The sequence below is a fragment of the Chelonia mydas genome, chromosome 23 (genome assembly GCF_015237465.2).
Source record: "Chelonia mydas isolate rCheMyd1 chromosome 23, rCheMyd1.pri.v2, whole genome shotgun sequence".
Classification (NCBI taxonomy): domain Eukaryota; kingdom Metazoa; phylum Chordata; order Testudines; family Cheloniidae; genus Chelonia; species Chelonia mydas.
In genome coordinates, this window is record NC_051263.2 from 3,095,144 (window position 1) to 3,369,510 (window position 274,367).

Genomic DNA, 274,367 nt, shown 5'->3' on the forward strand with positions numbered 1-274,367 from the left:
GATTAAGCCCATTACAGTTTGTCCTCCCTCCCAGTTTTGATTTAAAAAGAGCCAGCGGTGGATAGCCCTTGGTAGATTGTTCCAAGTGTTAACTATCCTCTCTGTGAAAAATTTACACCTTGTTTCCAGTCTGAATTTGTCTAGCTTCAATTTCCAGCCACTGGATCATGTTAGACCTTCCTTTGCTAGACCGAAGAGCCCAGTATTAAATGTTTGTTCCCCATGGAGGTACTGATAGCTTGGATCCACTTACCCCTTCACCTTCTCTTTGTTAAGCTAAAGAGATTGTTCTGAGTCTGTCACTTCAAGGCAGGTTTTCTAATCCTTTAATCATTTTTGTGGCTCTTCTCTGATCCATCTCCAATTTATCAACATCCTCCTTGAGTTGTGAGCACCAGCACTGGACACAGTATTTGGTTTTATGGGGCTTGCCGCTGCTGCGAAGACTTATGCCCTGGCTTAATGTTACACACATCCCATAAAGATTAAGCATGTGCTCTGTTTAAATGCACCTTTTTCCGTAACACAGACAAGGCCTGACAGAGAAATCTCATGCTTCAGGCCATCAGCGGTCACAGGGGTCAGGAAGGAACTGGACTAGGAGGGTTCTTAATTAAACATTTTAAAAAGCACTGCAGGCTATCATGACATTAACCCTGTTGTAAGTGGATTACTGTGGGGGAATCCACATGTTAATGTGATAACTAAGATCCAGGCTTTCGAGGGGTCCCTTTCAGAAGCAGTTTCTTCTCCTGAACGACTCAGTGGTCATTGAGGTTATTCCCGTTCTGCGATAGTGACCAGGTGACGCTCGATCTCATCCTCGCTCAGTGTCCTGCAAGCCACCAAGACAGGGTGTTATTAATTCGAGACTGCTCTGGAAATGGGCGGGAGGAACTTGTAGGCCAAGAAGTCTTACCGGAATTGGGGATGCTCTGATGTTACTATCCCCACTTCAATCTCACTGGCCTTGAAGTCCATGGAAAGGACCGTCGATAAGCAAGTAATCGCCAGCTGTCAGCCAAGGAAGAAAAGGAAAAGACTTTTTCTACTTTGCATGTGGTTGACCTGTGGAACTCCCCGCTCCAAGATATTACCGAGACAAATAACATAGGTCCTGATTCTTCCACTCTACGACCTGTGCTAGTTTTTTAAATGGGACGTGACACCCCTGGAGAATAGAATTCAAAACTTTCACCAGACAAGTCACTGCTGAAGGGAGTGTTGCATTGTGGGATTGTTAGTGGAGGGCTGCGTATACGTTCTAGCACCAGACTTATAGATCTATACCAGCACAGGGCTCATGCTGCTCCAGGAAGGGGATACACTCACCCAGTCATGTACGGTAATGCACTGTTGTGTGGTAACACGCACAATGCACAGGCATGTATGGAGACCCACAGGGGGGCATGCGCGCGCACACACACACACACTGACCTCTACAGGATCCACAGGTGAGCCCTGTTTCTTCTTCAAGGTCTTCTCCAGGAAGCTGTTAGCTTCGGTCTGCTTCACCCCAGCAGTGGTCGCTTTATAGCCACAGTAGTAACCCGCTGGGTCGCATTTGAACAGCTGGGGCCCCAGTTCCTGGTCGATCCCGATCAGGATCATACCTGCTGACAGAAGCGGGAAGGGAGGGTTCATGAGAAGGGGCGGGATTCTGTGTCTCGAACCATCCGAACCAGGGGCGTTTGGAGCCAGAGTGTGAAGGGGCCATAAAGGAATAGTCAGTGGCGGTGTGGGGGGAGCTCATAGGGGACCACCGGGGTCCTCGGGGAGGCGAAAGGGGGGAGGGGGCATTTAGAGAATGGGAAGAAGTTGGACGGTTTGCTGGGACGGCCGTGCAGGGGTTAGCAATTAAGGGAGGGCTGAGTTAAGGGGTGGTCTGGGGTTATGGGGCAGGCTGTGAGTGGGGTAAGGGATGGGGGTGATCAGTGATTGAGTGAGCAGGGCTAAGTGGGGAACAGATGGAGGCTGGGTAAAGGAGAGGGGTGACTCTGGGTGGGTCCATGGTGGCGGGGCTCTCCCCTGCCCCCTATCACTCACAGCAGCCCAGGGGTCTCATCTCGGCGTTCTGCGTGTACACCTGGGAGATGTCAGCCATGCGCCGGCACAGCATTGCCACCGGGATCTCGTAGCCCTTCTTGTACTTCCACTCGGCAGCCTCGTGCCGGGCGCGCTGCACCTGGGACCGGCCGTCGGCTGGGCGGGGAAAGGAGCCCCCGTCAAACGAGGCACAAGCATGACATCGCTCCGTGTGTGTGTGTATGTGTGTGTGTGTGTCCCACCCTCCCTGCCGCCCCAGGCTGGAGGGTCTGAGTCCTGCTCTGTGTGTGTCTGTCCCCACTGCTAGAGGGAATCAGAGCTGTATCATTCAATGAGTCTGTCGTTTTTTGCTGGTCGAACAGCTCACAAACAGGATAAAAGCCCTAACACTGCTACACCCGAGAGTCGTCCTCCTAGAGCCTGGCCGCTGCGGAGCTGGAGGACCAGGGTTCTGACCCCTTGCCGGCTCCCACCGACACCTGGGGCGAGTCACTCCCTCTCTCTCGGCCTCAGTTTTCCCATCTGTACAACGGGGATAATCACCCTGCCTGTGGCTATTTAGAGCGTGAACTCCTTGGGGCAGGGACTATAATGTGCTCTTGTCTGGGCAGCGCCCATCATAACAGGGGCCCTGATCTCAGTGTGTGTGTGTGTGTGGGGGGGGTCTGGGCAGCGCCCAGCAAATGGGGCCCCTGATCTTGGTTGGGGGGAGGATCTAGGCAGCACTACATGGGCCCTGATCTCGACGGCGGGCCCACAACAGGGGCCCTGATCTCAGCTTGTGGCCCCTAGGCGCTGCCGTAATACCGTGCATTTGAGATCTCAGTGCATCCAGGCTAGCGTGTTTCTAGAGGAGAAAAGCTTGCCGGGCAGCCTGACGAGATCACCCCACGCACCTTGCTCTCTCGATCAGGACTTTGGGGCAGCCAGCGTAAGCGTCTCCGTGTCAGATCTAGACCTGGTTTCAGGCCGCCACATGGGGGGATGTGGGGGATTGAACCAGCGAACTCCAGAGCGAGAAGGTGGAGGGGCAGGGCCCAGGCCCTGTTCCGGGTGCGGTCCCAGACTCGTACCCCGCATGGACGGGCGCAGAGCAGGAGTCCCCAGGAATTGCTAACGCCAGGTCAGGATTCATCCCCTGGGAGGGAACCAGAGCCCGCCCCTGGCCCCGGCTTACCGCTCATGCCGGTCATGGCGCAGCCGATGGTCTCCGTCAAGCGATACAGGTTGGTGACCGTGCTGGGATCCAGGAGCTTATCCTAGGGGTGGGAGTGAAGACACCAAGGCCAGGTGATTTCCCGGCAGGACGCCCCAGCCCATCACCTGCTGCCCCGGGGGTCAGGCTGGAGGGCGGCTGCCCCGGGGCCCAGGTGGAAATCGCCCCTGCATCCTACGGCTGGACCTGCTGATCCCTGGGCTTTATGTGCCGAGCCGGGTGGGGAGCCTCCAAAGAAACCCGGCAGGGAGCGGGGGGGAGGGGCAGTCAGTGCTGGCCCCAGTGTGGCGCTAGGGGGCGCTGTGCAGCAGGGAGCGGGGCAGGAGGCTCAGCAGGGGGTGGTCTCCCCACACAGTCTGTGCTGACCCCAGTGTGGTGCTAGGGTGCGCTGTGCAGCAGGGAGCCGGGCAGGAGGCTCAGCAGGCGGCGCTCTCCCCACCCAGTCTGTGCTGACCCCAGTGTGGCGCTAGGGGGCGCTGTGCTGCAGGGAGCCGGGCAGGGGGCTCAGCAGGGGGCGCTCTCCCCACCCAGTCTGTGCTGACCCCAGTGTGGCGCTAGGGGGCGCTGTGCTGCAGGGAGCCGGGCAGGGGGCTCAGCAGGGGGCGCTCTCCCCACCCAGTCTGTGCTGACCCCAGTGTGGCGCTAGGGGGCGCTGTGCTGCAGGGAGCCGGGCAGGGGGCTCAGCAGGGGGCGCTCTCCCCACCCAGTCTGTGCTGACCCCAGTGTGGCGCTAGGGGGCGCTGTGCAGCAGGGAGCGGGGCAGGAGGCTCAGCAGGGGGTGGTCTCCCCACACAGTCTGTGCTGACCCCAGTGTGGCGCTAGGGGGCGCTGTGCAGCAGGGAGCGGGGAAGGAGGCTCAGCAGGGGGTGGTCTCCCCACACAGTCTGTGCTGACCCCAGTGTGGCGCTAGGGGGCGCTGTGCTGCACGGAGCCGGGCAGGGGGCTCAGCAGGGGGTGGTCACCCCACACAGTCTGTGCTGACCCCAGTGTGGCGCTAGGGGGCGCTGTGCTGCAGGGAGCCGGGCAGGGGGTTCAGCAGGGGGTGGTCACCCCACCCAGTCTGTGCTGACCCCAGTGTGGCGCTAGGGGGTGCTGTGCTGCAGGGAGCCGGGCAGGGGGCTCAGCAGGGGGCGCTCTCCCCACCCAGTCTGTGCTGACCCCAGTGTGGTGCTAGGGGGCGCTGTGCAGCAGGGAGCTGGGCAGGAGGCTCAGCAGGCGGGGGTTACCCCACACAGTCTGTGCTGACCCCAGTGTGGTGCTAGGGGGCGCTGTGCAGCAGGGAGCGGGGCAGGAGGCTCAGCAGGCGGGGGTCACCCCACACAGTCTGTGCTGACCCCAGTGTGGCGCTAGGGGGCGCTGTGCTGCAGGGAGCCGGGCAGGGGGCTCAGCAGGGGGCGCTCTCCCCACACAGTCTGTGCTGACCCCAGTGTGGCGCTAGGGGGCGCTGTGCTGCAGGGAGCCGGGCAGGGGGCTCAGCAGGGGGCGCTCTCCCCACCCAGTCTGTGCTGACCCCAGTGTGGCGCTAGGGGGTGCTGTGCAGCAGGGAGCGGGGCAGGAGGCTCAGCAGGGGGTGGTCTCCCCACACAGTCTGTGCTGACCCCAGTGTGGCGCTAGGGGGCGCTGTGCTCCAGCAGTGGACGCTTTCTCCACACAGCACTCACAGCACCCCCCCCCCCCCCCAAGCTGGTTGTGGCATATGATGTGCGAGAGCCCAGGCATGAGCCTTGGGGTCCTGGCCCAACTCCAGCTCTTGCGCCCGTGTTCTTTCTCCCCTAAGGCTCCCCACACGGCGCGTTCAGCTGGCACAAGGATCGGGGCCGCCAGCAAAGAGCCAAGGCTGCCCTCGTTAATGCAGGGCACCACGGGCCCGCCTGACCCCACCCCCCGATCTCCGGCCTCTCCCCCACACGCTGGGCTCCTACCGGCACTTTTTTCTGGGTGACCATGGCCACAGAGTCGTCCCCCCTCACGGCCACTGTGGTCAGCCCCCCCTGGCTGATGGCTTTGAAGGCATATTCTGCAACCGGAGACAGCAATCGGTAAATGGAAGAAGAGAGAGGGAGGTGTGGGGGTGATGGCACTTCTCAAGGGCTTTCCATCAGGGCTTCACAGACAAAAACCTGCATGCTGCTGCATGGGGAAACTGAGGCACACTGGCGGGGGGGAGGGACTTGCCTGAGGCCATGCTGCAAATCAGTATGATGTTGGGAATAGAGCCCAGGAGTCCTGATTCCCAGCCCCGCCCCGGTCCTAATCCACTCTAGATCCACCCCCCTCCCCTCCCAGACCCAGGCATAGAACCCAGGAGTCCTGACTCCTAATTCCCCAGCTCTAACCACTAGACCGGGGTAGGCAAACTTTTTGGCCTGAGGGCCACATCTGGGAATAGAAATTGTAGGGCGAGCCATGAATGCTCACAGAATTGGGGTTGGGGTGAGGGAGGGGGCTCTGGGCTGGGGGAGTAGGGTGCGGGGGGAGTGAGGGGGGGATGAGGGCTCCGGCTGGGGGTGGGGCTGGGGATGAGGGGTTTGAGGTGTAGGAGGGTGCTCTGGGCTGGGACCGAGGGGTTTGGAGGGCTGAGGCAGGGGGTTGGGGTGTGGGGAGAAGCTCAGGGGTGCAGGCTCTGGGTGGTGCACTGCCCTGTCCGCAGGCACCCCCCCTCCCCCCTCCCGCTGCAGCTCCCATTGGCGCGCCGGAGGGTGCCATTGGAGCACGTAGGAGCCGGAGGGGGGCCATGCCGCTGCTTCCTGGAGCCGCGTGGAGTGGTCCCCGACCCTGCTCCTGGGCTGGAGCGCCGGAGCAGGGCAAGCCCCAGACCCTGCTCCCCAGTGGGAGCTCGAGGGCCGGCTTAAAACAGCTGGCGGGGCCGGATCCGGCCGCGGGCCATAGTTTGCCCACCCCTGCACTAGCCCCTGCTGCTTCTCAGAACCAGGATCAGCACCCAGGATTTCTGACACCAACCCTGTACTCTAGCTGCTGGACCCTACTCCCCTCCCAGATCAGGGAACAGAACCCAGGAGTCCTGGCTCCCAGGCCCCCCCGCTCTAACCACTAGACCCCGCTCCCCTCCCAGAGCCGGGGACAGAACCCAGGAGTCCTGTTGATTATTCCAGGCCCCACGCTTGGGAGCGAGGGCGCCAATCCCGCTCTGGCTTCGATCCCAAGGGATGAGAAACATGCGAACCCCCCACCCCCAACCCAGACAGCACCCCACAGACTGACCCACTTGGTAGAGACGCCCCTCGGGGGAGAAAATGGTGATGTGGCGATCGAAGCCGGCGCTGGACCCACGGGACATTTCGCCGGCCGCCCGGGGGCAGTGGGAGGGAGACAGGCAGACAGGGCCCTCTGCAGAGACACGGACACTCGCCTCTTTCTCTTTCACTTTCAGTTCACCCGTGGAAAGTACCTGCTGGGAAAGGCTGCGTTAATTGGGCAGAACTGGATGCTGCAGAGGGGGTGCTGGGAAAATATGGGGGGGCATCACTGGGGTTGGGGAGTGCAGGGCAGTCAGGAGGGGGTCAGGTTGGGGGTTCACTGGGATGAGGGTGCAGAGCAGCCCAGTGGGTTCCGTTTGGGGTGGCAGGGCAGCAGCAGGGGGGACCATCCTGCCCTGGCATCTGTCACATTTCTAGGCAAACTGCACCTGCATTCCCACGTCGGGGGCTCCTCGGCCATCACCTCTCTTGGGCAGAGCCCTGCAGCTCTCCCCCTCCTGACCGGGGTGTTCCCAGGCTCCGCAGCTCCCTGCCCGGTGCTGCCAATCGCCCAGTGAGCCAGACGGCCTCAACGAGCCAACGGCCACGCTGAGCTCCCTCCTCCCGCGGTCGCCCGCCAGCCCTTTCTCCGCCGGCGCCTTTATTCCGCAGGTCACAGCGTGACGGAGAAACCATGTAAACCTACACGCGGGCTAAAAAGCTCCCCAGAGATCCACCCAGCTCCAGCCTCGGGCACACGTCCATCCTTCCAACCCTTCCCTACAGACTGGGGGCCCCCCTGCGGCAGGATCAGAAAGCAGGTCCCAGATCAGTTTAAACCCGGGCAATTTAGCCAAGAACCCTTTCTTTGTTTGCTGCGCTCTGGGGAACCCAGTTTGAACCAGTGTATGCAAGCCTCCCCAGTGGGGGGTACCTCTCTGGAGTGAATCTGCCTGGATCCCCCATAGTCCTTAGCGGGCTGTGGTCACCTTCTCCCACGGCACTACAGACCATCCCTGGCCCCCCAATGATACAGAAACCTAAGACAGGGAGATCTCCCCAAGACAGTGCAGGGAATTGCCATGGCTGTCACAGCCCCGCCAAAACCTCAACTCAGCATTAGACCTGAGGCTGCATGTCGCACAGATGCAGGGAAATATCGGGCTGGTGACATCACCGGGAGTCCAGCCGCCTGCCCCGAGGCAGGATGAGAGACGGGGTGTGAAAAATCCAACCCTCCCCCCCCCCCACAAAGCCCCCGTGTAGACGGCGCTCGACGGAAGAGGTGGAGGAGGATTGGCTGCCCCCTCGGGGCGTGAGCGGCGTTTACGCCGCCGCGGCACGGGATCACGCTAGGCCTTTGTCAGGGCAGGGTTTCGTCTAGACGGAGGCGGATGGCGCCCTGCTTTGCTCTGCAACCTGCGGAGTCTGTCCCATCCCGGGTGGGCAGCGAAGAGGGGGCGTGAACGAGGCGGAGAGATGCAGAGGGGGCGGCGAGATCACGGGGCAGAGAGGGGGGCCGGAGCTCTTCAGCGCTGCACAAAGGGAGCCCCTGGCACCTTTCAAGACCCAGCAGGACCTTGATACAATGATCCCTGGCTGCGAGGAGCCAGGCGGGGCAATGGACTGGCTCATGCACCTCTGCCCTCTGCTGGCTGAGTGCAGACCTGTACCTCCATGTGTCATAGTCCCTTAGAGAGCTAATGGGGAGATCCCCCTCTCAGCTCAAGCAGCAGCTGCTTGGGGTCTTGGAGTGGGAGGATGAGTTCTTACCCCGTGCAGCAGTGAAAACCCGATGTTCTTATAATCGGAGGTGGAGGGGAGATTTTATAAATTTCGTAATGGCAAATCCAAGGCAAAGGCCTCTCTCCCTGGAGAGGGACCCGAGACACTCAGCCAGACAACGATCAACGTTAGCCAGGTGCAACCGCATCTTGAGGTTAGGGGCAGGCCTGCCAATTTGCAGGCTGATGGGGGATCTCTACTGGCCAGCCAGCCCTGGCCAAGAGGAGGCGGCACTGCGGGTCATACCCCCACCCCCACTGGGACGGTGGGGGCGGAGCATGGGAGGGCTCTTGTCAAATTCAGGCATCACAAAACAGGGGGAACCTGGGAGGGAGGGAAAGTAAAGAGATTGATTAGAATTGTCCAACCTTTGTTTCCATCAGTAGATCCCAACGCCTCTCCCACTTTTAGAGGTGGGGAAACCAAGGCACAGAGCAGGAACAGGCCTTGGCCAAGGACACCCAGCTGGCCAGTAACAGAACCAGGACTAGAAAGCAGGTGTCCTAAACCTCAGGCAGGACTTTATCCCTCGAGACCCCGGCAAGCCAGAGAGAGGGGCTGTGAACCAGTCCGATTCAGACATGGAGCGGCAGGCAGCCATGGGAGGGGAGAGATTTTCACACATTCAGCCCCTGGCGGGGTGAGCTGGGCTCTGAGATCTTCCCCTGAACCAATTTAAGCAGCTTTTGATCTTCCTGCATCTAAATGCAGAAGAGACTGGCACTTCCACGCATATCCTCTTGCTCAAATTTCCACCTGTGTGTGGCTGGGAATAAACCACTAGATTTCTTCCCTGGCTGCTGGTGCAATACGATCTGAGCACCGGCCCGGGTGACGCACAGAAAGAGGGAGACCCCTATTTGATGCACGTACCAGAGATCAGGTGTTCGATGGCCCAAGTCCGAGGGATGCTTTCTGGGGCGAGGGCTCAGCAGAAATCTCAGCGTCAGCATTTGCAAGGCACTAGTTTGACAGGGTGTAACCAACCCAATGGCACCACAGGCCAGAGGTCTGGAGCTAAGCGTGCATTTTGCGGCGTTTATCACGGCTCACAATCAGCCCCAGACCAGGCTCAGGTAACAGGCTCCTGGCCACGAGTTATTAAGCAACACGGATTGATATTTACGGCGCATCAGCTGATCAGAGGAAGATAGAATTTGCCACCTTGTGTGCACCCTGCCCAGTTCCTGCTCGCAAAGGACTTTGCCACTCGGGGAGGGGCTGGCGCTTTCGGATCGAAGAGGGCACAGGCCCAGAGTCAGAGGAGACAATATTTGCACATTTCACACAGAGGGAGATTTCCACACTGAGAGGTGTGGGGCTTGGTTTATTTATTTATTTTTTAAATAAAGAGACGGATGCAAAAAGATGCCGAGCTGGAGGAAAGGGAAACGCATCGGCTACTGCCTGAACGACAAGAAGAAAAAGAAACTGAATTTCCAGGGGTTTGAGGATCTCTGCAGGTAAGGGAGAGAGTCTCTGGCGCTCAGCACCTTGGGAGATCCTTGGGAGCAGGGCAAAAAGAGGGGGCAGGTAGCCCAGGGCATGCACAAGGGACTGGGGGAAATGGCTGCACCAGCTACCAGTCTGACTGGCTTTCTGCTTCTAAACCTCTTGCTCTGCATCTCAAGCCTTCATCTAGCTGTGAGGTTAACTGACCCCCAACCATCGCTGCGGGATCTGAGCTCCACATCCCCTTTCACGTATTTATCCCTGGGAGGCAGGACTGTTATCCCTACTGTACCGTTGGGGAAACTGAGGCACGGAATGGCCTAGGCCCAGATCCTCAAAGGTACTGAGACTCCTAACTTCCAGTCCTACCCATGCATCTCAATGCATTTGAGGATCTGGGCCAAGCAGGGGACTTGAAACCAGGTTTCCCACATCCAAGGTTAGTACCCCAGCTGCTGCCTACCCTAGCAATGCTAGTTACAGGGTCCGTACGCGCTCCGTAGTTTTTAGCCTCACCCCCAGGTTGCATTATGTCCGAAATGAGCCCCCAAGCAACATCCGCACGGCACCACCAAAATGCAGACACCTCTGGAGGGGAGCATCGCTCATGGCTGAGTGTAACTATCCCAGGACCTTTATAGGGGAACTAGCTCCCACATCCTCCTGCTTCCATTGAACCCTAAGAACTAAGCATTAATTACTGTATTAGCTGGGGGTAGAAGATTGGACGCGTTGGCCGAGGGCCCTCGGATAAATCTCTAGTCAATAACTACACCCCACAGGGATCTGTAATAGTGATACAGAACAGACGGAAGCTCAGTTGCTAAAATCATATAAAATACTTGATGCTTACGTAGCGCCTTTCATCCGAGGTTCTCTGAGCTGGGTCGCTATCGTTATCCCCATTTTACAGATGGGGAAACCGAGGCACAGAGAGGCAAGGGCCCCTAGGGGACACAGCGAGTCAGTAGCAGAGCTGGAGATAAGACCCAAGAATCTTAATTCTAGCCACTAGACCACAGTCCAGGTGAGGGATCCCAGGAGTCCTGACTGCCAGACTCTCTCTGCTCTAACCACTAGACTCCCCTCCCTGAGCTGGGAAAGAACCCAGAAGTCCGGACTGCCAGCCCCCTTTCCTCTAACCCATAGATCACACTCCCGACCGGCGGCTGGCAGCTGGGGAAAGAACCCAGAAGTCCTGGCCATTAGATAATGCGGGCCTCATAAAACTGCTCCCTGCTTTAACCCAGCCCACCCCCTGTAGATCTCACTTCCAACCCAGAGCTGGGGAAAAAATCCAGGAGTCCTGGGATGGATTTAAGGGGTGCCATTTAGGCTCCCAGCACAGGGGTGAATTTCACTCTGACTTTTCTTTGTGTTTTCCCCTCCCGCCCCCATTCCAGCTGCCAGAATTAAAATAGCCCCAAGTCTGTTTCGCACAACAGATGGTGCGCGCTCTAGGCCCCGAGGCTCTCACCTAACATCCTGGCTGGGGCGATGCTCCCGCCTGGCTCCGCGGGGTTGAGCTGCTTCCTTTTGGTTCAGATCAGCTCCCAGCTTGTGTTTTTGCAACATCAGTCGGTCCTTTGCCTCACTGAGGCGGAAATCTGGAACCGGCCAGCACACGCTGCTCTGAGTTCCAGCCAACCCTGCCACCTCAAGGCATTTTACCAAGGAAGTTAATATCCTCAGCCTCATTCGGCAGGTGGGGGAAACTAAGGCACAAGACGGGGCAGGCAGGAAGTGACTTGCCCCCATTCACAGAGGCAGGCCTAGAACCCAGGGCTCCCACCGCCCAGTCTAGTGATCCATCCACTAGGCCACGCTGCCTCTGGCATCCTACACTCTAGGAAGCAAAGGGACTTTCTGGCCACCTGTGACAAATGTTTCGTGTATCTACAAGGGCCCAAACGGGCCCACTGTGGTCTGGCCTCGGGACCCCTCTACAGCCTCCATTACCCTTCCTTCCCTGGTTTGTCAGATTCCCAGGCGGGGACGGGGGCTGGTTTCCCAGCTACTGTGCTGAATTAACAGAGAGCTCAAAACAACACAACTCTCACTGTCCATCCACAGCAAGCTAGCGCCCCCAGACCCAGACTCAGAGCCCTGTCCCTGAGCGCTCAGAACCTCACCCCCCATAGGCTGCCCTTCTAGTCCCCCAGCAGGTCTGCTGCTGCATCAATTGCTCCCTCCCACCTTATGCAACACCTTCCCCCCCTCCTGGGCTCATTCCCTTCACCTGGGCAGCAGGCTACTTGGAGCCATCACCCTCTTAAAGAGCCAGCTCCCCCCGGCAAGTAAGGGGAAACAAGCTGCCCTCGGCTGATGTCGGGGTGGGTCGGGGGATTGGCCCTAGGGTCTGATCCAGAGCCGCTGGGATCCGTTTCCATTGACATCGGATCGGGACCACGGTTTGCAAAGCACTTCAGGAGCCTTATTCATTCTGTGACTCGCAGCAAAGTCTAGAGGCACCAAGTGAGATTGTGCCGGGCGCTTCCCAGACCCCAACCGAGATCAGGGCCCATCGTGCCGGGCACTGCCCAGACCCCAACCGAGATCAGGACCCATCGCGCCGGGCACTGCCCAGACCTCGACCGAGATCAGGGCCCATCGCACCGGGCACTGCCCAGACCCCAACCGAGATCAGGACCCATCGCGCCGGGCACTGCCCAGACCCCAACCGAGATCAGGACCCATCGCGCCGGGCACTGCCCAGACCCCAACCGAGATCAGGACCCATCGCGCCGGGCACTGCCCAGACCCCAGCCGAGATCAGGACCCATCGCACCGGGCACTGCCCAGACCTCAACCGAGATCAGGACCCATGGTGCCGGGCACTGCCCAGACCCCAACCAAGATCAGGACCCGTCATGCCGGGCGCTTCCCAGACCCCAACCGAGATCAGGACCCATCGCACCGGGCACTGCCCAGACCTCGACCGAGATCAGGACCCATCGCGCCGGGCACTGCCCAGACCTCGACCGAGATCAGGACCCGTCATGCCGGGCGCTTCCCAGACCCCAACCGAGATCAGGACCCATCGCACCGGGCACTGCCCAGACCCCAACCGAGATCAGGACCCATCGCGCCGGGCACTGCCCAGACCTCGACCGAGATCAGGACCCACGGTGCCGGGCACTGCCCAGACCTCGACCGAGATCAGGGCCCCGTCATGCCGGGCGCTTCCCAGACCCCAACTGAGATCAGGACCCATCGCACCGGGCACTGCCCAGACCCCAACCGAGATCAGGACCCATCACGCCGGGCACTGCCCAGACCTCGACCGAGATCAGGGCCCCGTCATGCCGGGGGCTTCCCAGACCTCGACCGAGATCAGGACCCATCGCGCCAGGCGCTGCCCAGACCTCAACCGAGATCAGGGCCCATCGCGCCAGGCACTGTCCAGACCCCAACCGAGATCAGGACCCATCACGCCGGGCACTGCCCAGACCTCGACTGAGATCAGGGCCCATCACGCCAGGCACTGCCCAGACCCCAACCGAGATCAGGATCCATCACGCCGGGCACTGCCCAGACCCCAACTGAGATCAGGACCCATCGCACCGGGCACTGCCCAGACCCCAACCGAGATCAGGACCCATCGCACCGGGCACTGCCCAGACCCCAACCGAGATCAGGACCCATCACGCCGGGCACTGCCCAGACCTCGACCGAGATCAGGGCCCCGTCATGCCGGGGGCTTCCCAGACCTCGACCGAGATCAGGACCCATCGCGCCAGGCGCTGCCCAGACCTCAACCGAGATCAGGGCCCATCGCGCCAGGCACTGTCCAGACCCCAACCGAGATCAGGACCCATCACGCCGGGCACTGCCCAGACCTCGACTGAGATCAGGGCCCATCACGCCAGGCACTGCCCAGACCCCAACCGAGATCAGGACCCATCGCACCGGGCACTGCCCAGACCCCAACCGAGATCAGGACCCATCGCACCGGGCACTGCCCAGACCCCAACCGAGATCAGGACCCATCGCGCCAGGCGCTGCCCAGACCTCGACCGAGATCAGGGCCCATTGCGCCAGGCACTGCCCAGACCTCGACCGAGATCAGGACCCATCACGCCGGGCACTGCCCAGACCCCAACTGAGATCAGGACCCATCGCACCGGGCACTGCCCAGACCCCAACCGAGATCAGGACCCATCGCACCGGGCACTGCCCAGACCCCAACTGAGATCAGGACCCATCGCGCCGGGCACTGCCCAGACCCCAACCGAGATCAAGGCTCCGTCATGCCGGGCGCTTCCCAGACCCCGACCGAGATCAGGGCCCATCATGCCGGGTGCTGCACGGACTCCGACCAAGATCAGGGCCCCTTTGTGCTGGTCGCTGCACAGGCCCCGACTGAGATCAGGGGCCCACTATGCCAGGTGCTGCCCAGACACCAAAGTGAGACATAATCCCTGCCCCTAAGCACTCGCTATCTAAATAGGCAAAGGGTGGATTATCAACCCCATTTTACAGATGGGGAACCTGAGGCACGGAGTGATGTGCGTGATCCCATGCTTGCAGCATGAATCACAGGATCATTCACCCTAAGGGCACCTCCCTTGCACGTATTGGTTAAAGCCTCTCAGGGTTGGCACACTAAAGGCCCAGCCCTCCCCCGCTCCTTATCTTATCTCTCCACTTCCCTTATCTCTGGCTTTCCCTCCTCCCCTTTCTCCCTCCCCTGTTCTCCCTCACTCTCTGTCTCAGCAGGTTCGAGGGCATCGACTTGTGATGTTTGTATAGAGAAGGAACGAAAGTCCCTCTTTATTATGTGTAGCGAGACACTGCCTAGATGCCACAGAAGACATCAGGGCGCTGCCCAGACCCCCACCGAGATAGGGCCCTGTCACGCCGGGCACTGCACAGACCCCAGCCGAGATCAGGGCCCCGTCACACCAGGCGCTGCCCAGACCCCCACCGAGATTGGGCCCCGTCACGCCGGGCGCTGCACAGACCCCAACCGAGATCAGGGCCCCATCACCCCATGCGCTGCCCAGACCCCGGCCAAGATCAGGGCCCCGTCACGCCAGGCACTGCACAGACCCCCACCAAGATCAGGGCCCCGTCGCGCCGGGCGCTGCCCAGACCCCAGCCAAGATCAGGGCCCCGTCACGCCAGGCACTGCACAGACCCCCACCAAGATCAGGGCCCCGTCGCGCCGGGCACTGCCCAGACCCCCACCAAGATCAGGGCCCCGTCGCGCCAGGCACTGCCCAGACCCCGACCGAGATCAGGGCCCCGCTGTGCCATGTGCTCCACAGACACATACAACATGCAAACTTGCACTGAAATAACAAAATCAGTGGTAACTCACACCTTTTGTCAATTGCACGCAAGTTTGTATGGCCCCTGATGTCAGCATAAAAGTTTCCTAGTTTGATAGCACAATGAACTCAAACGATGACGGATAGTTCAGTGGTTTGAGCATTGGCCTGCTAAACCCAGGGATGTGAGTTCAATCCTCGAGGGGGCCATTTACGGATCTGGGGGCAAAAGTTGGGGATTGGTCCTGCTGTGAGCAGGGGGTTGGACTAGATGACCTCCTGAGGTCCCTTCCAACCCTGATCGTCTATGATTCTACGACGGCAGTTTTATTCCAAAATGACTGTCCTTGCGGATGCCCACCGAAATCCTGCCCCAGAGCGGGTAGGCCTTGTCTTCATGGGAAAGGGTTACCTTAATTCGGCTCCGAAGCTGCTCCAGGAAAAGCAGCACAAACCCGAGGGCGAACGCTCCGGTTCCTGTTTAAGAGCCTCATAGGTTCGGTTTAGCTTCCACCTGTTCTGATTTAAGCTGAAGCGAAAGAAGACGGGTTTAAACAAAAACACGTCTCAAGGCAGGGGCTCGCGCCAGGTTAAAGTTACGCCCTTTTGCCCGTGTTCCCAGCCTTTGCAGAGTCGCTTCTGTTAGGAGGAGAAAGTGGTGCTACAAAGCAGGTGTGTCTTTGGCACCGTCCTGGTTATTTACAAGAAATATTTACACACAGTCCTGGTCTCCTGAGCACGGTCAAAACAGCAGCAGGCAGCTTCCTTGCACCGAAATTCCCAAGTCTGCCTCTCCAGCAGGTCCTGTGCGCAAGAAACAGCGTCTCTCTGCGTCCTCGCAGTGACTTCCATTGGCAGATATCCCGCAACCTGCAGCCCAGGGAAAACACCACACTGGGTGCGGCTTAGCTCTGGCCTGCCATGCTTTGGGCGGTAAGCCCCCGGCGTCTGCAGCCTTCTTGAGCCCAGAGAGGGGCTTCATTCCTCCTCCCATTGAGCCTGAAGCAGGGAGCTCAGCCCAGCGAGGCCTGTGATTGGCGTTGGATCAAAGGCATTAGGACCTTTCAGTATGACACCCCTTAGGTAAAAGGGTGCCACATTCTCCTCTAGATCTAAATAGGCAAGGACAGAATTATTATCCCCGTTTCACAGGTGGGGAAACTGAGGCAGGGAGCGATTAGAAGTGATTGGCTCAAGTCTGCACAGGGAGTTGGTGGCAAAGGTGGGGGGGTTGATCCCGTGACCCCTAGACCCCCAGTCCTGTCGGCTAACCACTGGGCGCTGCTGCCTCTCTCAGCATAATGCTCTGGTGCAAATCCCTGACTCGGTTTTTCTTTATTTTGTTTGCCCAGGCAACGAGGCTATGAAGTCATTGAGGTGAGTCTGAGCCGTGGGTGGCCTGGGAGCAGTGGTGTGCATGGGAGGGGAGGGGGGGGCAGGGGATGCTGGAGGAGCAGGTCTTATATGGGAAGCTGCCACCCCGAGGTTTGCTACCGGGAACTTTTGGCCATGTGCCAGCAGGCTACGCTGGGTCCGGCCTGGTTGGATGGGAGACCTTGGCACACCCTGATGTTATAGGGAGGGGCGTGGGTGACTCGCAGATGAGTCAGTGCTGTTCCCAGTGCCGGGGAGAGGGTGGAGCCACAGGGCATGGTGGGGCTGACCCAGGATGCTGGCACTAGGGGGCGCTGCGCTTCAGAGTCGGGGTCTGTTGTGCTAGAACAGAGGTCCCCAAATTGTGGGGCCAGCCCCCACGGGGGGGGGGCAGGGAGGGAGCGCCACCCAGCCTCACTCCTGGCCCCATCCCCAGCCTCGGCGTGGCACTGCTCCCGGCCCTGTGCCAGCCGCCAGCCTTGGCCCCCTTAATCCCTGCCCGCATCCCCCACCCAAGCTGCGGCCCCGCTCCTGGGGGGCACAGACGGGGTGAGGGGGGTCGTGACCCTCAAAAGTCTGGAGACTGCTGTGCTAGGGGGTCTGGATATCTATAGGGGAATTACTGCGATCTTCATGCACCACGCTGGGGCGCTGGGACTCAGAGGGAAGAGCACCCCCCTACCGAGCTCTGCTCCCTACAGCACCCCCTAGCACCGCATTGGGGTCAACCCTGCGCTCCCCACCCCGGGTCTTCTTGGCCCTGCTCAGAGCAAAGCAGAGCTGGCTGGAGGACAGGTGATAAAAATCAAGCGGGGGCAGGAGAATAGGTCAATGGCCCAGCTGCCTGGATACCAGGCTGATGGGCACCCAAGATGGAGCATGCCAGAACCCATCGCCTCCCTCTGCAGAGGGGCTGAGGGTTTAAGTGCCCGTCTTTGTTTGCCTGCGCTGGGATCGGCCCCGTCTGTCAATAAGAACTGGTTTAAACTGACAGCAGCTGGCAAAGTCCACAGAGATAAAGCGAGAGCCGTTTCTGGGTGGCACTGGGTGAGGATGACCAATATGGTACGGAGTCAATAAGGCATTAACTCGGGTGGGCGTGAAAGAGACGGGTGCTTTGTTCGCTGGTGTGTGGTCATTCCCCCCTCTCCCTCGGGTGATGAATCATCACAACTTTCAGATAGCGTGAAGGATCAGAACAATTTACAAACTTACGGGCCTGGGGAGGATTCCCTCCCACCCCCACCCCGCCACTGAAAGGCTTCCACCTCTGGGGTGGGGCAGGGCAGCTGATTATAAAGAGATCACGCCCTCCCCCCGCCCCACTGAGATGCAGCCACTTCTGGGGAGGGACGCACTGCTTGCTGGCTTTGCCCACTACGCTGTAGTATTACTTTGCAGGGGCTCAGCAGGTCCTAGAATGTCTGTGTTCATTGGCGACAACTGGGTTCCTAGTGGTGCTGGGCGTGGTGGGACCAAAGGTGAAAGGCACCGCAGGGTCGAAAGTCAGAGGACGCTGTCAGAAGAGCAGGGCAGGAAGTTTTCTCGCCAAACCCAAACATCTCCTGGGGAAGGGGGCCTCAGGCCTGGAATTTCGCTCACAAGAATCAGCAAATAGCCCAGCAAATAGGGGCATGCACCTGACATTCATAGGCCTGAAGGCACCGCTGTGCCCGCCTAGTCTGACCTGCATCACACATGCACTAATCCCGGTTTGAACTTCGGCAGATCTTTAAAAAGAAAAAATAAAAGCAGCAGCCCAGCCCATCTTGATTTACAAATTGCCAGCGAGGGAGAACCCGCGAGGACACCTGGCCAATCGTTCCAAAGGTTCGCGATGCTCCCTGTTAAAAACGCACGCTTTCGATCCCTTCTGTATTTGTCTAGCTTCACCTTCCAGCCGTCACCAGGGCTCAAATCCCTGCTCGGCCTGAGCTGGAGTTGGGGACAGGAAAGACTGAGAAATCATCCCCCCCGAGAAGAGCTAATAGCCTCGAGATTGGAATCCGCTGCTAGGATGGGGAAGACCAAATTATGCACACATAGGGTGACCGGATATTCCGATTTTATAGGGACAGTCCTGATGTTGGGGTCTTTTTCTCACATAGGCATCTATTACCCCCCACCTCCTGTCCTGATTTTTGACACTTGCTATCTGGTCAGCCTACGCACACATGAAAGGGGGTCCATTTGGGAATTTGCCAGCGTGCCAGTTAGTGATTACAGCTGAAATCTACCGAAGCAGGTTTGCTGATATATAATCGGATCCAACAGCTATTGAGTCCAGGGAGTTAGCTTACTAGTTCAACGCTTTTCTTTTCAGATCAACTTTTAACTTGAAGAGCATTTCTCAAATCAGGACACTTGCTTATTCATAACCAACTACCAAATTATTAATCCTTTAGTACGGGGTAACCAGATGTCCCGTTTTTAAAGGGACAGTCCCGATTTGGGGACTTTTTCTTACATAGGCGACTATTACCACCCACCCCCTGTCCTGTTTTTTCACAGTTGCGATCTGGTCACCCTACTTTAGTACCTAACACATTTGTCACCCTTCCAAGGGTGCGCTTGTCTTCCAGACACTTTGAGGAGTGGGGCTACTGCTCTCTGACTAGGCTGGCCCACCAGGGACCAGGTTCGAATAGTAAAAGCCATGGCTAAAGCAATTCTTTTCGAGCTCTCTTAGGCCACTTTTTACAAAGGAGTTAAAATCTAAAATAAGGTCCTTTGGTGTCTCACTGGAGAGGGTGGACTCAGCAAGGAAACCGACAGCTGGTTATAATGGAAGAACAGAAGGGGGAAACACAACCTTTGGAATTAAATCTCACCACTTCTTATCCCAAGTCTCTTTTCCAGAGCAGCGATGGACCCTGGGTGTCTCCCAGCCCTGGTAAGCGTGGTGACCCCCTAGCACTCTCTTTCTCTGCGTTTTGTTGGCCAAACATTTCCTAAGGTCTCGGATTCGTCCTGATGAGGGCTGGGAAATGTTGGGATGGGTTCCCGGCCTTGCTCTGGGTCCCAGCAAAGAAGAGTTTTTAATCTCCGCTTCTCCTCCCATCCCAGATTGACTTGGCCAAACCCCTCCGTGAGCAGGGCCCCTTTGACGTCATCATCCACAAACTCTCTGACCTGATCCTCGAGTCCAGCTATGACAGCCAGTCTCACCAGCTCATCCGTGACTTCCAGGTAAGAACTTAGTAGATTCCACTAGGATCTTCCATGACCCAGGCCAAGGCCATCCCCTCCTTCCCCACAATCATTCCTTCTTGAACGGGAGCAGATCTTGAAAGAAAAAAAAAAAATCCCCTCTTGATTCAACAAATGGCCAGCCATGGAGAATCCACCACAACCACTGGTAAGTTCTTCCAATGGCTAATTACCCCTGTTAAAAATGGACGCCTTATTCCCCGTTTGAATTTTTCCAGCTTCAACTTCCAGCCACTGGATTTTGTTAAATCTTCCTCTGCTAGACCGAAAAGCCCATGATCAAATTTCTGTTCCCCACATAGGTCCTTATAGACTGGGATCTTCTCTTTGCTAAGTGAAATAGATTGAGCTCTTTGAGACTATCCCTATAGGACAGTCCTTATTCCCCTGGCTCGTCTCTGACCCTTCTCCAATTTATCAGCGTCCTTCTTGAATTGTGGACACCAGAACTGGACACAGGATTCCAGCAGCGGTCGCACCCGTGCCAAATATGGAGGATAAATAACCTCTTGACCGATACTCACGAGTCCCCTGCTTAGGTGCACGTGGTGTCTTTGTCTCCCACTAGTGGTAGCTCTGGTTATAGTTCTCCTTAGTACAGGAAGTGCCTTTTGGATTCTGCTACCCAGAATGCGTAACGAAGCACTCGGACGCGTCTGAGTCTGGACAGCACCTCAGGTGCATCGTTAGCAGCGAGGTGATCAACACAAACCCACTAACTGGCTTTGCGGCTTTAAACCTCCCCCGCCCCCAGGGCTAATTACACATTTGCTTTGGTCCTTCAGATCTATGTGGAAACCTATTCCAGCATCATCCTCCTTGACCCATTTCCAGCTGTACGGCTGCTCCTGGACCGATTTGAATCCTATCGCCTCCTCCAGGACTTTCAGAAGCAAGGTATGCGTTTCTGGGGTCTCCTGGTAAAGCCCAGGTGGCCAATATCCAGTTGCGCTCTTCCCCCAGAACTGACTGAAGCAGTCCCCTAACTCGAATCACACACCAGAAGGAGGCGCTGTCGGACCAGAGAGGAAGGATGGCCTGGTGATCAGAGCATTAGCTTAGGCCTTGAGAGTCCAGCATTCCCTGCTCTGAACCATATTCCCTGCAGGGCAAGGTTAGAGAGAAGGTGGCCAGTGTGAATGCAGTGATGACTCACGGCCCGCTAAGGGGAGCTGGGCCCCGTATAGCGCCTGCTAGAGGCATGGCTAAGAGCTTGGCTTCTGGCTCAGGCAGCAGCCATGTGTGGGAGCCAGGGGTTCAATCCTAACGTGGAGTGGGCGGGGGAGAGAGACCCAGTTCCATGGAACAGCTAAGAAATCAAGGAGGGCGGGAATGCAGGAGCTGAGTGGGGTAGGGCGTGTGTCTGGGACTGTGTGTGTTGGGGGCTGGGCTTGGGGGCCCAGGCAGGGCTGTGTGTGTGGGATGGGTGGTGGAGCCTCGCAGTGGGGTGGGGAGCGGGGACAGCTCACACCCATGCAAACCACCCACTCCCCGCTTATTTATGCCCCACCCTGCTCTGCAGACAGCTGCATCTTCTCCCCGCCCTACGTGGAGCTGAACAGCGGGACCGGGCGTGAGGCGGTGGCACGGATCCGGGAGCAGGGCCTCACCTTCCCCTTAAGTGAGTGAGCCCAGCACCTCCTTAATCCATGGGGCCTTTATACCTGGGGGGAGGGGGAGGAGAACCAGCCTCATGGCACTAGGTGCTGATGATGAACCAGAGCACCTGAAACCAATCAAAACACGTCCCCTCCTGCCACCTGTCCTGACACCCAGGGAGCTGCTCTGCACCCCGCCATGCTGGGCTTGCAGTCCCACCAGTGCAATGAGTTTCCAGGCCTCGGTGCTCCCCGGCTCGCCCTGCCATGCTGAGCCGTGGGCAAAGCGTGGGCTGCAGCGCGGTGGGGATAACAGCCTGCTGCTGCTGCTGCTGCTGGCTTGTGGAGTTGCTCCTTTGGCTCAAGCAGTAGCGGCTTGTGCTCGAGGGGGACTCGGGTTCAAATCCTGCTGGTCGCCTGGATGGGGCTGGTTCTTACATTCCCACCTAAGGGAACGCTGGCCAAATAAACTGCCGACTCGGGGCCTCATTGACTGTGGGGCAAAGGGAGCCAGAGCAGAGAAGGGGCAGGGCGGGTGGGCAGGGCAGACCTGTGCTCTGGCTATTCTGTGTCCATGCACCGACCCCTGGGGAGGAGGTGGGAGCTGCTGCAGCCCCCCAGCCACTGACGTGAGGGGGACGTGCTGGGGGGCTCGGCTTCGGTCACACCCCAACGGCTGGGAGGGGAGGGATTTGGAGTAGAAAGTTCCAGGCCCAGGTGCCCCATTGGCTCTTGTTGGAGGAGTCAGAGCCCAGGGTGGAACAAGGGGCGGGGCTAAGTCATCTCACTCCCCACTGTCTCCTCCTCTTCCTCCTTCAGTTTGCAAAACCCGGGTGGCTCACGGACCCAGCTCCCACGAGGTCAGTAGCATCGTGTCCCAGAACCTGCTCGTAAAGGGTTGGCTATAGCTCCTCCTCCAGCGGCTAGGCCACAGGGAGGATAATAGCCTACTACTGTGGCTTGCTAATGGAATTACTCTTTTAGCTCAAGCCGCGGAGGCCTGGGTAGCTGCGTGAGAGGTTGTGGGATTAAATCCCTCAGCTGACCCATTTTGGGGGGTGGGTATAAAAGCACTAGGAGACTTTGGGGTGGGTGGGTAAGAAAGGAGGGGCAAGTGCCCTCTTAACACACCAAGAGCAATGCCAGAGATCAAGGTGGGGTCAGCAGTGGGGCTGCTGGGAAGTTTTCCATTTAAATAGTTTTTGCTGGAAAAATCAGATTTTTAACTACACAGAAAGCGGCTGCTTCCCACCGGAAAAATCCAACTTTTCCTCAGGAAAAAAAAAAAAAGAACAAAGAACCCCCCCCGCCCCCAGATTTGGCCCAACATCCAAAAATTTCTATTTGGAAATGTTGCCGGGGTACTTTATGGGAGTTGTCGTCTGGGACCTTTATTTCTTCATGCTCTAGGCACCGAATTAAATCTCCCAGGATGCACCAAGTTATTCTCTTCCTCAGCCCCCACAGTGCATCATGGGAGCTGTAGTTCAGCTGTTTTATGTCTCCTTTCTGTCCCATGGGCTAGCTGCCCAGGGGGACTGCATCTCCCATGATGCACCACTGTGGCTCAGGAGGGGAAAGCTTGGTTCCTCATGGGAGATGTAGTCCAGCTAGGAAGCCCCACCAATTGAGGTATGAGGCACCAGGACTGTGCTTCTGAGCCCCTCTGTCTCTGCCACCGATTCTCTGACCCTCCTAGTCCTCATTATGCAGCCACTGGGGTGTGTCTGGACGAGACCACACCTCCCAGCATGCTGTGGGGCTGGGCAGTGGCTCAGTATAGGGTGTTGCATGGAACTCCCCGCCTGCAACAAGTCGGTCCAACAGACAGCATTGCAGGCTGGGAGCTGTGCCCCATTCACAGGCCACACCTCTGGTTCCAGCTGCAACTGGCTGCTGGCAAGTTGCCATGGCAACCAGGGCTAGAGGGAGGCTAGAAGGGGGTGGGGCTAAGGAAGCCCCTCCCCTTTCCCCATCCCTCGAGAGAGGCCCCCTATAGACACGTCCCCGCCCTATGGAGGCCCCTCCGTCCGTTACCCTGCTCTTCTCCGCTCTCCCCGCCCCCCATAGATGGCGCTGATCTTCAACGAGGAGGGGCTGGGGGAGGTGAGCGCCCCCTGCTTGCTCCAGAGCTTCGTCAACCACGACGCCGTCCTCTTCAAGGTCTTCGTGGTGGGCTCCTCCCACTTTGTGGTGCGCCGGCCGTCCCTGAAGAACTTCCCGCTGGGGGAATCAGGTGTGTATGTGTGTGTGTGTGTGTGTGTGTGGGAGGGGCAGAGGGGGCACCTGGGCCATCTCCTCCTTTGGGGGCTGGAATTGGGACTCTGTGGTCCCTCCAGCCCTCGGTCTCCCTGCTGAGGCAGCCCAGGGCGGGTGGGGGGAGAAGTTAGCGCCAATCCTGGAAGGGGCGGTTCGGTGCCACGGGCTCCCGTTCCTGGAGAAACAGGGTTGAGGCCCAGAAAGCTCATTGCACGGATGACCATCCGGTTTGCTCTGTACTGAGCTGGAATCAAGCCAGGCAACCTGGGGTACAAAAGCATTCAGGCGTCCTCAGAGTAAGGGCCAGATCCCCAGCCGGGGTCAACTATCCGTTGCCCCACTGGGGTCAATGGGGCCAGATCCCCAGCCAGGGACAACGGGCATCGCTCGTCAGTTGTGTCAGCGACAGAGTGCACGGCTCTGAGCTGCTGACAACTGAACCCGGAGTCTCTCTGGACCCCGGGGCTGGGGAATCTCCCGGGAGCACCCCGAGCCCAGGCGAGCCGGGCTCGCGACCTCGCTCTGTTCCTTACAGCCAGGAGAAGCATCTTCTTCAACAGCCACAGTGTCTCCAAGCCAGAGTCCTGCTCCCGCCTGACTGAGGTGAGTACGGGCGCGGGGCCAGAGGCCGAGAGGAAGAATAAGCGAGCGCCGCAGACAGAGGGAGGCTGGGGAGGGAGCGAATCCACCCCGGGGGGCTAGAGATGCAGAGGGAGAGGGGCTTGCAGCGGCTCTGAGCTGAGGGGGCGCTGTGCCTCAGGAAGTGGGGTGAGGGGCTCACTAGGGGGCGCTGTCCCCCATGCCCCAGTGCGGCGCTAGGGGGCTGCTTTACCCTCTGAGTTATCTGTCCTAGCGGAGGGGGTTTGTCCATCTCCCAGAGCTAGCCTTACTCCCTCGGCTTCCTTCCCGGAGACACCCCGCCGGGCGTCCCTCCCAGTGACTCCCCCAAGCCCATGGTGCTCTCTGCCCCTTTGCCAGCTGGATGAGGCGACCCTGGAGCCCACCCCGCCCTCTGACAACGTCGTCTGCCGAGCCATGCGGGGCCTGCGCTCCACCCTGGGGCTCTCTCTGTTTGGGGTGGATCTGATTGTGGAGAAGCAGACGGGGCGGTGCGCGGTCATAGACGTCAACGCCTTCCCAGGTGAGAGCACGCGGGAGGAAAAGGGGGGCTCAGCAGGGGGCGCTTTCCCCAGAGTCAGTGCTGGCTCCTATGCCCCAGTGTTGCACTAGGGGGCGCTGTGCTGCAGGGAGCAGAAATGGGCAGGGCGTGGCCGCTGTTGCTGCAGAGATCCCTTACTCAGCACCAAGGTGCAGCCACCTCTGGAGTGGTTCAGGGCAGCTGTTTAACATGCAGTGTTTGCAAGGGGCTCTGGGACGCCCTGGTACAGCCCGGATGACTCTTTGGTGGCCTCCGCAGGTTATGAAGGCGTCCCGGAGTTCTTCTCAGCCCTCCTGAATCACATCGAGACACTGTTGGAGAGCCACGAGCAGGCGGCCCGGGCCAGGGTGCTTGTGGCTGAGTATTCCCTGCACCAGCAGGCGTCACATGTGGACAAGGCCCAGGAGAGCACCCACGACACCGACCTGAGGGCCCCTTGGCTGGCCAATTCCCTCGAGACCCCCAAGTCGGCACCGGCTGAGAGCAGCTTCTTCACCTTCGCCGTTCTGCCTGCCGTGCTCTCCCGGCACTGACGGGGGTGCTGTGTCGGCTGGCCTCTCCGAGGGAGCAGGGAAGTGCCAGGCGTCCAAAGAGAACAGGAACGACGTCGTGCCTATCCCAGCGGGGAAAATTCCCAAACAGCCGGCATCCGGAGCCAGCAGGATCTCAACAGGAGCCACCTCCCTGGGGTCACAGAACTGCACCTCCCTGCTTGGACCAGACCAGACCACTGGCCCATACGGTCCAGTACTACACCTCCCTTCCTGTATGGACCAGCTCAGACCACTGGTCCCTATAAGTACAGCACTGAACCTCTCTGCTTGGGCCAGATCAGATCAGCGGTCCATATAGTCCAGTATTGCACCTCCCTTCCTGCATGGATCGGATCAGACCATTGGTCCATATAGTCCAGTACTGCACCTCCCTGCTTGGATCAGCCCAGTGTTCCATATAGTGCAGACCCTTACCTCCCTGTCTGGATCAGACCAGAGCCCTAGGCCCAATCCCGCTCAGGTCACCGGTCCGTATAGTGCAGTACTGCACCTCCCTGCTTGGACCCGACCAGACCAGACACTATGGGTCCGTATAGCCCAGCCTCTTCGCCTCCAGCACTCAGTAAACCATACCCCCATAATGCACGCCCTCGCAGATAAGGACTGACTGTCCTCCTAGACTGTTCCAAATCCAGCAGCAAGGGGGCTGCATGTTCCAAAAACTCAAAGGGGTGGCCGAGCCACTCATGCCCCCTGGCGGGGTGATGGCAAAAATGCAGACAACATGGGAGCCGTGGAGAATAAATCGCACTCACGTCCCAGCCAAAGGACTTGGGGTACTAGGTTGTGCTGCATGCTGGGGCCTGGGGGGGGGGGAGGGTGATGTCGGGGTGGGGTGGAAGATTGAGTCCCCTCTTATTCGATTCTCCTTCCTTGAAAGGAGTCTCAGCACTGAATTAAGGCAGGGGACTGGCTGCTTCTGTTTTCCAAACCCCCATGGGTTTCCTGGCCCGTCCCTTGGGCCATGGGATGCTCTCAGCCTCCTGGAGGGGAATCTGCACCCCGCAGAGTGGGATCTGAAAGGGCAAATGCCACGTGTGGAAAGTTTTATTGCAGACTATGAAGGGGGGGAGGAAGGGGACAGAGGGCAGGAGGAAGGCTGTCCAGTGAAGTAGCAAGACCCAGCTGACAGGGTTTTAAAAACAATAAAACTAAGATTTATTTTAAAAAACCAATAGAGCTCCCATACCATAACGCCACCAGCCGGAGGTCCTCCCCAGATACCTTTCGTCCTGCAGCTCTGACTCCCAGCCAGAAGCCAGGGAGTTTTATAGAGGGATTCCCTACCCAGAATCCTTTGCAGGGAAGGCAGCCCCCTCCCTAGTCTCTCTGGGCGATTGACAGCCCATCTGGCCAATCAACTCTTTTTCCCTCATTCCTCACTCTCCAGGGCTTCCCCTCCCCCGCAAAGTGCCTTGCCCTGAATTAGCTTGATCCACTTTGGAAGTGGATTAGACTAAACCAGAACAAGGTGTTCTTATTCCGGATGAAGAGTGTGGATGCAATTAATCGGGAATAGTCAATCCGCTTTCAAATCACACCATCTCTTTCACATGTAGACCAGCAACTGAGCGCCGCCATATACCAGAGAAGATCGGTCGAGGTCTGTCTGCCGCGTATCCAGACATAAAGGTCCCTGGGTGCGATTCCCATGACACAGCCATTCTGTGCCAAGCGGAGAACCTGACCTTGTCTTGAAACGAGTGGTGGGCAAAAAAATTCCAACCAAAACCTTATTTCCGGCAGCTTCGGTAACCCCAAAACATTTCGCGACGCTGTGTCAACTTTGCCAAATGGTTTTGGTTGGGAAAAAACCCGAAAAAGAAATGTAAGGAAGCTGGAAAAATTTGAAATGCGTCATTTCGGCACAAAACCGCTCAGGTTTCAGTCAGAACAAATTTTTTTCCTTCTGGCCTTGTTTTGAAAATAAAAGGGAAGGAAATCCAAAGCATTCAAACCCGTTCAAAATCAAAACATTTCCTTCAGCCCGAAATGACATTTTTCAGCTTTTGAATTTGCCCAAAGTTTTGAAAATAACTTGGTTTTTGGGTTTTGTTTTTACTCAAAATGATTTTTTCTTTTTAACCATTGTTTTGGAATTGTTGGCAAACTGAGAAATCGGTTATTCACGCCGATCTCTTTGGGACGGGCAGGTAGGGGGACCCGATAGCAACTGTGAGAAAACGGGACAGGGGGTGGGGGTAAATAGGCGCCTATATATGAAAAAGTCCCCAAAAACGGGACTGTCCCTATAAAAACGGGACATCTGGTCACCCTAGATGGGCTGCATCAGTGGTGAATCCCAGGGACCCCTTTGAAATTTGTCTCCGCCCCCCACTGAAATATACATGTGCTTGTAAGTTTCCAGGCTCCTCCCTCCCCCTGTAAATCTTGATGGCTACATTTTGATAGGCTAATGAATGGGAATAAAAGCCGAGATTATTATTTTGAGGGGGTAGTAAATGTCTGTTCTTGTCTGACGGGGCTCAGGAGTGGAAAGGGGCTGCTATGAACACAGCCAGGGCGGAGGAGTATGGAGGAAAGGGCCCTGCGGGTGAGGTGAGGTGAACTCATGCAAATTCCACGCAAATTTCACCTCTAACTGCTCTCATTTGCATGCATTAATTATGTAAATTAGCCACCATTTTTAGGCTCCACCTCCTTCCTGGTGTGTTGTTGGTTACCTTGCCACTCCATAGCCAGCTGGAGGAAGTGGTGAAGCCAGAGATCCCAGCATACAGCATCCATTAGCTCACTTGCTCCCATCGGTGAATTAAGCGGCTCCGTGGCGCTCTGATTTTCTTAATGTCCCCCGGGGTACTTTTAATTATTATTTATATCATGGTAATGTCTAGAGGTTCCAACCAAGATCAGGGCCCCGTTATGCCGGGCGCTGCCCAGACCCCGACCGGGATCAGGGCCCCATTGTGCCGGGTGCTGCTCAGAACGTGACCGAGATCAGGGCCCCCTGTTGTGCTGGGTACTTCAGAGGCACAGTAAGAAACAAGCCCTTGTCCCAAAGAACGCACAATCCTTATAGACAAGGGGAGGATCATTATGCCCATTTTACAGATGCAGAAACCAAGGCCCCGAGAGCTGCCAGGACTTCTCCAAGGTCACACAAGAAGCCTGTGGCCGGAGCAGATCTTAGGTATTCCCATCACACAGTATCTGAGTCACTCACCATTGTCAATGTACTTATCCTGCCAACCTCCTGCTAAGGCGGGGGAAGGTTTTTATCTCCACTGTACTGCTGGGGAACCCGAGGCACGGGGCAGCCTGGCATACGGTCACACAGGGAGTTTGTGGGTAGAGCAGGGTCCTGAACCCACATCTCCAGTGGCTGTTTTAACCCTCGTTCTGCCACTGTCACGCCTTGAAACTCCCACTGCAACATGCCGCTCACCCCCATTCACATGATCGAAACAGGCGCCTGTGAAAACCCCAGCATCGAAACAGACACGACACGAAGGAAAGCTGGCGGGTTGGAGTCTGGTTTTCACTGTGCTTTATTGGTCCACAGAGCTGGCTACACATGACAGGGATTTAAAAAAACCAAAAACAACCCCCCCCAAACCCCAACACCTGATAGACCAGGCCACCAAGCAGCTACACAGCATCAGCACCTGCAAGAGATGCGCTCACGGCCTAAGGGGAGGGTGCCGGGGGAAGAGAGTCCTCCAGCTTGAATGGGAGGTGGGGGGAGAAATCAGAGAAAAACCCAAAGTGAAAAGCCCGAGAGACCAGGATTGGGAGGATCGGGGCCGCCAGAGGCGCCAGGTCCGAGGGATCTCGCTTTAGGAATGTAGCTAGGGAATGTAACCACTGCTTTGTGTTACCCATGGATGGGGTGTGTGTGTATGAATGAGTGAGAAAGACCCCTGCAGCTAATACAATAGGCTTCTCTCTGCATCCCCTGCCTAACATACAGGACGTGTCTGTGTTTTGTCGCCCCCCAGCGAGGATCAGGCTAGTGCTGCAGCCTGCCAAGCTCCCAGGCCTGTACTTACGGGGCGACAGGAGGTGGGTTCCTGCCGCGTGGGACAGAGCAGACCCTTACAGACACTTCTGGGGTCAAACTCGTCCTCTCTCCTCTCTGACGCCCCTAGAAGTCTCCAGGCTCTGAGGGCGGGACGGCTGCGGGGACGTTCAGGTCAGACCAGACCAGCCTTCTTGCGTGCGAAGAGACCTCTCCTAATTACCTCGCCTTTCTATGAGTGATGAGCTGTGTGTGACCGACCTCTGGGGCTGCAGGCCTCCCCCCCGTCACATCCCGGGCCAGGGTCCCTGTCTATAGCCCAGCAGGAATCACAGAATCTCAGGGTTGGAAGGGACCTCAGGAGGTCATCTAGTCCAAGCCCCTGCTCAAAGCAGGACCAATCCCCAGTTTTTGCCCCAGATCCCTAAATGGCCCCCTCAAGAATTGAACTCACAACCCTGGGTTTAGCAGGCCAGTGCTCAAACCACTGAGCTATCCCTTCCCCCTTAATCACACCTCGCTCCCCTGGTCTGCAGTGGAAACTCAGCGGCCCCCTTCGCCAAGGCGGGATCCGGCACCCTCACGTCCCCACCGGGGCGACGGGAGCGGGAAAGCCCAGGTGGGACAGACGCACAGTCCTGGGCCTTGACCTCATCAGCCAGGCCAGCCGGGTACACGTCAGCTGTACCTTCTCCAGCTGACCCCCGCCCCCCCCGCTATGCAGGCCCCCTGCCCCTCGGCTTTCCTGGTGCTACTGCGGCTGCCTCCCCACATCTCCCCTCCACCTCCAGGCCTCCCGCTGGGCCCGACAGGCTGAGTGCGTCTGGCTGCTGGTGAAAATGACCCCTTGGGAGGCAGGCAGAGCTGACCCCTGAGCCCAAAGCGATGGTTGGGTGTCGGAGGCGGAGGGGTCAGGGAAACCGAGGTTTTGAGGACCAGGCAGAGCCGCCGGGTCCCACGAGGCTGCGTGCTAACAGTCAGAGTCCAGCTTGCCCAGTGGGTGGGGAGCCAGGCAGGTTCCCCCCCTGGCACCGGAGGGTCCCCTCTTTCTATCCCTTCTTTGGTGCCCCACAGGGGGTCTGCATTAAACAAGAGGCCACAAGTGAAATAAACTCCTCCCTCTTGGGCCCCGGGGGGGGGACAGGGACGGCAGAGAATAGCCACAGCACAGTGCGCTCTGGCCACGCCCCATAGCCCCCCCCCGGGTCCTGGGGGGCAGAGGTTAGCCACAGCGCAGTGTGGCTATTCACCCTTTATATCACACCAGCTGCGGGCAGTTCTCAGGGGGACATTCCTACCCACTTGGTACCCCCAGAGCAGCACAGTTGCTGAGATCTAGGGTGCCCACCCCCCGCACATCTCTCGCCCTCCATTGCTGGGGAGGGATGTTTCCTGCATGGAGTGGGTGGGGAGGGTAGGTTGGAGGGTTGGTTATTTTCCTTGGCCTCAGGTCGTGCTGGGTCCCTGACGGGGGGGGGGGAGGGGGGGCAGGGGGAGCAGATAGAAAATCACAAGCTCTGAGGCTTTGATAACAGTCCACAGCCGAGTGGGAGAGGAGAGGAGGGATATATACAGAGAAAGCACATGTGTGGGGGTGCCGGGGCGGGGGGTGACTCTTAAAGGGGCGGCCGCCCCTTTGTCCCCCTCCCACGGCTCCCGCTCCCCTAAGGGGGCTGGGGAGGTCACCCTCTCTGCAGCTCCCGCAGCTTCTCCGCCACCTTCTTCAGCGCATGTTCTATCTGTTCCAGATTCTCCAGCTCCCGTTCCTGGATGGCGAGAAAGCAAGAGGGGCCGTGAGGATGGGGGATCCCCCAGGGCTCATCCCTACCACCCCCAGGCCACTACATCCAAGCCACCCACCAGGCCTTTCGTTTATCGCCCCCCAAAACCGGGCTTTGCACCTCTGGCTGCCCAGGTGCATTCTGGGATCCCCACAGCACCTATCCCACAATGCCCAGTGCTGGGAGCGCAGGGGCGTTTGGGCCAATCGTCCACATGGCCATGGGTGGCGGGAGGATGGAGCGAGGAGGCCCAACTGACCCCAACGCTCTTGCAATGCCGCGGGCTGCCCCGTCTCCTCTCCACCCAGCTGGCCCTGCAGCTGCGGAGCCAGGTGGGAAACTTTGCAGGGTTCGTCACGAGGAGGAAACAGAGACCTTGGGAAGCGCGTAGCGAAAAATGGGAGAGCCCCACTGCAGAAGAGCCCATAGCCCCGGGTCAGAGCACTGAGCTGGGAACCCAGCATCTGGCCCCTGCTCAGCTTGATTTGGAGCAGGGACTCGAACCTGGATCTGGCCCATGCCAGCTGGTGGCCTTAGCCACCGGGCTACTGACGCTGGGGCATGGCGTCCCCTGGTTCTGACCACAAATTCCCTCCTGGGACCCTGACAAAACTTGGGTGGCAACTGGGCCGTTCCACTGAAAAATTCCCAGCTGGCTCCTTTCTGCCCACGGAGGGCCAGACCCCCGGGGCTCCCCGAGGCCGTGGGAGCTGGGGGTATGCAGGGGAGATTTTTTTCATGGGCACAAAGGCCGTTTAGCTGCCCACCTCCTGGCTTTCAGCTGCTCAGTCCTGAGAGCTGGCAGGCTCCCAGGCTGGAGGCTACCCCCAGGATCACTAGCCATGTAGCCCATGGAAAAGGGCTAAGTGCTGACCTTGTCCTTCTTGGCCTCCCTCTCTTCTTCCTCTTCCTCCTCCTCCTCCTCTTCCTCTTCTTCCTCCTCCTCTTCCGCCTCCTCCTGGTGGCCCCAGTGCTTGCCCTTCAGGTGTCCCGCCTCATCCTCATGGTGCCTCTTCTTCAGCGCGTGGCCGGGTGGCCCGTGGTGGTGGCTGTGCCGCTCCTCCCCCTCCTTCCACAGCTGCCCGTCCCCGCGGAGGTGGCTCTTCGAGTTGGAGATTTTAACGCCCTTCTCCTCTGCCTCAAACTGGGCCGTCTCCTCGTCACTGGCTTTCTCGGCCATCCGCTTAGCTGGGCCGCCTTTCCGCTGGGCAGGGCCCGATCGCTTTTCCTCTTCCTCCTCCTCCTCCTCTTCCTCCTCCTCCTCCTCTTCCTCCTGCTCCCAGTCCTCTAGCCCCCCGCGGTGCCGGCCTCCATGGTGGTACGGCGGCTCCTCCTCTGAACTGTCCTCTTGGCTGAAGTGCCTCTTGGCTGGCGGCCCCGTTTTCTTGCTGGCCCTGGGGCCCCGAGTCTCCCGCAGCTTGGGCGATGCCCGCCTCACCTCCTCGTGCCTCCTCTTCCTCTCCTCCTCCTCTTCCTCGCCCTCAAGGATCTCTTTGGCCTCCTCCTCCACCTGGGTGCTGTCCTTCCCTTGCGAGACCTTCGCCTCCTTCACCTTCTCCTCAATCTTCTCCGTCTTCTCATACTCCTCCTTCCGGGCCTCGCCCTCCTTCTCCTCCACCGTCTCAGAGGCGGCCGAGCTATGCTGGAGGGACTTGTCCTGCTTCCTCAGCTCGTCCCCCACGGGGCCCTCCTCTGGCTCGTGCCAGGCGCCGTGGCTTGGGTGGTGGTGGGCATTCTCTAGGGGCAGAGAGGAGAACAGTGAGCTGTTCCCACCTCATGGCAGTCCTGACCCCACTGGGGATGGGTGGACACAGGCCGGGGGACCCTGTTCACACAGCAAGGCCCGTGTCCACAAACTGCCCATGCACCCTGGTCCCCCATCATCCGGGTGCCCCAGCCCTACCCCGTCTCCAGACACCTCTCCCTTGGCTTCTCTGCTCGGAGTGTCAGCTTTGGTGGCGAGTGGGATATTGCTCTAATGCCCTGTATCCCTTTCCCTGATCCCCCCCAGCCAGGTCCCCTCCACACGCACGAGGGTTGGATGAAACTGGGGTCCCCTCCAGGGGGTGCCAGCTCCAATCTGGCCTCAGGACAGGTGACTGGCTGCCTCAAGGAGGTGGGGAGTGGGAGCCAAGGGCCTTTCCCCTCTCGCGAGTGCCAGTTCTGATCCAGCCCTAGGGTGGGGAAACTTGCTGGCTTGGGGGGCGGAGAATGGGACATGGGGCCTTTCCCCTTTAGGGGGTACTGGCTAGCTTGGAGTGCGCATGGAACATGGGGACTTTCCCCTCTAGGGTGCGCCAGCTCTGATCTGGCCCCAGGGCAGGAGCGTGGGTGACTCGGCTGGTGGGGGGGCAGGGAATGGGACATGGCGCCTTTCCCCTTTAGGGGGCACCAGTTCTGATCTGGCCAGAGGGTAGGGGGACTGGGTGGCTCAGCGGGGGCAGGGGCACGGGGCCTTTCCCGTCTATGGGGCGCTGGCTCTGATCTGGCCCCAGGATGGGGGGCTGGATGAGTCAGAGGGGGCAGAGAATGGGATTTGGAGCCTTTCCGCTCCAGGGGCTGCCACCTATTTTCCAGATCCAGGTTGGCGACAGAGCCAGGAATAGGACCCAGGCGTCCTGACTCCTCGTGCGGTCACTGTAATTCGTGCAGGGAGGGCGGGATGGGGGCCAAGGCAGGTACCTTCGTGGACCAGCTCCTTCAGCTCCTTCAGCAGGTAGTGATGGTGCAGCATGGCCAGGACCCGCTCGTCTGGAAGAGACAACAGGTGAACCCCCTTATGAGCTTGTGCCCAACTGGTGCCCTCGGGCAAACGACCTGCCCCGGTCGTGGGCTAGGAACGAGCCGCAGCCTCGTGCACTGGTATCACCGAGCTGCCTTTCACCCGCAAGGACCGTCTCGTGCAGAGACAGGTGGGAAAACCTGTCCCGAGTGCAAGGTAATTCTGGGGGGGGGGATTAACTAAGTGAATTAAGGTAGCGCCCCGAGTTCTCTGAGCAGTGCTAGGTGAGGTACACACATAGCACGAAAAGCTGGTCCCCGATTACAGTCAGATTCCCAGTGTTTCTGGTAGAAATAGGGGGAGGGGACGATAACCCCCTTTGCCCTCCCCGTGTCCTGGGTCCTGCATGGTCCTCAGCATCAGAGCAGCCTTAGAGCTGCTCTAACTCGTGGGCCACCACCTCTGGGCCCTGGGGGGCAGAGAATAGCCATGGCGCAGTGCACTCTGGGCATGCCCCCAGTCCACCCCCTTACTCCACTTCCACTTCACTTGCTAAGGGGAGAGTCTCAGGGGGCTTTTTCCCACCCACCCCCACCAAGGCCCCTGGTTGCTCCCAGGGCAGGCCAGAGGAATCTGAGAGCAATCAGGAGCTGCCTTCTAAGTCTCTTCCATCACAGATGGGACTGAGTCCTTGCTGAGCTGTGGGGGGTGTTCGGATCTCTATCCGGCTCCGCTTTCCCCAGGAGCTGATGGCCACATCCCGGGGCACTCACCTTCTTTCAGGATCTTCAGGCAGTCGCTGGCGACCGAAACCGGGCTAGGTTTGGACAGGGTGTCAGCCAGAACTTCCGTGATGCATTTGATGACCTGGCCGGGGGGGGTGATAAGAGTGAGTTTGGGTTTACAGTGACAACACACCAAAGATCCCCCCCAGGATTTCACCACCTCTCCCATGGCTGTCAACTTCCGAATGGTCAGGGCCAGCGTGATCGGAAAACGGGAGGGACATCGCACGGCTGCAATGAATGGAAGTTATATTTTTACGAGCCACCAGAATGCCTCAGGTTCCCTGTGGTGTTCATACGGCCACCCACTGAGCGCCACCAGGAACGAGGGGCTAGCAGAACCGTCCCCTGCTCTGTCTGAGCTGGAATCAGACAGCTAAACCAAGGACCAGCCTGAGTCAACGCGGGTGAGCGGAGGAGCCGGAAGATAGATCCGATGGTTGAGACTTTGACATAGCAATTTCCAGCACCGCTCTGCAGGGAAGCGGAGGAGAACGGCAACTGGAAAGAAAGGAAAACCTAGATCCCGGGAATCCAGGACAGTGGGAAATGCTGGTTTGTTTGTTTTTTTTCTCCTGACAAGGCCAAAACCCAAAACTTTTTTGAGAAGTGACCATGGTGCAGCATGGGCGATGTAGTCTGGCTGGGGAGTAAGGGTCATGAGGAGAATGGGGTGTGGGAGGGGGGATGAAAGCATACAACTCCCATGGGGCACCGTGTCGATCTGCAACGGTCCTATTTCCCGGCAGGAAAGACGCCGCCAAAATGGATCTTTTCCCAGGGAGAATTTCACTGGAGAGGAAACCCTGCTTTCCGACGGGAAACCGTTTCGATCTACATTTTCGCAGCCGCCCGAGTCCTGACAACGTTGGCCGGGGCTGTGTGGCGATTTATGCGGCATCGCGAACAAAGAGCCGACATAATCAGCGTTATTAATAAATAATAATCCCGAGCACGGGGGGTCTCATCCCTTGTCTTTCTGAGGCCCCCCCCCCAACATGCGATAAAAACTCCACGGCCCAGCTGTGCCACAGCTGGTTTCCTGCCTATAAAAGCCAGGGTGGCGTTAGGGGGTGGGAAGCGGGGCAGTTGCTCGGGCCCCACATCACAGGGGGCACCGCAAAACTAAGTTGCTTAGACTGCAGCTTCAGCCTTCGGTGGTGGGGCTCGGGGTCCTGGGCTGCAGTCCCTTCCGGTGGGGTTTTGGCTTTCTGCTCCGGGCCCTAGAGAGTCTAATGCCGGCCCCCCAAAACCAGCTCGCGACCCCCCAGGCCCCTGGTTGAGAACCACCACCCTAGTGCTTGTCATGGGCAGATCCCAAAGCCCTTTCCAAAGGAGGCCAGCGTCGTTTCTGCCATTTTACAGCGGGGAAACTGAGGCACGCAGCTGGACCTCGACTTCCCCAGCAAGTTGAACCAGGAAGAGAACCCGAATCTGCTGAGTCCTGTTCCGATGTGCCATCCACTCGCTCACGCTGCCTCTCACGCGCCGATAGAATACTGAGAATACTCAGTGGCGCAGGGGAGAAGAAAGAGGAAGACGATGGGGGAGAATTGCTATGAATGATTTGTGTTACGGTAGCACCTGCGGACCCCAGCCCAAATCAGGTCCCCATCGCGCCAGGCGCTGCACAATCACCCCCTCCCCCTAACAGCATCCAGGCACATTGCCAACTCTTGAGAATTTCGGGGGACTCTTGAGATATTTGCTGATTTCTTGCCAGCCCCAGATCCTGGAATCATGTGAATTCCTCAGAATCTCATGGAATCATAGAAACGTCGGGTTGGAAGGGACCGTGAGAGGTCACTGTATCCAGCCCCCTGCACAAACTTAGCCCATCCCTGACCAGGGTTTGTTCTTAAAAACTTCCAATGGCTGGGATCCCACATCCGCCCTTGGGAGCCTGCTCCAGAGCTTCACTCCCCTGGGAGTTAGAAAGTTTGTCCTGATATCTCACCCCTGAAGATTGAGCCCATTGCTTCTTGTCCTACCTCCAGCGGCCCGTGGAGAAAAAATGGATCCTTGTCTCCTTTATAACAGCCCTTAACCTACTGGAAGACTTCTCAGGACCCCTCTCAGCCTTCTTGTGTCAACAGTAAACATGCCCACGTGTTTTTGTCTTCGGCCAATTTTCAGGAAATAGAAAACCTGCCCGGTGTTAGGGAAAAGCCTTGAGCATGTGAACCTTACACCGGTCAAACAGCGCAGGGTAAATCAAAGGAGCTGAAAGTTTAGTTAAAAAAATCTCATGGTGTTTAAGACCAATCTCGTGAGTTTTGAATGTTTGAGGTTGGCAGCACCATAAACAGACAAGACAGGCAAATGCGCAAAGAGAGAGGCCCCACGGGTCTGGGGAAAGACCCCAGGTGTCCTGCATCCCGGCTCTCTCTACCGCACTGTCCTGAAGCAGGGACCCCAGTTTAACCCCGTCAGGCGTCTTGTTCATTTCAGTGGAAATGTTGGGTTTGGTCCGTTTTCTTTTTCTTCCTTCCTGTGGTTTTTTTTTTTTTCTTACCTTTTCATCTTCCTCCGAGAGCTGGGTGGACAATGGCAGTGAATCGGCTGCAAAATAAAAGAGGTGAGGCAATCTATTATTACGGGCTTTCATTAGTCGGCAACGCAATCGTTAGAACACAGTCTCTCTACCGCTTCCCGGGTGTTTGCGTCATTAGGGGTACTGCAGTAACTCATTAGAGGCTCCAGTTGAGACTGGGGCTGCCTTGTGTGAGGTGCTGCACAGACACATAGTAAGAGACAGTCCCTGCCCCCAAAATCTTATGAGCTAAACAGACAACTCAAAGAAAGGGAAACTGAGGCACGCCAATTTTTTTTAAAAACTTTGTCCAGGATCAGACAGGCACTCTCTGGGAGAGGGTTGTAGCCTAGTAGATTAGAGTAGGGGGTGGCGAGCTGGGAATCAGGACTCCTGGGTTCTAATCCCCACTCTGGAAGGGGGAGGGAGGTCTAGGAGTTAGAACCGTGGGGACAGGGGATCAGGGACGCCTGGGTTCTATTTCCAGCTCTGCCACAGACTAGGCTAGGTAACTTTGGGGCAATCCGCCGCCCTGCTCTGTGCCTCAGTTTCCCCACCTGTAAAAATTGGGATGCAAGTTCTAACCCCCTGAAGCGTTGAGATCTGGGCATGACCCGCGTGGTATATAAATAAAGCGTACACCCACACCACTTGTTATGTGTATTAGGGTAGCACCTAGAGGCCCTGACTGAGGCCAGGGCCCTGTTGTGTTATCCACTGCACAGACACACAGAGAGAATAAAGAGTTCACAGGCTATATTGATAACAAGCGGGAGGGGAAACCGAGGCACGGATGCAGCGTTTAGCTCTGATCAATGCCTGTAGGGGAATCTGGGGTGGAACTGAAGCCCGAGTTAGTAACACACCTTTGGCTGCAGGGTGGACATACCCAGAGGAGGCCTCCCCCCAAGGTCACACACCCTACCCCTAGATCAGCCTCCCCCGCAGGGTCATTCATTACAGACCCACAACTCATGAGTGCTTAATGGCATGAGGACTCCGGGCTCAGACTAAGTCAGCTGACAATCAAGGTGGAAAAAAAACCGTTCCCTGCCCATCTACCTACCCCTCGCTTAGCACACGCTGTTACCTACGCCGTGGTTCTGCCTTCCCGGTGCTAACCACCCTCCAGGCACCAATTACTTTCCCTTCCTTTTTTTTTTGGCTCCCTGAAACAGCTGCACTCATGCAGTTTTAATGCACCAGGCTCTGCCACCGCCGGGGAGAGAAAAGCTTCTTTTTCTGGCCGCGTGATCGCCGCCATCATCCTAATGAGGTCCCCGCAGGGGCTGCTGGCAGAACAGCAAGGTCTCGGGCAAAATAAATGACCGGGCTTTTGTTTCTTTGCGAAGAGCAAAGCAACCTGAGTAATTGAAGGCCGGCGGGTTTGCAGGCAGACAGGTGCGTTGCTTTTGGAACAATGAGGGGAAAATAGATGGGTTGACAGTATTCTTGTCAGCAAGTTAAAGAAGTATGGGCTGGACGAATGCACTATAAGGTGGGTAGAAAATTGGCTAGATTGTCGGGCTCAACGGGTAGTGATCAATGGCTCCATGTCTAGTTGGCAGCCGGTATTAAGTGGAGTGCCCCAAGGGTCAGTCCTGGGGCCGGTTTTGTTCAATATCTTCATAAATGATCTGGAGGATGGGGTGGATTGCACCCTCAGCAAACTTGCTGATGACACTAAACTGGGAGGAGAGGTAGATACGCTGGAGAGTAGGGATAGGATACAGAGGGACCTAGACAAATTGGAGGATTGGGCCAAAAGAAATCTGATGAGGTTCAACAAGGACAAGTGCAGAGTCCTGCACTTAGGACAGAAGAATCCCATGCACTGCTACAGACTAGGGACCGAATGGCTCGGCAGCAGTTCTGCAGAGAAGGACCTAGGGGTTACAGTGGACGAGAAGCTGGATATGAGTCAGCAGTGTGCCCTTGTTGCCAAGAAGGCCAATGGTATTTTGGGATGTATAAGCAGGGGCATTGCCAGCAGATCGAGGGACGTGATCCTTCCCCTCTATTCGACATTGGTGAGGCCTCATCTGGAGTACTGTGTCCAGTTTTGGGCCCCCCACTACAAGAAGGATGTGGAAAAATTGGAGAGAGTCCAGCGGAGGGCAACAAAAATGATTAGGGGTCTGGAACACATGACTTATGAGGAGAGGCTGAGGGAACTGGGATTGTTTAGTCTATGGAAGAGAAGAATGAGGGGGGATTTGATAGCTGCTTTCAACTACCTGAAAGGGGGTTCCAAAGAGGATGGCTCTAGACTGTTCTCAGTGGTAGCAGATGACAGAACAAGGAGTAATGGTCTCAAGTTGCAGTGGGGGAGATTTAGGTTGGATATTAGGAAAAACTTTTTCATGAGGAGGGTGGTGAAACACTGGAATGGGTTACCTAGGGAGGTGGTGGAATCTCCTTCCTTAGAAGTTTTTAAGGTCAGGCTTGACAAAGCCCTGGCTGGGATGATTTAAATGGGGATCGATCCTACTTTGAGCAGGGGGTTGGACTAGATGACCTCCTGAGGTCCCTTCCAACCCTGATATTCTATGATTCTATGGGTGGGGGGGGGAAGAAAAAGAAAAGAAAAGAAAGAGTACAGACCTCCCACTGATGGCACATCCGTGGGAATCAAACCCTCTTCCTTGTTGAAAGCACAGGTCTCTATCACTTGAGCGAAACGATTAGCTCCATCAGCTGCTAGCAGCAGTAGGCTGTTATCCTCATATGTGAACCAGCCACTAGAGGGGGCTGCATCACACACCGGTAACGTCACTGTGGAGTCAGAGCTGTGGAATAGCAATAGCGCCCCCTTGTGGCCAAAGGAGGCTGACGCTGGTGGAGTCTCACGGCCCCCGAGGATGAAGCTGCCCGGCTTTGCACAGGCCCCGGCGTGCCAGGCCCGCGGTGCGGCCTTCCTCAAACGCTCTGCACCTGCCAACGCACCAGAGCTCGCGCCATGCAGCTTGCAAATCTGGGCGCCTCAGGGCCTGATCCAAAACCCGGTGGAAAGATTCACCCGCCCCGCCCCGCCCCCCAGGGACCCCCCGGCGCTCGATGGCTCTGCAGAGTGGATCCAACGCGCCCTTCTGTGGCGGGGGCAGAGCAGGTGGTAAAGGGCTGGGGGGGGGGGGCTGCATGCCCCAGCAGCAGGTGCCCACCTATTATTAGCTGCATTTAGCCCAGGGCATATCCCTCAGCTGTTCCGGGAGGGCAGGCTGCCCGCTCACGACACCCGGCAGGTGGACGCTGACACCAGCAGGGACCCAGCACCAGCGGGTGCGGGAAAGGGCCAAGCAGGGGTGGGGGGCCGGACCCCGGCATGGAGGTTTCAGGGCAGCAGGCGGCTGCATTTCCTGGGACAGCGGGAGGGCAGAATCCCTGCGCCGATCACAGTTACACTGGGGCAAATCAGCTGGGAGGGAAGTGGGGTCTCGTGGTTAGAGCAGAGAGGGGCGGGGAGGGGGGCCAGGACTCCGGGGTTCTATCCCAGCTCTGGGAGGGGAGTGGGGCCTAGTGGCTAGAGCAGGGGGGTCTGGGAGCCAGGACTCCTGGGTTCTACCCCCAGCTCTGGGAGGGGAGGGGAGGGGAAGGGGGGGGGTCTAGTGGCTAGAGCGGGGGGAGCTCGGAGCCAGGACGCCTGGGTTTTATTCCCAGCTCTGGGAGGGGAGGGGAAGAGAAGGGGGGGTCTAGTGGTTAGAGCAGTGGGGTTGGGGCTGGCAGTCAAGACTCCTGGGTTCTATTTTCAGCTCTGCCATTGACTTGCAGTTCGGCCTGGACTAAGTCATTTCATCTCCATGGGGGCCGAATGATACTGACCCCCCTCCCCCGCCCCGTGGGGGAGCTCCCTGGCGGAAAGGAGCTGTTGATGTCCTGGGTGTCCTCCAGCCCCTGCTCTCCTACTCTAGCTGCCCCCAGGCCCTCAGGCTGAGAACTTGGGGGGCCACCCCCCGCCCTCCTTATATAGGGCGCCCTGCAATAGCGGGGCCCCTCAGCTCTCCAGCTCCTGTAGTGAGCGTTGGCGTGCAGCCCCTGGATCCTTTTACCCCAGCCCTGAGTGGGGCGCAGGGCGGCCCCTGTTCACACAGCAGCTGGGACAAAGTTTCTCCCTCGCAGGCGTCTTCCTCCCTAGCGTCTGCTGCTCCTTGGCACCCAGGCGCTGCACAGACCCCGGGGGGATCTTTGCTTTAATATTAGGGGTATTGCAGCAGCAGCTAGAGGCTCAAACCAGGATCTGGCCCCCAGTCACGCCAGGTGCTGCACAGACCCGTCCACACACACACTTGCCAGAGAGGGGGGCCTTCCTTGTGCTGGATCCTGCCCGAGATCAGGGACCCCCATTGTGCCAGGCACTGCCCAGACCCTGACCGAGAGCAGAGCCCCCAGCCATGCCAGGTGAGGCACGGACACGGAGTGAGAGACAGTCCCTGCCCTGAAGAGCTTGCAATCTAAATAGACACAAAAAGGGGAAACTGAGGCACAGAGCGGGCAAGTGACTGGCTCAAGGTCCTGGAGCAGAGCTGGGCCCAGAACCCTGTTCTCCTGATTCGCAGGCTAGTGCCCCAGCTGGTTTTGGCCGAGGCCCTGTTTTGATAACCAAATGCCGGCCGGGTAGTGCGTTCCTGCTGTGGGGTCGAGAGACCCTACGTTTGGGATCTTCCTGCGAAAGCCAGACAAACGCAAAGGGCAGCTCGTTCCATCCCAGCCCCTCTGTCTATACCCGAGTCCAATTCCTGCTAGCATTTTTATCTGAAACCCTTATATGTGGATAATTTCACCCAGCACTGAGATGCAGCCACCTCTGGGCTGGAGCACAGCAGCTGTTTTTACAGGGATCCCTCACCCAGCGCTGCGATGCAGCCACCTCTGGGCTGGAGCACAGCAGCTGTTTCCACAGGCGTCCCTCACCTCCTGCTGAAAAGGAGCCACAGAGCAAAGACGAATAATAATGCAAATAAGTCAGACCTGGCACCTCCTATCTAACAGCTTCCTTATGCACAAGTCCCCCAGGGTGTGCTCCTTCCCCAGCACGTGCATTGATAATCCACCCCTCCAGGGGGCCCCGGGGTTGTCCCCCCACCCCACACGCAGGCCAAACGACGGACTGCAGAAGGGGAGCCGTCGCTCTGGCACCCGGAGGCTGCAGCGAGGGACGCACCAGCCTTATATAATGATATTACGTAATGCGGGAGGTAGCACAACGGGGCGGAGAAAGCAAGCGGCTGGGATCCAGCTGGAGGAAGCCTTGGCCCACCTAGCTCCGAAATCGGGGCTTCGCTCCTGAAAGCTTGGGCCTGATTCCGGGGTAAATCAGCAGCCGCCGGGGTGATGGCGGCAGGAGAACAGAAGGAGGCCCCTGGGCTTTTTAATGACCTTGACCTGGTCGGGGACTGCTGGGAAAGACTCAGGGGGTGCTAAGTGAAGTCTGCCCCCCAGAAATTGATGTGAACCAAGCGCCGCTCTTTCGAATGCAACCGTGGGGGGAAGTTCCTCGGCCCTGCACGCAGATCTAGAGACACACGCACTCACACGCGTGTGCAGATCGCCCCCCCAGATCTTCTCGCACGCAGCCCCAGACACATCAAGCCGGGGCTGCAGGGACAATTTGTACAGTTGCGGGTGCTGAGAGCCATGGAACCAAACTGTAAACCCGGCACATGATGGAAACCACGTCAAGCCAGGGGGAGCTGCAGCACCCCCAGTTCCAGCCCTACGTGCACACGCTCGTGCGTACACAGATCTGTGCGTGCGTGGGGACACACGGAGATCTGCACACACAATCTTACTCTCCTGCTGGTACACCCCCATGACTGGACAGGCCTTTGGATTCATATCAGCATGTCTAGTTTGAAAGCAGCCCTTTCTTGCCCTGATCCGGTCCCCTCAGGCCCCGATCCGGATTTGCCTTGAAACCTTTCGACTAATTGCAAATTCTCCACCACGCAGGATCCCAGGAGATGGCCGGGGAAGCCGTCCCCTTCACAACTTGGGAGCGGGGGCGCAGTGTTTTGAGCGCCGGGATATTTAAGATGCAGTTCAGATATTCCTCTGCCAGATGCCTGGGGCGGGATGCTGTCTAGGGTGCTGAAATGCTTCAAACCCCCTCTGCCCCCGGGGCTTGGCACACACCGGCTGCTGCCAAGACGGCCTTTCATTTGGTGCCACCCACCGTAAAACAGGACTTTGTCCCACTTCAAGCCGAGCTCCTCCTGCAGAATACCCCCAGCCAAAGAATAAAGCCGGCTGCTGGTGAGTGCGTGTGTGTGTTTTTTTCAATGCAGCACGTTCCCCAGATGGCACGGAACACAGATTTCTGGCAGATCCCCCCCGGGGGGGGGGGCTGCATTTTCCCAGGGGGCAAACAATCGCCACCTTCCCACGCCAGCCCCGTTTGAAAGAGAAATTGGCCACACGCTGTCCCAGTCCAGGCGGGGTCTTCCCCAGAAGGCAGGAGAATGGGAAAGCAGGACTGACCCAAGCCAGAACACACAGTGGAAACTTACAATGATCAGAGACATCAGAGCATGCAAGAGGCACTTGGGGGCAGATTTACAAAGGTATCTGTGCATCTAAGACGCAAAGTTCGGCACCGAAGGGGATTTTCAAAAGCACCTAAGCAGACCAGGCACCTAACTCACCTAGGCACTTCTGAAAACCCGCCTAGCTGTGTCTATCCCAGTCTGGGCCTTGCTTTGCTCGGCTCTTACCGTGCCAGCAGGACAGGAGCAAGACGGAGAGGCCGACGGCCAGCATGGTGCTCGGGTGGCGAGTCCCAAAGAGCTGCCCAAATTCTGCTGTTGACGACGGGTGTAAAAAAAAGCCAGGCGGGCTAGGAGCTCAGGAGCGAAGCGGGCTGCAGACGCGGCTTGGAAGGGGCCGGGGAGGCAGCCGTGGAACAGCCGGTCAGCCAAGGCCAGCGAACGTGCCCGAATCCCCACAGGTGCAGCCTTCGCGCGTGTGCGCGAGCGGCCCTGCCTCTGCATCTGAGGACAGGCAGCGGGATTTTAAATAGGAGGCAGGCTGCAAAGGAAGTGATGTCAGCTCCGGGGGGGAGGGGGGGATCTCCCCCTCCTTTCCCTTCTGCACACTGGATTTATTCCAAGCCACCCCAGTGCCTAACCAAACCTGGCCAGCAAATAATCTAGCTTGCCTCCTCCCTAGCACAAACTGGTCACTGGGCTTAAGGCCTGGGTTACCGAGGTAGCTAAAAGGTCTGGGCGGGCCAGATTCTGACCGGACCCTGGTGTAAATCAGGAGTGACTTTGTGGATCAGAATCTATGTCCACACCAGGGGCTTTCAAGCTTTCCAGACCCCTTTCAGGAGGCTGATTTGTCTTGCGTACCCCCAAGTTTCACCTCTCTGAAAAACGACTTGCTTACAAAATGAGACAGAAAAATACAAAAAAGTGTCCCAGCCAAATGGCTTCCTGTCTCATTTTCACCACCGAATTATAAGACAGAGCAATTGGAATATAAATATTGTCCTGACATCTCAGTGTCTAGTATACAGAGCAGTATAAACACGTCATCGTATGAAATTTTAGTTTGTAACTTCACTAGAGCTGTTTACGGGGCCTGTGGTAAAGCCGGGCAAATATCTAGATGAGTCGATGTACCCCCTGGCAGAGCTCTGCGCACCCCCATGGGGTCAGACCCGGTCTTGTGGACACGGTTTCCAAGCCAGCGCTTGACTGGCGTCCACCCTCCATTGTAAACCTGGCTTTACAATTGCTGGACCCAGGTCTCAGAGCCGTGCCCGCTCTGTGCCACGCAGCCCTTCTGACCCGGGTCTGCGGCTTGAGCTGCGTCCACACTGCAAAATAACAGGCCTGGGACCCAAGTCGCAACAGGACTCGGGCTCTAGCAGGGACCTCGGAGCCGGGTCCTGAGTGCTTGCTGATGGGAGTCAGACTGATTTGTGTGTGGACAGAAGCGTGTACGAGACTTCATTAACTAAGCCAAGTGCCCTGACGGTCACTCCAGTCAGAGTGTGCGTACAAAGCTCCGGGTGAAGGCGCTCCCCAGCGCGGGTGAAACTCACACAAGCGTAAACGGTGACAAATGTAGGACGACTCCTCGTTTGGCTCCTCTCGGGAAACATGAGCCAGCCCGGCCGAGGAAACCTGGGGTTTGAAAAATGCCTCGTTCACTTTAATTAAATTAATTTCTCATTTTGATCGCGCTGCTGCCCTTTCAAATCAACCCCCATTAATGACGCGCTTCCCTTCGAAAACTTGACGCCGGCTCATCTTGTTTTAATGTTGTTCCTATGACAACCCTCTTCTTTTTGATTCCAAAGCTGGGGCCAGATCCCCCCCGGCCCTGGCCAGAATCAGCGTCACTCCGTTGCAGCCAATGGGGCCGGATCTGCAGCAGGTGTAAACCGGCGTCACTCCGTTGCCCTGATTCTAAATGAGCCTCATTGATTTAAAGCTCCAGGTCCGTTTCAGTCTGAAGTCAGTCAAAGGTGATTCTCAGCTAGCTGCCTGCTCCCGGTGCTCTCAAGCACCCGGGGGGCGGGGAGGGGGAGAATGGTGCCAGGGCTTAGCTATGGCGAGCAAAGGAGTCAGGCAGATGCCAGGACCCGGGCCAGAACCATGCAATGGTCCTGGCCATCGATCCAGAGTGACTCCGTAATAAAGTACATTACAATCAGCATCACAGGTTCTAAGGCTGTATGGATAAGGATCATTCCCCCAGCATTAGAATGCAGCCACCTCTGGGTGGAAGCGTGGCAGCTGCTCCTATGGGAATCGTTCACCCAGGGCCCAGGTGCAGCTGGCTTGGGGGGGGCAGCTACTCAATAACTCAGAGCAACGCTATGCAACTGCTTTCATCCAGGGCTTGACTAATGCCACCTCTAATTGACATTGGTGGGAGAAACTGAGGCCTGCGATGATGGCCATCACTTGTGGAAAGTGCTGCGGGGGATGCAGTAGGGTGAGCCACAGGCAGTCACCGCTGACCCCAGCGGGGCTCTAGGGGGCGCTCTCCCCTCGCAGACACCGCTGACCCCAGCGGGGCTCTAGGGGGCGCTCTCCCCTCGCAGTCACCGCTGACCCCAGTGCAGTGGGAGGTTTAGTAGTGGGCGCTCTCCCTCTGCAATCAGTGCTGATTAGCCCTGAGCAAATGACTGACCGTTTTGGGACCCCCCCCAAAAATCAGGTAGGTTCGAGCCAAAATGCAAAAAATAAAATAAAATAAAAATAACTGTTTGTGCATTGGATCGAACCCGGCCTTCAAACCAAAACACGGCTTTTCAATGGTTTCATTCAGAAATTTAGCTAATTAGATGTTAAAAAAAACCCCATTTTTTCAGCCAAAACTATTTGCCGAATTCCACCCAAATGCACGAATAGTTTCGGTGCCCTGAAAAATGCTCTTTTGGGGGGGGGGGTGACTTTACTCTTTGCAAAGAAAAAAGAAAAGAAAAAAAAAGAAGATCCAGCTCTCGTGCTGCCCTCAAAGCGAGGGGGCGCGGTGCTGCGGGGGCAACTCCGGAGGGGGCGCTCTCCCCTCAGACTCAGACGCAGCCGCCCGGGGCATCGCGAGCCCTCGCCCTGCAGCCAAGTTTGAAGCAGTTGGCGCCCGGCCCTAGCTCCCGGCGAGCACTGATAAATGCCGTGCCCCTCGCTATTGATCAGTGCAGCCAGGAACGGGCGGCTGGCAGCTGTTCTGTGCTCGCCTTTGCAGGCCCCTCTTTGTGGCAGAGCAATTGTCAGGCTGAGCCAGGCACAAAGGGTTGCACCCTGTTCCCTTCGCAGGAGCAAAGCAGCCCAGGGAGGACGCAGGAGGAATTGAATCAAATCAGCCGGCATGGCAAATTTCTAAGCAATAAAAAGCCCCAGGGGGGAGCAGCAGGTTTTCACGTAAACCTGGGCTACTTGCCCCTCTCTGACGCTGGCCGGCAAGGGCAGAGGTGATGGATAAAACAGCTTTGTCCTACCACGTCTCTGGGATCCCAACTTGGCTACCGCCAATGCAATCACACCGGGGCCTGTCGTTCTTTGAGCAGCCGGCATTGCTCAGCTGCGGCATTCCATACCAGAAGCGGCTGCATCTCAGCCCAGGGGGAGCGATCCCTGTATAAACAGCTGCCATCTTTCCACCCCAGAAGCGGCAGCATTTCAGTGCTGGGGGAGGATCCCTGGATAAACAACTGTGGACTGCCAACTTGGGGCTGGAAGGATTTCACTGGTGGGGAGCAATCCCCATATAAACAGCTGCCACCTTCCACCCCAGAGGTGGCTGCATCTCAGTGCTGGGTAAACTGTCCATCTATAAGCAGCTGTCACACCCCGCCTCAGAGACGGCTGCCTCTCAGTGGTGGACAGCAGTTCTGTACAATCACGAAGGGTCAGATCCTGCCCCGAAGGCAGGGAAACCACTGGCCAGGGGAGCTGTTCCAGTACCCTGCACCCTGTCTTGCAGGCGTTGCTCTCCTCCGTGGAATAACTGCTGGAGTACAGAGGAGCAGGAGCATTGGCTCTTCTGTTCCCTGGTGACTCTGGACCACAGTAGCAATTAAGATCAGTTTGCCACAGTCAATTGGTGCCTCCCTTTCCAACGCAGCAGGACTGGAGATCTCGAAGCACCAGGGCGAAGGGAATTCCCTGAGGCAGGAGGGTTTTCCCAACCACACGACACCCAACAGGGCTGATCCAAAGCACACAGAGGTCAATGGAGATGCTGGGTCAGGTCCTTCCAGACCAACTTCCCCTCCGCCCTGCCTGGGAAAGGCTCAGCCGAGGATCCACAAAGACAGGAGGGGAGGGGTGACTCCCGTTCCACACAGTGGGAAACAAAGTGATTTGTTCCAAGGTCATGAGTCAGTGGCGGAGCTGGGAGAGAACCCAGGAGTCCTGACTCCCAATCCCCCTTGCTGTAACCCACTGGACCCCGCTCGTCCCTAACCAGTTTGTGTTTTAAGCAATGACCTTGAGAACAGAAGAACCTTTTCCAATTGCAGATTTAATGGGTGGCACAATCTCGTTCCCTTGATTGGCAGCTCCAGGAACCCCATGCCCCACCCTGGCAGCTGCCCCACTCAGGTATCTCTCTCCCCCTCTCAGCCCCTTGGCTGGGATCCTGCCCACCTGCAGTCAGTCCAGCGACTGATCAGGGAGCCTGGATCTCCCTTTCCTTCCCCATAGCATGGGCAGCTGCAAGGGCGAACCTCCCCACCCCACACACTGCCCCCCTGCTTGGTTGCCAGAGCCCCAGGGGGACCCTGGCTACGGCCAAGGGGGAAGTACAGTCTCCATGGCCCGTTCTGCCTCTCCACTGAGGCTGCCGGTGAGAATTGGTGCCGATCCTGCTCTGTGCGAAGCGGCTCCACCAGGGAACTGGGCCGAGACCTGGCAAAACTCATTTCACGTCAGGGTCTCCAAAGGGCTGGCCGACGGGAATACGCTGCAGTCAGCGCCGGCCCGAGTCGGATGAGAACCGGCAGCCCGCAGGGCTCTAAGCCAGATCTCTCCTCCTCCTCGCCAGGGGTTACTGATGGAGGAACCCAGGAGTCCTGGGGAGAACACAGCTTCCTGCCTCCTGCCAGTGCTGGGGTCTGACTCCAGGCAGCTCAGTCCAGTGCCGGAAGGATCTTGGGGTTTCTGAAGCACCTCAGACCCCATCCACATCGGCCCCATCCAGGTGCCACAGACCAACTCGAGGGGGCAGGAGAAGGGACGGGTCACAAGCCACCGAGAATAACCTGGGTGTGGCTCAGAGCCGGAAAACAAGCCAGGAAAGGCCCCTCTGAATGCTGCTGGGGTGTGCGCGTGTCTCGTCTGCGTCCGGCTGGGCTGGCCGGGGGGGGGCGGGGGGGATCCCCAACAGCTGGTCCCCGTTACGGCCGCTCCCGGTGGGCGGCTCAGCAGCGTTTGGGCTGGTTGGGCCCGATGTATTTCAAGGGGGCGTAGCCGGGTTTGACGATGATTTCCGCACCCAGGAATGGCTGCAGGATCGCGGGGACTCGGACGCTGCCGTCCTGGGGGGAGGAACGGGGCAGGGGGTGGTTAAGACGCAGCACGGGGGGGGGGGGGGGGGAACCACCCACCCATGGCTAAACAACAGCAGTGACTGAAGACGTTACCCGCTAGCTCCCACCTGGAGCCCACCCCACCATCCTGGCTCCGGGCCTGTCTGCCTGGGCAGAAGGATGCTCCCTGCTCCCAAAAAAAATTTGGACCTTGTGGGGGGGAGGGAATCTGGAATGGGGCCCACACTGCTGAGCCATCCCCGATTTTCTGCGCTGCTCCCCAGCTGACGGAGAGAAGGGGGGCAGGGAGGAATTTCCCCCCAGCTTGGCAGGGACATGGGGATTTCCCCGCCACACCCACTTTCCTCCATAGCCAGGGGTGCAGGATCATCTGGGGAGATCTCCCCTCATCGATTCCCTGCAAGTGCAGGGGCATTGGGGGCCCCTTGCTCTAGGGGACAAATGCCCTGACTTGCCTCACGCTGCGAGCGCAGTCCAGCCATCGCCGGGTGCTACTTAACGGCCCGTGCTGTGCGGGAGGTCGCACCGGATGAGCTAACGGCCCCATCTGGCCTGAAACGGGAACCGGGAAAGTGCCTTCTAAATTCAACCCTAGCCTGGCTCCGGTTCAGTGGGGGAACCTCCCCCCTTCTCTACTCCCGGCTGGGGCAGAGAACCCAGGCTGCCGCAACTCTGCCCTCTCCCCCGGGGCCGTGTGGCCGGCCCCCCTCCGCCGCGCTGGTCGTCAGCGGGGACAGCTGCCCCCAGCGCCAGCAGGCGCCAAGCCCAGGAGCCGAACGCAGGGCACACGGGGTACGGATGTCCCCCGCGGCGGGACGGGAGCGCACCTTGAGCTGGTTGGACTCCAGCAGAGCGATCAGCACCCGCGGGACAGCGCAGGCTGTTCCGTTGACCTGGGGAGAAGAACAGCGCGAATGACGGGGGGGGTTTAATCCCCCCCGCCCCACAGCCACTCACCAGCCGGTGACCCGTGTCTGCCAGCCTCCCGAGCAGCTCCGGGACCTGTAGCCATGAGAATCAACCCCGTTCGCTCGCCCCCACGGCGGACGGATTTATTAACATACAACTTTCCCCCTGCACGATCCAACCTGACAGACAAAGGGACCCCTCCCTCCCCCAGTACTGAGCCGTAGCCCCCTCTGGGGTGGGGCGCGGGGACGGTTTCTACAGGGACCCCTCGCCCAGCGCTGGGATGCAGCACCCAGGCTCTGTTAGGTCTCCCACCCAACTCCCGCTAGATCTGACGCTCCTGTGAAATCGCCTGAGAAACGCCCCTCGCTCCTTCTGGGGGGCGTGCGGGTGTTCCCCATCGCCCCGCCGCCCCGGGCGCTCACCGTATGTGCGTAGCAGAGCTGCCCCGTCCGGTCGCAGTACATGATGTTCAGACGCCGGCTCTGGTAGTCAGTGCAGTTGGAGGTGCTGGAGATCTGGGGAAGCGAGGAGGGGGCCGTGTGGCGGGAGGTGGCTTGGGGGACGGCAGTCACGTGACGCAGAAAGCAGCCACATGACCCGCCAAGGGCATTAGGTTGTCCCCACGTCCAGACCAGTTCCCTCCCCGCACACCTCCCCAGGGACAGACCAGTGGGCCTGGTGCCGCCACACCACTCCCCACAAATGGACTCCCCCACATCAGTGCATTTGCATTAGGGGTGTGTGTGAGATTGTATATCTCCTTCCTGACCCCTCACATGCCTATCCACCCCCACACCCTGAAGCACGCGGGTGGACAGCCATTGTGGTTGGGATCCTAACCTAAGGGATCCAAGGCACATGGGGCGGCAGCAGATATCAGCCAGGGCTGCCCCCTTTGCCCCAGATCCCCTGGACAAGCTGCTCCCTTGGTGCCTGGATTCCCCCCGCACCGCTCCAGCTGGCGGTTCTCACCTCGCCATACTTGCCCCTGCCGGGCATCCAGGCTTCGATGTCGTATTTCCGGTAGGCGGGCAGCCCGAGCTCCTGGGTGGGCATATCCAGGACCCTGCCGCAGAGAGGTCGATCAGGCAGGTGGTGGGAGGTACGGACCAATCCCAGCACTCGGGGCACCCGGTCGGAAGCAGGGCTGGGGCCGTTTTCCCCAGCCGAGCCGGGAAAGCGGCCCTGAGCCGCCAAGGAGGGCAGAAGGGTAACCCTTGTGGGGGTGCTCCCCACCCCCGCCCCATAGCTCCCCTTTTGACAAAGGCCTGCAGAACTCCCAGCCTCCCCTTCCCCGCTCACTTGTAGTGCAGCCCCAGCTCGGAGAAGATCTCCTTCTGCAGGGCGAGGAACTCCTCCAGCAGGGCGGCGCTCTCCTCCCCGCTCTCCGCCGCCGTCACCCCGAACATCTCCACCTGCGGGGGGAGGGAGGGGGGAGAGAAACTGGCGCGTCAGGCGGGAGGAGCCGCTGCCACCCCGCCTGGGACCGGGTGCCGCTCCTTGCGCCGTCCCATGGGCCTTTTATTCGGGAGGGCTCCCAGGCCCCACCTCCCTCGACCTGCACTGACCCTGTCCCCCAGGGCTGGGACCTTGGAATGCCACCCTGCTGTCAATGCCCTGTGACAGGACCCTCCTGACCCGAAGATGCCAGGCTGGTGGGGAGCGGTCGGCCCAGAGGGTGTCGGTTCTGCTCCAGCCCCGGGGAGGAGGCATCGGTAGTCCGCTCCCGCATCGGGTCAGCGGCTAGGGTAGGACAGAGGATCTCAGTCCAGGTCCCAGGTCCCAACGCAGATAAGCCTCCTTGGCCAGTAGCTGGAGCAACCCAGAGCGGGCTCCTGTATGGAAACGAAGCGCCTCTCTGCTCACCCTCTCCCCCCAAATCAGCAAAGGGAAGGTGGCCCTGCCTCTTGCAGAGGGGTCTAGTGGTTAGAGCAGGGGGCTGGGAGTCAGGACTCCTGGGTTCTAATCTCCCATTCCCCCTTGCCCCCCAGTTCCTGCTTTCCCCAAGAGAATGAACGGCACCTCTACCTTGGTGAACTGATGGACTCTGTACAACCCCCAGGGCTCCTTGCCGGTGTCTGTCTCGGTTCTGTAGCATGTGCTGGAACACACGGTTCTGGAAAAGGGGAAAGGGACAGGACAGGCCATGAAATTAAACCCACTGTTCCAGCCCTCTCCGGGGCTGGGTGGGGGAAAAGAAACCCCACAGCTGCCATGGGGGTGAGCATCATTAACTCCATTGGAGAGAGTGGGGAAACTGAGGCACCGAAGTACAGACTTTTCCTTATTCGACTCCAAGCCAGGAACAGAATCCTGAGGTCTCGGGGCAGGCTTGGGAGTGAAGGAGGTTGGGAGTCAGGACTCCTGGATGCTATTTCGGGCTCTGGGAGGGGAGTGGTGTCTAGTGGTTAAAGTGCGGAGGGGGAGGAGGTGCTGTGGGTGTCAGGATTCCTGGGTTCTATCCCCGCCCCCCACTCGTGAAATACAACAAGAATTTACTTTGCACAGCGTCCCCAAACCCCTGGCAGGGAATAAACGACACCGGAGGGACAGAGAAACCAAGTCTGCTGAGGGTGGAAAAGTGGGTGCGATTCCAGATGAGACAGAGAGCTGTCAGGGTGGGAGAAATACGGGGCAAGTGCCCAGGACGAAGAGCGCTGCGGGGGAGAAGGCTCTTGCGCTGAGCGAGGTGGGATTGCACGGAGGGGCCAGGCAAAGGGCTGGAGCTGGGATGGGAGCAGAGAGAGACAGATCAAGAAGGAAGACGACGATTGTGAAAAACAAACCATGTGAGGCAAGGGGAAGGTTATTACCTGACAGGCATGTCCGCCAAATTCACAGCATGATCCATGAAGTAGCCTGGAAAAAGGGGGAGGAGGGTTTCAGTAAGGGGCACAGAAGAGGGTGATGGGGTGGCCCCCTCCTTGTGCCGGGCACGCTAAGCTCTTCTCCTGGGTACAGCAGCAACGAGACCAAGGCCCCTGCGCTGCTGGATTCTCTCGGTGGACGGCCGGAGGAAGCAGGGAATAGACAGAGCCCACACTATCAGCTGTAGAGAGATCTTCCTGGGCTGGCTCGCGACCGCACTGCTGGCTCAGTGGAGGAGAGAAAACATGTTCCCTGCAGGATCTAAAGCCAACGGAGGAGTTGGGGGGGGGGGGGGCGTTAATGTAACCCCCCCCCTCGCCACCTCGAAACAATGAACTACCACCACCATGGGGACCAGGCTGCTCAACCTGGCTCAAAGGCCCTGGCACACGATGCACTTGGAACAGCACAAAGCGCCCGCCCTGACACAGGGCAGAGGGTCCCTCATGCTCCAGCCCAGAGACAGGCCCTGCTGGGTGCCTGGAGGTCTTCGAGACCTGCCAGCTGGAAGACGGGTGAGCGCCTGCAGGTTCCTGGTTTGGGGTGTTTTCCCCCAGATCTGTTCTCTCGGGAGCGCTTTTGTTCTGAATAAATAGGCCGCGACTGGTGGCTGGCTAACTCTCGGCACAGCGGCAGAGAACAGACCGGTGGGGGCAGAGCTGCTGGCAGATCCGGGGCAGCCTGAGAATTCAGGCTACGCCGGAGCTTGGGGTGCAATTCCCAGCAGGGACAGAGGTACCCGACTCCGTAATACTCAGGCCGTTCACCGTCGACTGGAGAAAACCGACCGGATTGGCGGAAGACACAAGCCTACGGCACGCTGGAGGAACCAGGCACAGAAACAGGACGGCGTTCGTCCGCCGGCCACTGTGAGAGTCCCGGCCTCGAGACGACCGAAGGCAGCGGGCGGGTGGACTGGCAGCGGTCGCCCGCTATTCCCCCGGCTGCACCAGAGCGCCGAGAACCCAGAGGGGCTCGGAGACGCCTGGAAGAAAGCCACGCAGCGTGGGCAGGGCCGCTCGGTGTCTAAGCGCTCTGTTGGAGACGTACCCGCGCTCGCTCCGGTCGAGTGAGCGTGCAATCAAGTGCAGCCACGGCGGAGTCAGGGCTAGTCTGAGGAGGGTCTCGCAGGGGAGGGGCCACACCACTATTCTTTGCCTGCTAGCTCTGTCCGAAGTGGGAATTACAGCTCCCAGCTCCAGGGTAGACGAACTCAAAGCCCCGCGCCAGGAGGAAGAGGATGGTGGGATCCTGCCCTGACGAAGGTGCCGGCTGGAGGCCTGAGATCTAAGCGGGGAGGTGCACTGGGATCCGAGAAGGGGCCGGTTAAAACTAAAATGTCCTTTTTAGGGCCCCTGAAGCAATCCCAGCTGGCAGAGTTCCTAGCTCCCGGAGCGTTTGAGGAGCTCGGGAAAGAAGCTGCTTAATCCAGTTTCTAAGGGCCTGGCCTCAGAGCCTCCAAACTTACAACTGAAAAACCAATTTTCCCAGGCCTAGGTCTGGTCTCTTCTTCCTTTGGCTCAGCTTCCTTTCCCTGTTTACACACAGCCCCCGTGCAGGGCAGGGCGCGCCATGATTGCACCCGGCTGCCAGTTCCAGCCGGTCCCTTAAAGGGGTAATATGCCCTGCCACCGGTGTGGGGTCGGAGGTGCAGCGAATGCAGGAAGCGTAAATGATCAGACATCAGCTCAGGGGCCTAGCGCCCCCTGGGGCTCAGGGATCAGACCGACCTCATCTCACATTGATCTGGGCCCTTCCATCCCGTCCCCACCACCGCTGCTGAAATGCAGCCACCTCTGGGGCACAGCGTTTCAGTGTTGCACCAGGAAGCCGAGGACGGACACGGCCCGCCGGTTCCTGCCTCACCTGCGATGCCGACCTCGGAGGTGCCAGCCAGGCACAGGTCCTCGAAGCGGGTCGGGTCGATGTTGTACACCGGGGACGGGACGGCGTTGGGCTGCATGCCACAGCCTTCCTGAAAGGCAGAGGTTGCAGAGCCCTGGTTATTTCCACGGTGTCCAGCTCCCCGGTAGAGCAACCCACCCCTGCCAGGGCTCCCCCAGTCCTGGGTGGCCACCCTGTCGGCTCACCCAGAATCGCGCCTGCCCTCCCTCCCTCCCAAATTCGAGGTTCCGAGAGGTGGCCAGACACTCTGCACGGCTGATGGACCCATGGCCCTGCCACCAGTGGGAGAAATGGAGAGTGAGGGAGACCGCAAGGGGCCTGGAGCAGGGTGGGCAGACCCCCGGGGAGCACCAGTAACAGCGGGAGGAGCAAGCTGGTGGAGAATGCACGGCCCTGGGAATACAGGGCTTGGGGGAAGTCGGGCCAGCTGCCGCTCTCAGTGTGGAGCTGGGGGACAGGGTGGGTGCCTGGGAGCAGAGAGGGACCTGGGAGCCGGCAGAGCTGGGGGTGGAATGGGTGCCCGGGAATTGGCACAGCTGGGAATGCAGAGGCAGGAGCCAGCATCACTGGGATCCCAGAGCTGGGGGCCGGCGGGATCAAGTTGTAACAGGAAGACGGGGATAGAGGAGTCGGGGGCCAGCGCTGGGAACACGGCACCGACACAGCCGGCCTCTGGGAGACCCTACTGCCAAGGCCAGCAGAGAAGGGGGGGGATCAGAGACGTCCGTGTTCCTGGGCAGGGAGGGGCCGGGGCTCCGTCCCCAGGGCACTTACAAACACGGCTCCTCGCAGCAGGTCCGGAACGGCCATCGGAATGAAGCCCTAGGCAGGGGGAGAGAAAGGAGAAGATCCTACAGGCCAGCGGACCCAGGGCGACTGCCCCTTCTCCCAGCATGCCCTGCAGAGACCCCGGGGGGGGGCGGGGGCAGGGGAGATTGGGCTCCGTGACCCCATTCAGCCTCTGCGGAGGCTGCCGACCAGGGGGTTGAATTCTGGGGGCGGTTTGGCGCTGCGGACAGCAGGGGCTGGCCTGAGACCGACCAAACGCAGGACACAGGGTCTATCCAAGGACGCCGGTGGGGCACGGAGCAGCAACTCAGAGGTGAAAGCCTCAAATTCCTATTAATGAACCGAATCCTGACACCCCCTCAAACACGTTCGAGTCAGCGGCACAGTCTGGAACAGAACCTAGGAGTCTTGACGACGACTTCCCCTTTCCCCGCCTTTTCCCTGTGCTCTAACCACTGGACACCACTGCCCTCCCAAGCCCGGAAATAGAACCCAGCAGTCCGAGTTCCTGATCCCACCCTCCCCTTCCATAGCTGGGAGCAGGAACCAGGAGTCCTGGCTCTCTGCTCTAACCACTAGATTCCACTCCCACCCTCCCCAAGCCCAGAAATAGAGCCCAGGAACCCAGCCTCCCTGCTCTAAGCCCTAGACCACACTCCCCTTCCAGAGCTGGCAACAGAACCCCTGACTTCCAGCCCCTCCCCATTCCAGCCACCAGACCCCACCCCGCTCCCCAAGCTGGGGAGCACGCCCAGACGCCTCGCACCCTGCTCCAACCACTAGATTGGGCTGCCCCCAGGCCACACGGCAAACCCGGCTGGAAGTACCTGTTTCACCAACTTGCTGACGGTGAACTGCACCAGGGCATGCTGGAGCATGGCTCCAGCCCCACGGAGATAATAGGAGCGGTGGCCTGAGACGTGAGAGAGGCGCCTGCATGGGGAGAGAAAGGAAGAGAGACCATGTCAAGCCACTTCCACTGGGCAACATAACACAGGGAGCGACTGCCCGCTCCCGGAAACATGGCACAGCGGGCACAGCCCTAACCTGGAGCCCAGCTCTGCTGCTGACTCCCTGTGCGATCACAGCCAAGTCGCTTAGTCTCGCCGTGCCTCAGTTTCCCCAGCTGTATAACAGCACCGCCCTACCTCACAGGGCAGCTGGTGGGGAGCTTCAGATTGTCAGTCACCATTGGGGTCACAGAGCCCAATCTTCCCTGCCCTTCCCCCCCCCCCCCCCCCCGAGGTCCCTGCAGGGCATGCTGGGAGAAGGGGCAGCTCAGAGAAAGATTAAAGGATTGCAAAACCTGCCTTATAGCGAGAGATTCAAACTGCATAGCTTAACAAGGAGACGTTTAAGGGGCAGCTTGGCCCCAGGCTATAAGTACCTCCGTGGGGAACAACTATTTAATAACGGGCTCTTCAATCTAGCAGAGAAAGGCCTAACATGATGTAACCGCTGGAAGTTGAAACTAAACAAATTCAGATAAGAAATAAGGCGTAAATTTTACAGGTGAGGGGAATTAGCCACTGGAGCAATTGACCAAGCGTCGTGGGGCACTCTCCATCACAGACAAAGTTTAAATCAAGAGTTTTGCTCTAAGTTCTGCTTTGGGGCAGTTCTCTGGCCTGGGATATACAGGAGGTCAGACCAGACGATCACGGTGGTCCCTTCTGGAGGGGAATCTGTGACGATCCAAGGATGGTGGGCGAAGGAGTTGAGATGGAAACAGCTATTGTCCCATTTAATGGACAAAGGGGCCAGATTAGTCTCTGGAGTAATTCCACTCACTCCCGCCTTCCTGGAGCCACGGGAGCATCTTGAACAGGGAGAGAAATTGGCCAAGCCCCGTGACACCCGTGCGGACGCCGAGAGAGGAGACTTTTTCCATGACGGGCCATCGCCCGCACCCCAGGGCAGTGGGGGAGTCAGGGGAGGCGCGCCTGATGTCGGAAAGTGCCCGAGGCCCACAGCCGAACAACAGGGAGGAGAAAGGGCAACCCATGCAACATTTATGGCCCCTCCATTCTGCAGGAGGCTGGGGGCGTCAGCAATCAGCTAATGGGCCCGGAGAGAGCAACAGCTGATCTGCAACTCTGGGCCCCCGAGGCATCCAGACACAGCAGGTGGCTGATCACTTTAGTGCGGTCTGATGCCCTAACTACAAGATCAACACGCCTATCGGAGGGTGCCCCTTTGATGTGGTTAGAGCGGGGGCGGGGGGCATCAGGACTCCTGGGTTTTATTCTCTGTCCAACCTCTGAATCCCTCAGGCAGCTCAGTTAAGTCACTGCTTTGCTCTGTGCCTCAGTTTCCCCACCTGGGAAGTGGAGAGAATAAGATGTCCCAGCCTCTCAAGGGTGGGTTTTTTAGAAGGGCTGATTCAGGGTGGTGAAGCTCACGATCTTTGCCATTTCACAGAGAGGAGAGAACTGAGAGAGAGAGAGGGGTAAAGGGACTTGCCCCCAACAGAACCCAGGAATCCTGACTCCCAGACCCCCCGGTTCTAACCACTAGACCCCACTCCCCTCCCAGAGCTGGGGATAGAACCCAGAGTCCCGATTCCCAGCTCCTGCTGCTCTAACCACTAGACACCACTCCCCTCCCAGAGCCAGGTACAGAACCCAGGAGTCCTGACTCAGGGCCCCCTTTGCTCTAATCACTAGACCCCACTTCCTCTTTGTAATTCAGACCTAGGATCTTCCATGAAGGTGTCCAGTGGGACCCGTCTCCCCATGTCAGCTGGCAGCTCCAGAGCTAGCCAGAGCAGATCACACTGTTAACTACCAAAAAGGCCAGAGGTAGGTTCCCAAGAATCAGTGTCTGACAGCTGCCATTTTGGGAGACATCCCAAGGGGACTGAACCAAACACCTGGAGAGCTGAAATCACAAGCTGCTACGAGCGAGGCCCCCGAATCTGGCTCTTAACAGACCCGCATCCCCTGCGGACACGAGCCATGTTACACACATGGCCCAGCACGTGGCCCTTGGGCATTAAAGCACCAGATCCGCAGCTGGTTTAAGCTGCCAGAGCTCCACTGAACTCAGCAACGCTTCATCCGTTTGTAGCTGGCCGAGGACGTGGGTCGTTGACAATGGCTGTTTCTCTTCCAACCCAGCGGCCTCCCGAGGTCTGTGGCGTTCTGCCTCGACAGCAGGCAGGTGCTCCCCCAGCAACCATCTGCCACCCTGCCAGAGAGAGTTTATGGCTCTCCCTGCACAGAGCGCAAAGGATGCAAGGCAGATTTGCCTGATGGCGGATGGGCAGGCGACATTTACGAGCGATCGGCAGCTTCAGGGGGCCACCTAGTCTCAGCTGTTTTAAAGAGACAAGCCCTTCGACTCAAACAAGCCCCAATCTGGACTACAGGCCAGACTATCTGACATCCTGCCTGGACTAAGGTTCTGTTCTCTTCTTCCCCAGGACTTCCCAGGTAGACAGCATCCCCAGGGCCCGATTTTCACAGGTGCTAAGCACCCACAACTCTGAGGTCAACCGCTCAGCGCCAGTCGAAGTCAAGCCCCCAGCCAATCGATCCTCAGCTCCCCCCGATTAGATGTATTATAGGAGCCCCTCTGAAACCAGGGCCCTGCAGAGGCAGTCCCTGCCCCAAGGAGCTCACAGGCTGAAATCAGGGTTGGGAGGGGAAACTGAGGCATGGAGAAGGCACATGACTCGCCCAAGGTTACTCAGCATGTCAGTAGCAGAGACCGGAATAGAACCCAGGTGTCTGGATTCCCATGCCTCAGTCCTTAGGCCACAGCGCCTTCCTTTTGCTACTTCACCCTGCAGGAGACCTGAGCTCGTTCCTTGCCCGGAGCTATCCAGAGCCTCCATCACCCCAAAGGACACAAGAACCAAGCAAGTTGCAGCCACGGCTGTGAACCTGACTTCCTGGGCTGCTTGTGAACAGCTACCCCTCACTCTCCCATCTGTGCATCCGGCCCTCTCCCTTCCAATCTGCTGCGAGCAACGTGCAGAAAATTTCAACCCCTCGCAACCATCCACAGTTCAGGAGAGCAGACAGCCCCCTCCTCAACCCCTGGAGGTCCCCCAAGGGCAGGCGCAGCGGCCAGCTGCCTCATCGATGGGATAGCAAAATGCAGTCTCCCAGTCTGGAGTGGTCTCTCCAAACCTGACCCTCTGCCAGAGGCAGAAAGGTATAAACGCTGGGGGGGTGGGGGCTAACAAGTCACGGCCTTTTAGGCTCCAAAGGTCTGATGCTCAGATATATTCGGGACCCTTTGGCAGTGTAAAGGGATCGCACGGTGGGTGGAGATGGCCCCCCGAGAAGCCACCCTGCGCAGCGGTCTCTGCAGCTGGTGTGCAAGTGGCAAAGGGCCCGGCCCACAGCACAGGGGGGTAGATCGGGGACATGGCCGGAGCGCACTGTGCTGTGGCTATTCTCTGCCCCCCGCGGCCCATGGGTTAGAGCGGCCCTGAAGCTTTGCACCTGATTTCCAGTCTATTTGTCCAGCTTCGACTTTCAACCAAGGGATCTTGTCAGGCCTTCGTCTGCTAGACTGAAGACCCCTCTCTCGTCACGTTGCTGCTCTCCCCCTACGTACCTAGAGACTGGGATCAAGTCTCTCCTTCACCTTCTCTTCGTTAAGCTAAAGCAGCGTTTGGGCTCCTTGAGTCTACGGCAGGTCTTCCAACCCCTTCATCATTCTCGCGGCTCTTCTCTGACCCCTCTCCCATTTACCAACATCCCTCGTGAATTGTGGGCCCCAGTCCTGGACACGGGATTCCAGCAGCGGTCGCACTACCCAATTTAGAGTGATCGTCTAGCATTTAACATGGAGGGCTCAGAGCCGGGTGGATTAAGCCTACGTATCAGGCAGGCCTTGGTATCAGATTTCAACCCAAAGTTCAGTGTACTGTAGCCCTAAAAACAAACCCTTCCCCACCCCACTCGCCCCCACCATCTTACCTTTGTCTGATGATAGCCAGGTCTTCCCCAATTTCCAGGTGCCCCTTCACTTTGAAATCAAAAGCTAAAATGAAGGTGAGGGGAAACAAAGGGTTAAAGTCACAACGGGGTCCCAGGAGACGCGTCATAGCTGTAGGGGACTCTTCCCCCACTAACTCAGTGGACACAGTATTCGGCAGGTGCATCTACTGCGCAGGATCCAGTGAGCAGAAAGCACTGGGCAGTTGGGCAAACCATCCAGGAGATTGGGCAAGCGTTAGTCTCTGCTACAGCTGGGGAAACTGAGGCACAGAGCAGGGAAGTAACTTGCTCGAGGTCACAAAGGGAGCCAGTGACAGAGCTGGGAAGACACGGTCAAAGTTATTTAGTTTCTGAACTGCAGGACAGGACCCAGGAGTCCTGACACCCAATCATCCTCTGCTCTAACCCTTTAAATCCCACTCCACTCCCCTCCCACAGCTGGGGACAAAATCCAGGAGTCTTGTCTCCCAGCCCTGTTTTGCTCTAACCACTAGACTCCACTCTCCTCCCAGAGCCTGGGATGGAATCCAGGAGTCCTGACACCCAGACAGCTAATGCATGAGTGACCATGCACTCCGACTATCAGCATTCTCCCCTCACAGGGATGATGTGTGACTGCTCCCATCCTATGTCTTAATATTTGGTGTCTTCCCCCCTTCCCCCACCGCAAACACACATTCTGCTGCCGAAGACCTGCAGAACCCCCCTAAGCCAGCTACTAGGGCCCCATCCCCAGGCTCTCTCTGCCTGTAAGCTGCTGCTCCCAGAGTTCCCTGGGGCTCACGGGGACAAAGCCGGTCTTTCCCCTTCTCCCCAGCAGACGTTCCCATCTCCAAGGCAGATTTGGAGAAGGCAGGTCACAACCAAGGCTAACCGATGGCCAGATCCCCCCAGCTGAACACCAGCTGTAGATTGGCTTTGCAGCCGGCCCATGTGACGCTTCCTCACATGCAGGGTCCGAAACCCGCCCCGAAAATCTGCTTCCTACCTGGTTTCTCTCCCACGACCTCCACCACCCTCGCTTGGCTCTCATCTCCGACGGGCTGGAGGAAGGAAAGATAAAAGGTCGTGTGGGACCACCACAAAGATTCAAGAGAGGCATGGGGAACGCACTCCAAACCCAAAGCGGATGAGCCCCATAATTACATGGATCTCTCTCTCTTTGACCCGGTCTTGGGACGTGGCACCACCTAGGGGCTAACTGAATTCCAGGACACCGGAAAGGGCATTGTGGGAGTTTGCGCGTTCGACCCAAAGTCCCACAATTCCAAGGGCGGCGTGAGAAAAATCCCGCAATGCAGAGTGCGCAGCAGGGGAACACTGCATGCTGGGATGCTTACCCAGAATGCAGCACGCCTATTCACGATCTGCAGGGGAAGCAGCTCTAGCCGGTTTAGCAAGGCGGTGTGGGTTCACTGCTTTGGGCCAGTTATACCTGTATTATCAGAGCCAAGACAGCCTTTCCACAAGAGGCAAGCCCTAAGCATGGTTCTCTAAGACCATCAGAATGGCCAGACCGAGGGTCCATCTAGCCCAGTGTCCTGTCTCTGACAGCGGCCAGTATCAGAGCTGCAGGGGGAGTGTACAGGGCAGGGCAATTCTGGAGAGATCGGCCCTGTCTTCCCCTCCTGGCAGTAACCACATCCAGACTCCCTGATCTGCCTCTCCTGTGTCCGTGGATGAGAGGCCGTTGGTTAAAGGTGGGGAGCCGGGCACAAATCAATACATCTAATGGGAGGGGAGCAGGGTCTAGCGGTTAGAGCTGCAGCTACTCCGCACCGTTAGGAAAAAAAAGAAAGAGTGAGGCCATGACATTGTAAGAACGGCTGTGTGCTATGCCGGGGCAACGCTCTCCTTAGTGGGAGGATGGATGGAGAGAGAGAGAAGATAAATAAGATTTTAAGGCCAGAACAAGGGACCATTCACCCATCTAGTCTGACCTCCTGTAGAGCACTGGGTGGAGATTTTCACCCAGTCACCCCTGTATTGAGTCCAAGCACTTGTGGCTGGCTAACACGTCTTCCTGAAAGGCATCCAGTTGAGATTTGAAGCCATCAAGAGCTGGTACTGACAGTTAATCACCCGCACTGTTTACCAGTGCCTTCTTTCTAACTGGACTTGGTCTGGCTTTAACATCCAGCCATTGGTCCTAGTTCTGCCTTTCTCCGCTCGATTAAAGAATCTTCTCACACCTGGTCTTTTCTCCCTGGGAAGGTATTCATACACGGCGACCAAGTCACCTCTCCATCTTCTCTTTGAGACACTGAACAGACTGAGCTCCTTAAGTCTCTTCCTGTCAGGCATTTCTTCCAGCCCTTGGGTCCCTTTCGTGGCTCTTCTCTACACCCTCCCTTGTACACGAGCAGCTGTTTAAGTCAAAGCTCAGGGGCAGACTTGACTGAAATAAGGTGAAAGTTCCATATCAACATCTAAAGCCCAGGTGACTGAATCCACATACATTATAGGCACCTAGCTTTACCTGGATCTCTTCTGTATTCACAAGAGTTTCCTACCAACTCTAATGTTAAGCCTCCCAGTGTCTTGAGTGACTATTGTGCACCCGTACAGCAACCCTCTGTCCCATGACCCAGAGCCCCGCCTTACCACATCAGGGTGGGTCCAGTTCGGCAGTTTCAGAGCCTTCAGATAGTACTTTTCATCCAGTTCCATCTCCTGCTGGTACAGGGAATTCAGCTGGTTACGTATTTCCCGACCTCGGTTCCGTAGCGCTTGGTAATCGGGAAGCTGTTTGGGGGAGCAGATGAGCACATAGTGAGGAGGAGTGAGTCTCAGCCAGATCCAGGATTAAAAAGGAGCCGGATATATATCCAATGGCCGAGTCTTGTGGCGCTCTTTGAGGTTCATTGCCCATATGCCCCTGAGTATCACAGGATCTTCCCAACAGCTTGTACCCTGCACTGTATTACAGCATTCATTTCCACTGCCTCTGTCAACCACGAACCTCAAAGCAGCATCAGCCCCTTCTAGAAATTTAGAAACTGGGCACAGAAAGGCAACCCGCCCAGCGTCACACAGCGGCAGACCTGGGAACTGAATTCGGACATCAGGCCAGCCAGTCCCTTGTTCTCACAAAACTAATCCACGAGTCCCCTCTCGGAGCTGGGAACGGAAACATTCCACGGGACACCCATCACACGCTCTAACCGCCAGAGAGCCCCTCTTTTCTTTAAAGCCCTGAACATCAGAGCTTTAAACAGAACAGAGCAGAACAGACCAGAGCCTCATTGCATTAGGACAGGAAAAAAGGAGACTGGTCATGCATCATAGGGCTAAAAATCTAAAGACAGACAAAGGTGGGGTAAAACTAAAAGATGTGTTCTCTTCACATGATAGCTGGAGAATTGCGGCTCAGGGTCACACATGAAGTCCAGTGCCCTAACCCCCATGCCCTGTCTTCCTCTCAAAGCAACCTGTCCACGCCTCATCCTGTTGCCCCAACCTCCATCCTTCCTAGTGAAGGAGGATTTCTAAGGAGCTCTCCCTATGCTCCTGCCAGGGCTTGTAACGTACAAGGGCTTCTGCTAATAGCACATTCATGCTAAAAGCAGGGATGGCGCAAAACCAGCGGCCCTGCGGAGTCCTAAACATGAAGCCTTCTAATACAGCTGATCACCTGCAGTTTTCTGTCGCACAGCTCCACTAACACATATCTATTCAGGTAGCTAGCAAGAAATCCAATGATCCCTGCATGCTTAATGTCATAGTTTAAAAACCCAAGTCAGTTTCTGGACTATTAGGGGTGGCCATTCGGCTTCTGAACGGATTATCAAAGCAGATTTGGGTTGCTACAGTCTGATCAATTTCAAATTTTCAGGGTATAGTTTAGGCATCAAGACGCAGAGCCCAGTTGATTTGGGAGAGAATCGGAAATCGGGATTTCAGTGCTCTAAGTGAGAGCAAAGTCAGAGACCCAGTGTGGCCGCTTGCTGCAGTGAGTTGGTGGATATCTCTCTGGTGCCCCCTGCTGCTCCTTACACATCACAGGCAACAGCTTAATATTCTGCTCTCCTTGGGCTTACAGCTCAGTCTGCTTAAGGAATTAAGTACGTGACCCTGTAGCATCCATCTGCAGAGGTCAAGTGTGCACTTAATACTTCCTTGAGCTTTCACAGATTGTTACATTAGCAAAATCTGGCTCTTACCGACTGCAATGTGCTCTTGTCCTGGGTCTCCTGGGAGAAAAAAAAGAAAAACAGAAGGTAGTAAGAGTTATTTCCTTGCTGAAGGGTGTCCGGCCTAAAGAAAACAAAACCAGGGGTGCCTGGATTGTATGAAAGTGAGCAACCTCATAGCTCCCCAGCATCTGCTCTCTTAAGATGTTGAACAGAGCATCTGTGATGACAGAAAATTACACCAGCTGTCAGAAGCCACAAGCAGTAGGGGGCTTTAAACATGGAAATATTGCATTGCACACTGGGGCTGTTTGGAAACATAGGGGAGAAGGGGGCAGCCTGTGACCTAGCAGAAAATCTCACCCCAGGGCCCGGGAGTAATCTACACACTATGCACCTGATTCTCTGCTAACTTATCTCAATTTTACACCAGTGTAACTCCACCCACTTCCCTGGGGTCACTCCAGTTTTGCACTAGTATGAGGGGAGAATCAAACCCAAGGATTGCCGGCTGCTGGATTTTTCAAAGGCCCACAAGTGTGAAATGGATCCAAAAGCAGCACAAAATCCTTAGGGGTGGGGTTAGAGAACGGGGGCGGGAGGGGGGGCAGGGTTCGTCAGTCATGCTCGGCAGGGGGCGAGGCAGAAGGGGAAAAAAACCAGACAAAACATGCACAAACCGCCCATAAAGTTAAGCAAAAAAACCCAGAAGCAGCAAGTGGATTAAAGACACCTTGCTTAAGAGTCATCAAAGTCCAAAGTTACATATTTTGAGCTACCATGGCAACCTATGAGATCATACAGCGACAGACTGAAAGATGCACCCACTGAAGTCAATGGGAGTTTTGCCAACAGGAGTTGCGCCCAATTACAGTCCTTTGCTTTCTGGTAAAAGGCACTTGACAGACTCTCTCTAATGGATACAGTTCATCCAGCACTAAAATGAAGCTGTTGTCTCTAGGGCGATCGGCAGCCAGGATTAGTGAGGGGAGGGGGAAGAAGATCTGACCCCCTATGCTTAAGAAACGTGCCATATGGGGGTTTTAGTGTTCAGTTTCTGATGTTCTGGTCTCATCGGAAGAATCCACATAACATAAAATATGTAGAATTTGAATTAATGGGAAGGATAAAGGTTTGCATCAACTGCTGGATCCATGCTCTAGATCCAGAGAGTCTACAGGTTTCAAACCTGATGTTTGGTTCACTGTGCCATCCCCTCTGGCTACAGTAGAGGGGACTGGACTAGATGACCTACAAAGGTCCCTTCCAGTTCTACATTTCTATGATTCTATACACACAGTCACCTTTTCGAAAGGGCCTGAAATCATTCACGGCTGAGGAGATGGCAGCTAAGGCAGATGAAGCCAGGATACAGTGAATAAGGTGTCTGTGCAATTTCTAGGGATGCCCCTTGGATGAGTTCTGGACCGTGACATCTGTATGATGGTGGGTATTTTTATTTTGGGGAATAGGACAGGTGCTGCTGTGTAGACTCACCACGAGGTATTTCACTTGAACGGAGACTTCCTCTTTCTCAGTTTCAAGTTTTCCAATCTCTTCTTGCACATTCACCAGTCTCTTCCACGTGGAGAGCTGGTGGGGATGGAAAACAGCAGCATGAGTGCTCGGAGCTGGGGTTTCTCTAACAGTCGCTCCTCCGAACACTACAAAGCAGCAGGTATTTTCCATTCTGCAGATCATTTTCCCTTCTCGCTCTCCCAAACCCGCTCTGTCTTTCTTTCTTTCCCATATTCAAAGCATCACCTTTCCCCCCTGAATCCCACTCTTCAACTTAACCTCCTAACCTTATACCCTTCCCTCCCAAATCCACCTCCTCTTCCAGCTTCCCCTTACCCTGATCTGTCTCCTTCACCACACAGAGGCAGCTGCAGCTTTGCTGCTTCTGCTCAGAACTTTATCCAAGCAGCAGAAATAGCAACAGGGAAATTTACAAGGCTCTAGTCAGCTTCAGGGCTGCTGTTCAGAGTCCTGTGAGCAGGGGTGACAGAGACCAAAATCAGGTCAGGATCACCCTGTTGCTTTTGCTTGGGGAAGCTGGATCCATCTTCTCCCTGTGAGCTGGCTGCTGATCTGAAAGATGGAGCCATCACACCCAGCAGGAGCCAGGGACAACGGCAGCACACAGGAAGGCAAGCCAGTACCCTCCACTTCAGCAACCCCCCACACCCCATTCTTTGTTATCCTTTCCCCAAAGGCCCCTCCCCAGTTCTCTAAGACCTACTTCATATCCCATAAACCCATCCATTGTAGACTCCCCCATCCGCATAAACCCCACCCAGTAGTCCCCGGCAACTCCTCTATAGTCCTCAAAAAGAAAAGAAGTACTTGTGGCACCTTAGAGACTAACCAATTTATTTGAGCATGAGCTTTCGTGAGCTACAGCTCACTTCCCTATAAGTCCCTCCCCTTTAGCCCATCCCATCCCCATAAACCTCCCACTCCTCTATAGCCCCCATCCATCCTCCCCCATAGGCCCCGCCCACTCTATAAACCCTTCTCATCACCCTATCCTATCCACTCTCCACAAGACCCTCCTCCCTCTAGCACCCACCCCAACCACCCATATCCCCTTCGCCAAGGCGCTCATTGCCCCTGCCCCCCCCCGCCCTAAGCCCCAAGCCCCACCCACTTACCACTAAACCCCTCCCATGTCCACAAGTCCCACCCATTTCTGCGAGGTCATCGCACACACGCCCCGCCCCCTTTTCAGATAGGCCCCGCCCCCGTCCACAAGCCCCACCCCTTTCCCGCTAGGCCCCGCCCCTGACTCACGATCTCGCGCAGGTCCCGGGGCCCCAGCGGCCCCTTGCGGGTCTCCAGCTCCCGCTCCGCCTGCTCGGCCCGGGCGCTCAGCGCCGCCATGTCCAGGCGGGGCCGCGCGCTGTTCCCTTCCCGCACGTGCTCGTACAGCCGGCTCCGCCCCGCCGCCCCCTCGCTGCTCCGCCGCCTCCCCGCGCCGGGCAGCCCCGGCCCCGGCAGCGCCCGCCACGCGCGGACCCGCCGCAGCGCCCGCCCCAGCGCCATGGGCGCCGCCATGTCTGCCGGTCATGTGACACGCTCGCCCCGCCCCCCCGGCCTCTCCCGCGCGCGCCGGCCAACCGCAGCGCGCCCCCAAGACGAGGCGGAAGGGCCAATCAGAACAAAGAACCTGCCCCTCGCCCGAGCTGGCCCCGCCCCTGGAGACTGGTCGCTAAGGAGGGAGCCAGCTGGTTGCCATGGGGACGGAAGGGAGGGGGTGCTGAAGGAGCAGGAGCCCCCCCCTTCCACCTCCCCAGCAACCCCACCCCACTCCATCCAAGGACACTGCCTCGGGGCAGGGGGAGCCTCCCCCTGAGAGCCCCCCTCCCCAGACACCCCTCCTGTACCCTGCAGAGCCCTCCTGTGTCCCACAGCCTGAGCAACACCCCCCAGCCCTCCCCAGACAAAGACAGCTCCCCCAGGGAGACCCCCCCCCACCCAGAGACCCCCAGTGCTCTCCCAATCCATGACTCCCCCATGTGACCCATCCTCAGAGTCCTCCTGTGTCCCACAGTCTGAGCAACACCCCATGCTCCATCACCCTGAGTGACCCCTGGAGATCTCTGGTACCCTGCAGGGTCCCCCAATGTACCATAGCCTGATCAACGCTCCAGAAGCCCCTCTCCCAGGAGCAGAGGAAGAGACTCCTCCCTCCCCCTGAGCCTGAGTGACTCTTCCAAAGAGACCCCATAGCCAGAGACACCCCCTCATACCCTCCGGGAACTGAGACTACAACTCAGAGCCCTTGTTCAGAACACAAATCCACCCTGTCTCTCAAAGATGAGTTAGAATTTAATGAGCATGGTCTGCATGGAAATACTTCACAACAGTAGAGAGCAAGTAGTAATGTCTCTGGAGGATATCTGCCATGATACAAATGCAGACGTGATTAAAACTCCTTTCCTATTAAGCCGGGAACTTTACAATCCCACGACACCTCTCAGCGCGGAGGCGCTTATTTCTTCTTCTGAACATGGGCGCAGTCATATTTCCCTCGCACTATTTTGAGCTTCACCCCAGGCAAGTCCTGTGTCCTTCCACCTTCCACCAGCACAATACTGTGCTCCTGCAAGTTGTGACCTTCTCCGGGAATGAAGCAGACCACCTCCTTGCCGTTGCTGAGCCGCACCCGGGCGCACTTTCTGTTGGCAGAGTTGGGCTTCTTGGGCTTGCGAATCATGGTCTTGAGGACCACGCCCTTGACCTGGGGGTTGCCAAAGGTGGGGCCGAGTTTGGGTGGGGGAAACTTTGGCTTGCCCTTACGGTGCATCTGGTTGAGGGTTGCCATGGTGCGGGTTTCCAGCTGGCCCAGAGCTTGGGTTAATGGCCATCTCCCTGGTACGAAGGCATGAGGGAAAGCATTGATACCTATAAGGAAGAGAAGTTTCATTAATTACCACTTGGGAACAATCCAACTAATCCAAGCTGGCATCCCTTTCTGTACCAATGGTCCATCTATTCCTGTAGGAGACCAGAACAATGGTCCATCTATAATAATGCCTAGCTCTTACCTAGCACTTTTCATCAGTACATCTCAAGGCACTTTGCAAAAGAGGTTAGCATCATCATCCCCATTTTACAGATGGGGAAACTGAAGCACATGGAGGCACGTGACTTGCCCAAGATCACTCCACAAGCCAGCGACAGAGCCAGGAATAGAATCCGGGTCTCCTGAGTTCTGGTCTAGTGCTCTCTCCACTAGGGATTATGTCTTATGCTGTGCTATCTAGTATAGCATCAGACATCTTTCTAATCCATTATCCCACCTCTTGCCATGCTAGATAGGACCGTAGTACCCTGCCTCCCAACTGTGCTTCAGAGAAAGGCATAAACCCCTGCCCAATTATTCAAATTGTGCAGCCCTAGGATTATTTCTTCCTGTTCCCTGGCTGGTTGTTCCTGGAGCAACAAAAACGATAAGCGATTTAGAACAGAGTTTCTCAATGACCAGTCCGTGGAGCAGCGCTGGTGCTGGAGATCTCTCTCACACAGTTTAGGAGGCATCAAGATGGTCCCTGGTATTGAAAAGCTTGAGAAACACTGATTTAGAAGACCTACGGGGAAAGGCTGAAAGAAATGGGCATGTTTAGTCTAGAGAAGAGAAGACTGAGGGAGAACAGGATAATAGTCTTCAAATACGTACAAGGTTGTTATAAAGATGACTAATCAATTGTTCTCCATTTCCTCTGAGGGGAGGACATGAAGGAATCAACTTCGTTTCAAGGGAGATTTTGGTTATATATTAAGAAACTTTCTAACTCCAAGCATGGTTAAGTACTGGAACAGGTTACCGAGGGAGGTTGTGGAATCCCTGTCGTTGTCTAACCTTTGCTTAAAAGCCACCAATAGACCTGCCAGGGATGGTCTATTGATAGTTACGCCTGCCATCCTGCCTCAGCACAGGGGGAAAGGTTAGATGACTTCTCGAGGTCCCCTCCAGTCCAATATTTCTATGAAGACTGGGAGCCAGTATAGTTGGTACATGCATTTTTTGCATAGCAAAGCAATACAGAGCAACACTCCAGAATCAATCAGACTCAAAGTAATGAATAGAAACAGATACATACTCCATCTCAAAGGTGGTGCCAGCAACCTCAGGAAACCCCTGCATGACATTCTCCGCATTAAAAGCTCACTAAAGCCCCAGAGACCATGAATACGAGTCCCCTGGAAGAAAGGAAAACAGAAAGTTAATATTTCTGGTGGGCAGGAACTCCAGCTACCACATTGATAGGCACGGTCTCAGTCAAGTGAGACAAGATGGTTTATGGGATTGGTAACTGACTACAGAGCTTATCATTTTAAAATCACTAGCCCAGAAGAAAAACGAGTGAGAATTGTTACTATCTGACAGGGGTTTGTTGCTGTACGTGGCACGAGTCTGGCAAGCCTCTGCTCAGTTCCTAGGCGGAATGACGCATCCAGGTTACAAAGCTGCTCCTTTGCCAAGAACTAAACAGAGTCACAGACCCACTTTCCTAGAGCAGATTCCTGCAGATTCGGATTGAGGCCTGCTGAATGGTCCCAGGGTGCATGTGCGCGGAAGGCTTAGCCTGTTCTCTACCTGTGTGGGGACACACCTGGCCCACCACCGCTGGGAATCTGACAACGGTTTTGAAAAAGGGGGCACAGTAACGGGGGCAAGGCAGGGAGGTGGGTGTGGGATTTTTCAGCAGGACAAGTCAGCTGATTTGGGGAGGGTACAAATCCCCTACGCCCCCAAGTGGTTGGGAGGCACCAGATTGGGGGAAAAAAGGGGTGGGGTGGAGGGAACACCCACACCCGCAGAGGAGCAGCTAGGAGGGGACCACGAAGAGGAGAGGAAACGGGGCCCTCTCCCCAGCCCCAGAGCAGCTGTTGGGGGGGGGGGGGGGCGGCTGAAAGGCGGGGCACTAAGTGGGGAGGGGGATGGGAAATCCTTTGCCCTCTGCCAATCACAGGGGGGGAGCTTGGAGGAGAATGGCGAGAAGTTAGGGCACCAGCTGGGGGCGGGGAGAAGAACCCCCCCGCCCCAACCACCGAGGGGCAGCTGGGGGGAAGGAAGGGGGGGGGGAGTTGGCAGGGGAACGGGAGGGGTCTTCCCCTGACCCGCTGACCAGGGCTTCAGATGTGGGGGGGGGAGGGGGAGGGGGAGGGGTCCCCCCCCGAGAAACCGGTGGGGGAGGGGCGGCGCAACCCCTCGCTCTCCTCCCCGCCATCCACACTGACCTCACTCCGCAGCCGCCATCTTGCCTTCCCCTCCCCCGCACAAGCCCTCCGCCGCTCGGCCCCGCCCCCCCACTCTCTGATTGGCTCCGACCGCGCCGCCTCTTGGTTGGCCACGCGGTCAGCGCGCGGGGACCCTTGCCCCTCCTCTGATTGGCCGGGGAGAGCCCGGAGGCGGGAGCATGGTGGGGAACTACGGGGAGAGCGCAAGGGTCATTCCGCGCACCCGTCACAGCCCTGAGTGCAGCGCAGCCGGGGGGGCGGGGCTGGGAACCAGGACTCCTGGGTTCTATCCCCAGCTCTGCTGCTGGGTCCCTGTGTGAGCTTCAGGCCACGTCCTCTTCCCCTCTCCAGGCCAGAGCTTGTCCCACTGCAGCGTGGGAGGGAGGGGAGAGGCCAGTAGGGCTGGGTCGCTCGCTGCCTGGGGAAGGCTCTGGGAGCCGTGGGGCACTAGCCCCACCCAGCGCGCCCAGTCCCTTACTGGCTGGCAGCTGCCCCCCAGCGATGGTTCGGCCTTTAGTTGCCCCGGCCAGCTTCCCTGGGAGGAACGTGTCTTGCAGAGCTGTCTCAGGCTTCACACGCTGTTTCACACACACCCCGGCACGATCCTGAGCTTCGCCCCCCTCTCTGAGCATGCCGGGCAGCAGCCTCTCCTCCGCTGGCCTCTCAGCCGCTTGCAACCTGCTGCTCAGGGAACTGGGGGCACAGCTGCCTACCCCTCCTGGGCCAGGCCGCCCAGCACAAACTCGGGGAGAGCTCTTCCCCTACAGCCCCCAGACTGCATCATTTAATTACCACCCCACTGCAAGCTCCCGTCCGCTGCCTCCTTCTCTCTGAGCTGTGCCTGGTCCCCACGTTTCTTCCTCTCATTGAAAGCACCCGCACCACATGCTGTTCAGAAAAGAACTTTAATCTTTATTAACAAGCTGCTTATGTCTTATTCAGCGACTCCATTTCAGGCCAGAGCCCTCTGAAACTGAACAGCTCATATACTCCCTGGCCCCTCTTTTCTGGTTGGGGACCAGCTGAAAACTCCCATACCCTTTTATTGATAAAAACAATTCAGACCAACAGGAAACCCGTTAGCTCTCTCAGTAACTAACCTACCAGGGATTTCAGCCCAGGCCCATGGGATCATTTTAAACAATAGCAGCCTTGCCCCAAGTGCCACCATCCATTCCGGCTCTCTCCACACCAAGGGAATGGGCTGGGAGGTTGCTCAGTGCTAGGATTGTATAGCTACCCTAAGTCCCTTCTCTATCTCTCCGGTGTAAACCAGGCTTAAGACCATTGGAGTCAGCAGGCCTCATTCGAGCAGTAGGAGAATCAGAGCCTCGGACTTCAATGGGGGCAGAATTTGGGTTTTTGAGACAGGTAACACAGAGCACCAGATCCCCCAGCATCACGCCTCCAGGTCAACAGGACGGTATCCCCTGCTGGTGTAAGAGAGCAAAGACACCAACGGCAGGACACTGGTTTATACCAGCAGTAGTTCTGGTCTGTCTTTACTAGTAGGGCTAAGGCCTATCCCGATGGCTGTACGCAGGACAAGGTGATGCACTGAAGGCCGTAGCTGGGCCAGGTGTCAGAAATTAGACCCCAGTCCCCTAGAAAGGTCTTGCCCGTCCACCCCTGCTGGGAGTGGGTTCTGTGGCTCCACCTATAACCCGCTGCTCATGCCCCGTGATCATGCGTTAGTGCAAGAGTAGACTTTGCCTTACGCCCACATCGCGCCCCCCCCCCCCCCAATGGGGAGGGAACTGCACCAAAGTACTGCTAGGCCCCAGTTCTGGTCTCATGTAGACCTGTGTGAATCTGCAGTCACTCTTCTGGAGTCTTTCCAGATTTACACACTTCAGAAGCTGACCCTTGGTTTATGTCAGCAAAAGGCCTGAGCGTCTACCACGCCCGCTGGCTTTGCTGGGATCCGAGTGCAGTGAGAACGGACCTGAAGGTTACGTTCCCCATAAACTCCGGGACAATCAACAAGCAGCTATTTACGTCTGTCCAAGGGCTGCCCAGTATGGTATTCTCACGAGCGCTGCACTACCCGAAGCTTGCAGGAGGTGGGTTCTAACCCCCGTTTCCCCAGAACCATGCAATCTAACTAACATGGGGGGAGGGAGGGGTATTTTGCTCACCTGCCTGTGAATCTGGATACACATCAGATAGGCAATGCCACAGGCATCAGCTGGCAGAAAAAACTCTTCCGTTAACAGAACACACAGCGAGCTCCCAAACCAAATCTCTGCAGCTTCCTAATGGAAACGTGGCAGAGAAGATCTGACAACTCCTCCTCACGGTGGTAAAAAAAACCCACCTCAAAGAACTATTTTTTTAACCCCTTCACGCTCTGATGGCACAATCCCAAAGCCCCACAAATAATGGCACAAGCCCAGTTGTTTCCATCTTTACAGACTTGTTGCTTCTGCTGTGCAGGGGCAGGTTGACAGGCACTAGGAACCTCAAGAATCGCCACAGTACTCTTTTGTCCTGTGCAGGACGAGGCTGGCCAGAAAGAACGGACCGAAAAAGCGTAGGGGCATATTAATTTAAAGGAGACGCACCCCTCTGATTTGTTCTAGGACGGGAGAGGAGCTCGCAGCGGCAAATGGAGATCATCATTCCGGCTCGCGTGAGAGACTCGTGGAGACCCGCTCCTGGCTCTCAGCTGAGCTTCACCATGACTGTGGAGTTGGTGATCCGTGCGCCGTAGTGTCCTGCCCAGAAATGAGTGTCCTTCCCTTTGTGGAGGAAATGCACATACCGGACTCCGCGGCCGTACTGCCTGAACCAGTAGGACACCTGGGAGGGAAGGAAAAGGAACCCAAATTGATCTCTGGACCCTGTCACAAATCCATGTGCTCCAGAGAAAGTCGGGGCTACATAGACTGGTGAAGATATTCTTGCAGGGCAGGGGCTGGGCAAAACGGAATAGCCACTGTGCAGCGAGTGGGGCGGGTCGGAGAGCAGGCCTGCCCCACACTCCCCCCAGACTGGTGGCCTAAGTTCCCTGTAAGGTGCTTGGCCATGCAGCAGCCTATTTAGCTCTGTGCAGGTGCTCAGGGCGAGGCCAAGGCACCCCTTCCCTAACTCAGCCACGGTCATGGGAGGGGTGGCCTGAACCTCCCATGGCCGGGGATGGGCGCCTATTCCCTGGCCCCAGCCCCAAAGCTGCTGCGGGGAGAGAGGGCTGGGGGAGCACCAGAGCACCCTCCTGCACCCCAAACCCCTCATCCCCAGCCCCACCCCAGAGCCCACACCCCCAGCCAAATCCCTCACACCCCTGCACCCCAACCCTCTGCCCCAGCCCTGAGCCCCCTCCCACACATCACCTCCATATTGGTGCACATAACCAGGGTGGATAAAAATCAATGATTTAAGAAAAAAAAAAAAAAGGATTTTTTGATAAAATGCTTTTTGAGGAAAAAACTTATCTAAAGATAGTTTTAATTAAGATATCTTTGAGCTATAATGTATCTCATCATGGAATAGAGATTATAAATTCTAATTCTATAGTATGAGACAATATATTCATGTAATGTTTAAGAAAAGTTTTGTAAATGAGTTCCAATAGTTCATGGATTAGGGACCCAATTTTATGGGGTTCCAGGGGCTTCTGTATAGATTATTTAGGTCAGAGGTGGGCAAACTATGGCCCGTGGGCCACATCTGGCCCACAGGACTGTCCTGCCCGGCCCTAGAGCTCATGGCTGGGGAGGCTAGCCCCCGGCCCCTCCCCTGCTACCTCAGCTCGCCGTGCCGCCAGCACTTTGGGCTGCAAGCTCCTGCCGGGCAGCATGGCTGCGAGAGCCGCCGGCCTGCCCCAGTGCTCTAGAGTGCGCTGCGGCGTGGCTGGCTGCGGCCAGGCAGCGCAGCTGTCAGTCCTGGTGCTCTGAGAGGCATGATAAGAGGGTGGGGGAGTTGGATAAGGGGCAGGGAGTCCCAGGGGGCAGTCAGGGGACAGGGAGCGGTTGGATGGGGTGGAGGTTCGGGGGATGGGGAGGGCGGCTGGGATTGGATAGGTGTGGGAGTCCCGGGGGGCCTGTCAGGGGGGCAGGGGTCTGGATAGGGGTTGGGAAAGTCAGAGGACAGGGAGCACAGGGGGTTGGAATGGGGGGTGGGGTTCCGGGGGGCAGTTAGGGGCAGGGGGTCCCCAGAGGGGGCAGTCAGGGGACAAGGAGCAGAGGGGATGGATGGGTTGGGGATTCTGAGAGGGTGTGGGAAGTGGAAGGGGGTGGATGGGGGTGGGGGCCAGGCTGTTTGGGGAGGCACAGCCTTCCTTACCCGGTCCTCCATACAGTTTGGGAACCTCAATGGGACCCTCAGGCCAAAAAGTTTGACCACCACGATTTAATCTTTCTATCTACCCAATGGGACTCAGTGCTCAGTCTAGAAGATACCATCAAAGATGCTTAGTTTTGCAGTTCTCAGACTGTGGATTTGTGTCTCCAGCGGTAACATGCTTGTTAACAGCAAACATGTTTTAAAATAAATATATAGAGGTGAGAAATAACAGGCCTCAACCCTACTGTCCCTCTGCAAATTTATGTACACACAGTCAGTCCCTTAACTCTCTCTAAGAGTGCAGTTTCAAAAAAAGTTCAATGAATAGAAGGTTGTTGGGGGTGGAATAGATCTGGACAAGAAGAAGAAGTCTGGAGCTAAATGTGAGAAGGGAGGGACATGCAGTAGAAACAAAAGTGAAACTGAGCAGCATATTCCAGAAGTCTTGAGGTCTTTCTGAGTGTAGCCTTCGTTGATCTGAGATCTACCATACCATTCTCTCACTAGAAGGGAAAACCTATAATGGCAGCAGGCCATAAAAGAGACCCAATTTGGGTCTCATCTGTCTCGGAGTTGTGAAGAATATGTATAAAACAACCAACAAGAATGCACTTTTATGTAGAAATCCATGATTAAATGGAGTCTTCCTGACTAGTGATTTAAATCAAATCCACCCTGCACGTAACAAAATTCATTCCGCACATGGGTGGGAAAAATTAGAGGGAGCACTGGTGGTGACTCCCGTCCCACAGGTCTGGGCCCGACTCCAGCCGCTTGCAGAATTCGGAGGAGCCCGCTAGAGCAGTGGTCCCCAAGCTTTCTTGTGGGAATAGCATATTGCACCCGCAGGCACCAAGTTGGGGACCCCAGCGCTAGGGCGTCATGGAACACGAGTCTCCGTGCACAGGTGGGGCCATTCCTGCCTCTTTCCTGGCCCTGGTGCAGCTGGATACAGAGCGTTGCTTGCCGAGTGGAGCAGGCACGAATAGATTTGGGGTGGGGAAAGAGGGGCTGAACGCCCACTAGCCCTAGCCATCTGTCGCCGGTGGTGGGCTAATGGATAGAGGACTGGATGTCAGGAGACCCGTGTTCTATTCCTCTCTCTGCCGCCACCATCACCTGCACCTCCGCTCCTCTGTAATAAAACCTACATAATTTTACAAATTACGCCCACTTCATCCCTACCACTTTTCAACGGTAGATCCCAAAGCGCTTCACAGTATGGTTATCCCCCTTTCCCAGGGCAACTGAGGCACAGGGAGGGGAAGTGACCTGCCCAAAGTCAACCCAGTGGCTGAGTCGGTTCTAGAACCCAGGCGTCCTGACTCCCTGTCCCTTAACGTTCCCAGAGAGCGGGCAACGGAGCCGGCTCACCTGGTGATACTGCGCATCATTCCACTGCTGTATGGGATCGGGGTTGGCCTGGAATTTAGCAATTACAGTTCTTCCGTCGGCAGCCAGGAGCTTGACGCAGATGGAGTATTCACAGCCACAGTCTTCCCGGGCGCCCCACCTGGGGGATGGGAGCAGACGTTGGGGAACAAGCAAGAGGGAGACAGGACACAGGCCCCCGAACGTAAAAGGTAACAGGAATCCTGGGAACACACATAGCCGAATCCAACACATGCAGCACCACCGGGTTTTTGGTCCCCATCAGTCAGGGGATTTGCACCAGCATCTTAGCTCCAAGCACCGTAACATCCTCACCCACTGTTCTTGTCTAGCCCAGCAACTTCAGGGCAGCCCGTCTACGATCCTAGCCAGCAAGTCCGAGAACAGACGCAACCTGCGAATATGCATTTGATGCAAGCCCTGACCAACAGTTGGGCGGGAGAAACTCACTGTTAAAAATCCAGCCCTTCTCACTGCTTTAATTAAGGGCTAAGAGGGCTCCCAACCCACATCTCTGGGTCCTCCAAGGGGACCTCCAGCAAAAAAAGAGATCAAAGAAGGTTCAACAGGCCCGATATTTTTAAGGTTTAAAAAAAACAAACCAACCAACCACCCCAAAACAAACCCAAACCCTTTGATTTTGATGCACAGATGGCCCCTATAACTAGAAATAAAGGAAACTGCAGGTGTCTTATTTTGGACATCAGAAATCAGGAGCAAAGACACAAACCCATTTCTTTCAGCAGGTGACCATTAAGGCCTCTAGGGAGAAGAGGGTGAAACTTACCAATCGGAGATGTAGATTTCTGGTTGGTAGTTATCCAGCAGTTCTTCCCACAACCCCTGCTTTAGAAGATCTACGAGCTGCGATTTGATGCACCACCTACAGAGGGGAAAAGTAAACCCTAATGAGATATTGCAATCGCACCTAACTGAGATCAGGGCCACATTGTGCTGGGCGCTGCACAGACTCTGTGGACACTGGGGGGGAAAAAAGAGTATTAGTGGACAGGTGTTGAAATCCGACTGTAGCTAGGGCAGTTGTGGTTTTAACATGTTGGCAGGTCAAGATGAACTCTAGGAGGAGACAATCGCTGTCCCAAAGAGTTCATGGTGTAGACACGGTGGACAAAGGGTGGGAGGGGAAACCAAGGCACAGACAGAGGAAGTAGTTTTTGCTCAAGGTCACAGAGCAGAGCCAGAAACAGAGCTCAGGTGTTCAAGCCTCCGGGCACTCCCGCAGTACAGCTCCCTGTGTAGACAGGCAACGCTGCCATAAGCCATGATTTGAACTCATGGGGTCAGCTCCCGCAGTGCAAATAATGTCTGCTATAGGAGTTTGCTGGGGCTGGGGCAGCTACACCTGGGGCTGGAAGCAGGGCAAATCAGCAGTACAGAGAAGGCCTCGTAAATCTGGGGCGACACCGTTCCCAGTTCTCCCCTGCCAGACACCTTGGGTTGATACTGACACCTGGGTAGTGTGCGTTTGTGTGTGTGTCACGATAACGCAAGGGCAGCACAGAGTCAGGGCCTGCATCTGATCTTGGTTATACTGCTGCAAATCCGGAGCGACTCCCCTGAAGTGACTCCAGATTTACTTAGGGCTTGTCTACACTGGCAAGTTTCTGCCCAGCAAAGCAGGTTTTTGCACTCAAACGGAAGACGTGTGCACGCTGCCAAGCCACTTTGTGCGCAGAAACTCCGCAGTTGCAGCGCTGCAAAAAAACCGTAAGGCTATTTGCACAGCGCTCTATTGCCAGTGTACACACTTGATGGCTTTCTGTGCTGTAACTGGCTTCCGGAGCTGTCCCATAATCCCTCAAGTGACATCCCAGGGTGTCCCCCTTTCCCTGCCTCAGGACTGGTTGCTTTCTGCCACTGTCTGAACTTAGAAGACAGCATGCTGACACACTCTCTGTCCCCCAAAACACACACAGTCTCTCTCCCCCCCTCCGTCCGTACTGTATAACTGAATCCACACTGGGGGCTTCTGCTAGCACCGCTCTCTTCCCAATACCTGACCGACAGATCTGTGCCGGCAGGAATCTGTAGCGTAGCCCTGGCCTAAATCCAGAGCCACTCCGGAGTTACTGGTGTGTACATATATCTGGGACACGACAGTACAAGCTGCAGGGCAGACTCAGGCCTGGCACCTCTGGGTCTCATTTATGCTGGGTCGATCCAAGTGACTCTGGATTCATAGGGGCACACGCCAGACCAGGACCGGACTGGCCTTTGGAGAACGGGTAGCTCTCTGCCGCACACAGAAACTGGGGGGCAAACGGGAAGGCCCAGGGGATACACTCACTCAAAGGATGAGACGAAGCAGGTCTGGGCCGGGGCGCCCTCGACTGGGCAGCGGTTCTCTTCCACCTTCCAGCCGTTGCCCCCATGCTCCACCTGCCAGTGACGGAACTGATCTGTGGGAAGACGATGTGTCAAGAGAAGGGGGGGCAAGGTGTGGTGGAAGCTGGTTTGATGGGGCGGGGGATGACACCTTGGTGGGCACCCATTCCCAGGGGCAGGGGGAGGAGTGGGTTAATGTGGATCTCGAAAATAAACCAGGAGAGAAATAAATATCTGGGGAGGAGGGTTGCTAGGGAGGAGGGAGACTCCCCCCCGTTTCCTGACACCCTTCCTTCACACCTGCCAGACCCCAGGTACCTTTTTGCCCCAGTGCCCTCTCATCACCCCCTCCCCCACCAGTGATAATTTTCTCCCCTTCCCCCACTCTGGGGCTCCCTCTCCTTTGCCCCCCCAAACCCACATACCCCTCCCCATATACACACTCCTCAGTGCTCCCCATTCACCTCCTGCTCTCCCACCTGGTCCCCCCTCCTCCAATGCCCTCTGCCCCACCGTGGTACCTGGCACTGTCGGAAAACAGGTTACTGGGAGAGATGGACCATGGGTCTGACCCACTATGGCCGTTCTTGTGTTGTCCCCCGCCCCTGCCCTGGACTCTCTCTGCCCCCTTCCCATGTTCCCACCTGTACCTCTCCCATGGTCCCCTCCCATCCCTACTCCCCCTTTCCTCGCCCCCTCCCATAACCCCCCCCATAGTCCCACAATCCTCGCCCCCTCCCATAGTCCCCTCCCATCCCTACTCCCCCTTTCCTCGCCCCCTCCCAGCCCTACTCCCCCTTTCCTCGCCCCCCCCCATAACCCCTCCATAGTCCCGCAATCGCCACCCCCTCCCACGGTCCCCTCCCATCCCTACCGCTCCCCTTTCCTTGCCCCCTCCCCTAATCCCCCCCATATATTCCCCCCATCCCTCTCCCACGCCCCCTCCCCTAATCCCCCCCATATATTCCCCCCATCCCTCTCCCACGCCCCCTCCCCTAATCCCCCCCATCCCTCTCCCACGCCCCCGGGCTGGCACCCACCCTGCCCGCAGGGGTTCCGGAGCAGGTTGCGCCCCAAGGGCTCCAGCAGGCAGATCCGGCTCCACTGCGGCGGGAGGCAGAGGCGGGCGGCGGCCAAGGTGGCCCGCAAGCCCGGCCGCCTCTCGCCCTGCAGCCGCCACACCGTGGGCCCGTCGAGGAGGTCCCGCCAGCGGCGACACACCAGCCGGCAGCGGGTCACCAGGAGGCGGCCCGGCACCCAGCTCAGGATCAGCGCCAGCAGCTCGTCCGGCAGCAAGTTCGGGTCCGGGTTCGGGTCCAGTGGGGCCGGGGGAGCCCGGCTCGCCGCCTGCCCCATGGTCGGGGGGCGGCCTGGCGAGCTCAGACCCAGCTACCGCTCCTCGCTGCATCCGCTCATGTGATCCCCGGCCCCGCCTTGGAGCCGCCCCTGGCCTCGTTTACACGACTGCAAACTGAGCACCGGATTCTCCCCCGCTCTCGTTTACATGGGTGCAAAACGAACATTGGATTCTCCCCTTGCAACCCGGGGGCTGCTTGGAAGAGGATGCGGGAAACGCCCCCAGCTCCGGCTTCTCCGCTCAGCCCAGCTGCAGCTGCAGGGTCTGATCGCCGGCTTGTGTAAATCGGCGTCGTCCCCAACCCCCACTGTCCCTGGTGCCCCCCCTCCTGTACACACTCCTCAGTGCTCCCCATTCACCTCCTGCCCCACTCCCCCGCACAGCGCTCTCCCACCTGGTGTCCCCCCCGCACCTGGCACTGGCCACTGTCGGAAAACTCCCAGCCCCCCTGTTCCCCTAGAGCTGGGGAGAGAACCCAGGAGTCCTGGCTCCCAGCCCCTCACCCCCAACCACTAGACCCCGCTGCTCTCCTGGAGCTGGGGAGAGAACCCAGGAGTCCTGGCTCCCAGCCCCTCACCCCCAACCACTAGACCCCGCTGCTCTCCTGGAGCTGGGGAGAGAACCCAGGAGTCCTGGCTCCCAGCCCCCCTGCTCTAACCACTAGACCCCACTGCTCTCCTAGAGCTGGGGAGAGAACCCAGGAGTCCTGGCTCCCAGCCCCAACCCACCTCTAACCACTAGACCCCGCTGCTCTCCTGGAGCTGGGGAGAGAACCCAGGAGTCCTGGCTCCCAGCCCCACCCCCAACCACTAGACCCCGCTGCTCTCCTGGAGCTGGGGAGAGAACCCAGGAGTCCTGGCTCCCAGCCCCACCCCCAACCACTGACCCCGCTGCTCTCCTGGAGCTGGGGAGAGAACCCAGGAGTCCTGAGCCCCCAGCTTCTTTTCCGGTGTGTGGCCTTTGCCGCCGGGCAGCCTGGGCACCTGCCCTGACCCGGGAGTGCGGCTCCGCCTCCCTGGCCGGCTGCCACCAGCCCACGGCTCGCTCGGGGCTTCCTGCGGGCTGACGTCCTTCCGCCCCTGCCCTGCAGCACCTGCCGGGCGGGCGGCGGAGGGAGCCGACAGCAGCCGGGGCAGCCTGGTGCGTGCATCGAGCTGACCGGGCTCAGCCCTGGGAGGACGGCGCGGGAGCCCTGGCCCTGCGGGCGGCTGCGGAGGAGCGAGGTAAACGCGATTGCGGGGCTAGGGAGACCCCTGTACCGGCAGGGGTGTGTGAGCGAGTGGTTAGAGCAGGGGGGCTGGGAGCCAGGACTCCTGGGTTCTCTCCCCAGCTCCAGGAGAGCAGCGGGGTCTAGTGGTTAGAGGCAGGGTGGGGCTGGGAGCCAGGACTCCTGGGTTCTATCCGCAGCTCTGGGAGGGGAGTGGGGTCTAGTGGTGAGAGCAGGGGGGCTGGGAGCTAGGACTCCTGGGTTCTCTCCCCAGCTCCAGGAGAGCAGCGGGGTCTAGTGGTTAGAGGCAGGGTGGGGCTGGGAGCCAGGACTCCTGGGTTCTATCCGCAGCTCTGGGTGGGGAGTGCGGTCTGGTGGTTAGAGCAGGGGGGCTGGGAGCCAGGACTTCTGGGTTCTCTCCCCAGCTCCGGGAGACCAGTGGGGTCTAGTGGTTAGAGAGGGGTGGGGCTGGGAGCCAGGACTCCTGGGTTCGATCCCCAGCTCTGGGTGGGGAGTGGGGTCTAGTGGTTAGAGCAGGGGGGCTGGGAGCCAGGACTCCTGGGTTCTCTCCCCAGCTCCAGGAGAGCAGCGGGGTCTAGTGGTTAGAGGCAGGGTGGGGCTGGGAGCCAGGACTCCTGGGTTCTATCTGCAGCTCTGGGAGGGGAGTGGAGTCTGGTGGTTAGAGCAGGGGAGCTGGGAGCCAGGACTTCTGGGTTTGATCCCCAGCTTCGGGAGAGCAGTGGGGTCTAGTGGTTAGAGGGGGGTGGGGCTGGGAGCCAGGACTCCTGGGTTCTCTTCCCAGCTCTGGGAGGGGGTCTGGTGGTTAAAGTAGGTCAGTGTTGTTGACCTCCCAGGGCTGGGTTCTATTCCCTGCTGTCTCACAGACTCTCCATGTGACTTTGGGCAAGTCCCTTGCTATGTGCTGTGCCTCAGTTTCCCCACCTGCACAAATGGGGTCAAGGACACTGAACCACCTCCATCGGGGTGGGGGTGGCTGAGAGCAGCCAAGGAATGATTGATGATGTCATCAGCACCGAAACTGGTACCCAGCAAATTGCAGAGCCCAGGCATGGAGCTGGGCCCTGCCCCAAGGCATCTGCAGTCTGGCTGCTGCCATGCGTGGGAATGCCACAGTGGGGTAGAAAGCTCCCAAAGCTAGAAACAGAATCCAGGAGTCCTGATTCCCAGCCCACACCTCCTGCTCTAACCACTAGATCCCGCTCCCCTTCCAGAGCTGGGGAGAGAACCCAGGAGTCCTGGCTCCCAGCCCCCCTGGTCTAACACAGCACCCTGACCTAAGAAGCACCAGTTCTTCCTTCCTCATTCCCCCCCACCGCCGTCTCGTGACCTGCTCTAATGTTGCAACACCGGCCTGTGGATAACCCAGCCAGCCAGGTCAAGCTGGCGTCTCTGCCGGCCTGTGCCCCGTCCCCTCCCACGAGGAATCCCTGAGGTGGATCCATCCCTCAGTGCTTCTCCAATGACTGATTTCTTGGGCCTCGCTAGGTTCTCCCATCACCCCATGGCTAAGGGAGCAGGGGCTTTAATGCCAGGGCAGGGGGCAGTATGTGTGTGTATGTGGGCGCTGGTATCTCCCTGGCACTATTCACTCCGTGGTTGCACAAGTCGTCCGTTTGCAAGGTTTCCCATCTGGCACCGGCCGAGCCCTTAACTAATTGGGGTTCTGGGCAGAGTTGGGGGGCGGGATGGCTGGTGTGGGTGGCAGCTTGGGTAACAGGGTGTGCCTGTTTGTCTGTCTCTGCTCTGCTCTCGGGTTCGCCCAGGAGTGGGACTCTGGGCTGCCCGTCCTGGTGGGTCAGCGTGGTGTGGAGGGGCACCTGCTTAGTGCCACGGGGCAGAGCCAGGAGCAACTGGCAGGGGAGGGGCAGCCGGTGTCAGCCTGGGGCTTGAGGTGGGAGGGAGAATTTTGGTTGCTGTCCCAGGGCCCCCCATCCCCCTTCTGCCAGGGCTCCCCAACCCCTCCCCAACAGACTGTATCTCCCCAGCCCCCCTTTGTGAGGGCGCCAGGGCTGTTTTTACAGGCATCCCACGCCCGGTGCTGAGATGCAGCTGCCTCTGGGGTGGCGTGTGTTGGCTATCTATACAGGGATCCACCACAAGGGACGTGTTTGTCCCCTGCAGCCGGCTCCCCAATAACTCTGCTCCTACACCCCATCAGGGAGCCCCAGAGCTAGCTCCCCCAGGACCTCCTCCTAGCCTCCCCACTAGGAGACACCCGGACCCAGCTCCCCCTGACCCCTGCTCCCAGCCCTCCATCTGGGCCCCTCGAGATCCAGTCCCCCATCAGGGTCCCCCCCTAACTCTGGGAATTTGAACTCTGCCCCCCAGGAGCTGTCTGGCCTCACCGCTGACGTATCAGGCTGCGGAAATCAGAGCCGCGTGGCGCTGACTCAGGACCACAGGAGGATCTGACCTGCTCCCAGGCCAGCACCCCGCAGCTTTCGTTTCCCCATCCCTCTTCCACACGGCTGGGAAGAGCAGGGCGAGGATGGGGCTGCACGGCTGGCTCTGCCTGCTCTGCCTCGTGCTCCCCTGGCTGCTGTGCCAGGGCATCCACCGCACCCAGCCCGAGCAAGTGCATCTCTCCTACCCAGGTGAGGCTGTCGGGGCTCTGCCTCCTGGCAGCGGGACCGGGGGTGGGGCAGACTGGGAGCCCAGCTCCACTGGGTTATTGATGTTTATATCACCGGGCCTGGGGTCCCCAGCTTTGGGAGGGGAGTGGGGTCTAGTGGTTGGCAGGGGGAGTTGGGAGCCCAGACTTTGGGTTTCTATCCCAGCTCTGGGAGGGGAGTGGGGTCTAGTGGTTAGAGCAGGGGGGCTGGGAGCCAGGACTCCTGGGTTCTGTTCCCAGCTCAGGCAGTGACCACTTTGTCTGGCTTCAAGTGAGTCCCTTCCCCTCTCTGTGCCTCAGTTTCCCAATCCCCTGCAAACACTTCCCTGCCTCAGTTCCAGAGTGTTGGTGAGATGGGGGAAGGTTGAATAAGTTTCTCAGGCAGATTCAGCTCCTTGGAAACCAAGATCTGGCTCCAGGCCTGGCCATAGGCCCATCCATGCCTGGCCGGAGGGTTGGAGCCAGAGGCTGGTTCAGGGGCAGGGTAGGAGTGTCTGGAGCCGGCTCTGTGTGTAATTGGCCCTTGTAGCACCTAGACAGAGCCGGTGGGAGGGAGAGGGCCGGCGTCCCGGGGAAGACTCGGGCTCCGAGCGCTCACCAGGCTGTTCTAACCCTGGCAGGCGACCCCACCGCCATGACCATCACCTGGACGACCTTCGACCCGGCCGGCTCCATCGTGGAGTTCGGCCCAGAGCCGGGCGGGGCCTTCACCACCTCCGCCAAGGGCCAAGCCAGCCGGTTCGTGGACGGCGGGTGGTTGCACCGTAGCATGTTGATCCACCGGGTCACCCTGCGGGGTCTGGCTCCCGGGCAGCGCTACGGTAAGCGGGGGCCCGGCCGCGGCTCCTCTCCCGGCAGTGGGCCCGGCACACTGCAGCCTTCGTCCACGCCAAGCCACGTCCACGCCACCAGACTGAGGGACAGAGACATGGGGGCAGGGCTCTAGAAAGGGGTGCCCACAGGGAGGGGGTGCAGCAGGGCCGTTGAGACCTGGGGATATGCACTGATGGGCCGGGGGGGGCGCGTGCCCAGACACCCGTCCACGCTCCCTGACGCCTTGTCACGCTCACGTGTGCCCTGACACACGCGTGCACACTGATAGGCGGGGCACGCACACAAGCACAGTGTCCCCCAGCAATATCCACCATCACCAGGTCCAAATCTGCCTTGGGCCCAAATACACCCCCACCCTGAGCACCCAGCCATGCACACTCCCCAATCTCTCTCTTTCGCACACGCGCACGCACGCGCGTGCGCACACGCACACACAGCTCCCAGCTAGTCCGATCCATGTGCACACAGCCCCCGGCCGTGCAAACTCTGCTCTCTGTGCAATCACGTGTGAACACACATAGAGCAGGGCTCATCCCCTCCAGCAGGGACGGAGACACACACACACACACACACCCACGAGAAGCAGGCGTCTGTGGTGACCAGATGTCCCGATTTTATAGGGACAGTCCCGATTTTAGGGTCTCTTTCTTATATAGGCTCCTATTAGCCCCCACCGCTGTCCCGATTTTTCACACTTGCTGTCCGGTCACCCTACAGGTGTCTGAGTCTCTCCCTGCTCTTCCCCTGTAGCTTATCGCTGCGGGAGCCCGCTGGGCTGGAGCCAGCCCCACAGCTTCCGGGCTCTGCCGAATGGCACCGACTGGAGCCCGCGTCTCGCTGTCTTCGGCGACATGGGGAACATCAACCCCCAGTCCCTGCCCAGGCTTCGGCGCGACACGCAGCTGGACATGTACGACGTGATCCTGCACGTAGGTCGGTGTCACGCCGCGCTCCCCCAGGCCCTGGGATTGGGGCTGGAGAAGGGATGGGCTCAGGGGGCGGAGAATGGGACACGGGGCCTTTTCCCTCTAGGGGGCGCCAGCTCCCATCCCATCCATGTCAGGAATGACCGACAGTCATCCCCATCTCATGACTGTTGGTGCCCCCTGGAACGAACTCGCTGGGTCCGTGTCCAGCTCCTAGGATGGCAGGGCCCATGTTCCCCAAAGCACTGCTGGGGACTCTAATTGCCCCCCTCGTTGGGGATGTCAGCCAAGGACTAGACTCACCTCTCAGCAGGGCCGGCCAGAAGGGGGGGGCAAGTGGGGCAATTTGCCCTGGGCCCCGCAGGGGTCCCCAAGAGAGTTTTCAGCAGCACTTTGGTGGCGGGGTGGGAGGGGTCCTTCAGTGCTGCCGAACACACCCGGGGTGAAGGACCCGCCACCGCTCCTTCCGCTCCGGGTCTTCGGCGAAGTGCCCTGAAGACCCGGAGCGGAAGGACCCCCGCCGCCGAAGATCCCAGGCCCCTTGAATCCCCTGGGCGGCCCTGCCTCTCGACCCTCGAGAGCACCCCTCTCCCCTCCAGGGATTAGAGCAGGATTCAGAGGGCATCAAGCCAGCATGGTCGGCTTCAAACTGGGGGGGTAACCTCAAATCTGGGTAAAATCTGCGCCCAGGCTGCCCCCTGCCCCCAGGGCAGAGCAGCTGATTCACTGTGATCCTCTTGTCTTTCCCAGGGGATTTTGCCTATGATATGGACCAGGTAAATTCTGTATCCATGCTGCTTCTTCCGCCTTTGCTTCTCCTCCGGCTGCGCCCCATCCTGCTCCCCTCCATGTCCGGGGGGCTGGCCCCACTCACTGGTGTCTCTGCAGTGGAGATCTAGGGCCGACGCTGGCAGGGGTCCCCCAGGGGAAGGGGCTGTGTGCTCATCTCCAAGGGTTTCTAGCAGAGATGCTTGTGCCCCCATGTATGTACATTCACCTGTGTGCGTCCCCCCAGGCCTGTATGGGTCTCTCTACCCTGCATGCCTCATGGACTCAGTGAGGTTTACAAAGCTGCTCCAGCCCTGGAACTAACCCAGCTGGCAGAGGCTGGCACGTGGGGTGTGGAGCTTTGATTCCCGCACACGGCGACTTGCCCAGGAGGCCGGTATTATGAGCCCAGGCCCTTGGGAGATTGGAACTGCTTCGGGATGTGCTAGGGAGCTATGTAGCCTGCGATGGGAATTGAAGCAACGATGCTAGGCGGGTTGGCCCCATCCACCCCACACCCCATCCGTGCCCTGGTGGCCATGTATGCAAACGCACACACGTGTTTGCATTTGCACACGGATCTGCCCACCCGCTTCCAGGCATGTGGCCCTCCAGCCACCCGGGGTACACGCAGCCCCCAGGCACGTAAATGCGCTCCGAGGGTGCAGCGTTCCCAGGTGCCTCGGCTGATGCGACTGTCTCTGGGGTGTAGTGTAATGCCATGGTCGGAGATGCCTTCATGCGCAAGATCGAGCCCATTGCTGCATCGGTGCCATATATGACGTGCCCGGGGAACCACGAGGAGAAATAGTGAGTGGGGGGAATTTGTTGCCCTGGGAACCTCTCAGCCTGCGGTTGGGGCGGGGAAAGAGGTGGCGGAGCCGGAGGTGTCTCCATCTGCTCCCGGGGGACGGACTAGGAGTGGCAGCCTAGAGGCCAGGGTGAGGGGCGCATTAGGGATGCTTGAGATGCCGGGCTGGGAATTGGAAGGGTTAAATCCACGCCCCCCACACACACACCCACTGCAGCCCCTAATTGTTCTTCCCTCCCCCAGCAACTTCTCCAACTACCGTGCCCGATTCAGCATGCCCGGTGACACGGAGGGCCTGTGGTACAGGTGAGCACCCCACCTTGCCCCCAGGGGGCAGCATTCCAGCCCCAGGTGCCCGACCCTGGCAGAGGTGCAGGGGGATAAGAACACCTGGGGCAGGACTCTCTGGGCCTGGCCGTACTTGGTTAGAGTGTGTGTGTGAGGGGGTTGGAGGGCGCCTGGGTTCTATCCCAGCTCTGGGAGGGGAGTGGGGTCTAGTGGTTAGAGCAGGGGGCTGGGAGCCAGGACTCCTGGGTTCTATCCCAGCTCTGGGAGGGGAGTGGGGTCTAGTGGTTAGAGCAGGGGGCTGGGAGCCGGGCCTCCTGGGTTCTATTGCTCCTACTGACTCACTGTGTGTGTTGAGGGGCAGGCTGCTTCCCCCATCGTGTGCCTCAGTTTCCCCCCAGCATAGCACAGGGCTCATCCTTTGCCTTCCCTCCCTTGTCACCATATGATTCTGCTTCTCTGCCCCCGAGCTGGGACATCGGCCCTGCCCACATCATCTCCTTCTCCACTGAGGTGTATTTCTACCTGAACTACGGCCGCCACCTCGTCCAGGAGCAGTACCAATGGCTCGAGAGAGACCTACAGGTAGACACGCCCCCAACCCCCCACCCCCGGCTGCCACCAGCCCAGACTGTCTCGCTCACAGAGTCTCTCTCCCCCCCCGGCGGCAGGAGGCCACGCGGCCGGATCGGCGCCGGCGGCACCCGTGGATCATCACCATGGGGCACCGGCCCATGTACTGCTCCAACAACGACTTAGACGACTGCACGCAGCACGAGAGCATCGTGAGTGGGGGGAGCCGCTGCGGAGGAGAGAGGAGGATGCTCTCGCACCCAGTGGGGAGGGAGCCGAGTGGGGACCTGCAGACTGATCCAGGGAGGCCGTTCCAGGGGGCGGGGGAACCTCGCTGGAGGGCCTTAGGGAGAGGATGTGGGGCAACCCACCAGGCCCCCCGCCAGCTGCTGATTCCCCCCTCCCCCCCGCTGTCTTTCTCCTCAGGTTCGTCGAGGGCTCCCCCAACATCAGTACGGCCTGGAGGACCTGTTCTATAAATACGGTACCCGCTGCCCCTCACCCCCCATCCCTCCAGCCTCCCCCGGCAGCACCCCCTAGGGGGGAACCTGGGAAGCTCCCCCTGCAGGACATGCGCTGGGGCTGTCAGCTGGAGCCCCGGGGCGATGGGGGGAAGGGTGGCGGGGTGGCACCAAGGCGCTTTGGGGGCTCATGCCGACCAGGACGGGCTTCTGTCACTTTCTGGGTGTCTCTGTGTCATGCAGCCCTAGCCCAGAGCCCTACCACCAGCAGCCGGTGCGTAGCGTGGGGATGAGCCAGCCTGGGTACCGATGCAGGGAGACCCCCAACGGGCCTGAGTCTCCCCTGCTGGGCCCAGTCCCTCTCCCCGGACACTCCCGGACGTCAGCGACAGAGCCCACGTCCCAGGGACTTCGGGCCCCCGGCACCTTTCTCAGCTCTGGCCTCGTGCGCCCCCCCAGGTGACAGGCACCTCCAAGGACTTCTCTGCTTCTATCTCCTATTGTCTCTGTTTCCAGTCCCGCGAAGGATTCCTGGCGCCGCAGGCTCTGTCCCCCGTCATGCTGGTTAAGGGGCCTGCCCCCCTCCCCACCCACTCGTTTAGCTTGATGGCTTTGGTTGCTTTTTTCATCGCCCCCCGAGGTCTGGCCTTGCTCAGTGTATCCCGCAGGCCCAGGCAAGCGGGTGGCATAGCATTACCTTCTGTAGGGCAGGCTAGGTTTAGGTACCTGCTTGCGTAACTCCTTTTCGTGCCTGTTCCCAGCCCACCTCTCTCATTCTTTGTACAGTATGGACTCATATGAAGGACCAGCGGGTCCCGGTTGGTATATGATCCCTTCCACGTGTCCTTGTAGAGACACAGATTATGACAGTTGGGGCAATGAATATTTCTTTCCCTGTCTCCTACCCGGGCTCTCCCGTGATTCACCTGGGAACATGGGCTGAGCCCCACACCCTATCTCTTAAAGGGCCGGCTTGCCCAGCGGCAGGGCCCCAGGGCAGAGCATGCCTAGGCCCCCAATCCAGCCATGGGTCTAAGATCCGGTGGCCAGAGTCCTGAGCCAGTGCTGTCCTCTCTTCACCAGGTGTCGACCTAGAGCTGTGGGCCCATGAACACTCCTACGAGAGGCTGTGGCCGGTCTACAACTATCAGGTGACTCCTGATTGGGGTGGGGGGGTGCGGGTGTCTGGGGGGGGGTCTCTCCGGGGTCGCTGTCCAGCCTGGTTAGGGGATTGAGTCCAAGATCTGAGTCTGAAATGACCCCGTCTGCCTCCCCCCACTGCAGGTCTACAACGGCAGCACCAAATCGCCCTACACCAATCCCCGGGCGCCCGTCCATATCATCACCGGTTCGGCTGTAAGTGACAGCGGGGGCCCGAGCCTGGTGGTGTGGCGCCCAGCAGCACGGGCCGATACCAGCCGCCACAGGCCCGCCTCTGCTCACCATGCGAGTCAATGGTGAAATCTACCGCTGACGGCCGCGGGGCCGGGCGTCTCTGCCCACGGTTTAAGGGCCTGATCCCGTTAAGCACCAAACACCACCTGAGTGGTGCTGAGTGCCCTCAGATCCCATAGAAATTCAGTGCGGGCGCTTCCAGGATCGGGGCCTAATTTAGATGCCTGTTGGGGGTGTTAGTTTAGGGCAAGAGTACAAGGAGTGGAGCTGGGCCTGATCCTGTCCCAGGACAGTCCCGCTGCGTGGGGGTAGGGCAGGATTGGGCCCCAGCTGCCCAGGGGATGGATGGGTTGGGGTAAGAGGCTCCATGAGAAGATGGAGGGATCGGGAGAGGAGGCGTGAAGCTGGGAGCAGACTGAGAAGAGAGAAACTGAGGCATGGGCAGGGCAGCGATTCGCCCAAGGGCACCAGGTCTCCATCCAATGCTCTATCTGCTAGGCCACGTTGCCTTGAAAGGGGTAGGGGGTGGAGGGATTGATGTGCAGTGAAGGTGGGGCTGAGGCAGTGGGAGGAGGAGTTTAGCTGGGAACGAAGCTAAGATGTAGCCCTGCTCTCTTTCTCCCCCCCGCCCCAACATGGTCATGCAATGGGCTCTGCCCCCCTCCATCCCCCGCAGGGCTGTAAGGAGAGGCTGGACTGCTTCGTCCCCTACCCACGGGAGTGGAGCGCCCTGCGCATCAAGGACTACGGCTACACGCGCCTGCAAATTGTCAACCGCAGCCATATCTGGCTGGAGCAAGTGTCTGACGACCAGGTACGGCATGGCCGGCGGATGGACCCCCACCAACGCCCACCCCATCCTGCCCGATCCGATCCCTACCTGGGCTGGCTCAATGTGCATTGGACTGTGCAGTGGACCCATTGCAGGGGTATCTGGGCACTGAACATTAACCACTAGACCCCACTTCCCTTCCAGAACCAAGGATATAACTCAGGCGTCCTGACTCCCAGCACCCCTCTGCTCTAACCATTAGACATCACTCCCCTTACACAACTGGGGAGAGGACCCAGGAGTCCTGCCTCCCAGCCCCCCCTCCCGGCTCTACCCACTGGGCCCCTCTCCCTCTGAATGCTACCACCTGGAGCTCCTGCCATAGCAACCTCTCCCTGAATCTCAGCTGGCACCCATGGGGTGTTACCACGAGGCAGTGGCAGAGAAGGGAAACCCCGGGGGTAAAGCAGCGCTGAACTCTCCTCCAGCCTAGGGTGGGAGAAGTCTGGAGCTGGGCGGCTCTGGAGAAAGGCACAGGAAGCATCTGGGCTTGTCCAGCTCCAAGCGGATATAGGGGGCAAGCAGGGAGGGGAGCGGGGTCTAGTGAGTAGAGTGAGGAGTGGGGGCTGGGAGTAGGTGCTGAAGGCTGTTGGGAATCTGGCTCCTGTGTTGTGGGAGCTGGGTGGGAAGCCGGGCAGATCCCTGCTGTTTTGGTCCTTCTAACTTCGATGGGTTCACACTGGAAATGGGCCTGAGCCATGGAACCTCCCAGAGTTCTCCCCACCTCTCTCCGGAGCAGCCTAACATTGAATTCATATCCTCAGGATCTTGACTTCCAGCCTTCTCTCCTCTAATTGCTAGACCCCACGCCTCTCCGAGCGTTAGGAGTAAATCCAAATCCCTGTAGCTGCGGTTTGCGAAACATGGATGTTTCCTTTGTTAGAAACGTGATAATCAACTTCATTTGAATGCTTAATCGGTGCTTCAGATTAAGGGGGCTGCAGGGGAAGGGTTTAGTGAAATCCAAAATGTGGGTCTGGTGGAGGGGAAATAGCTCTAGAGAGCTGGGGGGATAAGGCACATCTTCATGCCACTGGGGATATATTGCAATCCCATCCCTGCCACCAGTGTGAATGTGTCACGGAGTCACCGAGTGATGCTCTGGAACTGCCCCCTACGAAGCCAGGCAGGACTCTGGGGCAGCCTCCTCTCTGTGAGCAGCCTGTCTCCAGGGCAAGCAGCTCACACAGCTTCCACCTTCCTGGGGCTGACCTCGGGGCATTCAGCATCCCCGTCCACACCGTGCGCTTCCCGCAGCGAGTCTGCTCAGGCGGGGTCCTGGGGAAGTCAGAGGGTCCTGCACCCCAATTCCACAGTCAGACGTGATTCTCAGCCAGCCAGTAAAACAGAAGGTTTATTTGACGACAGGAACATGGTCTAAAACAGAGCTTGTAGGTACAGGAAACAGGACCCCTCAGTCAGGTCCATCTTGGGGGGCAGGGAGGCCAGAGCCCCATCTGGCCTCCCTCCATTTCCCCAGCCAGCTCCAAACTGAAACTCTCCAGCCCCTCCTCTGGCCTTTGTCTCTTTCCCGGGCCAGGAGGCCACCTGATCCCTTTGTTCTCCAACACCTTCAGTTGGCACCTTTGCAGAGGAGGGGCCCAGGCCATCAGTTGCCAGGAGACAGGGTGTTGGCCATTCTCTGTGCAGACACCATCACACTGGCCCCCTAGGGCTCTGCCACAATCACACACCCTTATCCCACCACCTGGATACTTAAGAACTGCATCGGGGAAACTGAGGCACCCACACAGTATTCAGGGAAAACATTAAGAACATTCTCACTTCGTCACAGAATGAATCTTGCCCCTTTGTGGTCCCAATCCATCCCTCCCGACCCCATTCCCGACACGTTGCCATAGACCTGCCCTGGGTTCTGAGGCTCACCATAAAGCTTGTCTTGGGTTCTGAGCAGTGGGGAAACATCCCCTGGAGCCACCCCTGAACCCGAGTCCTGGTTTTGTCTTTCAGGACGGGAAACTTGTGGATGGGATCTGGCTCATCAAGGAGTTGCACGGCCCCAAAGCTTGGCTTTAGCCCGGCAGCAGACACCCAGCCCTGAGTTGAGCAGAGGGACTGCATCCCTAGGAAACTCTGAATTCCTCGCTATCTTGCTGGAGTCAGAACTCCCTGCACGGCTACAAACTAAACTGATCAAATCCAAAGGCCGCTCTTGCAGGCCGTGATGTATGGCACTGGAAGGACATGTCGGACCCTGCAGCTGGGTCTTTATAATGGTGAAAAAGCGCTTTGCTGCAACTGAGCGTATTAGGTCTCAGAGCACTTTATACGGGTGGGGTTCTGTCTGTGTATTCCCAGTTTATACATGGAGAAACTGAGGCACAGAGACAGGAAGAACATTGACCAAAATCTTAGATTTAGGGGTCTTGCTTTCCAGTCTTCCCTCATCACTAGATCCCATTCCCCTCTCAGAGTCAGGAATAGAACCCAGGAGTCCCCCCTGCTCTAACCACTACACCCCACTCCCCTCCAAGAGGCAGGAACAGAACCCTGATTCCCAGCCCCCCTGTTCTAACCACTAGATCTGCCCCTCGCATGTCAGGAATAGAACCCAGGCATCCTGACTCCCAGTCCTTTGTTCAATCCACTGGCCCATTCTGCCTCTTAGGAAAAACCCCCCTAGATCTAAAATGTTCTCTAGCCTTTGCCTGGGGCATCTCCGCTGCTTGATTTCTTCTAGCTCTCAGACTGTGTGCGGGGGGAAGGGTTGCTGGGATCTGATGGTTTTCTTTCCTTATTTGTTCTTTCCTCCATGAGCTGAGCCTCCGTACCAGGGTTTCTCCCCTGCTGCTGGTTCCTGTAATGCAATAAGCCCTACACGGAGCTGCAAGGCGGCAAGGGATGGGGCTAGATTTGCCTTTCGTCATCAAGCGTGGCCCATGGTACATCTCTGAGGTTCGTTGTATGATCCTTAAATCTTCGAGCTACACGCTGGGTCTTTTGTATTGATGCTTCGGAAATTAACAAAACAAAATCAAGCTCAAAAGATGTGTGATGCTCATCTCCTTCAGACGGCGCTTGATTTGCCTTTGGTGCCTTGACTGTTTTAGGGCCAGATTCTGCTCCGGTGTAAATCAGGAGGCGCCCCCTCCAAATCCTTGAGTCACAGAGAGGAGACTGCGGCTCTGTCACCGGCCCCTTTAAGGGGAGGTGGGCTCAGCCCCACCTGGGACTGATCAGCTGCCTCCTAGCTGAAGCTGGGGGGGTAGAGGTCAGGTGATGGCCTCAAGGAGCACCTGGCCAGCAAGCGCTCAGTTGAGAGGACTGATGGCAGGCAGGCAGCCCGGCTTTATGAGGTCTCCCAGATAGGTGGCTGGCACAGGGAGAATTTCTGGGAGTCTTTGGGTCCATGTGCTCGCTATGAGGGGGGTGTGTGTGTGTGTGGGGGGTCTCTAGTGGGGCAGAGGAGCTACTTAACTTGGGTATTTTGCCTAAGTTTTCTGATTACTGATACACACTGCCCTGTGCCAAGGGCGTGAGATAGACGCCGCTGCAGCATCTCTCCTTCATGGGCCAGTGAGAGAGCCCGCTGGCTCCCAGGTTCCTCCTAGATCATTGCCACAGTCAGGGGTGGGCCAATGCTAGGCCAGATTTCTGCTGCCCTTTGCAGAAAGCCCTGGTGAGAGTTCGTTTTTTCCCCACGCTTACATCGGCGGCCGTGAGAGGTACTGCCCGTCTCGCTGACCAAGACTGTCTCCCTGCGCTCCCCCATCGGTCCCACCTCTTCTCCTGTACGTGGCTTGCCAGCCGTTTTGGAGCAGGGAGTGTCTTTTTGTTCTGTGTTTGTACAGCGCCTAGCGCGATGGGCTCCGTGACTGGGGCTCCTCTGTGCTAATGCAACTCAGAACCCGGGTGATGAAGGAGCTCAGTTTCCTGTCTGGGCTTTGATAACAGTGTAAAAGTCACTAGCCTGCATTAACTGTTTTAATCTACTGGCTCCTATTAAGAGAGACTGAAAGAGTGGGACTCTGACCTTGGAGATGAATAAGAGGGAATATGGTAAAAATGGGGGGGGAAAATAGTGGGTACTTAGCACCCACCAGCCACAGCTGTTTGGTGGCACCCTGATCAGCTGGGGGAGGGACTTGGGAGAGGGCAGAGAGCAGCGAGTGGGTGGGGGTCTCGGGCAGGGGGCAGAATGGGGGTTGGAAGAGGCGGAGTGAGGGCAGGGCCTCAGGTGAGGGGTGGAATGGGCGTGGAGCAGCCCCGGGGAAAAGAAAACCTCAGGGCCTATGCTGTTTTCACCCATTAGCCGGTGGAACTCACTGGCACATGATCTCCTGGAGGCCAAAAGAGGTTCAAAGAGGTAGCAGGGTTCAAAGAGCAAGCGGGCAACTTGACTGAGAACCCAGCTCACCAGACTTAGCCTAGTTAATGCTACACTCTAAAAAAGATCCCTAGGTAGGCACTAGTTCAAACAGAAATGAATTCAGGGAAGTCCAATGGCCTGGGTTATGCAAGAGGTTAGACTGGCCCCTTCTGGTTCATAATCTCTGAATGAGGCAGCTGAATACAGAATGGCCCCAACATCAAATACATTTAGATGGGAGGGCTGGATGGCTGTATATATACCTGGGCAGAATAAAAGCAAATTCATGACTGCAAGGTCTTCAGAATACCAGGGTTTGGTTTGCCCGTGTCTGGTAGAGAGCTGGGAAGGGGAGAGCACACTCTGCTTAGGTAGTACAAGAGAGGCGCCTTCCTAGCTAAGGCCCAGGAAACTCTTTAGGCTGCCGATTTACCCAGGGAGTTGAGTACAAGAGCTGGGCTTCAATTTTGTCTTTCCATGCGGTCCTTGATTTCCTCTTCTGACTTTGAGCTCGTTAGCACAGTTCTGTATGGGGCCCTGATGAACAGGGCAAGTTAGTAAGTATTCCTAGAGCTTTTGGCTAGGCTTTTGCAGGGCTATAAACCCTCATGCTTCAGGGCATGAGCTGCCCTCTAACTATTGGGGTCAGGAGGGGACTTCCCCTGGATGCAGGTGACTCCAGAATTGCCCACTGGGTGGGGAAAGGTCTCTTGCACCTTCCTGTGAAGCAGCTGGGAGGAGGCAGAAGCCTGGGCTAGGGGTGGCTCCGTGCTCTGAGCCAGCCTCTGTTCCCAGTCGGGTAGGAGCTGTGGTGGGAATTGCCAGAGGCGCACGGAGCTGGTGGGGAGAAGTTGGTCCCTGCTGCTGGGAGCAGTGTTCGGGATGGGGAGCCTGTTCCTCTGCCACCGTCCCTGTGCCATGCCTGCCCTGGGCTGCGGTGGCATCTCCTTCCCGGGGACCCTGGGAATTGGGGGAAGCAGGGCTCTATGTGGGACTGGGGAGGGTGGGTCACGTTGACAGAGGTGAACCCAAAAGCGCATGAAAAAGTTTGGGGGCCCAGTGATCTAGGCTGAGGCCCTGCATAACACAGGCCTTTATGCAGTGACCCCGGTATAGACCCCCATAACGTGTGGTGTTCCCATCCGGGCTGCGATGTGGGCTTCATCACTAGCTAAGATGTGATGGGTGATGCTACCGCTCTCTCCTGTCCTAAGGATAAACCCAGGACCTCCAGTCTCCAGGGCACTTTCACCAGCACTAACGCTAGCTACCACTAAGTTCTCCACGTGGGGGCGGAATTTCTCTGCTGCTGAGCATTTCAGAGCGACCTTACCGAGCCCAGGAAATTCATCTGCAAAAGCCCCAGGACTTTGAAATCTGGCTGCCAGCGAAGGAGCAAAGGTTGGCAGAGAGTTGGCAATGGCTCTCTCTCACACCTAGGAGAGAGAAATGGGCAGCGTGCACCAGGCACGGGGCATTAGGATGGGGCTCTGGGGATTTTATTAATCAGTCATCTATTGCTGTAGGGTTTTCTTGCTAAAAGCAGCTGTGCAATATGTCCAGTTGGGCGTGTGTGTGTGTGTGTGGGGGGGGGCGGTGGATGATCCCCATAATAACTAGTGTTACTTACACAGATCTTTTTATCCTGTGATCTCAAAGCACTTGCCAGTGGCGGGTATAATTTATCACCCTCCCTCCCCCCCCCAAAAAAAACCCCACCCCACTCCCATTTTGCAGATGGGGAAATTGAGGCACAGAGAGGGGAACTGATTTGCCACAACAAGACAGAAACGGAGATGGGTATGGAACCCAGGCGTCCTGCCTTACAACGCCCCCTCCCCATTCTTGTAATCATCCTGACTTGTAAGCCCTTTTGTAACCACTAGACCCCACTCCCTCCTAGAGAGAAGAACAGAACCCAGGAATTCAGATCCCTGGTCCTCCCCTGCTCTAATAGCTAGGCCCTACCCACCTCGCAGAGCTGGGCATAGAACCCAGGAGTCCTAGCTCACATCCCTGCCCCCCTCGCTCTAACCCCTAGCCATTTTGCAGCTCGTCTGTAGTGCTGTCAATGCTTCAGGGGTGGGGACTGTGCCATGGAAATCCACAACTGATTGATTGACCTTTCTACCGTACAAAGGAATCAAAAAACACCAAATACCAGACTGACTCCGAACTAATGAAATTCTGTAACCTGCTCTCCACACAGATTTCATGACCCTATAACTATAGCAGTTAGGGGTGTGTGTGTGTGTGTGTGTATCACCTATATAGTTATACCAACACAACCCCTTGTGTAGACACTGTTATACTGGGATAGAGGTGCCTTATACCGGTATAGCTTATTTCCCTTCCTGTACAGGGATCACTGTCCAGCACCTTTATCTTGGTATAACTGCTTTCACACCAGGGGTTTGTACTAATTTGACTAGACTGGTATAAGGCACTTATATCATTTGATTATTTATTTGTATTATGGGACCAACTAGGCGCCCCAGTTGTGACCCAGGAGCCCGTTGTGCTAGGTTGCCTGGATGCCCATACAGCCACATCTTCTCTCTCTCTGCCAGACAGAGTCCCTCCAGGACCCAAGGCCGCACCGTACCTCCTCTGTGATTAAGCAGGGGCGTTGGTCCTCAGGGCTGTCAGGCTGGCACTGAATTAACTCCAGTGACAAGCCGATGACTATTATTAGCTGCCATGTGGGTGGCTCATTCTTTGCCTTGCACTGTCAAAGCGCTTAATTTAGCAAGTCGGTTAGGGCTGATTGCTGGCAGGAACGGCTGCTGGCAATGGCTGGCTTCTCCGGGGCTGTGTTGGTCCTAAATACAGCCCAGGTGGCCATGCCCTTTGGATCGTGACTTTCCCTGCGCCCAATCAGCCTCATGACCCACCTGGGAAGTAGGTATTATCCCCACAGTCTACAGAAGGGGAAACTGAGGCATAGGCAGGTGAAATGACTTGACCAAGGTCTACAGAAGGGGAAACTGAGGCATAGGCAGGTGAAATGACTTGACCAAGGCCACATATCCAGACTCCCAGTTCCCTCCTTTAACCTCTAGACTGCAGGAGGCCTGGGTTCTATTTCTGCCGCTGGGAAGGAGTGTTGTCTATTGACTGGGGGAGGGTGGTGGCGGGGGTTCAGGACTGAGAACATCACAAGCATTTGCAGCCCCGGGATCTCGCATCTCACCTCATGACGCCGCATCATGGTGCAAGGATGGGACCGAGTGATGCCGGGTCTTCGTCTCGTGATGTCATCGTGCGGCGTGATGTCACGTTTCGGCCGGAGCGAGTGACTGCAGGACCCCAGGAGATGATGCCCTCTCACGCCACGATGTCACATCTCTCAGATGATCTTAGGGTGGGATCAAATGACCTCAGCCAAAGCACCATAGCGCGCCGTGGTGACAACCCCCTGTGGCCGGATGATGTCATGCCTTTTTGTGATGACATCAAAGCACAACATGATGACACCTTGTCTTGCTCGGAGGACGTCATTAGGGTGCCATGGCAACATCACATGCTGAAAATGGTGGCAGTGCGGTGACACGATGACCCCACCAGCCCGTGGCAGTCTGGGAAAGGTCAATAGGAGCCACCCCCACGCCTCCATGCCCTCGCCCTCTTCCCGGGCTGACCCCACACACTCCACAGAAGGGGGCGACGTCCCCTTTAAGAGAAGGCACGCCCCCTTTTCCTCCTCTCATCAATCAGCCTCTCCTCTAGCCAATCAGAACGCAAGATGCTGTGAGTTCTCCCTCCCCCTCCGCCCCCGAGTGGGCAGTGGCCGCAGAGCGGCGTCGTTTTCGCCCAATCAGAGGTGGAGAATGGGAGGTGGGCGTGGGTTTGCCTCCTCCCCCCCCCCCAGGAGGCGGCCCCTGTTGCCAGGGGGACGGGGAAGAGCCGAGGAAGGAGGGGGGTGTCCCCGGATGTTGGCTGGTTCCTAATATGGTGGCTGCGGCGGCGGCGGCGGAGTGACCAGGACCCGGGGGGAGACAGCGCGAGAGCCCCCGCCCCGCCCCCGGGAGACAGCCGGTGAGGGGGGCTTGAGATGGGGGGGCACGGGGAGGGGGTTCAAGGTGGGGGGAGGGGATGAGAGAGGAGGGGGAGCCGAGGGGGGTTGGGGGCTGGGGAGGGGGATCAAGGTGGGGGGAGGGGATGAGAGAGGAGGGGGAGCCGAGGGGGGTTGGGGGCTGGGGAGGGGGATCAAGGTGGGGGGAGGGGATGAGAGAGGAGGGGGAGCCGAGGGGGGTTGGGGGCTGGAGAAGGGGATCAAGGTTGGGGGAGGGGGTGTGAGGGGAGGGGGAGCCGAGGGGGGTTGGGGGCTGGGGAGGGGGATCAAGGTTGGGGGAGGGGGTGTGAGGGGAGGGGGAGCCGAGGGGGGTTGGGGGCACGGGGAGGGGGATCAAGGTGGGGGGAGGGGGTGTTAGAGGAGGGGGAGCCGAGGGGGGTTGGGGGCTGGGGAGGGGGATCAAGTTGGGGGAAGGGGTGCGAGAGGATTGGGAGGTGGGGGTATGTGGGGTTTGGGGGCTGGAGAAGGGGATCAGATTGGGGAAAGGGGTACGAGAGGAGGGGGAAGTGGGGGGGTATGTGGGGGTTTGGGGGCTATGGAGGAGGATCAAGGTGGTGGTTGGGGGAGGGGGTGTGAGAGGAGGGGGAGCCGAGGGGGGTTGGGGGCTGGGGAGGGGGATCAGGTTGGGGGAAGGGGTGCGAGAGGATTGGGAGGTGGGGGTATGTGGGGTTTGGGGGCTGGAGAAGGGGATCAGATTGGGGAAAGGGGTACGAGAGGAGAGGGAAGTGGGGGGGTATGTGGGGGTTTGGGGGCTATGGAGGAGGATCAAGGTGGTGGTTGGGGGAGGGGGTGTGAGAGGAGGGGGAGCCGAGGGGGGTTGGGGGCTGGGGAGGGGGATCAGGTTGGGGGAAGGGGTGCGAGAGGAGGGGGAAGTGGGGGGGTATGTGGAGGTTTGGGGGCTATGGAGGGGGATCAAGGTGGTGGTTGGGGGATGGGGTGTGAGAGGAGGGGGAGCCTAGGGGGTTGGGGGCTGGGGAGGGGGGATCAGGTTGCGGGAGGCGGTGTGAGAGGAGGGAGAGCCGAGGGGTGGGGAGTATGTGAGGGATTGGGGGCTGGGGAGGGGGATCAAGTTGGGGGAAGGGGGTGTGTGAGGGGAGGGGGAGCTGAGGCGTTGGGGGCACAAGGGGGATATGAAGGCATCGGGGTGAGGGGGGGTGGGGGAGCTGTGTGTGCGCGTGTAGAGCCCGGCCAATCTGGGATGCCCGTGGACCACGTTCGCAGATCGGCACCGGATACAAATTTTTGTATTGGCGCAGGACTCTGTCTGGGGCTGGGATGTGTGAGCAGAGTGGGGCTGGGGGAAGGGGGCATGTAAGGGGAGTGGCCATTTGAGAAGAAGGGGGAGTTGAGGGTGGGGGGTGTATAGGGGAGCTGAGGGCACAGAGGACTTGTGGGAGGTGAGAAGAGGTAAGTGATGGGGTTACAAGGCCACTGAAGGGATAAGGGAGGGGACTGGGGCAAGTGAGGGGACTAGAAGGGGCTGCATGTGCGGGAGGCTGGTTAGGGTGAGGGACTCGGGGGTTGTAGAGGGTGGAGATCTGGAGATCAGGGTGTAGGTCAGTGGAGAAGAGGCCCCTGGATGCTCTGATACTGGGTGAGCTCGAAATGCTCCGGGAGGATGGAGGGTGTCAGTAGAATGGATGGGGGGAGGAATGGCAGAAAAGTTGGGGCTCTGTTATCTGGGACATGCTGCGGTGGGGGTGGGCAGGAATGTTCCAAATGGTGCATGACATCATGTCAAAATATGTACAATACATAGCATCTGTGGTCGCCACCACTTACTGTGTGGCAGGGGACCTCAGAGAAAATTCTTGTGCAGTGCCTCTCATCTGAGGATCTAAAAGTGCTTAGCAGAGTTGGGTCAGAATTACCTCCCTCTCTGAGGTAAGAAACAGATGCAGAGAGACAGTGACTGGCCTGTGACAAATGGGTGCCAGGACTGGGAGTACAAGCCAGGAGTCTGGATTGCTGTTGCTCTGATCCCCAGAAAACATGTAGTGAATACTATACTCTAGCTAAAGGACCCTCTGCAGCTTTGCATATTCCACCATAGCTACGCTTCCCAGTGCAGTCAAACCTCACTTATTTGAATGAGAAGAGGGAGATGTGGAAATGAATCCAGAGGGGGTTTTACTGTTGAGGGGTGTTACTTTGGTTCTGGTAAATGGGAATTTTGGATAACCAGGGTCTCAGCAAAATGAGGCTTAGAGGGCAGACCACGCTATTTATCCTGAAAGGTTAAGCTGATATTTTTCCCTGGAGGGGAAAATCAAAGCTGGGGAAATAGGTCAAATGGGACTGTTACTGCTCCAGGGCTACAGAAACACTCTAGTATAAAGAAAAGGAGTACTTGTGGCACCTTAAATAAATTGGTTAGTCTCTGAGCATAAGCTTTTGTGAGCTACAGCTCCCTTCATCCGATGAAGTGAGCAAGCTTATGCTCAAATAAATTGGTTAGTCTCTAAGGTGCCACAAGTCCTCCTTTTCTTTTTGCGAATACAGACTAACATGGCTGTTACTCTGAAACTCTAGTATAAAACTTTCCAAGCCCCCAGATGGCTTGTTGGAGTGTTTTTGTAGGAGTTGGCTCTTTTCCTCTGTTTGGAAACTGCTCTGTGTATGACAGTCTCTGGGAACAGCTGTCTCCGTTAGGACATTCTAAGCTTCAATTAGCCTGAGTGGAGATGTCACTAATTGTTAGCAAGTGAAATGAAAGTGTAAATTAAAAGTGAAGTAAGGCTCAGCCTGCAGACACCGAAGGTATTTTTATTTGGAAATAAATGTATAGACATCAGTACCCTAGAGTAACAAAGGGAGAGAGAAAAGAAAAGGAGGACTTGTGGCACCTTAGAGACTAACCAATTTATTTGAGCATAAGCTTTCGTGAGCTACAACTCACTTCATCGGATGCAGATCTTCTACACTTTCCACAGTATGCATCCGATGAAGTGAGCTGTAGCTCACGAAAGCTTATGCTCAGATAAATTGGTTAGTCTCTAAGGTGCCACAAATATTCCTTTTCTTTTTGCGAATACAGACTAACACGGCTGTTACTCTGAAAGGGAGAGAGCTTAACCTTCCTATATAGGCATGTTGATCAGCAGGTGTGCTCTTGGATATTTTTGCCCTCACTGTTGCTTTTTATGACTGACATTTCAAATTGGACAGCGTCCTGATTTGTAACTCAATCCACGCTGATATTTAATGCATTCAATGATCTCTGGCTGGCAGGAGCTGCCACATGCAGAGGATGCGCTGGGTTAGCAATTATAGCCACTAGAAAGTGGGTCTGAGAATGAATCCAGCTCTGTACCCTAGCTCCACATAGCTGTTGCAGTTGGAAGGAGCAGATCATAAGAACACTTCTGAAATGTTAATTGGTTGATTTTCCAATAGCTTTCATTTTTTCTAAATATTAGGTCTGTCAATTAATTGCAGTTAACTCACGCGATTAACTCAAAAAAATTAATCGCGATTAATTGCAGTTTTAATTGCACTGTTAAACAATAGAATACCAATTGAAATTTATTAAATATTTTGCATGTTTTTCTACGTTTTCATATATATTGTGTTCTGCGTTGTAATTGAAATAATAGTGTATATTTTTTATTACAAATATTTGCACTGTAAAAGTGATAAAAGAAATAGTATTTTTCAGTTCACCTCATACAAATACTGTAGTGCAATCTTTGTTGTGAAAGTGCAATTTACAAAAGTAGATTTTTTTGTTACATAACTGCACACAAAAACAAAACAATGTAAAACTTCAGAGCATACAAGTCCATTCAGTCCTACTTCTTGTTCAGCCAATCCCTAAGACAAACAAGTTTGTTTACATTTAAGGAGATAATGCTGCCCACTTCTTATTTATAGCGTCACCAGAAAGTGAGAACAGGGATTTGCATGGCACTTTTGTAGCTGGCATTGCAAGATATTTACGTGCCAGATATGCTAAACATTTGTATGCCCCTTCATGCTTCGGCCACCATTCCAGAGGGCATGCTTCCATGCTGATGACACTCATTAAAAGAATAATGCGTTAATTAAATTTGTGACTGAACTCCTTGGGGGAGAATTGTATGTCCCCTGCTCTGTTTTACCCGCATTCTGACATGTTATAGCAGTCTCAGATGATGACCCAGCACATGTTGTTCATTTTAAGAACACTTGCACTGTAGATTTCACAATATGCAAAGAAGGTACCAATGTGAGATTTCTAAAGATAGCTAGAGCACTCGACCCAAGGTTTAAGAATCTGAAGTGCCTTCCAAAATCTGAGAGGGACGAGGTAGGGAGCATGCTTTCAGAAGTCTTAAAAGAGCAACACTGATGCAGAAACTCCAGAACCCGAACCACCAAAAAAGAAAATCAACCTTCTGCTGCGGGTATCTGACTCAGATAATGAAAATGAACATGCGTTGGTCTGCTTTGCTTTGGATTGTTATCGAGCAGAGTCTATCATCAGCATGGACACAAATCCCCTGGAATGGTAGCTGAAGCATGAAGGGACATATGACTCCTTAGCGCATCTGGCCCACAAATATATTGTGATGGCGGCTACAACAGTGCCATGAGAACGCCTGTTCTCACTTTCAGGTGACATTGTAAACAAGAAGCGGGCGGCATCATCTCCTGCAAACGTAAACAAACTTGTTTGGCTGAGCGATTGGCTGAACAAGAAGTAGGACTGAGTGGACTTGCAGGCTCAACAATTTTACATTGTTTTATTTCTGAACACCGTTTTTTGGTGTGCATAATTCTACGTGTGTAAGCTGTACTTTCATGATAGAGATTGCACTACAGTACTTCTATTAGGTGAATTGAAAAGTGCTGTTTTGTTTTTTACAGTGCAGATACTTGTAATCAAAAATAAATGGAAAGTGAGCTCTGTACGCTTTGTATTTTGAGTTATAATTGAAATCAATATATTTGAAAATGTAGAAAACATCCAAAAATAAATGGCATTCTATTATTGTTTAACAACGCGATTAATTATTTTGGTCGCTTGACAGCCCTACTAAATATTTATATTTTTAATACTAATCCTGAGCACTTTCATTGCATTTCTCATGCTCAAAGAGCTCAGTAAACACCTGGTTGGGGGAGGGAAGTAAGGTAAGATGATGGTTGAGTTGAATCATGGAGCGCTTAAGGCCACCATTTTCCAAAGCGACATTTGGTTTTGAGTGCCTAAGGAGTGGACTTCCAGAGGTGCTGAATTCAATAGGAGCTGTGAATACTCAGCGGCTCAAACTGGGGTCCAAAGTGTCTCAAACTGGGTGCCCAAAACTGAGCTTGTCACCAACGTTGTACAGCAGAACACTAGAAAGCCTCCTCTCCTATCTGTCCTCTCTCACTGACTTTCCCCTCCCTTCACTTTTAAGTGGTTGATACTTTCCAGCAGGGAAGTGCCATACAAAACTTGAAAGACTTCAAGATACTTTTTACTCGCAATTAAAAATGACTGAACTTGGCAAAAATCAGCTGGACACTCTCCAGGGTTGCGAGTTGACACGGGCAGCATCTTTCACAATGGGCTAGTAAACAGGTGGACCTTGGGTTTATTGAAAATAACCAGCTGTAAAGAGTGGCTAAAGGAGGATACAAAGGACCTTAGTAGCTTTGAAAAATGCTTTTTATACAAAAGCCCTAAACACAGTCTGAGAAGTCGCCAAGGAATTGGTCATCTGCTGCCAGTAAAAACATTAACTAATCCTGGCACCCTTGTAAGGAAAGTGCTTTCCTTTGTGATAAAGGAATAAACCTGTTAGCTGAATATATTGATTGTCCTTTGCGTCTTGCAAATCCGGTTGGGGAAAGTTTTCTTGAAACCATGACTAAATTGAATGGACAAACAGAAACATTATGTGAAGTACCCAAAAAACCCCCCCGTAAGGTTTGGATTTGTTGATGGATGAATACGTGGCTGGGACAGCACCATGTTACTTTATAATCTATGACTCAAGCAGCGGATGGTATACCTAGCCAGGTGCTTCCTTGCATTTGTCTGGTGTCTCTTCTCGAATGTTAGTTTCATGCTTGTTCTGACTTCGCCCTCATTCACACCTCCTCCCTGCCCTGAAAAGGAAAGCTGGTTTCGTTCACTGAAACCAGGGTTTATAATGGGAACTGAAACTCAAATATATGATCATAAACCATTACTTGACTTTACACTGCTGCTCGCTTTCGTGTTTGGCATGAAACCAACTACTGGAGACCGATCCCAGGGAAGATACCAGCGTTAGTGTGACCAGCGTCCACTTGCATTACACTTTACTTCCACTGAGTGGAAATGTATTCTCTGCTCTCCCACAACCGCCCGCCCCATCCCCCCGTTTGTTCCAGCACCCAGATGTTTTTCAGATACCCAGTTACTTTTGTATTTTGTTTGCATGTGTTTTGATGACAGTTATCAGCACCACCAGAAGGAAATTCTTAACAAAAAAATAAATAAAAATCACACGGCTTTCTTCTTGCTCCACTGGTGGCCTCCTTTCATGCCTTTACTACTGCCTTGTGGAACTGCTGATTGTCCTGGCTGACTGCTCCCATGATTTTGCAGTTTGTTTGTTTGCAGGTGCTTCTCCAAGGGCAAGATGGTGCAACTTATTTCTTGTATGTTTGCTTGTCAAAGAGTGCTCTGGGTGGCTTCTTGTTCGTTAAGGTCTTTAGCCACGTGTCTCATTGTGACTGTCTCTTCTCTCCAGCCCCCTACCCTGCCAGGATACAAGTCAACTTAGTGTAGATTTTGAGGCCTGAAGGGACCATTGATTATCTTCTAGTTGTGATCTCCTGCATAACACAGGCCAGAGAATTTCACTCTGTGATTCCTGTATCTAATACAATAACTTGTGGCTGAATTACAGTATGTCTTGGGCCGTCTTTCTAAATCTTGATTTGAAGACTCTTAAGTGATGTGGAATTTACTGCATCCCTTGGTAATCTGTTCCAGTGGTTAGTCGCCACTGATGTTAGTTTAAAAAAAAAAAAAAAAAAGAAAGAAAAAAGAAACCCAGTTTGAACTCTGCTGTTGGCTCTTCTTGTGCCTTTGTCTGCTGGATTAAAAAGCCTAGTATTGGATAGCTTCTCTCCACATAGGTACTTGTAGACATGATCAAGTTGCCTCTTCACCGTCTCTCACTGACTTTCCCCTCCCTTCCGATGGTTTTCAATGGTAATAAATGTAGGCCCCTAAGTGGGGGAAACTGCCACTTTTCCAGTTGGGAAGCATGAAGGAGAAGGGGCCTTCCAACCACGCAACACAGTGATTATCACATTTATTTATTTTTAAATAGTAAAAAAGACTCCTAGGCACCCTGATGTTCATTCAGTAGAATAATCAATCAGACAAGAACGAAGCCAGCCAGCCCCCTGCAGAAAAGCTCTCTTCCATCTCTTTGTTGTTCCAGGTATCACACTCTCAGCCTTCTCCAAAAGCCCTCTCTGGTTCACTTCTGACCTGAGTTCATCTGTAGGCTGACAACGCTGAATAAAAACAGGCACCTGGTAGCGCCCACTCAGATTCTGTTCCTACCCCATTGGAGGGTTCAGTACCTGAACCGCGGAGACAGAAATGAACTCTAAAGCCCCACCTCAGTGCTGAAATCATATAGTACTTTATGACCAGAGAGACCTTGTCCTCTGCCCCAAACAGCTGAGGTACAAGACATGGGAGAGCAAGGAGAGAGGAATTGTGAGATGGAGGGGTATCTTGCACGAATAGACTTAAAGGGGGAGAGGAGGCTCACGTAAGGTTCTGTGGTTGTCCGACTAGATGATCCCAATGGTGCCTTCTGGCCTTGGAATGTCTGAATCTTATGAAGGTTGCTTCCTTGGCAAACAGGAAGCACGAGGGGGTTCCAGGCTGGAGTGGGAAGAAGAGGATGAATAATGATGTAAAGATGAGGGCATACGAATTGTTAGAGTGGATCAGACACAAGGTTCATCTAGTCCAGTATCATGTCTTCAATATTGGCCAGCGCCAAATACTTAAGAGGAAGGTGTAAGAACCTCCCCAGTAGAGCAGATGTGCAATAATCTGTCCCCTACGTTGGGTCTCACTGTGGTCTAATGAAAATTGATTTAAGCCCTGAAGCAAAAGGTTTAATATCCTTTAAATTTGTTAGTATTAACTATTAGAACTCTGGATATTTTTATCCTAAATGCCCCTGTCTCTTTGAATCTTGGCATTACTGACCTCAGCGACTTCCTGTGGCAGTGAGTTCCACAGTCTAATTATTGGTTTTAAATTTGCCGCCTTTTACACTTTATTGAATGTCCGTCCCCATGTTCACGTGTTACGAGCGAGAGAACAGAAGCTCCTGGTATGCCTTCTCTATACAAAGGGAATAATAAAGGCACAGAGGAGGGTGAGATTCTGAATAACTCTGAAGGTGAGGACATGGAGAGGAGAGGGAAGATAGACCGGAGTGGCGAGAACTGAAAAGGAGAGAGAGACAGCAATTAAGATGTGATTAGGATGACTACTAATGGAGCACTTTGAGGAACGAGTGGACTTCGGTGGTAGGGAAGCAAAGCAGCAGGATTTAGCGAGAGACCAGTTAATGGGGAGGTTGAGAGAGGAGTGAAATTATGGTTCATGCGAGGTTGAGTTTGGAAAGCCAGGATGATGGCGGAAAAGCCAGCATGGGGAGAGAAAAGAGGTGCTGGGGGGGGGGCGGTTAACAGAAAATGATCAGTTTTAGAAAGACTGATGTAGAGAAGGTAGTGGGTGCAGAATACACTTATGTAACATACATCTAAGACTCTTCACTGTGAAATCAAAGCGAAGGGTTGGGTTCCTTGCTGCTTGATTTTTTTCCTTTTCAGATTAATAATTTAGGAGTCGGTGGGTGGCAGCAGCGTGGGGTTGGGGGAGGAAGTTTATTTTTACATTGGGGTTGGGAATGGTTTTCTGCAGAGCCTTCTGTTGCTAATTGTGAGCGCTTGAAGAACCATCCCCCCCCCCCCCCGCCCCCCCGCCCCGAACATCTTTGAGAGAAGCTGTCAGTTCTGTGCACCATCTGGATTTATGACTGGATCTGTCCTGTAGAGTAGTATTTCTCTGCACCCTAAGATACATTGTTCTACTTATTGGGAATTTGGCAGCCTCAGTCCCCCTCCATCAGGATTTAGATTTTTGGGTTAGTTCCTCTGTTTCTTTTTTCAGCCAGCTCATTGCTCTGTTGGCTACGCCCAAAGCACTGACCTCACTGTGTTGTTTCGTGCTCAGTCTTTGTATCTTTCCTCTTCCTTAGAAGCCATAATTCTTTATGTGGCTGCTCCTGAGTTGAGGAACTTCCTGACCATGCTGCATAGTTTTAAGACGACTTCTTCTAGGTCGATTGTGTTGCGAGTCTCTGGTCAGCCTGCCTAGAAAGGAAGGAGTTACATTTTGATCCCTATTGAATCAAGGCATAGGACCCTCCTGGATCATGTCGTATCCCGTTCATAAACTTATCAAGGATGTTCCATGCACAGACAAAACTGAGCACAGTGATAATTTGGGCCTGATCTTGAAAGCAGCTGTGCACCTTTAACTTCCATTGAGGGCAGGGAGTGGCAGCTACTCCGCACCCCTCAGAATCAGGCCCAGGACTTACTCGGAGCAGGGTTAGAGGGTAAAAATGCCAGAGCCCTGCCTGTACCTCCGCTTTTAGCATTGCTGTTACCGGTGGTGATGCACTGGTGATGAATGAAGAGTTCTGTGTGTTCCTGGTGTAAACAGGGCCTTAGTTCCACACTTTAATTGTACAGCAAGATGAACAATGGGTTTCTGGGTATTGCTTCACTGCAGAGTTAGCTGGAGTCATCTGTACGTGAGGTAGCTTGGTGTGGGGGAGAGCTGTGTGTAGCGGTGTGATACTGAGCAGCTACAGCATGACAAGTGCTTGTTTAAGGAGCACCGGAGTTTCGACCCGTGCCCCCTCGGGGACCCTAGCTAGCTCGAGTGTAAACCAGGACCTAATTCGAGCCAGAGATTTTTGTGCCTGGATGAGAATCAGGTTGGGGCAAAACTCGAGTCATGTTGGGCTAACGTTGCAGTGAAGACCAGTCCTGTGTGCCTATGAAAAGCTGAAGGAGTGAGTCAACTAGGACAGGACTCTGTGATTCTGATGCAAGCTGCATAATTAATGCTCGTTACGGGAATCTTGCCAACCCTCACCTGATCCTGTAAAACCAGAGATACCTCTGCGCTCTGGGACATTGCGCTACTGAAATTCAATCTCCCAGGAACGGCTTTTCTTGTAACTGAAGTCTTATTATTAGTTGTTTGCATTGCAGGCTTCATCTCCACGGTGTATTCAAAGTGCGTTTGAAGCTTCATCTCCACGGTGTATTCAAAGTGCGTTTATTAGAAGCTTCGTCTCCACGGTGTATTCAAAGTGCGTTTGCCTGTTGAGGGCGTGGTAGTTTATGATCGATTACTCCATGGTCACAAACTTTTCATGGGCTGGTGTGTGGGTCGTAATGAAAGTGGCAGGTCCCTTTTCTGAATGAGCTGCTTTTCAGAAGGCCTTTATGGCTCAGCAAAACATCCCAAGAATGCTTTAGTGCTTCTGTGAGGCCTAATTATAGCTGCATGTGTGTGTTTTATTAAATTGAATAAAAACTGATTTCTCCTGAGCTTAGGAGAGAACTGGAGGGATAGTTGCAAAAAGTGTTCTGAACTGAGCTGCGGCAGGTTTGTAGTGTTTCAAAGACCGCTTTATATAGGCCAGGTGCAGCTGCATTGCAAAACAGTGTCTCAAGGGAGTTGCTTTTCCCAAGATTTAGGCAATTGTTAAAATGGAAGCAGCTCTGTTCACTCCGCTTTCTATCCCCAGGCTTAATGGAAATCATCCATTCAGAAGAGTCAGGTGCTTTCGGAAACCGAAATAGCGGTTTGTTGGCCCGAAGAATTCCAGATTGCTAATTTCTTATGTGGGCCCGGTGAGGCAGGATCATCTGTTAGTCACGGTTAGAGTGCCACATCAATGCTTTATGGATTTGGGATGATTCTTTGTCTTTTTGTGAATTTTTGGCAGGGGGGTGGGGAGGGGGAAGGGAAATCTGTCTCTTGTTGCTATTCAGCAGCTCCTGCATTCTTTCTGTGGCTTTGAACCGAGTCCTTCAGAGCTCTCGCAAGACTAAATAATTCAGAGTTTGTGTGTGAGTTTCGAGTTCAGCTTACGGGCAGTTCTGTTGCAGGTGGACAGAGGTTGTGTGTTGCCTTTCAAGTGTCTCCTGAACACGCTTCATGCTTCAGTGGCAGCATTACCCTGTTGACTTTGCCGGTGCGACTGGCTCGGTGGTAATTGTTTTTTTAGGAATCCTTGGGCTCTCATGTAGCTCTCACATGCTGGAATGTGCATTCTGACATGTCACTTTAATGGAAGAGGACAGGGAGAGAACACATCACCGGACATCGGCAATACCAGGAGGGGATGAACTGGAGTGCGGATGAGACGCGCAGTCAGGAAAGTAAATGAAATACTTTCCTCATGGATTGTAGTTTCTAAATGGACAACCTACCTAATTCTCAATTACTGAGGGACAATCTCCACTCATTGATATAGTTTGCTTTCCACAACCAAATCTCTGTACAACTTTTCACGGGTGACGTACCCGAGTATTCAGATTCTAATATCTAAACTTATTGTTAAATCTATTCACCTAAATTTGGGTTATTGCTGATTATGTACTCTATGTATCATATGACTTTTAAAAACAAACTTTCTGGATAATCTAAGCACTATACCCAGATGTACAGACATTCTTTTCTCAGCCTATGTATTACATAATTCTTTTAAGATTGGCTTTTAAATCTAATCCCTCATACCGCTAAAAGGATTCTTTTGGGTCAGAGTGCCGTAAGGAGGAAATTGAGGTCTCCTTGCTAGAGCAAGAAAATGGGCAGAAGCAGGAGTTCAGTGGTTAGGCTTATCCACTCTGTCTCTTAGGCCTTGTCTACACTGCCACTTTACAGCGCTGCAACTTTCTTGCTCTAAAACACTAACTTTCACTAACTTTCTCTAAAACACTAACTTTCTCGCTCTGAAAAAACACCCCCCTGAGCTCTGTAAGCTTCAGTGCTGTAAAGTGGCAGTGTAGACAGTGCACCGGCACCGGGCTCTTCCCTTTGTGGGGGTGGGGTTTTTTTACAGCGCTGGGAGAGAGCTCTGCTGTGACTACTCAGTCATGTAAAAGCACTTTAATGTTGGTAGTGAAGACATACCCTTTGTCTGCCTTCTGCTCCCACCTCTGACCTTGATTTACACTGCAAGTCACTTCACTTTTCTGTGCCCTAGTTTTCACCCTTTGTAAAGTAAGGCTTATTCCTGCCCCATGGGGGACTTTGAGGCATCTTTAATTATTGCTTGCAATGCACGTAGGAAACTTCCAGTGAAAGTGCTATGGAAGGGCAATGTAGTAATTACAATCCGTTACACTGACGAAAAGCAAAACTAGGGACTGTCCTGCCAACAAAATCCAATCCTACAGCTGCTGCTCTGCCCTTAACGCATCCTGTTAAGGCCCTTCATCTGGATTCCTCGGAAGAGTGATCTAACTGCTATGTGGGCTGCAGTCAGTAGGAATGTTGCAGGGGGATTAAGGTCAGTGTTCTTAAACTGTGTGTCCCGCCTCTTTATTTTGGCATATCCCAGACTCGTTGATATTGCTGGTCTGTATCCACTACGAGCTCTTAGGGCTGGCCTATACATAAAACCCTGCAGTGGTGCAGCTCAGAGTTGCTGCCTCTCGGGGAGGTGGGTTGTCAGCAGGAGAAGCTCTCCCACCAACCTAGCGCTGTTTAAGTGTGTGTGTGTGTGGAGGGGGGGTGAGGTTGGTATAACTGTCGCTTAGGGGTGTGGATTTTTCACACTCCTGAACAACGTAGTTATACGATGTAGGTCTGTCATGTAGACCAGACCTATGTTCGATCCCAGGCATAGTCCATCTTCCTCTCTTGTGTATGCAAGCAAATAAAGCTAGGGCCCTGCTCCTGGAGTCTTACAACATACAATCCTGCACGTGGTTGGTGTGCAGAGAGGCAGTGAAGGCAACAAGCTTGTTGAATGGAGTTGTCTACCTGGATCAAGAACGCAGCAGCAGCAACAACAAAGGATTGTGAGTAAGATGTCTGCATATCCATAGCGGGGCAGAGACTACTTATCCTTAGGGCCCTACCAAATTCACGGCCATGAAAAACGCATCACGGGCCGTGAAGTCTGGTCTTTTGTGTGCTTTTACCCTATACTGTACAGATTTCATGGGGGGGGTGGGGGGAGTGTTTCTCAAACTGGGGGTCCTGACCCAAAAGGGAGATTTGGGTGGAGGGTGTTGCAGGGTTATTGTAGGAGGGAGGTCACGGTATTGCCACCCTTACTTCAGCGCTGCCTTCAGAGCTGGCTCGCGGGAGAGCGGCGGCTGCTAGCCGAGGGCCCAGCTCTGAAGGCAGCAGCACAGACATAAGGGTGGCAATACTGTCACCCCCCCCCCCTTACAATAACCCTGGGAGCCCCCCCCCCAACCCCCTTTTGGGTCAGGACCCCCACAGTTGCAACCCTGTGAAATTTCAGATTTAAATATCTGAAATAATGAAATTTACAATTTTTAAAATCCTATGACTGTGAAACTGACCAAAACGGACGGTGAATTCAATAGGGCCCTATTTATCCTGCACAGAGATCCGATGAAGTGAGCTGTAGCTCACGAAAGCTTCTGCTCAAATAAATTGGTTAGTCTCTAAGGTGCCACAAGTACTCCTTTTTCTTTTTGCGAATACAGACTAACACGGCTGTTACTCTGAAACAGAGATCACTGTTTGCTAATTTGGCTTTGCCGGTTGGTCAGTCTATATTTAATTGAGCATTGTGGTAAGTAGATTTCCCAGAAGATGTTTTGAAGGACGGATTTCAGTGAAGGTGGGGCTCGCGAGGGCAGGGAGGGCGTTCCAAGCAAAGAGGTGTCCTGCAAGAAGCAAAGTTGACTGGTAGAAGGACACAAATGGACCGACAAGGGGGGAAGGCTGGAGTGGAGCAAAGAGGGTGTTGGAAGGCGGGCGTTGAAATAGGCAGGCGGGGAGTTGGACAATGTCTCGAAGAGGGGTATTGGGGGGGCTAACTTTGTGGACGCCTAGAGAAAGGCTTTGAATGCGGGTGATACCTGCTGAAAGCTTTGATAGGAAAGTGCTTCCCAAAGTGGATTATGTATTGCCCCTGCTTTGCCGAAAGGAAAAACGAGCAGCAGATGCACAGTAATTCTCCCAAGGTCGCCAAGTGAGGTTATGTCCCATCTTTTTCTGTGCCTGTCCAGAGCTTTGCACAATGGGGTCCTGGGGTGCTACTGTAATACACCTAATAGCCAAGCTGGCAGTAGAGCCCAGGAGCCCCGTTCCCATATAGCCTTCCGAACGTGTAATAAAGAAGACGATTTGTACGCACCAAAGTGTTGGTTTTTGGTTTTTTTTAAATAATAAGAACATGGAGTCGGAGACCAACTGACGGGGGGGAGGGGGAACAAAGAAAGGCTTAAATAATGCCTGTTTTCTAATGAAAATTAGCAGTGCTGTCACAAGCAACATAGTGCTTTAGAATTGTATCCAACCTGGTCGCCCCCTGCCTTCCCTGTACGCACAATTAGAGGGTGTGAATAAGCTATAATTTTAGTAAGTGATGTAAAGGGCTAATTAAAGGTTTTACTTGGCTAATCAGCTTGCACTTTAATTAGCACCAAATGGTAATGACTTGCTGAAACATAAATTGACTTCTCGGCTGCTACCAGCTTGTTACATTCTCTTTAATCACCTGAGCCGCTTCGGAGGAGGAGTGTGGGCCGCATGAAGAGATGCGGCCCCGTGCAGGCATGCTACGCCTTCAGGGCTCTGTCACATCATGGGGGGGCTCCCTTCACTCTGGAGAAGCTGCCTAGGGTCAGTCAGCATGTTTCTGTTCTAGGAGGATGGGTTTTAAATAGGTCTGGCTCACCCTGACACAGTGCTGTGTTCAGGGGGTGACGAAAGCCGGGAGAGCGTGGGTGTTTGTCCGGAGCATTTTGGATTGTGGAGTTTGCAGGCTGATTTCTGGGCGGGCTCTTTGTGAACCCACCCCAGGGGACCTGAATTCGTGTCTTTGTGAAACGAGAGTTTGGGTCTCCACCCTGTTCCTGCTGGATGGGTGTGTGCGTGTTGTGTACACAAACATTGACACTAATGGCCTCTCTCAGCGGGGGTGGGGGGGCCTAGAACCAAATGGACGACGGGAGACTGACTGCCCTTTTCACCCACTTAACAAGGGAACGGTGTGGGGTGAGGAACCTCCATTTTCTGTTATACTCACCCCCGCCCCCCGGCCCCCCAAATCCATTCAAAACTCTGCTGCTAAGTTTCAGAGTAACAGCCGTGTTAGTCTGTATTTGCAAAAAGAAAAGGGGTACTTGTGGCACCTTAGAGACTAACCAATTTATTTGAGCATGAGCTTTCTTGAGCTACAGCTCACTTCATCGGATGCATTCAGTGGAAAGTGTAGAAGATCTTTTTATATACGCACAAAGCATGAAAAAATACCTCCTCCCACCCCACTCTCCTGCTGGTAATAGCTTATCTAAAGTGATCACTCTCCTTACAATGTGTATGATGATCAAGTTGGGCCATTTCCAGCACAAATCCAGGTTTTCTGCTGCTAAGATTACCCTCTGGACTTGTCACTCTGACGACCCCCTCCAAAGTCCATCCATTGGCTCCTCCCTTCCACGGCATCCAACACCCACACCTTGTCTGGGCTTTCAAATCCCTCCGTGAACTAGAGCTCCCTACCTATCTGACCTATTATCCCATCACAAGGTCGACTCCTGCCTTCGCTCTGCCAGTGATTGCCAGCTTCGGTCACTTGATTCTTTGCTTCTCCAGCGAGCGCTAGTGTCGTTGCCCCTTATGCAGGGGAAAAGCTCCTAATCAAAATCCATAAAGCCGCTATCTTGTCCCTCCTTAAAATTTGCCTCTGCTGAAGCGTATACAGAGAAGTGCAGCCTCATAAAGGCAAGGCAGGCTGCAAGTTGTGATTGTGTCCACGGATTTGTGCACATCCTAGTTTTCCCCTCTTCCCCACTGCACCCTGCTGGTGGGGCTGGTCTAAGCGAGCGCTCCCAGTGGTGGGTCTGCACGGGTGGGGAATTTGAAGGGGCAAGGGATGGTGTGGAGACGCCCACAGGGGATTGCAAAGGGTGTTGATGAGGGCTGGATTTAGAGATGAGGGATAGTCCAGTGGTCCGGACTCTGAGGGTTCGATTCCCTGCTCTGCCATAGACTCCCTGTGTGACCTTGGGGCAGTCACGTCACTTCTCTGTGCCTCAGTTTCCCCATCTGTACAGCGGGAACACTATCCTCAATATCCCACTGAGATAAGGAAGTGTTTAACTACATTAAAGATTGTGAGGTTGATTGAATTGATGCCACTGGATTTTACTTCTTTTTGGCCTGACTTGCCATGTTGAAGCCTCATTGCTCTACCAGTATAATGGCTTGGGGAAAAGCGGAGTGCTAGAATGTGTGCCTAATTAACGTGCTATTTAGGTGGCATAGCTGGAGATGCCTGTGTCAGATCTTCTTGCATTCTTTGCATGCCTGCCTTCCCCACCCCTCTTCCTCCCCCCAGTCCTGCCTCAGTAGGAACCTTGTGCAGCAGAAAGGAAAAGCCAGCATTTTGGCCAAGTCCAGCCACCGCCCTGCTAAACTTATACAGTTTGTTAGATCCTGGTGGAGTCACTGGGTTATGTCTTTTTTTCTTTTATGAAGTTGTTAGTCACTGTCTCTCATTGGCTAAGGAGCCAAGCTAGTTCCCTGGCTCTAGCTTTGTTTGGTGAAGTTTCTACGCCTGGTTTCTAGGTGGCTGAATCGCCTCCTGAGATGAAGTCACGAGTGCCTGGCCTCTAGGGAGAGGGAAAAGTGCGTGTTCTGTTTTCCTAACCTGGCCATTCGACAATCTGCGTGACTGTGCTTTGAAACACAGCTCTGTAGATGGATGATGTTGTGTGCTCTGGCATCTGTGCAACAAATGTTGGGTGGGGTAGAATAGCTCCACATCCTTCGTGTGCTGCTGTAAATAAGACCCTTGCTGTCTGTTGTTGGCTGGTTCCCTAATGTGACATTAATAAGGAGTCGAGCCCTGGCTGAATACTTGGATTCCAGCAGAGGCTGCATGTCAGACTTGCCCTTGTTTCAGTTTCTCTGCAAATGAGACCCTCACCCAAATAGCATAATGGGGAAACCACTCGGAGATGGATAAAACTTCTGTGATAAAAGGGGAATACAAAGGGGCTAAATTACTCTGGGGCAAGCCCTGTGGAATTCCACCAAGGATGAATTTGGCCTTAGACATGAGGCCTTGAGATTCCACCTGTCCTCAAGAAAGGGACTGCATCTCACTCTCAAGCTCTTTCTAGATATATAAATAAGCTGTATATTTATATAGCATTCCCTGTTAGGAGCTCTGCTAGTCAGTAGAATCCATGTTGCGGGACAGTGGAATTTCCAGGGCTAGGCGCTTAGAACAGCTGGAACAACGTGATGGTTTGTAGCTGGAAATATAATGTTGCATTGGGTCTGGGAGGCTTCGGTTCTCTGTTCTTTCTGGCCAGGGTAGTGGCTAGAGCAGTATGGGTAGTGGCTAGAGCAGTACGAAAGCAAATTGGATTATCAGTTGTGCCAATTGGATGGCCTAAACTGTGTGGTGGTTTACGTGTGTCTTTGGTAATTGCTCACGTTTAAGACCAGTTGAGCTGGCTGGCATGGTGCATGAGTATAGGGGGTGTAAAACTGGAGTTGGTGAAGGGCGCTGGATTGATAATGGTAGAGACAGAATCCCTATCTCTACCCAGTCCTAGCCTTTGAAAAATAACATTGTTCGGCAATCCCATTCAGATGCTTTCGATCCGAGGAGGCTTTCAAAGCACTAATATGTTTGGAAGATTAGGCCCTGTTTACTAGTGGGGGAACTGAGGCACAGAGCAGGGATGTGACTTTCCCGGGCCATGCAGCGGAGCCAGACGTCCTGATTCCCAGTCCTGTGGCTCACCCGCCTTCCTCTTCAGACACTGCAGCAATCCTGAACTAATCGGTTGCAGCTTTTAGCTTTGGGAAAAACATGTGTGTGTGATCACACACGGAGAAATGATTTGCTTAGCATGTGTCCCCACCTCCCTTTTCCTCGTCTCATTCACAGCAACACTTGCGTGGGTGGTATCTGAAATAACCTCTTTAAACCTGCATTTCTTTGGTTTCATGCCAAATGACGACTGGGACTCTGTAGTGGGGCGGTCGCCCCAACCCCTGAGAAAAGGGCTGGAACAGGCCTTTTGAGGCTGCGCAGACCAGCAGCCAATCATTAAAGGCCTGTAGAGGGCCAATCAGGGGAAGGAAGAGGCAGCCAATCAGGGCTGGGTGAGGCCCTATATAAAGGCGGCCTAGCAGAGAAGAAGGTGGTCTCTCCCTGACTAGCAAGGGAGCGAGCACCTTGGACAGAGCAGTTCTGGGCAGGCTCGGGGGGCGGGGGAGCAGGAGAGAGCTCCAGCCCCGTTACCTGCCAGGCTGGAGACCCTGCTACAAAGGGCCGAGAAGGTGCACAGGGCCAAAGGGGAACTGGCCCAAGGAAGAATAGGTGGACAAGAGGGGAATGAAGGAGGGCAGAAAGAGGCTGCCGCTAGAGGGTCCCTGGGCTGGGACCCAGAGTAGTGGGTGGGCCTGGTTCCCCCCTACCCCCCCTACACTGCACCTGGCCACCGAAGACGGTGGCCAGTACAGACTGCAACTTGCCCCTGAGCTAAAGGGCTAGACTTTGGGTTGTGGTTGGCCACTGAGGCAGGTGCGAGTCCCCAAAACTGCTGTTAACCCCCCCAGAACGGGGCGAGTCGGGAGTAGTGGGCACTGCTGGACGGCAGTGTCCTAAAGCGGACGCCGCCAAGCGGGGAGCAACGTGGGTCTCAGGGCAGCAGAACGGACAATGAGCAAGACCCCACGCGCTGAGGACGCTCCGCAGCGGTCAAGAGCGAATTCCCGGAGCAACCAGCAGGAGGCGTAAGTGGTGGTGAGTCTTGACCCCATCACAGGCTGCCATAATTTTTTTTTAAATGAAGAATTTGGATCCTTTTGTATATGTGTCAACAGCTACGTAGCAGTACACAGGGGACTGCTTGAACAAGAAGATCTATGAAAGTGTTGCATTCTTATGAATATCTAAGAGAAGTCCTAGTTTTTGTGTGTGTGTGTGTGTGTGTTTTTTTTTTTTGGCTGCAAATACTTCAGCTGATGATAAAAATGTTGCATGCCTTATAAAATCATTCAAAGATGATGCCTTTAAAAAAATCTATGCAAAATAGCTTCCCTGCTGGAAGCTATCTTTCTCCTGTGTATCTCCTGTAACGGACTCTCTTGTGGTTGTGGATCATTGTGGTGGTCGTTCTAATACTCAGGAGGTAGTAATAATACGTAGCTCTTATATAATGCTTTTCATCAGAACTCAAAGACAGGAGCCAAGATGTTAAAAAGTTACTGGTGAGATTGGCCCGTCCAGCATGAGATGCCATATGGGGGCACTCCTGGGTTCTGTTTCAAGTTTACCCAGTGGGCAATGTCTGTACTGGAGATGGAGGTGTAATTTCCCGCATGGGTGGACATCCTCCTGATATCTCTGATTGAGCTCGTGTGCTAAAAATAGAAATTATAGCCGCGGCGGGGCGAGAGGCAAGCTGCCCTGGATACGATTCCATCCGAGACACGTTCTTGTGGAGCTAGCCCCTCCCACCGTTTGTCCCATCATGCCTCCACTGCTATTTTGTAGCATGTTGGCTCAGTTAGGGCGAGCTCAGGTATGTCTGCCCAAGCTAGCACAGCGTACCTGGGTTCAAAAAAGCATTGGGTAAGTTCATGGAGGATAGGTCCATCCAGGGGTATTAGCCAGGATAGCTATGGCTCTGACTGTCAGATGCTGGGAATGGACGACAGGGGATGGGATCACTTGATAATTGCCCTGTTCTGTTCATTTCCTCCTGAAGCATTTGGGGGGGTATGAACAGACAGGATGCTGGGCTAGATGGACCCTTGGCCTGACCCAGTGTGGCGGTTCTTATGACTACAGTGGTGCTGGAGAAACATGTGCATTGTGACACTCCCGTTGCTGTGCCTCAGTTTCCGTGTTGTAAAAGGGCTCCCTGTGTACTTCCTGCAGAATGGATGGTGATGGGGTTTAGAACATACTTGCTAAAGTGCTTTGGGAAAGCAAAGTGTTTTCAGGTTGGGGGGTATTTGTCTGTGTGGTTAGAATGTGTACAACATGGTTAACCGTGAGCATGCCTGTTTCCTTTGCCTGCCTTGACCTGTGCTCCTGGCACTTCACTGCCAAAAGCAAGGGGAGACCGTAGACTTGCCTGGAAGCTGATAGGTATAAATTCCAGGTTTCAGAGTAGCAGCCGTGTTAGTCTGTATTTGCAAAAAGAACAGGAGTACTTGTGGCACCTTAGAGACTAACCAATTTATTTGAGCAGAAGCTTTCGTGATGAAGTGAGCTGTAGCTCACGAAAGCTTATGCTCAAATAAATTGGTTAGTCTCTAAGGTGCCACAAGTACTCCTTTTCTTTTTGTATAAATTCCAATGATCCTGCACGTTGAACATACTGCATGAAGCCTGCACTTCGCGGGCGTAGTCCCTTGCGCCAAAACCTCTTAAAGCTTTGAATCCAAAACACTCCATGGGAGACCTTGGAAAATGCAGCACCTGACTGAATTGCTTTGACTGTGTTTTCAGCTTATCTGCTCCTACTGTGACAGTGGGATGGATCGCTATCACATGGAAAACCAGCTGAGAGAGTAAAGCGTGGGGGGGGGGAGGGGAATCTGTTTTGTTTATTTTTTGGAGTTGGAGCAGTGGCTCTTACCTTTCCATAGAAAGTGATTTGTGTTTATTTTGTATCCCAAATCACTTCACTAACCATAACTTTAACTCTGTTAACAGTAATATTTGACATGGTTATTTATTGAGTCCTGGTCTGCATTAGGACACTAGGTTGCTATAATTACATTGCTCGGGGGGGGTGGGGGGGGTGAGAAATCCACATCACAACTGACACAGTTCAACCAACCTAGCTTCTGGTGTAGACAGCGCTAGGTCGATCGGGTTGAGCCCCCATTTATGCCACGAATGTAAAGCGGATATCCGAGGAGCTGCAGGGCTCTACTGGGAATGACGGCGGCAAACACAGCCGCACATTGGGCTTCCACTCGCAGGAGCCAGCGCCCCGCATGGGCAGCGCCTCTGACGTCGCTGTACCGCCCCCAGCCCTGCCCACTGGGGTAGGCGCCAGGCTCAGCGGCAGCTGTCCCTGGTTGCGCTACTCCAGGAGCATGCAGGCCGCTGGGGCTGGGGTCGGTACGGCCATGCCAGAGGAGCTGCCTGAGCGGGGACTGTGAGCAGGTTTCAGGGGGTCTGCCAAAATAAACCAGCAAGCAGGGCTGGTGTTAGACTCGCTGGGGCCCAGGACAGAAAATCGAAGCCCGAGTAACTTAGCTTTGCACGGCCCCCTGTGGTGTGGGGCCCTGGGCAATTGCCCTGCTTGCTACCCCCTTAACACCAGCCCTGGCTTGTAATCTACTAGATATGCAGAAGAACAGTTGTTGTGGGCCATGGAACATTTATAGGGGGCCTCAAAAAAAAAGTTGAGAACCCCAGTCATAGACAACAGGAGATGCAGAGTAGCAGGCTCTTGTGCCAGTGGGGTGAGTATGTGGAGGGACCGAGAAGAGGTCCGTGCTGGGTGCATACAGAGAATGAGGATGTGCATAAAGAAATGAGAATTTGGAGCAAGTCGGTGGAGGACTTTAATTACAGAGAGCAATTTTTGAACTTGATTCTGAGATGATTGGGGGTGGGGGGGCATTGGTGGGGAGGGGTTTAAGGATAGTGGTCTATGCTGATATGCTCATGCTTTGGGAATACATGTGAGAAGGCCAGCAGCAGCCTTTGGTCATGCTGGCGTCTGGGAAGCTGACTCTGAAAGCCTTGGAGAAGGGAGCAAGTTAGATCTTTGGGACAATGACTGTCATTTACCATATGTTTGTACAGAACTTAGCGTGGTGGGACCCTGAGCCTGCTGACTTGTAAAGGTTTAAAAGAAAATGGCCCTGTGGTAAGTCAAGAAGCGAGGCAGGCTCTGTTGAGGCCTTCAGCAGCAATGAGTCACGGCCCTGGTGACTCTGCATGGGTGCCATGCTCCGATACCAATGGGGGGGGCATCTTCTGCCTTTAACGAGGTGCCAATAAACAGACTTGCAGCTGGGGAAGGAAGAGGGGTCTGTCTCGAATGGCATTTGGGGGAGTGATGGAACCAGTCGATGGTTTGACTGGCGTGGCAGAAGATTCCAGCCACAGACATTCATGCTCACGCAGAGCAGCGCTTTTTTGCTGTGGGGGAGACTATTGCCTTGCGGTTTATTACATCATCCTGGAGACCTTAAAATCCTCCCCCTCCCCGGTCAAGCTCCAATATACGCATGCAACTTACTGAGCCGTCTTGAGGCTAGCAGTTCCCCCCGGCTTACATTAAGACCTGCCTTGCTAAGCATGCCGCCCTTTTGAAATGGGGAAATATGGCGTCGGATTCTAATCGCTCGTTGGTGCGAGTTCGTTGGTGTCCATGGAGTTATTTGGATTTACAGCACTGCAAGCGAGAGGAGAGTTCGCGCCACAATGGTATAGAAGGGGCAATCGGAGGAGGAAACCACACGTCTGTATTTCTTCAGTAAAGGAGTCGCGGTGTTTTAAAAGCACTAGCGTTTAGCAGTACAGTCTGCTGACAGATTACATTAAAATCCTCATTACAGCATGTTCGCCTTTGAGGCTGCTGGGAGCGTAGGATTGATTATGCATGAATGAAAGGGACTTTGACTTAATTTGTGATTCTTCCCCCCCCCCACCCCCCTCCCTTAGTTTCTGTTGCCAGTGGTAGTTTCCAGGCTGACAGGACCTCTCAGTGAAATCCTGGGTGGATGTGCATGCTGCATGGGTTTTTTTTCTTTTCCCCCTTGTTGGTGTCTCTCTGAAAGAAACTTGGGCTACTAAAAGAAAGGAAAAGGTTGGCTCTAGAAATAATCGGCTACAATATATCCCTTCCTCCACAGCCATCTAGAAGGAATGAGAAGCATAGCATTTTGCACTGGGAAGACTTGGGTTATCATGGGCAGGGGGTGGGGCTTTTCTCCTGGCTCAGGTGATGGTAATGGCTGTTTAAAGGTATTCATTGCTACAAACCGCAGACTGATGCTACACACCATAATCCCAAAGACGGTCTCTACTCTGGAGAGTTTACAGTTCACAGAATGATAGATTTTTTTTTTTTTTTTTTTAAGGCAGAGGGTGGGGACTGTTGGGATCATCTGATATGACCTTCTGCACAGCACAAGCCGTAGAACCTCACAAAACAATTCCTGACTTCTGATGGAGCTCGAGCGTGTCTTTTAGAAAGACATCCAGCCTTGAGTTAAAGATTCCAAGTGGCTGGGTTCTCCACCACGTCCCTAGGCAACTTGTTCCAATGGTTAATTACCCAGACTGTTAAACGGCATGTTCTTTTTAAGAACTGTTTATTAAGAAGTTTTAACAAGTTTACAAATCCTTGCCATGTAAATATCAGAAACAGAACCCTTGTTACAGCTGTTAGCTTTTGTTTTGAAGAGACAGGAATATAGTCATTTTTCTGTTTATCTGGGTGTTACTCATGCCATAAAATGGCATCATTACAACACGTCTCATTTCTAGTGATGTTTACTAAATTGGGTGAAACCTCTGTACACACATCTAACAGACCGGGCATGTCTATCAAATGTTAGTATTCAGTGAAGTTGGACAGGTGCACTGTTTTTGGGGGTGGTTTTTTGCAGGTGAATGTACTTTGTCTAAGTATTGAATTAAAGGTAATCAGATATCTGCCCTCTGTCTGTTTTGTTGATGCACCTTATTTCTGATCTGAGTTATTCAGTCTCCAACAACTGGGTCTCATTCCGCCTTTTTCTGCCAGATTAAAAGAGCTATCAGAAATCTCTTCCCCTATAGGTGATCAAGTCCCTTCTTAATCTTCTCGTGGATAAACTAAATAGATTGAGCTTCTTGAGCCTCTCATGGTAACACATGGTTTTTCAGACCTTGAATTATTCTTGTAGCTCTATTCTGAACCCATTCCAGTTTTTGTCCTTGTGTTGTCAAGCTGTAAGTGACTTGCCAGGAAGTCTATGGCAGAGCAGAGATTTGAACCCAGGTCACTTCAGTCATATCTGTTGAGGTTCAGTGCTTATGGAAATCAAGTCACATACCGGAATGCACATTTAGGAACCTGACTTTAGGCACCCAAGTATGAAAACTTGGCCTCTTATAAATACAGGTCAGTTTCCAAAAGTGCTTAAAGAAAAGGGGTACTTGTGGCACCTTAGAGACTAACAAATTTATTTGAGCATAAGCTTTTGTGAGCTATAGCTCAGAAGTGAGCTGTAGCTCACGAAAGCTTATGCTCAAATAAATTTGTTAGTCTCTAAGGTGCCACAAGTACTCCTTTTCTTTTTGCAAATACAGACTAACACGGCTGCTACTCTGAAACCTGTCAAAAGTGCATAGTATCTTTGAACCCTTTCATTTTTGGGAGTCCAAATTGAAATGCTTTAAAGGGTCTGGATTTTCAGAAAACTTTCTGCTCCAACCCTTTAAAACTCAGGCACCTTTCAGGTGTGTCAAGTTGAACATCCAGAAACTTGAAGCCTCTTTAAACCACTAGTCCTTTTTGGAAAAATCTTGGCCAATGTAGTAATTCTCCAGTTTGATTAGGTGAAATGCAGCAAGAAACCTGAAGCTTCCCAAAACTTTGTGCTAGTCAAATGCTTTGAACAGAGTTTACAACAGCAAGGGTGTTTTATTCGGTTTGCCTTCAGAATGCAGCTGTATATAAACAATCCAGTAATCCTCTAATGAAGCTTCTTTGGAATATTAAATAAACTCGTAAACTTTTTTTAAAAACAAAATTGAATGCAGGTGTCCTCTTAAGCACTGGAAGAGACTTGGAAATATGCAGCAGAGGCTATGCTGAGTGTCTTTGGTTTCAGAGGCTTGTCTTACCAGCCATGAGAAAGTTATCAAGGTAGCCTGGGAAGAACACACCACTCCACTGCAGCCTTCTAGGGTTTACATACATCAGCTTCATTTAGCCCTGAGCACTGTGTGGTAATAATTTTGACTGGATCCATGCTTAATGTGACTTCCTGAATTATTTTCTAGAGCCTTGAGGTGCAACCTGTCACCCTTCCCTCTCCCTGGTAGTTAGTCTGCTACTACAATACTGGCTCCATGGTATTCGAAAGATTAGGAATTTTACATCAGCCAGTTGGGGGGCGAGGGGGAGACATTGCTCAGGTGTAATGGGGGGGGGGGGGGTTGATGTTAAAAGGGGAAGAGGTAGGCGTTATTAATTAAAAGAAAATAGATGCTTTTTTTTAATGCTGTCCAAAAATGTGAAAAGGTCATGTGACTGGAAATAATGGACAGAAAACGATGAATAAATAAAAGGGGAAAATTTCTCTAGGCGGGGCGTAGCGAGTCTGAATCCACTGCGAGAAGGAGGCAGTAATGCCCAGTGGAGAGAAGCACTGGAGCAGGAGTCAGAAATCCTGGATTCTGTTCCCAGCTGTGTCCTTGACTTATGCTGTGACCTTGGGCAAGCCACCTTACCTTCCTGTGCCTCCAGTCTTTTATCTCTGTACAATGAGGATTGCCAACCACTTAAAATAAGATGAATGAATGAATGAATAAATATGGCTATCTATGGTTTATAAATGGGTGCAAAAGCATTAATGCCTCATCCATACGTATAAAAACACCTTGGAATGCAAAACTTGGTAGTGTTAATACTGATCGTGTCACTCTTGTGCCTTATTTCAGCCTTGCAAAATTATCATGAAAATGTACACTGCTGACACAAAATCCAGTTGCCTGCTCTTACAACAATGATGAAGAAACCCCCAAATATTACTCGCTTCAGTGAAGCGAGGGAATGCAATTTTGCAAGGTTGCTTTGTGTGTATCTGTCGGGGGAAGCAGGGGGAAGCGAATACATTTTTTAAAATATCCAGCTGCAGTATTTATATTTATCTCTGGGAGCCAAGATAAGGGGAATTGGAGCTCCTGCTTCAGGGTATATATTTGAGTGTCTCCAGGGAATGAAAGGAATCTTCCCACCTCTGTGCAGTATTGTCAAGTGGTATTTTAAGAAACCGGCTAAATATCGGGAAAGATTTCCTGGGAGATGAGATGTTCAGAGTAGTTTCCTTAGAGCAAGTAGCTGAAGCCCCAAGGCTTAGGTCACTTAAAAGCAGTCTGGGTGCGTGCTGGAAAATAGAATGCACCCCTGACCCCCCTTTATGACAACAAATTACTACATGACCTCAGGAGGGGGACCAAAGCCTAAGCCCATCTGAGCCCTACTGCCCTTGGCCCGGAGAGGTAGGGGGGGCGGCGGTGGTCAGAGCTGAAGCCGTCGGGCTTGGGCTTTGGCCCTGGGCAGTGGGGTTTGGGCTTCGGTCCCAGGCCCCAGCAAGTCTAACACCAGCCCTAGCAACCCCATTAAAATGGGGTTGCGACCCACAGTTGGAAAACCTGTGGTTTAGATGTGACTCAATCACTTTTCTTTCTCTCTAAAGCTTGTGAATGGATCAGGTGTGTTACAGCTTTTATTTTATTACCATGAGGTGTTGGCCAGCAGCCTGGATTTGACAGCCTAATTGCAAAGCTTGTATTCTTTGCAAACTTCAAAAAAACAACAAACAACAGAAAAAACCCCAAGGTCTTGCACGCATGAGCAAACGCTGTGGTGGTCTGGCTGTTTCTTAAGAAATGACTGATTCTTCTTTGAATAACATCCCCATGGGAGAGTCCTACGTCTGTCAGAAGTGCAACTTCTGCCTGGCCCTCAAGTCTATGGTAGGGAAGAACAGGGAGATTAAACTCCGATGGAGTGTTCCCTTTGGTCAGCTGCTGATTCGGGTCAGGAGACTGCCACCACAACCACCCACCTCCTTTCCAGACAGATCCAGCACCCCTTTCACCTTGGCACAGGCTTCCCTTAAGAAAGGGAGGTTGTTGGAGGCTTCAGAGAAGACTTCTAAAAAAGAGGAGCACGGTCTCTCATCTCAGGGTGCCTGCTCTGAAAAAGCCCAGGCCCATTGCAAGATCTATGGTCTCTGCAGCCTCAACCTCTTGGCTCGCTACTATTGAATTAAAGGTGCTGGTAGAGCCCAAAAGCCCTGAGCTCGAGGGAGAGACGTGGCTCCAACAGGACTTTGGTGTTTAGGACAGCAAATATGAGCACCCAGTCTGGTAGCGGATGGCTCAGTCCTGCCTTTGGCACCTACCCGCTCGGTCCTGAGCAAGCTACCACAGTGCTCCGGCAGCCGGGCTCGGGCGGCGATTTAAAGGGCCTGGGGCTCCACTGCGGTAGCCCCAGGGCTCCCAGCCCCCTCTGCCACTGGTAGCTCCAGGGGTAATTTAACAGCCCCGGGGCTCCCAGCCGCAGCCACGCCCCCCACTCAGGACTCTGGCGTACCTGTAAGCCCTTTAAGTTACTTTCACCCTTGGGCATAGGGCACGTGCACAGTCCGAGTGAGTACTGATAATGGACAAATCTCCTCCAATCTCGGGCTCGAGAGGGGTGTGAACCCCCAGTGTGGAGTACTCCTAGAGATGCACATCGCAAAGAACCACAGTTACCGCACAAAGCGAGTAACCTGTTTTCGGGGTTGGCAGTCGCTTCCCTGTGCATGATACCTCTCACTTTAAAATATTAGTCCTGATCCTAAAGTGCTGGAGGAAAGTTGGTTTTCTGATGCAGTAACCAGACACGAAGGTCTCCAATCCTTTTTTCCCCAAATATCTCACACTTTTGGGTAGTTGATACTGACTGTTTCTAGCATGTTTTATCTAAGGATCTCAAAGTTTATTACAAATAGTAGCCCTTTGAGTTAGAGCCGTATTCATCCTGTTTTATACAACAGGAAACAAAAGCCCAGAAGTCTGATGACTTGGCCGAGGTCACACAGTGAGTCAGTGGTAGAACCAAGAATTGGCACTGGAAGTCCTTTATCTCTACCAGCATTGTTTAAATGTTGAGTGACCCTATGACAAACACAACCAGACCGTAGGCGTGTGGTTAGACGTAAATGTGGAAAGGTGAAGTCTAAGGCCAGGTCTATACTATGTACTTTGGGATAACTTACATCACTCAGGAGTATGAATAAACCAGCCCCCTGAGCAACGTATGCTCCTGGGGGAATTCTGCACCAAAAAATTAAAAATTCTGCACGCAATATTTGTCAATAAATAAATGCAGGGGCTTCAGCACGGCAGGGGGGAGCACAGGCCACTAGCTGCACGAAGGTGGGAGATCACCCTGCAGCACCCCCACCCCCTGGGACACGGACTTAGCGGTGCGGCTGCACCCGATCCTGATGTAGCACAAGGCCTGGGCCTTCCCCAGAAACACCATGGGGGAAGGCCCCGCTGTGCCAGGTGTGGGGCAGGCTCAACCAGGCAGGATCTAAGTGTGGAGGGGCTCTGGGGCAAGGGGATCCAGGTGTAGGGTGAGAGGATTCTGTACGGGACAATCTGGGTGCAGACGCTCCGTGGGGGATCTAGGTGTGGGGGGATCTGGAGGCACAGAGGCTCATAGGGGGTGGGGGGCGTTTTCCAGGTGCAGAGGCAATGGCACTGCAGGGGCTTCCGAGAGGAGGGGGTCTGGGAGTGTGGGTCTCAGCAGGGGCTCCAAGTGCTGGGGGAGTGGGGCTGGGTGGGGTAGGGGTCTGGGTGAAGCTCGTTGACGGTCGGTGGCATGGGGGTCTGGATGTGGGGGCTTGGTGATGCAAGAGTTGGGAGTTAAGTGCAGGGAGCTCAGTGGGAGATGGTCTTGGTGCAGGGGGTCTCCGGATGCAGGGGTTGAGGTTCGGTGGGGCAGGGTTTGGGTACGGAGGGCTAGGAGGGTTCTGGATGTACCAGGTGAGGCTTGGCAGGGGTGTCTGGGTATGGGAGGCCCAGATGCACGGGGGTTGGGTGGATGGGGGAGCAGCTGTCCATACAGTGACCCCCTCCCCCCACAGCTAAGGAGTGGTGGGGGCAGGAAGCAGGGGAGGATGCTGAGCTTCCTGCAGCTGGGATAGGTTTCTGGGTTTGGGTGTGACACAGCCCCAGCCAGCCCTTGCAGGAGAAGAGGGAAGTCCCGTCCTTTCCTGCCTCCAGCCCAGCCGGGATTGGCAGCTGATCCTGGCTCAGGGTAGGAGCCACTGGCTGGGGTGTCCCCAGCCCCACGGTGATTTACCTCTCCGCCAGCTGCTCCGGGTGCCTGAAATGATGTACCTGTGCTGGTAGGGAGTAGTGTGTGACTGCTCCTGCAGCTTCCCTGTCAGAAACTCACTTTTCTGCAGGGAAGCAAAGACGTCTGTGGGGGACATGAATTCTGCACACGCGCGGTGGTGCAAAATTCCCCCCAGAGTAAACGTAAGTTACACCAACCTAAGTGCCGGTGTGACCAGCGCTATGTCGGCCGGAGAGCTTCTCCCGGATTTATTATGCGGATGGGAGAGCTCTCTCTCGTCAGCATAGAGCGTCTTCACCAGACATGTTAGAGCGGAGCCGCTGTGCTGGTCCTCGCTTCTAGTGTAGACTAGCCCTAAATCAAAAGGAAAGGCTTTCTCTATCCCATCGTGTCTGGACACGCTCCAAAAGGCCCAGCTGATTTGCTCAGTCATTCTTCAGCCTTAATTGAGGGTGATGACTTAATGGCAGGTTTCTACTCCTGGGTTTCTCTGGTTTTGGTACCTCCCCCTTTTTATGAAGTGACTTGGAAAGAGGCAGGCCTAGCATCAGAACTGGTTTCCCACGCAGAAGCAATGTCCTTGATCTGCATGTGAGTCACTTGTGAAATCCTTTACTCCCCAGAGCTGTTTTATAGAGGAGGGAGCAGCGCGCACGCTCCTCGGCTCCAGGAGTGTCGGCATCTGAGCTGTGCTGTGCAGCTGAGTGTGCTTTATACAGGCTCTTCGCTGCCACTATTTTACTGGGGATTCACAACAAGAAATGTGACATTCTCTGGAAGCCTGTAGGTTCGGGAAGACCCAACAGTTCCTGTCTCTGTACACAGTCCAACAATTCAGACAGCCGCAGCGGATTGCATCAGAGCGGATCGCTTGGGGGAACTCTAACTGTGTGTTAATGCGAAGCACTCCAGAAAGGGGCTTGTGTGTTTTCTGAGAGTCAGCAAGAAGCTTAGTTATTTAGCAGAGCAGGAGGCTGTGTAGATGATCTTTGCCCACAGGGAAAACTGAGCGACTAGTTGTCCAGAAAGGAACAGGAAAGTGAAATCAGTGCACATTGCCAGATGACCCCAAAACAAGCTCTCAGTTAATAAGCCACGGTGCTAACTGTTACAAGTCCCCACAGTACAGCGTTGCTTTTTGCTGTCAGTTTGCGGTTTGCCAGGGCTAATGAGACTAACGAAGCGTAGCATTTTATGTAGCTCTTTAAAATATTTTCCCTTTCATCTGAGGATCTGAAAGTGCATGCAAATATCTATTCAGTCTCTCGCAATGCCCTTCTCAAGCCTTATAGAAATCACCCCTAGGTAGTCTTATGTCAGAGTGGGGTGATTTTCAAGCCTTTTCTACGCTGGCAAAATCCTCAGGTGTGGATGCAGTTATATGCATGTGAAAGTGCCGATACAGCTTAGGTTGGTTCGGGGAACTGGCATAAGCTGGGTATAAACACTTTGATGCTGATATAACTGTATCCACCCTAGGGCTTCTACCAGCATAGCTGTGTCAGTAAAATCATCCCTCTCTGACGTAGCCATGCTAATGAAACTTGTCGGTATAGACCATGCTTCAGTATAACTAGGACTTGCAGTAGGTAAGGCAGCGCTATGCTTTTCAGCGGGGGAAACTGAGACACAGAGGAGGTGTTGCAACGAGTCAGGAAGAGAGCTGAGATAGGAAACTCCTGATGCCCTGCCCATTTGGCCATATGCCACATGACGTTCACTTCCGCCCCATGTCAAAGGAGGCCAAGTACTGAGCCTAAATTAATTTATTGTCCTGTTTGTTTGTGTTTTTTTTAAAACCCGTTAAGTCCTCCTGAAGTCATTTTCCCTTTAGATTTGTCCACGGAGGATTCGATTGCTGTTTCTGGCTGCTGATAAAGTAAAGCTTTTTTTTAAAATACATCCCCAGGTCTGCATGCGTCTTTGGAGAGAGTTGGAAGCATACTTGCTACAGGCTCCAGCTTGTCGAAATCAGCAGGCTCTTGTGCACAAAAGTTCTGTGCAAGCATATTCCCAACGCTCTTGGGGCACGAACGATGGCGTTAATGTCTCCTCGTGCGAGACTGATGACCTCTGCAGTCAGGGTGATATTCTCATGTGGGACATCATGGCTGTATCGGGACCCATAGAGCAACCTCGGCAGATTGCTCAACCTCCGCTGGCAACATGGGGAGCGTCCGTATGAGTTACACGGTGCATGGCCTGGTGTGAGCTCGCACGGACAGATCTGAATGCTGCTGGCTCTGTGCTGAGCTAAGCGCTCGCCGGTCCCTACTGTAATGCCCTCGTGCATAGGAGCACTTTCCATCAAAGGATCTCAAAGCACTTCACAAACGTGAAACCTCACTAGCCCCCGTTGAGATTGGGGGCGGGGGGGAGTATTCTCTTCATCCCAATTGCAGCCTTTGGTTGCTACCCTAATATAAATATTTACCAGGAGCACGTTTACAGAAGGGAAGTTGAAGGCAAGGAGATGAAGTGAATTGCCAAGGACAGTGCTGCCACAACGTTGTGTCGACCTGCCTTGAGCAGCATGGTGGTCAAAATGCTGGTGGCTACCTGTGCCCCCTTTTTTCACTTCCTGCCTGGGGATGTTGGGTTGTGAAATTATCTGGGAGGATCACTTAAACGGTAATCCTTTTGACATTGTGATGCATCATTTAGGTCTCCACTCTGCACCCTTTGAGACAATTGCCAGTTAATTGCTTTAGCCACTAGCCCACACTTATGAACACCTGCAAAATCTGAATGCCTTCTCCTCACAGAAACTTCTGTGACGGGGGGCAGGGGGGGTCTCCTTGGTGTATCGTGGCACAACAGGAACGCAGGCTCTCGAATTCTTGGAGTTCCTAGCTCCGCTTCCATCTCTTTGTTCCCAAGTTTATCTGTCTGTGGCGTGGATCTTAGCCAGGATAGGTGCGGGCACCCCTGGGATGGGAGATACCCAAAGAAATACCAGGCTTCTACTGAATTGCCAGCAGCTATTTCTCCGTGAGTACTGAGCCATTGTGATGCTAAGGGACACCCTGCTGCTGGAAGTGTCCTCATGGCTGCCGTGGCCCTCACAACTCAAATATTTGCTGATGAATGTAACTGAAGGCAAGGGAGGGAGCAATGGATTGGGGCTTTGACTTTAATGAGGGCATCTAGTGTTGGTTTAAACACCAATTTTAAAAAACCAGCTAACGTTAAGGCCAGAATTTACCAGCCGATATGCAGACTGTCTGATTAAGAAGCCGACTAGTCAGTTATCAATCTCTGCAATTACAAAGCAAACACATACCACTTGGTAGGAAAGACTTTAGCAAAGGATCATATTAATAAAAAATCAAGACCGCATAGCTTTGTATGTGAGGAGCAGAGTCTGAGATAACGAGCCTTATTAGCAACCCTAGGCTGAGGCCAGATGATATTACGATCGCTACATAAATTGTGGTCCCAAGACTTAGGCTGTGTCTACACTAGAGACCGCACAGCTGTACCGCTGCGTCTGTGCCACTGTAAGGTCTTCCGTGTAGCCGCTCAATTAAACCACCCCCAACGAGCGGCGGTAGCTACGTCAGCGGGAGAGCATCCCATGCCAATATTGGGCTGTCCACACCGGTACTTCTATCAGTCGGGAGTGTTGGGGAAAAAACGTTTTACTGACAAAAGTTAGTGTAGACACGTGCTATATTACGGCACAGAAAGTATGGAATCTTTATAATATCTGCATTCTCTTTGGACTGACGTATATAGTTCTGATTTGCAAAACGCATCATTAGCGGGGTGAGAGTAAAGTGGAGTCTGGTTAAGCCATGCTGGCGATGTTTTTATACATTATTAGTGAATAGGACACTGGTCAGTTCTCTCCCTAGTTCTGTGGCTTACCGGCTATCTGACCACGGGCAAGGCGCTTTCCCTCTTTGTGCCCCTGTCTCCTCTCCCACCCCTTGTTGAGACGTAAAAGGGAATTCTCCGAGTGTGTTCCTAAACACAGCCCGTGCCGGGGCAGGGTCATGCAAGTGTCCCTCCTGTGTACACACCAGCATGCTTAAATGCTGAACACAGGTTGTCCCCCTCCCTGGGCCTTTCAGCTTAGGTCTCTTTCTCCTGGGAGCGCCAGCGGAAGGGTCCTTTCTAATGGTGGCTTTGGGCTAGCCATCCAGGCATGTAAGTTGGATCTTGGAAGAGGTGGTGCTTGGGTGGCTAGCCTGTGGCACTGTGGCCATCCTGTTACTTGTAGTCCTTCTCTTGAGTAGTGTGTACATCTACCTGAGCTGGGAATGACAGCTCCCAGCTGCAGTGTACGGACTCTTACGGACAATGGACACCTGTCATTTAAGAAATAGGCCCAAACCCACCTGTTTCCTTCATGTCTGCATATGAACAGCCATTAGATTGCAACAACTTCCAGTCCCTGCTGATCCTTGCTGAATTTGATTTTGTAACCTAGATATGAAAGGGATCGATGTCCCCTTGCTTTCCTGACGCTTCTAGATCCCTGCTTGCACAGTGCCAGCTGCCTTCCTGAAATACACGTTCGTTCTTGGAGTATTCGGAGGCTGCTAGAGCTTAAGCACATCTTCCTTACACCTCATCCTGCCGGGAGATGCTCTCTCAAAAATAACCTGTTCAGATGTCCCTGGCTTTTAAGTCTCTCAAGCTCCACAAGTAGTGCCAGACTAGATTGGCTCATAGTGGGTTGTTTTCCCTCTCGCTCTTGAAGTGCAGGAGTTTTGGCTTTCATTTGAAAATGATTTTTCTTGGATCCCCCCATCTTTCCAGTGTGATTCTGGGAATGCTTCCAAGTAACAGTTAAACAGTCCAGTGGTGGTGTGACTGTTGATGGATCAAAATATAATAAGAGGAAAATTAATATAAATGGGAAGTTTCAGAGTAACAGCCGTGTTAGTCTGTATTCGCAAAAAGAAAAGGAGTACTTGTGGCACCTTAGAGACTAACCAATTTATCTGAGCATAAGCTTTCGTGAGCTACAGCTCGCTCACGAAAGCTCATGCTCAAATAAATTGGTTAGTCTCTAAGGTGCCACAAGTACTCCTTTTCTTTTTATAAATGGGAAGGGAACTGTCAACTTGCAAATCATGACAGATGATTAATGTGCCCAAATACATGTTCCCCATTTTAAAAAAAAACAACAAACTTCTGGTTTTTTTTTGTTTTTGTTTTTAACATAAGATCCAGGTCTTGTAGGCTACAAGTTTTGGATGTTGTCTAGTCTTCAAAATACGCTTTATTTTCAGTTTATCAAATGCAATTGTCTGATTTAAGCTGCCTTAAAAATGTCATTTTTGTTGTTGAGATGGGACTGGAGCACCACTGAATAAGACTTTTTTTCACATTTGTACTGAAACAGTCCTGCTGGGTTTGCTGTTCAGGATTTCCTTAGAGTTCATTTTGTGCTGATAAGACCTCAATGCTGCCGTTCCCCCCCCCACCCCCCCTTCTGGACTTTCTAATGCATTTGAGGGAGGGTGGGGAATTGAAAGCTTAAACTCCTGCATATTGCAGTGATTCTCTCAGATGTGTTTACCTACATGGATGGCTTGCACAGATGGACACAATGAATTTGCGATGCTAAAGAAATGTCCAGGTTTTGTTTACAGGATACACCAGCTAATTGGGCCAATCCATGGACATTTCCTGTTAGCTCAAACATTTAAAAAAACAAAACAACCCAACAAAAAAAACCTGAATATGGACACAGACCTCATAACATTGAAACATTTTAATATTGGAAGCCTTGCATATAAGCTTAGAGCCAGACCTGGCAAGGACTCAAGCAGTTTCAGCCTCCCTCTCCCCCCTAAATCAATGGAAACAGGGTACTCACCACCTCATAGGATTGGCCAATTAGAGTGGCAGACAGTGTCATTCTTGGTTTACTTCCTGTGTGCCAAGGACAGATGGGCAGAAAGAAGCTTTAGACAACCATGAGATCAAAGGCCAAGTGTTAGGCAAGTTTATTAAATATGGGCTCTAAATTTCCTGGTTTTTGGAGGGGGTTTAATTCACCTTGTTGGTAATCTGGCCTAGGTTTTATCATTTAAGCATCTTAACTTTGGCTTCCATCTTTTTCTTATTTTAAGATCATAAGCTAAAATCTGTGTAGAGCTTCATTAAGGCCTTGTTTACACTTAGCTATGTCAGCAAACCCTCTTAGTTTAGATTCCGTTTACACTGGTGAAGACTTCAATGCTGGTATAACTTTTGTCTACACTAAGGCAGTTGCCTGCACGACTTTATCAGCAAAGAATAGCACACCTAACCAACAGCTATGCCAGCAAAATTTGTAAGTGTAGACCAGATCTAAGGGAGACTTGAACCCCCTGAGGAAAGAAAGGAGTATGCTCTAATCCAGAGGTTTCCAAACCAAGCTCCCTGGTGAAACTGGCTGGTTGTGGGGTCCCAAGGGGTAGTGTTGCCTACCGGATCGAGCATTGGACTGGGACCCAGGAGACAATGGGTTCTGTTCATGGCTGTGCCACTGACCTGCTGGGTGACCTTGGGCAAGTCACGTCCCTTTTCTGTGCCTCAGTTTCCCCATCTGTAAAATTAAGGTGATGGTACTTGACTCCCTTGTAAAGCACCCTGAGACCTATGGATTAAAAGTGCTATAAAAAGAGCAATTTGGCAGTGGTGTCTTTTACAAACCTAAAAATACAATAAACATCCTTCCATGGAAGCAAGTGCAGTAATTGCAACAGGGATATTATGCTCCTGAGTAGAGGCACAGGGAGTCTATCCTGTACAAGAAAGGATTTGGCCACGGAATAATCTCGTACTAATGTGTGGTGGTCCAGGCTTCTGTAGCATTACTGCCAATCCCCCATGGGTTCAAATATCACGTGTCTGACTTAATTTACTTGGCTTGATTTTGTTTGCTCTTTGCTTTCTGGTGTTGAGATCTCTAGGGGTCAGGTTTTTCAAGCTTTTCTCCTTAACCATGAGGGTTGCTTGGTTGTTCTCTTCCCTCCCATCCCGGGGAAAGCTGTGATTCTTAGGCACTCCAGGAGCTGGGGCATTGAGGGAAAAATGCATAAAATCGCAAGGGTTTGGAACACTGCGACGTAGACTATTTGGGAACCCCTTGCTCTGAATCAAACTGGGGTTTCTGGCTTCTGTTCGCAGACCATCCTCTGATTTCTTAGGGTAGTGAATAAGATGAAGTGAGCTGTAGCTCGCGAAAGCTCATGCTCAAATAAATTGGTTAGTCTCTAAGGTGCCACAAGTCCTCCTTTTCTTTTTGCGAATACAGACTAACACGGCTGTTACTCTGAAACCTGAATAAGATAGGTATTCATAGATACTAGTATGGAAAGGACAAACCACTTCGCGGTTGTGTGGCTCAGTTTCCCTTTCTCTCAAATATCTAAAATCCCTCTCTGTGGGTGTTACTAGGCTTTAATGATTGAGGCTGATAAAGTCTTTTGAGATCAGGTGAAAAGTGGTAGAGGTGCCATAGGGTTGGTTTTGTAAAAGTGTCAGGGACTGACCTGTGTGGCTGCTGAATTTATTGCCCGGGGGGGCGGGGGTCCTTTAGAATTGCTGTTTTTGTAAGTCAGTTGTTATGGGGGTCCATTTGCCGAGTAGGGAAATACCCCACTAGTGACAGCTGTTGGGCGAGCAGCTGCTTGCGGTGCTGGTGGGGGGAACCTGCCAGCTTTTCCTGGAGGAATTTTTCCCCTTTTGGGTTTTCAAGCTGGCCCTACATTGGGTTGCCCCGTCCTCTGCCCTCCCTCCTTCCTCCTCTTTTGATCCTGATCCACTGACTGGAGCCCGTGACTGGCTGCTTTGTTTCAAACGTTGGCTGTTTCATTGGCTGCAGGCTCAAATCTTCTTGTGTTCTTGCTCCAGTTCTTGCTGGCTTTGCTTTTTAACCCTTGCCCTTCCAAATCCAGCGGACAGGGGGATGTGGGAGTCCAGCTGACCTTTTCATTTTATTAAGCTATCGCTCTTCCTGATTTCTACCAGATCTGGATGTGCTTTCAGTCCCAGATAGTTAGGGGCTTTTTTTTTTGTTTTTGTTTTTTTTAAAAACCCTGTTAAATTGCTACCTGTCAGGTTATTGCATAGTAAAACGACCGTAATTAATGCCTGGAACATGTAGGAAGGTTGTCAAGGCCTGAGATAAAACGTGACTTGTTTTGTTTTCTGTTAACCTGAAGGGAGAGTTTCCAATTTTGAGAGGTGGCTGGCGTTCAGTTACGCGGGTCGTCGTTGGTATTGGAAGCCATTCTCCCTTTGCACGCTGGTTCCTTGTGCGAAGGAGTTAATGCTGCTCTAGTTCTCTGATTTTTTGCCTTAGGTTCAGTTTCTGTGGCTGGCAGCCTAGTGAAGTGTAACTGCAAGATGAGGAAGGGAAGGAAAGTCCGGTTTCATTGTGTCCATTGCAGGGAACAGACTCCCTGGGCTGAGAAATAGGCACTCTTATTTGGTTGCTATGGGGAGCTGCCCATTCCTCTCCTCTGATAAGAGGGGGTGGGACTGCAGAATAAGAGTGGAAAGTGAGAACCTGTGGGGGGTGAGGGACTGGAGGAAATACCGTGTTACTAAAACCCCATTCCACACACTCTGTGCGCGCACAGATCATATCATGTAACTGTGTGACTGGACGAAAGGGGTGAGGTGGGTTAAATATAATACTTGTGCCTTCTTTTAATAAAATCTTGTTAGGTAGGAAAGCTAGAGGTAACTGGGGAGCTCTACCATCAGAGGGATTTGGGGTGGGGGTGAGGCGGAGGATCAGGTCACATCTAAGTCTTCTCTCTTTTTGTTTGTGCATGATTGCTGCTACAGCAGTGGCTCTCAACCTCTGGTCACAGACCTCAGGGGGGGTCCATGGATGCTGTCGAAGGGGTCTGCGAAAGACAGACTAGAAACTGACCAAACAGAGTACACGCACGCAGGCAGGCAGGCAGGGCTGCCACTTGGGGTGGGTGTCTTTGGGTTGAAAAGGTGGCTTGAGGGGCTGGTCTTGCCCACTGTTCCCTCTAAGCTGTGCGCGTGTGCCCGCGCACACAGATCCTAAACCCCACGCACACGGTGAAACACCGCACGCACAGAAATTTGCACAGAAACCCAAAAATTTGCACAGAAGAAATTTTTTGCAACACGGTCCCTCAAAAATTAGAGGGAACATTAGTCTTGGCTGACTCATTACACCAGCTACTGTTGTGATGGGTGCGTTATTAAATCCCGAAAGTTGGTCTAATAAAAGAGATTACCTCATCCACCTCCTCTCTCATAAATCGGAACGCACACAACCCCTAAGGTCTAGCAGAGAAACACAATCCCAGCTGCTCCTTCCCTGTCCTCTACTCCCAATGCAGCAGCTCGCTTGCCAAGAAGTAGGTGGTGCTATGCCCCCCCCCCCACCATACACACTCCCTGATCCCCAGTGCAGACCAATTGCTACTGATGTGGGGGGAGGCGCCTCACAGTTAGCAAGGTCAGAAATCTGGGTCTTGCTGAAACTGACGCCATGCATGCAAGCAAGCTGAGGTCAGGAGCAGCTGAGTTAGCGACTAAACCACCAGCCTCCTTCTCTATCAAGGAACAGAGCAAAGAAGGAAATCTAATCTCCTCTGGAGGGGGGGGAGGAATTGGTTATTTTTATCAACCTTTTTTTTCCCCCCCGGCATTATTTTTTCCTGTGCTCTGAGTTAGGGCTCTTCCTGCGCCCCCGGCTCGTTAGCAGAAGGATGGTGAAGGTGAGTGGTTTGCTGCCTGGTTGCTTTATGCTGAGTTCAACACAGGGCGTTTTTCGGAAGGGAGAGTTGACTCTGAACTGTCTCCTGCTGATTGGAGCTGGGGGTGGCCGTGTTTCAAAAGCTTGGAAGAACAAGGAGAGTCTCCCCGCCTTGAAGACAGGAGAAATGGACACCTGTTAGCAAGCTGGCTTTTGGGAGGTGGGTGGGGGACTTTCCAAAGGGAATATGGCACTTGTATCTGTCCCTTTTTTCTGCAGAATATATTTCCTGTCTGGGATGTGGGTGCGGGTTCCGTTTTCTTCCACGCTAAAGTAAAAAAAAGAACAAAACAAAAACCACCTCAGCCTTACTTTTGTGACAATCTGAGCTGCCCAGGTGTTTGGGTTTTTTTTGTTATCCCTGATAAAATTGGGGATGGCTGGGGAAAGTTTTCCCTTTCGTGTCCCCTCCTCAACAGCAGAGGTAAAACAAGAGCTGACTGTCTGTCTGATACAGGACAAGTATCTTTAAATCTTTAAAAATGAACCCTCCAGTATGCACACTACATTCAGTTCCAGCTGCAACCTGCTTTTAGGTTGATTGTATAGGAAGGCTTGTTCGTATGTCTGAGTCAATGATCGGAAAAATTTAGTGACTGTTCTTGGGATCAGATTTTTTTTTATGTGGATGTCACAAAACATCAGCCTATCACCATCAATTGATGGTGATCTTTGGGATCAACAGAGAAGAGGAGATTTGGGAGTGGTATGTTTTGGGAGCATTGGGTGAAATTTGTGAAAAGGGGGCTTTGAGATCCTTGGATGAAAGACTACAGATGACCAAAGTGTGGTTATCTTTGTTCTGAGACCCTTCATTTTTGTCTGTATTCGCAAAAAGAAAAGGAGTACTTGTGGCAACTTAGAGACTAACCAATTTATTTGTGCATAAGCTTTCGTGAGCTGATGAAGTGAGCTGATGAAGTGATGAAGTGATGAAGTGAGCTGTAGCTGATGAAGTGAGCTGTAGCTGATGAAGTGAGCTGTAGCTCACGAAAGCTTATGCTCAAATAAATTGGTTAGTCTCTAAGGTGCCACAAGTACTCCTTTTCTTTCTTTTTTGTCATTACTCTCCAGAAAAAATATTTTTTTGCCTGCAGCATAATAGAGTTTGAATGCCATTGAACTTAAGTAGACTGATATTTGGAGTGAAAATTCCAGGAGCAAACTCAAGACAACTGGGTAGATCTTTTTCATGCCAAACTCCTTCTGTGGTTATTAAATATTCTTAGCAGCCTCTTCATATAAGGTTGATATGTTGTGGTTTGCCCTGAATTACCTTGCTGTTCTGTGAAGAAATAACTTTCCCTTCTAAACATGGTTTTGAAATAAAATTTTGCTGACACTCAGATCAGGGAAAGGGGGGTGGCCTGTTTGAAGTGTCATCCCAGTTTTACTCTGCGGACAGTTGGTTTACAGAAGGCCATGTCTCAGAACTGATTAGCTCAGTGGTTCTCAAACTTTTGTACTGGTGACCCCTTTCACACAGCAAGCCGCTGAGTGCAACCCCCCCTCATAAATTAAAAAAAATGTTTTTATATATTTTAACACCATTATAAATGCTGGATGCAAAGCGGGGTTTGGGGTGGAGGCTGACAGCTCGTGACCCCCCATGTAATAACCTCATGACCCCCAGTTTGAGAACCCCTGGATTAGCTGCTTAAGGACTATAGAATGGGTCCTGAATCTTCAAAGTAACCCTCAATGTAGTGACAGCCTTGCAAGGACTTGGGTGCCAGGGCTTTTGGACAGCTGCGTTGATGGGTGTTTAAGGTTTAGTTAAATTGTTGATAATGCATAGCTTTTATAGCACTTTTCATCAGCAGATTTCAAAGTGCTTTGCAAAGGAGGCCGATACCATTATCCCAATCTTACAAATGGGGAAACTGAGGCACTGAGGGGTGAAGTGACTTGCCCAACATCACCCAGCAAGCCAGTAGAACCACTGGGAACAGAGCTCAGGTCCCCAGAGTGACAGTCAAATGCTAACAAGGCCGCATTGTGTATGTTTTCCTCTTCAGCTTTTGGTAGAAGGGGGATGGGGAGGTGGTATGTGCCTCTGATATAACTTAATATTTTATTATGACATGATTTCAGTGAACCTTCTTTGTCCTTGCTATTTGGTCTTATCACTGCAAGCGTAACACACGTTGACTTTGTGTAGAGAAACTTACAAAGGGTTTCCTACCGGTTTAGCTGAGAGCCAGAGCGTGGACAAGGTTCTGGAGGTCAGACCTGTCTTTTTGGTGTGTTTTTTGTATAACATTTAATTAGACAGACTTCTCCACAGGTTTAACTACGGCTAGCTCTGGCTGCTGGAGCTTTGTCTTCTCTGAGGCACCTTCTGTCTATCGCTGGTTCAGCTGACCTGATATTATGCCTGGTAGGATTTCTTGGTAAGCTCAGTGGGGCAGAGATTGTTGGTCTTTTTGTTCTGGGTTTGTATGGTGCCGACCGCAATGGGGCTGTGGTCCATTATCATCTCGTAGATGTTGCCACAATAGAAAGAACTCCTTTTCACAGCCATGAGAAGCAGCAGTGGTATAGTCATAGGTAAACTGAGTTTACCTACTTCTCATTTGGGGAACACGAGGTTTAGTTTAGGTTAGCTCACCCCCCCCCCTTTTTTTTTTTTAACTACTACACCATTGAGCTCCGATGTTCTTTTCAGAAAACAGAATGGGTTTAAAAACAGAGGTAAGCGTGCAAAGTGCATAAAGCTGTTTTTTTGTTTCCTTTTGGTAAAGGGTCGGGGGGAGCGAGAACTTACTCTGACCAGTGTGCCTAAATCAGGATAATGCAGATCTGGTTTTGGAGTCGTTTTTTGAGCTTCATGTTGATCTATTTATAATTTGTCCGTACTTATAGCAGAAAACGTACCTACCAATGTATAAAACCCCAAAGCAGCCTGTTTCCGGGTTATATCTGATCCTGAAGAACCAAGTTTTTTGTCAACCCACTGTTTTTCTTGCAATCAAACTCTCTCTGCCTCCTGATCTTTTTAATTTTTTCGGTGAAGGTGGTGGTAAACTCTTAGCCAGGGGCAAAACTCTTAACTCTTGGGTGTATGCTGGCAGGAAGGAGTGCTCTGGCTGGTGTGTTATTTATCCAGGGCTGCTAAAAGTGTTGGTTAATGGCTGACTAATTAAACAAGGCAGAGAGATAAAGGGAATGTGACCTGCGTTAGGACAGCAGGCTGCGGAATGTAGCTCTAACTGGAGCACAGTTTGGTATCTAGCAGTGAGCGGGGAGCAGCAAGGGGAAAGCTGGCTTCTTGGCAGGGTAGGGGAAAGTTTAGACCAGTTGGGCAAAACGATCATGAAAGTTCAGCCGCTGAGGTACAAAATCTACTTGATGGTGGCAAAGCTAACCTTTTCCCTTGCCTCTTGCAAAAATCACCCTGGATTCACAGATTCCAAGGCCAGAAGGGACCATTGTGGCTATCGCATTTGCCCCAAATAACTCCTAAAACATAATGTTTTAGAAAAAACATGAGGTAGAAGTTTGCAAGGGGAGCGCTTATTCCAAGGTTGAATAATCGGATGGCAGTACCTTATCTTATGGCTCTTAAGAGAGATGCTGATGAAAAGCCCTGTGTAAGAGCGTGGTGGTGGTAATATACTAATATTTCATGTATATATGTAAAAATACATCTCTAGTAAACTCCCATTTACTTCATTGGAAGCAGGCTTAAGCCAAACACCAGTGCTTTTGAAAATGCTGGCCCGAAAGGATAGTGAATTCCTGCTTTTTCCTCAATAAGGCTCAGATCCTGCTTGAGCTGAGCCTCTTCGTCTCCTGTAGAAATCCTTATGACCCATGTTTTCAGTCCGGGTAGCTGTGCCATTTGTCTAGGAAGGTTTCTGCTTGTAAAGAGAAACTTGACCAAAGTTTGTAGCAAGAAACTCTCTTGGGGAAGTGAAAGGAGGGTGTGAGGTGATTCCACTTCATTCAGTGCCTAGTTAGCGTCTGAGACTTGTGATACTGAGTCATTAAGTGGAAGTGGTGTGAAACTGTTAATGCCCTGCAGAAGGAAGGGAGTTTTCCTGAATGTTACAAAAGCTGACTACATAAAACCAGAGTGACTAATAGGGAGGCACAGTTGTGGGTATTGAAGCTTTTACTAGTCATTTGCACAGGTGACTATAGTCAGCAGTGGGCCGTTAGCCCAGATTTCGCCGAGCCAGTAAACCAGGTCAGTGACTAGTGTCTGTGGATGCCAGGTCTCTGTAAAGAGAATGACTTGAGGGTGAGGGCTGGGAGCTCAGTTAAATTTGGGGCTCTTTAATAGGACAAAAGGATATCGTGAAAATCAAGGATTGGATGCACAGAGGTTGTCTCCCATTGCTGTTTTTATTAATCCTTATGTCTATTATGGTAGAGCCTAGGGCGAGCCAAGATTGGGGCCCTCTAGTGTTTGGTGCTGTACACAGAGTAATAGACTGTCCCTGCCCCAAAGAGTTTACAGTCAATGAAGGGGCAGTATATGCTACTCCCTGCAAAGAAACTGGATGGAGGTAGAGGCATCCGTGTGGGGAAAGATGTTCCCGGTACTCCACAAATACCAGCTCGGCTTGCTCTGTGCTCCATGAATACCAGATGGCTTTGAGATTCATTAAAGGATGTGGGGGGTGGTAAGGGAAATCTCCAAGATTAAGAAAGTTCTTGCTGGTTAGGAAGGAGGGTCTGTCCAGGTGCCTGAAATACACAAGCAGCCACTGATGCCTTCCCACTTCAAGGGAGGGATCAGGTGAGGAACCGCTACGTGTTTGGGTGAATAAAAGTGTCAGTCACACCCCGTGAGTCCAGAACTCTGTCCCAAAGGATCAATTTGACAGCTTGTGCCTTGCGCCGGATGTGAAAAAGAGGCCGTTCTCCTTTTGTGGTCACTAAAGGTCCGATGGCATTTTTGGCAAGAGCAGGGAACACTCTCTTGATAGCCCAGGGCTTAGTTTAGGAGATCTGTGTGTTGTTCCTGGCTTCTCCCCGGATTCCCTGTATGACCTGGGCAAGTCACTTATTAGCTCTGTTCCTCCATTTCCCTAGATGCAAAGAGAGGGGTAATACTCGTCTCAGCAGCCCCGGGGTAGGCATTAATGCATTAAGTATAGAAAGCTCTTGGAGATCCTCTGACAAGGGTGTTATAAAAGTGCAGAGTATCATTTAACTCCTGTGTGAATTCAAATGTATGTAATTCCACTTACTCACAAATCCCTTGCAACTTTATTAGGCTACAGGCTTATTCGCTTCCTCTTCTAAGCTATTGTGTAAGCTGCTGTTTGTTGTGAAGCAGCTGCCACGTTCCACCCAAGAGATGGCTGCATTTCAGTGATAAAGGGGAAATGGATTGTATCCGTATGGGGTTTACGGAGTTGAGACGCAATAGAACGCCTCTGTTTTCGTATGGTGGATTTTTTTGGTCTTGGTACCTTACCTTTTTGTTGTGGGACTGGAAAAGTTTCCAGTGACACTAGCAGAAGCAGGTCCCCGTGGGAAGTCGGTAAGGCTAAGTGCTGGAGTTCAAGAATAGTGTGGGCGGGATCTGACTCCTGGCCTGGGAGGAGCAAGTGGGCAGGCCAGCTGGTTGATGCTGGAATGCAGTTCCGTCTTGGAAGGTGGGAGGAAGCTTCAAACCAACCAACTGGCTTCTGTGGAAGGAGGTGCAATGAGACACTGAGGAGGAGGGGCCTAAAAGTAATAAATAGGGAACATATGTGTTTGAAGTTGCTCCCTGTGACTGCCACACAGCCTCCTGCAGTACCCGGGCGGAGATGAAGTCCCAGGAAGAATGGGCTTGTAAGTTTCTTTTGAATGCATCTTTGCCTTTTCCCTGTGTAACTGGGTCTTCTGCCGCAATACCCAAAGCTTTTAGCTAGATTTCAAGGATGGGATTTTCTGTGTAATCTACTTTCACCTGCATGTTTCTTCTCATGTAGCTTGGGGGCCTTGTAAATTGCACAAGTAAATGCTCTGTGATCCTTTCTGGCTGCCTCATATTTCAAAGGAGTTTGCTCTGAGGACGCATCTCTAAGGCCTGGTATCCTAGTGGTTGTATCTGTGATGGCCAGATGTTTTCTGATTTTTGTTAGTGGAGGTAAACGGGGACTGAGATGTGGGGGAGCTCCAAACAAATGAGAGAGATGAAGTACAGCCAGGCATACTGCATCTTTGCGATGTGTCAGAATTGAAGTCTGTTTAAATATTTCAGCATTAGTTAGCGGAACAAGAGCCGATCGGCTGGGGTGAAGTCAGTGGAGAGGTATCTATGGCACACGCTTTGTTGGTAGGTGCTGTAATATGAAGAGGGTTTTTTTGGGGGGAGACAGATCGGGCTCTCTTCCCCCTCCCGTGCTTCGTGTAGAGCTTCTCCATTCCATGGAAATTATGGATCTGATGGGCCTTTCCAGACCAGCCAATATCTGGATGGGGGAAAGAAGAATGTGGCTGTTTCATGAGGCATCAGTCTCCATTTGTTCTCTCATTTAGCACTTTGAGAAACAAATTGTTTAAAACAAACAAACAAACCCCCAAACAAACAGAGAGTGGCCCAAACCGCCAGGCTTCCTTTTGTTTGTTTTAACAGTCTGCTCCCATGTTCTTGATCTCTGTGTTAGCTGTTTGTGTTTCTGCTGTGTTGGCTGCTTTTATCGACAAACTGGTTTTTTTTCCCCCTGCTGTCAGGCTGCAGATGCTGCATCAGGGTTGGACCCCACTTTGGTGCTGCATAGGGGGAGAAATCTTGCCATCCAAACCGCTGCTGGTGTCATGATGGTCTGTCGGGATTATCTCAATTAGCTGCCCCGCTAACGTAAAACTAGTCCTCATGCAACCACGGTAAACTGAAGGATTATTATAGGATATGAAGTGTTCTGCAAAGGTACAGAGAGAAAAGGGTGGAGGGCACTTTTTTTGATGTTAAAAACCTTGAAGGGCGCAATGTTTGAAGTATCAGAGGGGTAGCCGTGTTAGTCTGTATCCACAAAAACAACGAGGAGCCCACCTCTGAAGAAGTGGGTTTTTTACTCACGAAAGCTTATGCCCAAGTAAATTTGTTAGTCTTTAAGGTGCCACCGGACTCCTCATTTTAAAAAAAAAATGAAATCTTTGTTTTCAGATTTTGCCATTTTGTTTTCGGGCGAGTTAGACACACTTACATCAATTTGCAGATTTACAAAGCTGTCGCCTGGTCAGGGCGCTGGGAATTTTACCCAGTGATAGGCTTCAGTCTTGCACTTTATATCAAGGGGAGCAGTGTAAGGGACTATGAAGTCAGGGACACTGTGCGTCAGCTCAGATCCAGCTGTGAAGCCTCCCCTAATCAGATTAATACATAGTGTCTCTAGAATCGTTGGGATCAACAAGCAGCGTATGGATTGCTGCTATTTCTGTCGTGATGAGGGGTCTGGCTAGCTGTGGGTGTCTGCTAATGGGTAAAGAACTTTTTGAACTGGTGACCTACAAATCCAGAACAGGTCTGTAGTCACCCGAACAACCTGATTGTTCAATGGTTTATGTGAGGTGGCAGCATTGAGTGTTAATCCTTGTGGACAGGTGCCAACATCATTCTTGGCAGGCTCTGCACCGGGGTCATGGGGATGGAAATACTCTGTCACCATTTGTCCTTCCAGGTCATGGGCGAGGCACTTGGCCAGAGGGGAGGTTTGCCGTGCGGCTGCCTGGATTATACGTGTTGTGTGGCTTAGAAGGACTTTCTGTGCAGTGTCTAGTACAACGAGTTCCTAATCTATGCCTAGGTGCTTCACTAACACAAATAATAAACAATAATATTAGACTGGGATTTTTCAACTGCAGATTCAGCTGCCTAACTCCCTAGGGGCCTTTGAAAATTCCATCCTTAAGCCTGGTCTATGCTTAAAATTTAGATCCAGCTAGCTACCTATAATAACAACAGTGAGAGATTCACACTCCTGAGCGCCATAGTTAAGATGACCTAACCCCCCAGTGTAGGTCAATGGAAGAATTCTTAGGTCAACCCAGCTACCGCCGCTCGGAGAGCTGGATTAATTGTTGCGACTGAAAAACCCCTTCTGTTGCTGTAGGAAGAGGCTACACTAGAGCGCCCACAGTGTAGATGTGGCCTCAGTTTCCAGAAGTCTCCATCTCGCATCTTTCACCACCACTAAATTCACTCTAAAAGCTTTAAGGACCTGATCCAGTCCGGGGCCTGACTAGTACTTGAATGGAAGACCACCTGCGGATCCCAGCTGCTGCTGTCAGCGGCCTTTCTTTACCATTTTTCTCCTTGTCTTTGTCCGCCCCCCTCCCCTCCCCAGTATTCCCTCTGGAGTTAGTGGCGTTACTTGCAGGAGTAAAGTTTGCATGATAGAGGCCTAAATAGTTCATCAAGTCAGAAGGAGAAGAAGCACGAGTCCTTCTTCAATTCTGCTGCCTGACCAGTAAGTTTAACCGTGTTTCTGTGTGTTGCAGAGGCAGATCCATACATACTCCTGGTGCCTCATGATTGAGAATCTGCTTTATGTTCACTGTTAACCCCCCTGACCTCTGTCGCCTAACTAAGACTGCTATGCCCACCCACTGCTGCTTTGAGGAGGCCAGGATATTTGCAGATGTTTTTCTTTGTCTGGTTCAGAGCATTCAGCTGATAATTCACCAGCGTCAAGAGTTACAACAGGGATGAATGTGGCTCTGGAGTTTTCCTAAGAAGGTGTAGATTTCCTCTTGCTTTTTCCCTCCTCCCCCCCGTTACAAAATTTGGCCCACATCTGTTTTTTGAGTTAGCTTTTTGTTCAAAAGTGGAAACTCTTACTAGCTTGTTTGTTCATACTGCGGACTTAACTTGCCTCTTAGAAATGTGCGCAGTTGAATCTGAGGATTTTTGGATTGAAATAGATTGCTTTGACAAGTGCCTACATCTCAATGTGTCTGAGAAACTTGGTAAAGGGGTTGCCGCATATGCTCGCCTACACCAGAGGAACCAGCCAGATGACTGTGCCAACCAGTTGCATTTAATAACTTTTGTATTATGGAATTGGCTAGGATGAGCCAGCTGACGGGTTGTCACCCGGTCTCTAGTTTATTAGCTTTCCGCTGTTCTTCTTCTGACCCGGGACTGTGGTTTCTGTCTTCCTTTTTTTTCTAAAGTGTCCCTGTGATGCATTCACTGGATGGCCCATATCCGCTTGAAGATGAGCAGGTGACTATAAGGCCACCAGCACTGCCTATAATAGTGAAGTTGTAGGTGAGCAGAGGGAATAGCTATGCGTTGAGGCTTGGGTTTGTGTCAATGACCAGAAATATTCTTGTCTGACCCAGGTGGCTGGTGAAGGGAACATTGGATTACAAGGGCTGTGCATTTACCAACTGCTAGAAGTGTCGCCTTTCAGATGAGAAACACATTGTTATACTGAGAGTTTCTTTCTTGTCCGTTTGTTGGATTGTTAACTCCTCAAGGCATGCATGGATCGTGATTTTTATCTTGTGCAGGGTTGGGGCCACAGTTGGTACTTGAACAAATGAGAGCTTGGAAAACAGGTTTGATATCCATCCCCTGTCACGTTATCAATGGCTAAGAAGATCTCTCTCTCTCGTGCTCACTTTCGTCTTCGCTCCAGAGTGTACTCTAGCTCATTTGGTTGGATTTCCTTTCCTCTAGATATAACTTGTCTTGTCCAAAGGAAGGAAAAGGATGGGTAGGTGAGAGGATGGTGCTTGTCAGAATCATCTTGGATGGACAAACCCTTCATCTTCTCTGTGCCAGTTTCTGGAAAATTTCTTTGTTTCTGTAGTGATTTGCCAGCACTTTGAACTGCAACTGGGCAGGACCAAAGCTGTATCTTTGATTTTTATTTATTTTTTTTTTTTAAGAGGACACAGATGCTTAATGATGTAAACAGACGTTCATTGTTGCCTGGCTTTGTTTCTACAAGAAAAAATACATTTGGGTTCACCCCATGGCCAGATTTCCTGTGTAATGCCAATCCAGAGCACAGCTCTAAGCCCTCTGTAAAACCCTCTTGAGTCTGCTTTGAACTTTGCGTAGTGGAGTTTCTGAAATGGTAATAACAGACCATCCAGTGTCAAATTCCTGATCTGAGTCTGTTTTTAAAAACCCCCAACTCAGAACACTGATCTGGAAACACTATCTTTAAATCTGACGCTCTGTTTTAAAACCTCTGCCTCCCCCCCACATAAAGAGGAATATTGGCACTTTGATTTCTGCCCAAGATCAACAAAACTACACCCAAGTACAAGTGCTTTGTACTTCACTAAAAAGGAATGGGATCAGGCTGTACAGCTCACAGCTGGAACCCCTGGACTCCCTGGCACCGCAGTTCGGACCCCAGCTGGGTCAGCTCAACCCCTTTATTCTTTTGGAGGCAGATAAACTGGGGTCCAGGAAGGGAGTTAAAGGGTCATGGGACTGGAAGGGGGCCTCCTGCGTCCATGAGTCCAGTCCTTGCTGTCACAGCCAACTCTGTGCGATCATCCCATTCATAAATGTATCAAGTGCCAATTTAGAACAAGTTTGGTGGTTTGCCCCCACTGCTACTGTTGCAAGGTTATTCCAGAGCCTCCCTCCTCTGATGGCTAGAAACCACCTTCTCCAGCCTCCATTGATCCCTGACTAGTTGATCCCCATTTGTTCTTGTGCCAGCATCGTCCTATAGCTTCAATAGCTCTTCTCTCTTTCTGGTGTTACCTGCCCCACCTGCCCCCAGTGTATTCATAGAGAGCCATCAGATCCACTCCCAGCCTTTGTTTTGCTAGGCTATACAAGCCTAGCTCTTTCAGCCTCCTCTCCTAAAGTAGGCTGCCCATTCCCCTGATCATCCTAGTCATCAGTCTCTGCACCTGTTCCCGTTTGGATTAATCTTTCATGCTGGACGGGTGGGAGGAATTCTCTTGAACAAATCATGCCCAAGCATTGGGAGTGGACATGAAAGACCCCATGGAGGCACCCCTCATGTGATTTCAGAAGATTTCCCTCCTTCATTCTGCATGCAGTGCGTCATGTACCTTCCTTGCTCAACGGCAGGTGCTTTGCAGTATGCATATAGCTTGCAAAGCCACTTAGCAATCCTTTTCGATTAAAGGCCCGTTGTGTTACTTCAGGTCAGTGATACTCAGACTTCAGTGGTCCAGGAGCCAAGAAAGAGCCACAGTAGCGTGAACTGATTGTTTCATTTTGTTTCTCTCTCTCTCTCTCTCTCATATATATACCGTGCATGTGTGTATAATATTCTCACAGCAAATTGACTGACCAGCTATTCTATAATTGGTTAATAACATAGTAAAAGCATCTTGATTAGCCAATAACTTGAATTGGTCGGTTGTTAATTGAATCGGTGTTTTAATATGTGCTGCAAAGAACCACTTGCAGCTCCCGAGCCTCAGTCTGAGTATCGCTGCTTTTGGGTGCAATATATGGGCCCGAAGAGTCAAAGGCCTGTAACTGACCAACATTAAACAGTTTTAAACAAGGTTCAGGGTTTGATATACAAAGACCTCTGCCTGTTGAGTACCATGGAGAAAACACCATTAGAAATCCGTTTGAACCTTTAATAAAAGAAAGAAAAACAGGTAAAGCGTTTGAAATGTAAAGTACTAAATAAGGCTTTCATTTTAACAACATCTCTTGTCTCTTTCTATCTACTCAGGGAAATTTTTTTAGAAAGACACTTCCGCCCCTCGTTTGACAGTCTCTTAGATGGTTTTACACTTGGTGGTAATTGTCCTTTTGGGGAAAGGGAAGACATTTACTCGAGATGGGCTGGAGCTGTTGTTGCTGTTAGTCTGTTCCTGTTTGCTAGAAGGCAAAACAAGACCATCACCCACCAGGGGAAAGAAAAGAACAGCAAAGATAGAAAATGCAGCTTCTGTCTCTGGTTCTGACTCTCACTTGTAACTTCGCTGCTGGAGGAGAAATAGGCCCAGCACATGGTCTGATCAGCCATTCTGAGACCTGGCAAGCTGCTGCCAGCATTGGACTGGGGAACAGCTGTTTTTGTTAAGCCACATATTAGACAGAAGGCAAAAGGATAGGGATAGGATAGAGAAGAAATACAGCAAGGAAGGAAGAGGAACACACTCGGGCAGGGGGTGGGGGGGAGATGTGACAAAGTCTTACATCCCAGGTGGTGGTCAGGATTTAGCCAGGCGGTGCTGTCATCTGGCTCCCTCTCTCTGGCCCAGTCTAGTCGGGACATCTCTCAGGATTAGGATGAGGAAGGTCCATGGTTCTAGGAGGTGGTGGGGGAGGCAGCCATATGATGCTCTCTTCTTCCTCTTCTCTTTTCTTTCAGTCAGCCAGCATTACGGTAGCCTCTCTGCCCGTCCATCTCTGTTAACTTCCCCCAAAGCCTGTTCTGTTTAAGAACCCCAAAAGCTCCCCATTGAGTTCACAATTTAAGGTAAATTTATAGGCCCAATTATCACTACAGGCACCATAGAAATATCATAACCCCCTTCGGGAGGAATCTCGTTTTGTGGTGGTGTTTGGGTCATTACCATGTGGGCTTTCCCTTTGAGCAGCATCTCCGTGACCCCACAGCATGCAAAGAGTTGCAGATCAGTCAGAACTATCCCTGATCCAGTCAGCGAGCTGTGGAGTAGCATCCACATTACTGAAACAGATACTTACTCTTATCAGTTGACTGGGATTTGGAAAACTTTGAGGGCTAACCCTACAGACAATACCTCATGCGAGCCAGGAGGCCACTGGGGCTGTTTTGTCTAATGATTGCTCATATGAGGTTTGGGCTCTTGCTTCAGTTGTCCCCATGGGGAGAAGCGCCCCATAAACATCTGCAGAGCTTACCCCCATGTCCTCCTTTGCCATCATGCCTACGAACAACTTGGCAGGAGGGGAAACTGGTGTGCTGTGATTGATACGGTCTCATAGTTTCCTTGTGCTCCTCTGTTTGTTTGTCTAACCTAGCACCATGGGGTCCTGGGCCATGATTGGGATTCCTAGGCACTACCGCAGTAGAAAGGCTTCGGTGGTAGAACTTTTCTTAACTGTTGTCCATATCTATGTAGTATGAGTGCCCCTCAGAAATTATGTATCCCTTGCTGGTCCTTCCCTGCCAGCAGAGGTAGACATGGACGATGGGCAGAAAGTTTGCGTGGGTTCGTGAGTAGCATGAATGTATGCAGAACTTTGCGGGGAAGGCAACCCAAAGAGGAGATGATTTCTGAATACCGCGAAGCCAGTGGTCTCATCTCTTCAAGGGGTGAGTTCCATAAGCCAGATTCTGTGAAGCTTCTGTCCGCAGCCCTTAGCAGCCTTCCTCCGTGGGTCAAGACAGTAGAACCTCAGAATTATGAACACCTCAGGAAGGGAGGTCGTTCGCAACTCTGAACAAACCGTGATGGTTCTTTCTAAAGTTTGCAACTAACATTGACTTCTACAGGTTTCAGAGTAACAGCCGTGTTAGTCTGTATTCGCAAAAAGAAAAGGAGGACTTGTGGCACCTTAGAGACTAACCAATTTATCTGAGCATAAGCTTTCGTGAGCTACAGCTCACTTCATCGGATGCATCCGATGAAGTGACTGTAGCTCACGAAAACTTATGCTCAAATAAATTGGTTAGTCTCTAAGGTGCCACAAGTCCTCCTTTTCTTTTATTGACTTCTACAGCTTTGAAACTTTGCTATGCAGAAGAAAAATGCTGTTTCCCCTTTATGTGTTAATAGTTTACGTTTAGCACAGTACTGCACTGTATTTGCTGCTTTTTTCTTGTTTGTTTTTTTTTTGGTCTCTGCTGCTGCCTGTGTACTTCTGGTTCCAGATGAGGTGTGCGGTTGACTAGTTAGTTCGTAACTCTGAGCTGCTTCTTGGGCTTCTCTGTGGGGGAAGAATGGAGCTGCCACCGGAGGCTGTGGACATTAAGATCCCTCAGTAGCTAGGGATGTAAATAATGTACAATTGTAATAGTTTAAACGGGTTAAACATTTAACTGTTAGGATCGGCTGCTATCCTGTGTGCCCGGGATCCCCTTCCTCTTAGTTAATCCTAATTTTTTCACTCACCGGCACCCCCCATTCACCCCACATGCTGGATAAAAAAGCATTTTCTGTTCTTCTATTTAGGCACCTAAATTTAAAATTTATTTATTTATTTAAGGAGCATAAGTTTGAAAACATGGGCTGTAATTTTTTCGCTGACCGTTTCTTGTCAGGTTTGCAACCAGATAACACTTACAGGACATGAAGTACGTCTAATATCTTAAAGCATCTCTACTCTGGGAGATTCCACGTGGTTGATACCCCTGTTTTTGTAAGAAAAGTTTAATTTGCTCAGTGGCGGCAAGGTCCAGGGGAGTTTCGCGGTTCTAGCAATTGTGGTATGTTTATGACCATCGAGCTTTAAAGCTGTTTGGCCTTTTTCTCATCAACTCTCAATTCCAGAGAGCCACGAACACAGTTCGGCGTGCATAGCTGGATGTTGCTCCGTGTGCCAGTTTGAGCCTTAAGGACGACAGGTGTCGAAATGTCACCAGATCTTGGCCGGCTTGGACTCGGGCTGTGAAAACATTAGGCAGTGCTGCCTGAAGTTGTTCCTGTCACAAAGGAGCAATGCCATGCTCTGGTTTTAATCCCGAAGAATATCTCCTTTCTTTATATTGCTCCTCCAGTGCCTGTAGCTACTGCAGAGTCCACTGATCTTCTCCGGCTCTCCCCTGGGTCCCAGGCAGAGGGGCCCCGCCACCCAAGGGCAGCATGAGGAGCACTGAGCAAATGGTCTAGTGATGTGGAAACATCCGCCATCCACAGCCTGCAGGAGGGAATGGCTTGTTATAGGGGAACCCCTGTACGTCAGTAGCCATTTGGGGCCGGGGGGTAGGTAGTGGGTCGGACCGAGTTGCAGTGCCTCAGAGCCATCGCAGGGTGGCTGGTTCCCGCGGCAGTCGTGTTACTTGGCATATATTGAATGTGGTGTCGAGTTCTGTGATTTATTTTTGGTGGCTCTCCTTGACTCCCACTTGATTAAGAGGTTTCTTGAGGGTCAAGTCTTGGTGTGTTTTAGTGGGTAGTTCTAGATGCAGGGAGATGACAGCCAGGGCTGTGGTGGATTCTCTTTTCGAAGCATTAAAAGACAGACTATGTTGAAGAAGCAACATGCAGCATATTCTTTGGGAAAGATCCTCAGAGTCTAAGCCTTCTCTTGCTCTTCTGCCAGGGCTGAAAGGTCGAACAGGACAGGGCAGAGAAGACTCTGTATGCTCCGTCTGGGCTCAGGAGGCTGTTGTTTCTGACCATGTCAGTGTCACGGTCTGACTGTTCATGCATACCGCAGACCATCTGCCTGGCACAGCCTGGAGTGAGAAGCGGGTTGTGTTTTCCAAAGATTAGCTAGGGAGGATGCACTCTGAATATCCAGTGCTGAAGACCTTTTTCTGCTTTTTGAATTTGGGACACATTTTCTTGTGACATTGGGAGACTCCTCTCCATTCCTTTAATGCGAAGTGACTGTCCTGAACACCAGCTTCCCCAGACTTCAGCTTGATCTTGGGTGAACTCCCATGGCTAGTAACAGAGGGATTCCTGCTCCTGTCTACATGTGGCTGAGATCTTCTCTGTTCTCTAAGCAGTCAGGAGGAGAGTTGTGGGAAGAAGGCGGCTTAAGCATAATGCTTTTGTGAACTCTGGTACAGAGTGCCTGCCCCTCTAGGAGCCAGGTTGTAACAGAATGTGGTGCTAGCATCCTTCCCCTTCCGATTTCAGAACATGTGCGTTTTCGGTTGGTATCGAACTCAATTTCCCAGGTGTGCTACAGTGCATTGGAAACCCGGGCTCAGACTCGGGTTTGAGCCCCACCCCCATATTGTCCACACACACACACACACACACATACATCTGTCTGACTTGAGTCAGCAAGCACTCGGGTCCCAGGCCCCATCCAGGGAGGATGGGGTCTACGCACAAGCCCTGCTGAGACTCTGGTCCAAACCCTACCACTTTGCAGCGTGGACGCAGCTCAAGCCGTGGAAGGTCTGTGTGGTTCAGCAGGGACACGTTAGCCCTGTGGTAAGACCTGGCTCCAGCAGTTATAAACCTAGGTTTACAATGCAGTGTGGATGCTCGAGTATGGGCTTGGTATTTTTAAGTCCACATGCCCAGGTCCCACAGATATGGGTCCACAGAGCCATGTAGACATACCCATAGAGCCTTTCATCTCTAGGCCACTGGTTCTAATCCAGGTCAGTAGTGAAACAGTGGGGAGCTATCTGGTGGTGGCCAATGAGCTGCTGAGGCTCGGACCGATTCCCATCGGGCAGGTATCCATATCATGAACAATACCCACGCTTGATGCTAACGACATCCCCTCGTCCGCCCTCATTAGAGGCTGAGGATTGAGTAGACCGTGGAGACGAAACCCCCCCGACCTGTAGAATTGGTCTCTTCTGCTCCTAGTTGATGCACTGTGGGCTGGGTTTACAGGGCTTCCGAGAGGGGGGTGGGTTTGAGGCTTCTGGAATGTTGGATTGGGGCTGATGTTAGTCTGATCAGAATGTACCTAGCTATCCGGAAATTGACAAAAGGCCTTCAGGTAGTCTGACGTGAGGGGTAGCCTGGGGAGAAAAATCCAGCCTCGTTGTTCTACATCATTTGTGGTGCTGGGCAATAGTCTAGAGTGCCCAAGAAGTAATTTGCCAGGCGCTGCCGTTAGTGGCCTCTATCTTAATTTACTGTGTAGCAGGTAACTGCCCAGGGAAAGCCCAATTCTGCTTCCGCTCAAGTGCGGGGGGAAAACTTGGACAGGTTTCAATGGGAGCAGGATCGGGCTCAGCGTTTACAGAAATCATAGACCTGTAGGACGGGAAGGGACCTCCGTAGGTCATCTAGTCCAGTCCCCTGCACTGAGGCAGCACGTGCATCTTCCGAGATAGATGGGATTAGAAATTGGTGCTGGTGAGCAACTCTGTCCTGACCCTGCAGTTTGCGCAAGGAAGGTGTGAACCTGCTGCTGCCCTGGAATGGGGTCTAGCTCTGCTTCCTTCTAGTCCTTTTTACTTAGCTGCTTGGAAGCCAGAAAAGGGGCAAATGGGATGGCGGGGAGAAAGAGTGTTTTCTAAAGTTGGTTCCTCTTGGGAAATGATTAAAGCCATAAAGGGATTATTCTTCAATTGCTTGATTAGCTTCTAAACATTGGCACTTTAAAATGTTTGAGATATTTAGTTTCACTCTAAATATAAGGTGCCTCGTGGCCCAAGTCCCAGGAATCCTTTTGCCTTTCTCTCTAGCACCTTTCATCCATGTTCTTGTGAGTGGGGCTGATTATCACCTTTTTACAAGTAGGGAAACCGAGGCAGAGTGGGGCAGTGGTTTACCTGAAGCCACATAGTGGCAGAGCAAGAAATAGAACCCACAATTGCTGACTCCAGTCTCTCTTGTTCCAGCCACTAGAGATCATGCGTCTCCATGCTCCTGGGCTCTCTTCCCAGCTATCTGTCCTCAGCAAGCTGACGGCTGGACTCTCTCCCACGGGCAGGAGAGATCATGCTCTCTGATCTCTACTCTAAGCAGTGCCTGAGAGAGGAGGACAGCTCTGTGAAGTTACAAGCAAGGGATTGCCTGTTAGGTCACTGCCAGATTTAGATTCACGTTCCAAGGCAGCTTGCCTGTGTGCTCTTCTCCTTGCACCTTAATTGCTAGAACTTCATTTTAATGGTTTTATTTTCTTCCTAGTTCTAAATTTAAATATTAATCCAAAATCAGGGACAACTGGCAAGCAAGTAAGGCAAAATGCCTTCAGGTCAGGGATCCAAACCCGGGTGTTCTGTTGGAAGAATAACAACACAAGTACAAGTTATTTAATATGGGAAGCGGAGAGTAAATGAAGGAAGAAAACACAGGATCACTTTGACTGGGAATATATTTATCCTGTGCCTTTGAGATCTCAGGGCTCTAGAACACGACTGGTCTTCTCTGTGCACATCCAGAGCTGGCAGCCTTGGGATTCTGCTTCCCATGTGGAAACGGGGAAGTGACTGGCCCAAGATATCGCAGTGGGTTGGTACAATTGCAAAGGGAACCCAGTAACAAGCCCTAATATATCTGAGGGCACATCCATCCCATGATTCCTAGCGCTGCAGGACCATGAATTCTCCTGCAGTATGCTGTGGGAGAACTGGTGAGTTCCTTCTGGGCCCGTGCGGGGGGATAACGGGCAGGCCTTGGAGGACTAACAGCACTCAAGTGGAGCTCGCAGAGTGGCTGTGTAGCAGCTGCCAGGCTGTGCCCACTCGAGCTGTAGCTTATACGGCTTCAGGCCAGCCAACCCAAGTTAACAGCACTACCATGGGCGAGTGAAGGGTTATCTGCATGTGGACGGAAGCTGAGTTAAGGTCAACACTCGCTGCAAACCAACCCTAGAAAGCAATCACACGCGCCTTCCTTGCAAAGCCTCCCTTGCCAGAGTTGGCGATGAAGCTGAGCCCTGAGTTGGATGGGTGACCCTGAACTCCCCAGTCACCCCTGGCAGAGGTCCCTCCAGTTCAGGGTTGGGTGGAGGAAGCTTGCTATGTCTCTTGCGGTGCACCTGCTCTTTAGAAAAAGGCCTCCACTTTCTGGGGCTGTCACTCCAGCACCATTCACTGGAGCTAGCTTAATTATGTAAAAATAAATGATTTCTTTTTCCCTTTGGAACATCAATTAGTTTTACATTAGACACTGGAGCTGCATATGGTGGCTGGTTCCCATTAATTAAAAGTGCTTATTTTTAAGCAGAAAATTATGAGGTGAAACGGGCCAGATTTTGTATCCTGCCATCTCAGCGCTGACTCGAGTTTTCTAGGTGCTCAGGTTGCTCTGTGTGTGTGTGTGTGAGAGAGAGAGAGAGAGCGCGCTAGCTGGCTCTCTGGGATTGCCCTGGCTGTTTTCTCTTTTACTGTTGGGTTTGGTTCTGTTTCCCAGTTGGTTCAGGGCTGCTTGAGACTTTCTGTCGCAAGGCAAATAGCATCTGGTACTGGAGACAGATGTAATTAGAAAGGTCTTGGTGTAATTGCTGGTCCAGTGCACCACCTGAGTGACCATACATCAGAATCCTGAATCCTCGGACGGCAGCGCTTCATCCATCTCTAGGACTTTCCATTTGCGGGTCTCAAAGTTCCTTACAAACAAGACAGACTTTGGCTTCCTAAGATGTCCAACATAGACGAGAATTATCCCTATTCTGCAGATGGGTAAGCAAATAAATGAGAGGCGAAGTGACTTCTTTAAAGCTGGCCTGCGAAGGGGTTGACATTTTGGGTAGACGGGACCTGGATTTCTAATGTGTTGGGAATCCAGTGGTGAGGCTGTTAGCTAGGGAGACCTGCTCCCATTCCACGGCGGGGTAGGTCAAAGCACATTACAGAACTCTTAGTGCCCGGCGGCAGGGTCTGTGTGAACACTTAATGCGTGGCAGGCTAGATATACAGCCCAGCTTGCCGCGAGCTAACAGACGAGCCCCAAGTCTCTCTCGGCCTCAGTTACTCCTCTGATGATAGCACTGTCCTACCTCAAGGGGGGCGTTGTGAGGATAAATGCAGAAGACTGAGATGGGGTCAACATAGGTATTATGGATGGGATATAAAAACAAGCCATCAGGCTGCCTTTGTACCTCATAAATAAGCATAAAAAGGGCACAAGGCCTTTATTTAGATCAGTGGTTCTCAACTGGGGGTACACGTACCCCTGGGGGTACACAGAGGTCTTCTGAGGGGTTCATCAATGCGTCTAGATATTTGCCTGGCTTTACTACGGGCTACGTAAAAAGCATTAGTGAAGACAGTACACACTAAAACTTCATACAGACAATGACTTGTTTGTTCAGCTCTATATACTATCCACTGAAATGTCAGTACAATATTTATATTCCAATCTGTTATAATTACGTGGTAAAAATGAGAGAGTCGGCCATTTGTCAGTAACAGCGTGGCTGTGACACTTCTGTATTATGTCTGATTTTGTAAGCAAGTCATCTTTAAGTGAGGTGAAAGTTGGGGTATGCTAGACAAACCCGACTCCTGAAGGGGTCCGGTCTGGAAAGGTTGAGAACCCCTGATTTAGACCACCTGGAAGATCCCATGGTAAGAAGCAGGAGTAGAACTTAAACCTAGGAGATGGTGTCTCTGTGTTGCAGTAACATCTAGAGGCTCAACAGAGCTGGACGTTACGGACATGTGAAGAGCAAAGGGGCTGTCCCAGCCCCATAGTAACCCGAAATTCATCCGTCCTCTCCTGGGTTAGGTGACGTCTCTCTCCCCTATGGGTGGGAGGGGAGAATGATCATCGCTGCCCGTGACTTGTGTGCTGTTTGTTCAGTGTATCAGACAAAACAAGTTATTGGCTCCTCCCTTGTCCTATACGGTGTCTGTGCTCATTTGCCTCCCAGAGACTTCCGACTTGTTTAGAACCACTCCTGAATCAAAACTGGTTTGGTGTGGTCTCTCGGGACAGCTGGTACTGGGCAGCTTGGAGGAAACAGGAAGGGAAATTGTCTTAAGCTGTGATGAGCCTTAGGTGGAGAACTGGTTAAACAAACCAACCAACCCATGAGGAAGGAATGAGCTGTGACATGTCAGCAAAGCAGAACAATTGAGGTGGAGGTTCAGTGTGTCACTGTACAACGAGGTGACCTTTAAACGTCTGCACAGCTGTTCTTATTAGTGCCAGAAGTGTGTGTGTGTGTGGTACTTAACAGAAATAGATATGTTCCCTCCCCGGAAAGAGTGAGCCTGTAAAAACGTAGCCACGTTGAGGACACGTGAGAGGGGGTTTCCAGGATCTGCCTCCAAATTAAGCTGACATAGGAAGGAAGTGAGAGAGTTTGAGGGGAAACTAACGAAGATGATGCAAAACATGCTTGGCATAAAGCTTTGGAAAACCAGATTTTTAAACTGGACACCCGGGACAAGAAAGAGAAGCAGGTGGCTGTAGAGATGAGGTCATCTGGGGAAAGGCCATCGGAAAGTGAGGGGGTTTGAAGATGGAAAGACACACGGACAGGAATATTGTTCTGACCAGGAATGGCACATGAGCGAACCCAAAGGTGGAAGAGGTAGCCAGGTTAGGATCAAGGTGAGAGATTTCACACTGTTCCTTCAGTATGAGCTGGTACAGGGGTACACGTGAGTGGCCAGGAGCCCTGAAAAGCTCCATGTTGCCAATGTGCGCTGCTCTGTCTCGTAAATGTCTCCTTCTGAGCTTTGGCAGGACAGACGTAGCACAGAAGGGTTGGATTTCTCCTGGGCATTTCCCATTCATTATCATCATCATCATCTGTCTTGTGCATGCAGCAGGCATCTCTGTCAGAGCAGAACCCTTCAGGCTGCTGAGATGTGTCTCGTTCATGAAGCAGGAGCATGCTCGGGCCATGCTGGCCCATCTGCCATGAACATACATGCCATCTGCACAGCATGGCTGCGTTGGCTCAGTGGGTGCAGCTTTTCTCCATTTCTTCTAGCTGGCTGACCGAGTGCTATGGGGATGAAGTCCTGGCTGTTTGTTTCTGGTGTCCACGTGAGCACTGAGACATTGAACTTTTTGGGTAAGGGTGTGGGGGAGGGCGTATAGGGGAGGGAGATGAGACTGTCTCTAAGGCCATGAGCCATGTGGGTGCATTTTAGCTGGTTTGTCCCACTTATTCTGACTTATTACACGGGGTGGAGCAGTGGTGAGCTGGAGCCAGTTCGCGCGAACCGGTTGTTAAATTTTGAAGCCGGTTTAGAACCAGTTGTTAGAGGTGGGCAAACGCCGGCCTGTCCGGCCCACCTGAGCTTTCAACTGTGGAGAGAATCCCTTTTTAATTTTTACTCACCCGGCGGCGCGCCGGGTCTTCGGCAGCACTTTGGTGGCGGGTCCTTCAGAGCCGCCGAAGATCCGGAGCAACAGAGGGAACCGGTTCTTCAGCTTTTGCCAGCTCATCACTGGGGTGGAGCCCAATTAGATATTTCCTCCAAGCCTTGGAAGGAGCATGAGGACCAATCCCATAATTGTCTCTAACACTTGTGCAAACCAGATTTATAGATCTGTCTAGCAGGGGGAACTCTGTGCATGGAAACTTACTCCTCTCCCCTGTCAAGGGTTGTTTTGTTTGCTCTCTTGTGCTTGGCTCTGTACAAACACAACACAGCCAGTTCTTGCCCCAAAGAGCTTACAATCTAAGGAAACTTTTATGCCTTATGCTTTCAAAAGTGACTGATTTTTGACTGCTCAAGCTGGGGGACTCCTTTAAAGGAGCCTGTTTTTTGTCAGAAGCACTTAGTCCCTGTCCCCTCAAATTTGGACAGTATCTCAAGGTGGGCACCCGAAATAGCTAAATAACTTCTGGAAATGTATTTCTATGCATCGGTTCTGGCAGACGTGGCAGTGGGGTAGTTCAGTAGCGAGATAGTTGCAAACACAGCAGCAAAATTGGAGACTGACTAAAACTCCACCACTCGGTCTTTTTAAATGAATGCGGGACTAGCTCCAGGCATTGGTAATGAGCGAGAGCCTTTTGCTTCTGAGTTACCAATTCAAATCCAGCCCATGACTGTAGTGACTAAAAGTTGTTTCCTATCTGAGAACACTTGGACCTGTGTGCAGTGAGTTGGCGAGTCTCAGCCCAGTTCGTAGTGGACATGCAGCTCCATCTCAGACCTCCCCCAGAGCTGATGCAAATTGACCACCCCTTGTTGGCCATCTCCGCAAAGAGGCCAAGAATTGACTGAGCCACCCTTATACCTCACAAGAGTATGGTGGGGCACTGACCTAAATCAATTCTCTACCTGATTGGTGGCTAAGTTATAAGAACTTAGGACTGTCAATCAAACTCCTTTCCCAAGCACTAAAAATCAGTTTAGGCTATATTAACTCCCCCCTCCCCTCCCCTTTCTAGTCTGTCCATACATAATAGGGGCAGTGGGAGTCAGGAGATCTGGGTTGTTGTCCCAGGTCTGCCACTGACCTCTGTGTAAACTTGGGCACGTCAGTTCAGGTCTCTGGGTGCCTCAGTGTGCCTCTCTGGGGATAGTATTTAATAGCCTCTTGAGGCTTGATACTCAAATGCTTTGTGATGGTTCTGGCGGAGGATGTGAGAGACGTGCAAATCACCATCTCTGGTCTGTTGTAGAAGAGCATCCCTGTCTGGAAAGGGAGTTGGTGAAATGGTATCGAGGTGCTATGCGGTGACGTAATTCTAAATCCTGTCTGATTGTATTTAGCTTGCCATGTGGTCCCTGATGGGTGATCTGAGTGTTCTACCATACGGTCACCTTCTGTTATATGAAGGAGCTTGATTTTTGTAGCCTCCCGTGATTCTCAGGCAGTTCCATGGTGGTACGGGCTCCCTTCCTCCTTGACATTTATTTTTCATTCCCATCTCAGGTCTTTTAGCCAACCGCACCATGTTCAGCAAGAAGAAGAAACGCGTTGAGATCTCTGCTCCCTCAAACTTCGAGCACCGGGTCCACACTGGGTATGACCAACAAGAGCAGAAGTTCACTGGTCTGCCAAGGCAATGGCAGGGCATCATCGAGGAGTCGGCAAAGAGACCCAAGCCACTGGTGGATCCCGTGTTCATCACGGCTATTCAACATGGCTCACAAAAGGTAGGTGGCCTGGTGAACCTTCATGCGGGGTCTGGTTTCTGCAAGAGCAAAGGGCGTTCTAGTGAATGAGGTCAGGTCGAGAGACCCTATAGTCCCTCCTTTCCCTAACAGATCAATGGTCTGTCAAGGGGCATCCATATCTAGGGGTTCATACTTGTAGCACAGAAATAACACCTCTACAGGACCCAGGCACCTGCACTCGTAGCTTCAAGAAGTGCCATGTTGGCAGCCCTGAAGGAGAAGAAAAGCTTGGCCAGGGGCAATTTGTTCTCCTCTTTTACATTTTTGGGGTGCCAGTTTGGCCAAGTAACATGGCAACTTGTTCTCCACAGCCCATTCAGTGTTTCTCCACCTCTCTCCTCAGGCTGCCAGCGAGGGTGCAGGTTTCAACAGCATCTTTATGTGCATGATGCCCTGTCTTCTTACTAGGAACAGAACTAACTCCCACCAAATTGCCTCTTGCTAGTCACCGAGAGCCATCAGTGGCCCCAACGTGGGTGGATTTAAGCTGTTAGGGCCAAAGGCTCTGTATTCCCTTCCCTGGGCCCCCTGGTCCTCCTGGTTCAATGGCGAGTTTAAAAATGTGTGAAGGGAAACACAAGTATTAAACGGCATTTACCCCTCTTGCATCCCACTCATTTCCCCTTTCCCAGTGTTTGTCTTTTCCATCATTCCTGTCCTTTAAACTTTGACTGTGGCTTGTCCATTTGCTTTAGTCAGGAAGACCCAGGATCTGGAGATGGCTGCTGCTTCCACGCTAACCCTAATTAATTCTTTCTAAACCTCTCCAGGTGAATGTGTCTACATGGAGCATTAGCCCTGAGCGGGGCGAACTTGCCTGCTAGGGCAGGGGCACAAAGGCTCTAGTATTTGGGTCCGCTAGTCTTTTGCTGCGTGTTTTCGTGCACTGTCTCCCCCGGGCACATGATTGCTCATAAAAAAGGAAACCTATTGAACTGGGTAAGGCACGGGAAGCAAGCAATTTAAAGGCCAGCCTGGAAACCAGAAATAGCTACATCTAAGACTCCGAGGTGTGTGTGTGTGTGGGAGGGATGGCGAAAGCTTGGCAACCTTGAATCTGTCAATTTCCGGGAGTATACAGAAGTCTTGCAATGCCTGGGCTTGCATCTCAAACCTATAAGTGAGGAATTAGAAGTTCCCAAAGGTACGCTGGAGAAGACTGATCGAGAGCCTTAAATGTCACCGAAGAGGATTTCCTGTGGCGTATGGAACTGAATGTGCTACCAGTTCAATCACTAATGATGGGATGGGTAGTTGGGGGCGAGTGGGAATGCCGGGGGATAGGGGCCATTGTTGGCTAGTAGCCGTAGAGCAGGACTGGGCGTCGGGGAGCGAAGTCGAGTCCCAGCTCTGCTACTGAGTTGCCACGTGACCTTGAACTAATCACTTAAAGATCTGTGCCTCAATTACAGGGAGGAGGTTTTAAAAAAAACAAAACGGGGGAGGTAGGTAGACTCACCTTTTTAAAGCACTTTAGATATGTAGGTTAAAAAGTGCCGAGTTCCGGCAATGAGGGAGGTTGCCGGTAAAGACAAGCCTGTCATTTCATGCTCTTCTTGGCTATGTTTAAACAGCCCTCTGCATATATTCATTACAGATGGCCAGACTGGTTTTTATGCCATGTTTTGCGCCTTCCCTTCAGCAGCAAGTTGCAGAGAGTGTGATGTCTGAGGGGAGCGGGAGTCGAAGCAAAGACTAGGGAGTTCAACAGATGTCAATGTCCCGTCTCAAAGGAATCCAACTCCAGCTAGGAGGACGGAGAGTCTTGTGGTGAGAGCACTAGCTGGGCTGAGAGAGACCTGGGTTCAATTCCTGCTCCTCCACAGCTGCCCTGTGAGATCTCTCTGTGCCTTGGTTTCACACCTGTAAAAGGGGGATCTTTGCAGATTCCTTCCTAGCAGGGTGTTGAGGATAAATGTTAGAGATTGTGAGGGGCTCAGATACGGGGGCCAATTAAGCACTGTAGACCGAAGTTCTCACTACTTCCAAAAAGTCCTTACTCAGAAGACCGCATGCTGGACACTTGCAGAAGCTACCTTGCGTTGCTTTGAGATGACATGGTAGCTCAAAGTCCAGCTCCACTCAGGGACCCAGCCCTCAGGTTTTCTCTGAAGCAGTTTGTGTGCTGATTTGCGATCGTCCCAGGAGCAGCCCTCACTTGGACGGTGCTTGGAAGTAGAACTGTTTTAAAACTGGAGGCAATTGCTGGGATCAGTCGTTAAATCGATGGGAATAGAAAGTGCTTGGCACCTTGCAGATTAGGCCTCGATGAATGAAGGTGCGTTAATGGTATTAAATGTGACGCTTCCGGGAGGTACCCAGCATTGGGAGACACCTTGCTACCACCTGCCCTGAGCGTGAGAGAGCTCACAGCACTTAGGTTATAGTGACAGCACATAAAAGTTTATTTAAGAAAGTCTAGAGATTCAAATGATCGCAAGCAGAAGGCTAGGAAACAAATGTTTACATATAAACTAAAACCGTAACCTGCATTCTAGAGCCTAGACGTACTTAACAAGGTACTCTCCTGTCTAATGAAGTATTGCTCACGAGTGTTTTCCAGCCAGGCAGGCTGTGATCCCTTTTCCATGACACAAGCTACGCTGTCAGCTTGTCTCTTCGGGGAAGGATTCTGTGGGTCTCTTTGCAATCCCAGATATATCAAACCAGTCCTTTGATCTTCCTTCATAAACCAGGCACCGTCCTGCTGTGTTCCTTCCTCTAGATTCTGCTGTCTCTTGTGGATTTAGCAATTTAGATTAGCTGGTGGCTTAATATGAAAATAGACTTACACTGTGAGAGAGACAAAGACTAGCCAGAGAGAGAGAATTGTCTACTCTCCCCTGCCTGAACCCTCCCCTACCTAGTGACCAGCCTTTAACACCAAGGCTCCAAGAACATAACTTGCAGTATAGGTATGTTACTTTTAGAATATTATTTGTATACACCCTTGGCAATGGCTATGACAACTGGCTCTTGGCAGAGACCTCACCTGCCACCCTTGGGTGAGTTGCTGTCCAAATACTTGACCCAGGGGATGCCTGTAAAACTCTCTGTGCTTGTTAGCACATAAAGAGGTACAGACTCCATTTCCAGCGATACCTTTTTCTTTCGGAAGCCAGTGCTGCTCTTCCAGAAGGGGGGAGGTTACAGCCACTCGTCCAACCTGTGTCCCTTCTGCCTCCATCCCGACCTGCCTGAGCGCTCCGGCATTTTGATCTTTTGGACACCAGCATCCTTCTGTGGTAAACAATTCGGTGTAGTAGCAGCAGAAGTTTTGAAGCTAAAAAGAACTAGATGAGTCCATGGGGGATACGTCCATCAGTGGCTATTAGCCAGGATGGGCAGGGACGGTGTCCCTCGCCTCTGTTTGCCAGAAGCTGGGAATGGGCGACAGGAGATGGATCGTTTGGTGATTCCCTCTTCTGTTCATGCCCTCTGGGGCACCTGGCACTGGCCACTGTCAGAAGACAGGAGACTGGGCTAGATGGACCTTTGGTCTGACCCAGTCTGGCCGTTCTTACGTTCTTAAGCTTGCATTCCTGCAGGGCCGGCCAGCCTCGCTCCCTCGGCTCGTCCACTTTAAACCACGAAGCAGCCGTCAATAATGCTGTGGTGGAACCGCTCCGAACGCTCTTGAAGTCTCGAGCGGCTTTACGAACAGCCCTTGGCCTCGCAGCGCTGGCTCCGTCCGAAGGGCTGAAAACGGACGCTTGTTCTCGCCTTGCTCGTAGGACTCTGTGCCTGCGTGAGGCAGAGTCGCAGTGAGCCCTCTTCCATCCTATCAATCCGCAAAGCGCTTCGGCTGAGCCACGGACCACGCGCAGGAATTGCAGCGCCCGCATTCAGCGGTGGCTGTCCCGCGGCCCCCGAGCGGAATCCTGCTGCTGCTTTGAGTTACCGTAGCACCTACGGGCCCTAGTCACAGAGCTCCTCGGCGCTGTGCAAACGGAGCCAAAGGACAGTGCCTACCCCGAGGAGCTTACAATCTAAGGCCAGAGATAGACAGGGGAGCACAAGGAAACCATGAGAGAGTCTTGGTCAGGATGACTGGCTGTGGTCTCAGTGCTGGGACCGCTGGGGCGATGGATTTCAATCGCTGTCGCTGCTTTCCAGTAGCTTTCAGGGCCCGCCTCTCCCGCTGACCCCCACATGAGGGCAGCTTGCGCAGCACATGGCAGGGTCAGGCCTGGGGAGACAGCCTGTGAAGCAAGGTCTCGTGTAATCCCTTGCCAAGGTGTCACGGGGCGAGACCTAAGGTAGGGCTGGCGACTCGCCCTGCTGGGGAGGATCCGTACGGAATCCGTGCCGGCAAACCAGAACCCGAAGGGCAAGCGGGATCTCTTTCCACGGACGCTCAACCGGATGCTTGCAGCACTGGCTCAGCCAGCCAGGGGAACTGCGGAGCCAGGGGTGTGACCGAGAGGAGGGAGGGAGGGGAGTCACCTGTTGAGGAAATGGTCTCCCTAGGGGAATCAGTTGCAGCGAGGGGTGGAGGGAGAATTGCTTGGACTGGGGAATTACTTGATCCCCTTCCACACCGAGCAGTACTGATCTGGTTCTGGCTGCGCGCCACCGTCTTCCACCTGCTCTGATCTGCTGAGCTCAGCAGCAGGGGAATCCTGAGGGGGATTGGTGTTTGCCCTGCCTGAGTTGCTGTGGCAACAGGGGAAGAAAAAGCAGGGATTATAAGACACAAACAGGTTGAGCTGAGCTAATTTTGTGGCGGAAGCGAAGATATTCCCCTCCGCCCCTTCATTTAACATGACTGGGTGGAAAACGGGAGTTGCGGGAGCCTGCCTTTCACTGAAATCCCTTCACCGCTTAACAGGGGGCCCTCTTCCCCGCTCCTTCCATGGGTGAGCAGGGATCCCACCCCCTCAACAGCACTGGAACATGATCTCTTTGTCCCCGGTTCAGCGGCTCTGACCTGGAAGGTCGTCTGTGATTCCTGCCCCGCTAGCCCGCCGCTTAAATCAAGGAAAGTGGCCCGCTGTCTGCTAAGAATGTAGCTGGTGGCTACCCCTTCTCTGTAACTGCGTGGACAGCGTCGCTCGATGGGAGCGTATTAAGCAGCCCCAGCGGAGGAGAGACCTAAGTCGGGCAACCTCCAAGTACCAGCCGCTCTGGGTGCGAGTTTTGAACAGGGCCATCAACCGGCACCGAAACTGGTGCCAGTCAGCGCAGCGGTTTGGAAGGGGAAAGCAAGAGACAACCTATGGACCTGTGTGTCCCGGAGCTCCGTTCCCACAAGCCCGTGGGAGCGCGGTGCGGGAGGGTGGGCAGTGGCTGTGGGTGCCCAACCTGACGGTCCGTTTACACGACACCAGGGAGGTGCTCAATGCTGTTTGAAAATTACGGCCCTTTCACAGAGGCCCGAAATCCCTAATTGCTGCAAACTCTTCTCTTGAGCCGCCTGATGGAGACCCTCCTTCCTGATGTCTCCGCAGAACCCTTTGATCAGTCTGATTTTTGTCTGACATCGTTGGGTCCTCCCCACCCCGTCCCCTTTCTCCTGCACCAGGCTGGGGATGGTTTTTGTTTTGTGGGCTGCAGGCCTGAAAGCTCTGCCCTCCTGCATACGCTGCAGACTGAGCTAAAAATAAAACCCCGTCAAGACAGAAGAGGAAACAGCCCTGGTTTTTTTCGGGTCGTAGAGGCTGCTCCACCTTGTAATTTTTGCAGAGAAAATTGCCAGTTACCATGCAGGAAGAGTGTTTTTCATAGCACCCTGGGCTTCTTCCCAGAGCAATGAAGAGCCACATGGAAAGCAGCGGGCATGGCTGCCATATCTTGGTGGCTCTGTGGACTGGGGGAGTGCTGTGAATCTGTCCCTGCTGAGATCTTCTCTGCAGCCTCTTGTTCTGCTACCGCAGACCAGGGAAGGCCGCCATCAATCAGTGCTTTCCCCTAGTTTGTCTGGTGCAGCTCTGTCATGTCTGGCTCCGATCTCACATGCTAAGCAAAGGCCTGCTGGGCCAGCAGCATGTGGATGGGAGACCTCCAAGGAAGCTGAACCTAGGGATTGCAGGAAGTGGCATCAGTGTTTAAGGGGGCACGTTCCCCGGAGCGACCTGTGGGAGTGTAGTAGTAGGTGGAGCTCCTCCCTCTGGCTTGGTGCTGACCCCAGTGGCTTGGAATAAACGTAGCGCTTTTTGAATGTATTATTTGTATTGTCATAGAGCCCCGTCAGGGGCCAGGCCTCGACCGGGCCAGGCACGAAATGGCTCTTAGACGGAATGCTTGGGCAGCGTTATGCCGCTCTCCCACGCCGGGGTGGCTGCATTTCAGGGGTGGGTGAGCTGTTCCTAGAGCGCTTGGGATCCTTTAAACTGGAAGGTGTCATCCAATTACTGCTGCTGACTTGTGACCAAGATGTACTCAGTGGAGCCCAGCAGCAGAGGGGGTTACTAGCAGCAATGCCCGCTATTGATCTGTTGTTACCGCAAGCTACTTGTTTGGGAAAGGAGGACGTGAGACGCACACATGGCGAGCAGTTAGTATTCCCGTTTCCAAGTAATGGGGAAACCGAGGCACGGGGGAGGGGGCAGTGACTTGACTAAGGCCGTGCAGTGGGTCAGTGGCAGAGCCACCACTAGAATTCAGCTCTCCTGTTTCTATTCCTGCGGTCGGACCCCTGGATATGCTGCTGCCGTATTCCCTTATAGGGCTGGGATTTGCAACTTTTAAGTCTGTGACCAACAAATTAGCCAAAAACTTCTCCTGTGAGACCCACTATGTCCCACAATCCTTTGCACCCACAAAGCTTTGTGGGATTTGGGCCACGGTAGGACTTTTGGGTGTGGTGGAAGGGCAAGGTAGGGGATTGTTTGATTTTTCTCTTGCTTGTAGCCCAGTATAACATGGCGAGGTGGCATGTTTTAGGACCCTGCCTAGGAATGCCAGGGCTCTTCTGCCAGGTCACCTTAATGTCAGGTGCTAAACACTTCATGAAGATGCCGGGGTCTTGTTCGCTCCGGCCTAGGATATCAGTGGGTTGGTGTGTCCCTCTCTGAGACAGAGGGAACTAAGGGCAGGAACGTGGGAGTCTGGCAGAGAAAACCCTTGGAACAGCAGACCTTTAGGGAGTTTGCCTTGATCTTTAACAATAAAGGCAAACTCCCCAGAGGGGCTGAGTTTGGAGCGGGGTGTCTTCGTGCACGCTCTGTTTGGAGCAGCGTGGGAACTCCGCCTGCTTACGCTTGGCTCCAAATTCTATTTTTCTGCCTCCTTTCTAGTTCCTCCCCTGCGCCCTGCTGCATTCCTGCTTCAGCTCGGGATGGGGCATCCATAAACCTGATGCCAGACAGCAGGAGCCCAAATTCTATTACTGTGCCCACTAAACCAGTCTGGTTGGAGCATCTCTTTCCTCTGCCTCACCCCCGCCTTTCCAGTGGCACACGTTTTCCATGCGCGCCAGCAGGAAGCTCTTGTGCTGGCATTATGCCCTTACCTCTCCTCTGCTGGCTTGGAGGAGCGTGCATCCTCTTAACGAGGCTGGGGGGCAGTGACGTGCCCAGGGTTACACCAGTTTCGACTTGGAAACTCGCGAGTCAGTGGCAGAAGTGGGTCAGGTCTTGGGAGTCCAGATGCCCAGTACTTTCTGCGTAATCTCTGGTTCTTCCATCCACAGGGTGGCTGGCTGAAAGCTGGCTGCATTGTATTTGCAGAGCAGAGGGTCACACAGTGTTTGGCTCTCATTCAGCTGGACCTTTGGGTTTCCTCTGAACTTCTGGGTTAGGTGTGAAGGGGCTTGGAATGCATTTGATGATTCGCGTCGAGCCATCTCTCCCATGTGGGGAGGGAGAGCCTGCCCGTGTGGGGACGCTGGGTGGATTTGTAGGAGCAGAAGAGTTGGATTTGGGGTAGCTTATGAGCTTGTTGATAAATACACTTGGGTATTGTTTGCTGGCTGAGTTCAAACTGCTCCATAGCCGCATGGGATGTGGTGAGGCTGGCTCTGATGTAGTGGCCAGTTGCTGACTATCTCTGGCATCTGTTGCCTGTCTTCATGTACGAAGCAGCCATCTTACTCCCATCCTCTGAGCTCCCCCCAACTTCCCTTCGATGCAGGATCTGGTGGGAAATTGCCATCCTTGGGAGTTCATAAAGTCCCCTCTCTGCCCCTCCGCGTAGTCTCCCTGCTGGGGTATGGGAGAGCCTTCTCTGTAGCATGTGTGGATCAGCTTCCCTGTACTCATCCCCTGCCTCACTCTCCATCTTTATTTGAAATCTGTTGGAGGCCTGTTATCTCTGATTCCCCTTTGGCTTAAACTGGTGTCAATTGATAGTAACGCCTTGATTTCATTAGAGGTGCACTGGCTGCTTACTCCTGTAAGTAGAGAGTCAGGTGACTCCTGCTGATGTTTGCAGTTCAGTCATAGACTATCAGCCCAGAGGGAGGCTGAGATCAACTTGTCTTGACCTCCTGTGCAACCCAAGCCAGAGACCTGCCCCAAATAATTCATGTTTGAACTGGAGCAGACCTCTTAGGAAAACAGCCATGATGGAGAGTCCACCAGAAGCCCTGGTAAGTTGTTCCAATGGTTAATTACTCTTTGTTAAAAAAACATGCGCCTTATTTTTGGCCTGGATTTGTCTTGCTTCAATTCCTAGGCACTGGATCTTATTAGACTTTTGTCTGCAAGATTGAAGACCCCACCAACCCTGATATTCTATGATTCTCCATTTTTTGTCTCCCATGTGTAGGTATGTCTGGACTGTGATCAAGTCATTCTTTACCCTTCTCTTTGTTAAGCTAACTAGATTGAGATCCTAGAGTCTCACTACAAGGCCGGTTTTCCAATCCTTGAATCATTCTGGTCGCTCTCTGGCCCTCTGTAGTTTATGAATGTCCTTCTTGAACTGCGGATCCCTGAATACACCTTCCAGCAGCAGTCGCACCAGGGCCAAATACAGAACTCCTGTAACTTCCCTACTTGAGAGTCCTCTCTTTCTACATCCCTTTTGGCCACAGTATCACCCTAGGAGCTCGTCCAATTATCCACCTTGTCCTCCAAGTCTAGTTTAGCTGACGGTATTAGGATTCATCATCATGGCAAATCCCACAGGACCATAGTAGTCTCATAGCAAATCGAGCGGCCCTCTGGTTCGATCTCCAAGTAGGACCTTAAGGCAGCCTGTCTGTCAGTTTGTCCTTCGTTGGGAGACTTCTCAAGCTGCCGAAGCTTTTGGCGTTTGCGTAATCACTGGTCCTGTGGCGGCATTCCTCCGTAAACATGCTCAGGAATTCGTCCTCTTCCATCCTGGTCTGTCCGAACCAAGGGAGCTGCTGAAACTGAACAAGTGGTGTTGCTGGGTTTGGCTGTGGGTATCCTCGTTGCTAATCTTGTCCTGGCACTTACTGTGGAGAGACAATCAATCCAGCATTCCTCGGCTTTCCTCAGTGCCCACGGGTCATGGCCGTGCGATAGAGTTGGCATAACTGTGTGCAGTTCTCTAGGTCCTTAGCTTGGTATTGCGACGTCCCCACAGAGACTGCTGGCGGGCATGAAACATGACAGCAGCTGCTGCTCCGACACGAGTGCCCGCATCTTTTTTGAGCACTGTCTACCAGTGTCCTCAAGTATTGACACTGTTGGCTGCTGGACGGCAATGGTAATCCTTCATATACAACACCGGAAATGTCTGGCCTGCTGGGCCAGACAGATAATGGGTCTCTTCCCCACGGGGCCTTTGAGCAGAAGGTATTGGTGCAGGCGGAGAAGAATGTAGCTATTGAGAACTTGTTCAGCCGTTTTGAGGTTGGCCAGGGAAGGCCTACTTGAGATGGGGCAAAGGGCCAGGCACTTGGTCAGACTCGACTCTGTTCTTCATTGCCAGGGACCTCCTCTGAGCCTTTCACCTCCGTTCCCCCAGTGCTCCACAAGACTGGGTCCATCTCTTCAGAGCACAGCCCTAGCTTGGCTGCCTCCTTAGTCAAATCTCTTTGCCGTGGTGAAAGAGTCTTCCTAGGCCCGCGGACTCTTGAGGAGCAGTTTCATCTTTCATCTGCATCCAAAGCCGCTTTCCCTGGCAGCGTGGGACTCAAGCTTATGCGGCTGGGGTTGCTTGGATGAGATTCAGCTGCTCTGGCTGGAGGCTTGCATGTCAGCCACTAGGCAACCATGCGCTCTGCGAGAAAGACACGACACAGTATAAATCTGTGTGCTGTGCAGGCAGAGGCTTGGAGCAAACTCCCGTGTATTGATCTTGCTGGGGAGCAGCTTTGAGGATGGCCTGTGGTGCTCTGGGGGTGACGGCGTGGTGGGGGACGGGAGGCGGGTTGCCGCACTGCTCTGCAATAGATGCTTAAAAATAAACCCCGTTGTCATTTCGTGTGTGACGCTGCCCCCGTAAATTACCCAGTGCTGTCAATCACCCCCCCAATCTCTCTCTCTCTCACCGCTGTGCCCCCCCCCCCCCCCCCCACACACACACACAGTTGCTGAAAGCAGGGCTGCGGGCAGAGAGAGGGCAGGCGGGAGCTGCCTGTGAGAGCCATGAAGAGGACTGCAGCAGTGTGCAGTGAAGGCAGAAGGAGGGAGCAGGCACCTTCTCAGGACATGACTCCCATCACGCTGATCCGTTCCTTAAGTGCTTTTTGGATTCCAAGGCTATATAACCACTTGACTGGGGTCCTGGGGATGTGGTCTGGGTGACTAGAACTTATAACCTCTCCCTTTGCTTTGCCGCCGTTTCCGCACCATAGCAGAGGCAGGTACAGCCAGGACACATACAAGAAAAGACTGTACAGTCTACAAATAGTCTCAATTTTCTTTTGGGTCTCCTGATGATTTGAGGTGGCACCTTCTTACTTTTCTGGAGACCAGAGGATCATGGCAACCTGAGTCAGCCACTGTGCAGGAACCTCAGGGTGTAGGACTCTGGTCTTACAGATCTCTAGATTCACAAGGGAAGGAAGTCCTCGGGGAGTGGCTAGAGCAAGGTCTGTGATTGGACACTCAAATATTCCTGGATTGAGGAGGAGGAAGTGGTTAAAAGTCAGGACACCGGTGTTCTATTCCCCGGGTGCCCTAGGGCAAGCCTCTTCATCGCTCTGTGCCTCACTTCCTAATCTAGAAGAAGGAGTGTCTTTTTCTTCCACCCATGTTCCATCATAGAATCATAGCATCTCAGGGTTGGAAGGGACTTCAGGAGGTCATCGAGTCCAACCCCCTGCTTAAAGCAGGACCAATCCCCAACTAGATTGAGTTAGATTGTAAGCTGTTCGGGGCAGGGACTGTGTGACCACATGCACAAAGGGCCCCTGATCTCAGCTGAGGCCTGAAAGGACTGTTCTCCTACAATCGCAGCTTTCTTTAGGATTTAACTCGTTAACGCCTGGACAGTGCCCTGATGAGTATTTGAGAGAGCGAGAAAGAGAAGCCAAGGAGTGTGCCACCCCCTAGCTAGGACCAAGCATTCCTTCCCACATCCCCACTCTTGCTTCGATCATGCCTGCTCCTGCCTCAGCAAACTCCCTCTCAGTATTATCGCTTTCTCCTGCTGCCGTTCTTGTACTCAGCTTCTAACCTGGTTAATAAAGTCTTGGGGTGTCCGATGCCTTCGGTGCTGGGGGAGGGGCCTGGCCAGCCCATGCTGACTGGGGGCAGGAGGGGAAACGTATGCAGTGACTTGCACGCTCTGGCCTCAAAGCCTTCCCTGTTTGAAAGGCTTTCCCGGGAGTTACTGGCATCAAGTGAGCTCACAAGGGTGTTACAAATGCAACAGCCCCTGCATGCATTTCCAGTGATCCCAGAGGCCCTGGCACGGGCAGGTCTCTGGAAGATGTGGGCCGCCAAGTATTAAATGGCCTAAATTATTCCACCCCTCCTCTTACCTCTCTTAAATGGAGTCCTGCCGAGAGCCTGCTGCAGCTGGATGTCTGCCAGGCCCCCCTTGGGGGAGAGAGCCCCTCCCTCTGCACATTTCGTTAATCGGCATGTTGGTAGCAAAACCAAGGCCCCTCCACCAAGACGCGAGCCAAGGCCCTCAAATGAAATCCCCAGAGCCTGCTGGGGTTCCAGCACTGAGGCGAAGCGGCCCTCGGATCTTCCCTAACAAGTTGGGGATTCCTCTAGCAAGACTTATTCTGGCAGAAGGGCCCTTGACCTCGCTGGGAGTCTTGCCCCGCAGCCTTGAGGCCCTGTGTCGTGCAGCGTGTCTTCCTGCATGCATGCAGGGTTTCGTGCAGTACAGAGATGGGGTGGGGGAAACAGGGGCATAGGCCAGGGAGAAAGGAGTTGTGTCCTTAGCTGAGATTTCAAATGGGACGGAGAGGTGGAGAGATACAGGAAGGCTGCTCCTGGTAGCTGCTGCTGCGAGGGGTTGGGCTGCATGGGGCTGGTGAAGCAGCTGCCTGTAGGGAAGCGGAGTTGGAGATGGGCAGAGAGAAGGCTGAGCTGGAGCTTTGCAAAGGAGGGAGAACAGCTTGGCACAGGGCAGCCCAGGGTGTTGGCGGTGGAGGTGTTTTGTGCTCCCTGGGACACAGGAGAGTGAAGAAGCGTAAACCAGCAACGGGAGGGAGGGGCGAGGCTCGGCTCTCTGCCGAGTGGCTTAAAACTCAATTGCCAGGAGGCTTTATAATCTGTGATCCCAGGAATTCTGGCCATGGGGCGTCTGGTGACTACAGTCCAAAGTGACTCTGCTTCTGGCCTGTAGTAGCAATTCTTCGCATTCCTCTACCCCCTTCCCTCTGCGGGTCATCCAGGGCTGTGCAAATAGCTTCATAGCCCCCCCTCTTCAACAAGGTGAGAGGATCCCCATCCTCTCGACACCAGCTCTCTTGCACGGGGCACGCCGCGGCTTTGAGTAGAACCCAGGAGTCCTGACTTGAGTCCCCTGCCGTAGCCACTAACTGCGCCACCCTCTCGGCACGCCAGGCCGGGGGGCCTGAAAGCACCTGCAAGTAACGAGCAGAGACGCAACCGCTCTGCTCCAGCTTCTGCATTCCGCTTCAGCTCTTCCCCCGCACGGTAGCCGCTGCTGATTGCAAGCCCTCGACGCTGCACGTGGGATTCGGGCGCCAGATGAGCCGTTGTGGAGATGCTTCTGACCTGAGCTTGGACGCGACTGGCGGTTATATTAACGTTGTCTCTATTACAGACCCTGCTCACCTCTTTGGCCGCACGGGTGGAGTTTCTCTCGCCTCCCCCCTCTTTCTTTCCCTAACTAGCTTCCTGGCGGGGGTCCTAGTGTTGCCATGACGGGTCCCCCTGCTGTAGCCGCAAGCGGGGTGGTTTTGTTTGGGATGACCGCAGGCCCCTGCCCAGGGCCGGCTTGTGCTAGACACCTCACGCAGAAGTATCTACAGCCCCGGCCACAAATTGCTGACGGATCCAGGGATCTTTTATCCTTTCTGCTGTCAAAGGTCGGGGCTCTGACCTGCTGCCTCCCACAAGCCTGCTGTCACGTACGCCTCTGCTTGCTGCACCTCGAGCCAGACCTGTGGTACCATCTGCTCTTTCAGCCCTGGGCTCACGCACAGCTCTGCCTCCAGGCCCGATCTGCTCCGCCCCAGGGCGGCTCAACCAAATGTCACTCGTCCTGAGTTACGTGGGGTCTGCGGGTGGTTGTGGCGACGTTTTCGATGTGCACCGTCCAGTTCGTTTTGTCAGCAAACTACAAACCCGCTCAGATCGGGCCGAGGCACGGGTTGCGGTTTTGTAATTGCTGCGTGTCCCTGCGTGATCAGACAGGCGAGCGAGGCCTTCTGTTTCGTAACCGTGGGGTGCACAGAAACCTGCAGCCTGTGCGAAGCGTCTGCCTCGCCTGGCTGGAGTTGGTAAGGCAGGGCAGCCAGGTGAGACCGGGAGGACTGAGCCATCATCAGACACAGGTGGAGGTGGGGAAAAGTCACGTCCTGCATAAATGGGCAGAGATCACGGCATTTAGATAAAACACGTTCCCATTGGAAGTGGGGTTGGGAGCGTTAAACTCCTCAGGCTTTTCTAACCTGCAGAGAACAGACATCAGTCAATGTTGCAAGGAAGGATGTAAAATCCCCCAGCCTAGCGGCTGACTGGCTTAGAGGCAGGCTCAGATCTATCCCGGGTTAGCAGCGAGCTCTGCGGTGACTCCTGTCTGAGATGAGCTGGTGGGGATCTCCTCTCAGGCCATAGCAGGAACCATACCCATGAGCAGTGCCTTTGCTGGCAGTAGCAGAGAAGCCAGGGGGATAGGACAGGAGGCTGTGTGCAGGTTGGGGGTGCGTGGAGGCGTGTGCTTGAACTGGTAGGTGTTAAGAACCTGCCCCTCGTTTGTCCCTGTTGGTGTGTCTCGCAGTTGAGCCGTGTAGCTGCCACCACGCGCGTGTCATGTTCACCACCAGTCGTTTCATTTTCCTTTTTTTTTCTTTTCTGTGTGTCTGTGTTTTTTTTCCCCCCCCCCCCCCCCATCCCATGTCCTGCGCGAAGACCATCGTGCGGGGAAACAAAACCGCCAAGGACGGCTCCCTGACCTGGCTGCTGGATGAGTTTGAGAACATGTCGGTGTCCCGCTCCAACTCTCTGCGCCGGGACAGTCCCCCCTTCCAGCCCCGCCGCGACCAGCTCTTCCATGAGAATGGCCTCAACGAGGGGCCGGCCAAAGCCCGGCCCCTTGAGGACAGGAATAAGGACCACAAGGAGAAGAGTCGCCACGAAGCCAGGAACGAGCTGGATCGGGACAGGGAGAGGAAACGGGACAGGGAGGAGACCCGGGCCCATCCACAGCAGCCCCGAGGGCAGGAGCCCAGTGGCAAATCCACCAAGCACCCTGGCGGCAGGCCGCCCCCTCCTGAGTACCACAAGCCCGCTAAGGAGGGCAGGCCCAGAGCCCATGACCGGGATGGGAGGCGGGACTACCCGGTGGAGAGGGACTACAGCGAGCCGGCCGACCGTGTGGTCAGGAGGGATCGCCATGACGCCTCCGACAAGAGACCCAAGTCCACGTACACCGGGGAGAAAAGCCCGCAATCCCCGCGGGACAAGCGCCCGCTCTCCGGGCCCAATATCCGGACTCCAAACATCCCCGTCTCCGAAGGGGTGATGAAGACAGCTCAGCAGACCGGCCGGCCTTTTAATACGTATCCACGAGCTGAGACTGACCCTGTCAGGGGCACAGGTTCTCAGGTAAAGGTTCCCCCACCCCTCAGGCCACGATCCAGGTTAGGACTCGGTCTCCTAGGTAAGAACTGAGTCCTCCTGACTATCCGGCAGCTAAGGCTGAGCCGTGTTCGGGCTCGGTTCACTCCCAACCTACCAACAGTGCCCCCAAAGCAGATGCACGCCCCCCAGGTAAAGCACCCCTCCTGCTTTGCTTCCGAAGTTAATCCTCCGCTAAGCAGCCTCTTCCATGAGGTATATCCACTCTTGATCGATTTAAGGCCTATCGAAGCGGGTGTTTCTGGCAGCCTGCCAGAGTGGGTGGCGGGATGGTTTGGTGGCCACCTTCCGGCTTGTCTGGACACTTCTGTGCATCGTGGCGCTAAACCTCTAGCGTGCAGCGAAGATGGTTCGTTCCTCTCTAACAGCTGCATGCTCTGCGGCCCATGCTGCCTCCTGCAGGAACCGGTTCCCTGAGCCGCTGCCTCTGAGCCCTGTAGCAAGCCGATGCCACCGCTACACTGGTCTCCTTCAGCAGCTGCATGCTCTGCATCACCACTGCATTGGCTCCCTGTCCTCCTCCTAGCAAGCCTTGCACTGCCGCACCGCGGACGCAGCTTTGCTCCCTGCACTGTCTCCTGGAACAGCACCTGTCTCCTCTACGCCCGCTGCGTTCTCGGTAGCTCTCCCGCGCTGCGCGCTCCTTCAGCAGCCACGCGCTCTTGCCCCTTTCCTGCTGCAGCCGCGCTCCCCGTAGCAATCCTGCACCATCACTGCTCTGTCCTTCCAGCGGTAGCTCCCTTAGGAATGCCAACGGATGCTTGAGGCCTCTCTCGCAAGGCCCTGTCCAGTAGAAACACCTGTAGATGCTGTCTGGATGTCTGTTTTTTGTTTTTTTTTCCTTTCTTCGTACCTATTCCCTCTCCTCACAGCCATCCCAATGCAGATCTCTCTCTTTTCTCTCTGTCTCTCTCATTCAGCAATGCGTAAACTCTAATCACTGCCGTCTCTCTTCAGACAGTCTCAGCAGGGCTTCTCTGGTAACCCCATGGGAGGATGCCACCCTGATGTCTTTTTCCTCTTCCTCCCTGCAGCCTATTGGTAGGGAAGATTTCGGAGCGGGAAGCGGCTTTTGCTCTGTGCAAAGGCAGTCAGCGATCAGAGAGCCTGGGGTTGATGTTACATCTCCCGGCCTCTCTGTTCTACGTTCAGCTGCTGATGTGCTGTTTCTTTTCTTTCCCCCCCCCTCGCCCCCTCCTTCCAGGCAGAACCCAGGTCTGCGAGGCCCCAGGAAATGGCGTCCAATGGGCCAGTAAGCGGGAGCAGTAGCTCCTCCAGGGTCCACCAGCCAGGCCAGCCGAGGTCCAAAAACCCAGAGCCGCCCCAGCCGGGACTCTCCCCGCACGCATCAGAGCCCCACTTAACTCGCATCCCCCAGTCAAACCCCCAGCCATCTTATTCCCAGCAGCCCCAGCCGCTTCCACCGCCTCCCCCGACCACAGTGTCCCAGCAGCCCCGCTCCCCACAGCGCGAGCCCCAGCGGGTCTCCCACGAACAGTTCCGAGCCGCCCTGCAGATGGTGGTCGACCCGGGCGACCCCCGGACCTACCTGGACAACTTCATTAAAATCGGCGAAGGCTCCACGGGCATCGTCTGCATCGCCACGGTCAAGAGCACAGGGAAGCTGGTGGCTGTGAAGAAAATGGACCTGCGGAAGCAGCAAAGACGTGAGCTGCTGTTTAATGAGGTAGGTGGCACGTCTAACACACGTGAGCTTCTCCCGGGAGAGCGAGTGGCTACTTACCCCTCCAAGACAGTCGCCTGTGTGGGAGCCCCACTTCTTCAGAGCCCTACCTTACGGACAGGGGATGCTGGGGACCGCAGTCCCCTTCGGGCCGGAGGGTGCGCTGGCGGCGTGGGACGTGCAGTCAGCGCCGCTCATTGGGGTGCAAGCTTGGAACCCTAAAGGGGAGCATGCCCCAAGGGGAGCAGTCCGTTCAGTTGGTTCTGTCGTGCTGTCCCCTGGGTGGAAAGTGTCTGGATTTGGGGGGGATGTTTTGGAACTTCCCGTACACCTGTGCATTGCTATATGTTGGAGAAGGAATTCGCACTTCGTTTCTGAGGGAGCTCGTTCCGCAGCCTCAGACCAGCCCCCGAAGCTGCCTCGTCTCCTGGACAGATGAGCTTTACCCTTATTGCAGAAAGTTGTCATGGTGCCATAGGGGTGTCGCTGATGACTGCGATCTTCATCGCAGAGTTTTAGTCTTGTCTTTTAGATATCCTGGGCCCAGGACCTTGAAGATAAAGGTCTTTGGCCAACTCAAGATGCAGACAGGCGTTCAGCAGGGTTTTCAGAAGCACCTGAACGAGTTAGGTGCCTGACCTGCTTAGATGATTTTGAAAAATCTCACTCAGCGCCCGTCTGCATCTTTAGGTGCGTAAATTCCTTTACAGAGCCGGCCCTTGGGCTCCCAATTCCCACTGAAAGTTGATGAGACTGGACTCGCAAGAAGTCAGTTCTGAAAATCGACGTAGGCTCCCCAATTACGTAGGTGCTCCTGGTCCCCATTAGCCTCATTCCTCCCCAGTCACCGAACCAGCAACGCCCAGTCCTCTGGGGACAACCATCCCAGTAAGCGTTCCTTGTTCCCTCTCCCTCTGTGACTTCCATTGTCCACCTGGCAAATGCCACAGCGATGCAGTCTCCTTGTAGAGCGAGTGCCACCCCAGCTGATCTCTAGCTAGGCCTAGGGTGGCTTTTCTGGTGGCGTGAACCCTGCCTTTTAGGGAACCACATTCAAGTCAGGTTTATTTTCTCCTCCTTTCTAAAAAGGCTTTTCCTCTGTACGTTATGGAGCTGCAGCCACGTTTGCATTGCCGGCTCTTAAAACCCACAGCCCTGTTCCTCTGCCGGTGCCGGCCATAATGTCCCGCTCTGCACCCTGCTTTTCAGGTGGTGATTATGAGGGACTACCAGCACGAGAACGTGGTGGAGATGTACAACAGCTACCTGGTGGGGGACGAGCTGTGGGTGGTGATGGAGTTCCTCGAAGGCGGAGCTCTGACGGATATCGTAACGCACACCAGGTACGATGGGGGTGGTAAATCCTGCCCTGGGGCCTCGCGCTTGGGCCAGCTGACCCCTCTGATCCCAGCCTCTGAAGCGAGGTCGGCAGCGGGCGTGGAAGTCATAGGTAGAAAAGGAGCACTAGAAATGCCAAGGGGTGAGAGTGTGTGTCAGGCTCCAGGCCCGTGCCTGGCAGTGCAGAGGCCAGGGCAGCCAGGCCAGCGGATCTCAGTAGCTCCAGCTCAGGAGTGTGACAAGCCGGAGGGCAGGAGAGGGGAGCCCTGGGAACAGGCAGCTCAGAAGGGAGATGGAGGGGTTAGGTTATATTTGTGGGTATCTCTCTGCCAGAGGGCTAACTCGGGTGCTGCCCCAATCCCCTCGCTCCTGCCCACACGCAACCCTCTCACCTGAGTTCAGTGGTGCTTTAAACGCCGGCTAGCTGGCCCATGCGGACCCGAGTTAGGCTTTCATGCAGGCTGGTAACCTGTGCACTTTGCAGTGAGGACGCAGGCTAAACCACCGAGCGCGGATAATCCTCCAGTGCCTACCCACAATTCTCTCTGTGCGCCCAGGACAGACACATTCACTGGGAAAGAGGCCTAGAGTGGCTCACCTTCCTGCAGCACAGAGACCCATGGGATGTGCCCCCAGAAGTCCTGGCGATGCTCCTGGCGGGGGAAGCGCGGCACCTGTGACTGGCTGCACTAACCCGAGTGTGGCTGCCCAGACTCGGGTGAGGCTAGCCCAGAGATGCAGGCCCACGGGCCTGTATCCCTCTGCAGGGATGACCCACCCAAAGAGACTAGCGGCACTCCCAGACAGGCTACGTCTACACTGCATAATCAGCTCGGATGATTGGCCTGGACTCCCTGGGTCTCAGCACCTGGGCTAGCACGGCCCGCGTGTGAGCAGCCACTCTGCAGAGCCTTACCCGAGTTACTGTCTCTCTGCACTGTCTGAGGATCCAGCCCATGGGTCTCTGGGCAATACTCCTGGTGTCTCAGCACAGTCTGTCGTGGGAGAACTTGTCTCCCCTTCCGAGGAATTGTGGGAAGGGCGTTGGAGGGTTATCAGGGCTCCAGTGATTTAGCCGGTGTCCTCACATTAGAGTGTGTGGTTCCAGCCTAAAATCTGGGGACAGAACCCAGGAATCCTGACTCCCCAACCCCCACTCGAGCTGGGGACAGAACCCAGCAGACCTGACTCTCAGCCATGCTGCTGGGTCAGCTAGCTGGGCTTAAAACCCCTCCAAACCCAGGCCAGGGGTCTTCCTGTGTAGATGGTAGGGCGAGAGCCCAGGTTAAGTGTGTAGCATAGCTGTACCCCAGAGGTGAGTCTGGGGGTGCAGGCATATCCTGTTCTAGGAGCGGGGTGGGGACCCACCCACAGGGGGGCTGCAGAGTAGCTCTCAGAGTTGCTTGTCTGCCTGACACCCCCACCCCCCCATTGTGTGCGGGTCTTCCTTGTTGGTCCGCAGTTCTCTGCGAGCCCACTGCGTTCATGTAGTGATTCCAGCTGGGTGTATCTGCTAAAGGCAGGCTGGGGCTTTCCATCCCGGCTCTGCCAGACTCTGTGTGACCTTGAGCAAGTCTTTCCTCAGTTTTCCCCATCTATGAAGTGGTGATATTACTTCCCCCACCTAGGGTGGGTCTGAGGCGAAATGAGAGCTGGCAAAGCACTTCCCACCGGTCTGACGCGGGGCATTACACCGGGGCAGTTCCCCCTGTTACTGCAGAGCATGAGGAGGCGGGCGGCTTGTCAGTGCTCTGAACCTCTCCCTGCTTCCAGGATGAACGAAGAGCAGATCGCCGCCGTCTGCCTGGCTGTCCTGAAAGCACTTTCTGTCCTCCATGCCCAAGGGGTGATCCACCGAGACATCAAGAGCGACTCCATCCTGCTCACCCACGAAGGCAAGGTAAATGAGACTCCCCCAGCTGCCTTAGCTCTGGTGGGGGCCTGTGGGCTGATAAACCTTCTTGGCCTGCGGTAACAGAGGATTTCTGCACCGCATGGGGCTGGGTGAACCAGCTGTGCCCTCTCCTGTGGGGACAGCGACACCTAGAGGGCGCATTTTGATATCTCCGCATCCGATAAATCGCTGCGTAAAGATAACAAGGAGTCCGGTGGCACCTTAAAGACTAACGGATTTATTTGGGCATAAGCTTTTGTGGGTGAAAAACCCACTTCTTCAGATGTGTGGATTAAAAATGACAGATGCGGGCATAAATATACTGATACATGAAGAGAAGGGAGTTACATTACAAGTAGGGTGACCAGACAGCAAGTGTGAAAAATCGGGACGGGGGTGGGGGGTGATAGGCGCCTATATAAGACACAGCCCCAAATATTGGGACTGTCCCTATAAAATCAGGACATGTGGTCACCCTAATTGCAAGTGGAGAACCAGTGTGGACAGGGCCAATTCAATCAGGGTGGATGTGGTCCACTCCCAATAGTTGATGAGGAGGTGTCCATACCAAGAGAGGGAAAATGGCTTTTGTAGTGAGCCAGCCACTCCCAGTCCCTATTCAAGCCCAAATTAATGGTGTTAAATTTTCAAATGAATTGTAGCTCTGCAATGTCTCTTTGAAGTCTGCTTTTGAAGGATGGCTTCTTTTAAATCTGTCCTAGAGCGTCCAGGGAGATTGAAGCGTTCTCCTGCTGGCTGTTGTATGTTACCATTCCTGACGTCTGATTTGTGTCCATTTATTCTTTTACATAGAGACTATCCGGTTTGGCCAATGTACATGGCAGAGGGGCATTGCTGGCACATGATGGCAGATATCACAGTAGTAGACATGCAGGTGAATGAGCCTCTGATGGTGTGGCTGGTGTGGTTGGGTCCTCTGATGGTGCCGCTAGAGTAGATATGGGGACAGAGTGGGCAATGGGGTTTGTTACAGGGATTGGTTCCTGGGTTAGTGTTTCTGTGGTGTGTAGTTGCTGGTGAGTATTCGCTTCAGGTTGGGGAGGCTGTCTGTAAGCGAGGACTGGCCGGTCTCCCAAGGTCTGTGAGAGTGAGGGTTCATTTTCCAGGATAGGTTGTAGATCGTTGATGATGTGCTGGAGAGGTTTTAGCTGGGAGCTGTACATGATGGCCAGTGGTGGTCTGTTGAGCCTGTCCTGTTGTAGGTGACTTCTGGTACCCGTCTCCCTATGTCAATTTGTTTCCTCACTTCCCCAGGTGAGTATTGTAGTTTTAAGAATGCTTGATAAAGATCTTGTAAGTGTTCGTCTCTGTCTGAGGGATTGGAGCAAATGCGGTCGTAACTTAGGGCTTGGCTGTAGACAATGGATTGCGTGATGTGTCCTGGATGGAAGCTGGAGGCATGTAGATAAGTATAACGTTAGTAGGTTTCCGGTATAGGGTGGTGTTTATGTGACAATCATTTATTTGCACTGTAGTGTCCAGGAAGTGGCTCTCTTGTGTGGACTGGTCCAGACTGAGGTTGACAGTGGGGTGGAAGTTGTTGAAACCCAGGTGGAATTCCTCAAGGGTCTCCTTCCTCATCTGGACCCACGGGAAGAGGTCATCAGTGTAGCACAAGTAGAGGAGGGGCACTAGGGAACGAGAGCTGAGGAAGCGTTGTTCTAAGTCAGCCATAAAAATGCTGGCCTGCTGTGGGGCCACGCGGGTACCCATAGCAGTGCCGCTGACTTGAAGGTATACGTTGTCCCCAAATGCGAAATAGTTGTGGGTAAGGACAAAGTCACAAAGCTCAGCCACCAGGTGTGCATGGCCTCATCAGGGATACCATCCCAGGCTTCTTGCCGTTGGCTGGGGCTCCCTCCACTGCTGCGCTAGCACGAGGCGCAGCCCGAGTGTTGCCCTGAACCTGCCTCCCAAAAATCTCTAGCTTTGGTTAAGTGGTGCTGTAAGCTGGCCCCTCAGAGGGGGGTGGTTCGTGCCGGAGTGATGCTGACACTGGAGTTTCAAGGGGGGATGCAGCAGCTCACCCGAGAACAACTCCGCTGCCAATCCGATCGCTGTGTGTCGCTGGAACGGTGTTACGCGCTCTAGCCATGCTCACTAGAACTAGCTAGACGGCGGTAACTCCGGGGTACTGACGGTTAGAGTGCAGACAAAAGCCCATATCAATGTGCTAACTCGTGTGAGAACTCCACGCTGTCCTGTCGTCACTAGGGGCTTGGCTCCCCTCCACTGCTACACCGACAGGAGACCTTCTCCCGTCACTGTGGTTAAGCCGCCTCCCCGAGAGGCAGTAGCTATGTCTCCTGTCATCACAGCACTGTCTACACTGGGGGTTAGGTCGGTATAACTCCGTCGCTCAAGGGTCTGGATTTCTCCAAATTCTGTTTTTGTTTTTACAACCTCCTTTCCTATTGATGTAGAATATGCTTTTTCCTTTGTGTGTGGAAGACGAGGGGCGCGGGCTGTGCACGGGAAACCATGAAAGTGACTGGGCCCTGCAAACAAATGTGGGGTGGGGGGGAGAGCAGTTTTTTCTCTAATCTGGTTCAATTACCATCCTTTTATAAGTGGTTGTAAAAAGTAGGTTAAAAAAACCCTTCCGATAGTGTAAGCTGATTGTGTCCCCTTTAAAGCAGAACAAAAAAGCTCTTTTTTTTTTTTTTTTTTTTTCTCCAAATTTACATCTTCAGAGGGTGGTAGAAATGTGAGCTAAATGTCCGACTGGTAATGGAATATCCATGTTTTTCTCTTTAAATAACTGTTCCATTTTAAAATTGTTCATCTTTTTAATGTCCTACCAGGACCAAAGTAATTGGCTCTCTTTCCCTTCAGTGGCTCATGATTCTAAGCCCCTAGAGCCAGGCTCTGTCCTAGGTCTTAACAGCATGGTTACAAGTCTTAAGTTCACCCTTCTTTCAGAACCTAACCCAATCCACGAGAGCTAGAAACGATTGTGTAATGAAACAAAGCAATCTCTATTTCAATATGGCATGAGTCTTGGCCTATCCATGCCTTTCTGGGCAGTCCATTCGATTCACCAGGCCCCCCTTTGGATACAAATCTGACTTCCTCACAAGCGAATCATATGGAAGCGGCTTCAGTCCCTCGTGCAGATTTGCATTTGGCATGCTTTAAATAAAAAAAGTCTGATCTTTTCTTTGGCTCCATTTTCCGTCTGACTGTGCAAATCCGCCTCATTTCCCAGGGCGTTTGCCATCTAGGCCCAACAGATGCCGTTCAATAGCGAGTTTTGAAATCTCAATAACTCCCTGTGTCTCTTCCCCCCCCCATCCCTTTCATCCAGAAGGCCCAAACCTATTATACCCTGGCTATTATGGATTAATTGCCTGCCAAGCTTGCTTTTGAATCTGAGCCATTTTGGGGTTCTGCCGATGTGAACGGGGTGTTTTGTTTACACTGATAAACTCCTGTGAGACTTTTACACTTCTGAGTATGGGGATTGTAAGCCTTGTCCTTCGGAGACTGAGATCACAGCGGGTGGAGGCTGGGGAGGAATTGTGTACTTAAAAACTAAACAACTTTGCAAACCAGAGTTGATCACAGGAATGTTGAGCTGCTTAGACGATTTTTAGAATTCAACTTTATGTTCATCTGCGTGGCTTCTTAATGGTTATCACTTCAGTTGCATTTTTGGTCCCTCTTTCTTGCTGGGGGTCAGGGATCGCTGGCTGTGGTGTGGCAGGCCGGTATAGCGGCTGCCAGCAGTTTTCCCTGTGCTAACCCTCTTCCTTTCCTCTCTCCCTAGGTGAAGCTCTCTGATTTTGGGTTTTGCGCGCAAGTGAACAAAGAGGTCCCACGGCGGAAGTCGCTGGTGGGAACCCCCTACTGGATGGCACCAGAGCTCATCTCCCGACTACCTTATGGACCAGAGGTAAGGTTAGAGGGGCAGGGCCCCGGAATCCATGGGGGAAGTTCATCCTGGCCCCTTCCTGAGAAGGCTCATTGAGGGCTAAGGGAGGCCACTGCTAGAGAAGGGAGATGGGAGGGTAATGATGGGAAATGGAAATGATGGGAGTGTCAGGGAAATGATGGAGTGTCAGGGCCTGGGCGATCCCTAGTTTAGTGCCTGGGTAATAACCTGGCACCTCATGCTTCTCTCTCTCCCGCCCCCCCACCCCCCAATTGGGGATACAAACAGGGGCCTCGACACAGCCATGAGCGCTCCGATCCACCTGTTGACCCTGCAGGGAGATGAATAGATGATAAAACCCCAGCAATGCGAAACCCTAGAGGCTGCAGGATGGAAAGGTGGATGCAGCCTTTAGCTTCCTAGGCTGCAGGGTAGGGGAGCAAGTTCCCAGCACCTCGTGTGGAATGAGCTGGTAGGAGCCTGTCCACATCCCACTGACGCTAACTGGTCCTTGGATCAGCAGCCCCGTGAGGACGCTGGTGGGTCACTGGGTCGCCCGTGGGGCAGAATTTGGTTGGTCTTGCTCTATAATTTTGATGATGATTGCCATTTGTGCGCTTTCCCCCCCAATTTTTGTAGACCTAAAGGTTCACAGTTGTGGGAGAGGTTCAGAAAAGGGGGGGGAGGGGGACAATTAATTATTTAATGACTGTAGAAGTTGAGATTCGAAAAGTTAAAGCTTTGTAGCTATTAACCTGCAAATTGTCAGCATCACCTGTCAAAATCGACAAAGTAAATAGCCTTAAACCAAACTCTCTCCTCTGTTCATGCCTGCCTGTAAATTTCAATTATCTGTGGAAATGGTTTCCCTTGGTTTGTGTGTGCGCAGTGAAATTGACGGTTACACCCTAAAGGGAGGGTGGATGGGTGTGTTTTTTCTCTCCGTGCTCCCAAGCCCCGGGGGCTTGTCTTGACTAGGAAAAGCTGATCACGTAAGGCAGAGTTAAATCCGATGTGCTGACTCAACCTGCCTGAAACTCTCTCACTTTTCCAAGGCAGGACAAACCCTGCAGAGGCTTCCTGTCTGGTGGCCAATTATTCCCGTAGCAGTGAAATCCGTTTGACTGTTCACGTCTGCTTCTGGCACGTCTGTAGCAACAAAGGCCACTGGGTGGCGCTGTGTATAAATGCAAACTAGCCATAAGTGCATTTGGGTCCTAAAAAGGAAAGTGTTTTACACTATAGGTGCGGACGCGGAATTTGGTCCCTTTCTTTGGAAGACTCACCTGCTTGCTTTCAATTCATGGCATTCGTTCCTGGTTCCTGTGCATCTTAGAAATGTCTGTGTAGTAATAAAGCACTAGACACGCTTACGGCCCTGCTAATCAAGGGGCAGACTGGTGGAGGTGGGGTTTGGGATTCCTGCGGTGACAGATTTAGAAACACACCAGTCATCTGGTGTAGCAGGCTAGGCTCTGGGTTTCTACACCAGATGACTGGTGTTTCTAACATGCAGCTGCTGTCTTGGTCGGATCCAGACTCCAGGCTGCCTTGCCTGGGGGAGTGTGGCCTAATCGCTCTTTCAGTGAGACCCTGTGGTGCTTTTCACCTCTGGCGAAGGTACCGGTCTTTGATTTTGAATAGGACACCGACGTGCTGCCCAGGGAGCATCTAGCAGACTGGGCTGGGAGCTATTCCTGGACTGGGCAAGCCACTTCCCTTTCTGTGCTTCCGTTTCCCCTCCCCATCCTTTGTCTATTTACGCTGTCAGCTCTGGGGGCAGAGACTGTCCATCACTGTGCATCTTGTAGTGCCCAGCCCAATGGGACAGGTTTGGGGGTACAGCAGCCCCCCACCCCACCCATCATTCCATCACCAGTCGCTGTCCCTTCGCTTCCCTTTCGCCCATCTCTTCTCTCTTTGCAGGTGGATATCTGGTCCCTCGGAGTGATGGTGATCGAAATGGTGGATGGAGAGCCCCCTTATTTTAATGAGCCCCCCTTAAAGGCAATGAAGATGATCCGGGACAACCTGCCCCCCAAACTTAAAAACGTGCACAAGGTAAAGAACGTGTGGGTCATCTCCTCCTCTCCGGAGTTAAGTAGGGTCAGGAACCTGGAGGGGGGAGACCCACAGATGTGTTCCGCAGTGCATGGGCCTGGTTCTCCCTCATAAAGGCTTCCTAGGGGTGGCTAGTCAAACTGCTCCTAACTGTTTAGCAAGCCAGCCGAAGTCCTGGTGAACCGGGTTCCTTTGTATCTGGTTTTTTTTTTTTTTTTTTTTTGCTCTCTCTCACTCGCTCACTCACTCAGTGGGGTGGGACGTTCCACACACAACAGCCCTGAGGATGTTGATGTTTCACGGTGACTCTCTCAAGTCCGGGAATGAGACGTGGCTGTAGGTCCAGTCCCATGTTCGTATGCGCCCCGGGTGGGATTGTCGAGAGCCTAAGGGAGGCAGCAAAACTGAGTGGACAGAGCACAGGAGTGGAACGCAGGACTTCTGAGGCCGATTCCCAGCTCTGCCACTGCCCTGCCAAATGACCCTGGGCAAGTCCCTTCCCTCCCTGTTAGATTTCATGAAGCTGTCAGTGCGGGGTAGGTGTGGAACAGGATAATGGCAGGACCTGCGGACATGTAGCTTTTAAAACCCTCTGTCTGCATTGCGAGAGAGAATATGCAACTTGGACATGAGTTCTCCATATATGTTGTGTACGTGTACATGTGCGCTCGCACGCCTGCTGTTGGCTCTCCAAGTGAGTGCATGGGTGAGCCATTGCCGCATTGTGCCTCAGTTTCCCCTCCCCCCATTGTCCATTCTGAGCTCTTTGAGGCAGGGACTCCTTGCACGCACACAAGGGAGCCGTTAGTACGTGATCTTCTGCTGAAGGGCTTCCCTTGGTCGTGACCACAGTCGGGGGCTGAGCTCAACGGGCTTTTCGGCATGCTGAACCACGGCCTCCACTTCCTCACAGTGATTGTGCGGCTTTTGCATCGAGCGAGGAGTTAACAGCAACCACCCATTTTACAGACTCGCTTCCAGCCTGGGGGAGAGCGCTGTGCCCAGGCGAGCCGAGGCCAAAAGCTTTCTGCGTTCTGGTCTCCACCGGGGAACCCTGCCTCCTTGTCCTCCGGCCCCCTCTGGGGGGCGTGGGGGGAGCGCACAGATGGTATAAAACCCTCAGAGAGGAGTCACATGTTAGCATGGGTGCGTGGGCGGGGGGGCCTCGCATGCAGACAGGTTTGATGTCTGGGGATGGATTGCTCTGGGGGTAGGGAGGGTGTCTTCCAGGATCTGTAACGTGTTATCTGTGACTCATTGCCAACCGCCCTGTTCCTCGTCTGACTTCAGAGGCCAGATGACTTGGCACTTAAGGCCTGGGGTGAAATGGGGCGAGCTCAAAAGACTTCTCTCTCACTGCTTTTCCTCTATGCCTGGGGGATGGAGGTTGTGCCAGTCCATAGCTCCCCCTCCTTCCCTTCCCCACCTCCAGACCGTCCAGTTCCTGCCTGCCACAGGATCCGGGTGGGTGGCCGGCCGACTCAGGGGAGCCTAGGGCTGATGTGATGCTCCTCCGGCAGTGGCTTCTCTAGTTCCCAGTGGCACTCGCTCTTCTCAGCCCCTGACTCATGGCTGCGCCTTCCTCCTCCTCTGCAGGTTTCTCCTTCCCTCAAAGGATTCCTGGACCGCTTGCTGGTGAGAGACCCGGTCCAGCGAGCCTCCGCCAGCGAACTCTTGAAACACCCCTTCCTGGCGAAGGCTGGGCCTCCCTCCAGCATCGTGCCGCTCATGCGGCAGAACCGGATGAGATGAGAGTGCCGGCTGCACGAGAGAGAGAGAGAGACGCACACGCCGTCTAACCGCTCCCCACGCGGCCACCCGAAGCAGCCACGTCCCTGCCTCGTCCCCTGGCCCTCCGTTCTCCAGGGCGCTGCTGCCGTTCCCTTTGGCCGCTGCGGCAGGGCCGGCGGCTCCCAACAGCCAGATCAGCGGCAGGAGCGTTCGGCTCTCTCGGTCCCTCCGGGTTCCCGGCGGCGTCCCATCCGCTGCGGGGCCAGCGGTTCCGCTCACTGGATTTACAACCGTGCAACTACTGTCATGACCGGCAGGAGTTCTGCCTGTCGCACCATACTGCTGAGTCGGGGGGAGTGGGGGGGGGTCACTGGGGCGGGGGGGTTAATGACTTTAAAATTTCTGATCAAAAGGGTAGTTTTTACACACACACAAAGACAAGGCGGGGCCGGGAGCGACAGACACTAAGCAACTCAACACTGGAACTTCCAGCCACGTCTAGAAGCAGCTTTGTCTGTTCCTCTGTGGCTGCGGGCTCGGTCTTCCCCGGGCCGGGACAGGAGCGGTTTTGTTTAGCTCCGGAGCATTTGGGTTTTTTCGGTAGGGTGGGAGCCAGCGGCAGGGCATCCTCCCCAGCACCTGGGTCCTCTTGGCAGGAGCAGCTGCCTCCAGGCGCAGCGAACGACTCCTGTTGCTGGGTTGTTGACCACCCAAATCTCCCCCTGCCAGCTCCACCCCCTGCTGCGTGACTGCTGAGATCAGCCCAGCCCCTCTGCCCCCTAGGATCGGGGTCTCCACCGCACCGTCCCGCACAGGAACCTAAAGCCTGTTTTCTGCAGGGTCTCCTTGATGCTGCCCCCATGCTCGTTCTGCGTTGTCTAGACACGTGCTGCTGCTCAGACCTCGGGATTGGGTGAGAAGAGACCTGGCCTCTCTGCTTCACAGGTTCCTTTGCATCCACGTAGCCCAAAGTGCCTGGCTCACCCGTCCCCCGGGGGCTCCAAAACGCAATCCACTCCGGCCCCCTGCGGCTAGAATGCAGAAGTCTGGGGGGGAGAGACTGGTATCCCAGCATGCAATGCCGCTTCTTGCTCTGTGCAGCCTTGCATGCTGGGATACCTGGAGTCCCTGCAGTGCAGGGCTGCTGTACCATAACAGGGGGACAGGCGCAGTGTCGGGGAGGGAGGTTCCCAAGGCTCCCGGCCTGTTGCCTTCAGTTTTGGGCAGCCTATGGGGTCAGAGGAACAAAGGCCCCAGTGGCCTACGGGGGAGCAGGGGGCCTTGTAGCTCTCTGGTGTTGTCTAGGCTTAGGGGCTTGTTGGCTCACCTGTGAGAGATCCTGCCAGAGGGGACTCCCCTTCCCCGGCAGGATCTTCCCCCTCTGCGCGGCCCATGGGCCCAGTTCAGCGTAGGGAGGAGGTGACAGGGTCTGGTCGTGGGTGTGGGAAGGGAGCTCAGCACTGGCCGGGGGGTGGCCTCCTCTCGGAGCTCAGGGGCTGGACTGAGCTGTGATCTCTGACACCAGCCAGGAAAGGGGGGCGGATTCCCTACCCCTGAGAGAGACTCTTCTGTCCGAGGCTGGCAGCTGCGTCCGCAAAGCAGCCCACTCTGCGATCGGGGGAGGTCGGTGCTATAACACGGGTCCAAAGGAAGAATTGCCCCGAACGTGGGCCAACGTTTTGTTGCTTCTACTTTCCATTCTGCCAGGGAGGGGCTGCTCGGGGAGGGTCCCGCATGCAGAAACTGAGCCATTGGGAGGAGGATTCCTCCCCCCCTTTGCGCCGTGCAATGAACTTGCATGCCGTACCGCACAACCTCCTCTGCATGCTTTCTGGGGAGTGGGAGGGGCACAGGGATGGTCTTTCTTTACATGCTTTTAGCTCCTTCAGTTAGAGCTCGCTGCCTTTTCTCTTCTCTGCGGGAGCCCCCCTCGTGCAGCAGGAGTGGGCTGGTTACAGACACAAGGGGATTGTTTGCGGTTATTTTATCTGGTTTGCCTGGCCACTGGATTCTTGTCTGCAGAACTGCACGTCAGTCGTGCTGCTTGTTACAACAGAGAGAACTACAGGGCAGCCTGCCTCTAGAGATTGACAGGGGGAAGGGGGGCGGGAGCTGGGTCCAATTAGGTATTTTTATGTGCTGGACCTAACCCTTCCCTGGGTGGCAATCGGGAATTGGCTCCACTGAACTCACTGGGGTGCAAGCGATGGGCAGAGCGGAAGTCGGTCCAGTTAGGAGCCAGCCACGGGCATGCTGAAGGTTGGCTAATGCGTAAGATCTTCCAGAGCACCCCACGCTGGCTGAATTCTGCTCTTACGGATCCAGTGTCTTACCGGGGATTTTAGGGAGAGCAGGATTGAGCCAGTGCTGCATGCTGAGTTGTCCGAATTCGTGACACGTTATGGCTGCGTAGGGTGACCGGGAAGGTCTATTTCATGCTCTTTTTCTATTAGGCCTTAGCGTTTTTAAACATAAACTAGATCACTAAAACACCCATGAAGTGCCCGGCAGCATGACCAGGATGTGTGTATTCATACCCACCCACGACTGGCCATGATGCAAAGCTCTCTGTCACCCAAACCCAGCGCTACACCCCGACGTGTTTACGGTGTGGGGGTGTGTCTCGTTCAGTACAGCCCCTCGGGCACTGTGCTGTGCCTAGGCCCTCCCTTCTCAGCCCGAGCCCTTTGTCTGACTCCTGGCTGGGCTCCTGCAGTTTTTCTCAGCTCTTGACACGTCGTTTTTTAACCTCCTGCCGTTTCTCAGCCCGCTGAAATTGCAGCGAAGCCTGTGGGTGTGAGGCTGTCCCGTGCTGTACAGTACACCCGGCCTCGCCGCTTCTCACGCCCATGTTCCGTTCTGACATAAACCACATCAGCCAGCTCTGAATTCCTCCTCCGCCTCGTAACCCATCCCCTGATCTCCCCATACGGGAAAGTTTTTAACCAACATTTATTTTCATTGGGGTTTCAGATCAATTACACAGACCTTCTCCGGTCTCTTACTTCACCCAGTCCCGGTGTGTTACTGGATACCCTCTGAGCCCCATCCTCTACTGCTCAGACCCCCGAACCTCTCCCTGAGCCTCCCGGGGAGCACATGAGCTGGGGCGGACCCTTTACGGCTCACGGACTGGAGCAGAAGGGCTTTGTGGGTCACTTGGCAATGGCGGCTGAGCCCCCAGCCTGCCACTCAACATGCCTCTGGGCTGGCTCAGGATCCGGGGTCTCCTTGAAGCATATGGGAGCTGGGGCGTGGGGTCGAGCGTTCCCAGGGGGCACAGGGAGCAGAGGGAGGCATTATCCTTCCACTGGCACGAGCTTTATTCCCAGCTGACACCACTGTAGCAGCATCTGCTCCAACTCCCCAGCTGGTGAAATCAGCCTCACGCCCGGGGCCCGCTCCTCAGCTGCTGTCGATCCCTGCGGCCCCATCGCAGGCTGCAGCTCGGCCAATTTACACCGTTCGCTCGCCGCTTCTGCGGGCGACCCCTGGCGCTGGGCTGCTTCGCCCCTGGCTGAAGAGCTGCTCTCCCTTTTCTGAATCGCTCGCTCCCCCGGCACCTGCTGCTGTGGGGGAAACCCCGGCGGCGGTGGTTTGCTCACGGAATGACCGAGCGGTCCTGCTTCCCCCCGCTACGTCATCGCACGCCAACGGTGGGCTTGTGACAATCAGCACAGGCTGGTCCGCTGCGGTGTAAGACACTAGTTCCCCCCGCATCCCAACTTCCACAGCAAGCTGCCCAGGGCTGCAATCCTCTGAGAGCCTGGTGGGAGGGGGCCTGTCAAGGCAGCTCAAAGGCGATGCAAAGAACCGGTGAACTCTGTCGAGAAACAACTACTGATTTGTTTTCTTGTTACTATTTTTTTTTAAAGAAGCTATTTATATTGTCATTTTGTAACACTACAGTATTCCTGATGGGGGGGGGGGCTGATTCAGCCAGGGACTGACTTGTATAAAAAAAGAATTGGATCTTGTGCTGTGAGTTTGGGGTTTGGGGACTTTTTTTGTGGGCCTCAGCCAGGCAAAACTTTTCGAACAGTTTTGAGGTTAGTGTGACAATTACAGGCTTTCTTTTTTGGGAGGAAAACGAAACGCTGGCCTTGTGTGGTTTCTTTGGGGAGAGGGGGGACGTATGTGCAGGTTCACGTGCTGTGGGGGCTAGAGCTGGGGTGGTTAGACGGCGGGGGGGGGGCTCTGCCCGGTGCTTGCTCTCGATATGTGACGTACCTTCCTGGGGAGAAGGCGTCAGCCGCTCCAAGGCACTTTCAAGCCGGTGGAGCAAGTCGGAGCCCTGGGCTGGAAGTCAAAGCCAGAGTCCAGTTAGAACGAAGGCACCGATTTTTAACCGAGCTCCCGAGGGACGTGCTCCGTTCTCCGTCTCTTGACCTCGTCGAATCCAGGCTGGGGCCCAGACCCCTCGAGCCTCTGAATATTCACTGATTTCAATGGAAACCAGGAGCTGGGCCCGGCTGGCTTTCTGGGGGCTGGAGCCCTGGGCTCACCGCGCAGGGGCCGCGGGTGGAAGCCTCCAGCCTCTGATCTCCAGGTGGTCCAACCTGGCTCTTCCTGGACTGGATGGTGTCGGTAACCGCTCCCGGGGGCTGTGTCTGAGAGGGTTGAACGTCCAGTGGGGCCCCAGCGGGCTACGTGCTGCCCTGGCACAGGCTGAGAGCCAGCCCTGCCCTACTCAGCGCTGCCGAGAGAGAAAACGGGGGTAAGGATCAGGAGCTCGCCCGCCTTAAGGGGGTAGAGCTCCTGCTCGGCATCCCAGCCTCCTTTAAAACAATACAAGCTGGGGGGGGGGGGGGGATTACCCCCCCAGTGACCTTTAAAGACGTCATACATCACTCCAGTGTGCCCTTTAGAAAAAGAAAGTCACCGTCATCTTCAAAAATACCCTCCGGCCGCCTGGTCCCACGTCTGGGAGGAAGGAAGCTGCAGATTTCCCAACCGGCCTCGGGGTGGGGTGGCGGGTGTCTGCTGCAGGAACCCACCATGCCAAAAAGCGCATGGTCGAGAGGGTGTAAATGTGTCTCCTTAGCGGGGAGCCGGGCCTGCTGCTGCCCGTCCCGCTCGGTCTGTCCTGCTCAGTCTGGGCCTGAAGCCCCCCCCCACCCCCCGAGCACACAGGGAGTTTAGGGGCTGGGGCAGGCCCATCGCCAAGGGCGCAGCCGTCCCAGTTCAGGATTGTGGTGGCTGGATAGCGCCTAGCCCAGAGAGCGGCTGGTCGGGGCGAACCCCCCTCGTAGAGAATCCGCTGAAGAGCGTCCACACACGGCTGGCCGAGCGACACGCCAAGGGGGCACCCAGCCAAGGGGGGACTCGCCCAGCGTTTTACCGGGACAGCGTCTAGGCGCGGAGCTCCCAGCGCCTGCTGGTCACCTAGAGAAACCGAACCTGAAGAGCAAGGGGGCCGCTGGACAACAGCCGCCGGGGTCTGCCCCACCGCCTGACTCCGGGAGGCTGCTCTAGTGGAGGGTAGGGGCCGGCACTGGGCTACACCAGCCCTCCCCCGCCACCATGCCCGGCCCCGCGCTTAGTGTTGCCGTAAGTCAGATGCGTGGGGCAGGGGCCCAGGGTGAACTCTATTTAGAGCCACCCCAGGAGTTGGAGCCGTGCGGCTGTGTCTAGCCGCAGGCCCTGTCTGCACTGCAAAGGGCTGGCTTAGCTACGGCGGCCAGAGCTGCGATCACCGAACGAAGCAGCTGGGCTGGCAAATGCCACCCCCACCCTGGCACAGATGCAGTTACACCAGCTCCCCTGTGCTTTCCCTGGTGCAGCTGGTCTTGCTGGGCAGGACGCTGGAATAAGGCAGGCCAGGCAATGCACCGTTTAGCTACCAGCCCTAGGAGCTTTTTGCTGGCCTAATATCCCAGCGATGGCTCTACGGACAAAGCACTCCTCGTGTAGACAGACCAGGTCACAGTCAGCCACGGGGTCAGCAAAGCCAGGGGTGGACCCCTGGGCTAAAGCGGGGGGGGGGGGGTGTTCGTGTGTAGACAAGGCCTCAGTTCTGCAACTTCTCAGTCTCTTGCCATGCACGTTTCGCAAGGACGTGGGTCGCCACGGCCGCCCACTCTTGACAGGAACTGAATTCTTGCGGGGGCGGGGGGAAACTGTCTCATGGGTCTGGGTGCGATCAGGGGGCCCTGATCTCGGTCGGGGTTTGTACAGCACCTGGCACAATAGAGGCCCTGAGCTCAGCCGGGGCCACGAGATGTTGCCATGATATAACTATCCTAATAATAAAAGGAGAAAGGATGTTCCCTGGCCAATGTTAACCACTGGGATTGTGTTTAACTTTCAAAGGGGGCCAGATACTACCATGATGGGCCCTGGCTATTGACATCATTCCACTCGAATAGACGTAAATTAATTTTTGTAATAACTATAGTGTCCTCACAAGGTGGTTTTTAGCTGTAGGGTTACCGGGGGGGGAGAGGAAGGGGGGAAACGGAGCCCGAAGTCAGGTCTGCTGGGTTTCGTCCCCAGTGCTGGGAGGGTTGTGGGGGGTGTATTGGGTTAGAGCAGGGAGGCTGGAAGCCAGGACTCTTGGGTTCCGTCCCCAGTGCTGGGAGGTGTGTAGGGGTGTATAGGGTTAGAGCAGGGGGGCTGGAAGCCAGGACTCCTGGGTTCTATTCCCGGCTCTGTCACTGACTGTGTGACTTGGAGGCCCGGAGAGGGGGAAAGGACTTTCCCAGTTTCCCCATCTTTGGAGTAGTAATACTCCAGCTTGGAGGACCCTGTGAGGATAAAGTCCCTCCTGGTTGGAGGACTCTGGCTTTGACTGCAGCTCAGAGCTCCACAGGAACCTACACGTTCTGGACGGCACCCGGAGATACCCCAACAGCCTGGGCTGTCCAGGCAGGCCCTCGGGCTCACCTCCTGCCCTGAAGCTGGCCAGAGAGAGGGGATTCCCTGCTGCTCTGCTGGGGGATTCACAGCAGGCACGGTCCTGGAGCTCCTGACACACAGCGGGAGCCTTGAAACCCCGGGGAATTTCTGACTGCCTGAGGCTTCCCACACGCTACGAAAAGCCCCTTTCTTTCCCCAGCAGCCCCAGTAGCGTGGAGATCTCTCCCATCGCCCTCACTTGCTTTAACAGGCTTGGTGCGGTCCTACCTGCCTGGGAGATCGCAATCCAAACCCACCGCCTGCATCACCAAGGCCACAGCGTCCCCCATTTCCCCTCCCCACTAGTATTAGTGATCTTTTTGGCTGGTGGGGGTCTGGGCAGTGCCCTGACATGGGGCCCCAATCTTGGTCAGAGTCTGGGTGGCACCTGGCACAATGGGGGCCCTAAGCTCGGTTGGGATCTGGGCTGCACCCAGAACAATGGGGCCCCAATCTCGGGGACTCCAGGTTCTACCGTAATGCATGTGGTACTCAATATTTTCACCACCTCAGGGAGCGTTTGGATCCTCCCCACGTTCCAGTCATGGGTTCAAGGTGGGAAAGGGGTCCCATGTCCCAGTTCCTTGTGGTGAAGGCGCTGCTCCCCCGAGCCCTCCCCCAGCCTCCCAGACCTAGGAACTGCAGTGGCCTAGCTGGATTCAAGGCAGCAGGTTTCGGCTCCTTAGACTCTTGCCAGTGGAGTGGCCGTCCACGGGGCATTGAGCCCTGCCCACGCCCGCGGTGGCTAACAAGAGCGTCGGCCCCTCGGGGAATCGGTGCCGCGGGGAAGAATTCCAGTTTCTTTTCCATGTGAAATTTTGAAATATGGCGGGGGGGGGGGGTTCCCCCTTAAATTTCCCATGGAAAATTTTAATGTTTTTTCAACTGCCTTCATTTTCAGTTTCCCCTATAAGCTGTCAGTAACCACAGCTCTTTGAAACAAAAGCCCAATGATTTCACCGGGAAATCGCCATTGTTCAGTGACATTAAACCACCAGCAAATCATCAGCTGGGATGAACAAATGTCACCTCCATCAAAAAGCCCTTTAAAAAAAAAACCCCTCCAATGAACCAATCCTCATGGGGCTCTAAGAAGGACTCATTGGCCATGCCCGGGATAGACAGCTGGACTGCTTTAATCATCCTGGGGTAACTGGAGGGTCTGACTGCCCCAGGTGTGGAGGCATAAAGCACTCACACCTTGTTAGTATGAATTATATTACTGTAGTATATTACATTTTTATTGCTATTGGGTGTTTTACGGTAGCACCTAAGAGCCAGTCATGGACCAGACCCCATCATGCCATGCGCTGTATATTATTATCACTATTTATTACATGTATTACGGTAGCACCTAGGAATCATGGACACGGACCCCATTGTGCTAGGCAGGAGATACATTTTTAGTGCTATTAGGTGAATTACAGTAGCACCAAGGTGTCCCACTCATGGTCCAGGACCTCATAGGGCTAGGTGCTCCCGTAATACACCTAATAGCAATCCAAATGTACAGCGCCTGGCACCTTGGGCCGCCAAGGTGCTATCGTAATAGACCTAATAGCAATATCCCAGTGCTGACCTCCAGGCCCCTGCCCACCCAGGGGCAAGGTGTAAACCCAGTTCACTTCACACCCAGCCAGCTTCCCTAGAGCGGCCTGGTGGATCAGCCCCTCCTCGGGGCACTTCCCCATTCCCGCCCCATTCTGCGCTAACCAGACCAATTCCTGGATGTGACAAGGCGGCTCAAAATCCACCCTCCCCACCGCATCTCTGAGCCCGCCTGTCCTATCCCAGAGCTAAAAATACCCAGGCAGATGGTGAGATGGGCTGTGACTGAGGAAGGAAGAAACAGTTCCCCTAGAGCTCGTGGAAAAAGCCTTGTGAATAAGGTGGCTGAGCCACCCCTCCACAAAGCATCCTGTTTCATCACATTTACAGTCTGGGCCCCTACCGCATCCCTCCCCAGCGTGGGGCTCCACAGCTTGGGCCACGCACCTCGCAGTCAAAAGGACAGCACGCTTGGAAGGTGCTGGGCACTGCTGGGAAGGGTGGCCTAGGGGTTAGGAGGTGAGCCTAGGACTTGAAAGACCCCGCTTCAATTCCTTGCTCTGCCACAGACACCCTATGGGCAAGTCACTTAGCTGCTCCGTGCCTCAGTTTTCCCACCAGTACAATGGGCGTAACAGCCCCACCTCACGTGAGACAGTGTGAGGGGCTCAGAGATTAGGAGAACAGGGGCCAGGTAAGTACTTAAAATAATAATCTAGTTCTTATATAATAATCCCCAGCTCCAATACTTTACAGAGAGGTCAGTTGCCTCATCTGTTTTACATATGGGGAAACTGAGGCACGGGGGAGGGGAAAGTAACATTCCCAAGGGCAGTGGCATAGCTGGGGCTAGACCCCAAGATTCATGATTGGCTAGCACTCTGTCCGCTTGAGGCAGAGGAGTTAGGGGCCACCAATGACCCATGCTGCAAGTCATTAGGCGGTGTTTTCCTACAGTCCCAGCTCCTGGAGACTGATTAATTCAAGGTATTACGGTAATACCCAGCTGAGACTTGTGTCTGCACAGCGCCTGGCACAATGGGGCTCCAGGCCATGACTGGGACTCCTAGATGCTACCGTAATACCTGTAATAAATCATACAGCCTAAACAGACCACAGCTGTCTAAAGACTCAAAAAAAAAAAAAAACCCAAACAAAATCAGAGCATCCAGAAAATTAGAACGTCCCCCTGAGCTCTCTTTCCTCATCCCTCACCTTGCTCGAGAAGTGTCTCAACAATTCTCCTTGTTCTCGCGCAATGCATCAATTCTCTTCTTTTTAGGCCTTCTCTCTGGGGGGGACATTGACTGGCATAGGCTATTCTGGGATAACCAGACACCGTTTTGTAAAGAAGAAAGCAATAGACCAGTGCTTCCCTGATAGGAGACTAACCCGTTATTCCTCTCCTGGTTAAAACACAATTGTGGTTGGTTCAGAATCGCACAAAGCAGGGTTTGTACTTGCAGGAAATTCTCCGGTAGCATATTCTCAGCCCATGCACCAATAAGCCAAGCTGCAAGGCAGAAATTCTCCCTACTGGATCCCTTGTCTAGGGATAAGAACATAAGAACGGCCATAATAGGTCAGACCAAAGGTCCATCTAGCCCAGTATCCAGTCTGCCAACAGTGGCCAGTGCCAGGTGCCCCAGAGGGCATGAACAGAACAGGTCATCATCAAGTAATCCATCTCCTGTCACCCACTCCCAGCTTCTGGCAAACAGAGGCTAGGGGACACCGTCCCTGCCCAGCCTGGCTAATCGCCATTGATGGACCTATCCTCTGTGAATTTATCTAGTTCTTTTTTGGAACCATTATAGTCTTGGCCTTCACAACATCCTCTGGCAAGGAGTTCCACAGGTTGACTCTGCATCGTGTGAAGAAATACTTCCTTTGATAGCTTCAAAATGGGTCTGTTTATAGATGATTAGCAAGTGCTCGAAGAATGTTCTGAGCTATACTTGGAAGTTGGCCTCCTTATAGCGATGTTTGTCAAGGGGATGGTATTTTTTTACCAGTCTAGCTATACTGGTACAGCCTGCTAGTCTGCGGATGCAGTTATACCAGGTTGTAGGTGCCTCCCCTGGAGAGCTTATTCCCCTTCCCATGTAGGAATGGTGCTACGCTACGGCTGGTGGAATTGCTTTGACTAGATCAAAATAGTTAAACCGAGAACAGGGCACTCTCTTATTAATAGCCCGAAACCCACGTGGCGTAGTTATAAACAACTTACTAACCCGGGCGGTCGAACTGATTGAAAAAAACCAACTTTTTAACCCAGAAAAATATTGGAGGAAATGAAAAATGTTTGGGTTCCATAAAAAAACTTTCCGAGACTTCTGATGCGGTTTTGCCAATTTTTTCCCCTTTGGCCACTGAAAACGGAGGAGGGGGCAGTTGGAAGCCAAAAATATTTCAGTTTTTTTTGGCCAATGAAAACCCCCAAGTTTGTATTTTATTTATTTTTAGCTTTGGCTGATCGAAAAGTGACATTTTTCAAGGGCCAGAAGCCAAAAGCGTCTGAGGGTTTTTCTTCCAAAACCAAAACGCCCAAAAGATTTTGAGGGGAAAAGGACAATTTCAGGAAAACAAAAGTTTCTTCCACAAAAAAACATATGGGTGGGGGTGGGGGGGACGACAAATAAATAAATAAACGGTGGGAAAGAAGAAACTTGTGTGAAAGGTTCACAGACCCACTGTGATCATCCGGTCTGACCTCCTGGATAACCCAGGTCCCAGGACTTCTCTGAATGAATCCCTGTTTGAGCTAGGCAGCTCTTTTACCAAAACGGGCCAGGTGGTGGGTTTTCTTTTGCCAAAGTGGGTCCCACCCCAGCCCTGATTGCACCTGGAGAGGTCTTGTCCAGCATTGTCACCAACCCCAAACCTGGATGGGTTCTAACACTTGCCCCGGGAGATGCCCCTAAGTAGCTCCTGGGGGGCCTTTCCTGGCCTATTGTCCCCATGGGAAGGGCTGAGCAGGGAGGGAGCCTTCCGCGGCTCTGCAGGTCGGGGCAGCTGGCACCTGCTGGATGGGTGCTGTGCCGGCACGCCCGGGAAGTGGGTGAGGTGCAGATGGGCCACAAGGTCCCAAGGGCTGGCGCGGGTGGGTGGGGGGAGCCAGGACACAGCTCTCCGGTGTTTTGCCACCGGGCCAGCCAGCCATCTGTCCTAGGTACCTCGCCATCGGCTCTGAATGCCTCCCGTCCCAGGCTTCCATGTCCAGACCAGGGACTGCAGGCACCCAAGGCTGGCAGGGGACTCGGGAACGGGGAACCGGGGACAGGCAGGTGCCCCAGGGACTCTGGGTAACAAGGAATGGGGCACTGGGGATGGGCAGGGTTCCCAAGGGGATCTGGGTCACAGAGAATGGGGCACTGGGGATAGGCAAGGGCCCTGGGGATTCTGGGTAACAGAGGCTGGTCTGGTCTGGGTGGGCAGGGGCCCCGGGGGATTCTGGGTAATGCAGGTGCTAGGGCCCTGGGGGTTCTGGGTACGGAATGGGGCGCTGGGAGCTCATTATGCCAAAGCAAAACGGTTCAGGGCTGGATGGGCAGAAAGTGAGGCTGGGAGGCGGGTGAGTGGGGAACAAAGGGAGACGTGGGACCCTGATCGGAGCAGGTGAGGATTAGGCAGGGGTGATGGGGAGGGTGCAGTGCACTGGCTGTGGGGGGAAGGGAGTAGGGGTCTGGCTCAGGCTGGAGGTGCAGGGGGGAAGTTCAATGCATAGGTGGGAGGCAGTAGGGGGCTGGCTCAGGCCGGGGGGGGAGGGGAGCAGGGGTGCGGTGCACAGGCTTGGGGTGCAGGGGGGTGCAGTGCACAGGCTGGGGGGCAGTAGGGGGCTGGCTGGGAGGGGAGAAGGGGGGCTGGGGGTGCAGGGGGATGCAGTGCACTGGCTGGGGGGCAGTAGGGGGCTGGCTGGGAGGGGAGAAGGGGGGCTGGGGGTGCAGGGGGATGCAGTGCACTGGCTGGGGGGCAGTAGGGGGCTGGCTGGGAGGGGAGAAGGGGGGCTGGGGGTGCAGGGGGATGCAGTGCACTGGCTGGGGGGCAGTAGGGGGCTGGCTGGGAGGGGAGAAGGGGGGCTGGGGGTGCAGGAGGATGCAGTGCACAGGCTGGGGGGCAGTAGGGGGCTGGCTGGGAGGGGAGAAGGGGGGCTGGGGGTGCAGGGGGATGCAGTGCACTGGCTGGGGGGCAGTAGGGGGCTGGCTGGGAGGGGAGAAGGGGGGCTGGGGGTGCAGGGGGATGCAGTGCACTGGCTGGGGGGCAGTAGGGGGCTGGCTGGGAGGGGAGAAGGGGGGCTGGGGGTGCAGGGGGATGCAGTGCACTGGCTGGGGGGCAGTAGGCGGCTGGCTCAGGCTGGGGGGAGGAGAGAAGGGGGCTGGCTCAGGCCGGGGGGAGGAAATTGACTCGCGCTGGGAATTACCCCCCCGCCCGCCGCTAGTCAGATTTTCCAGCCGGCCCCTAGGGCGGAGCCGGCTGCTTTAAAACCCGCCCCCAGCTCGGCTCCGGCTCCGCTTTGCAAGTTGCTCCCGCTGCTTGTCGGGCCTGGGAGCCGGAGCCGCCGGGGGGACTCGCCCAGCGCCCCGAGCCCTGCGGGGTGACCCCGGCTCCGGAGCGCCCCGGCTGGGGAGGGAGACGCGGCCGCCGTGATCCGGAGCGCCAGGACCCGGTGAGGGGGGGGGTGTCTCTCCGGGAGCGCAGGGGGACCCCTATGGGGAGCAGGCAGGAGCCCCTGCTGGGGCGGGGGGGGGGCGCGGGGAGCCCTGTGGGGAGCCGACGGGGACCCCAGGTGAGGTTGGGGTGCAGGAGGTGGCGGGGGGAAGAATCTTCAGGGGGGCAGGGGCCCCGGGATGGGGGGTGGGGTCTCCGGGGGCGCAGGGGTGGGGTTTACCGTCTCCCTTTCTCCAGGGGTGCAGGGATCTATCTGTCCCGATTTGAAGAGAGGCCCCTGACTCCCCTCCTCTCCCCTGAGCTGCGGGCTGGGACCGGGACCGGGACCCTGGGCATATTGGGGGGTGTGTGGGTGCCCCCTGACAGTGGGGTGGGGGACTCGCTTCAGCTGTTGCTGGCTGGATCCCCCTTGTTGGCCTGGGGCAGGGAGAGCCCTTTGGGGTCTCGCTTTGGGGGTGCGGGGTTCACCCTTTGAGTCCTGCCCTTAACTCTGGCACTGATTATAAGTGCTCATAGAATCAGAGAATATCAGGGTTGGAAGGGACCCCAGAAGGTCATCTAGTCCAACCCCCTGCTCAAAGCAGGACCAATTCCCAGTTAAATCATCCCAGCCAGGGCTTTGTCAAGCCTGACCTTAAAAACCTCTAAGGAAGGAGATTCTACCACCTCCCTAGGTAACGCATTCCAGTGTTTCACCACCCTCTTAGTGAAAAAGTTTTTCCTAATATCCAACCTAAACCTCCCCCACTGCAACTTGAGACCATTACTCCTCGTTCTGTCATCTGCTACCACTGAGAACAGTCTAGAGCCATCCTCTTTGGAACCCCCTTTCAGGTAGTTGAAAGCAGCTATCAAATCCCCCCTCATTCTTCTCTTCTGCAGACTAAACAATCCCAGCTCCCTCAGCCTCTCCTCATAAGTCACGTGCTCTAGACCCCTAATCATTTTTGTTGCCCTTCGCTGGACTCTCTCCAATTTATCCACATCCTTCTTGTAGTGTGGGGCCCAAAACTGGACACAGTACTCCAGATGAGGCCTCACCAGTGTCGAATAGAGGGGAACGATCACGTCCCTCGATCTGCTGGCAATGCCCCTACTTATACATCCCAAAATGCCATTGGCCTTCTTGGCAACAAGGGCACACTGTTGACTCATATCCAGCTTCTCGTCCACCGTCACCCCTAGGTCCTTTTCTGCAGAACTGCTGCCGAGCCATTCGGTCCCTAGTCTGTAGCGGTGCATGGGATTCTTCCGTCCTAAGTGTAGGACCCTGCACTTATCCTTATTGAACCTCATCAGATTTCTTTTTGGCCCAATCCTCCAATTTGTCTAGGTCCCTCTGTATCCTATCCCTCCCCTCCAGCGTATCTACCACTCCTCCCAGTTTAGTATCATCCGCAAATTTGCTGAGGGTGCAATCCACACCATCCTCCAGATCATTTATGAAGATATTGAACAAAACGGGCCCCAGGACCGACCCCTGGGGCACTCCACTTGACACCGGCTGCCAACTAGACATGGAGCCATTGATCACTACCCGTTGAGCCCGACAATCTAGCCAGCTTTCTACCCACCTTATAGTGCATTCATCCAGCCCATACTTCCTTAACTTGTTGACAAGAATACTGTGCTGCCCCTCCCGTAGCTCCTGGCATGGCCAGCCCTTTTTTGGGGACCTCGCCGGGGGGGGGGGGGTCCCTCCTGTTCCAGGCCGCTTTGAAAGCCAGTAATCTGTGGAGTCAGTGGCTGCCCGCCATTCCCCTGCATCTCAGAGCGCCGGGAGGCCGGGTGGGTGGCCAAGCCAAAGGGGAGATGCTTGGCGAGCGAGTGGCTTGGGATCTGGGTGCTCCTTGCCCCCCACAGGCTGTGGAGAAAGGAGCTGTGACTCCCACCAGGGCTCAGGCTCGCAAGTAGGGCGAGGCAAGTGGCCCCCACATCCAAATCGTGCCCTAGCCGCTAGAGACCAGCGGTTATCAAGCCCCGTTTATCTAAAGCATTTTTGATGAACCTCTAACTAAACCAGGGGTGGGCAAACTCTTTGGCCTGAGGGCCACATCTGGGTATGGAAATTGTATGGTGGACCATGAATGCTCATGAAATTGGGGGTTGAGGTGCGGGAGGGGGTGAGGGCTCCGGTGGGGCTGCGGGCTCTGGGGTGGGGCCACAAATGAGGAGTTCAGGGTGCGGGAGAGGGCTTGGGGCTGGGACAAGGGGTGGGGGTGTGAGGGCCCCGGCTGGTGCTGCGGGCTCTGGGGTGCAGGAGGGTAGGGACTGAAGGTAGAGGGGGGGATTGGGGCTGGGGCAGGGGGTCGGGGCACTTGAGGGGATCGGGGTGCAGACTCCAGGTGACGCTTACCTCAAGCAGCTCCTGGAAGCAGCGGCATGTCCTATCTCTGGCTCCTACGTGGAGGCATAGCCAGGCGGCTCTGCGCGCTGCCGCATCCACAGGCGCTGCCCCTGCAGCTCCCATTGGCTGCAGTTGCCGGCCGATGGGAGCTGCAGGGGCGGCGCTTGGAGTGGGGGCAGCATATGGAGCCCCCGGCTGCCTCTATGCGTAGGAGCTGGAGGGGGGCATGCTGTTGCTCCCGGGAGCCATGGCACATGCAGAGTGGGGCAAAACCTGGACCCTGCTCCCTGGCAGGAGCTCAAGGGCCGGATTAATACGTCAGAAGGGCCAGATGCGGCCCCTGGGCTGTAGTTTGCCCACCCCTGAACTAAACCCATTTCTCCAAAGCTAGTGGGTGTCTCCCTCCAGGTTCTGACCCATAGCGCGGGGCGGGGTGGTGCTCACTTTGTAAGATGGGTTATCAAGTCCTACAGGATGGTAACGTGTCGGCTTATTGCAGCTGGTTCTGCAGCTCTGGGCAGAGGCTACCGGTGAGATGGCAAAGGCTCCGGGATGTCCCAGGCTGCGCCGGCCCTCGTGTTACCTCCCCACGGCTCTGTTCTTCGCGACGCTCTGCGGCTCTGGTGCTGTCCTCCGGAGGAAAGGTACTGGCTGGTGCTCGCCTTCCAAACCCGCTTGGCTGCCTTTCCCATCCCTCCTGGGTGAAACCTTCCCATCAAAATGGTTTTGACGGAAAATCGGATATTCGACTATTGGGTATTCAACAATTTACTGGCAAAAAAATCATCTGCTTCCCCCTGGAAAACTGGATTTTTTTAAACTGAAGAACTGAGTGCCTGAAAAGCAGAATATTTGCATTTGGCCAGGCTGCTGTGGCCCCTCATGGGAGTTGTAGTCTGGGTGTCCCCTGCCCCTGTTCGCCTCTATAGGCCAGTTAGACTACGCTTCCCATGATGCAACGTGGCGTCCATTCTTGGAGACTGGAGGTGGTGAAAAATGGGAGATCCTGGCTCTGGTGGATCACGGGAGTTGTAGTCCGATCACGCAGCCCGGCCTGTAGAGGAGCATGAGGAGCACGAGGCACATTAACTACAACTCCCATGAGGTGCTGCAGTAGCATTTCCAAATTGAAATATTGTTTTGGGTGCTTGAATTTTTGCTGAGAAATCAAAAATTTCTGGGTGGGAAAAACCCGTTTCCCGACGGTCTCTGCAGCCTGCCCCATAGCTCCTGCTCCCAATGCCGCAGCTCTAGGAATGGGGGGAGGGGGGTGGGGCGCTGGGCTGGCTGCTGGCTCGTCTCCTGCCCCTCTGGCAGTCGATCTCACCAATCCGGTAGCTAAGGTGCCAGGAGCTGGCTGAAGTTGGGTGCAACGGCTGGTGCTGGGGGGAGCCCTCGGGAGAGAGCTTGATCGAGATGAGGAACGTAAAAGCCCGGCCAGCTCAGCCGTGGGTTTGCGGGCAGCAGGCATTTCGCGGTGGGTGACTCACTACTTCTCCATCCCTTCCCTGGAAGCAGGAAGTCCCCACCATGCTGGTTTTGAGGTCAGCCCTAATCAGGCTGAAATCTAGAGTGAAGCTGGGGCGGGCGTCCTTCCCAGAGCAGCCAGATGCTGCAGGAGCAGCATGGGGGACTCGGCTCCTCCGGATCTAACCTCTCTCTGCCCTGGGGGAAATTTGGGGTGAGAGGAGAAGATCTAAGGGCAAGAGGAAAAAGAAGGGTCTGGAAGGATGCTGGGGTCCGGAGGGAAGGGAGAGAGAAACCAGCACCCTGCCGTTTGCCATCCCTGCGAGATAAGATCTCCCCATCCTCCAGAGGTCACGGATCGCCAGTGACTCCACCGGGGAGAGATGCCCCATCCCCTTGCTCTAACCCACTGGACCCCACTCCCTGCTTAGAGCTGGGGATAGAACCCAGGAGTTCTGGCCTCCAGCAACCCCCTGCTCTAACCACTAGCCCCCATCATGCTTCACTGCCTTCTTACCCCACCGAGGAGATCCTGCCCCCCCCCTTCCCCCGGTTTAACCCTCAATGTGCCTGTTCCTCCCTTCCAGATTGCCAGTTCCCGGACCCCTCCGATCACACTACCTACAGGTGTGCGTCCTTGGCGTGCACGCTGTCTCTGGGCAGCGGCGGGTTTAAGGCTGGCTCCATGGTGCAGCATTTCTGCGAAGACGGCTACGTCCTGGCCGGCCATCCTGGGGTCTCTGTCTGCAAGGGTGGCCAGTGGAGCGTGCTGAAGCCAGTTGTCTGCAACCCCTTGACAGGTAAGTGCGCGCCCAGCCCGGCTGTCCCTCTCCTCCTGCTGCGATGGGCAAGGGCCTCTGCCAGAGACGTGGTGCCTCTTGGCCCCCCGCCGCAGCTTGCAGGGCCTGTTTGCGCCGCCCGGCGGCAGCTGCTGGCGTAGGCAGACGTGGGGCTCTGCTTGTGCTGGCCCAGGTGCTGGGGTAAATGCGACCTCTGTGCCACTTCCTCGTCTGTATCCTCGTCGTCTATTGCAGTCGCCCCTAGGAGCTGCCACCCACGGCCCAGGTTCCCGTTGCGCCAGGCGCTGTACTTTTTTGTTGCTGTCAGGTGTATTACGGCAGTGTGTGGGTGCCCACACGTTGTGCCAGGCGCTGTTCATTTTAATTGCTATTAGGTGTCTTACAGTGGCATCTAGGACCCCCTGTCATGGCCCGGGTCCCCACTGTGCCAGGTGCTGTACAGACTCCCAACAAAAAGAGCGCCCGATAAAGCCTAAAATCCAGGCATTTGCCCCATTCTGCAGCTGGGGAATGGAGTTCCAGGTTTACCAAGGTCCTTTGATGCCCAACTCCCATGAAAAATCTGGGCCTTAGAGCGAGTCGCCCCGGGCTCCTGTGCCCCACAGGCTTCGTCTGCACGGCGAGTCTCTGCCCCGGGCCGACGGGCGCTAACCAGAGCTGTGGACGCGCTCAGGCTCCGGCTGGAGCTCTGGCTCCCAGGCCCACCACCTCCCTAGGCTTTGGGTCCAGAGCCGTGGCAGCCACATGGCTGCATTTAGCACCGGCGAGCCAGGCTGCGTCGCAGCGGGGCTCTGAGGCTCGCTGCCGGGGGGGCTGGGTAAATGGACCCCCCCCCCCAGGCGCTCGCCAGCGGTCGCTCCCAGGCACCTTGCCTCCGCGTCCCACAGTGCGTGGGTGTCTCCCTGAGGTCAGGCTGCATTTCCTCTCCCTTACGTTCCTCTTCCGGGGGGGGGGGGTGTGAAGCTGCTGGTGGAAACTTCCTCCCGCTCCGTGACGGGGTGGGGGGGACGCAGCCTGTGTGATGCCTGCCCGGGGGAGGGAGGTGGGGGGGGATGGTGGATGCACAGAGGAGACCTTCAGCCCTCGCGGCCCCCTCTGCCCCTGAGCTGTTCCCTCGCCCCCTGCCTTCGCTGGCATCCCCATCTCTGTTCCAGGAGGGACGCTGTCACCCACAGGAATTGGGGGGTGGGGGGGGCCTTGGCTCCCTTATGCCCAGCAGTGGTTGGGACAAGGCGGGTAAAACCCAGCTGCAGTCAGTAACGTGAGAACAGCCTGGTTAGTCCCCAGCCTACGGTGCTGTCCCTGCTCCAGACCACTGTAATCTATTGACTAAAAGGAGGCTGCATGGCCTAGTGGATAGAGCGCTGGGACGTGGGAGACCTGGCTGTTCCCTTGGCCAGCTGGATGACCTTGGACAAGTCACTGCCTTGCCCTGTACCTCAGTTTCCCCGCCCACCCTTTGTCTATTTATGAGCTGTGTGAGACGGGCCGGGGAGGGGGGCAGTGTCTCACTCTGGGTCTGGGCGGTGCCTGGCACAAGTGGGGGAGACCCGGCTGGAGCCTGGGCAGCCCCCAGTGCAATGAAGGTCCCCCAGATCTTGGTGTTGCCAGGTGCCGGGGGCTTTCCCTTCATAGAGGCCTCTGTGCGCCACCCGGGGCCCGGAGGGCGCACGTCCCCCATCTGGGTTTCAAGGGCTTCTGGCCTCTTGCTGTTTAATGCATCCCCTTGGGGCCCGGGCTCGAGTTTGGCGGGGCTGGGACCTGAGATCTGACCGCCTTGCGCCGCAGGTAACTATGAAATAGCCTCCTGCCGTGTGTGACCCGCTGACCTTCTCTCCCCCCCGCCCCCAGGATCCCCGGTGCCTCGCTCCGGCTCCATCTTCGGTGTCTCCTCCATCCCCATGGTGGCTGCGGCCTCGGTGACGGTGTCCGCCCTGCTGCTGGTGGCCATGGTGTGCGTCCTGGTGGGGCCGAAACCCTGCAGCCACTGGTGCTGGCGGTGAGCTCTGCCGCCTTTCTGGAGGGGGGTCTGCCCTGGCCGTTGATGCTGGGGGGGGAGGGCGTGGGGGGAGGAGGCGCAAACCTCTGCTCCCTTCTCCCACTGGTTGATGCTCCTGGGGGGGGTCCAGCCCCCACCCTCTGTCTCTCCCCTTCCTGCCCAGCCCCTGGGGATGCCTGGGTCTGACTCACCCTCTGGCCTCGTCTCGTCTTTGCCCGGTCAGTCAGTGCTGACCCCGAGGTGGGACTAGGGGGCCCCACGCTGCAGGGGAGGGGGCTGGGGAAACTGACGCCCACCAAGAAGGGAAGTGACTTGCGCAGGGTCAGTGTAAGGACCAGGGTTCCCAATCCCCTGCTCTAACCACTAGCCCCCACTCTCCTCCCAGAGTCGGAGGGAGAACCCAGGAGTCCTGGCTCCCAGCCCCCTCTGCTCTAACCACTAGCCCCCACTCTCCTCCCAGAGCCAGGGAGAGAGTCCTGGTTCCCAGCTCCCTGCGCTAACCACTAGACTCCTTGCACTCCACCTCCGCTATTCCCTGTTGCCGTGGTGGGGCTCTGGCGGGGAGGGGCTGGGGCCCCAGGGCGCAGGTGTGAACTTGACGAGGTCTCCCCGTCCCCGTGCAGGAGGTACGAGCCCATGGAGGAGTCCGAGGTGAGCATCGTCGACAGCTGCCCGGTGCCACTCCCATCCTACGAGGAGGCTGTCTATGGCTCCCAGGGGGGCCCCGTGCCACCCACCTCCACCACGCCGATGCCCCTCGTCCTCTCCAGGGGCCTGGCCCCCCCATCGGAAGCAGCCGAGCCCTGTTGGAGTCCAGAGGCCGCCACCCCACCGCCTTCCTACCAGGAGAGCCAAGCAGCAGCTGCGGGCAGCTCCGGTCTGGCGCGGCCCACGGTGCCCCCTGCCCGGTTCCTGTTCCCTGGGGCCGCAAAGGACTCGTGCAGGTAGCCGGGGTGCCGGGGGTCCCCTGGCCGGGCTCTGACACTACAGCAGAGACTCCTCATTTGAAGCAAACGCAGCCTGCTCCATCTTTTAACTTGCTGGGGGGGGGAGAAGAGACCCCCCCCTCGTGCCCATTAACTCAGCACCTTGTGAAGCTGATGGAACTGAAGCAGCCCCCTTGGAGGGGCGTGTGCAGCCTTCTGCCTGGATGGGGGCCCCCGGGGCTGAGGGACCGGCCCCCCCCCCCCACAAACTAACGGCTATGTCTGTGGGGCAGCCCTGAGGGGCCGACCTTTGCCCACAAGCTGGTAGCCGCCGGCTCAGCGTGTTCTTCTGATCTCTGCACTTCCACCCCATGGGATCCCACTTTTCCCGGCCCCCCTCCCCCCCGACACACTCCTCCCACTGGGGTGTCCGGTCCTGGCAGAGCCATGAAGGGTTAACTCAGGCTCCTCCCTCCCTCCAGCTGTGAGGATGGGGCGGGGGGGGGGGAGGCAGACTCCCCCCCCCCCCCCCCCCCCCCCCCCCCCCCCTTCCTAACGCTCTGGCGAACATCCCCTGGGCTTGTTTCATTCTTGGTGCTGCCTGGACCCTGGTAGCCTCCTCTGGGGTCAGCACCCTCCCCCCACGCCCCCCCACAAAAAGACCCTGCTCCCCCCCAAGCTTTCCTGACTCTTCCTACCTTCTCCCCCCCCCCCCCCCCCCCCCCCCCGCCACTGTCCGTGTGTCCCTGCTGCCCCCTGCTGGAAAGGATGAGCCCAGCCCCTGCACCGTGAGTGCGCGTCTGTCCGTCCGTCCGTCCGTCCTCGTGCATGTCCCTGCTGGAAGGAATGAGCCCTGCCCTGTGTGTGTTTGTGTCCCTGTCCATGTCCTTACTGGGCCCATCCCACACCACAACCGCTGGGTCTGCGGGTGGGTGCTGGGCAGGGGCCAATCTTGGGCTATTCCTCGGTGCGGGGGCCTGGCTTCCTGCCTCCCCTGTGCCCCCCCGGCCCCTTTGTCGAATGTGACAAGGGGGCAGCACCGGAGATGCTCAGTTGTGCCCCTGCGGCTGGAAGTGGCCCAGGGGGCAGGTAGCCCCTGTGGAAGCCGGGTCAGGTGCGTGGGCTGGCTCTCACACTCACACTCACACTCACACACCCCGCCCGCCCGCCCTGGGGCTGTTTTTGCACAAGGTTAATCGTTCTCGGTTTGTATTTAATGATGCGGGGTTTGTTTTTCTTTGATGTATTTATATGGGGGGGTATTTCTCAAACTCCCCCCCCCCCCAATCTATGATGCTGGGGCCGGGGTTGTGGTCCTGGGGGCTGTGAGGGAGCCGAGGTGCTAATTAAAACACTCACCCCGCCCGCCCTTTGTCTCCCATGTCTGGTTTTGTGCAGGGGGAGGGGCTGACTGTTAGAACTGGGGGGGGGGGTATGAGCCCCGATTTGTCCTTCTGAACCCTCCCCCCCAGCTTGTCCCCCTACACTCCTCCAAAAGGCTGTTGAGAGCCCCCGTTGGCTTTGGCTGGGGGAGACAGGTGCTTGAAATTCAGGGGTGGGGTGTGTGTGTGTGTGTTGGGCGGGGGGGCTTGACTTAGCCTCCTGCCTGGTTGTAGGTGCCGGAGGCTCAAAAAGGCAGGGTGTCCCCTCTCTGCCACCCCCCCCATGCCCGTCACAGCCGGGGGGGTGGGGGAAATGCATCCCTTAAATCCATGCTGGCCGAGTCCCTGCTGGCTCCGGCCCCCCTGCTGGGCTGCAAGGGGGCTCCCAGCTTGATTCCCCAGGCCCACCTGCCCCCCTTTTGTGGAGGGACAGGGCCCTCAGGCCTTTCTCCCCCTGGGGGGTGGGGGAGGGAGAGTCCCCCACACTCAGCATCAGCTCCCTTAGCCCTTTGATTTCATCCCAGCTGGTCCCAGGTCCCTGCTTGTCCCCTCGCCTGGTGGGACACCCCCTTGGAAGGGCTGCTGACCACACTAGCCCCTGGCTATGAAGACGGCGGGGGGTTAAGTCGATCCTGGGGCTGCTCAGTCAGGCGGGGCCTGGCCCCCTCTCTGCCCTGCTGTATGTGGCTGCCACAAGGGCCCAGCGGGGGACCCAAAGCTGGGACCGGCACACGGGTGCTGCGGCCCCCCGAGGGGCTGCTGGGTGATTCCAGCCCCCCACCCTTGTGCCTGTGCCAGTCGCAATAAATCCCTTAGCAGTCGGGCTCAAGCGGTCAGGCCGGCCCTCAGCTAGGTGGGGCGTTGCTGTTAGCTGTGATGTTCCGCCCCAGCCCTGGCCGCATCCCTGGGCATCACGCGCTCGGCGAAAGGGCTAGAAGCTGCTACAAACAAGGCTGCTGCTGCCTCCCGCTGGCCCTTTGTCTGAGTGGGAGGGAGCGGCCGCAAGGGCCCAGCCGGCGCCAGGAATCTGGGGTGTCAAGGAAGAGACCGTGGGAGGCGCCGGCCCGGGCGCCTGGCTTCCTTTTGTTCTGCTGGGGCTGGGCCAACAGGTTCTGATCCCTGAGCGGGTTTCTTTCAAACCACTTCCTGGTGGAGGGTGCAGGCCCCTGCCCCCACGGAGCTGGGGTTGGCCCAGGTCCCATCAGCACCCCCCGCCCCTTCTCTTCTCTTCGTAGCTCTGGGCAGGAGTGGCTTAGAGGATGGGGGAAGGGGTGGCTAGGACTCCTGGGTTCCTGTCCCAGCTCTGGGAAGGGGTGTGTGTTGGGGGAGGCAGAGTTGGGGAGCCCGGGGCTGGGCTAGCAGGGGGCTGTGGGTTAGGAGTGAGGGGCCCCGGCAGAGCTGGGACCCTCCGGCGCTGCAGAGCCGGGCTCCCCTTGGGGTTGCGCCTCTGGGGATTGCATGACGTGTGTGTACGTGTCCCGCCTGTCCGCAGCCCCTGTCATCACCTCCCCACCCTCACACTGGGCTGGATCCCCCACCCCGAGGCTGCCCCACCACCCTTCCTATCCCTCCTCCCCTACCCCGGCCACGTCCCGCCCTGGGCAGGGTGGGGCTGGGGCGGCCCGGGCAGGAATCCCAGTCTCCCTCCGCCAGCCCCGAGTGCCTGCAACCCCCTCGGCATGGCGTCCCAGCAGCTGCAGGCCCAGACCTTGCCCCTCTCCCCCGGGGCGCAGCCGCGGAGCTGGCAGCAGGAGGTCGAAGGGGCCTGGGAGCTGGGCCGCAGGGGGGTCCCCCTGCCCAGGGACCCCGACTGGAAAGCCCTGTGCGAGCGCAAGCCCTTCGAGAGGAACCTGCTGCAGAGCCCCAACCCTGAAGGTAACGTCTGTCCCGCTGCGAACGACCCATGCCAGCTGCCCCCACCCCTATCCCTCGGGCAGGGCCTTGCTCCTGGGCTGAGTCAGCCCCAGCTTGGGGGGGGGGGGGGAACTGTGTGTGTGGGGGGGTGTTGCTATGTACAGCAGTAAAGGCCGGGGTCCCATCGTGCCAGGCACTGCACACCATCCCTGCCCTGCAAAGCTCCCACTCTCGCCGGCCAGGCTGGGCCGTGGGTAGGGGAAGGGGGTGAGGGCGTGGGGTGGGGGGCACCCTGCTTAATAAACCCCGGGGTGTGCCTGGCGAGCAGAGGGTCCGCGCGGGGCTCTTGGAGGTAGGCAAAGTTCCTCTCCCAAGGAGCTATTTTGAAAGGTTTCTCAGCCCCCCTCTCCCCCCCCCGCAGATCTCTCCTCTGCCCCTCCCTTCCCAGGGCCTGGCCGGAGCCAAGCGTGGGTGGCTGGAATGCGCCCGGGGGAGCCCGATGAGCTGCACCCCCCTACCCCGCCCATACGCTAAGCACCTGCCTCGCTCGCTCCAGTAACTGGCCCAAATGCCGGCGCTTCCCCCAGGGCCGCTCCGGGATCAGGCAGTGTGGGAAGGGTTAGAATCATAGAATCATAGAATATCAGGGTTGGAAGGGACCCCAGAAGGTCATCTAGTCCAACCCCCTGCTCAAAGCAGGACCAAGTCCCAGTTAAATCATCCCAGCCAGGGCTTTGTCAAGCCTGACCTTAAAAACCTGTAAGGAAGGAGATTCTACCACCTCCCTAGGTAACGCATTCCAGTGTTTCACCACCCTCTTAGTGAAAAAGTTTTTCCTAATATCCAATCTAAACCTCCCCCATTGCAACTTGAGACCATTACTCCTCGTTCTGTCATCTGCTACCATTGAGAACAGTCCAGAGCCATCCTCTTTGGAACCTCCTTTCAGGTAGTTGAAAGCAGCTATCAAATCCCCCCTCATTCTTCTCTTCTGCAGACTAAACAATCCCAGCTCCCTCAGCCTCTCCTCATAAGTCATGTGCTCTAGACCCCTAATCATTTTTGTTGCCCTTCGCTGGGCTCTTTCCAATTTTTCCACATCCTTCTTGTAGTGTGGGGCCCAAAACTGGACACAGTACTCCAGATGAGGCCTCACCAGTGTCGAATAGAGGGGAACGATCACGTCCCTCGATCTGCTCGCTATGCCCCTACTTATACATCCCAAAATGCCATTGGCCTTCTTGGCTACAAGGGCACACTGCTGACTCATATCCAGCTTCTCGTCCACTGTCACCCCTAGGTCCTTTTCCGCAGAACTGCTGCCGAGCCATTCGGTCCCTAGTCTGTAGCGGTGCATTGGATTCTTCCATCCTAAGTGCAGGACCCTGCACTTATCCTTATTGAACCTCATCAGATTTCTTTTGGCCCAATCCTCCAATTTGTCTAGGTCCTTCTGTATCCTATCCCTCCCCTCCAGCGTATCTACCACTCCTCCCAGTTTAGTATCATCCGCAAATTTGCTGAGAGTGCAATCCACACCATCCTCCAGATCATTTATGAAGATATTGAACAAAACGGGCCCCAGGACCGACCCCTGGGGCACTCCACTTGACACCGGCTGCCAACTAGACATGGAGCCATTGATCACTACCCGTTGAGCCTGACAATCTAGCCAGCTTTCTACCCACCTTATAGTGCATTCATCCAGCCCATACTTCCTTAACTTGCTGACAAGAATGCTGTGGGAGACCGTGTCAAAAGCTTTGCTAAAGTCAAGAAACAATACATCCACTGCTTTCCCTTCATCCACAGAACCAGTAATCTCATCATAAAAGGCGATTAGATTAGTCAGGCATGACCTTCCCTTGGTGAATCCATGCTGACTGTTCCTGATCCCTTTCCTCTCCTCTAAGTGCTTCAGGATTGATTCTTTGAGGACCTGCTCCATGATTTTTCCAGGGACTGAGGTGAGGCTGACTGGCCTGTAGTTCCCAGGATTCTCCTTCTTCCCTTTTTTAAAGATGGGCACTACATTAGCCTTTTTCCAGTCATCCGGGACTTCCCCCGTTCGCCACGAGTTTTCAAAGATAATGGCCAAGGGCTCTGCAATCACAGCCGCCAATTCCTTCAGCACTCTCGGATGCAATTCGTCCGGCCCCATGGACCGGGTTAATCAGAGGAGTCCTGTGTCAACAGCTGCCCCTCCCCAGAGGTGGGTGCATCTCAGCAATGGGGAGGGATCTCTGTAAACAGCTGCTGTGCTCCTCCCCAGAGGTGGTTGCATTGTGTGGTGGTTCTGGGCAGCTGATGAACTGCTTGTTGCATCCTCCTCCAGAGGCAGCTGCATCCCAGTGCTGGGTGAGGGGTCCCTGTGTCAACAGCTGCCACCTCCCACCCCAGGGGCAGCTGGTTGTCAGTGCAGGGGGAGGGATTTTGAATAAAAAGCCCCCTCCCCACGTCCCACCCCAGAGACCGTCGCATCTCACTTCTAGTTGAGGGTTCCCTGTATAAACAGCTGCCGTGCCCCACCCTAGAGGCAGCCGCATCTCAGGTGATGTGGTTCCCCGTTTGGGACGTGCTGTGGGATCCCTCAGGCGGGTGTTAACATCTCTCCTCATTCGTGTGGCCCGAAGGCCGCCCTGTCTCCGGGGAGGTCTCTGCTGAACCAGTTTGGCTGCGGGGAAGGAGGCTCAGGGGCCTGTCCCAGCTCGCCGGCTCGTCTCTCCGGAGGAAAGGATTTAGCTCCGAGGCCAGTCTCAGCCTGCTGCCCGGGATTGCCCCGGGTGCCATCAGGGCAGCTGCTCTGGGACTGCTCCATTAGCTTGATGAATCAGCATCCCCCCCCCCACCCCCGGCCCCACATGCTTACAAATATTTCTCCCCCATGGTGTCTTCTAGAACCACCACCCCCCGGCTACTCTTAACTGAGGCACCGAGCAGGGAAGTGGCTTGGCCAAAGCCATGCAGAGAACCCAGGAGTCCGGGCTCCCAGCCCCTCCCCACTAGCCCCCGCTCTGTGCTAACCACTGAGCCATGCTGCCTCCCTGTAAAGCAGCCAGAGGAACGGCAGAGGGAGAGTGGGGATGGGGGAGGGGGGCTGCTGGGTAGGACTGTGGAGGGCTGGGGGGTGTCGTGCTTAGGCTGGAGGGGTGACTGTGTTGTGTGTTTCATTTCCCCCTCCCCCCCTCAGGTGTGAACATTTCGGAGCCAGCTCCCCACCTGCCACCCAACAGCCCCCAGGTGCCACTGGAGTCCTTGGGTAAGTGCAGGGAAGGGGAGCCTGGGGCGGGGCTGGTTGGCAAGGAAACAAATAGCCCCCTCCCCATCTGTCGTCCTCTTCTGGGGCGCTGTGCAGCATGGGGATTGGGCTTGGCCCTGCTGGAGAGCCGGGGGCTGGGAGCTGCCTCGTGTGTCCCAGGAGGGGGCAGCATCAGGCAGGAAAGCCTGCCTCTGCGTACTTCACCCCTGCTTCACGGCCTCCCCCACAGGGCTAAACTGGGTGCCCTTTGATTTCCCTGGGGGCAGCTGTATCCCTGTATAAACCGCTGCCGTGTCCCACCCCAGAGTCAGCTGCATTGCAGCGCTGAATGCGGGCTCCCTGTATGAACTGCTCCCATGTCCCACCCCAGCATCAGCTGCATCCCTGTATAAACCGCTGCCGTGTCCCATTCCAGAGTCAGCTGCATTGCAGCTCTGAACGAGGGCTCTCTGTATAAACCGCTGCTGTGTCCCACCCCAGAGTCAGCTGCATTGCAGCTCTGACTGGGGGGCTCCCTGTATAAGCCGCTGGTGCTCCCTAGCGCCAGCTGCATCTCTTGTGCCCCTGGCTCCTGGTAGAAGCCGCCCCTGGCTCTGCAGACCCCGTTGCTGTCAGGGCGGCTTTTTTTCTGCTGCTTTTAACCCTCCTTGTAACCCTTCCAAGGTAATTTCAGCGGCTGGGCCATTAGCACCGAGGAGCTGCCTCCCCAGGTGGCTGGCAAGAAGCCCGGCTCTGAGGCTCCGCGCTTCAGGTGAGCAGCTGTCCTGGGCCAGCCTGGGGGTCTGGCGGCTACTCGTGGCTGGGCCACAGACGTGGTTTCTGGCCCTCCTGTCGCCCCCTGGGCCCGCGCAGCTCAAGCAGGAGATCTGGGCGCGTTGGGCACGCGCCTCCCTGGGCTGGATCCGAAGAGAGGGAGCTGGGCACGCGTCTGGCCAGCTAGTGCAGCCCCCCCTGGGGGGGGTGGGAAGACGGGGAGCGGGAGGCAGGCCTCATTCTAGAGCTGCTGGACTTTATTCACCTAGCCTGCGGCACCACCCAGCCTAGGTTAGGCCAGGGTGTAGATCGCCCCCATGTGGCAACACTGGCCGACGCTTGAGGCGACAGGAGGGAACCAGGGGACGGGTCGGAGTCCAGCAACCTCTGTGAAGAATTATGAGTATTATTTATTAGCTGGCTTACCGTGGCACCCAGGAGTGCCAGTTATAGACCAGGCCCCCACTGCGCCAGGCGCTGCACGTTGTCATTGCTATTAGGTGTATTACGGTAGCACCTCGGTGCCCCAGTCGTGGCCCAGGCCTCCACTGTGCCAGGCGCTGTATGTTGTCATTGCTATTAGGTGTATTACAGTAGCGCCTCAGGCCCTCCACTGTGCCGGGTGCTGTACGTTGTCATTGCTATTAGGTGTATTACGGTAGACACTCAGCACCCCAGTCGTGGCCCAGGCCCCCATTGTGCCAGGCGCTGTACGGACACAGAACAGAAAGACGCCTCCTGCCCTGTACGCCCGTCCCCTGTGGTTCCCGGCTGCCCCGCTCCTCCCTGATCCTTTCCCCTCCCCCTCCTTGCAGCTGGTGCGTGAAACAGCAGCAGGTCGACCTGCTGGCAGAGGGGCTGTGGGAAGAGCTCCTGGACTCCTACCAGCCGAACGTCACCGTCATGGACTGGTACTGGCTCTCCTTTGAATGCCCCGGGGGGCGGGTCCCAGTCGCTGCCACGGCTCCCCTCCCCCGGTCCCTGGTCCAGCTCCCCAGGGCCAGATATGAGCCCTGCCTTGGATCCCCTGGGGGCGCTGGCCGGGGCGTGGGGCACCGCGGTGCAGTGCCTTGGTTGGGCCGAAGGGGGCGCAGCGTCCTCTCCCACGCCCTGCGCAGAGCCATGTCCAGGCTATGGGCAGGAACGACGGTAGGGCAGTGGGGGTGGCACTCAGCTGAGAATCAGGACACCTGGGTTCCATTCCTGGCTCTGCCTCCTGGGTGACCGCCCCATCTCTTGTGCCTCAGTTTCCCCATCTGTGATCATTTGGGAGTCCTGGCTCCCCATCCTCTCTGCTGTAACCGCCAGACTCTGCTTCCTTCCCAGAGCTGGGGGGAGAACCCAGGAGTCCTGACTCCCGCCCCCAACACTAACTACTAGACCCCCTCCCCGAGCCAGAACTGGGGACAGAACCCAGGAGTCCTGCCTCCCTCTCCCCCACTCTAGCCTAGGCTTAGCCTGTAAAATGAGGATCATGATCCTGCCCCCCTCTGGGAGGTGCTGTGAGCTCTGCTGATGAAACGCTGGGTCACAGCTGCGGCTTCGTGTGGTTACTAGTTGCCAGAGAGAAATGGGATTTCTTGAGCTTCCCTTATGCCCCCCTCCCCGACCTTCGTTCCCCCCCACCCCTGTTATGGGGACCAACTCCCCCAACCACCCCAGATTTTGGCTGCTGTTAACTGCCCTCTGCTCCGGCGCAGGTACGAGGACAGCCGGCTGGCTCGGACCGTTTACCAGCTGCACGTCCGGCTGCTGGCCGGCGACGGGCAGACGCCCCTGCGGGAATTCCACCATGAGGGCCCCGAGCACGGGGCGTCCCGGGAGGAGAAGAACTGGTGCCATGTAAGGGAGACGCTTCCTTCCCCACCCGCGGGAAGGGGGGGCGGGGAGAGGGGCGAGACAGCTCAGGGGGAGGGGGTGACTTGGATACACAGTGTCTGGGCTAGGTCCCAGTCTCCTGGGCATGACTCCTTAGGGAAACTGAGGCACACATCGGCATCATGCAAATATTACAGCTGCTTCCCACTTGGTCACAGGGGGCTCGGGCCTTGCCAGGGCAGTGGTGGGGGCTGAGCCCAGAGGGGGAGACGGGGAGTGGGGCTGAGCCCAGAGGGGGAGACGGGGACAGGGATGGGGCGCCAGGGGTGGGGCTCGGTGTCTCCTTGGGGCCGTGGGCTCAGGTCCTGATGGTTTCGCCCTTTCGAAGGTTTCCCACGTTTTCCACGGCTACGGGCCGGGAGTGCGCTACGTCCATTTCCAGCACCGGACCTTGAACGCCGAGACGCCAGGCGGGCTCTGCCGCACCAGAGCGACGGACAGCAGCGTCTCCGTGCAGCTGCGGGACTGACTGACGGACGGACGGGCCGGTGGCCGGGGGCGGGCGCGGTTCGGTTTCTGTTCCCCCGGAGGGCTGACGACAGCACCCAGACAAAGATCGGCGCTGGATTCACTGGGAGCCAAGAGCCCTGCCCCCTCTCTGTGCCCTGGGGGCAAAGCTGGGGCTGCGTGGGGCCTGTCAGGTCAGCCTCGCTGCTGGGATGGCTCCAAAGGAAAGGGATTAATAAAAGTTCCTGAGGGGAGCGGGGTCTAGTGGTTAGAGCAGGGGGTCTGGGAGCCAGGACTTCTGGGTTCTATGCCCAGCTCTGGGAGAGGAGTGGGGTCTAGTGGTTAGAGCTGGGGGAGGGGGCTGGGAGACAGGACTCCTGGGTTCTCTCCCCAGCTCTGGGAGGGGAGTGGGGTCTAGTGGTTAGAACAGGGGAGGGGTGGGAGCCAGGACTTCTGGGTTCTATGCCCAGCTCTGGGAGAGGAGCGGGGTCTAGTGGTTAGAGCTGGGGGAGGGAGCTGGGAGATAGGACTCCTTGGTGCTATTCCCTGTTCTGGGAGGGGAGGCATAGTGGTTAGAGTGGGGGTGGGGCAGTCTGGGAGACAGGACTCCTGGGTTCTATTCCCAGCTCTGGGAGGGTGTGGGGTGTAGTGGTTAGCCCTCCTGGTTTGCACTTCTGATTCTGGCTCAGTGTGTGACACTGAGTCAAGGCACATCAGGTCTGTGCCCCAGTGGCCCGATGGGGTGATACTTGCACGGGAGCTGGGAGGCTGCAGTCAAGATGGGACCTGAGCAGTGGCATTAAAGAATTTCTGGTGCTTCCTGTGAGCCTACAGCCTGTCTTCTTGGCCTCAGCCCCAGTTCCCCCTTCCCCTGTGGTACACCACAGCAACCCTTTATAGAGTGCTACCCCCACCCCAGAGGTGGCTGCAACCTAGCATTGAGCGAGGGTTCCCTGTATAAACAGCCGCTGCGCTCCACCCCAGAGACAGCTGCGTCTCAACGCCAGGCAAGGGATCCCTGTGTTAACTGCTGCTGTGCCCCACCACAGAAGTGCTTGCATGCCAGTGCCGAGAGAGAGGATCCCTGTATGAATAGTCGCTGTGCCCCGCCCCAGAGGCAGCTGCATCTCAGCGCCGGGTGAGAGATCCCTGTATGAACAAGTGCCACACCCCACCCCAGAGATGGCTGCATTTGAGCAGCTGGTGAAGGATCCCTGTATAAACAGCCCCTACCCCAGGTGTCCAGTGGTTTGGGCTCCCACCTAAGACCTGGGAGACCAAAGCTCCATTTCTGATACCAGCAGGAGCCTGCCATGGCAGATAGAGCTTGTCCCAGTTCCCCAGGTGAAATAAGCTACACTCTGGACCTGGGGGGAGAGCCCTATAAACCCCATCTCCATCATTTATAGATAATTGTGATATTTCATCTAAAGCATGCCTTGCGAGGTATCGCGGGAAAGGTTACGATCTGCTGAAAGCCACTGTTCTCTCTAAATCTGTATATCACTGGTGCTTATGACGGTATGAGCGTGCGTTGGCCGGGTGTCACTAAAATATGCCGTGAGTTGGGGAATCGCCCAGATATTAAATCCCCAGAGGCACGAACAAGGGAAGTAACCAATGCCCGGGCGGGTGTCGAACAGCCATTGTCCAGCAAGGGAGTTACAATTCACTGACTCACCTGCATAAGGCCACCCCAGGGGAATTGCTCAACCTTGCCCGGAAACTCGGCAGCGCCCCCCAGACATGCCTCGACTTGTATTCTCCAAGCGCATGGATTTAGGGTATAAAACAGAACATGGGGGTCCCCGGCTTCACTTTTCTCCTTCCCCCCACCCCCTACGCTGCAAGCAACAAGGACGCTTGGAAGACTGAAGACTCCAACGGAGGGGGCGGGGGACGGGGGACTGGCCCAGGTCTCAAGGGTGAAACCTGTGTGTTATGAACTGTAACATGCAACGGGGTGAGAAACCTGCTTGATCGAAACCCTGCCAAGTGTCTTACGGGTTTAGGATTGAGATTGTGCGCTGCTTTTGCTTTCGTTGGTAACTAACTCCGACTTTCCTATCACTTGTAATCGCTTAAATCAGTGGCCCTTAGACTTTTGTCCTGGTGACCCCTTTCCCATAGCAAGTCGCTGAGTGTGACCCCACCCCTTATAAATTAAAACCACTCTTTTTATATATTTAACACCGTTATAAATACTGGAGGCAAAGCAGGGTTTGGGGTGGAGGTTGACACCTCGCAACCCCCTGAGGGGTCCCGGCCCCCAGTTTGAGAACCCCTGACTTAAATCTGTCTTTTTGTAATCAATTTACTGTTGCTCCTTACCGGTGAGTTTTGACTGGAGTGCTTGGTAAATCTGCCCAGGTTTACCGTCCCTTTCCATTGACGACGTGGTGAACCAATGAATAAACTCGCCTTGCTCAAGAAAGGGTCTTGAGCAGGGCCAGACCGTATATTGCTAACATACAGGGCTGGGAGCTGGGGGGATCTGGCTGGTGCCTTTCTCTGCGTGATCCGTGAGTGGCTCTGGGATTCGTGAAATCTAGCCGGGTGCAGGACTCCACACGCCGTTGGACTGAGTGGTAACAGCACCTGGTGCTTGCCACCGGTAAGGCACTGACAACCCCCAGGGTAGTGAGACAAGGGGGCCCCGCAGTCCTACAGTCCCAGGTTGCACCCCGGGGATCCCGTCTCACCTCGTACAAGGGCATTTACTCTGATATCGCTGCGTGGACACTACAGTCTTTGCCACTATAGAAATCGCACCCAGCCACCGCTCTCCTCACTGGCATTGCCAAAACTTCCCGCCGCAGACCTGGCCTGAGTCGCTCCGTGCCTCAGTTTCCCCAGCTGTACAATAGCAATCTTAGCGCTGCTCTGCCTTGCTGGAAGTTAAGCTCATTGCGAGGGGCTTAGACCCTTGAGTACCGGCTGAGAGAGCTAAACCCTGAGTGGGAAATGAGAGAGGCAGCGTGGCCTGGCTGGATTCTATCCCTGGCTCTGCCACTCACCGGCTGGGTGACCTTGGACAAGTCACCTCCCTGCTCCATGCCTCAGTTTCCCCATGTGTGAAACGGGGATCCTGCTACCGCCCTCCTTCGTGCAGCGCTTTGCGATCTGCTGCTGGAAGAGCTAGCAATTACTAGTATTGTCTCGTCATTGCAGTTCCGTTTATTGCAGGGAAAGGCGTGATAAAAGCCAGGGTGCGGGGGAGAGGGTTCGAAGAGAATTGGATCTGGGGGGTAAAACCAAGCAAGGCCTATGTGCTTGAAGATTACAGTTGCCTGGAAGTATTAAGTAGAGCATTTAACCTCTCTGGCTGCTAAATGGATGCTGAATTGGGTCACTCAGACCAGCTAAAAGCTGAAGCTCGTGGTCTATTTGTTAATATCAACTGATTGTTATTTGGTACCGCCGAGAATGCGCTAGGTGCTGGATAAAGTTCAGCTTAACACAGCCCCCCGCAAAGGGGTTTGCAATTTAAAGGGGAATTTACCAGCTGCTCTGCACAACTCTCTGACGCTGAGATGCTTTTCCATTGGTGTTTTCTTGCCGGGAAATCACCTAGGTTTCAGGCAAACAGCACACCTGCGAGAGCTGGGCTAAAGCCCTCCCAGAAGCCTTCGCCACAGAGGGGGTTGGGGATGTGGGCACGAACCCTTGGGGCTGTGATCTGGCAGCAATCGCTCAGGCGCCGTGGGGCAGCTGTTCCTGGAGGCGGATAGCATGGTGGTGTGCAGGCACTGAATACCAAAGCAGCCAGGGATGCCAGCTGCCCGGCGAGCGGTTTGGTGTGAGAAGTGGGATTAAGGCTTGGCCCAGCTGGAGGTTTGGTGTGAGCGGTGGGATAAAGCCTTGGCCCGGCTGGAGGCCTGGTCTCACTGCTTCATCCCTGGCCTCGCCTCAGTAGCACTTGCAGTAGTAGGCGGAGATGGAGTTGTCCCAGTCCCCGAAGAGCCCCTTCTTGGTCTCCCGCAGCCGATATACCACCCCACTCTTGAATTTGCGGTTGTAGCCTTCCTTGCCCCTCCTGGACCAGACGCTGAGCTCACACAGGGGTGCCACCACCAGGGACGAGATCTTGTCGTTCCAGCCGAGCGGTACGTAGGGAACGTCGTCGCCGGGCTGCACCTGGAGCACGGCGCCCCCGCAGCACTGGGCGTAGTAGGGGCTGTCGTCGACGTACAGCTGGGAGCAGACCTTGCTCCCGTCGGCGTTCTTCAGATCCGCCGGCGCCGGGCACTGGGCCCAAGCCGAGGCCAGGAGCAGAGGAAGGAGGAGCAGGGTGCGAGCGGTGGCCATCGTCCCGGTGCCGATGGGGGAGCCTCCGCAGCGGTTCTCGTTTATAGAGCCCCCCCTTCCGAGGCTGGGGCCCTGCCAGGGTGGGGGAGCCTCAGGACGCTGGGGGCGGGTGTGATAAGGGTGGGAAAAGGGAAAGCTGGTGGCACAGCGGAGGACAGTGTGTCCTGCCAAGGGAACTCCCCCACCGAGGCCTCACAGGGGCACCTGGGGTGGGGGGGGTGGCAGCTAACGGGGGTGGGGGGCTGCTCCCCCTGGAAAGGTGGGGTCACTCACCGCGGTCCCCCAATGGGCTTGGAGGAGTTGGAAGTGTTATTGTCCTCCCCCTCATTTTATAGCTAGGGAAACTCTGGCCTGGGAGGGCACGGAGGTCATCCAGGAGTCCTGACTCCCCAAACTTCTTGTGCTGTAACCACTAGATATCACGGGCAATGGAACCCAGGAGTCCTGCCGCCACTTGCTCTCACCATTAGACCCCCCTCCCCTCCCAGAGCAGGGAAGAGAACCAAGGTGTCCTGACTCCCAGTCCGTCCCTCCAGTCAGGACGCCTGGGTTCTGTTCCTGGTTGTGCCGCACGACTGTGGGTGAGTCATTTCACTCACTCTGTGCCTCAGTTTCCCTGTTTGTAAGGCAGAGCAAAAATGAGCAACGCGATGCCCTGGCCCCAGCATAGGGCTGCTCCGGGGACTCCCCAAGCAGCCACCACCTGCCTTTCCTGCAGCCCTAGGATGCCAGGGCTCCATTTTCACCCTCGAGCGGGAGGGAGAGCAGTTCCCCTTTTCCCCATCCCCACCAGCTGGAATGGCACCTGATAAGCTCCCCTCACCGTGACAGGTGTGTGCTTTCCCCCGGCTACCCATTCCCCTCCTCCCCAGGTCATGGCCCCGAACCAGGTGTGTGTGAGGTAGTCTGATCCTTGGCTTCCAGCCAAGCTTGTTCCCAAGGATGTGACCTTCTCCAGGCAGCTCTGCAAACATAGAATCATAGACTGTCAGTGATGGAAGGGACCTCAGGACGTCATCTAGTCCAACCCCCTGCTCAAAGCAGGACCCATTCCCAATTTTTGCCCCAGATCCCTAAATGGCCCCTTCAAGGATTGAACTCACAACCCTGGGTTTAGCAGGCCAATGCTCAAACCACTGAGCTATTCCTCCCGGTCGTAAAATCTGCTCCAAAGCCAAGCGGATGAAACGTGGGGCCCGATCTCTATTGGCAGGTAGGCCCCTAAGGACAGCAGAAGGCACCTAGGAGGATCCCCTTGAAGTGCCTAGCTGCTTTCGGTGCCTAAATCCCTTTGTAAAACCCAGCCTAATCCTCTCTGCTAGAGACCCTGTGTTCCCTTGGGCATAGCAGGGACAGCGGAGGGAAGCATTGTTACTGATGAACTTATTTTTGAAGCCCTTCTGCATGCAAGGGAGACCATCCTGGTGATCAGGATGCTGGCCTGGCTCTCTGGTGTTTCTGGTTCGAGTCCTCGCTTTTCCAGCAGTCACTTTGAACAAGCCATTGAGGGGTGGGGACACAGGGCAGCTGTTTGCTACTAGCTCTGAAAGTCTTTCCCCCCCCCAGTAAAATCTCTGGGGGTGTCGGTTTCCTTGGGAGAACAGCCCTGCCTTTGTCTATAGAGGCCTCGTGGGGGAGTCCCCGGGGGCGGGGGGGCTCCCAGTCCTGCAGACCCCAACCTTTGAGGGGCGAGCAGCCTCTGGAGAGGTGCTGCGGGGCGGTTACTTTCCTGGCGTGGTTTTTGGGGGAGGGGTAGCTCAGTGGTTTGAGCATTGGCCTGCTAAACCCAGGGTTGTGAGTTCAATCCTTGAGGGGGCCATTTGGGGCAAAAGTTGGGGATTGGTCCTGCTTTGAGCAGGGGGTTGGACTAGATATCTCCTGAGGTCCCTTCCAACCCTGATCTTCTATGATTCTTCAGGTGGGAGGAGCCTCGCAGGCTGGGGCGGGGCTTAGCCGCTCACCACCACCTGGCACTAATTAGAAGCTTCCCAGGTGATGGGTCTTGGGTAAGAGGCCAAGGAACAGCTCGGGGGGGGAAAGGCCACCCAGTCACCCCACCTGACTTACGCTGAGCTGTTCAGACTTGGAGAAATAAACCCATCCCTGGAGCAAAGCTACTGAAAATGCCGGGGGTACTGCGGCTGCGCTGGCCGGTGAGCGTCAACCCCACTGGTTTCCAGGGCCGGGGGGCCCCACCGGCCAGGTCCTGAGCAGGCTGGCGCGTTGCTGAGAGGCCAAGGCTCCCGGCGGCCTGGAGCCGCTTGGGAGTTTCCCGCACCTTGAGAGCGCGGTAGCAAAATCAGGATGGCGGTTTTTTTACAACGATGCGCCCAGCCCTCGGTGGTCTGTTTCCACAGGTAGTTTTGTTGTCTTCAACCCTGCTGCCTTCTGGGGGGGCTCTGCCTCGGGGCTCTGCCTTGGGGCTCTCATTAGATCTCCCTGGGTTCAGAAGGGATGAAAAGGAAAGTGAGAGCGAAACGGTGTCGGGCCTGCCCTCGGAGGGGGGGGATTCCCCGGCTGGGGGGAGAGAACCTAGCACAAGAGTCTGGGCCCTGTGCTTCTCTGGACGGATCCCAGCAGCAGAGCAAGCGCGGGAAATGATTAACGAACCCGCTGCCCTCGGAGGAGTGGACTCGGTGTTCACTCCTGGTGGCGCGCTGTCCCCTTCCCGTGGTGGCTGTAGCCTTGGCTAAATTGCCGGGGCCTTGTGCTGTTAAATTCATGGGTTCGATCCCTGAGGCTGGGACTTGTTCTAGCGTGGCAAGACCCAGAGGTGGTGGGTTTGATCCCTGCTGGTCCTTGTACCACCGTGTTTTATTCAAAGCTGCCCCGTGTCCTTTCCTTCTGCAGCTGCTTTGGGGATGGCGTTAGAAAGCCCCAAGAATGATGCAAATGGAACTGCTCTCCCAGCCTGGCCCAAGCCCTAGGGCGATGCAGATGACAAGAAATACGTGGTCTTTTTTTTTTTTTTAACCAGCCCTTTTATTAACACTGACATAAGGCACAACACAGCAATAGGAAAAGGCTCGAGGACCAAGCGAAATGTCTCCCGTCATCACTCAAAATGGCACAGTGCAGAGAGCTCAGATTCTCCCCCCCCTTCTGAAATCACAGGCTCCCTGCCACTCACATAATAAATAATTATTAAAAAAACCCCTCCATTAGCAGTACGGGGCACATGACATATGTCTGAGCAGTTCTCAATCCCCCCAGCAGAGGGCGGCATTGCACACACACACACACACACACACAAGTCGGGTCATTGCACCATGTCGGATGGAAGGTCTCCCTTAACAGATGATCTAAGTCATAGATGACGAACCGTGAAATAAATAAATATCTAATCAAACTCCAGTTTCAACAATTACCCCGCTAATTCCAGGGACTGAAAATAAATTACATAAATAAGACACACAATTCTGTAACACTGCTGCAGCCAGGGACGGCAGATTGAACCTCAAAACACGAATGTAGAATTTCTTCTGCAGGAGTGAAGTTCACCCCCTGGGTAGCCGTGCGCGCCTTCTACACAGGGTTGAATTTCGCTCACCAGTGAGCAGAAATCAGCACCGTCTAAATGAAAACATTGAGAAATACTGGAAATGTCAGAATCACGCGTTTTGACAATCCAACAGTTTGAAAATCCAGCAACGCTGTCCACCCGCTTCAGAGTGAGTTTGCAAATCCGGGATAAAAAGCCACGGAACTGGCCGTGCTTCGACCAGCGCTGATCGCGAGTCCCTTTCGAAAACGTTAGGCCGTAATTTCTTAAAGGAGAGGAAATTAGCCAAGGGAACGGCTAGTAAATCTCTGAGGAGGCCGGCAGGATCTGCTAACTCACAGATGCAATCTGAGGGGTTGACATTGACCTGGGAAGGCGAGCCAGGAGAAAGCTACATCGTGTGACTGTTTTCCAGCCAGTCATGAGCCAGGATCTTCTCCTGGTATGTAATAAATACAATACTTAAAAATATAGAAGGTCCCATCCAGACTTTCTCTCTCTCTTCCCCCACCTCCTCCCCACTCAGTTGTGTAGGTGTCTGGTCTAGCGGCAGCAGGGCAGGTTGACAGCAGCAGGGTTTCAATGGCAGGACTCGTTGAACTTGTAGGCAACATTCTTCAGATCTTCATTCAGTAGATGGAAGAGATTGAAGATCAGACCTCCCTCCAGGCATCTGGCAGACTCCTGGGACCAGAGAAATAGCAAGCGGGCATTACAGCTTGTCAGAGCCGCGGATTCAGAGCCTGGCACGGAGCGCTGGGGCTGCGTGGCGGCGGCAGGGGATAGAACTCGGGTCACTTGGGCTAAAGGAGAATCGCCGCTACCTGTCAGCACTAGAAGGGATAGGACACAGGGTTGTAGTGTTGTTGACTCGAGCCAGCAGAGGGCAGTGGTGTGTGCGGGTACAGACATGTGCACATGTACAGATGTGCACAGAGTTCACTACTATCCCAACGGTGTCTTTCCTTCTCAGCGGCTCAGGATTCCCCTCCCCCATCTCATCTCAACTGGCCCCGATGCCCCAGGGTGCAACTGACCAGGGATTTATCCACAGTGGCCTTAGGGTAGCACCTAAGAGCCTCAGTCATGGAGCCAGGACCCCATTATGTCAGGTGCTGTACGTTCTTATTGCTACTAGGTGCATTATGGTAGCTGCCATGGACCAGGCCCCCATGGCGCTAGGTGCTGTTCATGTGTATAGCTACTAGGTGTATTACGGTAGCACCTAGGCACTTTGGCCATGGAGCAGGATCCTCCTGTGCCAGGCACTGTATATTTGTATTGCTATTAGTTGTATTATGGTAGCACCTAGGCACCCTGGCCATGGAGCAGGACCTCCCCCCCCCCCCGGTGCCAGGTGCTGTACAATTGTATTGCTATTAAGTGTATTATGGTAGCTCCTCGGCACTTCGGCCATGGAGCAGAACCCTCCTGTGCCAGGCACTATATATTTGTATTGCTATTAGGTGGATTACGGTAGCATCCATGTGCCCTGGCCACGGTGCAGGACCCCCCAGATGCCCGGCGCTAGGCGCTGTACAAACCCAGAACCATGGGGCAAAGGCCCGGGATGCCGCCCCGCATCCTCACCTCACTTTTTCTGGCAAGGGATTTCCGTAGCCATTTGGCGAGGATGGGCAGCGGCCCGGCAGCATCGTGATCCAGGCCCTTCAGCTGGATCTGAAAGTCGGGGCAGAACGAGTTACAAACGGCCCCCCCGCTCTGGTGTGCCGAGGGCGGCCAGCAGCTGTTCTCGGCCTGCCGCTCGTTGCGTGGCACCAGCCTTCTCCCACCCAGGGACTCCCCAGGCTCCGGCTGGGCTTTTGCGCCTCCGGAAAAGCCAGACTACCTGCTTTCAATTCCCTCCCGGTTGGCTTGCGGCACGCTGGATTTCACTGGAAAAGAAGCGTGTGCGTGTGTACGTACAGGTGCCCAGCGGCCAGAGCTACTTCCCCAGCTTGGGCACAAGAGGGTCTGGGTGTGCAGAAGGTTGTGGGGTGAAAGCTGGGTGACAGTCCAGCTTGGAGGTTATTACACGGACAACGCGGCGACATGTTGGGATATGTTTTAGCTACACCCATGTGATATAAAGCCACCACCACTTGCATGAGTATATTAGAAGGGAGCTGTAGTTGTGAGTTTCCTACTCTGTGTGTGTGTGTAAATATAATCCATATACTCATAGCACTGGAAGAAGCTGCCTTCAGCTCACCTTAAAGGGATCAAAAGAAATATGTTTTCACGTGACGTGCAATTGGCCTGTGGAACTCATTGCCACAGGAAGTTGGCGAACTCAGTGTAACGGGGTGGCCTGCCCCTTTAAGAGCCTGGGGCCTGCCAACCTGGTCTATGATAAGCCCCAGCTGAGAAGGGCAGGTGTTTTCTATAGAGGGCTGGAAAAGCTCATGGGGGAGGGGAAACTGAAGCAGCAGCTAGCATGAGGACAGACTGGGGAAGGCGGTGCTGTGCCTGGCAGGAATTTAGCAAGCTTTAGGAAGGGGTGTTTCTAAGGAGCACAAGAATCGCCGGTGTTATAAGAGCTAATGCTAATTTTAAGATTTTTGGCAGGGAAACTGGGGCTCCTGCTTCCAGGTTTAAACTCATCCCTGGGTATGAGTGATGAGGATGCTGGCTGCTGTCAGCGAGGGGATACCGGGTTAGACTGTCCTCAGCTCTGATCCATCCTGGAGACTCATGTGTTTGTTACAAACCAGATTCTGTGCTCCGTGACGCACTGCCGTGGGCCAGGCGTAGCACCGGGAAGTCACTTTGCTGTGACTGGGAGTGGAACCTAGCCCCAAGTTCAGGAATCCACAAAACCCCTCACTGAAAGGCAGCAGCCTCTGAGGTGGGGAACGGGGCAAACATTTGGGACAGGAAATCCAAAGCTTGCTATATCCCATCTCACTGCAGGGGGACGTGGGGATAGAGAGGGCAGCTAGGCTGGGACAGCCGTGTTTAAAATGTCTGAACCAACGCGGCGGGGCTGCATCTCAGCACCATGCGAGGGATCCCTGTATATACAGCTCCTGTGTCCCACCCCAGAAGTGGCTGCATGTCAGTGCCAGGCAAGAGATCCCTGTATAAACAGCTGCCATGTCCCACCCCAGAGGTGGCTGCATCCCTGTGGTGGTCGTCAGTGCTGGTACTCACACAGCTCCTCAGGTCCTCCTGGATGCTCGCCAGGATCTCCAGGGGCCCGGACGCATTCCTGACCAGCTCGGGCTCGCTGAGGTTCTGAATGACTCTGATGGTCAGATCCATTTTCTTCTCCAGCACCACCAAGTTTTGACATGCCTGGGGGGCACAGCAGAGGGATGTCTGAGTGAGATTGGAGTGGGGCAGCAGGGGACCCTCAGGGCTGGGGTCAGAGGGCAGGTCCGGGGGATTGGCCAGGCATGGGGGTGGGGGGAAGAGGAAGAGAGTGGAATGGGGGGGCAGAGGGATGGAGGGCATGGGGAAGAGGGAAGGGTAGAAGGAAGGGAGGGGGAAGGGTGGGATGGGGCAGAGAGGGGGAGAGGGCACGTGTCTCCGCCGTGGGGTCTCTCACCGGCAGCTGGTCCAGCTTGTGGCTGAAAATCTTGTCGGAGCAGTTCATGACAGCGCCCTGGATCGTCTTTCCCTGTGGGGTAAGGCAACGTGGGTGGTTAGTCGTTCCTTGGGCCATGCAGAGAAACTTCCTCCATTCGGGCATCAGAGCAATGCAGGGTCGCACTTTACCCTAGAGTGACTTCATTCTCGGCAGCCACCCATGAGATGCAGCCGTCTCTGGGGTGGGGCATGGGACTGGGATCCCTCACCCGGTGCTGAGATCCAGCCGCCGCTGGGCTGGGGTGTGGGGATGTTAATGCAGGGATCTGTCACCCGGTGCTGAGATGCAGCCACCTCTGGGGCAGAACATGGCAGTGGCTGGGCAGCCGCACAGCGGTGCTCGCACCACTGTTTAGGACAGGAAGTGGCAATCACTTCCTTCTGTATCTCACTGAAACTGCCAGGGACAGCATGAAATTTACAATTTGGCTCCAGTTCTGGGGTTACCCCCATCCCTTGTGCTAACTCTTCAGATCCCGAGGGATCGGGAGAGCGGTTTCATGTCTCCCCCGAGAGTTGCCTCTACTCACGTATTTATCCCTGAAGTCCTTGAAGGCTTGGATATATTGGGGAAGAAGGGATCTGTATTGGGAAAGTTGGCAATTCTTTGCCGGAGCCCCTTCGGCGAAAGTTTCCACCAATACCAGCAGGAGAGCTGAGACAAGCAGAGTCCGGCTCATAGTGACTGCGCCTGAAAAAACAAAAAAAATCTCCTAAGTATGGTCTTTTCACCACACAATATTAGGGCAGAGAGAAATTTTTCAGCCAAAACTTTTTGGGGTGGGGGGATCTGGTGACCCCAGAATGTTTTTGCCAATTCGTGTCAGTTTGGTCGAATTGATTTGGTCAAAAAAAATCAAGAGTTTTGAGGGTTGATTTTGGGTTTGGGCTGACTTTGTTTTTCAAATATCCTCCCATTTTATTTCGAGAACAATCCAAAATGGTCAGAATGGAAGTGAAGCCTTTGTTTGACTCCAAATTCGTTCATTTATTTTTTTTTCAGACTTTTCAATAGGCTCCAAATTTGGAAAAATTTCCTTTTTGGTTTGACCTGCAACTATTTTCTTTCTTATTTAAAATTTTTTCCCCCCAACAAACCGAGCCCCCCCCCCACATTGTTCACACAAGGGAGCCCAGCTGTAATCATGCTTGGACCATCAACAGCAGACTTTGGACCAGAACCTCCAGTCCAGATTGCTTCCACTTGAACTAGCTGCCGTCCTTCTGTGTCTGACCTTTCCTATAGTATCTGAGCAGCACCCGCACTGATCCTCACGACACAGAAGCGAGGGAGGGAAGTGCTGTTATCCCCTTTTATAGATGGGGAAACTGAGGCACAGAATGGCAGCGTGACTCCTCCAGGGTCACACTGGAAGGGGGTGGCAGAGCAGGGAATTGCACTCCAGCCGCATGCCTTAACCAGTGTCACACCCTTCTTCTGTATGCTAATCTGGGTCTGGGGGACCCGGGCTTCTGAACTTGGGGTTTTGAAGCCCATGCTGGAGCGTCCACACTGCATTGTAAACCTGGGCTTGCAGTTGCTGGACCCAGTCTGGCAGCTGCGCTAACACATCCACACTGCATTACAGGGACCTTCTGAGCCGGGGCTGCGGTCTGAGCTGTGTCCGCCCTGCAAAAGGCCAGGGCTGGGACCCGAGTCCCAGCAGAACTGTGGCTTTGACCCACCCTCCTGTCCAAGGGCCTGGAGCCTGCGTGTTTGCTGACCCGAGTCAGACTGGTTTGTGTGTGGACGGGAGGCGGGCATGGGCTCAAACACGAGTCAGAGCTTGAGCTTGGCGGGCAGTGTGGACGTGCCCTGAAGGAGTGACATCATGAGCTGTGGGGGTAGCGATAGGTCCTTGCCCTCTAGCAGAACTAGTCACTAGAGCAGGTAAACGGTTCTCCTCCAGGGTCAAACTCGCCCCGGGCAGAGCAGGAGAGCCAGAGCCATTCAGCAAGAGCTGCTGGCCAGATTTGTCCACTGGCTCTGCACCTTCAACTGGGGCCGGCTTTTCTGACGAGCTCAGCCCCAGATCCTCCGCCCTACACCCAAGGGCCTCAGCACCTGGCCTGAGACTCAAGTGGCACCTAGGCCTGGGGGCGGAGTGGGGCTGAACTGCAGTGGGGGACGGGATGTACCTACCCCACACTGGGCCGGAGGGGGTTAACCCCACGCTGTGGGCCGAGGAAGCCACATACCCCCTTGCCCTGCTGGGCATGCTCCCACGGGGACTAGCAGATAAGAGGGAACAGGCCAGCTCGAGCGTGGCAGCTAATGTACACAGACGTGTATCCTGGGTTGGAATCTTAACAGACCCCCCCCCAGCCGGCCGCCGAGACCGAGGGACCCCCGCGTTGGAAGAAAGGGTAGGAAGCGACCCGGGGAAGGGGACGACTGAGACTGAGCAGCGAGGCGTCGGTTCCCTAGGGCCCTGGGTCGAGACCTGGTGCAGAAAGATGGGCCCGGGTCCCCCTACCCCATCCAACCTGGCATGGACACCGCCAACGGGCAGGGAAGTGAATTGGGCTGCCAAAGGCCATTGCATAGGCTTTGGCCATTAGGCTGTATTGCCCTGAACTCTGGGACAGCCTTATTTATTTATTTTGTATTCTCACACCATCAAGGAGCCCCGGACCAAGACCCCACTGTGCTGGGGGCGGTCCATGTTATTGCTCTTAGGTGTATTATGGTAGCACCCAGGCTACCGTTGTACCAAGGGACCTACGAACACACAGAACAAGCCGGTCTCTGCCCCGGAGAGCAACGATCTCCAAGTCACCTCGCTCCCTTCTTGCCCCGAGCGTAAATATTCATGTTCCGTAATGATCTGCCGACCAGCTTCCCCTTGGCTTCGGGGTGTCTGGTTTCTAGTTCTTGAAATGCACCCGATCTCTGCCATTCTGTGATCGCCCACACGCTGAATGCCAGGCCCAAAGCGAGAGAGTTTCCCTGTGTGGCAAACCTCACACACGTCGCTGGGGCGTCTACGGAGAGTGTTTGCGTTACAGATGGGGCCGACTCGTGTGAGGAAGTCTCTGACGCGGGGCGTATAATTAAACATCCAGCGGGGTTCCATGGCGCTTAATGAACGCTTCCTCGGGAAAAGAAGCAATTTTGTCTCTGCTAAGCCGGCTTGCATAAACACGCCGCTAAGTTTTGTTTCTAATTAATACCAACGAGGCGGGATGGCTTCACTCCTCGAGTCGCAGCAATTTAGTTGGCTGCTTGCCTTGTGTGTTACGGCCGTACGACATCACGCTTGGCAGGTGTTTGCAGCACAGAAATTGCGGGGGTACGATCATTCGGCTCTCAGAATGAAAGGATCATTTTTGCCCACGGACCTAATGATCGGAGTTGACTTCTTTTGAACTCCAAGGAACTGAAGGGCAGGGGGTTTATATGGGTTTGTGGGGAGGGATGGCTAGATAGAAGGGAGTGCGTGGGGAATGGATGGATGAATACGCCTTGAATCCTGCATGCCGTTCGGGTCGCCCCATCTCAAAAAGATACGAGAACTGGAAAAAGTCCAGAGAAGGGCAACCAAAACGATTAGGGGATGGAGCAGCTTCCGTATGAGGAGAGATTCAAAAGACTGGAACTTTTCAGCTTGGAAGAGAGACGACCAGATTGGGGGGATATGATAGTCTATAAAATTGTGACTGGTGCGGAGAAAGTGAATAAGGAAGTGAATAAGGAAGGGTTATTTACTTCTTCTCATAACACAAGAACCAGGGGTCACCCAATGAAATTAATAGGCAGAAGGTTGAAAACAAACAAAAGGAATTACTTCTTCACACCACACACGATTAACCTATGGAACTCATTGCCAGTGGATGTTGTGAAGGCCAAGACTATAACTGTATTCAAAGAGAATGAGATAAGTTCCTGGAGGACAGATCCATGAATGGCTACTAGCCAAGATGCTCAGGGATGCAACCCCATGCTCTGCCAGAAGCTGGGAGTGGACAATAGGGGATAGATCACTCGATAATTGACCTGTTCTGTTCCTTCCCTCTGAGGCATCTGGTGGCCTCTGTTGGAAGACAGGACACTGGGCTAGATGGACCATGTGGCTGTTTAATTATGGGACTCGTCGGTGTCTGCCCAGTGAAGTCGCTCATTGCCAGGCGCAGTTTGGATTTCAATTATTTTTTAACAACATTTACATCAGCAAATTGAGTAATGGGGAGATTAGCACAAGGCAGGAATATGATCCAGGGGCTACAATGCAGCCGAAGGAATCACGATGGCTCGGTCCTATCTCAGTGCTACAGTGTTACTTGGGCGCTGAGTTGTGTCACTGTTCAGTACCTCAGTTTTCCCTTCTCTAAAATGGGTTAATACTGTCCTGACTTTGTAAGGCCAGACCACCAGCTGGTGGTAATTGGCCGTAACTCCACTGAAGTCAGTGAGGCCAGATCCCCAGCTGGTATAAATTCAGCCTCTTCTCCACAACTTCAAGGACGAGAAACTTTCTTCATTTGAAGTGAGGGAGGAGATTTTCACCCAACGGCAATTGAGGCACCAAAAGTTGGCCAAAACATTTCAGCAGCTTACGTTTTCACCAGGTTGTAAGTGACCTAAAGCAATCTATGAGTGCTGGCTGGAAAATAGAGGATTTTTTTTCTGCAGAAAATTTGGACTTTTTTTGTTAAAGAGCAAAAACCCAAAATCTTCGGATCAAAAACTGGCGAAGGCCAAAGAGATTTAGGCCAAAAGCTGCCAGCACCTGAAAAGTTTGAGCTGAAACGCCGAACGTTTTAGGCCCCAAACTGCCAAAAGCAAAATCATTCTAGACCAAAAGCAGATTTCTTTTCTTAGGGCAGAATCTAAAAAATGTAGGCCACAACCCTGAACGTGTTCACAAGAAAATTGGAAAAGTTGAAGCCGAAAATGAAAAACTTTCGCAGCCCCGAAAAGTCTGGTTTCGGTTTTCCCGAGAAAACGGGAACGTTTCTCTGGAAAGCAGGTGCCTTCTGTGAAATCTTTCATCCAGGCAAACCCTTCCTCCCCTATTTTCCCCTCACATTGAAGTTTCGACAGAAAACTTGGGATCAGCCCTAAGGTCTGAAAAAGCCGTACCTGTGAGAGCAACTGCCAGGATGGTGGTTCAATTCCTCTGGATGCTGTGATCTCTTTCCACCTGCTTTTCGCTGCTGACTTTGTCTCTGCTGCCCCATTGCCATGGCTTTTATGCCCTGGACGTTTTCTGTTTGTAACCTTGCAAAAAAGAAAACGTGGTTTTGCTTTTGGTGCACGGGGCGAATCCTTAGTGCTCACGTTTGGAAAGGAAAAATGGAAAGGTTAGGCAGGTGTGTGCAAACAGGGTTGCAAGGGAATGATCTCTGGAGAGGAACCACCAGGCAGTAGCCTGGCTAAGTGAGGTAGGGTTTGGGGAGGTTTTGTACAACATTAGCATAAACTTGCCTCTCTGTTTCTGAGGTCTCGACCAATCGGAAATCACATCAGGAGGAAGTAAAAAGGACTTCCCCCTGCTCACGAAATCCCGAGTTTGCTTTGCTGCGTGGTTTTCACTCTGGTTTGCACAGAACCGGGGGGAGTCAAGGGGACTCGCGTCTGGTGGGGGCACACGAAAAGATTTTGTGCTGACGCCAAGGGGGCAAAAGTCAGCAAGGTGCTGGAGGCAGGGTGGACAGAGTCTGAGCCGCAGCAGCTGGGGCAGGCCCGGCTTGTTTGGGTCAGAGGTGCCGGGAGATCTGAGGTTCGGAGGGGTGGGGGTGGGTTTGGCCTGTGATAGGGACCAGGAGTTGGACATGAAATTAGGATCCGGATGCCAATTTGCCCCCAAAGTTTGGGGCCAGTTTTTTTGTGTCAGGCTCCACTTTATACAGATCCAGGAGAGACTTTATATCAGGAAGAGGGGTGGAATAGCAGCTGGCACTGAAGGTTGAGAGCCAGGACTCCTGGGTTCTCCCAGCTCCAGGGGGCAGCAAGATCTAGTGATCAGTGCAGAAGGCTGGGAGCTAGGACTGCTGGGTTCAAATTTCAGCTCTGGGAGACAGTAGGGCCTAGTAGTTAAAGTGGGAGTGGGGGGCCTAGACTGCTGGGTTTATTCCCAGCCCTGTGAGGGGAGTGGGGTCCAGTGGTTAGAGCGGGACGGGGGCTGGGAGCCAGGGCTCCTGGGTTCTAATGCAAGGACTGGGAAGCAGCATACTCACACCTCGCTCAGAGTTTCCTGCATGGATAGATTTGGGTGCATTACCCGGAGCTGGGTCTCTGTCACGCCTTATGTCCCACCCCACCAAGCTGAGAGTTAGGGTTTCCTCTGACCTCCTGTCTTATATAATCCTTGGCCATTTCAAGCCCAGATTCCCAGGCCCCTGCTCAAAGCGGCAGAAAATCCACCGCTGGGCCCTAGCACAAGTGCAGGATCTTCTGGAATCTGGGAAGTTTGGGAATATCTGAGTGATCACAGAATCATGGAATATCAGGGTTGGAAGGGACCTCAGGAGGTCATCTAGTCCAACCCCCTGCTCAAAGCAGGACCAATCCCCAACTTTTGCCCCAAATGGCCCCCTCAAGGATTGAACTCACAACCCTGGGTTTAGCAGGCCAATGCTCAAACCACTGAGCTATCCCTCCCCCCCGATCATAGATTATATTTTTTTGCATGTGGGATGTAAATTATTGGAAGAACAAATATTGTCTGTTAGGTGTATTACGGTAGCTCTTAGACACCCCAGTCATGGCCTAGGCCCCCATTGTGCCAGGTGCTGTACATTTTTGATGCTATTAGGTATATTACAGCAGGATCCTGGCTACTGCAGCAGGTGCTGGACAAACCCAGACCAGAAAGACAGTCCCTGCCCCAGTGAGTTTCAGCCTCAGTTTGTGGCTCCTCTAATGCGTCAACCCTCCCCGGGTCGTCTTCTTTATTCCCAGCCGATACTCAGAACGCAGCCCCGTTTCGAATCATCTAAAGCAGAAACCACCCAGCCAAGGACCCAGAGAACAGCTGGGTCCCTTTGGCACCTGTGCTGTGTCCCAAGCTGCAGGATGTGGGAACCGCCAGCAAGCGGCCCTGCAGCGCCCAGCGAAAGGGCCTCTCACACCAGTGAGTCTGTTCAGCGCAATTTGAAACCAGCTGACATTTGAAGGGGACGGTGCCCAATAAAACAGGCCTGAGATGTCGATTTTTAATTTTTTTTGGTAAACTTAAACAACAAACCCAACCCCAATCCTCCCCCAAACGAAAACCAGAACAGAACCCCCTAAAACCGCCCCACCCCAAGCCAATAACATCCCAACAGAAATTAGAAAAAGAAAATCTGATGGAAATGGTTGCCTCTAAACTGGGGGACTGTCCCCACCGATGCTGGTCGCCCACACATGGCCAGATTAAAGCTGATGGAAGGAAGAGCTGTTTTGTTTTTTTGAAACACCAGGCCAGATTAGTCTGTGGAACTCATGGCCACAGGCCGAGAGAGGGACAGGATTCCTTTGACGCAGCTGAGACCAGCCGCCGTCAGAGATGGGCCGTTGGACTAGCTGGGCCAGATGAATCGATTCAGAGGTTTGAAGGCCAGAAGGGAGCCAAGGGTTTGGGGGATATCACTTGGTTTGAAAAAAGAAATGTCTCTAAGTCACAGAGCAGGAAGGCCGGAAAATGCACCTGATCCCAGAGTCTTACTTTCTAGGCGGGTAGATTTGTAAGGCATGAAGGGACTGTTAGATCTTCTAGTGCCTGACCCGTGTAACAGATCAGAGACTTTCATTCTGACCCCTTGGTGCTGAGTTTGGCTAACGCACCTCCTCCAGAAAGGCAGCCAGCTGGGATCTGACTCCAGAGATGGAGAATTCACCCCTTCCCCGCGATGTTCATTGCAACGGTTAATTGCCGGCACTGTGAAAAATCGTAGCTTGATTTCCAGCGGGAATCTGTCTGGGTTTGACCTTCAGCCATTGGCACGGGTTCTGCCTTTCTCCATGAGACTGAAGGGCAGTTTTAGTCTCCGATAGGTTCTCCCCATGGAGGTGTTTAGACACCGGGCTTGACTTACCTCTCTGTCTCTTCTCTTTGACTGAGCTCCTGAAGTCGCTCACCGCCGGGCATTTTCTCCCACCCTCAAAGAATTTTTGTGGCTCTGCTCTGCCCCCCCCAGGCCTTCAACGTCCGTTTGAAAACACGGTCCCCAGAGCTGGTCGTAGTAGCCCAGTATTGGTCTCATCAAGGTTGTGCGCAGAGGTGGAATCCCATCGCTAACACCATGTATACAGCCCAGGACAGCATCAGCCCTGCTAGGCCCAGCGCCACCCGGGGACCTCACGCTGAGCTGCTTGTCTGCCATGGTCAATAAATCTTTTCTAGCGTCCCTGCTTTCCAGGAGACAGCCCCCCCATTCTGGAGGGACAGGTGCTGGTTTCAAATATTGCAAAACCTGCCTGCAGGATAGTTCTTGCCCAGCTAATAATAATCCCTCACTCTTATCAGTGGGGAGATCTCAAGAGGCTTTACAAAGGAGGCCGGTATTGATACCCCCATTTTACAGATGGGGAAAACTGAGGCACAGAGGGGGGGAAGTGACTGGCCCAAGGTTGCCGAGCAAACCAGTGGACTAGAACCCAGGTGTCCTCAGTCTCAGACCAGTGCTCTGTCCACTGTCTCCCTCCTAGGAGTGTGTTTGTTCCCGATACATTTTTATCCTAGCCGACATACCTCTGGGTGACCCTGCTATCTAGATACATGTGTAGCCCTTGCTTCTACCTCCCATGATGTGCATGGCGCAGCAAGGACATAAGCCTTCTCTATCTGCCAGCCGGATGGGAGTGATCAGGAAGTTGCGAGCCCAGCCGCACTGTGCAGTCCTGAGGATACCAGCTCTCCGCCTCAGTGACATCTTGTGGCGGTGAGTTCCACAGGTTAACGGTGCAGTCCTTCAATCAGTTGCCTTTCAATTTCCCTGGGCAGCCCGCGACTCTGACGAGTGATCAGTACCTTGTTTGACAATAATCCGGGCCAACAGGGGCGCCCGGCTACCTTTCTGGATTGTACACGCCTCTAGCCACATTCCTTCTGATTTCTTCTCTCCCGGAATGCCCTTGTTCTTTTCAACCCCTCTTCATTTATCTTGCCCGGCTCCCCTCTTGCTGAGCCGAAGCAGGCTGCTGTTGGGGGGACGGTCATGCTACGCCTCTGTGATGCTATCATCAATATCACTTTCAGCCCAGCCGCTTGTCCCTCCGGCTTTCGCAATGCCCATCAAGCGGCTGCCTCTCGCCGAGCTGTCAGGGAGATGGTTTTCCCCGCATGCTCGCTCTTTATTGAGAGCTCATCAGCTCGAACGCGCAGCTCCCATTGCCCTTTGCGATGAGCACCCCCTTGCTTGCACTTCAGCAATCAGTTCCCCGCCGGCTTCTCCTAGCGCTCGCTAAAGTAAACATATCATTTCGTGTCACCCACTCATCTGAGTCTATGCCGTCCCTACATTGTTAATAAAAACCCACAGGTGCCACGGCCTCCCTACAGATCCGCAGGGCGGCCGATACTTAACCTTTCGCCAGATTGAAAATTACCGGTCTCTGGCTCGAAGATGACGGTTTCTGACCCAAGACAGGGCTTCACTTCTCTGCCCCTTGGCAGGGAGCTATTTTCTTTTCTAAGCATGGGGGAGTGCGGGGACAAATTGCTTCCCCGCTCGATGCCTCAGTTTCCTCACTGTCCTCCTTTGTAAAGCGCTTTGAGATCCACCGCTGACAAGCGCTAGGTGGTGGTGTTTATTAGGTGTATTAGGGTAGCACCTACCGGCCCCGGTTGAGAGTGGGGCGCAATCCTGCACAGGTACAGAGTGAGAGACAGCCCCTGCCTCCCAAGAGCTTAGTCTCAATAGACAAAGGGTGGGAGGGGAAACAGAGGCACACAGCGGGGCCTGGTCGCTCAGTGGCAGGAAGAGAACCCAGGGGTCCTGAGTCCTGTCCCGCACCTGACCCACTTCCCTGATCACTTGGTGCTGAGTTCCCACCTCCAAAAAACTGACAAGAGAGACGCAGGACAGGCAATGGGAAACTGAGGCCCAGAGACAGGAAGTGAGTTACCCAAAGTCTGACCCACCCCCCGCCCTTCCACATGTCTGATATTAACTGGTTTGTCTTTCCCCATTGTCTCACTGATACACACAAAACATACAAAGACATTGCCAAGTGTTCTGGTCTTTTCTTCCGTTTATTGTGTCAGTCGATTTTCTGGAAGCGCAGTGAGCAGCAAGGCTGAGATCCACCCCCAGGGCATTTCTACAAGCGAACTACGAGCAGACAGCACGCGTGAGACAGAGAAACCGTGGCTGAGCGCTGAGGATGGCTCTCGGGGAAACACATCCAGAAGAATTCAGCACGAGGAAAAGCAGGTTCAAAGGTGCTGACCACAACCTAGCAGTGCCAGGGTTAATGATCCTTGGGGTTAGTTAATTATTAGGGAGGGGAAACTGAGGCACCGAGCCAAGATGTGACTTGCCCAAGCAGGCCAGTGTTAGGGACAGGATTAGAACTCAGGGGGCCAAGCTCCAGCCTGGAACAGCTGCGTGCTAGCCTGTGCATCATGGGAGTGTAGATCTGAATTCACAAAGGCAGAGTCTGATCTCAGTCCCTTCAGAGCGACTTCGCTGCCATCCAGGAAGGTGTTCCAGATTTACACTCGATTCCAGTCTGGCTCCTACTCCAGTGAAGTCAGCGGAGTATTTACCCCACAGTGAAAATGAGATCAGGATCTGGCCCTGGCAGCATTGGTGTGAAAGGAGAGAGAATTGGTGTGAAAGGACAGTGACTCTGGATGTGCACCACAGTGTAAATGAGATCAGGAGCTGGCCCCGGGAGCATTAATGGGAAAGGAGAGTCGCTCTGGATGTGCACCACAGTGTAAATGAGATCAGGAGCTGGCCCTGGGAGCATTAATGGGAAAGGAGAGTTGCTCTGGATGTGCACCACAGTGTAAATGAGATCAGGAGCTGGCCCAGAGGGACTGATGTGACTCCAGGGACCCCAGCATGGAAGACATCTGGGTCTGGCCTCTTCCCGCCCTGCCCCGCTCTACGCTGGGCGTGGGATGGCACGGAGCTTGTAGGTGAGGCCCTGGCCCCGGAAAGCCCTCCGCAGCGAGGCCAAGTCGATGGCCCTGGGGTCCGTGAGCAGCTCCAGGGTGAAGCTCTGCAGCAGGGTGGTTATGAACAGGAAGATCTCCGCCTTGGCCAGCCCTTCGCCGGGACACACGCGCTTCCCTGGAGGGGGGACAAGAGGACAAGCCTGTTGGCTGGGTCTCGTGGTGCCGCTCGGGGCCCTGCCTCCAGCCAGCAGCTGGGAACTGCAGCAGCCCCTGAGAAGGAGCTTCAAACGCCAGGGGCAAGTCGCCTCTTTCGGAGACGCTCAATCTCTTCCCATTTCGCCTTTTCTGCAGCCCGCGGGGCCTTTTAGGGGCTCTTCTCGGTCCCCTCTCCAAGGGGGAACGGCGGTTTTAAAAGGCAGCCCCTGCCCCAGCGAATGCCCAGTTGAAACAGACAATGGGGGGGCGGAACTGAGGCACAGAGCGGGGGGAAATGACTTGCCCCAGGGGATAGAACCCAGGTGTCCTGAGTCCCTGCCCCAGGGTGCAGCTGTGGTCTGTTGTACGCGCCCGGAGCAGGACCCAGTAGTAACGATCTCACCCGCTGAAATCCCCGGGGCTGCTCCCCCTGGTCGTAGGTCAGGCGAGAGGCTGGCAAGGCCTTTGCATGGGTCTTTGTTCAGAACTGAAACGGGCCTGAGCCTCTGCCATCTCTCCTGCTTGCTGAGCCCTGCTGGGGGGGGGGGTCCGTGTCCCTGCTGCCCCCTGCTAGAAGGGCTGAGCCCTGCTGTGTGAGCGCACGCGAGAGAGATGGGAGGCGAACCCGTGTCCCCATTACCTGCAGAGAAGGGCATGGCCGTGTCTCTCTTCCTGAATGCTCCGTTCTCATCTAAGAAATGACCCGGGTTAAAATCCTCCGGGGTCTCCCAGCTGGCTGGGTCGAAGTGCACCGAGGCTAGGAGAGGGATGATGGTCGTACCCTGGGGGGCGACGGGGACAAGACACTGACAGTGTGAGGTTTTAGGCATTTTACAGCAATAGGACTGGAAAGAAAATAATAGTCCCAAGGGGTCACGATGTCCCTTTCCCAAAGAGGGAAACTGAGGCACGGGGCAGGTAAGGGACGGGCCCAAGGTCACACAATGGACAGCAGAGAGGGGAGGAGAATGCAGAATGTCCTGCTCCTGTGCTGGCCGCATAACATTTCATCACCAAGCTGGCTAGGGGATCCCTTCTCCCACCACTGAAAGGCAGCCACCTCTGGGGTGGGACGGGGCAGCTGCTTGCCCAGGCATCCCTTGCTTGGTGCTGAGAGGTAGCCACCTCTGGGATGGGACGCAGCCGCAGTTTAGTGGCACAGCAGCGTGGGGAAGTGAAAGTTATAAGGGGGCAGGGTGGCATTTCCTCAGCTAGAGCTGGGCCAGTGACCCCCCCCCCCGGGCCGCATTGGGGCCAGCGCTGGCTGGGGGAGGGGGCGTGTGTGTCTCACCTGCGGGATGAGGTACCCCCGGAAGGAGGTCGGGCAGGTGGTGGCGTGTGGCAGGCTCATGGGCACCAGGTCGAGGTAGCGTTGGAGTTCATGTATCATGGCGTTGGTGTAGGGCAGCTGTAGCCGGTCCTCCAGGGCTGGGGGCCGGGCCCTGCCCACCACCCTGTCCAGCTCCCCGTGCACCCGCGCTGCAAGGAGACACGTGTGGTCCTGGCACACCAGGGAAGGGGGGGCTCCCCCCATGGGTGTTCCTCCCCTCCACTTCCTTCCTTAGCCAGCCTCCCCTTCTCACCCATACCCCCACCTCCTCCCCCAACGTCTCTCCCCACCCCCTATGGCCAGCCCCCCTTCCAGACAGTAACACTTTTCCCAGGATCCTTTGCATCACTTTTTCTGCCCTCCCCCACGCTGGTTGGCCTCCCCATGATGGATCGGGAGTGGGGGTGGGAGGGGCAGAGGTCCTACCTCCTTCTTCCCTCCCTCCTGCCTGGCTGGGGGCTCTTCCCCTGCACCCTCTCCCCTATGCCTCGTTCTCGCTCCTTGGACCCTGTTCTTGTCTCCCGCACCCTGCCCTCGGGACTGGGATGGGGGGGCTGTAAGTCCCCTTTGCTCTCCCCTTTGCCCAGTGGCCGATGTAATACAGAGCAACCTCAGGGCTGCTCTAATTCATAGGACGCCCCCATTGGACCTAGGGGGGGCAGAGAATAGCCACAGCACAGCGCGCTCTGGCCATGCCCCTGAGCCACCCCCTCTGGGCCCTGGGTGACTGGGAGCAGGGTCCTTGCATCTGCTTCACCCTGGCTGGGGTGGCCCCCCAAGTGAGGGATGGAAGGGTGGGATCCTCGGGGCGGGGGGCGGTCCCCCTCCTTTTGAGACCCTTTTATTGCTGCCAGAGCAGCCCAGAGGAGCCCCCGCCTGCCTGAGGATGGAGCCCTCTGTATGGTGCCAGCTGGGGTCCCCCAGGCAGGGAGCGTTGGGGATTATCCGCAGGGCCCCCCCGCACGGCCCCCTGGGGATGGGCCGGGGGAGGCAGCCAGCGTGTCTCGGCCACTTGCACCCACCTTGCACGTCCGGGAACTTGCTGAGCACCAGCAGGGCAAAGTAGACGGTGTTGCTGGTGGTCTCCATGCCGGCGATGAACAGGGAGTTGGCCAGCGCCATCAGGGTCTCGTCCTCAAACTCTGTCTGCTCCTTCCCTTGCTCCTAGCACAGGGCCGAGGGTGGGGGGACCCCGGTGAGGCACAATCCCACCCCTCCACCGCAACCCGGGGTCAAGGGGTGCCCCCCGCCAGCCAACGCTGCCCGGCCAAAGGCTGCCAGGCTCCCGGCCCCCGGCCTTGGGGAGATGGAGGGACGGTTGGCCTGGCTCCAGGGGGCTGGGAGGAACGAGCATCGGGGCAGGAATCAGAGCTGGAGGAGAGACAGCCTGAGTCTACGTAGAGGTAATAGGGCGACCAGTGTAGGGTCAGTGACTGGCTAGATAGATAGAGGGGTGTGTCTGGGGATGGGTGGGGGGATTGGTGGATAGAGGTGTGGGTGGATAGAGATGTCTGGGGATGGAGGGATGGGTTGGGTTAGGAGTGTCTATGAGGATGAAGGGATGGGTGGGGGAATGCGTGGTGGATGTGTGGGTTGAGGGGTGTCCATAGAGATGGATGGGGGGATGGGTGGGGGGTGGGTTGAGGGGTGTCCATGGGGATGGGTGGGGGGATGGGTGGAGGGGGTTGAGGGGTGTCCATGGGGATGGGTGGGGGGATGGATGGGTTGAGGGGTGTCCATGGGGATGGATGGGGGGATGGGTGAGGGGATGGGTGGAAGATGTGTGAGTTCAGGGGTGTCCATGGGGATGGGTTGGGGGATGGATGGGTTGAGGGGCGTTCATGGGGATGGATGGGGGGATGGGTGTGTGTGTATGTGGAGGGATGGGTGGGGCTGCATGGTTAGAGGGGTGTCCATGGGGATGGATGGGGGGATGGATGGGTTGAGGGGTGTCCATGGGGATGGGTGGGGGGACGGATGGGTTGAGGGGTGTCCATGGGGATGGGTGGGGGGACGGATGGGTTGAGGGGTGTTCATGGGGATGGATGGGGGGATGGGTGTGTGTATGTGGAGGGATGGGTGGGGCTGCATGGTTAGAGGGGTGTCCATGGGGATGGATGGGGGGATGGGTGAGGGGATGGGTGGAAGATGTGTGAGTTCAGGGGTGTCCATGGGGATGGGTCGGGGGACGGATGGGTTGAGGGACGTTCATGGGGATGGATGGGGGGATGGGTGTGTGTGTATGTGGAGGGATGGGTGGGGCTGCATGGTTAGAGGGGTGTCCATGGGGATGGATGGGGGGATGGATGGGTTGAGGGGTGTCCATGGGGATGGATGGGGGGATGGATGGGTTGAGGGGTGTCCATGGGGATGGGTGGGGGGATGGATGGGTTGAGGGGCGTTCATGGGGATGGATGGGGGGATGGGTGAGGGGATGGGTGGAAGATGTGTGAGTTCAGGGGTGTCCATGGGGATGGGTGGGGGGATGGATGGGTTGAGGGGTGTTCATGGGGATGGACGGGGGGATGGGTGTGTGTGTATGTGGAGGGATGGGTGGGGCTGCATGGTTAGAGGGGTGTCCATGGGGATGGATGGGGGATGGATGGGTTGAGGGGTGTCCATGGGGATGGGTGGGGGGATGGATGGGTTGAGGGGCGTTCATGGGGATGGATGGGGGGATGGGTGTGTGTGTATGTGGAGGGATGGGTGGGGCTGCATGGTTAGAGGGGTGTCCATGGGGATGGATGGGGGGATGGGTGAGGGGATGGGTGGAAGATGTGTGAGTTCAGGGGTGTCCATGGGGATGGGTGGGGGGACGGATGGGTTGAGGGGCGTTCACGGGGATGGATGGGGGGATGGGTGTGTGTGTATGTGGAGGGATGGGTGGGGCTGCATGGTTAGAGGGGTGTCCATGGGGATGGATGGGGGGATGGGTGAGGGGATGGGTGGAAGATGTGTGAGTTGAGGAGTGTCCATGGGGATGGGTGGGGGGACGGATGGGTTGAGGGGTGTCCATGGGGATGGATGGGGGGATGGGTGAGGGGATGGGTGGAAGATGTGTGAGTTGAGGGGTGTCCATGGGGATGGGTCGGGGGACGGATGGGTTGAGGGGCGTTCATGGGGATGGATGGGGGGATAGGGGTGTGTGTATGTGGAGGGATGGGTGGGGCTGTGTGGTTAGAGGGGTGTCCATGGGGATGGATGGGGGGATGGGTGGGGGGTGGGTTGAGGGGTGTCCATGGGGATGGGTGGGGGGATGGATGGGTTGAGGGGTGTCCATGGGGATGGATGGGGGGATGGGTGAGGGGATGGGTGGAAGATGTGTGAGTTGAGGGGTGTCCATGGGGATGGGTGGGGGGACGGATGGGTTGAGGGGCGTTCACGGGGATGGATGGGGGGATGGGTGTGTGTGTATGTGGAGGGATGGGTGGGGCTGCGTGGTTAGAGGGGTGTCCATGGGGATGGATGGGGGGATGGGTGGGGGGTGGGTTGAGGGGTGTCCATGGGGATGGGTGGGGGGATGGGTGGAGGGGGTTGAGGGGTGTCCATGGGGATGGGTGGGGGGATGGATGGGTTGAGGGGTGTCCATGGGGATGGATGGGGGGATGGGTGAGGGGATGGGTGGAAGATGTGTGAGTTGAGGGGTGTCCATGGGGATGGGTCGGGGGACGGATGGGTTGAGGGGCGTTCATGGGGATGGATGGGGGGATGGGTGTGTGTGTATGTGGAGGGATGGGTGGGGCTGCGTGGTTAGAGGGGTGTCCATGGGGATGGATGGGGGGGATGGGTAGGGTGTGTGGGGGGGGGGATGGGTGGTGGTGTGTGCGTTGAGGGGTGTCCATGGGGATGGGTGGGTGGGCAGAGGGATGGGTGGGGATGTTGGTATCTATGGGAATCTAGCTGCAGGACCCCATCAACCCCCCCGCCCTCCCCCCAATCAATGGGACTGAATTCCAGCCGCGGTCCCCTCCCTCGCCGTCTACCCCGCCGCTCGCTGGGCGCTGACTCCTCCTGCCCCCCGGGACGCCCCTCACCTTGGCCTGCTGCAGGAGGAAGCAGTCGATGAGGTCGCGGGGGGCGCTGGGGTCCAGGCTGCGCTGGTGGGATGCCACCTGGGCCCGGATGAAGTCTTTGATGTGCTTGTATTCCCTGAATATCCGCCAGTGCTGGCCGGGCAGGAAGTGCATGATACCTGGGAAGGTATTGTACAGCTGGGGGGGCCGGGGGGGGAGCAGAGAGATGGGATGGAGCCGGGGGGGGGGTGACCATTTAATAGCAGGGAGGGAGAAGAGAGGCTAAAGCACTGGGCTGGAATTCAGCAGCCCTGGGTTCTCATCCCACCGCTGCCACTCATCTGCTGGGCGTCCTGGCACCGCCCCTCACTGCCTCAGTTTCCCCGCGGAGGCTGCTGAGCAGAGCTGGCTGGGAAATGGCTTTCCCGTCCAGTGAGCGGCAGGACAAATGTCCTGCCCTCAATCGGGACATCTCGCAAATCCTCACAAACCCAAACGGGGGCCGAGAGAAATTCCAGCACGGGGCCGTCGAAAGATCCTTTTTGGTGCCCGCCTCGTCCGTGTTTGCTTTTGCGACAAATGACCAGAGGCTTGGGAGCGAAAAGTCATTTGGACGCAAAACCCCGGAACTTTTTCCTTTCGAAAACCGTCCGCGCCGGTGGGGACAAGTTTTTCGGAAGCGGGGAATTCACCAGAACGGGCCCTTTCCTGCACCCAGGGCCGGGGAATCGGCGTTTTCCAAGGGGAAACCGGTTTGTCGAAGAATTCCCGACCCGCCGAAGGTATGTCCCGGCCTCAGGAATGGGCCCAGAGAGAGGAGGCCGCAGCCCAGCGAGCGGCTGTTTTGGTGTTTAGGGGCTGGGATTGTCGGGGGGCCCCCCACCCCCGGGTACCTGTGCCTGGAGGGAGCGGAAGTAGCACATTAAGGACATGACGAGACGCAGGAGCTCCTGGAATTCCTCGTTGTCGCGGCTGAAGCGGGTCCCGATCACCACGGAGCAGATGACATTGGCGACGGCCAGGGTGAGGTCGAGCACAGGGTCGAACGGGCGCCCTGCGACAAGGCGGGGAGGGGGGAGCAGACAGCAGGGAACAAGCCCCACATGGGGAAACCAGACAGCGCCCAGGAGCCCCCTCTAACCACTAGACCCCACTCCCTTCCCGCAGCTGGGGATAGAACCCAGGAGTCCTGGCTCCCCCGGCCCTGAGCTGGAGATAGCACCCAGCAGTCTGGACTGCGAGCTCACCCAGTTCTAACCACCAGGCCCCACCCCCTTCCCGCAGCTGGGGATAGAACCCAGGAATCCTGGCTCCCAGCCCCTCCTGCTCTAACCACTAGACCCCACTCCCCTCCCACAGCTGGAGTGCTGACAGCCCCTGCCCCCTGCTCTAACCACTCTGACACTTCCCTTCTAGAGCAGGGCTCCCAGGACTCGCCGGTGGGTGCCCGAGGCTCACTGTCGGGGGATGCTGCCCGGTGCCCGTGTGGCAGCATCCGATGCGCCACTGCTCACCCTGTTTGTCAGCCACAGCTTGGGTGAGGTGCCACGCCTCCTCCTGCACCCGCTGCTCCAGCGGCCTCTTGCCCATGCCCAAGTTCCGGAGGGTGGTGAGGGTGAACCGACGGAGCTGCCTCCAGCGCTCGCCATTGCTGTCTAATAATCCTGCCACAGCCCCGTGAGGACGTCATCCAATGTCGTTAACAGAGGCCCTGGCTCCCCTCCCGCAGCCGGGGATAGAACCCAGGAGTCCTGGCTCCCAGCCCCACCTGCCCGCTCTAACCACTCGACCCCGCTCCCCTCCCAAAGTTGGGGATAGAACCCAGGAGCCCTGGCTCCCAGCTCTAACCACTAGACCCCACTCCCCTCCCAGAGCTGGGAATAGAACCCAGGAGCCCTGGCTCCCAGCTCTAACCACTAGACCCCACTCCCCTCCCAGAGCTGGGAATAGAACCCAGGAGTCCTGACTCCCATCCCCCCCTGCTCTGACCACTAGAACCCACTCCCCTCCCAGAGCTGGGAATAGAACCCAGGAGTCATGACTCCCATCCCCCCCTGCTCTGACCACTAGAACCCACTCCCCTCCCAGAGCTGGGGATAGAACCCAGGAGTCCTGACTCCCAGTCCCCCGGCTCTAACCACTCGACCCCACTCCCCACCCAGAGCTGGGGATAGAACCCAGGAGCCCTGGCTCCCAGCCCCCCCCCCCCCCGCCCCGCCTCCCGGCTCTAACCAATAGACCCCCAACCACCGCGTTAGGTTAGCATGGGTCACGGTCACACAAACAGCCACTCCCTGGGATTCGTTGGGAAATGTCCCCCACCCCATGAAAATTTTGGACAGAAAGGGAAAGAGGGGGAAAAAAGCCACGGGTTTTCTAGACAATTATTTGAGGGTTTTCATCCCCTCTCGCCCCCCCAGAAAGGCCAAAGCAGGTGGCTTTCTCCTTGGAGGGCAAACAGAGAATGAAAAAGAATTGCCTGACTAATCAAATTTGGGGCAGTGGGGGTTGGGTGCACTTTTTAAAAATTTTTTAGGGTTCCATCAACACCCCCGCCACACACCCCCTTAAAATTCCAAGCAGAAAGTTTCACTGCGATGGAAAAGAAAAAAAACCCAACAAAATTATAATTTTTGTTTGTTTTTAATCCTGAAAGTCCCGTTTTGAGGGAAAACGGCCCCGATGTTCCCCTTGACATAGACTATGGACAATCCCTGGCTCTTTCCATCTGTCGATGTCAAAAGTGGGGAAACTGAGGCACAGGGCGTGCCGTGCCGGTGACTTGCCTGAGGTCACGCAGCAGGCCAGTGTTCTGTCTGGTAGCCCGCACTGCCTGACTCCTACAAGCCCGCTGTAATCTCCAGTGGCGGGCAGTTCCACAGGTTAACAAAGCCACAGAGGCAGCGGAGCCAGCGTGATGCCACCAGGCAGGGCTTTGCAGAGAGACCCTCCCCGTACAGAGAGATCCCGCACTCACCGTAGCCGTGGTTCAGCTCCTTGAGCAAGGGGATGGGCCCCCGCCCACTGAATGCATCACTGTTCTCCACCAGGGCTTCGCGCAGCACCTCGTACCCGCACAGCACCACCGTGGGCCTCGGGCCCAGCCAGACGGTGAAGATGGGGCCGTACTCCTGGCAGAGCTGGGGGTGGGAATGGCAGGGGGAGGGGTAAGACAGCAAAATGGGGCATGGAAGGGAGTTAATCAGGAACTAGGGGGACCCTGTTGTTTCTACCTATGGTGGCGTGAGCCTCAGTTTCCACGCAGGGCAGAGATGGGGGAAAGCAACTTTAAGCCCCTTTGTGCTGCTTGTACCCTGCCCGGCCCCCAGTGTAATTTAGGGCAGCCTCATGGCTGCTGTAACTCATGATCCACCCCCTATGGGCCCTGGGGGGCAGAGAACAGCCACAGCTCAGTTTGCTCCAGCCACGCCCCCGATCCGCCCCCTATGGGTCATGGGGGGCCGAGAATAGCCACAGCTCACTGCGCTCCGTCCACTCCCCCGATCTGCCCCCTATGGGCCCTGAGGGGCAGAGAATAGCCACAGCTCAGTGCTTTGGCCACACACTCCGATCCACCCCCCACTATGGGTCCTGAGGCTGCCAATTTTGGTTGGCTGTATTCCTGGAGGCCTCATCACGTGACCTAATCTTTAATTAAAAACTAACCTTTAATTCCTGCAGACCCCAGAACAATCCTGGAGGGTTGGCAATTTTAGGCTGGCTCGATCGAGGGGCTGCCGGGAGACGGGGAGCTAGATAGAGGGGTGGGTCTGGGGCTAGACAAAGGGGTGTGCAGGGCAATAGGTAACTCAATTGCACCTGCAGATAGAAACCAAGACGCCTGCTAGATGGATGCCAGATGGACAGACCTGCAATGGGAGCTACCTTTGGCCTTGGCTTTTGGGCTCCAGTCCCGGCGCCCGAGCCCAGCCCCCTTCCTTACCCGGTGGTAGGATCGGTAGAGCGGGAGGATGTTCTGGGTCAGGTTCCCCAACAGGGGCAGGGGGGCTGGCCCCGGGGGGAGGCGCCCTCGGCCCTGGCCTGACGAGGCTCGGAAGAGGAGGAGGAAGAGGAGGAGAAGAAGGCAGCCAGTGATCAACACGGCACCAGGCTCCATCCTCCTTGGCTGGGGTCAGCACGGCCCTCACGGCTCCGCTACCTCAGGAGGTGTCCGGCAGTGCCCCCCAGCTATCGGTCCCTGGGCCTTATAGCCAGCCGCAGGCTGCCCCCTGGTCACTGATTAACTCGCTGGGCCGGCCCCTGCCACAGCAGTTGCACGTTGATCCTGGCAGCCAGGGCTGGCCCACCAAGGACATCAATGGACTGGAGCCCCCGGCAGCCTCCCCTCTCCCATTCCTGCAGCAACCCCCCACAAAGGAACCTAGCCTAACTCCCTCTGTTGCCAGCACCCCCCAGCCTGGGAAGGGTGGGTCCCTGTGCTCTCGGCCCCACAGTTAGGGGCCGCGATCAATGCACGGAGGGGTCTATCCCCGCTGTCATGCACCAGGGGGCCCGCTCTGCCCAGTGTCCTATGCAGCTTTCCCCGCTGCCCATGGGGCAGGTAGATTTGGCACAGTCCCTCACTGACCTTTGGGCTCTCTGCTTTCTCCACCCCCTGGGGGCACCCTGGGAAGAACAGCTCCATAGCAGCGGGGCAGGGCTGCCCCCGCCCCCCCCGGGCATGCTGCCATCTCCCTAAAGAGGAGAAATCTCTCCCCAGGTGGGTCGGTGCGGCCTAGTGGCTGGAGCGTTAGAGTGGGTCTCGGCTTCTCTTCCAGTTCTGGCACTGGCAGTGTCTGCTGGGGCAAGTCACCCCCCGCCCCCCTCTTCGTGCCTCAGTTTCCCCATCTGCGCAATGGGGACAATGCTGCTGCGCTCCTCAGCAAAGCGGGTTGAGATCGCTGGGGGAGAACAGCCGGGGATTGTTATTGACCGGGGAGTGGGGGACAAGACTCGGGAGCGCTCAGTGGTAGCAGAGGGCTCTGGAATTGCCGGGTGCATTGAGGGCACTTGGCCAGTGGAGGGGGCCGGGACACCCGCAAAACCACAGCTCTGCCCCATCAGGCCAAGCAGCCGCCGAGGCCCCAGGGCAGAATTTGGATCCGGAGCCCAGTTCTGCCCAGGTACCCCGGCCGGGGGCGCTGACTGTGTTTGTGTGCCGGGCACCCTAAGAGGTGCCAGTCGGTCTCCAAGCAGGTTGCCCCCCAGCGGCTGGCCACGGGCCTAGAGACCGGTGGCACCGGCAGGAAAGCAAGCAGCCCCCCCCCATCAATGCCTCCGCTCCATCCCCGTGCTGCTGCATGGGTTGGGGGGCTGCAGCTCCGACCCTTCTGATTCCCTCCGGGTAGTGCACCGGGCTGGGGGAGAGGGGCCTGGGCACACCTTGCCCGCTGGCCCCAGGGTCCCTCCCCCTTTCCCAGAGTGGAGTCCCTCTGGATTAAGCCGGTGTCAATCCGAGCAGGATCTGGCCCCCGGGCACCCCACGCTGACCTTTAGCAGGGGCTGGGAGGAGCGGTGGGGCTCACACGCACAGGGCGGAGGGTCAATGTGAGATGCAGCCCCCCCATCCTCCCCAAGGCTGCACCCACTGGGGCAAGATGCAGAGGAGAAGTCTCTTGCGTCTGCAGGGGGGAGGGGAGAAATGGCCGGGTGGGGCGCCCCCTTAGTGACTAGAGCCTCCAGGGAGGCTTGGCATGAAGGGATGGGGGCAGGTCACTTGGCATGGGGTGGCGCCAGCCCCTGGGGATGCAGAAGCCTCTGGTGCCAGCCGCGCAGGGAGCAGAGCGTGGGGGGGGGCACTGGCAGGGGTGGTGTCACATGGCATTTCTAGCTGGTGGAGGGGGGAGAGCTGGCAAGGCGCCAGGGCTGTTCAGGGGCAGAAAGCCCAGGTCCTCAAGGGTAATTGGGCTCCTCATGTCTGTTGAAATCAAGGAGAGTCCTGGGTTCTATTCCCGGTTCTGGGAGGGGAGAGGGGTCTTGTGGTTAGAGCAGGGGGGGCTGGGAGCCAGGACTCCTGGGTTCTATCCCCAGCTCTGGGAGGGGTGTGGGGTCTAGTGGTTAGATGGCTGGGGATGGGCCGGAGCCAGGACTCCTGGGTTCTCTTCGCTGCTTGTTCAGTGCCCTTGCTTGAATCAGCGGCTCAATGCGGCTCCTGCTCCCGGCTCTTTGAGGCCAAACTGGCGGGCGGTGAATTTCGCTCCCCGCTTTGCTATCGGGGAGAGTGAGGAGACTCCCCGAGGAGCGACGCCCGGCTCTGGTGTCTCCCCTGCTGCAGGGTGCGCGCGGCTTTTGGCTGGAAGAACCGTCCCAGTGGTGGCTTAATTATATGTCACGGCACAGAGGCGGGGGGAAATTAGGGCTTCAGGAGAAGGAAAATCCTCTGTGGTCCCGGGCTTCTCCTTGGGATTTTACTCTTCCCCCGGCAGGGGTCCCTGCTGACTGATTTGTTAGGATTATAATAATGAGCTTATATTTTGCCGCTGCCTCGCAGCCTGAAAGAGTCCCAAGGCATATGAGACGCTGCGTGTAAATATAGCGTGGCGTATGGATGAGATGCAGCCACCTCTGGGGTGGGACGTGGCAGCTGTTTATACAGGGATCCCTTGCCCAGGGCTGAGATGCAGCCACCTCTGGGGTGGGGCGTGGCAGCTGTTTATACAGGGATCCCTTGCCCAGGGCTGAGATGCAGCCACCTCTGGGGTGGGGCGTGGCAGCTGTTTATACAGGGATCCCTTGCCCAGGGCTGTGATGCGCTGATTCCAAGCCCCCCCCCGCTCTAACCATTAGCCCCCACTCCCCTCCCAGAGCTAGGGGTAGAACCGAGCAGCCAGTTGGGGTCTGTGCAGCACCCGGCACAACGGGGGCGGCGGGGGGCTCCAATCCCAGCTGGCACCCCTCAGTGCATCTATAACGCGCGCAGGGCCAGATCCTCGAAGGTCCCAGGCTCTGATCTCCCCTTGATTTCAAGAGGCCTGAGGGGCCCCAAACCCCTTGAGGCTCTGGGCCTTGTGCCCCTGCAGAGCCCTGGTGCCCTGGCTGTCCTCCGGCTCCGTGGGGGGAGCAGGCCGCCTGGCAGTGCCCCCAGTCGCGCTTCGCTCCTCCTGCTTCGGCCGGGACTCGCACCCAAGCAGCTGGTCCCCAGCCAGAGCCCTGGGAGCCGGTTCAACAGCTCCGTGGGTGCGGAGGGGATGGAGGGGAGCGGGGGGGAGGGGGGGGCTGCCGCCATCCAATCTGTCCCAGGGGAGTCTGTGCAGCTTTCCCCCTACAAAGCCGGCTCCGCGCTTCTCTCTGCTGGGGCCCCCCAGAGCTGGGCTAGCAGGGGCTGCGGGTCGGGACTGAGGGGCACTGGCAGAGCTGGGTGGGACCCGATGGCTGGGCTAGCGGCCGGGGGCAGCAGAGATGGGGGTCACCGGCTCCATCCCTAATTGCCGGCCGTTAGATAAATCAGACTCCTGGGGGCAGGGACCTGCGGGGCCCTACGGCTGCTCAGGAGCCGGAAAGTCCCCTTGTAGATGGACCGACGGACAAAACCCTCCCAGATCCACCTGCCTCCCCTCCCCGCAGCCACGGCTCAGCCCGAAAACCCCTGAACTCAGCAAGATTCCCGGTTCCCCGCTGCCCCGGCCTGGACCTTGGCCTGGGACCTCCTGGTCCATCTGTCTGCCTCTGCCTGGGGGTGTCCCGCTCTCCCTGGCCCAGCCGGGTTGGTTTTGGGAAGCGCTGCAACCCCCCGCCCCTCCCCTATCCCGGCACCCATTAATAGCCTGGGAGATTAATTTGCAGGTCCTCCACCCCTCCCCTCCTGCAGGCCTTTGGGACTCTTAATGAGTAACTAATTAGATGTTAATGAAAGAGTGGCAGAGGCTGGGGGAGTGGGGGAGGGGAGGCTGTGTCCCAGACTGCTTGGGGGTTGGGGCGCGATCGGGACTCGCACCCCACAGGGAGTGGTCTGTCTGGGATAAGGGTCAGCCCTGGGCTCCTCGCTCCAAGCTCCGGTGCCCCTCACTCCCGACCCGCAGCCCCCTGCTCGCCCAGCCCTGGGCTCTCCCCACAGCTCTGCCCGAGCCCCTCGCTCCTGACCCACAGCCCCACCCTCCCGTTTGCTTGGTTGTGATGAATGCTCATGTCCCTTGTGATGAGTCCAGGCTGGGGGTGCCCTCCAGCCCAGGAACAAGGTGGGTCCCGTGTTTGGGGCTGGGAACCAAAACTCCTGGGTTCCACCCCTGACTTTCCCAGAGACTCATTTGTGCTCTTCCTCCTCCCTGTGCCTCAGTTTCCCCTCCCTCCCTTCTTCCCACAGGCCCTGCACAGGGGGGCTGGCGTTGTTCCTTCATGTCCAAGAGGCAGGGAACTCTCGGGGGGGGGGGGGCGGGGAACGAAAGCTCCAAGGATTCGAACAAGGAGGGGATCAGAAGGGGAAAAAAGGGCCTATGAAATGACAGAGTAACTGAGGAGGGCAAGGAAAGGGTTAATCCCAGCCCCAGGCAGTCAGCTGCCAGCAGCCCCAGGACTAGGGCTGGGCCGTATAGTTATTAGCAGCCTGGCGCAGCCACGGTGTCAGGGCTAGCTGAGAGGCTGCAATTATTGAGGTCAGGTAGGAAAGGAGAGGGCTGGGGGGGGCGCCCGAGGGGAGCCATAACCTGCCTTGGAAAGTAGGCCACAGAAATGCCAGCTCGGCACTTTGTGGGGGCGGGACGGTGGCGTGGGGGCCCCGGAGAATGAGCTACGAGAGCAGGATGGCTGGGGGGAGAGGGGGGCGCAGCGGAGTCTGACAATGAGCAGAGGCAGAGGAGATTCTGGGCATGAAGGAGGAAGGATCCGTGCCTCAGCTGGCCTCACTGGGCCTGTGCGTGACAGATGTACTGAGACCCAGGCCCCCCGTCGCTCCGGGTGCTGCCCAGACCCCGCCCAAGATCAGGGCCCTGTCACGCCAGGCACCGCCCAGACCCCGACCGAGATCAGGGCCCCGTCACGCCAGGCACCGCCCAGACCCTGACCGAGATCAGGGCCCCATCACGCCAAGCACCGCCCAGACCCCGACTGAGATCAGGGCCCCGTCACGCCAGGCACCGCCCAGACCCCGACCGAGATCAGGGCCCCGTCACGCCAGGCACTGCTGAGACCCCAACTGAGACACGGCCCCCCTGTGTTGGGTGCTGCCCAGACCCTGACCGAGATCAGGGCCCCGTCACGCCAAGCACCGCCCAGACCCCGCCCGAGATCAGGGCCCCGTCACGCCAGGCACCACCCAGACCCCGCCCGAGATCAGGGTCCCGTCACGCCAGGCACCGCCCAGACCCCGACCGAGATCAGGGCCCCGTCACGCCAGGCACCACCCAGACCCTGACCGAGATCAGGGCCCCGTCACGCCAGGCACCACCCAGACCCCGACCGAGATCAGGGCCCCGTCACGCCAGGCACCGCCCAGACCCCGACCGAGATCAGAGCCCCGTCACGCCAAGCACCGCCCAGACCCCGACTAAGATCAGGGCCCCGTCACGCCAGGCACCGCCCAGACCCCGACTGAGATCAGGGCCCCGTCGTGCCAGGTGCCGCACAGACCCCGACCGAGATCAGGGCCCCGTCACGCCAGGCACCGCCCAGACCCTGACCGAGATCAGGGCCCCGTCACGCCAGGCACCGCCCAGACCCCAACTGAGACACGGCCCCCCTGTGCCGGGTGCTGCCCAGACCCTGACCGAGATCAGGGCCCCGTCATGCCGGGCGCTGCCCAGACCCCGCCCGAGATCAGGGCCCCGTCACGCCAAGCACCGCCCAGACCCCGACTGAGATCAGGGCCCCATCGTGCCAGGTGCCGCACAGACCCCAACCGAGATCAGGGCCCCCCTGTGCCGGGCGCTGCCTAGACCCCGACTGAGATCAGGGACCCCCCTGTGCCGGGCAGTACCCAGGAGTCTTGACTAACCACTGGACTCCCCTCCCCTCCCAAAGCTGGGATAGAACCCAAGAGTCCTGGCTCCTCCTGCCCCGCTCTGACCGCTGCACCCCACTTTCACATACATGCCTGACTCCCTGCTCTAACCACTAGCCTCCCCTCCCCTCCCAGACTGAGATCGGGGGGGGCCCACTGCTCCTGGCGCTGCACACACACACAGAGCGGGAGGCTGCCCCTTCTTCATATGGTTCATGCTCTAACCATGCAGCCGGGGTAACGTGTCCACTGAGGAACCCACAAACTCGTGTCCCGAGTGACCCCGGCTCAGCTTGCTGAGCACAGGTGCCGGCAGCTCTGATTATTTCACAGCAGCAGGTTCCTGACTGTCCCAGGCCGAGGCTGCCACAGCTAGACAGGCCCCGTCACCACCCTTCCCCCGGCTCCAAGGTCTGGTCTGACAGCACAGATCCAGAGACCAGCAGCTGGGGGACAGATTGGCAGGGAGAGCAATGGACAAGGTCTGGGGGGAAAGAAAGAAAGAAAGGAAGGAAGGAAGGAAGGAAGGAAGGAAGGAAAGTTTGATCAAAAAGAAAGAAAGAAGAGGAAATGAGAGGTAAAGAAAGACAAAGAACAATCTGATCAGAAAGAAGCAAAGAAGACAGAAAGAAAGGAAAATCCAATCAGAAAGAAAGAAAGAAAGAAAGAAAGAAAGAAAGAAAGAAAGGTCTGATCAAAAAGAAAGAAAGAAGAAGAAAGGAAAGGAAAAGAGAAAGAAAAGAAAAAAGAAAGGAAAATCCAGTCAGAAAGAAAGAAGAGGAAATCAGAGAAGACAGACAAAGAAAGAATGAAAGAAAGAAAGAAAGAAAAGTCTGATTGCAAAGAAAGAGGAGGAAATGAAAGGAAAAGAGAAATAAAAGAAAAAAGAAAGGAAAATCCAATCAGAAAGAAAGAAAGAAAGAAAGACGTCCATGTAGGCGGCGTGGGCATGGGGGGGGTGCGAGGCCGGGGGTGCCGGTGAGCAGGGGGCTTTGCACGAGTGTGCGTGCACTTGCCTGGACTGTGTGCGTGGCCGTGTTCTCGTGTATTCTGGGTGGGACACCCCCGAGCTGGAGCAGGGGGCTGGGAATTGGGAGCTGTGATTGGCTGTAGAGCTGGAGGGCAGGGCTGGGGAATTAGCACGTTGGGCATCTCTGCATGGGATTCCTGCACAGGGTCGTTTGGGGTGAGGGGGGCGCTGGGCTCCCCAGAGACCCTCCCCAGCACTGCTGGCAGGGGAGTCATGTGTCCATGGGTGAGAGAAAGAGGCAGCGTGGCCTAGTGGAGCGACCACCGGACTGGGAACTAGGAGTCCTGGGTTCTATGACCTTGTGCAAGTCACTGCCTCGCTCCGTGCCTCAGTTTCTCCTCCTGCCTCTTTGGAGCGGGGACTGTGTGTCTGCAACGGGGCCACGGGCTTGGTTGCTGGTGTGATGCCCAAGAACAACCCCAGCTGGATGACTGAGGACTCGGCCAGGAAAGGGCCTTGGCCGTCTAGCCACATCCGGCCCTTTCACGAGGCTTCCCAGCCAGGGAGTGCTCAAATGCAGCCTCTTCTGGGGTGGAGCGGTGACAAGAGAGGGAGCGAAGGAGAATCCGGAATTCAGCTGGGGGCTTTCGGCAGCTTTCGAAGCGTAACAAGGATTTGATGGTAACACCCTGCTCTGGGGACGAGGCCCACGCACGGTTTGAGGGCCAGAGACAGCGAACACCCCAGTTTTGGGTGTCATGGGGATTGTGGGCACTTCAGACGCCCGTCGCCCGTGTGCAGCACGATGGGGCACTGGGGTCAGCCCTGACTGCCAGGGGAGCGCGCCCCCTACTGGCCCCCTGCTCCCTGTAGCACAGCGCCCCCTAGTGCCACACTGGGGCGTTGGGGGCAGCGCTGACTGTCAGGGGAGAGTGCCCCTTACCGCCTCACTGCCCCACTTCCTGCAGCACAGCGCCCCCTAACGCCACACTGGCCTGCCCCCTACTGGCCTGCAGCACAGCGCCCCCTAGTGCCCCACTGGGGTGGTGGAGTTTGAACTGTTTCAGAGGGGCGAGTGCCCCCTACTGAGCCCCTGCCCCACTTCCTGCAGCACAGGGCCCCCTAGTGCCGCAAAGCCATTAGGGCAGGTTCAGCGGGTGTCGTGCTACCATTTCAACCCGGCTCCGGCGCCGGGAGACCTCGTGGCCCCGGGAGTCGCATGCGGCTGTGGCTCCGGCACGGACACCCCCGGAGCCTCGGACAAGGATAAATGTCTGCAACAAATAACTAATGACTAAGCAGGACGTAGAGTTTAATTAAACCACAATCCCTGCAGCTCCGGGCTGCGTGGACCGAGAAGTGACCGGGGCTTGAGCTCCTGGCTCTGGGGAGAACCGGAGAGAAACATGAAACCCGTTAATTTCCGATTTCCACGGCATAAAGCACAATATAAACAGTCCTAATCAAGAGGCATCATTCACCCCCCCTCCAGTCGCCCTGGGGGCTCGGCCGCTGGAGCGATTCCTGAATAACTGTCCTGCTTTACGTTCGCTCCTGACCTAGAATCTGAATCAGTTTCCCAGTGTAGACAAACCCTGTCTGTTTTGAATCACTATGACTAGGAACTAGGCACCCTTGTCACCGGAAAATGAGCGCCTCCCCGTGGCATTAATCAGGAACAGTTAATCAGCTTTAAATTCCCACCCGACCTTAATCTGGATTAATTTTCCTGTGTAGACAAACCCTAAATCTCTATCCACTTTCCTCTGGTCACTCTCATTCGCTATTAATTCTTCCTTGCCTATTCGAGCTATGCATCTGATGAAGTGAGCTGTAGCTCATGAAAGCTTATGCTCAAATAAATTTGTTAGTCTCTAAGGTGCCACAAGTCCTCCTGTTCTTTTTGCGGATACAGACTAACACGGCTTCTACTCTAAAACCTGGATTCTATTTGTGGCTCTGCTGCTGGGAACCCTGGGCTAGTCCCGCCCCCTCTCTGTGCCTCAGTTTCCCCCGTTACAGTAATGGAGGCCAGCTAGGCATGGCTAGTAACTAACCGACCCCTGGCAACTCCACCAGTCTCTTCCTGCACTTCTCATTCCGCCCCCTGTTAGTGCCTCGGGTGGCCTCAGGGGTCCATCTACCTCGGCGTCTTACGTCCAGAACGTGCCCCCAGCCAAAATAGGCAAGGGAAGGATTGTTTCCCATCTTCCAGAGGAGCCCCAGAAAGATGAAGTGACATACCCAAGGGCATGCAAAGCTCTAGGAACGGACCCGAGATCTCCTAACTAGAGCCGCTTGTTTTGTCGGGAAATGAGGGTTTATCGAAATTGCAACATTTCCCGGGAAAGGGCCAATTGACACTTTCCCGGCTGGAAACAACTTTGTTTCAAACCGTACCAGTAATCAGACTAAAATAGAAAGGGTCAGAATTGAAACGAAACAGTCGGACCCGCAATACATTGTTTTCAGTTCTCAAACGGTTTTGACGCAGGGGCTGGCAAAATCTTCTGCTGCATTGAAAACTTTCCACTGGACGGGAAAACCCAGCTCCCGCCCAGCACCAGTCTAGACTTCCAGGCCACCCTTCCTCCCATCTTTTGGAACCTTGCGGCGGTGAGTTCCACTGGTGAGCGACATCACACGGTGTCGCTTTTGCTTCGCGATCGGCCAGCGGGTGTAGCTAACTGGGTGGCGTCTGACTAAATCTGGATCTGCGCTGGGATCCGCATGGGCTATCTCTGGAACAACTCATCCTCCCGCCAGCTCCTTCTCCCTGCTTCCAGCTCAGACACGGCGCCACCAAGGAGCGGGCACCCAGCGACGAGGAGTGGCCTTTACTGGGCCAACTTCTGCTGCTGGAGGAGACCAGCTTTTGCATTCCACAGAGCCTGGAAAGCCACACCAACCCTGCAAAGAAATCTGCAACTGTTTCCGGGTTGGGCTCTGTTTCCACCTGGGGTTGGCTGTGCCCCCAGCCCTGCCGAGAACACGGCCAGACCTTTGCTTTCCAGGCGGCCTTGGTTGTTGTGGGTTTTTTTAGTTGAAAGGGGAAACTCGCGGCCTGGGGCGAAACTCTGCTGTGCGAGGCCTGAGGGTGAGGTTTGCTTGGGGCGCGGGGCCTGGGTGGAGAATCTCTCTCTCCGGAGCTATTGCTGTTCCGTCCTTTGAGCAGCTGGACGTGGGAACGGCTGAGAGAGAAGGGGTAGGGGGAAGTCCCATCAAAGCTGGCACACTAGCAGGACTCCTGGGTTCCATCCCTGGCACCGGGAGGGCAGTGGGGTCTAGTGGTTGGGGATGGGGGGGGAAGACTGGGAGTCAGGGTGCCTGGGTTCCATCTCTGGCTGTGGGAGAGGAGTGGGGTCTAGAGGCTAGAGCCGGGGGGGCTGGCAGTCAGGACTCCTGGGTTCTGTCCCCAGCTCTGGGAGGGAAGTGGAGTCTAGTGGTTAGAGCAGGGGGGGCTGGGAGTCAGGATGTGAGTGAAGGGCCCGCTGCCGAAGTGACGGTCCGCAGGGATGCCGGGTGAGTAGAAATTCTCAGGGGAGCCTCCCCAGCAGAGAGCTCAGGCGGGACGAACAGGACGGTCCTTTAACAACTGGTCCTAAACCGGCTTCAAAATTTAACAACCGGTTCGCACGAACCGGCTCCAGCTCACCACTGGCTCTGCCATAGCCTCTGATTTTGCCGTGACCCCTTGTCCCCTCTGGCTGCCTCAGTTTCACCTGCTGCAAAACCCAGCCAATGGTAGCAACCCACCCGAGGCTTACAAGGCTCCAATCAGCAGCGGCTGCAGGACTAGATGGGCCGGAGAGACCCAGCTCCCCTCAGCCGCTGGCTAGCAGGGTCGCCATGGGGCTGGCTCGTGGGGCTGGCTCAGCAGTGCCGGGCAGGCGTGAGGGGAGGGAGGGCCCAGACCCCAGCACCAGGGACCGGGGCAGGTGGGGGAAGCCGCTGTCTGTGTGACACAGACACGTTGCCATCTCTTTCTCTTCCCCATCCCAGATCGGACCGGCAGGCCCATCTAGCCCAGCATCCCGCCCCGTCCCTGTCAGCCGGGGGCTGACCCACGGGGCCCATCTGCGCTCAGCTCAGCGCCCCCCACCTCCAATCCACCTGGTGCCTGGGGCGGGGCGGCCCCGATGCTCCCGGGGAAGGGGCTACTTTCCCCCACCTCCCCCGCCTTTGTGTTGCTTGGAGGAACGTTTCAGTTTCTGGATCCCCCAAGGGCTTGGGTTTCCGGGGTTTGGGGGGGGGGCTCCCCACCACCCTCATCTCTGGCGATGCCCCTCAATCCCGACCCGCAGCCCTCTGCTAGCCCAGCCCTGGGCTCCCCCCATCTCCGGAGATATCCTGCAATCGCTGCATCTCCAGCCCCCACTCTGCTTGCGGCCATTCCCCCTCCGTGCCCCGCCCCGGCTGCGTGGGGGGGGCTGGAAGGGCATTGTAAAGCCCTGCTTAGACGGCTGGAGGCCCCCCAGCGCCTGCCCCTGTCTCTGCTGATCACATACGGACAGCGTGAGCCATCCTGCAGCACTGACCTTTAGCGACGCATCCAGCGTGTGGAGCCAGGGAGACACCAGCAGCCTCCCCCACCCCAGCCCAATTCTGCCCCCCTCCTCCCGGATCAGGGCCTGGGCCTCCCTGGGGTGGGCAGAACCAGCTGCCTGGCTTTCGTCTCCTCTCAGCAAGCCGGGCTGGGAGTGCGGACGCCTGGGTTCCATCCCCAGCTCTGGGAGGGGAGTGGGGTTTACTGGTTAGAGTGTGTGTCGGGGGCGGGGGCGGGGGGGTGGCCTGTCCTGCAGCCCAGCGCCCCCTGCCGAGCCCCCACCCTGCTCCCCACAGCGCAGCGCCCCCTGCCGAGCCCCCACCCTGCTCCCCACAGCCCAGCGCCCCCTGCCGAGCCCCCACCCTGCTCCCCACAGCGCAGCGCCCCCTGCCGAGCCCCCACCCTGCTCCCCACAGCCCAGCGCCCCCTGCTGAGCCCCCCGCCCCGCTAGTCCAGACCCTTCTTGTCAGAGTTTTGAGCAGTCCCCAGCTTACAGGGGTGGAAGAGAATCGGGGGTTTAGCTGCTCCCTGCCCCCAGCACCCTGCTGTCCTGTCCCCCTTGGGGGTGAGGTGTGCCCCCCAGGAGGGGAGGGGGTGTTGCCCGCTTCAGCCCCCTCCCCTCTGTGGGTTGCTATGGGGTGAGGGGCTCACCCAGGGGTGCGAGCTGCATGAGTGGCATTTCCCTGCAGGAAGTTTCACTGGGACGCTGCCCCTGCCCAGCTGGGCGTTAGGGGAACGGGGGGAGCTGCAAATGCCTCAGCAAAATGGCCCCCGGGCGTGGCTCTGTGCCAGCGCTGGGAGCAGGGGGCTGCTGCTCTAGCTCTGGGCAGGGTCGACCTAGGCGGCAGGGGTAGCCAGGCCAGCCCGGAGGAGTGGCATTGCCACCGGGCGCTTGGGCCCCTTCTACCACAGCCACCGAACCATCCGCAGGCTGGCCGGGCCCCCCTGCAACGTCCGACACATTCACCTCACGAATGAGAACCTCTGTTCTAGGGGGTGGGAGTTGTTTTTCTGGGTGCTGGTCAGGTGGTACAGCAGGGGGCTGGTTGCTGGGTGCTGGTTGCCCGGCACTGGTCATGGGATACAGCAGCAGGGGGCTGGTTGCCAGGCACTGGTTGCCCGGCACTGGTCACGGGGATGCAGCCGCAGGGGGCTGGTTGCCAGGTGCTGGTTGCCCGGCACTGGTCACGGGGATGCAGCCGCAGGGGGCTGGTTGCTGGGTGCTGGTTGCCCGGCACTGGTCATGGGATACAGCAGCAGGGGGCTGGTTGCCAGGCACTGGTTGCCCGGCACTGGTCACGGGGATGCAGCCGCAGGGGGTTGGTTGCCAGGTGCTGGTTGCCCGGCACTGGTCACGCGGATGCAGCAGCAGGGGGCTGGTTGCCAGGCACTGGTTGCCCGGCACTGGTCACGGGATACAGCAGCAGGGGGCTGGTTGCCAGGCACAGGTTGCCCGGCACTGGTCACGGGGATGCGGCCGCAGGGGGCTGGTTGCCAGGCACTGGTTGCCCGGCACTGGTCACGGGGATGCAGCCGCAGGGGGCTGGTTGCCAGGCACAGGTTGCCAGGCACTGGTCACGGGGATGCAGCAGCAGGGGGCTGGTTGCCAGGCACTGGTTGCCCGGCACTGGTCACGGGGATGCAGCCGCAGGGGGCTGGTTGCCAGGCACTGGTTGCCCGGCACTGGTCACGGGGATGCAGCCGCAGGGGGCTGGTTGCCAGGCACTGGTTGCCCGGCACTGGTCACGGGGATGCAGCCGCAGGGGGCTGGTTGCCAGGCACTGGTTGCCCGGCAGTGGTCACGGGGATGCAGCCGCAGGGGGCTGGTTGCCAGGCACTGGTTGCCCGGCACTGGTCACGGGGATGCAGCCGCAAGGGGCTGGTTGCCAGGCACTGGTTGCCCGGCACTGGTCACGGGGATGCAGCCGCAGGGGGCTGGTTGCCAGGCACTGGTTGCCCGGCACTGGTCACGGGGATGCAGCCGCAGGGGGCTGGTTGCCCGGCACTGGTCACGGGGATGCAGCCGCAGGGGGCTGGTTGCCAGGCACTGGTTGCCCGGCACTGGTCACGGGGATACAGCCGCAGGGGGCTGGTTGCCAGGCACTGGTTGCCCGGCACTGGTCACGGGGATGCAGCCGCAAGGGGCTGGTTGCCTGGCACTGGTTGCCCGGCACTGGTCACGGGGATGCAGCTGCAGGGGGCTGGTTGCCAGGCACTGGTTGCCCGGCACTGGTCACGGGGATGCAGCCGCAGGGGGCTGGTTGCCTGGCACTGGTTGCCCGGCACTGGTCACGGGGATGCAGCCGCAGGGGGCTGGTTGCCGGGCACTGGTTGCCCGGCACTGGTCACGGGGATGCAGCCGCAGGGGGCTGGTTGCCAGGCACTGGTTGCCCGGCACTGGTCACGGGGATGCAGCCGCAGGGGGCTGGCTGCCAGGCACTGGTTGCCGGGCACTGGTCACGGGGATGCAGCAGCAGGGGGCTGGTTGCCAGGCACTGGTTGTCCGGCACTGGTCACGGGGATGCAGCCGCAGGGGGCTGGTTGCCTGGCACTGGTTGCCCGGCACTGGTCACGGGGATGCAGCAGCAGGGGGCTGGTTGCCAGGCACTGGTTGCCGGGCACTGGTCACGGGGATGCAGCAGCAGGGGGCTGGTTGCCAGGCACTGGTTGTCCGGCACTGGTCACGGGGATGCAGGCCGCAGGGGGCTGGTTGCCAGGCACTGGTTGCCCGGCACTGGTCACGGGGATGCAGCCGCAGGGGGCTGGTTGCCTGGCACTGGTTGCCTGGCACTGGTCACGGGGATGCAGCAGCAGGGGGCTGGTTGCCAGGCACTGGTTGCCCGGCACTGGTCACGGGGATGCAGCAGCAGGGGGCTGGTTGCCAGGCACTGGTTGCCCGGCATTGGTCACGGGGATGCAGCCGCAGGGGGCTGGTTGCCAGGCACTGGTTGCCCGGCACTGGTCACGGGGATGCAGCAGCAGGGGGCTGGTTGCCAGGCACTGGTTGCCCGGCACTGGTCACGGGGATGCAGCCGCAGGGGGCTGGTTGCCTGGCACTGGTTGCCCGGCACTGGTCACGGGGATGCAGCAGCAGGGGGCTGGTTGCCAGGCACTGGTTGCCCGGCATTGGTCACGGGGATGCAGCCGCAGGGGGCTGGTTGCCAGGCACTGGTTGCCCGGCACTGGTCACGGGGATGCAGCAGCAGGGGGCTGGTTGCCAGGCACTGGTTGCCCGGCACTGGTCACGGGGATGCAGCCGCAGGGGGCTGGTTGCCTGGCACTGGTTGCCCGGCACTGGTCACGGGGATGCAGCCGCAGGGGGCTGGTTGCCAGGCACTGGTTGCCCGGCACTGGTCACGGGGATGCAGCCGCAGGGGGCTGGTTGCCAGGCACTGGTTGCCCGGCACTGGTCACGGGGATGCAGCCGCAGGGGGCTGGTTGCCAGGCACTGGTTGCCCGGCACTGGTCACGGGGATGCAGCCGCAGGGGGCTGGTTGCTGGGCGCTGGCCAGATGCAAGGGGAGAGGGGAGCCGGCGCTGACGGAAGGGGACGCTGTGCCTTTAACAGCGGGGCTGTGTGGGCCCTGCCCCCTGCTTTGCATATTCATGAGGCCCGGGGGCCGCTCCCAGCCTGGGCGAGCGGCCGTGCCGGGCTGCAGGGACCCGCCAGCCACCGCCCCGCGCGGCACCGGCCCCCGGGCAGCCGAGAGGGCCGGGGGTGGGGGGCTGCCCGGTCCAGCGGTATCCCGGCAACCAGCATCCGGCTGTATCCCGGCAACCAGCGCCCGGCAACCGGCCCCGCGCTGCATCCCGGCGCCGGGTACCAGCCCAGGCTGGATTCCCGAGCTGGGGGTTTGCTTTCGCCACCTGGACCTTTAACCCCAAGGGGGGAGGGGTCTGGCACCCCCCTTCCCCGTCCCAGGGAGACTTGGCCCGATCCTGAGCGTGCCCTCCCCGGGGGCAGAATTGGGACCCGGGGCGGGTCCAGAATCGGTACCTGAGGCCCCCCCCCCCGACTCCTGAACGACCCCCCTTCCCGGCGCCAGACGCTGCTTTGGGGTCAGTCAGAGGGGGCAGCCCCCTCCACTTCCTGTATCAGCACCGAGCTAAAACCCTGGGGTGTCTCAGGTGTCCTGGCTCTGGGGAGACGCAGCTACCCCCCACCCCCTGCATTTCCTGACCCTCCACATTGCCTGGCACCCCCCCAGCACTGCATCGAAACTCACCCCCTCTGACCTCAAATCCAGGCTGGATATTTTACAGCTCCCCCCTCCCCCCGCCCCACTTCCCAGCTGCCGAGGAAAGCCTGGGGCGAACCCCGGATAGGGAGCAGCGAGGCGCTGGTTCTTGGGGTGCTGCTGGGGTTCACCACAGCAGCAGCTGGAGGGGAGAGCTCCTGGCACTCAGATCCCCTCAATATTTTTGGGGGAGGATTTGCCTTAGCCATCCGGGCTCGGGCTCAGACTCAGGACCCCCAAGCTGGGAGATCGGAGCCAGCATGGACGGCTGAGCCCTGGCGTTAGCCAGCTTGGCACCCCCACCCCGACGTGAGCCCGGACCCCCATCCAGCTGGATGCTCCTGAAGGTTTATGGCTCGCTGGAACCGAAGCGTGAGGTAGGTGGGCCCCTCCCTTTGGCTGTGACTTGCCGGGGCTGCCATCGCTGGGTGGGGGCAGGGCTGATGGGACGTGGTGGGGAGGAGGCAAGGCCATCTCAGGGAGATGTTGGACAGGGGTACGAGGAGTCAGCTGGTAGCTTGTCCTCTTGTCGTTAGCCTGCGGAACTCACCGCCACAGGGTTTTGACTGGGGCAAAGGTGGCGGGAGATGTCTGTGGATGAGAGCGACATCATCTGGGGAGGGGGAGCCACCCCCAGGCGTCAGGGCACGGTTGTCTTGTGGCGGGTGGGCAGCATGGAGAGGCTAGTGCTGTGGGGACATTGGGGGTGAAGGGGGTGGGGAACTGTCCTGCCATGGTTCCCCCTCCACCATCGCTGCAAAATTCAACTAAAATCACAAGCCTGTCGTTCCACCCTGGACCCCACTTTGGCGGTGTCACCCCCGCAGCCGAACTGGGGCAGCAGAGTGGCCTGATGGTGGGGGAGGGGCTTGCCCTGGCAGGAGGAAGGGCCAGTCTGGCCGCGCATTCCCCCCCCCCCCCCCAGCTGCGAATCTCCCCCACATCCCGCCTGGGGCTCATTGATTTCATGGTTTGTCAATCCCCAGCAGAGACTTGACGGGGGGAGGGTGTAGTCTGGGCCCCCCCATTACCCATAATTCCATGGGGCTCGGGGGGCATCCCGCAGAGCACATGTGGGTCATGCCTGATTTGCCCCACTGCCCTGCGGGGGTGAAGCTGAGGATCTATCCTGGGAGTGGGAGGGGTGCATTGCATTGGGACTCACTGATGCTTCCTCCCCTCCGGTGGGGAGTTGGTGGGGGGGGGGCACAGGCCAGGAGTTAAATCCCCCCTGCCCAGGGCCCTCGGACAGCACAGAGAGGCTGAGATCCCTGTACAGCCGGCTCCGAATCCTCCCTATACATGGGGGGCGGGGTGTGTCTATGAACAGGGGTCGCGTGGCCTAACCAGCTCCCGCCACGAATCCCCCCCCCCCCCAGCATGGGGGGTGGGAGAAGTGTGTTGGGGCAAGGCAGCTGGAAGGGGCTGTCAGAGGTGTGTGGGGGGGGGGGGTGGAGGGCATGCGGGAGGGAGGCTGTGAGGGCAAGGGATGCTAGAGGGCACGAGGGGGTGACAGTGGGCTTGTAGGGGGGGCTGTATTGGGGCAGTAGATGGTGTGTTGGGGAGTGAAAGGAGCATGGGGGTGTTTAGGGGGCATAGAGCATGTGTTGGGGGGCATATGGGTTTTGGGGCATTGGCAGGTGTGGGGGGCAGTAGGCCCTGAGGGTGTTTGGGGGCGGGGCACATTGGGGCAAGGGGTGGGGGGAGGGGCAGCGGCCCGGTCACATCCCACCACCAGGGGCATCATTCAGGGGCCGGGGGTGGGGGTGGGGGGGCACCAGAGCTGCCAGGGAGAGGTCACCGTACCTGGGCAACAGGACGGCCGGGCCCAGGGGTCTGATCTGTGACGGAGAGGCGGGATACCGGGTTAGATGGGCCCATGGGCCAGAGAGAGCTACCCGAGTGGAGACGCAGCTGGGAGCCCCCCACCCCCAGCTGGGCCCAGGAGGTGCCGCTGGGAGCTGCGGTGGCTTCAGGCTGTCGTTGAGGGTCTGATCCGGTGGGGCCCAGCTTTCGGGGTCGGTTCCGATGGGGTTTGTGTTGCCTTTGAAAGCCGAGACTCCCAGCGTCCTGGGCCAAAAGCACAAGATTTCCCCCAGAACCAGAACAGCAAAACCCATCTGGGTCCAAGTCCGCCCCACAACTGGACTGATGAGGGGCCAGCTGGGATCTCGGGACAGGAACCCAACCCAGATTCCAAAGGGGTCAGATATGAGGTTAGAGGAGCTCCTGGGAATCAGGGAGCCCAAGGCCAGGATACCTGGGGGCTGCAGGCTTGGATCGAGGGGCATTGGTAGAGCTGTGGGGCAGAGCCCAGGGCTGGGATACCTGGGGGCTGTGGGTTGGGATTGAGGAGCATCGGTGTGAATGAAGAAGTATCACTGAGATGCAAGAGCAGGGAAAGGGTGTCAGGACTCCTGGGTTCTGTTCCCAGCCGCAGAAGGGAGTATTACCAAGGGGTGACAGATGCGGCATGGCCTGGGAATTAGGACTCCTGGGTTCCATTTCTGGCTGGGATGCTGAATGATGCCTCAGTTTCCCCATCTGTGAAACGGGGCGTGAGATACAGCCCCCCTCTCCCCCTACTGCGAAGGACCCAGCCAGCCATCCCAGCTGATGTGGGTCAGCCGTGCTGGCGTCCCGCCCACGCCTACAATGCTGGGTGAGATCTGATCAAAGCCCCCTTTGAACCCGGTACGGCTCTGTGCTGCGGGGGGGGTTGTCCCTGGCAGACCCTGCCCCTGCCTTCCCCTATGTGGGCTGCAGGGGTGGGGGTCGGGGGCGTTGTCAGGAGGCTAATCGGCTTGCTCAGCCCTGTGTGTGTCATGATAGCCTTGGATTCCCCAATTAAACCCAGCGGGCGAGTGGGGGTGAGCTGGGAATCCAAACAAAGCCGCAGGTTCCTGCTGCAAAGCAGGTGGGGGACACAGGACAGACCAGAGGCAGGAGACTGGCTCAGAGCCCGGGCTCCCTCACTCCCGACCCACAGCCCCCTGCCAGCCCAGGCCCGGGCTCCCGCCCCCCGCAGCTCTGCCCGTGCCCCTCACTCTCGACCCGCAGCCCTGCCAGCCCAGCCCTGGGCTCCCGCCTCCCGCAGCTCTGCCCATGCCCCTCACTCCCGACCCACAGCCCCCCTGCCAGCCCAGGCCCGGGCTCCCGCCCCCCACAGCTCTGCCCGTGCCCCTCACTCCCGACCCGCAGCCCCCTGCCAGCCCAGCCCCGGGCTCCCACTCCCCCCGAGCTCTGCCGGTGCCCCTCACTCCTGACCCGCAGCCCCCTGACAGCCCAGCCCCGGGCTCCTGCCCCCCCCCCAGCTCTGCCCATGCCCCTCACTCCCGACCCGCAGCCCCCTGCCAGCCCAGCCCCGGGCTCCCACCCCCCCAGCTCTGCCCATGCCCCTCACTCCCGACCAGCAGCCCCCTGCCAGCCCAGCCCTGGGCTCCCGCCCCCCCCCCAGCTCTGCCCGTGCCCCTCACTCCCGACCCGCAGCCCCCTGCCAGCCCAGCCTCAGGCTCCCCACCCCGCTCTCCAGTCTTGTCCAGACTGACGCTGGCCGGGTTTAACTATCCTGTTCTAGTTCCAGCAGCCCGACCCATCCAGTGAGGCTGCGTTTAGAGGGGGATAAAGGTGCGTATAGCAGTACGGCCGCCCCGGTGTGGGAAGGGGAATGGGTTCCCTTGATCCGGATAGACCTGCGTCCACACTGGGGGATTACCGGCTCACATCACCCAGCTTCCCTTCCCAAGCAGGAGCGCTGGAACCGTCTCTAGCGCTAGACAGGGCAGCGGGGGTCTGCCGGCCTCCCGTGACCCCGAGCATTCGACTCTCCGGAGCCCAGCCTCCCCCAAAACCATGAGCCTGGGTTCAAATAAAACCTGGGAAACGTTCGTCTTCTTTGCGCCCGAGCCACCTCGGGGGCACGTTGGAGCTTTTCTCTGCGGCCGCGAGGGATAGAGATGCGCTTTCATTGAATCTCATGATTCCGGCAGCTGGGGCTTTGAGAAGAGACCGAAAAGCTGCAAGAGGTGCCACTTGGCCGCCCATTTGGCCCGAGCAAAGGAGGGACCCCCCCCCCCCCCCCGAGCTCAACGCCCACATGGCTCCTTCGGAGGAACTCCCACGCTGACGCGTCCCCACGCAGCGCCGCTCCGGAGCCGCTGTGTGACGGACTCTCCCTTGTTTCAACTTGTCGGAAACGTTCTGGCGCCGCGGGTCCTTGTGCCATTTAGCCAAGCCACATGGCTCCTAATTACGTCGTTAATTTGTTAATTAGCAGGCGATGGCTCAAGGTGCTTCCCGTCCGCGACCCCGGCTTTCCAGACCCCTGCTTGGCGGCGGTCTTGAATGGAATGAGATTGCTTCAGAATTCAAACCCCCAAACTTTCAGGTTTTTCCTTCTGGAAATTTGTTTGTCTCCCCGGATGTAGGTGCAGGGGGTTTTGTTTTTGTAGGGTAGCTTGGGAGCTGTCGGCTTGTGTGCATAGGTTTGTTAGAGTAGGGTCTCATGCGAGGGCCGGGTGGCATGAGTTTGTTGTACCATGATTGTTACTGTAGGGTCGCTGTCAGAACCGGGCTGGTGCGTTTTGATTTTTAAAACACAGTCCAGGCGGGGTAGATCCTGCTCTTCTCTGGGATAAGCCAGAGTGACTCCGGATTGACGCTGGGCTCAGAATCTGGCCCATCCCAGGATGCACTTCCATGACCCCGACACTGAGTGGGGGTGGATGAGGTGCGTGTGTCAGGGGAATGGACGTGGCCTGTAGGGGAAGGGATTGAGGAGATGCATGGGGGGCACAGCTTGCTGCCCCCCCGTGCCATGCACGTAGCCTGGTGCTGCCCCAGCTGCTCCTGCCTCTTCTGCCAGGCGGCCCCACTGCCCGGCTCCCCCTGGGCTCCCCAGCTGCTGCCCCCCGAATCTGCACCAGGACTGACTTGTCCCAGCTCTGCCAAGTCCTCAGTGCGTCAGGACAGGGGAGGGCTTTGGGCAGCTGCTTCTGGACCCCAGTCGCCTCCCTCACTTTGTTCCTGGGGGCTGCTGGGAGAGGCTTGGGGGTGTGTGTGTCCCAGGGGCTGCTGGGAAGGGCCTGGGGGTGTGCGCCCTGGGGTCTGCTGGGAAAGGTGGGAGGGGGTGTACCCTGAGGGCTGCTGGGAAGGGTCTGGGGCAGGGCACCTGTACCCTGGGGGCTGCTGGGAAGGGTCTGTGTGTGTGTGTGTGTGTGTGTGTGCGCGCGCGCGTGCGCCCTGGGGGCTGCTGGGAAAGGAGTCTGGGAGGGGTGGGGGGAGAGTGTGTGCCCCTGGGCTTAAAGGGGAGGATCTGTGGATAAAAGGTTACTTGGCCCATTTTATAGGGTAGGAAACTGAGGCACAGAAAGGGCAGGTTAGTAGCCCAAAGCCACACAGTGAGTCAGTTCTAAAATGGGGCATGGAACCCAGGAGTCTAGCCCCCTGCTCTCACCACTAGCCCCCACTCCCCTCCCAGAGCCAGGGATAGAACCCAGGAGTCCTGGCTCCCCGCCCCCCTGTTCTCATCACTGGACCCCACTTCCCCTCCAGGAGCTGGGTGTGGCGCAGGCTGCCCCCTGCTGGTGAAGGAGGACGCAGTCCCGGGTAAGAAAGGCTTTGCTGTCACCTGGCCCATCTCTCTCCCTCTCTCCCTGCAGCCGGGCCCCCTGACGGCGCCATGGAGCGCCTGCTGCTCTACGCCCTGGCCCTCTGCCTGGGCCCCTCCCGCGCCCAGCTGTGCCCCCCCCGCTGCACGTGCCAGAACCTGTCCCCCTCGCTGGCCGTCCTGTGCGCCCGTGCCGGGCTGCTCTTCGTGCCCGGGCTCCTCGACCGGCGCACGGCCGAGCTGCGGCTGACGGACAACTTCATCGCAGCCGTGCGGCGCCGGGACTTCGCCAACATGACGCGGCTGGTGCACCTGACCCTCTCCCGCAACGCCATCCGCCAGCTGGTGCCCTTCGCCTTCGCCGACCTGCGCGGCCTGCGGGCCCTCCACCTGGACGGCAACCGCCTGCCGGCCATCGGGGCCCAGCAGCTCCGGGGCTTGCCCAACCTGCGCCACCTCATTCTGGGCAACAACCAGCTGCAGGCCGTGGCGCCCGGCGCCTTCGACGACTTCGCCGGCACCCTGGAGGACCTGGACCTGTCCTACAACAACCTGGCCCGGCTGCCCTGGGAGACCATCCGTCGCCTTAGCAACGTCAACTCCCTCAGCCTGGACCACAACCTCATCGCCCACGTGCCCCAAGGCGTCTTCGCCGACCTGCACAAGCTGGCC

At 55.6% G+C, this 274,367-nt stretch overlaps 14 protein-coding genes and 1 long non-coding RNA gene across 22 annotated transcripts in view; 6 read left to right on the forward strand and 9 right to left on the reverse strand.

The window, feature by feature from the left end:
• Positions 1–606: 606 nt before the first annotated feature.
• On the reverse strand, positions 607–6,644 carry LOC102947706 (proteasome subunit alpha type-6). Of its 2 annotated transcripts, none has more exons than XM_027830438.3 (7): positions 6,485–6,644; positions 5,185–5,279; positions 3,224–3,305; positions 2,047–2,202; positions 1,438–1,613; positions 920–1,014; positions 607–835 (listed from the first exon to the last, which is right to left on the reverse strand). In XM_027830438.3, exons 1-7 carry the CDS (start codon positions 6,558–6,560, stop codon positions 778–780), a joined length of 738 nt encoding a protein of 245 aa, XP_027686239.2. In that variant the 5' UTR covers positions 6,561–6,644; the 3' UTR covers positions 607–777. The 2 variants fall into 2 exon arrangements, with proteins under 2 accessions (XP_027686239.2, XP_043390766.1); XM_043534831.1 differs by having other exon boundaries at positions 5,185–5,382; positions 6,485–6,616.
• Positions 6,645–9,612: 2,968 nt separating this feature from the next.
• LOC102932685 (inositol-tetrakisphosphate 1-kinase) lies at positions 9,613–25,187 on the forward strand. Its single transcript, XM_007068279.3, has 10 exons — positions 9,613–9,707; positions 16,322–16,346; positions 19,410–19,532; positions 20,339–20,450; positions 21,076–21,174; positions 21,971–22,011; positions 23,222–23,387; positions 23,946–24,013; positions 24,389–24,551; positions 24,828–25,187. Exons 1-10 carry the CDS (start codon positions 9,613–9,615, stop codon positions 25,100–25,102), a joined length of 1,167 nt encoding a protein of 388 aa, XP_007068341.2. The 3' UTR covers positions 25,103–25,187.
• A 3,427-nt stretch (positions 25,188–28,614) lies between these two features.
• CCER2 (coiled-coil glutamate rich protein 2) lies at positions 28,615–43,933 on the reverse strand. Its single transcript, XM_027830457.3, has 6 exons — positions 43,631–43,933; positions 36,906–36,952; positions 34,379–34,472; positions 33,566–33,634; positions 31,758–32,620; positions 28,615–30,868 (listed from the first exon to the last, which is right to left on the reverse strand). The coding sequence occupies exons 1-6, from the start codon at positions 43,674–43,676 to the stop codon at positions 30,785–30,787; spliced, it is 1,203 nt and encodes a 400-aa protein (XP_027686258.2). The 5' UTR covers positions 43,677–43,933; the 3' UTR covers positions 28,615–30,784.
• Positions 43,934–47,878: 3,945 nt separating this feature from the next.
• On the reverse strand, positions 47,879–67,562 carry SARS2 (seryl-tRNA synthetase 2, mitochondrial). 3 transcript variants are annotated; one of them, XR_005223149.2, is made up of 17 exons: positions 67,277–67,562; positions 65,981–66,076; positions 64,514–64,543; positions 62,955–63,095; positions 61,339–61,393; positions 60,330–60,393; positions 56,223–56,328; positions 55,381–55,428; positions 54,568–54,676; positions 52,647–52,692; positions 51,862–51,949; positions 51,136–51,248; positions 50,806–50,899; positions 50,256–50,348; positions 49,749–49,814; positions 49,377–49,473; positions 48,781–48,909 (listed from the first exon to the last, which is right to left on the reverse strand). XR_005223149.2 is itself a non-coding variant. In XM_037884466.2 (16 exons), exons 1-16 carry the CDS (start codon positions 67,538–67,540, stop codon positions 48,793–48,795), a joined length of 1,530 nt encoding a protein of 509 aa, XP_037740394.1. In that variant the 5' UTR covers positions 67,541–67,562; the 3' UTR covers positions 47,879–48,792. The 3 variants fall into 3 exon arrangements, 2 of the variants coding, with proteins under 2 accessions (XP_037740394.1, XP_043390440.1); XM_037884466.2 differs by lacking the exon at positions 49,377–49,473 and having other exon boundaries at positions 47,879–48,909; XM_043534505.1 differs by lacking the exons at positions 49,377–49,473; positions 50,256–50,348 and having other exon boundaries at positions 47,879–48,909.
• A 734-nt stretch (positions 67,563–68,296) lies between these two features.
• MRPS12 (mitochondrial ribosomal protein S12) lies at positions 68,297–71,302 on the reverse strand. Its single transcript, XM_037884468.2, has 3 exons — positions 71,231–71,302; positions 70,090–70,189; positions 68,297–68,890 (listed from the first exon to the last, which is right to left on the reverse strand). Exons 2-3 carry the CDS (start codon positions 70,145–70,147, stop codon positions 68,478–68,480), a joined length of 471 nt encoding a protein of 156 aa, XP_037740396.1. The 5' UTR covers positions 70,148–70,189; positions 71,231–71,302; the 3' UTR covers positions 68,297–68,477.
• Positions 71,303–72,116: 814 nt separating this feature from the next.
• Positions 72,117–81,257, reverse strand: LOC114021383 (F-box only protein 17). Its single transcript, XM_037884467.2, has 5 exons — positions 80,293–81,257; positions 79,215–79,326; positions 77,694–77,789; positions 76,889–77,027; positions 72,117–74,032 (listed from the first exon to the last, which is right to left on the reverse strand). Exons 1-5 carry the CDS (start codon positions 80,606–80,608, stop codon positions 73,895–73,897), a joined length of 801 nt encoding a protein of 266 aa, XP_037740395.1. The 5' UTR covers positions 80,609–81,257; the 3' UTR covers positions 72,117–73,894.
• Positions 81,258–81,664: 407 nt separating this feature from the next.
• Positions 81,665–94,340, forward strand: ACP7 (acid phosphatase 7, tartrate resistant (putative)). The gene is made up of 14 exons (XM_037884342.2): positions 81,665–81,832; positions 84,166–84,431; positions 85,069–85,269; positions 86,033–86,215; positions 86,959–86,984; positions 87,689–87,786; positions 88,031–88,093; positions 88,543–88,657; positions 88,744–88,857; positions 89,072–89,129; positions 90,190–90,257; positions 90,391–90,462; positions 91,178–91,315; positions 93,305–94,340. The coding sequence occupies exons 2-14, from the start codon at positions 84,326–84,328 to the stop codon at positions 93,368–93,370; spliced, it is 1,308 nt and encodes a 435-aa protein (XP_037740270.1). The 5' UTR covers positions 81,665–81,832; positions 84,166–84,325; the 3' UTR covers positions 93,371–94,340.
• A 5,171-nt stretch (positions 94,341–99,511) lies between these two features.
• Positions 99,512–193,047, forward strand: PAK4 (p21 (RAC1) activated kinase 4). Of its 5 annotated transcripts, none has more exons than XM_037884338.2 (9): positions 99,512–99,701; positions 162,191–162,414; positions 176,853–177,548; positions 178,786–179,268; positions 180,475–180,608; positions 182,377–182,503; positions 186,288–186,413; positions 188,319–188,453; positions 190,050–193,047. In XM_037884338.2, exons 2-9 carry the CDS (start codon positions 162,211–162,213, stop codon positions 190,203–190,205), a joined length of 2,061 nt encoding a protein of 686 aa, XP_037740266.1. In that variant the 5' UTR covers positions 99,512–99,701; positions 162,191–162,210; the 3' UTR covers positions 190,206–193,047. The 5 variants fall into 5 exon arrangements, with proteins under 5 accessions (XP_037740266.1, XP_043390451.1, XP_037740265.1 ...); XM_037884337.2 differs by lacking the exon at positions 99,512–99,701 and adding an exon at positions 138,564–138,818; XM_037884336.2 differs by lacking the exon at positions 99,512–99,701 and adding an exon at positions 144,583–144,649.
• On the reverse strand, positions 192,105–207,870 carry LOC122463637. The gene is made up of 3 exons (XR_006287186.1): positions 207,737–207,870; positions 206,089–206,698; positions 192,105–194,880 (listed from the first exon to the last, which is right to left on the reverse strand). It is a non-coding gene; the product is annotated as an uncharacterized LOC122463637 (long non-coding RNA).
• Positions 206,156–212,204, forward strand: LOC114021379 (sushi domain-containing protein 6). Its single transcript, XM_037884681.2, has 4 exons — positions 206,156–206,288; positions 207,699–207,911; positions 209,763–209,910; positions 210,534–212,204. The coding sequence occupies exons 1-4, from the start codon at positions 206,180–206,182 to the stop codon at positions 210,856–210,858; spliced, it is 795 nt and encodes a 264-aa protein (XP_037740609.1). The 5' UTR covers positions 206,156–206,179; the 3' UTR covers positions 210,859–212,204.
• A 1,341-nt stretch (positions 212,205–213,545) lies between these two features.
• Positions 213,546–220,728, forward strand: NCCRP1 (NCCRP1, F-box associated domain containing). The gene is made up of 6 exons (XM_037884499.2): positions 213,546–214,093; positions 217,263–217,331; positions 217,995–218,082; positions 218,900–218,995; positions 219,785–219,926; positions 220,291–220,728. Exons 1-6 carry the CDS (start codon positions 213,898–213,900, stop codon positions 220,429–220,431), a joined length of 732 nt encoding a protein of 243 aa, XP_037740427.1. The 5' UTR covers positions 213,546–213,897; the 3' UTR covers positions 220,432–220,728.
• Positions 220,729–224,318: 3,590 nt separating this feature from the next.
• SYCN (syncollin) lies at positions 224,319–224,717 on the reverse strand. Its single transcript, XM_037884383.1, has one exon. The coding sequence runs from the start codon at positions 224,715–224,717 to the stop codon at positions 224,319–224,321; it is 399 nt and encodes a 132-aa protein (XP_037740311.1).
• A 4,081-nt stretch (positions 224,718–228,798) lies between these two features.
• Positions 228,799–231,817, reverse strand: IFNL1 (interferon lambda 1). The gene is made up of 4 exons (XM_037884317.1): positions 231,770–231,817; positions 231,373–231,516; positions 229,810–229,899; positions 228,799–228,903 (listed from the first exon to the last, which is right to left on the reverse strand). Exons 1-4 carry the CDS (start codon positions 231,815–231,817, stop codon positions 228,799–228,801), a joined length of 387 nt encoding a protein of 128 aa, XP_037740245.1.
• A 10,155-nt stretch (positions 231,818–241,972) lies between these two features.
• LOC102931559 (cytochrome P450 2C23) lies at positions 241,973–252,602 on the reverse strand. Its single transcript, XM_037884662.2, has 9 exons — positions 252,346–252,602; positions 251,380–251,542; positions 249,917–250,066; positions 249,296–249,456; positions 248,424–248,600; positions 245,412–245,553; positions 244,351–244,538; positions 243,700–243,841; positions 241,973–243,039 (listed from the first exon to the last, which is right to left on the reverse strand). Exons 1-9 carry the CDS (start codon positions 252,517–252,519, stop codon positions 242,852–242,854), a joined length of 1,485 nt encoding a protein of 494 aa, XP_037740590.1. The 5' UTR covers positions 252,520–252,602; the 3' UTR covers positions 241,973–242,851.
• Positions 252,603–267,583: 14,981 nt separating this feature from the next.
• Positions 267,584–274,367, forward strand: part of LOC102931337 (leucine-rich repeat and fibronectin type III domain-containing protein 1-like protein) — an 11,318-nt gene continuing 4,534 nt past the window's right edge. Inside the window, exons 1-2 of the mRNA XM_037884516.2 lie at positions 267,584–268,464; positions 273,748–274,367. The exon at positions 273,748–274,367 is cut by the window's right edge and continues 767 nt beyond it. Coding sequence (XP_037740444.1) covers positions 273,768–274,367 — 600 coding nt within the window. The 5' untranslated portion in view covers positions 267,584–268,464; positions 273,748–273,767. The remainder of the gene's footprint in view (positions 268,465–273,747) is intronic.

Excerpts from the sequence above, each read along its gene's own strand:
- IFNL1 (XM_037884317.1), bottom strand. The coding sequence starts at position 231,817 with ATGAACTGCTCCGACAAGATTTTCAGCCACAAGCTGGACCAGCTGCCG. Across the intron at positions 231,517-231,769 it reads ACAAGCTGGACCAGCTGCCG|GCATGTCAAAACTTGGTGGT; the intron begins GTGAGAGACCCC and ends TGTGCCCCCCAG. Across the intron at positions 228,904-229,809 it reads CCCTTGCCAGAAAAAGTGAG|GAGTCTGCCAGATGCCTGGA; the intron begins GTGAGGATGCGG and ends CTCTGGTCCCAG.
- NCCRP1 (XM_037884499.2), top strand. The coding sequence starts at position 213,898 with ATGGCGTCCCAGCAGCTGCAGGCCCAGACCTTGCCCCTCTCCCCCGGG. Across the intron at positions 214,094-217,262 it reads GCAGAGCCCCAACCCTGAAG|GTGTGAACATTTCGGAGCCA; the intron begins GTAACGTCTGTC and ends TCCCCCCCTCAG. Across the intron at positions 218,083-218,899 it reads TCTGAGGCTCCGCGCTTCAG|CTGGTGCGTGAAACAGCAGC; the intron begins GTGAGCAGCTGT and ends CCCTCCTTGCAG.
- CCER2 (XM_027830457.3), bottom strand. The coding sequence starts at position 43,676 with ATGCTGGCCGTCGGCCTCTCCGTCTTGCTCCTGTCCTGCTGGCACG. Across the intron at positions 34,473-36,905 it reads TCTCGGAGGAAGATGAAAAG|GTCATCAAATGCATCACGGA; the intron begins GTAAGAAAAAAA and ends CCCCCCGGCCAG. Across the intron at positions 33,635-34,378 it reads CCTGAAGATCCTGAAAGAAG|ACGAGCGGGTCCTGGCCATG; the intron begins GTGAGTGCCCCG and ends TGTCTCTTCCAG.
- ACP7 (XM_037884342.2), top strand. The coding sequence starts at position 84,326 with ATGGGGCTGCACGGCTGGCTCTGCCTGCTCTGCCTCGTGCTCCCCTGG. Across the intron at positions 88,658-88,743 it reads GGCTCGAGAGAGACCTACAG|GAGGCCACGCGGCCGGATCG; the intron begins GTAGACACGCCC and ends CCCCGGCGGCAG. Across the intron at positions 91,316-93,304 it reads AGCAAGTGTCTGACGACCAG|GACGGGAAACTTGTGGATGG; the intron begins GTACGGCATGGC and ends TTTGTCTTTCAG.
- MRPS12 (XM_037884468.2), bottom strand. The coding sequence starts at position 70,147 with ATGCGGAGAATGTCATGCAGGGGTTTCCTGAGGTTGCTGGCACCACCT. Across the intron at positions 68,891-70,089 it reads GGCACCACCTTTGAGATGGA|GTATCAATGCTTTCCCTCAT; the intron begins GTATGTATCTGT and ends TCTTCCTTATAG.
- SARS2 (XM_037884466.2), bottom strand. The coding sequence starts at position 67,540 with ATGGCGGCGCCCATGGCGCTGGGGCGGGCGCTGCGGCGGGTCCGCGCG. Across the intron at positions 51,249-51,861 it reads GAGTCCATCAGTTCACCAAG|GTGGAGATGTTCGGGGTGAC; the intron begins GTAGAGGTGCCG and ends CTCCCCCCGCAG. Across the intron at positions 50,900-51,135 it reads GAGCTGGGGCTGCACTACAA|GGTCCTGGATATGCCCACCC; the intron begins GTGAGCGGGGAA and ends TCTCTGCGGCAG.
- PAK4 (XM_037884336.2), top strand. The coding sequence starts at position 144,625 with ATGAAGTCCCAGGAAGAATGGGCTT. Across the intron at positions 182,504-186,287 it reads TGCTCACCCACGAAGGCAAG|GTGAAGCTCTCTGATTTTGG; the intron begins GTAAATGAGACT and ends CTCTCTCCCTAG. Across the intron at positions 186,414-188,318 it reads GACTACCTTATGGACCAGAG|GTGGATATCTGGTCCCTCGG; the intron begins GTAAGGTTAGAG and ends CTCTCTTTGCAG.
- LOC102947706 (XM_027830438.3), bottom strand. The coding sequence starts at position 6,560 with ATGTCCCGTGGGTCCAGCGCCGGCTTCGATCGCCACATCACCATTTTC. Across the intron at positions 2,203-3,223 it reads CGCCATGACCGGCATGAGCG|CCGACGGCCGGTCCCAGGTG; the intron begins GTAAGCCGGGGC and ends TTCCCCGCCCAG. Across the intron at positions 1,015-1,437 it reads CACCTGTGGATCCTGTAGAG|CTGGCGATTACTTGCTTATC; the intron begins GTCAGTGTGTGT and ends CTTGGCTGACAG.
- LOC102932685 (XM_007068279.3), top strand. The coding sequence starts at position 9,613 with ATGCCGAGCTGGAGGAAAGGGAAACGCATCGGCTACTGCCTGAACGAC. Across the intron at positions 22,012-23,221 it reads ACGGACCCAGCTCCCACGAG|ATGGCGCTGATCTTCAACGA; the intron begins GTCAGTAGCATC and ends CGCCCCCCATAG. Across the intron at positions 24,014-24,388 it reads CCTGCTCCCGCCTGACTGAG|CTGGATGAGGCGACCCTGGA; the intron begins GTGAGTACGGGC and ends CCCCTTTGCCAG.
- LOC102931559 (XM_037884662.2), bottom strand. The coding sequence starts at position 252,519 with ATGGAGCCTGGTGCCGTGTTGATCACTGGCTGCCTTCTTCTCCTCCTC. Across the intron at positions 250,067-251,379 it reads GGAGCTGAACCACGGCTACG|GATTATTAGACAGCAATGGC; the intron begins GTGAGTGCGGGA and ends GGGCTGTGGCAG. Across the intron at positions 243,842-244,350 it reads GGGGGTACCTCATCCCGCAG|GGTACGACCATCATCCCTCT; the intron begins GTGAGACACACA and ends GTCGCCCCCCAG.
- LOC114021379 (XM_037884681.2), top strand. The coding sequence starts at position 206,180 with ATGGCAAAGGCTCCGGGATGTCCCAGGCTGCGCCGGCCCTCGTGTTAC. Across the intron at positions 206,289-207,698 it reads TGCTGTCCTCCGGAGGAAAG|ATTGCCAGTTCCCGGACCCC; the intron begins GTACTGGCTGGT and ends CCTCCCTTCCAG. Across the intron at positions 209,911-210,533 it reads TGCAGCCACTGGTGCTGGCG|GAGGTACGAGCCCATGGAGG; the intron begins GTGAGCTCTGCC and ends GTCCCCGTGCAG.
- LOC114021383 (XM_037884467.2), bottom strand. The coding sequence starts at position 80,608 with ATGGGGCAGGCGGCGAGCCGGGCTCCCCCGGCCCCACTGGACCCGAAC. Across the intron at positions 77,028-77,693 it reads GAAATCTACATCTCCGATTG|GTGGGGCGCCCGGGAAGACT; the intron begins GTAAGTTTCACC and ends CCCATCCCCCAG. Across the intron at positions 74,033-76,888 it reads ATGATGCGCAGTATCACCAG|GTGTCCTACTGGTTCAGGCA; the intron begins GTGAGCCGGCTC and ends CTTCCCTCCCAG.
- SYCN (XM_037884383.1), bottom strand. The coding sequence starts at position 224,717 with ATGGCCACCGCTCGCACCCTGCTCCTCCTTCCTCTGCTCCTGGCCTCG.